General features: G+C 41.6%; 13 protein-coding genes and 1 long non-coding RNA gene across 23 annotated transcripts in view; 9 read left to right on the forward strand and 5 right to left on the reverse strand.

The window, feature by feature from the left end:
• Positions 1-1034, reverse strand: part of slc2a6 (solute carrier family 2 member 6) — a 12730-nt gene extending 11696 nt beyond the window's left edge. The window contains exons 1-3 of one of the 2 annotated variants that reach the window (XM_061750001.1): positions 909-1034; positions 753-836; positions 47-318 (exon numbers count right to left, since the gene is read on the reverse strand). In XM_061750001.1, the coding sequence (XP_061605985.1) occupies positions 47-318; positions 753-806 (326 nt within the window). In that variant the 5' untranslated portion in view covers positions 807-836; positions 909-1034. The other variant, XM_061750000.1, reaches the window with a different exon arrangement.
• A 2326-nt stretch (positions 1035-3360) lies between these two features.
• clcn7 (chloride channel 7) lies at positions 3361-20753 on the forward strand. Of its 2 annotated transcripts, XM_061749458.1 has the most exons (25): positions 3361-3630; positions 5112-5189; positions 6568-6633; positions 6859-6924; positions 7115-7247; positions 7375-7484; positions 7556-7636; positions 7730-7792; positions 12020-12103; positions 12207-12300; positions 12752-12816; positions 13205-13321; positions 13430-13484; positions 13621-13681; positions 15048-15189; positions 15815-15908; positions 15995-16167; positions 16322-16373; positions 16519-16646; positions 16849-16934; positions 17029-17164; positions 18018-18077; positions 18186-18362; positions 18462-18542; positions 19493-20753. In XM_061749458.1, the coding sequence occupies exons 1-25, from the start codon at positions 3517-3519 to the stop codon at positions 19577-19579; spliced, it is 2403 nt and encodes an 800-aa protein (XP_061605442.1). In that variant the 5' UTR covers positions 3361-3516; the 3' UTR covers positions 19580-20753. The 2 variants fall into 2 exon arrangements, with proteins under 2 accessions (XP_061605442.1, XP_061605443.1); XM_061749459.1 differs by lacking the exons at positions 7115-7247; positions 7375-7484.
• A 5414-nt stretch (positions 20754-26167) lies between these two features.
• arhgdig (Rho GDP dissociation inhibitor (GDI) gamma) lies at positions 26168-51002 on the forward strand. Of its 2 annotated transcripts, none has more exons than XM_061748139.1 (6): positions 26168-26524; positions 40492-40665; positions 42553-42636; positions 46208-46281; positions 47510-47573; positions 49432-51002. In XM_061748139.1, exons 1-6 carry the CDS (start codon positions 26452-26454, stop codon positions 49629-49631), a joined length of 669 nt encoding a protein of 222 aa, XP_061604123.1. In that variant the 5' UTR covers positions 26168-26451; the 3' UTR covers positions 49632-51002. The 2 variants fall into 2 exon arrangements, with proteins under 2 accessions (XP_061604123.1, XP_061604122.1); XM_061748138.1 differs by having other exon boundaries at positions 26172-26524; positions 46205-46281.
• Positions 51003-54416: 3414 nt separating this feature from the next.
• Positions 54417-59913, forward strand: rpusd1 (RNA pseudouridine synthase domain containing 1). Of its 3 annotated transcripts, none has more exons than XM_061748144.1 (6): positions 54417-54511; positions 55035-55237; positions 55351-55474; positions 55553-55655; positions 56548-56649; positions 58368-59913. In XM_061748144.1, exons 2-6 carry the CDS (start codon positions 55056-55058, stop codon positions 58772-58774), a joined length of 918 nt encoding a protein of 305 aa, XP_061604128.1. In that variant the 5' UTR covers positions 54417-54511; positions 55035-55055; the 3' UTR covers positions 58775-59913. The 3 variants fall into 3 exon arrangements, with proteins under 3 accessions (XP_061604128.1, XP_061604126.1, XP_061604129.1); XM_061748142.1 differs by having other exon boundaries at positions 54423-54511; positions 55049-55237; XM_061748145.1 differs by having other exon boundaries at positions 54423-54511; positions 55049-55237; positions 55553-55601.
• Positions 59914-59963: 50 nt separating this feature from the next.
• Positions 59964-64901, forward strand: slc25a17 (solute carrier family 25 member 17). Its single transcript, XM_061748141.1, has 10 exons — positions 59964-60063; positions 60124-60236; positions 60541-60601; positions 60690-60756; positions 62017-62168; positions 62955-63071; positions 63151-63299; positions 63777-63872; positions 64315-64400; positions 64573-64901. Exons 2-10 carry the CDS (start codon positions 60180-60182, stop codon positions 64724-64726), a joined length of 939 nt encoding a protein of 312 aa, XP_061604125.1. The 5' UTR covers positions 59964-60063; positions 60124-60179; the 3' UTR covers positions 64727-64901.
• Positions 64902-67078: 2177 nt separating this feature from the next.
• On the forward strand, positions 67079-81538 carry znf598 (zinc finger protein 598). Its single transcript, XM_061748140.1, has 12 exons — positions 67079-67598; positions 68261-68373; positions 68505-68634; positions 70326-70537; positions 70671-70888; positions 70966-71059; positions 71409-71596; positions 73745-73823; positions 73898-74763; positions 76192-76351; positions 76456-76603; positions 79290-81538. Exons 1-12 carry the CDS (start codon positions 67425-67427, stop codon positions 79671-79673), a joined length of 2766 nt encoding a protein of 921 aa, XP_061604124.1. The 5' UTR covers positions 67079-67424; the 3' UTR covers positions 79674-81538.
• Positions 81539-82251: 713 nt separating this feature from the next.
• On the reverse strand, positions 82252-94544 carry syngr3a (synaptogyrin 3a). The gene is made up of 4 exons (XM_061748146.1): positions 94353-94544; positions 89830-90064; positions 88882-89027; positions 82252-87683 (listed from the first exon to the last, which is right to left on the reverse strand). The coding sequence occupies exons 1-4, from the start codon at positions 94467-94469 to the stop codon at positions 87471-87473; spliced, it is 711 nt and encodes a 236-aa protein (XP_061604130.1). The 5' UTR covers positions 94470-94544; the 3' UTR covers positions 82252-87470.
• A 702-nt stretch (positions 94545-95246) lies between these two features.
• On the reverse strand, positions 95247-97582 carry gfer (growth factor, augmenter of liver regeneration (ERV1 homolog, S. cerevisiae)). Its single transcript, XM_061749737.1, has 3 exons — positions 97162-97582; positions 96644-96852; positions 95247-96076 (listed from the first exon to the last, which is right to left on the reverse strand). Exons 1-3 carry the CDS (start codon positions 97360-97362, stop codon positions 95914-95916), a joined length of 573 nt encoding a protein of 190 aa, XP_061605721.1. The 5' UTR covers positions 97363-97582; the 3' UTR covers positions 95247-95913.
• On the forward strand, positions 97180-105453 carry drg2 (developmentally regulated GTP binding protein 2). Of its 3 annotated transcripts, none has more exons than XM_061749735.1 (14): positions 97180-97313; positions 100151-100243; positions 100502-100662; positions 101446-101535; positions 101616-101676; positions 101780-101870; positions 101956-102028; positions 103069-103159; positions 103235-103332; positions 103421-103497; positions 103564-103652; positions 103740-103798; positions 103881-103934; positions 105097-105453. In XM_061749735.1, the coding sequence occupies exons 2-14, from the start codon at positions 100180-100182 to the stop codon at positions 105181-105183; spliced, it is 1095 nt and encodes a 364-aa protein (XP_061605719.1). In that variant the 5' UTR covers positions 97180-97313; positions 100151-100179; the 3' UTR covers positions 105184-105453. The 3 variants fall into 3 exon arrangements, with proteins under 3 accessions (XP_061605719.1, XP_061605720.1, XP_061605718.1); XM_061749734.1 differs by lacking the exon at positions 97180-97313 and adding an exon at positions 99855-100020; XM_061749736.1 differs by lacking the exons at positions 97180-97313; positions 103881-103934 and adding an exon at positions 99852-100020.
• A 150-nt stretch (positions 105454-105603) lies between these two features.
• Positions 105604-158081, forward strand: myo15aa (myosin XVAa). 2 transcript variants are annotated; one of them, XM_061749730.1, is made up of 65 exons: positions 120323-120939; positions 121096-121178; positions 121355-121418; positions 121525-121634; positions 121723-121797; positions 122506-122596; positions 122992-123095; positions 123177-123240; positions 123322-123435; positions 123559-123720; positions 124708-124821; positions 125869-125895; positions 126537-126595; positions 126847-126970; positions 127120-127215; positions 127317-127448; positions 127527-127652; positions 129205-129282; positions 129450-129607; positions 129681-129726; positions 129795-129919; positions 130873-130990; positions 131107-131282; positions 131706-131790; positions 131933-131986; positions 132062-132143; positions 132240-132376; positions 133330-133425; positions 133548-133783; positions 133873-134063; positions 134209-134281; positions 134899-135090; positions 135184-135299; positions 135747-135841; positions 138015-138132; positions 139842-139906; positions 140899-141024; positions 141122-141173; positions 141470-141614; positions 141701-141776; positions 141887-141995; positions 142368-142483; positions 142565-142624; positions 142784-142859; positions 143068-143183; positions 143343-143461; positions 144241-144382; positions 144886-144997; positions 145145-145219; positions 146367-146569; positions 146703-146827; positions 146905-146968; positions 147080-147152; positions 147229-147302; positions 147384-147466; positions 147552-147682; positions 147747-147841; positions 147926-148003; positions 148106-148202; positions 148517-148677; positions 148872-149005; positions 152874-153007; positions 153074-153207; positions 156194-156334; positions 156455-158081. In XM_061749730.1, exons 1-65 carry the CDS (start codon positions 120550-120552, stop codon positions 156554-156556), a joined length of 7329 nt encoding a protein of 2442 aa, XP_061605714.1. In that variant the 5' UTR covers positions 120323-120549; the 3' UTR covers positions 156557-158081. The 2 variants fall into 2 exon arrangements, with proteins under 2 accessions (XP_061605715.1, XP_061605714.1); XM_061749731.1 differs by lacking the exon at positions 120323-120939 and adding an exon at positions 105604-108745 and having other exon boundaries at positions 134899-135299.
• Positions 152794-158910, reverse strand: LOC133466233 (uncharacterized). Its single transcript, XR_009784897.1, has 2 exons — positions 158772-158910; positions 152794-153189 (listed from the first exon to the last, which is right to left on the reverse strand). It is a non-coding gene; the product is annotated as an uncharacterized LOC133466233 (long non-coding RNA).
• Positions 158911-158971: 61 nt separating this feature from the next.
• llgl1 (LLGL scribble cell polarity complex component 1) lies at positions 158972-198243 on the forward strand. Its single transcript, XM_061749733.1, has 24 exons — positions 158972-159315; positions 166725-166822; positions 179914-179995; positions 180080-180240; positions 180587-180733; positions 183350-183512; positions 183742-183877; positions 184537-184591; positions 184935-185089; positions 185236-185456; positions 186450-186517; positions 186973-187150; positions 188445-188549; positions 189268-189560; positions 189644-189794; positions 189887-190025; positions 191135-191448; positions 192228-192419; positions 192505-192577; positions 192674-192773; positions 193602-193666; positions 194309-194444; positions 194535-194617; positions 197081-198243. Exons 1-23 carry the CDS (start codon positions 159235-159237, stop codon positions 194611-194613), a joined length of 3192 nt encoding a protein of 1063 aa, XP_061605717.1. The 5' UTR covers positions 158972-159234; the 3' UTR covers positions 194614-194617; positions 197081-198243.
• Positions 198244-198417: 174 nt separating this feature from the next.
• Positions 198418-213267, reverse strand: flii (FLII actin remodeling protein). The gene is made up of 31 exons (XM_061749732.1): positions 213122-213267; positions 211245-211355; positions 210366-210437; positions 209435-209515; positions 208956-209203; positions 208633-208736; positions 208288-208463; positions 208044-208201; positions 207862-207946; positions 207561-207708; positions 207226-207356; positions 207032-207139; positions 206836-206940; positions 206544-206723; positions 206024-206106; positions 205871-205945; positions 205634-205717; positions 205310-205481; positions 205114-205221; positions 204730-204921; positions 203358-203456; positions 202741-202830; positions 202530-202669; positions 202077-202272; positions 201832-201986; positions 200961-201021; positions 200756-200884; positions 200471-200577; positions 199614-199719; positions 199481-199546; positions 198418-199409 (listed from the first exon to the last, which is right to left on the reverse strand). The coding sequence occupies exons 1-31, from the start codon at positions 213182-213184 to the stop codon at positions 199275-199277; spliced, it is 3768 nt and encodes a 1255-aa protein (XP_061605716.1). The 5' UTR covers positions 213185-213267; the 3' UTR covers positions 198418-199274.
• A 380-nt stretch (positions 213268-213647) lies between these two features.
• On the forward strand, positions 213648-218770 carry desi1a (desumoylating isopeptidase 1a). Of its 2 annotated transcripts, none has more exons than XM_061749813.1 (6): positions 213648-213853; positions 214128-214149; positions 214380-214449; positions 215240-215349; positions 215704-215826; positions 216457-218770. In XM_061749813.1, the coding sequence occupies exons 1-6, from the start codon at positions 213763-213765 to the stop codon at positions 216545-216547; spliced, it is 507 nt and encodes a 168-aa protein (XP_061605797.1). In that variant the 5' UTR covers positions 213648-213762; the 3' UTR covers positions 216548-218770. The 2 variants fall into 2 exon arrangements, with proteins under 2 accessions (XP_061605797.1, XP_061605798.1); XM_061749814.1 differs by having other exon boundaries at positions 213744-213853; positions 214345-214449.
• Positions 218771-222900: the final 4130 nt, after the last annotated feature.

Here is a 222900-nt window from a genome sequence, read left to right on the forward strand (position 1 = left end):
AATGTGTGTCATCCACTGTCCTTTCCAATACAATTTCATATCTAACCCAATAGCGGAAGGCACGGCCGACACCATTATGCTTAACTTTCTGCCAATTAGGTCGTTAAGCAACATGGCCCCCAGCCCGCCTCCGGCCATGCCCAGCATGTAGATTGAGCCAAACAATGCAGCCTGGGAGGTGTCCATTCTCAGCCGGGGGTCCGCATCGGGACCCTGGAGCACTGGCAGGACAGGGGACGGATAGACCAGGGAATAACCAAAATTGAAGTTCCCCAAGACGGCCGCAAAAACAGCCAGTAACAGTTTGGATTTGTTGAACTGAAATGGAGAGAAGTGGATGAGTTAAAACATTGATGACGTTAGTTACACTAGCTGTTCGCAGTTTCAGCATTCTTTGGTACCTGTCTACTGAAGCACAAAATGTTCCTATAATAGCGTTATGTGTCTATGCAGGTTTCTAGCATGCTAGATGTTAGCACTTTTTGAAATTGTGGTTTATCTTATTAGGCTCAAGCACTTTAGCACCTGTCCTGAGATGTTCCTGCAGTAACATTATGGGCCTACGCAGGTTGCCAACATACTAGATGTGAGCATATTTGCATGCATTTTAGCCTTTTTGCATCTATTATCATTAGACATAAACGCTTTAGCCCATATGAATAAAATCCACATAGGTTGCTAAATTTTAGCATAGTATCTATTAGGATTTTTAGCTAAATATTTGTAGTAGTTGGGAGTTTTTTATCTCTTACCGTGGTCTCTGATGATGACTTTCTTGTGTCCAGTAGAGGTCTTTCTTCATCCATGTTGGCACAGGAGGACTGCACAACTGTAGCCTTCATGACAGATCACAAATATGATTAAGTGGCCGATATAAAGTGTATTTTTTTCAAATGAGTCATATTTACAAGTAAAAAACCCGTGAGAGGTGTGCACTGCAGGACTGTCCTGTCTCAGAAGAAATTAACACACAGCAGGCAAAATAAAAGTGAAAGTAGGAAGTAAGTCACCACTGGACTTTTGGAAATGACAACCAAGTGGAATTTGTGGTGACAATTACTCAATCACCAAACTCTGACTCAGTGTAAGTCTTCTAGTCCGGGGTAAATTTATAATCTTTCAAAAATAAAGATGTTTTTAATTTTTAGTAGATTAATTATTTCTGTTGTTCCTCGCATCCATTTTTTTTTAATAGCGCTTAATATTCCTACATATAGGGTCACGGCTGAACTTGGGCCTATCCTTGGACGCAAGGTGGGGTACACCCTGGATTGGTCGCCAGCTAATTGCAGGGCACATACTGTAGACAAACAATCATTCACACTCATTCACACCTATGTACCATTGAGTCTTCAATGAATGCAGCATTGATGTTTTTGGAATGTGTGAGGTACAAGTATCTGGCGTACCCAGAGAAAACCCACACAAGCATGGGGAGAACATGCAAACCCCACACAGAAAGGCATATTTCTGTTGTTTTTTCAATAAAAAAATATACAAATACAACAAAACCACACACACACACAAAAACACAAATTTGTAGATGCCTTTCTTTCAACAGCAACAGTTGTCCACTCCTGCTCTATTGTGTGATTCCTGTTTTGTGCACAAATTGTAACAAAAGCGTGATCTAAAAGTGGAAGACAAGGTACGGAATTGTGCCATTCCAAAATGGAGTAACTCAAATTGAAAGTAAAAGCAGAAGCAAAGTCCCCTGGTTGAATCAGGATACAAAAAGTACAGTTACTAAACTCACTGAATCACATTTACCGGTATCACTTCTATTTACACACACATATACACTCATGACTGGGAAACACTCACACAATGAAAAAGAACTCACATGCAGTCTGGAAGAGATGATTGCGGTTGATAGGAGGGAACCAAAAATGAATAAAAACAATGTGGAAACTGTTCAGTAGATTACACACTAGACTTCTGGGAATAAATGCCAGGGGAGCACTAGAATATCTGTGGAACTACACTAAGAGCACATGGGGATTAATTAAAGGGGTCAACAGAAAGAACATTGAAAATCCAGCAAATTAAAGGGGAAATTACAATGACAACAAATAAACAAAGAAGTGAGGAAAATGAGCTGGAAAAAATCTCTAAAGACAGGGATGACTGATTGAACGTGGGGGGGTGGGGGGGGGGGGGGGGAGTTCAGGGAGTACCCCGCCTCCTGCCCGATGACAGCTGGGATAGGCTCCAGCACGCCCGCGACCCTAGTGAGGAGAAGCGGCTCAGAAAATGGATGGATGGAGTCAAACACACAAATACAGAATGAGAACACTAGCATGGAGCTGCTGTAGACCACAACTCATGCCCAAATGCTCACACTGAAAAAAAATAGCCAGCCTGACTCCGGCTACTGATATAACCCACATGAATACTACAGTAGGGGCATGTGCATAGACATTTTTGGGCGCAGGCGCTCAAGCCAACAAAAGGGCACCCATCGCAAAACTAATTATTGTTACTATCAAGAAAAAAAAACGGTGGTATATATTTATGTATTGTTTTTCAATAAATAAATAATAATACAATAATTATTAATAAAGAAGGTGTATGGAGGTGACAGCGGAGATTAAAAAAATCTACACACCCGTGTTCAAATGGTAGGTTTTTGTGGTATACAAAAATGAGACCAAGATAAATCATTAAATCTTTTTTCCACCATTAGTTAACGTATAACCTGTACAGAGGGGAAGTAAAAACAAAGAACTGAAATAAGATTGTTGCACAAGAGCACACACTCTCTTGTAAATAGGGATGTGTTATGCATTAAGCAATCACATTCAAACTCATGTAAAATGTATGTCAGCACACACCTGCCATGATTTAAAGTGCCTCTGATTAAACCCAAATAAATTAAGCTGGGGGCATATGTACAATTCTTCCAATAATTCAAATACATTCCCCTTAGATATCAAAACACCTTTGGTGGAATTGATGACAGAGGTTTTTTTTTTTTTTTTTTTAATATATGATTGAAGAAAAAAGGGCTGATTTTTTTTAAATCTAGGGCAAAAGGGGAGGCGCTTGAGCACCACTTGGGGTCTATGTGTGCACATGCCTGCTACAGTACATACTACCTACAGTAATTACACTTTATTAAACACATTCTATTTATAAAATGTTTTATACGATACAATTCTATTTTCCTATTTTATGAAAAAGAGCAAAAAATGCATTTTGGGCGGGGGTGTAGAAGATTAATTTTACTTCAACTCATTTCAATTGGGAAAATTAATGTCACAGATGAGTAAACTAAGTAGAAAACTAAACGAATTAAAATAAGTTTCACCTCATTTTATAGAACTACATGAACCTTCATCCATTGCGACTAACGGACATTTTTGGTCCTGCACGCGACCCTTACTAAAGCGTCACGACTCACGAGTTACAGGAATGATGGTCATGGGGAACTAAAGAGGAAAATGGCTCGAGTTTGCCGTTTATTACAATTCATGAAGTGACACAGCAACCGTCGGAGGTACCGGGGGAGCCGCCATGGCGAACATCACAAAGAAAGTGTCGTGGTCGAGCCGAGCAGACGAGTCCGGTGCCGCTGGCGAAGCGACGCCGCTGCTAAACGGCTCCGACAAGCGTCAACACTCCAGAGAGGTCCGGACACAACAGCTAGCATGCTAAGCTAACAGCTGATTAGGCTTTCGGACACACACGCACACGCACACGCACACGATGTGATTTTGCAACGTATCGTGCAATTCTAAACGCTGCACATTGGCACCGTGTGCTTTCAACGATATACGCATGGTAGCCAACATGTTCATACGGGTGCATCGTTGGATGAGGCATTCTGATAAGCTTTATGAATCCCAAACAACGATAACGTGGCACTGATGCCAGAAGAGGAATGTAAATCCAATGATTATACCTTGAATTGTTCGTTTCCCCTCATTTATCCTCAAGAGTTGTTTAAATGAGAAAATGTTATTGACTGAGTAGTCCACCGTGGTCAGGGGGCCAGATCCAGGCCGTCGCATAATTTTCTTGCTAAAGCAACTGAAGGGTCAACTTCATGTTTCTTGCAAAATAGATATGTTCTGTACCAAATTTGTATTTGTATTCACCTATTGCAGATGATATAGTAATTTTTTTCACCAAATCTTTTCTTTACATAACGCTAGTTTATATATTTGGCTATGGGAGCCCATAACTAGGATGTGGCCCGCAATATAAATGAATTTAACACCCTAATACATTTGTCAGAGATTGCAACTCTGAAATGCAGAATAGAATGTAGTCTGTAAATCCTTTAGTGTCCGTTAATCTTGTCATACTTTTAATTTAGTGAATTGTATTAATGTCATGTTAAAATTAGATGTGATTCTATATATTCTTTAACTCATACAGGGTTTTCTATTTGACAAAATGTTTCAAAATAAGTTATTTTATTAAGATAATATTTTTAGGGGGAGAATTTCTGTGGGCATGCTGGACGAGTGGTTATCACATCCGCGTAGGTTGATCCTATATAGTAAATAAGATAGCACAGTATGATACTGTTAAAATCTGTTTCCGAAGCGTTGCAGATGGTCTTGATATGTCTGTTTTTATGTCAACATGAAATCATGCAATCAGAGGAATTGAGAGGATAACTCAGATCAATGAATCATTAAATTAGTTTGTGATTAATTGTTGGCAATCAATTCATTGTCATTGCTCATCTGCTACATTCATTGTAGTCATCTGTTCCACTTACGTCGCAACACTGGAAAATGAGCCGTACTTCCACCAGAGCTATTCATGTCACATATTTTCCTCACTAAAGGTGGAAGCACACTAAACTCATTGTTATTTCAGTACATAGTGTTTTTCCATTCAAACTCTTACGTCTGTCATTGAGGCTCAACTTAATTACTGCAGCTAAATCAATCATTACTAAAAATGTGCAATTAAATGGCAAAATACAAGTACAGAAGAAAAGGCATATATTGTAGTATTATGGTAATGTTTTTCATTATTGGCTGGCTGTTGTTATGGGATCCCATGATATATTTATGTTCGCATGTATTTCCTAGATGAAGCGCTATATAAGTGCAGTCCGTTTACCATTTATTTCTGAATTCTTTGCTTTGTAGCTGTCTGGAGGAGGCGCTGTATTTCAAATAGGCAGACTCAGCAATGTGGATTTGGAAGAAGAGATCACATCAGATGAGGTAAAATGTCACTTGGTATATCCTTCAGCTTGTTCTCTCTCTCACTGGAGAACATTTAAATCTGGTGAGGGGTTTTCAAGTTTGCGGCTAAAATGTATGTGATGTAATCTCTGTCATACTGTATTTGGAAATGTGATATTGTATGTGTAAGGTAAAGTCACTTTTTTTAACACTCTTTAGAAAATATACATTGGAAGAGACACTAAATCTATATTTCCTTTTTCCACATATTCTTTTCAGAAAATTAAGGTCTCAATTATCTTTTTAAATCAAATCAAATGTTGACGTTCACAAAATGTTGCTTGTTGCATGGAATATTGATGAGCTGAACGGAATATCGTGGTCAAAGATTATTTGTAATATGGACATGTTTTGTGAATGTCTTCGATCGGATAAAAGTGGCCATTTAATACAATTTTAAATATGTGGGTACGAGAGCCTGATACAGTAAGTTGCATTTGAGGGTCACATGACTGTCCCGAGGCTTGACATGATCACTTAGTTTAGTAGAACATCCCAGTCGTTTCCTTCAGGATTCATGTGATTCTTCAGTAACTTCGTTTTTCTCAGGGACGAGTCTGTGAGACTACTGTCTGCTCTCTGTATGTATTCCTGCTGTTGTGTCGTAGTACACATGCTTTTCTGTCTTAAATTTGTACATTTTTCATCCATCTATCCATTTTCTGAGCCTTTTACTCTGTTACAATAATCTACATGCCGCTCGCTACTTTCATCCAGCCATCCATCCATCCATCCATTTTCTGAGCTGCTTCTCCTCACTAGGGTCGCGGGCGTGCTGGAGCCTATCCCAGCTGTCATCGGGCACGAGGCAGGGTACACCCTGAACTGGTTGCCAGCCAATCGCAGGGCACATACAAACAAACAACCATTCGCACTCACATTCACACCTACGGGCAATTTAGAGTTGTCAATTAACCTACCATGCATGCTTTTGGGATGTGGGAGGAAACCCACGCAGGCATGGGGAGAACATGCAAACTCCACACAGGCGGGGCCGGGGATTGGACCCAGGTCCTCAGAACTGTGAGGCTGACGCTCTAACCAGTCGTCCACCGTGCCGCCTACATTTTTCATAAAAACTCAAATACAGTATTTCCTTGTTTAGAAGCCAGGATGTTCGTTTAATCAGTGCAGAGATTACCAGGTGACTATTCAGGCCCCCAGTGGGTTTAGGTGTTTAATTTTACCAATGCCTTTTTAAAAAAAAATATATATATTAACAATCTTTACCACAAAATACATCACAGCCTATCAAAGAAATCCCCAGATAGTGCATGAATAATGAGCCTAGAGGTGGACATCACAGTAATGTAATTGATTTCCCCCCACCCCGCACCCTCCTCTCCGTACCTTCCAGGGGTCCCATCGGGACCGTCCCAAAGAAATCCCTCACAATGAGAAGCTGCTATCACTCAAATATGAGGTAATTTATTATTATTATTTTTTAAAGGAATTCTTGCAGTAGTCATCTAGATTTTTGCAAAATTGACTTTTTTGATGTAATCACCCTTTAGTAGGGTTATAAGTACAGTTTTGTAGGACTGCATTTCATGACAAGGCACAGGAATATCACCTATGGTATTTTTGTTAATTCATTTGTTTTCACTTGTATATTAAATAATTTATTTAGATTTCTTTGTGTTTTTAGAGTCTTGACTACGATAACATCGAGAACCAGCTGTTTTTGGAGGAGGAGAGGCGTATGAGTTACCTGGTGAGTGGGTTGGAAACCCTCCTTGACTGATGTACAGTCACTTCATTAGGCGCACAATCGGATATATTTTGATACAACAGCTCCTGAACTAGACATTTTTTTTCAAACACGTTTGTGCGTGGGTCTCCTTATTTATGGTGACGTAGCTAATGAAGTGTGAGTTTACATAAATGTTCTTGTCTCGTTCAAGGGTTTTCGCTGTTTGGAGATCAGTCGTTGGGTGGTCTGCGGTCTGATCGGCTTTCTGACAGGCCTCATTGCCTGTTTCATTGACATTGTCGTAGAGCAGCTGGCTGGAATCAAATACCAAGTTGTTAAAGAAAGTATCCTGATACTTCCTAAAAGATGCATTTCGATAAACTCAGTGGTTAAGATTTGATAGTTACACATTTTGATAGGCACTTAGTTCTCAGCTCGAGCACATCATTCCTTGACCGTTGACCTGTACAGATATAGAGAGGTTTACAGAAGTGGGCGGACTGTCTCTCTCTCTCATCCTTTGGGCTGTCCTAAACTCAGTCTTTGTCATGGTGGGAGCAATCATAGTTGCCTTTTTTGAGGTAAGCGTGGGATTAAAAATCAGAAAAGAAATGATACTCATTTTATCGCTTCTTCTATTCACTATATTAAGCCTATAGCAGCTGGAAGTGGTATTCCACAAATAAAGTGTTACCTGAACGGAGTCAAGGTTCCGAGAGTGGTTCGTCTCAAGGTACACACACATGAACTTTTGGATAACTGTTTTAAAAACAAAACAAACAAACAAGCAAACATTGGATCTAATATGTTCTGTGTTCTTTGTCAGACTCTGGTGGTGAAAGTGTGTGGTGTTATTTGCTCAGTTGTGGGTGGACTTGCTGTTGGAAAGGTAAGAAACCTTCAGAAATAGGAAACTGTGAAAATGTATTCATTTAGTTTAAATGACAGTGTTAAATGTTTGTCACATGACTGAGACCAATAAAAGGGTTAACACTACGCAGATCTCACCTGAAAAGGTCAATTACCTTTTTGTGAATGTAACGTCAAAGCATTTTTTTCATGTTGTTCATAAAGATTTTACACTCACTCCAGTCCCTAAAAATGAATGACCAATTTAACATCTTGACATGATCTCTTCTTCGTCTCTCAGACGCAACATTGTTACTAAGGTTCTTATAAATAAATGTATTAATCGTATTATATAGGCCTGTCACAATGACAATTTTTCTAAGATGATATATTTTCCCATAAACTGTCACGATAAATGATAATATTATTTATAATTTCCTTTCTTCTTTCTTTATTATTTTTCATTACTCTATGGATCCGCCTGAGTCTGAAATAAAGAATAAAGAGCTGCAAGTTTCTTTTTTTTTTTGCATGTTTGTCACACTTAAATGTTTCCCATCATCAAACAAATTTTGTTTGTCAACGACAACACAAGTAAACACACAATGCAGTTTTAAATGAAGGTTTTTATTATTAGTGGAGAAAAAACAATCTAAACCTATATGGCCCTGTGTGAAAAAGTGATTGCCCCCTAAACCTAATAACTGGTTGGGCCACCCTTAGCAGCAACAACTGCGATCAAGCGTTTGTGATAACTTGCAATGAGTCTCTTACAGTGCTGTCGATGAATTTTGGCCCAATCATCACTTTGCAGAATTGTTATAATCCAGCCACCTTGGAGGGTTTTAAAACATGATCTGCCGTTTTAAGGTCATGCCACACCATCTCAATAGGATTTAGGTCAGTACTTTGACTAGGCCACTCCAAAGTCTTCATTTTGTTTTTCTTCAGCCGTTCAGAGGTGACTTGCTGGTGTGTTTTGGATCATTGTCCTGCTGCAGAATCCAAATTTGTTTCAGCTTGAGGTCATGAACAGATGGCCGGAAATTCTCCTTCAGGATTTTTTGGTAGACAGCAGAATTCATGGTTCCATTTATCAAAGCAAGTCTTCCAGGTCCTGAAGTAGCAAAAAAGCCCCTTGGAACTCTACCATGCAGGCCATTGTCGCCCAGTTTCTTTCTTATGGTGGAGTCATGAACACTGACCTTAACTGAGGCAAGTGAGGCCTGCAGTTGTTTGGATGTTGTTGTGGGGTCATTTGTGACCTCTTGGATGAGTCGTCGCTGCGCTCTTGGGGTAATTTTGGTCAGGCGGCCACTCCTGGGAAGGTTCACCACTGTTCTGTGTTTTCGCCATTTGTGGATAATGGCTCTCAGTGTGGTTCGTTGGAGTCCCAAAGCTTTAGAATTATAACCTTTTCCACACTGATGGATCAATTTCTTTCTCATTTGTTCCTGAATGTCTTTAGATCTCTGCATGATGTCTAACGTTTGAGGATCTTTTGGTCGACTTCACTTTGTCAGCCAGACAGTTCCTATTTAAGTGATTTCTTGATTGACGGGTGTGGCAGTATCAGGCCTGTGTGTGGCTAGAGAAATTGAACTCGGTATGATAAACCACAGTTATGTTTTAAGGGGGGACAAAAATGCAAAAAAATAAGAAATCAGGAAGGGGGCAAACACTTTATCACACCACTGTATATCTCCTCGTAATTACTGTATTGTATATCAACCATTTAAACATGAATATCATCCCCCTCCACAGTGATTCCCACGAAACACGTGTGCCATGACAAATCATAAGGGATGCTACGGGAAATTATCCAATGTCACTTAATTATTCTGAAAATGATCATTCATCTACTACAAATAATGTATCTTTGTTCCGCTACAGTGAGGGAAAAAAGTATTTAGTCAGCCACCAATTGTGCAAGTTCTCCCACTTAAAAAGGTGAGAGAGGCCTGTAATTTTCATCATAGGTATACCTCACCTATGAGAGACAAAATGAGAAAAAAAACCCAGAAAATCACATTGTCTGATCTTTAGCGAATTTATTAGCAAATTATGGTGGAAAATAAGTATTTGGTCACCTACAAACAAGCAAGATTTCTGGCTCTCAAAGACCTGTCTGTCCTCCACTCGTTACCTGTATTAATGGCACCTGTTTGAACTCGTTATCAGTGTAAACAGTCACACACCAAACTCCCCTATGGCCAAGACCAAAGATCTGTCAAAGGACACCAGAAACAAAATTGTATACCTGCACCAGGCTGGGAAGACTTAATCTGCAATAGGTAAGCAGCTTGGTGTGAAGAAATCAACTGTGGGAACAATTATTAGAAAATGGTAGACATACAAGACCATTGATAATCTCCCTTGATCTGGAGCGCCATGCAAGAGCTCACCCCGTGGGGTCAAAATGATCATAAGAACAGTGAGCAAAAATCCCAGAACCACACGGGGGGGACCTAGTGAATGACTTACAGAGAGCTGGGACTAAAGTAACGAAGGCTAGCATCAGTAACACACTACGCTGCCAGGGACTCAAATTCTGCAGTGCCAGACGTTTCCCCCTGCTTAAGCCAGTACATGTCCAGGCCTGTCTGAAGTTTGCTAGAGAGCATTTGGATGATCCAGAAGAGGATTGGGAGAATGTCATATGGTCAGATGAAACCAAAATAGAACTTTTCGTTAAAAACTCAACTTGTCGTGTTTGGAGGAGAAATAATGCTGAGTTGCATCCTAACAACAGCATACCTATTGTGAAGCATGGGGGTGGAAATATGCTTTGGGGCTGTTTTGCTGCAAAGGGACCAGGACAACTGATCTGTGTAAAGGAAAGAATGAATGGGGCCATGTATCGTGAGATTTTGAGTGAAAACCTCCTTCCATCAGCAAGGGCATTGAAGATGAAATGTGGCTGGGTCTTTCAGCATGACAAAGATCCCAAACTTCCCGGGCAACGAAGGAGTCGCTTCGTATGAAGAATTTCAAGCTCCTGGACCTAGCCAGTCTCCATATCTCAACCCCATAGAAAATCTTAGGAGGGAGTTGAACGTCTGTGTTCTCCAGTGACAGCCCCAAAACATCACTGCTCTAGAGGAGATCTGCACGGAGGAATGGGCCAACATACCAGCAACAGTGTGTGAAAACCTTGTGAACTTACAGAAACCGTTTGACCTCTGTCATTGCCAACAAAGGGTATATAACAAGGTATTGAGAGGAACTTTTATTATCGACCAAATACTTATTTTCCACCATAATTTGCTAATCAATTCTTTAAAAATCAGACTATGATTTTCTGGATTTAAAAAAAAGAATATACATTTTTTACATTTTTTTTCATTTATTTTTTCCCCCTCATTTTCTTTCTCACAGAGGAGGTATACCTATGATGAAAATTACAGGTCTCTCTCATCTTTTTAATTGCGAGAACTTCAATTTAGTGGCTGACTAAATACTTTTTGGCCCCACTATCTATGCCAGCGATGTATACAGTAGTGACAGGCAGAACAATTCAATTCTCATCCACTATATGGCAGAAGGTATATTTAACCTATTGTTTGTGAAAATATTTTTCTGACAATAATTAAAGAAGCAGTCTTGTCTGTATGTTTTTTTATTACAAATAAGAAAGCTCTGCAAAGAGGAAACGGTACAAGTCGTCATGATTTGTAACCCCTTACTGAAGAGAAAGCAAAATATCACCTCCATTATACAAAAGTGAGAGAGACAGAGAAGAATAGGAAAAAAATTAACCTCCCTCATTCACACAACAGCTCTCTGTACCTTTCCGTCCAGCTGCATTCAAATCATTCAAACTTATCCTTATGGGAATGGGTGCAAGCAGAGGAAGAGAAATGCGGGGACTCAACACAAGAGGAGTCAAAACAATTTTGAGCACATTTGCAAGGACACACAGAAGTACTAGAAGTTATGGGACAATAAAACATGCAATGGTTATATAAAACTAAACTAAAGGCTATATAAGTAATTTTCATCCACCTGTTTTCAGCTAAACAGGCCCAGATTTCACAATAAGAGCCAAGTAATTAAGTGCATTTGTGAGTAAATTGAGCACATATACAATACTTTGTGTCACAATTTTTGTTTGGTGGTTTGCAGTGAGATTTTTCCAATGTAAAATAGGTGCCTTGGCTCAATTAAAGTTGGAACACACTACCTTAGTAGTACCTTATTTGTGTTTATCGTATTCTGTCAACTGTATGGTGATGCCCTGTCACTTTATTTACCCACAATCTTTTAGGAAGGTCCAATGATCCACTCTGGTGCAGTTGTAGCTGCAGGAGTCTCCCAGGGCCGCAGCACCTCTTTAAAAAAAGACTTCAAGGTTGGTGTGTGGGCATGGAAGCGTGTGTTTTTGTTGTTACGCCTTGCCATACCTTTTGTTTTAATTGAGTGTGTGTTGAAAATATTTGCATGTGTGTTTGCAGATATTTGAATACTTCCGCAGAGACACAGAAAAACGAGACTTTGTTTCTGCTGGAGCTGCTGCTGGAGTCTCGGCTGCTTTTGGAGCACCAGTTGGTAAAATCAAGCTAACCGAAGTGGAGATGGTCAATATTAAAAAGGAGCATTAGCTCTCAGAGCCATCTCAATATTATTAAGCATTAACTCTCAGAGCAATCTAGTGAGAATCGGTAGAGCCACAATTCAACCAGTTCAAGCCTGATAGAAGGTTCAAAGGAAAGGTGTGACCCCATTAAGAAAGAACCACACTGTCATTTATATGTAAGTTGAGCAGTAGCAGCAGCAGTACACACAACTGCTGGCACTGATATGAGAAGTGTGAGAACGGTGTTGTGGTGCCTCATTCATAGTTGCCTCCTGAACTTGCCTTTTTGTGGCAAAAATGTTCCTTTAAATAACCAAAATGCTTCACAACCACTCTTTTGCAGTGGGTGGAAATGACCAGTATCATCACAACAAAATTCTAATTTGTCAAAATTTACTGAGATTTTCTTTCTTGGGTCACCAGGTGGGGTTCTCTTCTCTCTTGAAGAAGGAGCTTCTTTCTGGAACCAGATGCTCACTTGGAGGATAGTAAGTCACACAAAGAACAAGATTTCGCAATAGTACAATGATCACAACACCAAATAAAGATAAAATACCAACATATTTCAAATGCACACACTTCGCACTCATCCACAAAACAAAAACAGTCAATTGGCAGCCTTACACAAACATTTTGCTGCAAATAAAACTGCATACACAGTGCCATAAAAAATTATTGGCCCCCTTCTCAAATTCTTATGTTTTAGTATAGATTCCCCAGTTTAATGTTCAAGATCATCAAACAAATATAACCCAAGTGAACTTACCATACTTTTTCACGGCACTGTAAGTGTCCATGGATAGATAAGAACACTTACCAGATATATCCTGTTCTTTTTATCTTCACCTTTGTGACATCTTCCCTTTTCATCTGCAGTTCTTTGCATCCATGATCTCCACCTTCACCCTAAACTTCTTCCTCAGCATCTACCACAACAACCCAGGTGATCTTTCCAATCCTGGTCTCATCAACTTTGGACGATTTGAAAATGATGTAAGCACCTAAATGTCAAAAATACATATTTTGGATGTTTTGGTTTTTTTTTTCAGCCTTATGTTGCATCATTGTAAATGACAACATATTATTTTGACCTTTTCTCAGAGCGTGGCCTATTACCTCTATGAAATTCCCTTGTTCATCGCCATGGGTGCTATAGGTAAAATGTTGTATTCCTGCTTCGCAACAATCAGTTTGTTTGTTCTGTGGTGTACCACAGAAACTCCTCTTAACCTTTTCATGTGTGAAGTCTTAAGTTTGTAAAGTATTTCATTGTGACGTTTTTCCCCATGCAGGTGGACTTCTGGGAGCTCTGTTCAACATTCTCAACTACTGGCTGACCATCTTCAGGATAAGGTGAGTAGCAGCAGGTAACCACTTGAATGGTATTGAATTATTCAACTCCAAAAGGTCAGATGACGCACAAATTATTGTTTTGTGTCTGACGGCAGCAATAACAAATATGTGCCCATGCAGGGTACTTTTTATTGTTCCCGCACACATCATCTGGCATCTTGTGCTTTAAGTGTAAAAATAGTTACATTGTAAGAACAGGTATGATCACTCTGGATGGGAGGGGACTTCCGCAAAAACACTTGTTGTACTCTGCTGTCGACTTGGCAGCAAATATAAGATATGTAAATGTACATTACAATAATATCTTGTCCATATAATCTCATGTTATGTACGGTGGTCATAAGCATAATTTGTATACATTACCAAAGCCAATTTAAGGAGGTATTTTGAAATATACAACATAGAACAAACCTAACCCACTTAAAAATTGTTGGGTTAAATATGCCAGGATTCCTCAGTTTATGACAGTCCCAACATAACGATGTTACGAATGGAGCGCAATGAACTAGTTTGGGCAGCAGTGTAGCAATACACTGTCACGGATGTTAGCATAGATTATTGATAGACTACGATCCAATTTGTGTACAAATTCGGGTTACGTTACCGCCGTGGGAACAAAACTCCGTTGAAACCGAGGACGGTCTTTATTTGTCATTAATTGTAAACAAGGGTAGACAAGGTGTGGTATTTAAGTAAGGTAATTCCTGGGAGGAACAATCATAACTGCTCAATATGTTCAGTGGATATAAAAAGTCTACAGACCCTTGTTCAAATGCCAGGATTTTGGGTTATAAAAAATTAGACAAAGATAAGTCATTTCAAATGTTTTTCATTTTCTTCAGCTGGAACTGTGGTCTTGGTCTACATGGATGGAATTATGAACAGTCAACACAAAACCAGTCAATATTAGCACAAAACCTTTAGGATTCTGCTAGAAAAGAAACAAAATAAACATCAGGAAAGGTGTACCAGAGCATCTGAACTTTATTTGGAGTTCAGCAGAGGCTCTTTAAATGGTGGCAGGTGTGTGCTGCCTCCCATTTAACAGGAGTTTGAATGTGTTTGGTTACTTCTGAACACAGCCACATCCCTAATTAAAAAGAGGACGTGCACATTTGTGAAGCCATATTATTTTAGTCATTTTTACTTCCCCTCACGAAAAAAATAAATAAATAAATAAAATAAAATATATATATATATATATATATATTTTTTTTTTTTTTTCAATTGCGTTGTACAGGCTATAAGTCACAATAGTGGTGGAAAAAAAGTTCTGAAATGATTTATCGATGCTGACAGACAAGCATCAATATATTCGTGTGTAAAAACTGCAGCATGATCTTGTATGTGTGTGTGTGTGCATCAGGTACGTCCATCGGCCTTGTCTGCAAGTGATGGAGGCTATGTTGGTCGCTGCTGTGACCGCGACAGTGTCATTCACAATGATTTACTTCTCCAACGATTGTCAGCCTCTCGGCCCTGAGCACACTGAGGAGTACCCTCTGCAGGTGAATTCACATACACATTTCAACATTCTATGGCTGATCATTCTAAAATCCCCAAAAGGTGTTTTTGCCACAAAAAAATAAGATGACACATGCAGAATCAAATACGACTGCTACTAGACACAGTTCATTTTCCTTCTTGTTTATAACTTAAATTTTATTTATTTGCCACGATGATGATGACAAAATCAGACATTTAATGCAGCTGCTTGTTTTTTTTTTTTTTTTTTTTTTACACATTTGTAATATTCAGGATTTATTCATTTCATCTGCATGATAAGACATTTAAAGTAACTATGCATCTTGTGTAGGCTTCAATCGGATTTACTTACTTTTTTTTAGTCTTTGTTTTGTGTCTGTCACTCCGAGTCACCTTGAGCCTTTAAGGAAGTAACCACACTGTATACTTACTGTAACTCTATGTATCCTTTAGATTTCATTCTGATCCAATGTTCCATCAAAGAACTATCATTACTGTGAAATAAATCTCTCAACTAACCAGTATGCAGTTGCAATACGTGCAGTCAAATGACAAAGCAACTGTGTGTTTTAACGGGGGATGAACCTCAGAGAGAGAAAAGCTGTATCTTCCTTTTTGTCTTCTCATATTTCCTGCGCGTGCCTGCAGCTGTTCTGTGCAGATGGGGAGTATAACTCCATGGCAACAGCCTTCTTCAACACTCCAGAGAGAAGTGTCCGTAGCCTTTTCCACAACCAGCCAGGTAAATAGTTGTGATGGCTGTTACTAAGGCATTACTAATATGTGACAAAAGAAATAATGTTGAATATTCTTGTCTCTCAATTTAAGGATCCTACAATCCATTGACGCTAGGCTTGTTCACCCTCACATACTTCTTCCTGGCCTGTTGGACGTACGGCCTCACTGTGTCCGCTGGAGTCTTCATCCCGTCTCTGCTTATCGGGGCAGCCTGGGGAAGACTGTGCGGAATTATGCTGTCTGCCATTTCAGCCACTGGATCGGTATGTGTGCGTCGAGAAAAGACCTCGTTTTGCGCAGTGACCAATAACATTCAATCGTATAACTCAGTGTTAAACCATACCTTTTTTCAAATTAAAATTATTTGTAGTTGCAGAAAAACAGTACCCTCTTTATAACAATAATGTGTTTGTTTAGATCTGGGCTGATCCTGGTAAATATGCCTTGATTGGAGCTGCAGCTCAGTTAGGTGAGGAAATGTAACTTCTCATGGACAACAGTAGCAGCACATACAAGTACCACTTGAGCCACAATTGTTGTCTAACGCTGAATCTAAAAGTGTCTTCACTTGACCAAGTAGTGTTGTGTGTGTGTGTGTGTGTGTGTGTGCGCAGGCGGCATTGTGAGGATGACTCTCAGTTTGACCGTCATCATGGTGGAGGCCACAGGAAACGTCACATACGGCCTTCCCATCATGCTAGTCTTGATGACGGCCAAGATCGTAGGAGACTACTTTGTGGAGGTACGCAAAAATTTAGTGTCTTACCATCACTTAGCGTTTTTTTTAAAGTTGCATTTGTTCAGTTTCCAAGTCAGTTTGATGTCTGTTTGTACACATGCTGTTAACTGTCCTGTAAGAATAAAAAACGCACAGTTACTTTTTATAGTTAAAACAGTTTATGGAACACAGTTGATGGAATATTCTGCTTTTTTTCCCCCTTTAGGGCCTGTATGACATCCACATTAAGCTGCAGAGCATTCCTTTCCTTCACTGGGAGGCTCCTGCCACTTCACACTGGCTAACAGCTAGGTAACCTCCTGTTACTATAGGAACGAGGAAACGATACTAAGTTCGCATCATCACTGCTAAATGATCTAACCTGACTTTTGTCAATTTATTTTAGAGAAGTCATGAGTTCTCCTGTCACCTGTTTGAACAAGGTAGAGAAGGTGGGAACCATTGTTGACATCCTTAGCAACACATCGACCAATCACAATGGTTTCCCTGTGGTGGTGGTGCAAGGTGATTCCGGTGAAGAGGTACGGGGGCTTCTTATGTTGTTTTTGTTTTTCTTTGAGTCAGTGTTTCACAAAAAAACTTTTATTTAAAAAAAATAATAAAAAAACTATCTGAAAGTAGTACTCATCAAATGTGTATTTGCAATGTATTTTTTAACAAAAGGTTGAAGATTAACGATTGCGTATGTGTGGCTTTTCTTAAATTGTGGCCTAAACTCTCATGGATGCCGCTTCAACAATATCATGATGCTGGTGGATCATCACAATATACCAGTCATATAATTTTGAAAATGTAATACGATATATACATATTTTACTTGACATATTATGTATGTTAAATATGCAATTGCAATTCTTTTTTTGTGGAAAATAAAACAATAACAAATATTAATATAATAATGCATTTGTACAAATGCATCCTGTCTAATAGATGCCATACCTCTAAACGTCCAGTACTCTCTGCAGTTGATTAAATAAATGGTTCTGGCATGATTAGAAGAAATACAGTAACTCCTCTTTGCACTTACATGATATTCAACATACTAAAATGTTACTTTAAACTTTTACCACTACAATATTTAAGTCCATGTGGTGGCTAAAGTTCAACATCTGGAATTGATTCATTCTATTACTATCATTTCTTATAGATAACGTTATTTAGAAATGTGAACAAATCAAAGGTTGAACAGCCTCTGGAATGGACTGTGTTCGACTTCCGAGGGTCCACTATAACAGCCATGTTGCTGCTATTGCCTTGCTTATCCTCGCATGGAGCACAAGCTAAACTACAGTCACTTGTGACACATAATCCCAGTATTTCCAATGTGGCTGCTGGCCCTCAAAATGAATTCCTTTGATTCTTCTCTCCGTTCAGCCAGCAAAGCTCTGCGGACTCATCCTTCGCTCACAACTCATCGTTCTCCTCAAGCACAAGGTCAGTGGCAGGAGGCAGGGAGGTGGTTTGATGCTTAGACGGGACATTTTCACAGGCATCAGCATTATGCAGAATCGACTGTTGCTAATTCCCGCTCTGTTTTTGCAGGTGTTTGTGGAGCTGGCTCGTTCACGGCTGACCCAGAGGAAGCTCCTGCTGAAGGACTTCAGGGACGCCTACCCGCGCTTCCCCCCCATCCAAAGCATTCACGTCTCCCAGGATGAGCGAGAGTGTATGATGGACCTCTCTGAGTTCATGAACCCAACACCCTACACTGTTCCACAGGTAATACACATAAACACATATTGTGTGGCATGTCTGTTTGTTAGCTGTCACACTGAATAAATTAATGCAGTGGGATTTAGAGAGTTGGTTTGTTTGCAGGAAACATCTCTTCCTCGTGTGTTTAAACTAGTCAGAGCGCTGGGCCTCAGGCACCTGGTTGTGGTGGATGATGAGAACAGGGTAAGCATAGAGAATTTTCTCATGTTACAACCACAAAAGACAAGATTATATTTTCATGTGTGTTTGTTTAGATGCTATATGTATCCTGACAATAATAATAATTTTTAAAAAAACCTCATCCAATCCAAAGGTTTTGTGGCGTGGTGTGGTCTAGGTCATGGAGTAAAAACACCCATCCAGCCATTTTCTGTAACCGCTCTCCCTCATTAGGGTCCTGGAGCCTATCTCAGCTGACTTTGGGCAAGAGGCATGGTATACCCTGGACTGGATGCCAGCCAAATCACAAGGGGAAAAAAAACTTACATCTTAAATACAAGAGTACGCTACTCTGAAAATGACCACCAGCATCTTGTATGCAGATATGCCACAAAGTTGGCGTATCAGAGGCGCAAGAGAAGACCTGACTTTTTTTCGCCTTTGCATTTTACACACAACCCAGCGAAGTGGGCTATTGCAACAACTGTGTGCGCTTTCACACATTGACACGCCATTCTGCAATCAGATGATTAGATGCCTGTTGACACCAGTGCCAGCGTCTGCTGTGGGGGGGAGCAACAATTTCAACCACTGTAATTCTTATTTCATTGTTTAGCAGTTGTCCACCAGTATGCAATGCACTTGACTCCCACCTACGGGACTGGAATGTAGCATTATCCTGTCAACTTAACAACAGTTCAAATTTACTACTGAGCTTGGTGGTTTATTTCTTTATTACATAGAATGTTTCTTTATATATTTATTGCATCTAAGGTTTTACACGGCCCACTGAGCGAGGAGAAGAATTTACCGCCCTCTAGCATTTTTGTTTGGCCTTGGAGGTTTGCACTCCACTGAATGTGCTCTTAATCCCGAATGTGTTTCTTTATTTTCGCCCTTGGTAACAGTGCCCATGTCAGTGTATATATTTGGGTTGCGGATTGACTGGAATGCTTGTTCTCTGCCATCTGCAGGTGGTTGGACTGGTGACCAGGAAAGACTTGGCCAGATATCACCTGGGCAAACATGGACTGGAAGAGCTTCAACTGGCCCAGACATAGTGTGCACGCACGCACGCACGCACACACACACACACACACACACACACACACACACACAACCACACACACACACAGTGCCATAAAGCATTCCCGTAGCCCAACTATGACAAGTGCCTAATGTGATGGTCAACGAGGATTACCATGACAACCAAACACATCTACAAGCAAGGGCTTGATCACCAAAGAGCCCCGTGTGTCTTCCCTGCACTCTGAGTGAAAATCATACAGTAACTCCTTCTGCACATGCACATGCTTTGTTGTTGTCATCAGTCTCAAACAGCCTCACACTCCCTCGGTTGCATCTTCTGTTTCGGTCCAAGCTGTTCAATATCGTTAGCATTTGTTTTCACCCCATACAGATGAAAAATCCTCATCATATTTCCATATCTTGACAGTTGGTAAATCTGTAGCGAAGTGATGATGACAAAGTGGTTGTAATGCAGACTAAATACAGTTTGAATAATTTATACAAATGCTTATGTGCACTACATTCATTTTAGATGTTGAAATTGGACAGTAATATGGTACTGAAAGGACATACAATAGTTGTTCATTTCATTTTTTGCGCAATTCACTATGTTCTGTTGTTTTGCACTGAAATAATTCTGTTATTTATTTCTTGTTTTAGTTTTGTGCCTAAACGAGAGATGTAACCTAAATCTCTGTAATGTGTGTTTTTAAAGAAAAGTATAGAAACTTGTGATTTGCCCTTTTCTGCCTGGTTTGTGATGCAATCTTAGCTAGAGATCAGGTATGCCCTCCCTCAATCTTTATGCCTCAATCTTTCTGATTTCCAGGTAACACTGTCTGGGGGGAAGGGAAACAAAATCACCTTTACACTTGATTATACATTTTTAACACCAACAGATATCTGTACTGTGGCTACTACTGAAAAGATGTGTGGCACAGGAAGCCCAATATAAATGTAAGCTTAGTTTATTACATAAGCAATCCTTGTCTATTGATACCATGCAGAATGCAAATATTCATCTTAATTTGTAATATTTACCCTTGTTAGTAAATATTGTCTCAGTCATCACTGTTACCTTTATTTTTATGCTTTCTGTCACTTTTGAGTTGTACAGTTCTCCATGTTCAAAATAAAGCCCATGTTCTATTTTATAACTACTGGATTAGACTTTGTGAAATAAAATAAATGCTATATTGTAAGTGATTTGTTTTGTGGGCAGTACTTGTAAACACAAACAGACTGAATCGATCCCTCTGCGTATCAATTCCGGCTGCTGTGGGTGCATTTTCCCCCCATGGCATTTAAACATCGTAGACCATCCCTTTATGACCACAATGCAATTTAATTGCTACTTCCACATAACACAGCGTGTCACTAGTTTCGTGGTCTCTGGACGAGGCTGTTCTACAACATGACATTGACACAGCTACTCAAGCTCAGTGCACCTTTTATATGGTTTTGATCATTAAAACCCGTACATTTGATCGTCATGGTGCCATTCACCAATTTCCAGATACTGCGTTTAAGATCCACGCCAAGAAGCATTAATTGGGTGGCGTCCAGTGTTGGCTAAAAACACGGCGTGATAAATTCTGGACAATGTTTCTTAAATAATCACTAACCGTAGTCTCCACTAGGTGTCGGTAAAGAGCCCAAAGATTTACACATTAATGTGACTTGGGTGGAAAGAATCACTGAGAAATCAAATCAATATTTAATCAAGCACAAAATCCATGCTTATCGAAAGATAAAATGAAAACAAAATACATGTACAGGTAGTTTCCTTTTATATACTGTACTGTCAACAGGCATATAAATTGGGGTCCAGTACTGCGTCCAGGGGGTGTCCTTACATTTGCCTGAGTGAAACAGGTGCAATAAACTGACAATTACCAACGCTCGTTTTACAATAAAAATGCTTGAATATTCATAAATGTGATAATACACTCAAATAAATATTTTGGACGTATGAATCGTTCTTTAAGAATGACTTCATGTGTCAAAAGAAAGAAACCTGCGGTACATGGAGGTAACTGATGACTGTAACCCTACTGAAAACAGATTATATATATATATATATATATATATATATATATATATATATATATATATTTTTTTTTTTTTAATTGTTGTTATTATTAGTTATTTGAATGGACTTCTTGCTAATTTGGTGACTAATATATTACTGAGTAGGTAATGCAATCACGGACTAGTTAGCTACCTCACTTTTTTATTTTGAGCACAATTTTATAAATGCTGACAAGATAGATTAGCATGCTTAACATGTTCAATTCTACTCCAGTGTGTGCCCACATTTCTAAAACCTTAACGTTAGATTAATTGAAACTCAAAATTCTCCATAGTGTAAATGGCTGTTTGTTTTTACGTTCTCTGGATTGACTGGCGAGCAGTGTAGGGCAGTGGTTCTGAACTGGTGGGTCGGGACCCAATAGCCGGTCACGGACCCGTTCCGGTTGGGTTGCGAACAGCTAGTAAAAAAAATTATGTATTTGTATTCAGATTATTTAGGTACAGTACAGAGGTGTACCAATTTCCCACACGAAACATATTAGGTAAGCGACAGGAAATGTTACTTGTGCGCTAGCCACTGGATTACTCTAAAAAAAACACACACAGAGTATCTCAGCCTCAGGCGAGCGGACATCATTTCTAGCAATATGCTTTTGGCGGTAAGGCATACCCATTTGGAACGGCGATTAAAAATATAATATATTGTATTATATGTGTTTTCCGAATATGTGTTTTCGGAGGCTATTTATAAATGAAAAAAAATATTTATTGTTCTTCTACTTCTATTAAAGTGGTTCTCGAATTTGCAACAATAGGAACATGTGACAACAGGGTGACAACAGTTGAGAGCCTAATGAGGACAATTTATCCCCAGTGCAATCTTTCACATATGATGGACTCTTTTAGTCAGCTGTTTAACTTTTATTCTCAAGTTATGAGCAATGGCAGGTTTTGCCCCATTCTGGTACTTTAACAGTTTGTCCTGTTTGATGAAGAAAATTCTGATAATGCACTGGTAAGCCCCAGGGTCCTTTACACTGACACACTCTTTAGGCTCCTGAGTTCAGGAACACATTTTTATAGATGGGGCCCCCCACCTGGGACCCCTGCTGCCTCTGATTTATTTTTCCATAAAGCAATAGGAATATAATAGTTTTATGCTCTCCTTGCTTTAAGACAGACAGGAGAGAAACTCACTGCTGCCACTGAAAGGCCAATTGATAGAGAGAGGCTGTTCGATCACATTCATTTTTCTTGTCAACTATTTTACGATATTGATTTGGCACACAGAGGTTTTGGGGGGGCGGCACGGTGACCGACTGGTTAGAGCGTCAGCCTCACAGTTCTGAGGTGCGGGGTTCAATCCCCGTCCCCGCCTGTGTGGAGTTTGCATGTTCTCCCCGTGCCTGCGTGGGTTTTCTCCGGGCACTCCGGTTTCCTCCCACATCCCAAAAACATGCATTAATTGGAGACTCTAAATTGCCCGTAGGCATGACTGTGAGTGCGAATGGTTTTTAGTTTCTATGTGCCCTGCGATTGGCTGGCAACCAGTTCAGGGTGTACCCCGCCTCCTGCCCGATGACAGCTGGGATAGGCTCCAGCACGCCCGCGACCCTAGTGAGGAGAAGCGGCTCAGAAAATGGTTGGATGGATGGAGGTTTTGGGGGGAATGTTTTTCATTGGCAGAATCTGCTGTGGTGTTCAGATTCCGAGCTAGGTTTATGTTTGCACTGCACCTCACAATGCTGTTGTATTTCTACCACTAACAAGGTTTTTCGCTGTTGTTGTTGTTTTACAGTGTGCGGCAACCTTATGAATAGACAGCAGGATCACCTGAATTCCGCAAGATGCATTTTAAAAGAATTTGGTGGAGGAATGCAGCCTGGGCCGTACATGGACCTTTGTCATAGACTGAGGTATGCACTCAAGAATCTCATCCAGAAGTTGAGCTAGGGATTTTATTTTGAAGGCCTGAGTGGCTAGCACATTACTGATGTTCGTCCATCAATCAAAAAAAACAATATGCTGCGATTCACCCATCCATCCATTCTGGTTAGGTTCGTGGGGTGCTGGAGCTTATCCCAGCTGACTTCCGGCAAAACTGGTCGCCAGGGCACATACTGTATAGATACGGACAAATGTTCGCACTCACATTCACACCAACACTGAGTCGGAACTGAACCCACGCTGCCTGTACCAAAGTCAGACGAGTGTACCACTAGACCATCAGTAACTTATGCTGCTATTTTCGTTACCTATTCAAGTAAAGAAATACCATGAAACACTTCACCACCATCAGAGGTGGAATGCACTACATTTATTCAATTACATTTACTTAAGTAACAAGTAAGTAAGTTTGGATAAATTGTAGTTGTCAGAGTAGTTTTAATGAAGCATACGTTTCACTTTTACACAAGTATTTATGTTAAGAACAAACTTTTACTCTGTTACAATAATCTACATGCCGCTCGCTACTTTCATCCAGCCATCCATCCATCCATTTTCTGACCCGCTTCTCCTCATTAGGGTCGCGGGCGTGCTGGAGCCTATCCCAGCTACCATCGGGCAGGAGGCGGGGTACACCCTGAACTGGTTGCCAGTCTATCGCAGCGCACAAACAAACAAACAAACAACCATTCGCACTCACATTCACACCTACGGGCAATTTAGAGTCATCAATTAATCTACCATGCATGTTTTTGGGATGTGGGAGGAAACCGGAGTGCCCGGAGAAAACCCACGCAGGGACAGGGAGAACATGCAAACTCCACACAGGCGGGGCCGGGGATTGAACCCCGGTCCTCAGAACTGTGAGGCGGACGCTCTAACCAGTCGGCCACCTTGCCGCTCGCGACTTTCATTTATCAATAATTGCATGCACAAGCTATTCTTGGACTGATTTTTTAATTTCCGCATCGAGCACCGTTGCTCCAGTCCACCGTGATTACCACAGTGATGTTTGAATCAAGTTCACCAATCAAATGACACAAGAAAGTCACGTCTGCACACAACGTCTTCTATTGGGCTTCGCAGGCCAATCAAAGTGAATCGAGACAGCCGCACATGACTGCTATTTACATTACAGACTACAAAAAACAACAGCTTTAACATGCAGCTTTTGTCACTGCCCAATATATTTTAGCCCACTTCTGACTTGAGAAAACACCGTGCTGTAAGCTGCAGATGTATGTTCTGCTCTCTCTCTATCGATTTCTCTCTCTCTCTCTCGCTCTCTCACACACACATACTTTGTCAATAAGTCTGGTCACCAAACAGCTTCTTGGTCAATTTGGTGGCTAAAGCAAATGATGTTTCTCTAAGGCATGTGTTGTTTTTATTCACTTAAAAATTGGACACTGGCACATGCCACTTATAAGAGGGAATGCATCCTTGTGCAACCAGATTTATTTTTATTTATTGTATTTAAACTTTATTTAACCAGGTAAGAGACCAGTAAAACAGAACCTCCCTTTTGCAATGGTGACCTGGCCAAGAAGGCAGCAAGTTAAACGTCAAGTCTTAAGTCAATCACATGCAAGATTATTTCAGTTGTTTATTTTCACCTCTCCTCTCAAAAAGATGGAAACATAAATCAGTTTAGTTTTACAAATTCTATGTCACATTAAATGTTTTAAAATGATTTATCTTGGTCACAAAATATTTTACATCACAAAAACCTTGGCATTTGAACAGGGGTGTGTATACTTTTTATAGCCACTGCAGCCTTGTTCCTGTTTTTGTAATCTGCCTGGTGAGCCTACAGTATTGTGCTGTTTTACAAGTAGAAACAATATAGCATAAGACCATTTATTGGAGCTGAATTTGCCTTATTTTATTATTTTACAAATATTTTATTTTATAAAGACTTTATTATGTTTTAGATTAAGTGATATTGTTCAGCAATATCTGAATGTGTACAATCATATTTATTTAGTTGTTTTTATTTTATTTGACTCACGATGTTACCCCAGATCTTACCCCTTCCATTTTTGAGGATGAAAATAGGAGGATGAGTAAAGACTCAGAGTTGTGGGTGCACCAGGGTGTGGTCACGCATAAGGAAATAAAGAAGCTGTGGGATGGAAAGAGACTGTGATGACGGGGTGACAAATGGGTGGACGGAGGGAGAGGACACCTCGCGTGATAATAAAATATGGAGAGGGAAGTCAAAGAATGGAAGAGTGCATGAGAGGGAATGAGGTGTAAAGAGGTGAGGGGAGGGAGGGTTAAAGGATGAGCTCATTGCAGTCTCTGGGCTCATGACAGAGGTACCATGAACGATGGGGGTGGGAGGCGTGCATAAGGAGTGGGGTGGATGCACAGCTACGAATCGATAGCCAGCGTCTGAGTATCACACATACACACATACTACCGCAGACAGGCATGCTGCATACACACTAAAAAGCATCTACCACTTTTGATTTTGGATGTAATTCTTTCATTTTTGTCACTGAGCTGCACACAAGGGAAGAACCAGTGGGAAGAAGTGTGGAAAGCTGCCTCACCCCCCCCCCCCCCTCCTCTCCCTCTCTCCCTCTCTCTCTTTCTCTCTCTCTCACACACACACCACACACATCCCATCGAATCCACACCCAAGGATAACCTCCATGCCTCTGCCTCTCTCTCTCTCTCTCTCTCTCTCTCTCTCTCTCTCTCTCTCTCTCTCTTACATCTATCCATTTTCCTCTCAAAAACCTACCCTTTGTTGTATTCGACTCTGAGGGGGAAAATGCACGCCTGACCCCATTCTTTGCCTTCCAACACTTGAGTGGATGCTCTACTTTTTTTTTGCTACCTGTGGAGGTTCCCTTCTTTCCCGGTTCTTCCCAAGCCAGTAATCACGTTGAGCGCAGCCCCGCAGACAGGCAGCATGCTGGGATTGGACGCGTGTGAGTTTGGGGGTCAGGTGCTGGAGCTGCTGTGGCTAACTATGTGCTACAGAGGTGAGGCCATGTAAGTGTGAGTGTGCATGTGTGTGTGTGTGTGTGTGGAGGGGGGGGGGGGGGGGTTGCTTAGGGTGTGTGTGTTGTGTGGTCTCTTTAACTTGTATAGTACAACTTCACAGATTCAAGGTGATGTGCTATGTATTCAAGACAAGTTCATAATTATGTTTTATCTGATGTTTAACATGTGATTGTGTCCATGTTTAACGGGCGTGCATGTATGCTTTTCGTGTGAGTGTGTGCACGCACAGCGCCATATGTCTCAATCGTGGCGGGTGTGGACATTTTTATGTCTGACATGAAACGCTGCCAAGACAAGCCAAATATAGCAAATCAATAGCTATTGATCACGTGTGTGAGTGTGTTTGTTTCCCTGCATCGTTGTGGTTCTGCCTATACAGCCACGTTTATGTTTCCATCACTTCAGAGAACATTGAATTGTCTTGAAATGTATGTACTGGGAGTTGGTTTCTTTCCTCTGAAGGGAAGTTGTTTCGGGTGTAAATAATTATTTTTGTGGGTGTGAATGTGATGACACAGCATATCCACCACACAAATGATGTCACCAACTTCTGAAGCCGCTCTGTGTTTTTGTGTATGCGTGCATGTTTGATGGCCTCTCTGCAGTAGTGCTGAACAGTGACAGATGGCGAAAGGTTGCGGGGTTTCCCCACACACAGGTGTGAGTAGGGGACTTAAAGGTCTATGGGAGGTAAAGAAAAAGGCTCATAAGAAAGTGAAGAAATCATCTGGTTATATTGAAAATAAGACACCACAAAGAAAACTCAGCCCTTAAGAGAAATTCATCAAAAGTGACTCGTTTTAAATAAGTTCCATTACTTGTGTTGGTGGCGGCACGGTGGCCGACTGGTTAGAGCGTCAGCCTCACAGTTCTGAGGTGCAGGGTTCAATCCCCAGCCCCGCCTGTGTGGAGTTTGCATGTTCTCCCCGTGTCTTTGTGGGTTTTCTTCGGGCACTCCGGTTTCTTCCCACATCCCAAAAACATGCATGCATCGGAGACTCTAAATTGCCCATAGGTGTGAATGTGAGTGCTAATGGTTGTTTGTTTGTATGTGCCCTGCGATTGGCTGGCAACCGATTCAGGGTGTACCCCACCTCCTGCCCGATGATAGCTGGGATAGGCTCCAGCACGCCCGCGACCCTAGTGAGGAGAAGCGCCTCAGAAAATGGATGGATGGATGGATACTTGTGTTGGTTTTTGCTATGTAGCACTTTGTGAATTATGTACTATGTAGAGTCCAATACAAAAAACATGTAGTGGTATTTTTAATATTTCCACAAGCTATGTTTGACAATCAATCTGCTCTTGTCAGACTCAATCTTTTGTATCAACTTTCAAAGTAATTCCATTCATTAATATACTAAATCACTAGGGTTGCAAGTGTGTTGAGCCTATTTAGGAATTAAGAGGCTTCAATTTACTTACATGCATTTTTGGGGGAAATGTGGGGGGAAAAAACTGAGTACCCGGAGAAAACCTTCCAAACCACGGGGAAAAAATGCTAACTCCACACAGGAAGACTGGAAACCGGATTGGAAACCCCAACCTCAAAACTGTGAAGCAGATGTGCTAACCACTCGTACACCGTGCTGCCAAACGTACTGTAGTTCCACCAATGGTAGGTCCCCTAGTACATTCATATGTTTGTTTTTGTGGCATCCTTTATGTTTAGACATTAATTGACACTAATGAGGCATCTAAAAATGATCTCAGGGCCTACTACATGTATCTTCATGCTAGTTGTTGAATAACATGCTGCATTTAGACTATTACTGTAGTCTATTTTTTTTCCTGCTGTCATTTGTTATAAAAATAATAATAAAGTAATCGATTCAATAGGTGACTGGTACACAACCAAAACTTCTGCTAACCAACAACTAACTTACTATGCTACAATGCTAATAAACACATGGTTTAAAATCTACGTACTTTAAAGAGGTCTTTGAGTTGGATTTTAATTTGGCCTGTAGACTTCAACGTCAAGCAGCTGAATAGTGGTCAGCACATTTGCCGCACTTCTGATGTTCAGGGTTCAAATCTGGGCTCTGGTTTTCCTGTGTGGAAATTGCATGTTCTCTCCGTGGCCGTGTTTGCATGGGTTTTCCCCAGGTACTCCAGCTTTCTTCCACAATTCAAAAACATGAACATTATAGGTTAATTAAAGGCATAAATTGTCCATAGGTGTGAATTTGAGTGTGAATGTTTGTTTGTCTATGTGTGCCCTGTGATTGAGGTGATTGGGTGTATGCCCAAAGTCAACTGGGATAGGCTCCAGCTCACCTGTGTGACCCTAATTAGGACCAGTGGTATAGAAAATGGATGGATGGACTTCAGCTTTAATAAAACCTATAGCTGAAAATTTTTGTACCAACTGGTCATCATATTGCCAGAGTTATTGTGAACATCTTTGCATACTGATGTTGGCATTTAATGCTCTGTACCCATAAGGCTTTGTGCGGCCGCACGGCGCCACTAAAGACATTAGCTTGCAGTAAAAACCACAGACATGCTTTAGAAGACGGCACTTTTGAGACCGAAGCACAGATCATTTCAGTCGGCGGTTATAACTAACATGATACAGCAAAAAAAGGAAAGACTTCAATAGTTGCTGTTATTTTTCCTCAGCCAAGCAGTCTGAAGTTAATTCAAATCTCCCTTTCCTCCCTTCAACCTGTCTTTCATCACATTGGGCCCCACCCTGCTTTGCCTCCCCACTGCCTCCCTCAATCATTTTACATGATAATAATGTAGAAAAGGCCCACCCATCTTTCCCCCCCATCCTCCATGACTTTTCTTGACCTCATTTTCTTTCCTATTCCCTTTTATCTTTCCCTCACTATCACCTATACTGTTGGATTATAGCGCATAACCTCCATACTTTACTCATTAATCCTTTCGCATTGTAGCTCACTCACACAAAATACACAGACACACACACACACACGTTTGCTTAACTTCTGTGAAATCAAAAAGCAACTCTTAGTTTTTAATGTTAAAATAAAAGACAGATCCAGCCCCGAGACCATGAGGGACTCATTTAACTCTAATTCAAAATTTTAACTACACAGTCCCCAGGCACGAGCTTTGTCTTACACTGATCTTATGTATTGCTGCTAAAAACTAATTTAAATACCAAGCAAGAACTGGCTGCATTTCCTCCCTGGTCGTAAACAGTATCGACAAGTGCGCCATAATAATAACAGCCTATTGAACTGCGTGCGTGTGTTTGAGGTTTGTGTAATAAAGAGAGGCTGGAGTACTGTATGTCAGTCATGCCATGTGAGTTGTGGGTCACTCAACTCAGAAGCATGGAGATGGAGAATGGTGAAAAGGCATCTACAAGCTGGCATTCAGCAGATCGATAGTGGTCTTGTTGTTTCAGTGAAGCCCACATGGCCAGGAAGTACACTTGTTCAAACGATTGTTATCGCCTCTTAATCTGATCCTTATTGTGGTACTAGCTGTTACTATTTGCTTTGAATGCTTTTTACTTCCTCTTTTGTGTCTTTTGAATGTGTGGGTGCATGCAATAGGCGGCACGGTGGGCGACTGGTTAGAGCGTCAGCCTCACAGTTCTGAGGACCGGGGTTCAATTCCCGGCCCCGCCTGTGTGGAGTTTGCATGTTCTCCCCGTGCCTGCGTGGGTTTTCTCCGGGCACTCCGGTTTCCTCCCACATCCCAAAAACATGCATGAATTGGAGACTCAAAATTGGCGTAGGTGTGAATGTGAATGCAAATGGTTGTTTGTTTGTATGTGCCCTGCGGTTGGCTGGCAACCAGTTCAGGGTGTACCCCGCCTCCTGCCCGATGATAGCTGGGATAGGCTCCAGTACGCACGCGACCCTAGTGAGGAGAAGCGGCTTGGAAAATGGATGGATGGATGGATGGATGGATGGGTGCATGCAATACATTTTCCCACAGGCCTTATTATAGTTTTAGAACAGAGCAGCGATGTTGCCTAGGCCTCTAAAGACTCTAAAGTGGAGAAAAAAATATATAACATACAAACACAAATTGGGAAACAAATTTTCAGCTATCTTCAACATCTCATCTTAATAAATTCTAGTAATACAGTCAGAGGTATATTCATTTTCTAGAACCACACACCCACACCCGAATCAGATGCCCCAGCCACCTCATCTGGCTCCTCTCGATGTGAAGGAGCAACGGCTCTACTGTGAGATCCTCCCGGATGACCGAGCTTCTCACCCTATCTCTAAGGGAGAGCCTGGACACCCTGCGGCGCAAACTCATTTCGGCCGCTTGTATCCGGGATCTCGTTCTTTCGGTCACGACCCACAGCTCCCATAGGTGAGGGTAGGAACGTAGATCGACCGGTAAATCGAGAGCTTCGACTTTCGGCTTAGCTCCTTCTTTACCACAACGGATCGATACAAAGTCCGCATCACTGCAGACGCTGCACCGATCCGCCTGTCAATCTCCAGTTGCATTCTTCCCTCACTCGTGAACAAGACCCCAAGATACTTGAACTCCTCCACTTGGGTCAGGATCTGATCCCCGACCTGGAGGGGGAATGCCACCCTTTTCCGACTGAGGACCATGGTCTCAGATTTGGAGGTGCTGATTCTCATCCCAGCTGCTTCACACTCGGCTGCGAACTGCTCCAATGAGAGTTTGATGAAGCCAACAGAACCACATCATCTGCAAAAAGCAGAGATGCAATACTGAGGCCACCAAACCGGACCCCCTCTATGCCTCGGCTGCGCCTAGAAATTCTGTCCATAAAAGTTATGAACAGAATCGGTGACAAAGGGCAGCCTTGGCGGAGTCCAACCCACACCGGAAACAAGTCTGACTTACTGCTGGATATGCGGACCAAACTCTGACTCCGGTCGTACAGGGACCGAACAGCCCGTATCAGGGGGTTTGGTACCCCATACTCCCGAAGCACCCCCCACAGGACCACCCGAGGGACACGGTCGAACGCCTTCTCCAAGTCCACAAAACACATGTCGACTGTTTGGGCGAACTCCCATGCACCCTCGAGGACCCTGCCAAGGGTGTAGCACTGGTCCACTGTTCCACGGCCAAGACGAAAACCACACTGCTCCTCCTGAATCTGGGATTCAACTATTTGAGCTAGTGAGATATACAACGCATTTATACATAGTATTTACAAAAACAAGGATACTTTTAATGTGTATCATTGAAATTACTGTTCCATGCTTCTGCTTTCTCATGTGAGCATCATTTCTCACTCTCCTCCCCCTGAAGCCATCTGTTGCCTGCCAAACTGTGTGATGACTTTACACAAGATGTTGATTTAACTAGAAATGCCGGCAGCAACACTCACTCAGTCTCCTAATTTGTCATGCAACCAAGCGGGCCTCCTTCTTGGCTAGTACGACTTGATTTGGCAAGAACAGCAGCAAGTGAACAGTGTTGCTGCAGTTCGGAACAGTCATTTCAGTACACGTGGGCACTTGGAAATTCCGACACCCATTCAGTGGGTGACAAAGAGCTACTGTAAGTGACCTCCACTCCTGTAATTATTTGTTTTCTGCACTTAGAAAGTATCCAAAGACGACCACATCTCCACCTAAATAATTCATATAACTGTTTTGTCTGTGCATTTCAGTGTATCTTTTGTTGGTGTAGAAATGTATAAAATACACCACTTTCTACAGTTAACCATACCTGATTTAACACATACACTCACTGGACACTTAATTAGGTACACCTGCACAGTCAAATGAGATCTAATGCAAGAGTTGTATCAAAAAATCTTGAATACTTATGAATACTCAAATTTGATGGATTTTTGCACGTGTGAAAGATTTGAATATTTTTTAGGCATGAGGATGATTAAAAGAGTAAGATTTAATAAATCCATGTTAAAATACACCAGACAGGATTTCTGTAAAAGCCTGCTTTTTAAAAATAAATGAGAAGTGGTCGAGTCAGTGTGCCAGGTCAGCAGCCTGGAGACTAAAGAGGAGAACATGATTGTGTCACCAAAACACATTCACTCTGCAGAGGGGGTGCATGTGTATGCTTAGGTGAGGATGGATGGAAAAGTTTGATATGTAATGTAATTGAATGTGAAGGTAATGTTAGATTTATACCTAATTAACTGCATTTAAGGTAACAAAACATTTATTAATGTAATAGTGTGGCAGTGTTTGTAATATGTATGTTGATGCTTTCTAATTCAGGGTGACTTTATCTGCATAGGAATACACTTGGGTGATTAAGTAGTTCAGAGAGATTTTAAACCCATCATCCCTTCCCTTAAGGTGTGTTTTTAGGTGGGTTTCCCAAAATAGACATACCCAAACCAAATCGATACCTTTTTAAATCCATTTGTCTGGGTAATGTTGGAAAGGAGGTAAAAACCTATCCTTTAAAATGAGTGATAGTTTATGTTAAAAATAGAAAGCTGAGAACATTTAAGTTTTATTATAGCTGTCCACCTTATGAAATTCAAATCAATACTTTAGCTAGAAATCAGGAATTCAGTCAGTTTCCTGACACTATGACCAAGAAATGTCAATCATCTTGGGTCTTTTTGTGTCAGCCATTTGATTGACAAGTGGGCTTTCCCACCCCTTGCCCTCAAACCCCCGAGCGACCTTGCACATGACACTGGGCATAGATATAAATGATGGCGGCGTGGATGTCTTGGACTTCAGGTGAGAATTAATGTCGCCACTGTGTACATACAGTCACATCGAAAGAGAAGCGAAGCGAAAGCGATGATGTCACCGTGAAGGGAGTTGAAAAGGTTGCCATGGTGACGGACAAAGGCTAGCGTGTTTGACTCAGAATGGGTGTGGTGCTGCTGTAAGCAGGCAGTGCAGGGCTGCACGTGCGTATGTGTGCGTGTGTATGCATGCGTGCGTGTGTGTGTGTCTGTGTGTCTTTTCTTCCTGTCATCCAAGTACCTCTACATACTGAGCCGATGTGCGATGACAGTCTCATTACAACTGAGATACCAGAGTAAACAGCAGGTTGTCTCAATCCTGTTGTACATGTCGTATTTGTAATGTGTGAATTTATGTCACACTTTATTGCCTCAAATTATCACACAAACTGACTAATTGGTTCACTGCAAAGGATCTCAGAGAAACTCACAATACAATACCTGTATTACAGGATTTTCTTTTGCAAACACTAATGATGGTGTCACGATACAGCCATGGTGCATTAACTGAAACTTTGAAAGAAAACCACCTACGATACATCGCAATATCTACATTGTTCATTAGGGATTAGGCTTTACACGATCAGGATTTTTGGGGCCGATCACCGATCAGCAAGTTTAAAAAAACGATAACCGATCACCGATCCGATCACAAGATGGAGGAATGTGTCTATTTAAATGACCTGTTCATTTACTGTATATACTTGTGTACTTAATTGCTCAAAACATTAGATTTACAAGAAATAATGTATCTTTGTTCATCTATTTATGCCAGTGAGGCATAGTGACAGACAGAACCAATGAATGGTCTTATATTAGATGGCAGGAATTATGTCATATACTGCCTGAAGTTCCATTATTGTAGACGGGAGGGCGCTTTGCGTTCTCTCTCTCTCTCCCCTCCCTTCTCTGTTTTCAGCACCTGTCTCCAATCAGCCTAATCACCACCGGTATATAAGCCTGCTTGTTCCAGGAAATCCTTGCCAAAGTATTGCAGTTACTTTCAGTGGTACCACGGCCCATTTACCTCCCGTAAGTCACCCTATTCCTCGTTCCCTTTTTGACTCCTGTGTGTCCTTGTTCCAGTGTGTTTCCCCCCGTGTTCCTGATCCACGTAATTCTTGCCGCCAAGCCAGCCGCCTGTCCTCACCACTGCCTTCCACCTGTCCACACCGCCGCCTGCCAACCCACCTAGGACCACCACCATTACCTTTCATCAATAAACTATTCATCCTTTCACATTTGCCTCAGACTGCTCTTGGATCCAGCCACTCTCTATTCGTATCAGAATACTTCGGCCAGTATGGACCCAGCAACTTCGGAGGCACTGATGAACGCACTCACTCTCCAAGGAGCCCACATAGGAAAACAAGAAAAGACTCTCCAAGAACTCACAGAATCCCTACACTCCCTCACACAACAGGTATCCCTCCTTTCTTCGACGATGCTAGCTAACCCTCCACCTATAAGTACGCCTTCCGAGACCGCAGCCTCAGTGCCACCATGCCTCCTGTATAAAGAACCTCATGTTCCGCCGCCTGATCCCTACTCCGGGGATCTAGGTGCATGTAGCCAGTTTCTACTCAATTGCTCACTCGTTTTCAACCTTCAACCATACAGTTATCCCACCGAACAATCCAACCGCAACCTGAGTGCGTCGTGGTGAGCCAAACCTCCATCCCCTCAAGCTCTCCTTCTCGCATGACCGTTCCCGCTTGCATTATAGTTTCGGCTCTTAACACCCCCATCACTGCCCTGATTGATTCCGGTGCCGATGACAATTTCATTCATGAAGCCATAATTCACCAGCTCCAAATTCCTCTCCAACTGCTTCCGTCTCCGAAGAAGGTCATAGCCCTGGATGGCCGTATGGATTGGCCCACCATAGACTGGACACACTTAGCCATCACCGGATGGAGCCCTCACTGCCACTCACACTGCCTGCTCTCAGCTATACCTCCTTCTGATACACCACCACCCTCTTCCATGCTCTTTGACCTCTCCGGAGTCCCTGGAGAATATCATGATCTTTCTCCTGTATTTCATAAAGACCTGGCCATTTCTCTACCCCCCCCTCCCCCCACCGCCCGTATGACTGTGCTATTAATCTGATGGCGGGGACCCCTCTTCCATCCAGCCATCTCTATAACCTTTCCCGACCTGAGAAGAGGACTATGGAGGACTATATCCATGACTCTCTGGCTTCCGGACTAATTCGACCTTCCTCTTCTCCAGTTGGGGCCGGATTCTTTTTTGTTGCAAAGAAAAACACCACTCTCCACCCATGTATTGACTTCCGTGGTCTCAATAATATCACCCTGAAGAATAAATCTCCGCTTCCCCTCATTGACCCCTCGTTTGAACCGCTCTGTGACGCCCAGGTATTCACCAAATTGGATCTACGGAACGCCTACCACCTCATCCGTATCCGAGAGGGGGACAAATGGAAGACCGCCTTCAATACCCCTCTCATTTCGAGTATCTGGTCATGCCATTCAGTTTAACCAACGCCCCTGCAGTTTTCCAGACATTTATTACTGATGTCCTCCGTGACATGCTCAACCGGTTCATATTTGTATACCTTGATGACATCCTCATTTTCTCCCGCTCCCCCGGAGAACACCGCCTCCATGTACGCCAAGTCATTCAGCGTCTCCTTGAAAACCGGTTATGTTAAACTTGAAAAGTGGAAATTCCACCTCTCCTCCATACACTTCCTGGGCTACGTCATCTCCAAAGGTCAACTACAACCCGACCCTGCCAAGATCCAAGCAGTCGTTAACTGGCCCACTCCCACCACCCGCAAAGAACTACGTTTCCTTGGCTTCGCCAATTTCTACCATCGGTTTATCCGTGAGTACAGCAAGTTCGCTATTCCCCTCACTAGCCTCACATCCGCCAGCTCCCTCTTTCGTTGGATCCCGGCAGCATCCCAAGCATTCAACCGACACAAGACCCTGTTCACCAGTGCGGTGAACCAGTTCACCCGACCCCTCCCTCCAGTTTGTGGTCGAGGTTGACGCCTCGTACACGGGGGCAGGGGCTGTCCTCTCGCAGCGGGACCCCACGACCCAGAAATTGCACCCCTGTGCCTTTTTTTACCGTCGTCTGTCCCCTGCCGAGAGGAACTACGATGTTGGCAACCGAGAGCTACTGGCCATTATATGGGCCTTGGAAGAGTGGAGGCACTGGTTGGAGGGGACTGAACAACCATTTATCATTTGGACCGACCACAAGAATCTCGCTTACCTCCTTTCCGCCAAACGCCTTAACCCCCAACAAGCTCGCTGGGCTCTCCTCTTGAGCAGGTTAAATTTCAGTCTCTCCTTCCGTCCTGGCTCCAAAAACGGCAAACCTGATGCCCTGTTTCACCCCCCACCAGCCCTGACAAACCGGAACCCATTCTTCCTTCATCGTGCGTCGTTGGTGCTGCCACTTGGCAAATTGAACTGGTGGTTAAGGAGGCCCAAAAAAACTCACCCGGATCCCAAGACTGGGCCTCCAAACCGCCTGTTCGTACCAGATTCTGCACGCTCTGACGTTCTTCAGTGGGCTCATACCTCCAAACTCACCTGGCATCACCCGCACCATTCAGTTCATCCGGCAGAATTTCTGGTGGCCCAGCCTTGTTCAAGACACCCGGAAGTTCGTCCAAGCCTGCTCCGTCTGTGCCCGAGGGAAGTCTTCACACCTGCCCCCAGCTGGGCTGCTGCGTCCATTGCCTATCCCTAGCCGCCCTTGGTCCCATATTGCTCTGGACTTCGTTACTGGTCTACCTCCTTCTGAAGGTACCTCTGTCATTCTCACCATTGTCGATCGCTTTTCCAAATCTGTCCATTACATACCTCTACCAAGGTACCATCCGCCTTCGAAACTACTGACCTCCTTGTCCAGCATGTCTTTTGACTCCACGGTATTCCCATCGATATTGTCTCTGACAGAGGTCCTCAGGTCTCATCCCTGGTGTGGAAGGAATTCTGTAAAGCGGTGGGCGCAGCAGCCAGCTTGTCATCGGAATATCATCCGCAGACCAACGGCCAGACGCAGCGGGCAAACCAATCCTGGAATCAGCCCTCCGTTGTGTTGCCACACGCAACCCCTCCTCCTGGAGCTCATTCCTCCCGTGAATTGTGTACGCCCACAACTCCCTCACCAGATCCGCTACCAGTATGTACCCATTCATGGCTTGCTATGGTTACCACCCGCCATTGTTCAAGGAGCAGGAGTGGGCAGTGGCAGTCCCCGCAGTCAAGGATCATCTCCAGCGGATCCAGGTTGTATGGAATGACGTCCGTGCGGCATTGACCCCCGGTCCGCCGCACGCAACAAACAGCTCGCGGACCGTCATCGCTCCCCGATACCCGAATACAGGGTGGGCCAATCTGTCTGGCTTTCTTCTCACGACCGCCCACTTCAGACTGAATCCCGTAAGCTCACTCCCTGTTTCATTGGTCCTTTCCCGATTACCAAAATCATCAATCCCACTTCCGTCCGGTTGAAGCTTCCACTGTCCTTGAAAATCACCCAACCTTCCACGTCTCGTTGCTTAAGCCTGTCTCTACCTGCGCCCTGAGCCCTCCAGCCGAACCCCCCCCACCCTCCCGGATTATTGACGACCATCCGGCGTTCACAGTGTCGTGCATCCTCAACGCGAGGCCTAGGGGGAGGGGGTTCCAGTAAAAAAGTCAACTGGGAAGGGTATGGACCGAAGGAGCGGTCGTGGATTTCCGGGAAACTAATACTCGATCATACCCTTTTGGACGACTTCTACGCGGCTCACACGGGAAGCCTGGCAGGACGCCTGGAGGCGTCCGTTGAGAGGGGGATACTGTCATATACTGCCTGCAGTTCCATTATTGTAGCCGGATTGCGTTCTCTCTCTCTCTCTCTCTCTCTCTCTCTCTCTCTCTCTCTCTCTCTCTCTCTCTCCCCTCCCTTCTTTGTTTTCAGCACCTGTCTCCAATCAGCCTTATCACCACCGGTATATAAATCTGCCTGTTCCAGGAAATCCTCGCCGAAGTATTGCAGTTACTTTCAGTGGTACCACGGCCCATTTACCTCCCGTAAGTCACCCTATTCCTCGATCCCTTTTTGACTCCTTAGTCTCCTTGTTCCAGTGTGCTTCCCCCCCGTGTTCCTGATGCACATAACCAAGCCAGCCGCCTGTCCTCACCACTGCCTGCTACCTGTCCACACCGCCGCCTGCCAACCCACCTCGGACCACCGCCATTACCTTTCATCAATAAACTATTCATCATTTCACATCTGCCTCCGACTGCTCTTGGATCCAGCCACTCTCTATTCGTGTCAAAGTAAATAGAGTAATTAATGTAATTTTTGTTTGTTGGTGTGCCGTGAGATTTTTCAATTGTAAAATATGTTATTTGGCTCCATAAAGGTAGGAAATCACTGCTCTAGTCAGATCGTGTATTCTAATCAGTCAGGTCAAACTAGCGTTACATGACAGAAATAATGGGTACTAACTTACTGTAATTAAATTACTTTATTTTTAATTAAATGTCTTCACCCACACCGAAACTATAGAGCATGATTCGACAGAACGGCGGCATGTTTACGTCCAACCGTTCGTGCTAGCAGTAGCTTGCTAGGCTACATAACATTTTATTGCCTGCTTGTGAGCCGTATTGTATTAATAGTACGTGAACATACCTCAAACAAGCCTTAAACGAACGTCCTCTCCTGTCCTGAGCACCGGTGACCACCAATGCACGTTTTTTCCCCATTTTGTCCTTATAATACAGTCGGCGCGATCCACGCTTGTTGTTGTCGCCACGGTAACGACTGTAGATAAAGCCCAATGATCGTAAAAAACGGGATGCGGTGGTATCGGAATACAAGATTTTATTGCAGTAGTCTGACAGTGCAATTGTGAAAGAAGAAGAAGAATCACCTTTTATTGTCATGAACATGCATGCATGCACACAAAATCTTTCTCTTCATTTAACCCATCACAGTGAACACATACACGTTAGTGGAACACACTGGAGCAGGGGGCAGCTGAAGCACCTGGGGTGTATTTCGGGGTATCAGTGTCTTGCTCAAGGACACCACAGTTGTGAGTCTGGGGGATGTTGGCGGATGGTCCAGTCGGGGTCTTGAACATAGGTCCCCCACGGTGGCAGGCGATGATCTTAACCATTGGGCCACGGCTGCCCAATATGTATGTCATTTAGGCACCCTCGTGCCAGCTACGCAGTCTGGGTGGAGCACCCCTGTAATGTGGTGATCTGTCAAGTCTGTTGACTTTGCTTTCTCCACACATGGGAGGCTGTGGTAAGGACAGTGCCCTGGGCATCTGCGATTGGCTGTGTGGTGTAAAGTCTATTAGGGATACATAAAAATGTAAGAAATGAAGAAATATAACACCAATAATCTTTTCTCTCATACTATTTCCATAAAAATATACCATATTCCAATGAAAAACTGAGGAGTAACAAAACACACAGATGACAGTCGCTCTTGGGAGAACGATCATGTATGTTGTACATTCTGTACATTTTAAGTTTTAAAATGCATACATAAAACTTTTGTTTTGTCATATTTCAATGGAAGGGTATGCAAAGTTTGCAAAATGCTAGCAAGATTTTAATCTAGCCTCATTTCAGTACCCGCCTCAAACCTCGCTACCGCTCCCGCCCCTATCCCCGCCGTGTCTGCACAAAGAAACGCCCCCAGCTCAATCAACAAAAATGAACCAGGAAGACAGCGGTTCGCCTGGCCACCTCAGATTGCTCCTCGGTCGGGCCGGCACGCGCTACAAGCTGCTGGAGGAACAAGGATTGGACCTGCGTCCCGCTTGCCTGTGGCTGCATCACTTGGAGGGCCAGGGAGAGATGTTTTTTAAAAAGATCATTTTTAATAATATTCTGCTTTCAGGCCTTAGAGACAGTTTTAACATATATGAAAAAAAGTGATTTTTAAACTGCAAATTTCTTGAATAATCAACAGCTAAATAAAACTGCATGTACAACTGAGCATTTCGGGGATGCTCCTTTTATACTGAAGCATGACACTCACATTACATACTTCGTAATGAAATGCTCTCATATATTATACTGAAATCCTCCCACTTCTGTATCCTGAAATGCTCTCACACATACTGAATGCTCTAAAATCTGTATACTGAAATCCTCCCACATACTGCATTGCCCATGTGAAAGTGTTTCAGTAGTGTGTATGAGCGGAAAGTTTTATTTTGGTATTTCTCCAACACCATGCATTGATCTTTGCCCTCATTTCCGTCCTTCTTGTTTGCTAAAGGATTCCTGATAGAAAAGAGGGAATTGCCCTTGGAGGAGGAAGAAGATGACAGGAACCTCAACTACAATCCTCCAGCCCAGAAGACTTTGCAGGAGATTCAGGATTTGGACAAAGATGATGAGAGTCTGGTAAAATACAAGCAGACACTGCTGGGGGTCCGGCCAATGATGGCAGGTATGTGTTATGTATGTACTGTATATACAGTATGCATGTGTTGTTACGTGAGGAAAGTATGATTCATCCCAGTGGCCATGTTACTGCAGCTCTAATTCAATCAATGCAACAACTTCCATGCATAGATGCAGTTGAAGTCTTCAAGTTCTGATTACACACACACACACAGACCTGCTTGCTCAGCACTATCTCATATCGTAGTCAGGCTGACAACTGATATCAGAAGAAGAGCACAGACTGGAACATAACCCAACACAATACACAGTATGCAGTATACTGTTGGACTGATTTAAGTATACTGTCTCTTTTATTTACCAACCCCAATTCAAATGAAGCTGGGACATTGTGTAAAATGTAAATAAAAACAGAATGATTTTCAAATGCTTTATTTATTTATTATATTCAATGGAAGACATTACAAAGTTAAGATATTTAGTGTTCAAACTTTATTGTTTTAGGTTTATTTTCAATTTGTTCCAAAAATGCTGGGACAGGGACATGTTTATCGCTGTGTTACATCACCTTTCCTTTTAACAACACTCAGTAATCATTTGGGAGCTGAGGACACTAACTCTTGAAGCTTTGTAGGTGGAATTCTTTTCCATTCTTGGTTGATGTAGAACTTAAGTTCCTCAACAGTCTAGGAGATCTGTTGTCGTATTTTGGACTTCATAATGCACCACACATTTTCACTGGGAGATCGTCTGGCCTGCTGGCAGGTCAGTCTAGTACTCGCACTCTTTTACTCAAAGCATGCTGTTGTAACACATGCAGAATGTGGCTTGGCATTGTCTTGCTGAAATAAGCAGGGACATCTCTTAAAAAGACATTGCTTGGATGGCAGCATATGTTGCTCCAAGACCTGTACCTTTCAGCATTAATGGTGCATTCACAGATGTGCAAGTTACCCATGCCATGGGCACTAACACACCCACGGCTTTTTTAACTTTGTGCTGAAAACAATCCAGATGGTCCTTTTCCTCTTTTGCCCAGAGGACACAACGTCCATGATTTCCAAAAACTATTTGAAATGTGAACTTGTCAGACCGGTGCATCTCAGATGAGCCCGGGACCCAGAGAAGTGAGAAAAGAGAAGGTGTTTGTGGGTGTTGTTGATATATGGCTTTCGCGTTACATCGTAGAGTTTTAACTTGCATTTGTAGATGTAGCGACAAACTGTTAAATAACAATGGTTTTCTGAGGTTTTTCTGAGCGCACATGGCAGTATCCGTTCCACAATGATGCCGGTTTTTGATGCAGTGATGCAGGGATCAAAGGTCACGGGCATTCAATGTTGGTTTTCGGCCGTCCAGCTTACAGTACATGCAGATATTTCTTCATATTCTCTGACCTTTGATGATGATCCTTTGATGGACCATAGATGGTGAAGTCCCTACATTCCTTGCAATTGTACCTTGAAAAACTTTATTCTTAAACTGTTGGACTATTTGTACATGCAGTTGTTCACAAAGTGGTGAACCTCGCCCCATCCTTGCTTGTGAACAACTGAGCCTTTTGGGGATGCTCCTTTTATACCCAAGCATGACACTCACCTGTTTCCAATTAAACAATTCATCTGTGGAATCTTCCAAACAGGTATTTTTTTAGCATTCCTCAACTTTCCCAGTCTCAGCTTTTTTGGAATGTGTTGCAGGCATCAAATTCAAAATGGGACAATATTTGCAAAAATATTCATCGGTTTGAATATTAAATATCTTGTTCTTGCAGTGTATTCAATTGACTATAGGTTGAAAAGAATTTGCAAATCATTGTATTCTGTTTTTATTTACATTTTACATAACACCCCAACTTCAATGGAATTTGTGTTTGTATTACAACTCCAAAGTATGAGCAAAATATTGATTTAATGTATGTGATATTCTGCAGACTTCTCAGGCCCGAATGTCCAAGTGACCAAACTGACCCTGTTATTTGATGAGGCCCCTGGACCAATCACCATCAACCTAACAGGTAAACTATGAAGTACCTCTCTCCCTCAATACTGGCTTGTCTCATTACCTACCTCTGCTACACTCTGCTGCCAACATGGATGCACAAATCACTGGGCTGCCCTAGAGCAAGGCATCTCACCAAATTGTGCTGCGTTCATTAGTAGAATGTCTGCATTGGGTGTGTCCAGAGAGAGAGAGCAAGAGAGAGAGAGAGAGAAAGAGAAAGAGAACTACTGAGAGAGCTAAATGTTTGCTTAGTGGGCATTATTGACATTTTCCCCTGGGCACAAGCAGAGGCAGCAGCCAGGGAAGTAGTGTAAGCTGTGTGTTGGCTTGCATTCATGCATGTATTCATGAACTGTACAAGTGTATGGATTTGCTTGCAATAGGACTTTTACATTCACACATTTCCTAGGTTATTTGCAAAGCAATAACGACTTTGTATGAAACAATTTCCTGTCATGCAAATGGACACATCCAAACGTGCATCTTGTCATGTGTAATGTAACATTTGCTAAATTGCACAATCTGGCACATCTAGATTGAAACGATACGGAGCTGCGACTTTCAATACAAAATTATGCAAACAAACAGGTTGTGCGTGAAATACATTTTTAAGTGCACCTGAAAATAATGCATTTTGTAACTTTTTTCTATGTGTCTGTAAGAATTGATTTAGCGTAATAAATTGGCTATAGAGTGGTGCCTTCAGATACTTACTGTACGAGTGGCCTGACTTGTGAGTTTTCGAAATACGAGCTGTTGTTTGGCCTATGTTTTGCTTTGACTTCCATCCATCCATTTTCTGTACCGCTTATCTTCACTAGGGTCGCGGACGTGCTGGAGCCTATCCTAGCAACTTTGACTTGCGAGTAAAAATTTGAAATGAGTGCTGTCTGGTGGCAGTGAACTCAACTCAGCTCACTTCACAACAAGCAGCAGCTTGGCAGAGAGTAAGCAATTCTTCAAAAAAGAGGCTTCAAGCTGTTTATTGCCACTTTCTGTTGAAGTTTACTGTCAAACTAAACAAAACAAAGTTGATTACATATATTCAAAACAAACATATAGCTCTGCTTTAGATAAGTCAGATAAACCTAAAGCTAACAAATATTGCAAAACAGCATAGAAGAGCTAGCGAATAGCATTGGTGTTGCCGTGTTACAACCTTTAAGCAATGGATATTTGAACACAAACGATGGAGCAACACATCTAGACAGATAATATAGCAACTCTCACAGGCATATTTTCTTTATCTTTTTCAAAGAACAGCTAATATTACTGCAGCTTACTGAGGAGTTTGGACCAGTGCCAGGTATTTGAACCCGGGTCCTCAGATCTGTGAGGCAGATGTGCTAACCAGTCGGCCACCGTGCCTCCATGGAACAGACATGATTAAATTAACTCAAAGTGATTAACATTTAATATTTGGTGGCATAACCCTTACTTGCAATAACTGCATCAAGCCTGGGACCCATTGACTTCACCAGACAGGTGGAGGTAAGGTCATGGCTTCGGCTTGCATGGCTGCTTCTGGAACGGGCTCGCTAGTCTTTATTGATGATGTAACTCATGATGGTGGCAGCAGAATGAATTCTGAAGTCTATAAAACCATTTTGTCTGTCAGTTTACAGAAAAATGTATCCAAACTAATCGGGAGAAGCTTCATCATGCCACAAGACAATGACCCAAAACACACTGCCAACGCAACAAAGGACTTCATCAGGGGGAAAAAGTGTAAGGTCTTAGATTGGCCAAGTCAATCACGGGAGCTTAACCCAATATAGCATGCATTTTACCTCCTGAAGAGGAGACTGAAGGGAGAAACCCCCAGAAATAAACAAGAACTGAAAGAGGCTGCAGTAAAAGCCTGGAAAAGCATCTGGTTAAGTCAATGGGTCACAGGCTTGATGCAGTTATTGTAAGTAACGGTTATGCAACAAAATATTAAATGTTATTCACTTTAAGCTAGTTTAATAATGTCTGTTCCAGTACTTTTGCTCACTTGAAAAGTGGGTGGCTTCAAATAAAAGCTGCTCTGTCCAGTTGTTTAACACATCTAGATGTAAATACCATGAACTAAAAGCTGAAATTCAAAACTATTGTCTCATATTCATCTTTTGATCTGAAACCCAAATGTCTTGCCGTTCCACTACTTTCGGAGGGGACAGTGCACATGAGCAGTATGCATTTGTGTGTGTGTGTATGTTATGTACACTATGTCTGAGGAGATCAGCTAGACAGCGTGACCTATTTTCTCAGCAGCTCTCTGTGCCTCCTGAGACAAGAAAATTTATGGAGAAAGAGGGAACTGAGGGGAGGAGTAAGAATAGGGTAAATGTGCCCGAATTCGTCTCAGCATACAATCATTCAACACTTTGGAATGAGAACAATTGGAGCAGTGCTTCAGCAGGTTTAGCATGAAATAGCAGAAGAATCGTATGTGTATACTTTTACTTAAATGCCTGAATTTGTCACAAGGAGATCTATTTTTAATATGGAACCTCTAACCTGCAATGCCCTGTGCAATGCCCTTATGAGGGAGTATGTCTGCACGTGTGTGCGTGTGTCTCTGCGTATGTTACCAACACATCCCCGCTGTTTTTATTAGCCTCATTCCGCTATCATACTTCCTGCTTAACTGTCCATTAGGAAGCACTCAGGACCAATGCTCCAATTTAAACTGAGATATAAAAGAATTAAGCAGTGAATCCATTTCTGATTGCTTTTAAAACTTCCTCTCTACATCAGCACGAAGCCAATTGAAGCCCATAGTGAAACAAAGTTAACTTCCCTTTTACGCAGAACAAAAGAGGAGTCTGGGTGTTGTAGTGAATAACGAATATGATAGATATGACTACAGCAAGGCTATAAATACACCACACATCAAAATTTACACATGTACTGTATTTATTGCAGTGGTGGCCTGTCAGGCCCATCAATACTATCAGAAACACTGACCTACATTTACAACCTAAATTCTAATATTTCTTCCATCCCAGTCTATTCTCTTCATTTTGTAGCATTTCTCTTGCCTACACTGCTTCCAGTTTGTGGATGTTAGATGTTAGGTCATATCAGAGTTCAGCCTCTACGTGCTCCATGTCAATTTGATCTGCTGTGGGTCTTCAGAATCAATAATACTGGCCAATGTAACTCAGACTATATTAGCAATTGTTTCTTTAACCAATCCGATTTCAAATTTGCTTCAGCATTTTTCTGCTGATTGTTTGGTCAGAGCAAGCCAAGTTTGACTAGCAAAACACATCTGTCGTGATCTGCACACAATATATTTGGTAATCAATTGATTTGATAATCTCTGTTGAGTATGTCCTAATAAAAATGTCCCAGAAAAGTGATTTAAATGAAATTGGAATAAAAAATATATATATTTATACTAAATGAAATGTTGCAGTATGTAGCTTGGTTGTACAGTAGATGATAAGAGCCAATGTAAAAGCATTTATGAGCCCTTCACTCAGTGGTAGTGTGACCACACAGTGAGTCAACAGCATGTTGTCACTATGACGCAGTCACACTTCTCTACATGAGTGAGACACTTTCACAGCTGAGGTCGTGTGTTTGTCCAGGAGATGTGACCAGCGAGAAGGAGCAGACGTTCACCTTAAAGGAAGCAGTCAAATACAGGCTCAAAATACACTTTAAGGTAAGAGGAAAAAGTTCCTTGAGAGCCAGGTTGGCCAAAATTGATGATGTACTGTAGCTCTAAATGTTCCTAATGGTGTGGTCTTTAACACAAGCACCGAGCTGCACGGCTGTGACGACACCTGCTGGACCTCACTGTCTTGCAGCAACTTCACATCATCTGTGTGTATTATTATTTCCTTAGCTGAGAAGATTATGTTCTCATCGGATTGACAGGATTTCAGAGGCTTAATTTCATACCATTTTTTGTGGAGCAGATGCCACTGAAAAAACAATTACAAAATCTTTATATGATGGAAAAGAATACAATTTTCTTGAGCTCAATGCCTGTAATATAATTCTGAAACATTCAGATGAACTGCTGCAGTCACAATTTATTGTCAAAGGTGGTCTAAGGTCTTTGTTATTTATGTGTATAAAACTATAGCAGTATAATATGGTCTGGATACTTAAGTGTTTATTTCTTAGTAGTTTTTGCACATATAATGCAACTTTTTTGTGTGTGCGTCCTCTTGTTGCTCCATATTGTGCCAAAAAACAAGTCGGATCGGGTGGGGAACCTATGAACACACCGTGAGAGCATTTGATCTGGCACGCCACACAATTCTAAAGAAATTATACAAACAAAAAAATATCAAAGGAACTGTTATAAGAGCTCCGAAACATTTGATCTACAAATACTCATACAGTCCTCAACATCAATGAGTACACTGCCTTTGAAAAGTAAGCTTTTTATCCATTGCTCAGTGAACACAAAAGCAATTTCCAGAATGATGATGATCAGACTATCCATCCATCCATCCATTTTCTGAGCCGCTTCTCCACACTAGGGTCGCGGGCGTGCTGGAGCCTATCCCAGCTATCATCGGGCAGGAGGCGGGATACACCCTGAACTGGTTGCCAGCCAATCGCAGGGCTCATACAAACAAACAACCAATCGCACTCACAGTCACACCCACGGGCAATTTAGAGTCCCCAATTAATGCATGTTTTTGGGATGTGGGAGGAAACCGGAGTGCCCGGGGAAAAACCACACAGGCACGGAGAGAACATGCAAACTCCACACAGGCGGGGCCGGGTATTGAACCCAGGTCCTCAGAACTATGAGGCTCTAACCAGTCGTCCACCGTGCCGCCATGATCAAACTATTTCTTGTTAATTTGAAATGGTTAAGAGTGAAGAAGTAAAGTAAACAAATATATTACTGTCTACAATGTATGTGTTTGCAGGTAAACAAAGAAATTGTCGCTGGCTTGAAGTACCATCATGTGAGTTTCAGAAAAGGACTAAAAAGTAAGTTCACTTCAGTCATCATTTTGCCCTTTAACTCAAAGGTTTGCTTTATGTAGTTAAAGGAGATATAAGGTGTTAAAAACAAACTCTTGTATGATTGGTGTGGTTGCTGACAGACAACCATTTACATTCCCACCTATGGGCAATTTAGAGTCTCATAGAAAGCTGTTCATGGATTTATTTGATATCCTCCTACAGTGCGCTCAATTATTCATAGACTAGTGAGACAATTCAGCGCACAAGTAGAATGAGTAGTGCACACTAGTAGAACAACTGTCTTACTAGTGCAACTACATGTTATTAGTGAGGCAAAACTCTTGTACCAGTTGATATCACAATAGAGCTAGATGTTAACTAGTATAATTTTACAATGTCACTATTAATACTAGCACACAGTTGTTAACTATTATATATTTTTGCCTCACTAGTAACATGTACTTGTTCCACTAGTTCACTCTAGTCGTTTTAGTGCGCAGAAATGTCATACAGTAGTGGAAGGCAGTACAGTGAACCCCCGCTATTTGCTGGGGATAGAGACAGAGCCCTGCAGCTAATAGCAAAAATCTGTGAATAATTGAACCCCCCACCAAAAGAAGCTGGTAATTAGATATAAATGCCAGAAGATGGCGGCAAAGCACTTAAAATGGAGACGATCATAAAGCATCAAAACCATGCTTCTAGCATGTACACAATAATGAACCCTTGTTACAACTGTATTAAGTAAAGATTATTCAAAAAAAACAAACCACCTTCACATGAGGCTTATTAATAGTATTAGCCAGAAGACATGCCTGAATAACATGGTAAGCACAAACTGATGCGACACACACATGGGCTAAGAAATATACGCACTAGCGCTTTACACAAACAATATTAAGTCATTAAAATCACCTTTTGGCATTGACACACAATGAATGTTAGGGAATACATACAAATTGTAATGCGTGCTATAAGTGGCTTCAATGTGAGAAAACCAGAAATATACTTTCACATTCACTTTTGACTGTTCAAGTATCAGCGACAAAAAAGGACATCTCAAACACAGGCAAAAAAGAAAACTTTCAGTGAATAAAACCCAACAGCACGACAATTCCAACAGATGGCGCTAAAGTGATACTTGTAAAGCTTTAGCCTGAGCCGCAAAAACAGAAAGAGATTTTCAGTCAGTAATGGAGGATAGGTTCCCCAAAAAATCTAATCATTGCCAACAGCCTTTCAAAAAGCCACACTCTCTTTATTGTGCACATTTCCCCTTCTCTGTGCCCATCTGCTTCTTTCATGACAATTGCGGCATGTTTTTGTGGTTCAATAAAAAATAATACAGTACAGTATATTGTATGCGGCGCCTCAAAACCCGCTAAAGGGTCGCAGTTTTTCCATTGCAAGCGCGTTGGTACTTCGTGTGTGGCAAATTGTTTTGCGATGGTCCAATACAGTCATTTTTGGCTCTGTCGCTCGGTGTGCAGTGGGCTTAAGTAACTTACAATTGTGCTGGTTAACAATTGATGCGAACGAAGACTCATGTTTTTACCTAGTAGTGGAGGGATGACTCATTCCAGAGCCGAAGTGTGTCACTAGGCACTGTTTATGCCACGCCCCAAAAATCTGTAAAACTGAAATGGTGAAAAACTGTTTAATGCTATATCTCCACAGTTGAGTGCTACATAGTTCTCAGTCTTTGAACATTTTCAGTTATTCTCATCAATTGTATAATCTATTTTGATACAAATCTCTGAATTTACTTTACAGGGTTTTTAACTGAGTTCCGGGATATGTGATTTGTGTATGTCGTCCAAGCACAGAATCCACATTTGTTCCATAACATATTTTTCTGATTATCCACTTTCTATGCCTGCAGTGGACAAGGTGTCCTACATGATGGGCAGTTACTGTCCTCGTGAGAACGAACATGAGTTTGTGCTCCCCTCTGAAGAGACGCCTCAAGGCTTGGTTTCACGTGGTCTCTATCAGATCAAGTCCCACTTCACTGACGACGACAAGAACATCTACTCGACCTGGGACTGGAACCTTGAGATCAAGAAGGATTTGGACGAGTAGAGGTGCCCTTCTTCTTTATTCTCTCACTCCTTGACTCTCTTCCCCTTTCTTCTTCCCGTCAACCAAAGAGCATCTTTGTAAAAACAGGATGCTCTTCTTGTTCTCTTATCCGCGTCAATGTACGCAACTCTCAAAGGGACACTAAGAGAAGTGTAGCTCCTCTGGTCTGCTTTTGTCTTTGCATTAAAAACATTGTGAAATATCCATATTGTAAGGCTTCGAGAAGCCATTCTCCTTATCCCATCATATAACGTCACCTAGCAACAGTGGATGTTATCAAACTGCAAGCAAAAAGAGAAAGTCCATGAAAAATGAAAATATGCTATTGTTGCGCTTGTTTTCAGTGGCCTATATGGTCTGTTTATTATGTCATAAATTTTACAAGTCGTAATATCCAGGTTTGGTGAACTGGAGTGCAGCACAAAATACGACAAACATTTAATAGCATCCAAAAGAAGAAACAAAAAATGTAGGGACATGCACAATAACCTCTGTCTCAACATTGTGCTAAAATATTAAAGAGTTTTATAATTAATTGCAGTAATTAGAGGTAATTATTCTTCAAATAATATTTAATATTTACTGTAGATTAGTACAAAAATTGAACTAGCATATTACGTATTATAGGAATGACTAAATACTGATCTTTTCAAAAGATGAACATTTCAAGATGAGCTCACCACACAACGTACACTTTTTGCAACATGTTTTGCTTTCAAAGCAGCTGTTCTTTCAGGTCTTTTTGGAGCTTTTTGGACCATTGAAAGACTGAAACTGAAAAGTTGGACTGTGTATATTGTAGAAAGAAACGCATGTTTTAGGATTTGATACTTATTACAATCATTCACATTAAAGTAAGACAACCAATGTATAGATAGGACACAAGATGTGAATGTTTGCTGTGAATTTACACTGACATCATCAAATGATATCCAATGTAAGAGCTGTATCCCAAATCCTGCTTTTACAAAGAAAAAAAAGCTCAGTTCACTTCACATAGTGGTATTAATTCAACAATACAATGTATTTACTATGTTGTGCTTGTAGTTTGCAGTGTGTGAAAGGCTATTAGATCTCATTTGATTCTGCTGGTGTACATAATATTGGTGATTATGGAGAGAAATTTGAGATATGACATGCATTTAGGTGTGATTAATTCATTCCCAGTATAAAAACTGACTCATGTGTTAAGAAAGGATATTGTCATTTTTGATGAAAATAATGACCAATGAATTTGTTCAACTTGTTGTAATCAAATAATTACTGTAAACGTGGGCTTGTTGGTTGTTGCATGGTTTAGTGAGAGAGTATCTCTTTGTTTTTATACGTCATTGTAAAAATGTGGTTACAAAAAAAAAAAAAACACTGTGGCATATCCAGAAGTTGAAGGTTGACTATAGATATGGTGCAGTATTCAAATGGATCTTCTTTAAAGCAGGGCAAGCTGAACAGCAGCGGTCAACTGAACAGTATCGATCACTGATATGTTCAATATTTGTGTCAAATCTTGTATGCTGTATCTTTTAATAAAGGCAATAGAAAAAATAGAAAGACTGTATTTACATTACATTTACTGTTTTACCGGTAGTAAAGGAATGACACCAAAACACACACTCAAGGTCTCAAACAATATCTGTAATTATCTAGATTAAGATAACACACATTAAGGAAAAAATAGGAAATATCACAAAAATACAATCGCAAAGAAAAGCACAAATTCTATTTTGGGTCACAGCCACTTTCACACAGAATTTGACTTATTTCACAAAATAATGAACCCAGGGTTAGTGTTCAATGTCTCTTGAATTAATGCGTTAATTAGTAAAATAGTAAAGAATAACACAGACATATTGACCAGAGGGCAGAGCTGTTGATTTAATAGAAATTATCTGTGCATCTTATTAAGATAACTCAAATAATTTGTAGTTACCAAATAAAACATTGATGTAACATTTCTTATCATGTCTAAAATGTGACACACGGTTCCCTTTTTATATGTAGTTTATATTTAATACAGAGCAGTGACTAGATATTAGTCATTCCTGCAGTCATCATGCCAAGTACACGCATGCTCCGTCAAAATCTGTGGCACTGTGGCGTGTGATAAAACTACACATTTTAGAGTGGCCTTTTATTGTGGGCAGCGTAAAGCACACTTGTGCGATAATTGTGCTTTCTAATCAGCATCTTGATATGCCACGCCTGTGAGGTGGATGAATTATCTCGGCAAAGAACAAGCGCTCCCTAGCACAGATTTAGACAGATTTGTGATCAATGTTTGAGGGAATTAGGCCTTTTGTGGGAAAAAATTCTTAGAGCTTTGAGTTCAACTCATGAAAAATGGGAGCAAAACAAATGTGTAACATTTATATTTTTGTTTGGTTTATAGTTCCTTACTGTTTGCATTATTTTATTGGCACAAATGATTGTGTGCCATGAAGTCTGCCTAACAAGTGGCTGTACATACAATTAACATAACCAGCAACAATTTTTTCGAATTCTTTTGCAGTTGTATATTGACTCAGATGTTGCAGTGCAATGAAATGTTTATCGTTGCCTTTGAAATTCAAAATACAGACAGTAAAGACAGTACTAAGGTTTTCCTGTCATTAAAGCCCATTTAATTAATTGGTGCTCCACCATATTTTCCATATTAATAACACCACTAGTTGAGACTACCTCATATTAACATACTTAACATGAACTTACTGTATAGCAAGTATACAAGTAAAGTGCAAAACATATCCCTGGACGTCCTACTCTTCAGTGAGCCAGAACTCCTTTTCGGGCGGCTTGAGTGTGGTGGTGTTGTTGCTGCGGATGGCCTCCTCAAGAAGGGCGCGCTGGGCTACCGCGGGCAGATAGAGGAAAGCATAGACCAAGGTGAGCAGCAGCAGAGCCAGCAGCAGCAGGAGGCCCCAGTCTGAAGTCATGATAGGCTCCTCGCAGCGAGCCTGCAGGAAGGACTTGTTATGCATGCTACAAGACAACGACCGAGCCGTGGTCTTTGTCATGTCACAGAAACCCTTGTTAATTAGTCTTTGGTCATTAATGGCAACAAGGACAAAATTTGACTTTTTCTTTTTGTCTTGGAACTGCAAAGTCAAAGGATTTGAGCCACATGGAAGTCAGTGAAATCCAGGAAAACCAGCAGAAAAGGTGAAAAAAGTTCTTATTATGGTCTCTCTTCAAGCAGCAATCTGCAGAAAAATGTTAAAATGTATTTGAAAAGGATCATCTGGAGTATCAGTAAGGATCTCCTCTCTGTGTCAGTGTCATCTCACTAAAATATTTTTGCTGTGATTTGCCTCTATAGTGTCAGGCGCACTCTTGTGCATGTGCGTGTGGCCAGATATTGAGGTTACCTTACTGCTTATTGCATTCATTTCCCCTGAAGTGTTATGCAACATTTACTAGTACACACACACAGGGAGAATTTAGTCTAGATTATGAAATACCAATTGTATAATAATTCTCGATCGCCACGGTCATACTGTGTGAAGAGATCATCTTCAGGAGAACAATATGTTCCAAACAATTGTCATGTAGATCACCATAGAACAGGGGAGGGGAACCTATGAAAGCATTTTATCTCTCCCACCATGCACTGTAATAATAAAAATTTGTTCAATAGTTGAGGAAGTTGAAGAGTGTGAAAGCAAACATCTTACACTACTTTTGCCACATCAGGAGTTTCACCTTTGCTGTCGACCTCTGTCAGAGGTGAGTTTGAGGTGAGGGATTATGGACGTGGTAATCAGTTGGTGCCTGACATGGAACACTACTTACTGACACCACAGAGACAGATTAAGTACGTTCAGTAAACATAATGCCCTTGAAATGATTGAATGGTTCATATTCACCTATGAAGTTGAAGAAGTTAAGACATTTTTCATTATACTGTATTCAATGACCCGAGTGAGGAGAAGCAGCTCAGAAAATGGATGGATGGATGGATGTAATTCAATGCCGGCTGTTTTAAATGGATAAAAGTTCAACCTAAAGCCTTGATTGGGTACCCCTGATGAAGACAGGGAATCACCATTATTGTCATGAACATGCATGCATGCACACAAAATTTGTTCTCTGCATTTTACCCGTCACAGTGAACACATTCACTTGTTAGTGGAACACACTGGAGCAGGGGGGAGCAGTCGGGGTCTTGAATCTAGGTCCCCCACGGTGGCAGGCGATGATATTAAAACATTCACTGCCATTGACAGCTTTAGAAGTCACATATCCATGTCAACTGGGAAGGCTGGCAGTGAATGAATTTTAACCATTAGGCCACGGCTACCCAGTAAATAATAATCAGCAGCTACTATCCATTTTGTATGCGTTTGTCCTCAGGTGAGTTGGAGCCTATTCCAGCTGACTTTGAACAAGAGGCACGGCGGCGTACACCCTGGACTGGTCGTCGACCAGTCATAGGGCACGTATAGACAAACAATCATTTGCACTAACATGCATACATATAAGATCGATTTAGAATTGTCAATGATCCTGGAATAAATATTCTAATCACTAGTTGGCTATGAATGCAAATACAAGATATGTGCATGTGACTGAAAGAAAGTATTGTAAATTCTGTGTTAAATATATTACAAACACAGTAATACTACAACCACAATAATAAACGTATTGTTAAATTAACAATTACATTTAATTTGACCAATTAAAACTGCGTTATTATCTTTGAAAATACCTTTTTTGTTGTTCGATCGAAGTAGATTGCGGAGGTGCAGAATTAAAATGGTGCTGCATTTACTCACCAGTACGGTAGATGGCGCCACATCGCTTAGTCACGTTAGTTAGAGTAGAGCCACAAACGGAAGCACATCCACCAGGGCTAACAACATGTCGTGAGGATTTCAAGTTTGGTAAATGCAATTTGAAAAACATGATTTACATTAGTTTGCGTCCGCGGTGAACCGACGCGGTTGTGTTGTTATACCAGTAAATCATATCCGGTGTTAGTTTAGCACATGGTGTTAGCTCACACTTGCTACCAGTAGTTGTTTAATTGCGCTGTCAAATTCATGTAGTTTTTCATTGTGTGGAAACGTTATTTATACTTGCAGCATATTCTGACTTTGTTGGATGTTTTCAAACTATTTATTCTTAACCTTCAAACGTTATTTCACTGCCGGCATTTTGACACAATAGGTTTTTTAGTTTTGTAGTTATGCAGTTATTCTCATAAAATAGAATACGCCTTAATTTGTTCTACCAGAGGTAATTATACAGCAGAAAATGTAATAAGTTAGCGGCATACAAACAACAGCAAAAATCCCAAAACATCTACAATATGTATATATTTGTAACACAAGACAAGAAGATTGAGCAATGAGCGGGGTCGCACACGAGTAAAGTCATTCTAATAAAGGGATGTGTTTCTAAAAGTGTGCTTTGTGAAGCTTCATCATGGAGCCGGCCAGTGTGGAGAGTCTCCGCGTACTCTTTCAGAGTGATGATTACATCGTGGTGGACAAGCACTGGGACATCCGCATTGATAGCAAGATGTGGTATGAAAAAAACACAGTGCAGAACCAACTTCGCCACCACTTCCCTCAACTGGCAGACCCAAAAACCTACTATGGATTCAGGTAAAGCATTACTAACAGTAAAGGCAGCCTCATTGTAAAGCCAAAGGTCTGCAATCAAACTGCAAATTAATGTTTGCTTATTATAATTAATATTATAGTCCTCTCCATACCAGATTCTGTCACCAGTTGGATTTCTCGACCAGCGGAGTCCTCTGCGTGGCCCTCAATAAGGCTGCAGCTGGCCAGGCATATCACTGCTTCAAAGAGCGCACTGTCACCAAGGCCTACCTCGCTCTGGTACATACGCAGTGAAATACACTTTCACATCACACTTTGTCATACGGGTGTCTGTATGTATGTTTGATTTGTTTGCAGGTCCGTGGATTGGTGGAAGAAGAGATACAAACTCTGGACTTTTCAATTGGCAAGAACACTTCAGAAGGAAAAACACATATGATGTGTATTGAGGGAACAGATGGTATGCTTGGAAGATGAGTAAATAGAAAAGATTATGAAAAAAAGTAAAAGGTATTGCTGCTTGATACTCGTCCTTTATAGTACAGAATTGTAATAGAATAAAATAGAGCCTTTATTTGTCCTGCAGTGGGGATTTTCTTTCTTTTTTTACCATAACAAGTAGACCGTAGCATAATAATAATATAAACATACTAATACTACTACTACTAATAATAATAATAATACATTTTATTTCAAGTGCCTTTCAGAGAGGGTTTCTGGTAAAATAGCTAATACAGGTAAAAATCCCCAAAACTATCTGTGTACTGTATATATTAACAGTTGTACATGAATAATAGCTATACAGGGTTGATGCAGATGTGCATGGAAACCTGTACATGAATAAGATTCTCTAGCAACTACTACTACTACTAATAATAATAATGATGATGATAATAATAAACCATGCAATGATACACAGTGATGATATATTTTCCTATACTGTAAAGTTATTTTAGTGTCATACAGGGTTCATCAAACAAAATGCGCTTGATGGCTGATTGATAGAAATAAGAATAATGGATACAGGTTGAAATAAGACTGCATCTTTTATTGTCCTTGCAGGCAATGCAATTTTGATTCAGATGAGCAGAAGGAACTGGCAGTGTGACTAAGAATAGAAACTTTACCGTGTAATATAAAAATTTATATAAACAGTGCAAAAATACAATAGTGACATAAGTGAAAAATAATGCTTAATCTGAGAGCGGAAACACATTTTGTTGCTGGCACTTTGTCGCCGCTCCACGAGATGTTAGTACTTCCTGCAGATGTGTTTTAAGGAAGACCCATCAAATAAAGGAGATACATCATTCATGTTTTCTTGAGCTATTCCCTTGTTTATCACTTATCAGGTTGTGAGAATGCAAAACCATGCCAGACTGCGCTGACAGTGTTGGAGTACGGCTTGTATGACGGAGACCGTGTCACCAAGGTGCTACTGCAGCCTCTTACAGGTAAAATACAAAGCTCCTCGTTAGCCGGATGACGCCCAATGAACTTTGTATAGCTTGTAAAATAACAGTGAAAGGTGTTATATACAGTGGGTACGGAAAGTATTCAGACCTCCTTTAAATTTTCACTCTTTTTTTATATTGCAGCCATTTGCTAAAATAATTTAAGTTCATTTTTCCCCGCATTAATGTACTCATAGCACCCCATATCGACAGGAAAAGAAACGGAATTGTTGAAATTTTTGCTGATTTATTAAAAAAACAAAAACTGAAATACCACACAGCCATAAGTATTCAGACCCTTTGCTCAGTATTTAGTAGAAGCACACTTTTGAGCTAATACAGCCATGAGTCTTTTTGGGAATAATGCAACACGTTTTTCACACCTGGATTTGGGGATCATCTTGCCATTCCTCCTTGGAGATCCTCTCTAGTTCTGTCAGGTTGGATGGTGAACGTTGGTGGACAGCCATTTTCAGGTCTTTCCAAATATGCTCATGGCTCTTTCTAGGCCATTAAAAAACAGTCACAGAGTTCTTCTTCGGTATTTTAGCTGGTTGCTTAGGGTCATTGTCTTGTTTGAAGGTGAACCTTCGGCCCAGTCTGAGGTTCTGAGCACTCTGGAGAAGGTTTTCGTCCAGGATATCCCTGTACTTGGCCGCATTCATCTTTTCTTCGATTGCAACATGTCTCCCTGTCCCTGCAGCTGAAAAACACACCCATAGCATGATGCTGCCACCACCATGCTTCACTGTTGGGACTGTATTGGACAGGTGATGAGCAGTGCCTGGTTTTCGCCACACATGCCACTTACAATTAAGGCCAACAATTTCTATCTTGGTCTCATCAGACCAGAGAATCTTATTTATTACCATCTTGGAGTCCTTCAGGTGTTTTTTTTACCGAACTCCACACGGGCTTTCATGTGTCTTGCACTGAGAGAGGCTTCCGTCGAGCTACTCTGCCATAAAGCCCCGACTGGTGGAGGGCTGCAGTGATGGTTGACTTTCTAGACCTTTCGCCCATCTCCGACTGCATCTCTGGAGCTCAGCCACAATGATCTTTGGGTTCTTCTTTACCTCTCTCACCAAGGCTCTTCTCCCCAAATTGCTCAGTTTGGCCGGACGCCAGCTCTAGGAAGGGTTCTGATTGTCCCAAACGTCTTCCATTTCAGGATTATGGAGGCCACTGTGCTCTTAAGAACCTTAAATGCAGCAGAATATTTTTTGTAACCTTGGCCAGATCTGTGCCTTGCCACAATTCTCTCTCTGAGCTCTTCAGGCAGTTCCTTTGACCTCATGATTCTCATTTGCTCTGACATGCACTGTGAGCTGTAAGATCTTATATAGACAGGGGTGTGGCTTTCCTAATCAAGTCCTATCAGTATAATCAAACACAGCTGGACTCCAATGAAGGTATAGAACCATCTTAAGGATGATCAGAAGAAATGGACAGCACCTGAGTTAAATATATGAGTGTCACGGCAAAGGGTCTGAATACTTATGTCTGTGATATTTCAGTTTTTCTTTTTTAATAAATCAGCAAAAAATTCAATAATTACGTTTTTTTTCTGTCAATATGGGGCGCTGTGTGTACATTAATGAGGGAAAAGTAACTTAAATGATTTTAACAAATGGCTGCAATATGACAAAGAGTGAAAAATTTAAGGGGCTCTGAAAACTTTCCGTACCCACTGTAAATCATATGTATGTGTGCACCAGGTCGAACCCACCAGCTAAGGGTCCACTGCAGTGCAATAGGCCACCCCATAGTCGGGGACTTCACCTATAGCTCAGGAGCCGACGACGGCCCCTTCCGCATGATGTTGCACGCTCACCTCCTCCACATCCCCCTGGACCTCGAACCCATGCTCGTGTGCGCGGGAGACCCCTTTCTGTCATCGGTGGACCCAAAATGGCTCCCACAGCGCTCCGTACGACCCCTGAAGGCCACCGTGGACGCCCTGCTGGAGCACAGGGTGCACGAGCACAGACGAGCGAAGGAGACGGAGAGAGACCAAGTGAGACAGAAGGAAGAGAAGAGGAGGAACAAAAGCCGGAAAGAGGAGAGTGAGGAGCAGAGGAGGCAGTGTGAGGAATGGCTCAGAGAATGGGCTGGAGACTCATAGTGTTATTTATTATTATCAAATATTTATTTATTCCAGTTGTTCATCTTGGGAAACCATGTTGAACATGTATTTTCCACACCCAATTCAAATTCCCTCAAAATATAAATAGACAGGTTTTTTAAGTTTAACATGTAAGCATGATGAAATAAGAGAAGTTACTGCCTTGTTGACATTATGCAGGGTTGGGGAACCGACAGTCCGTGGGCCATATACTGCCTATCGTCCAATTCTAAAAACAAGAAATTTAGAGGAACTCTGAAATAATGTAACCTGCAAATTCTCACACAGCATTAACATACTAAATTTTGAACCGATGTTTATTGTGGCCTTAGAAAAAGGATCCTCTCCCCTGTCCTAATGATCAACCCATTTTTGTTCTTCTAATTTTATTATATGGCATATACACTACTCACAAAATGGTAGGATCTTTGACTTTTGGGTGAAATCTCAGGATGAAACTAAAATGCACTGCAACCTTCACAGGTAAACTGAATTAGTTAGACCTTGTCTAAACTTTTGAACGCACATATCCAGCTGTTCATTGTTTCAGTACTTTTTTGCATACCTTGCTGTTTTGTAGTAAAGAGCTGAACAGCAAAAATCACGTTTGGTCCAAAGGACCAATCCATTTCCTGGTTCAATTAGATGGGTATTTAAACAGTCCTCTTCATCATGCTATACACTTTTAGACATTGTGAGACCAAGATGACACTTAACAATTGATTAACAGTACCACGCCACCGTGAAGCTTCAAACAGGGTGTTTTCAGACGAAAGTGGCCACTGAATTTAGAGTGTAATTAGCAGGTTGCAACAGAGACTGGAAGAGTCACAGAAAGGCATGGAAGTGGATGTGCTTGCATATGTATTGGTCGAGTTCACCTAAAAGCCAAATAATTCTAACTTTTTGTGCATAGTTTATGTTAACAATTGTACCAAATATTGTATTTTCTTAATTGAAATGCTAGTACAGTGGTAGTTTGTTATATATACGAATAATCTGACATAAAAATAATTAAATGGGAATAAAAAGTCAACTACATTGAAAATATTTTGCCATGTGAATAAAAACAATTCCCAAGTTTTTCCATTTCTACATTGAAAATATTTTGCCATGTGAATAAAAACAATTCCCAAGTTTTTCCATTTCTTTCAGTCATCTGGCACTACAATACCCATAATGCCTCTGTACGAGACAAGGCATCACAAGCCACAGGAAGCGCTACAGTGCAGTGGAGCGTTAGTTGGCTGCAAAAGAGCTTGTAAACAGCGGCTCTATTTTAGACGGAGGTGTTAACCAATTTCTTCGTTTTGGTGTGCTTGTAAACAGCGGCTATATTTTAGACGGAGGTGTTAACCAATTTCTTCGTTTTGGTGTGATAATATTCGCTGATAATTCGGTCAACATGAGTTTTGAGGTATTATCGTATGAGAGTTTGGTGCATGCTGTGTCCGGAGCAATGGTAAGTTAGCTCGACCACGTCCGACTGCTCCTAATGGCAAAATTACTATAGCGTTGTGCAGGTCATATTGATAGAGCCTACACACAAAACTAACTTTTAAATGGACTCTACACTCACAACTGATAAATAGAAACGTTCGAAAAGCAGCTTTATGGATATTTATGTTCCACTCAGTGTTTAATTTCACTAATGACAATGAACTCACAGTATGTCATTTTATAGGTTTTTAAATGTGTTTGTTCGGTATCAGAATCCTCCCATATGAAGCAACGTAATGCTTTTCACAAATAATAACTCGTTTCAGGGAAGTGTGACAGCCATGACAGTATTCTTCCCTCTGGATACTGCCAGACTGAGGCTTCAAGGTAAGCAAGTCTTAAATGTACTAATATGTCTTATATATATTAAATGCTGTATATATGCTATTTTATAAGTTCTGTGTTTGTGTTGTAGTGGACGAGAAGAGGAGGGCCTTGTCCACTCCTGCCATTCTAGCAGAAATAATCAGGGAGGAAGGACTGTGAGTGACTATGGAAGCATAACCATCCAGCCATTTTCTATAGCGTTTTTTTCTCATTCGAGTCGCGGGTGAGCTGGCGCCTATCCCAGCTAAATTGGGGTGAGAGGCGGTGTACACCCTAGACTGGTGCATATTTTTTTTAATGTACACACACAATCATAGGAAGAAAATGCAAACTCCCCACAGGAAGGCTGGAGGTGAGATCCGAGCCCCAAACCTCAGAAATGTGAGACAATTGTGTTATCCACGAGGTTACCGTGCTTTACATTCATCTAGATCATAGGTGTCAAACTCAAGGCCCGGGGGCCAGATGGGCATCATTTTATGTGGCCCGCGAAAGCAAATCATGTTCGTCAACTTCTGTGATTTTTGCTAAAATCTGTACCCAAATTCCAAATTGTCATAATAATAAACAATAATGTTGAGATATTGCATTTTTCTGTTACCAAACCCTTCTTCTTCAGTAACTTAAACAATACTTGAACAAACTATTATCCTTGTCTTCTGATTTCAAAAGTAGTTATCCCTCAATTTGTTGTATAATGCTAACAATGTTTTGGTGATTAAACATTTATATGGTTTCACTGTTCTAACGGCCCTCTGAGGGAAATCATAACTACAATCCGGCCCGAGACAAAAAAGAGTTTGACACCCCAGATCTTTTACACTGCCTCAAACTGAGAGCTGTTTGTACTATAGTATTTTACTCCCCTCATGAACCTGAATAAGGTTCCCATCCATTTTCTGTAATGCTTATTCTCAGTAGAGTCGTGGGTGAGCTAGAGCCTATCCCAGCTGATTTTGGGAGAGAGGCGGGTCTACCCTGAACTGGTCACCAGCCAATCGTAGGGCACATACTTTGTAGACAAACAACCGCTAAAACTCAGATTTACCAAAACATGATAAACATTTCTCTGTATGTGTGTCATCTTTCATTGTAAATTACATTTATGTTCAAAATGTACAAACATTTGATAAGAGTGACCACTTGTAGTATTAGTTGTGTTGAGCTACTTAAATTCTTGTTTTATTGGATTATTTTAAAACCTCTGTAAATTTGTAGATTTTGAGTGCATAAGTTTTTTTGTTAGGACTTTTGCATAAGGTTGTCCATCTGTAATGGCCACTGAATATACTTACTTATGACTTCTCTTAATAAGATAGTTATAAACATACTTGTCCTTTGCCATAAGAGATTCACAAACTGGGAATCTCTTGTGAAGATTGTGTTTGTGTGTTGGTCTGTGTCCCTTTTTGCAGACTAGCGCCATACAGAGGTTGGTTCCCAGTCATCTGCAGCCTGTGCTGCTCCAACTTCATCTACTTCTACTGCTTCCACAGCCTCAAGGCAAGCTGGCTGAAGGGACATCAGTCAGTACCTCGCACTGACTTGCTGGTTGGCATAGCTGCAGGTAACAGGCTTTGTTTAACACTCAGATCAAATTAGGTATTTTCTTCCATCTGTTAGACACAACTACATGTCACTGAACTTGTGGCCTCCATCTTCCTTCAATAATAACACTAGAAAATATAAATGCCATACCTCAAATTTAACCCCTCAGAAAAAAAGTGGCACAAGATGGCTTTAGTTGTCTCTTATTGCAGAAAAGGGATGGCATCTATAAACCTGAACCTCATGGTGGCGGTTAAAGAGAAAATGCTGCTGTATGGAGCAACAGTTGCTAATTTAATTTAATAATTTAATTTTGAGTCGTGCCCATAGAAAGAATCACAAATAAAGCCTTGGTAAGTAACGCAGGCCCTAATACATTCATCCATCCGTTTTCTACCACTCATTCTAGTTGATGTCACAGGTGAGCAGGAGCCTATCCCTACTGACTTTGTGTGAGAGGGGGAGTACACCCTGGACTGGTCGCCAGTCAATCACAGGGTACAAATAAACAAACATTCACTCACACCTATGGACCATTTAGAGTTCAATTAAGCTGACATGAATGTTTTTGGAAGGTGGGAGGAAAGTTCAGTACCCAAAGAAAAACCCACACAAGCACGGGGGGATTAAAACCCCAAACCTCAGAACTGTGAGGCAGATGTGCTAACTAATTTTTGAATATTATAAAAATGTTTTTGTACAAATAAAGGCCACCCTTGCCACTATTCAATACCTGGTACTCTCTACAGTTGAGTACATTGACCAAGACTTGAGTAAATATGGTAATTTCTTCTTTCTCCTTCAGGTGTTGTAAATGTACTAGTAACTACTCCATTGTGGGTCGTCAACACCCGGCTGAAGCTTCAGGGCTCCAAGTTTCACAACACAGATATTCAACCCACCAACTACCGAGGCATTTTGGGTAAACTAAGTCTGATCATGCCATGTATTGCTATTCTTTATTCTCCGGTTGTCATTGATTTTCACCACTGTTTCGGCAGATGCATTCGTGCAGATCATCCATGACGAGGGTGTTGGGGCACTGTGGAATGGCACCTTTCCCTCCCTGCTGCTGGTCCTCAACCCTGCCATCCAGTTTATGATTTATGAAGGTCTGAAGAGGCAACTGAGGAAAGGAGTTCCCAGGGAGGTGAAGAACACAGAACACACCTACACAGCTTCACTTTTTCACTTGGGATCCATTTCTCCTTCTGAATGTGATTGTCTCAATTACTAGCGCTTTAAGCACAAGGAGACATCATTATCAGGATGCATCAAATGAGCCTTACTAATTCCGCTCACATGATTCTTGTGAGGATTAAGCGGACGTCAAGGGGAATGTTGGTAGTACCTCTGATCAAACTTGAGTGTGGAAATCCCTTTTGGACTAGTGGCTCAGACACAGCTTTTATGATCAAAGCACAAACTGAGGGTGAGAAATAAGACGTTTTGCAAATCTGCATAATCAACTCAACAGTTACGTAATGCAAGTGTATAGTTATAGGTGTATACAGGTTATAGGTTATATTAACGGTGGAAAAGTTTTTGAGATGATTTATGATTTACCTGCCATTTAAACAGGTGTGTGTAGACTTCTTATCCACTGTTTCTTTCTGTTTCCCCTCAGCTTGCATCTTTTGAGGTTTTCATGATTGGTGCAGTGGCCAAAGCTGTTGCCACCACTGTGACTTACCCGCTGCAGACCATACAGTCAATTCTCAGGGTAGGTGTTGTGCATGTCTCCCAGCTCTCTTTCACACTGATGAATAGATTTCTTATGTTTACATTTCTCAACTTTTGAGTTTTGGTTGACATCCCTAACAGAGCTAAACAAAGTGCATAAAAGCTAAAGACAAAAAAATCCATATCATTATCTTTTCTTTGCCATTTATGAGCTTTGAAATTTAAACTAAGTTTGCAATGTGGATGCACGGTCAAAAGCTGTCAAATCACGCTTAATCTTACTCTGATCCAGTTTGTGTGTTTTGCAGCAATTCAGATTGTACAATTTTAGTTTTAGCAATTCAAATTGTTGAACTATTTCATCACTTCAGGTTCAAATGAAATCAGTTGAATGCTAATTTAAACTATTAAAATCCTAGATTAAAGTTATTAGCTGATTTTGCATGTGACAAATTCCTATTTATTCTTTTTAATTTCCACAGTTCGGTCAGTTCAACAAATCAACAAGCAAGTCAACGCTGCTGTCCAGTCTAATGACTGTCAAGTGTCTGTTAGCCAACAGAGTGAGGTTGGTGCACAACTGACTTAATTTAAAAATGTCTCATTATAATATACAGTATATATTTTTTTAAATAATACAATACATAGATTAGAACCATGCTACATTATTCTTCAATGATCATGCACAAGTCTATGATTTTGTGTGTGTAGTCATATTTAATCACTGTTCCCTTTCATAGGAAATTTGGTATGTTGGGTCTGTTTAAAGGCCTGGAGGCCAAGCTGCTGCAGACGGTGCTGACTGCAGCCCTCATGTTCCTTCTCTATGAGAAGATTGCCACCTGCACCTTCCGCGTCATGGGACTGAGCAACCACCACAAACCCATTCGCTAGCAAGATGCTTCCCAATTCCAACCATGGACACTCACTCACATAACTGTACTTAGGAACTGATATACTATTGTAACCACCCTGTCATAGATCACATGATCGGAATTTACATTTACCAAAAATCCCTCCCCTTGATTTGCAAATCAGATCAATAAAGGTACCCTCTCAATTAATCTTATTCACAGTTTACAGGAATTATTTTTGATGAACACAAGATAATAAATGATGCTCTTTTAGCATGTTTCCTCCAATAAAAAAACATCCAATCTCAAATAGACACTGTATACTTTTGTCCCTTCAGGAAAAAAAGTAACAGGTCATGGCATTAGGTGGCTATAAGTACCTTTATTGTGACTTCTCATACGCTCCTGTGTGGTAGAAGTCTTTACCACGACCCATACTGATTGCACAGCAGATGTGGCTTCTGTAAAGTTAAAGAAAGTGCTGTGTATGCATCTCAGTGCACTAAAAAGCTGCTAAGAATTTCAACATTGATTAAAAGAATTTGGGATTTGGGGGGAAAAAAACAACAACATTGATGTCCGGCATCTGGTGAACAGAAGAGCGCGCCTTGAGGGAGAGGGTAGAGCGGTTCGGGACGAGTTGGACAGTAGAACCTTATGTGTGGATTTCATCAGTCCATCCATTTTCTATCATTAGGGTCACGGGTGAGCTGACTGGGCGAGAGGCGGGGTACACTGGATAAGTCGCCAATCAATCACAGGGCACAGATACACAAATAACAATTTATATTCACACGTTTGGACAATTTATAGCATTCAATGAAACTAACATAGATGGTTTTAGATATGTGGGAGGAAGCCGACATACCAGGATAAAAAAGGTCAACCTTGGTGGAGTCCAGCCATCACTGGAAACAAATCCGACTTACTACCGGCGATGTGGACCAAACTCTGATGCCTGTTGTACAGGGAACGAACAGCCCTTATTAGGGGTTCCAGTGCCCCAGTAACAGAATGTACATTCATAAAAGAACTGCTATGGCCTACAACTCACGCTCATTCAGTCTACAAACAGAATCCTGGGTCGTCCCCGGTGTCTCCTCCCGGTGGGAAGTGCCCGGAACACCTCACCAGGGAGGCGTCCGGGAGGCATCCGAATCAGATGCCCCAGCCACCTCATCTGGCTCCTCTCGATGTGGAGGAGCAGCGGCTCTACTCTGAGATTCTCCCGGATGACCGAGCTTCTCACCCTATCTCTAAGGGAGAGCCCGGACACTCTGCGGAGGAAACTCATTTCGGCCGCTTGTATCCGGGAATTTGTTCTTTCGGTCACGACCCACAGCTCGTGACCATAGGTGAGGATAGGAACGTAGATCGACCGGTAAATTGAGAGCTTAGCCTTTCGGCTTAGCTCCTTCTTTACCACAACGGACCGATACAAAGTCTGCATCACTGCAGACGCTGCACCGATCCGCCTGTCGATCTCCCGTTCCATTCTTCCCTCACTCGTGAACAAGACCCCAAGATACTTGAACTCCTCCACTAGGGGCAGGATCTCATCCCCGACCTGGAGAGGGCATGCCACCCTTTTCCGACTGAAGACCATGGCCTCAGATTTGGAGGTGCTGATTCTCATCCCAGCCGCTTCACACTCGGCTGCGAACTCCTCCAGTGAGAGTTGGAGGTCACGGCTTGATGAAGCCAACAGAACCACATCATCTGCAAAAAGCAGAGATGCAATACTGAGGCCACCAAACCGGACCCCCTCTACGCCTCTGCTGCGCCTAGAAATTCTGTCCATAAAAGTTATGAACAGAATCGGTGACAAAGGGCAGCCTTGGCGGAGTCCAACCCTCACCGGGAACGAGTCCGACTTACTGCCAGATATGCCGACCAAACTCTTACTCCGGTCGTACAGGGACCGAACAGCCGCATTATTATTATTGTTATATTTTTTAATCATCCCACTGGTCAGCACGGGAGTGGGGGCATCACCAAGTGCCCACTTTAAGGTACAGATATTTGTGCTTTCCTTTACATCATCCGCCCCCCGTGGAGGTCTCGTTGCAGTTACGTATAAATGTAGTTTGCATGAGTCGACCTCCAGGCCTGAAGCAAATCAGTTTCTTCTTCCGTCAAGTCAAAGGCAGTGTGCTTCTAGCACACCGCATTTAAGGGGAATGATATGATCTGCTTTGATTGGACAGGATTGAAATCAGCTGTGATCGTGCTCATTGGAGCGCAGATGTCCCTCTTTAAAATGATCCACGAAATAACAGCACAGCACAACCGCGACCCGAGTGCGGATAAGCGGTACAGAGAATCGATGGCTGGAATGATTTACAATATCAATTATTTTCTTTTAATGTCATTTATTTTATGTTTTCTATGGAATTTGAACTTGAATTGAACCAAAAGAAATTTAATTAGTAGCCGTTACGTCATTTTTTGTTTTCTTTTTTTTTGGACCAACAAATAAGAGCGAAGACCCAAACCCGGATGAAGGCGCACTCAGCATGTTGAAATGTTGTCTCCCGCGTGGAATAGCGTGCGCAGATTCACACGCAATATAAAGGCACACAGCACCACCGCTGTGAGTGGTTAACAGTTAATCCACATGACATACACATCATACGTAAAGTGGCACGTCATTAGCTTAGACTTTCACAATTACGTAAGCACTACAAGAGGCAGCGGCTGGTGGACCCATTGGGCAAGTTCTCCATTTTTACACCACCATGGATTCAGCAAACCCCAAGGAAACGGAAAAGCACTGCGTTCTGTGCTGCCAAGAAATCGACATCTTCGCCTTCGGGAAATGCGACCATCCGGTGTGTTATCGCTGCTCCACTAAAATGAGGGTTCTATGCGAGCAGAAGTACTGCGCCGTCTGCCGGGAGGAGCTCGACAAGGTGCGAATTCCGACGCTATTGTGGCTCGAGGACGCCGCTTTGCCATGCTAGCTAGGCCGTGGCATCCTGCGAGTGAATATTTGAAAATCTTTACTTATCAATAACTATTTAAAACGGCTAATTTTGGATAATAATTATCACGGCGGAAGAACAATACACAAATTCCGTTGACAACAGTCATAACTCATACATGTTGTTAGCCTGCTAGTAGCTAGCCACTTGTGGTTTGGAAAAGGCAACCAGTAGCCAAACTAGCTGTTTTTCTGTTACCGCGACTGACAATGGCAGTCCAATCTTTGCTTGTGTATCTTTAGCTGGACAATGCCATACTAAAACGGCCCTTCCCCACACACTTAATTATAAAACTTGCTTTCAACACTACTGTAATATTCCACTCAACGTTGAATGTAACACTACACATTACACGTATGCGTAGCATTACACGAAATTGAGTTGGCTCTGCAGCCCTGTTCAAATGTCATAACGAAGGAGAACGCTTTCACAATGGTGAAATCTTTATGATACACAACGTCTCTCATGTAATAAAGTGGCGTTTTCAGAAACAGCTTAGAAATTAGTTGCCTCAATTTATTCAATGTCAATTAAAACTTCTCATAAAAAGTAAATGTTAAATGTACTCACCTCAATGATTATGTTCCTAGGTGGTGTTTGTGAAGTCCGCAGTGCCATTTTCTTCTCTGCCACATCATCAGTTCCCCTGTGAGAAGATGCATGACATCTATTTTGCTGATGAGAAGATCCATGCTCAGTACAGGTCAGCTGAGTTCCTTAGACTGCTAATGATGTATTCTATGTGGCTGCCTTTCTTTTAAGTCAAGTGGGGCATTGAGCATCATTAGACATCACTTTAAGTGGCAGTTTATTCATATTTGTGTGTTTTCTCAGGCACCTGCTTTTGCCACAGTGTCCATGCTGTTCTGAAGCTAAAGTGTTCTCCAAGTTTGTGGAGCTGGAGCAGCACATGAGGAAGCAGCATGAGCTTTTCTGTTGCAAGCTCTGCACAAAGCATCTGAAGGTATTGTGACCAATGTTAGCTGATTGTGAGTGGAAGCTCTTTTAAAGCACCAGAAACAAATACTAACAAACTGAAACCTTTAGGTTGTGTTTTAAAATAGATTATTGTGGAATTAGCAAGACCTAATCGGTAAACTTTTTTTAAACCATAAATACTTTTCGTCACCGTTTTATTTAGAACATGTTTAGATTTTCTTCATGTATAATGGAGCTTGGGATCTCAACATTGTTTTTCAAGGGTTCCTACTGAGTAGAGCAACTTTAAAACTGACTCAGTGCTTTAAAACAGCAAAATACATGCATTTCTAGCTATGTACAGTACTTGTGACCACATTTATTTCCTGCGGTTGACTCCAATGCTGTGCTAGAAGCACTAGCTTGAAAATAACACAAGAAAAAACATAATGGTATATTTAAAGACTTTAATGTACACGTGAATCAGCTACAGCCCAAAAAAAAAATCACTCTTGTGGAAAGTAATGTCACAATACCAAAATTTGGACTCCAGTACTACACCTGGCTACTACACCTGTATAAAGTACCTAGATACTGATACTGAAATGATACCATGGCAAAAACCTAAAACATCAGTAAAAGTACAGAATAATAGATGGCAAAACATGGAACTTTAGATTCTTTGTATTTGTATTAATTCAAAATAATATTAGTTAATAAAAGATATTACATAAAATGGTTCTACATGCCCTCTTGATAAAACATTTAAAAATTGACAATAGTTTAGCTGTTAAACAAAAATAAAATGATTCATGTAGCTGCTGAGATTTGTAGCCTTGTTTTAAATAGAAAAATTGCTTCAGAGATGAAAGATTTGTCACAATGTTGACGTGTGAAATTTGTTTGGACAGTTTGTAATAGCCTGAGTAGAAAAGAAACTGCTCAGTAGCGCACACTGATGTATTGCGTCATGTGTGCAAAGTCTACCTGTATATACCGGTATTTAAATGTACTATAGTAGTGAGGAGGTTAATAGACATGTCAAACTTAAAGAAGAGTAAGATTTTATTTTTAAGAATTCATTTTCATGCCTATTTTACTTTAGTACGTATAGCCTACATATGTTCAATAAATTAGCCCATTCCTAACATTTACTTTTTAAAGTAGATCAATATCTGTTATTTTATGTTTTACCATAATTTGTATTACTCCTATATTTGGGCGCATGAGTTAACAGTACACAGTGTAATTCGTAGCTGTGATGTGCATTTGTTGTTTGTTGACTAACTTTACATGCAGATGTCCAAATCATATTAGCAGATAAGTATATAACACGTGCTGTTTGAAGGTTTATAATTACCGTAACGTCTCTGCTATTTTTCGTTATCCTATTGTAGCATTTCGCATTAAGCTAGCGGACTTGCGATATTTAATTCTTTTTGTTTTACGTTTCAGTTTTATACTAAACTTCAACTTGGAGTGACAACAACAGCTTGAAGCAAGCACGTTTTGCCTGTTATTTAAAGAATCGTTTGCTATCTGTCGAACTGCCCACAGCAAATCTTAAAAATAACAGTACTAAAAAGACATAGGATTGTCGCGTTTTTGACAGCGAGGTATTGCATTACTTTGTTGGTTTCGAAACACCATGAAATACAACTGCAAAGCATTACAAACTTTGTAAAAGTCTTATCATCCCCCAGTGCTATCAGTGAACCGTAAACTCCCGTCCCCCAGATCTTTTCCCACGAGCGGAAGTGGTACAACCGCAAAGAACTTGCGCGTCATCGAGCGCACGGAGACCCAGACGACACCAGTCACAGGGGACACCCGCTCTGTAAGTTCTGTGATGACCGCTACCTAGACAACGACGAGCTCCTCAAACACTTGAGAAAGGACCACTACTTCTGCCACTTCTGTGATGCTGACGGCTCCCAGGAATATTATAGGTGTGACAGCACGCAGGCCTGTCTGGCCGTGAAGTGTGCAAATTTATCATCATTATCATCGCTTGTTTGTTTTATGATTAAAAATCCTGAATTTTGTTGTGTTTAAGTGTAGTAAAAAATGCTGTGTCAACAGTGATTACCAGTACTTGAGTGAGCACTTCAGAGAAACTCACTATCTGTGTGAGGAGGGTTTCTGTGCCACCGAGCAGTTCACCCATGCATTCCGCACCGAGATCGACTACAAGGCACACAAAGCTTCGGCACACAGCAAGAGCCGCGCCGAGGCCCGTCAAAACCGCCACATTGACCTGCAGTTCAACTTGGCCCCAAGACAACAGAGGAGAAATGAAGGTTCGACTCAGCATTATTGTGATGCAACGGATCTTTCGGTAATGTGAAGTCAAACTTGAGTGTTTGTTTTCTCTCAGGCATGGTGACAGGGGAGGATTATGAGGAAGCTCGTCACCAACGTGGAGGAAGAGGAAGACCTCAGGCGGGACAGAAGAGCTGGCGGTACTCTCGGTGAGTCTAAACTAGGTGTGAGGTGTGTTCATAGGCGTGGACTTTCTCCCACTGAAGTGGTGAAACTGATGCACAAGCGAGCTGAAATGTTTACGTAACAGTGGGGCAGCAGTGCAGATCGCCTTACTCTCAGACGCATTTTCAGAAATGGGCAGATAGCAAAAGATTTATTTACATGGTTGCTTAGTTTCACAATTGATCGCAGGTACTACTGAGATACAACTACTACTGAGATACAACTTTTTGTGTACAAGCAAAAAGAGTAACTTTTCCCTAATGTCTTTTTATTGCCGTTAAGCTGAATTCCAGTCATTCATAGTGTTATTTTTTTACATGCTTGGCTGTGTAGTGAGGAAGAGGATAGAGAGGTGGTAGCTGCTATGCGGGCATCGATGGTGATGCATCGACAAGTGGACCGAATGGCAGCGCTGGAGAGGAGTGCTCCCAAACACTATAGGGAAGAGAGGACGGAGAGAACTGAATCTGTAGAGCCCATTCCCAGGATTGGACCAATCAAACCAACAAGCAAACCTCCAGGTAAACAACATAATGTGCCTTATTTACTAGTATTCATAGGGTTTATTATTAGTGTTTAACGTTGCATTTACGAGGTTTGAGAAGTACAGTGGGTCCCTGCTATTCGCAGGGGATAGGGACCTGGCCCGACCGATAATAAACGGGGATAAACCACTAATAAGTGTTTTTGGGGTTGCTTGCCCCCCACAAAAACAAAACGGTTAAAATAAATCTGCAGATAGGTGAATCCGTGGGTGTAGCGTATACGGGTTAAATAAAAATGTAATTAATTTAGGAGAAAAGAATGAGCTGGAAGTGACGCCTGCGCTACTTCCGGTTTGCGTAATTTTAAATTACAGCGTTATTAATCAAGCTATTTTAGCTATTAAGAGGGCCACCACGTCGCTTATGTGGATAAAATTTAGGGGAAGTGACGAGAAACCTTTTTATCAGTCTCGTAATCTGAAGGTTGCTACACTTTAGGAAACTTTGACGAGTTCTAGACGTCCAGAGATTTCGTTCCTCGAACCCAAACACACACAATAATGCTGGTAGTGAATTTTATGGAAAATCCAGGCAGGATGGCCGGAGCCCAGGTGTCTCGGCTTGCAAGACATTAGGAATGGGTGCGTTGTGCCCGCTTCCGTTCCCAGACCCCCAAACAGGGTAGCTCGGAGCGCTTGCCGGATGCTCTGGAGCGGGGGATGCTCCGATGTGTCCTCATCACCTCGTGGTGAGGTGGGCGTCCTGCCTGGGCCAGTCGTCTGCAAGTTGGTCGGGTGAGACAAAAGCCGCCCCAGAGAGCATAGCTCCGGCCTTTTTTATGGCCGAAGCGAGCCAAAAGCCCCCCCCCCCCCGCCTCCTTACTTTCCCACCACTTTCGGGACCAAAGGGGGAGCTGGATCGCCTCTAAGTGTTAAATTCCCATTTTGGGATTATTTCGTGGTTTTAAACCAGTGGAATAAAATATTAATTATTGGATTTAAGACAACGAGACAATTTTCCTGCTTTGCATTGTCCCACGCCCGTCCTCTTTAATACCTGTACCGAATGTTTCAAATGTGTGATTGTTGATACCACTACTATTTTCAATGTGGCGTTGGTGTGGTGTTGAGTGAAACATTTCATCTGGTTCAGTTGTCAACAGTTTCGACATCAGACATTCAAGTTTGCAGAAATACAGTCACTAACCAGTCGGCCACCGTGCCGCCTCTGTGCATCATGGTAGTTCAATAGACATTGTGCTGCTCATGCTGGTGTGCACTTTGGCCACCAGGGGGCAATATAATGCATACAGAGACACTACCTGTGAACACAGAAGACAGTCTTAACTAAGCTGGAAAAATGTTGTTTTTTGCAGAGGATAAGGAACATATTTCTGTGAAAATTGTTGTATGGTCTGCATGCGTTGCTACTGCTTGTGTTCAAATTAAAGTTCATAGTTCAAATTTATAATCACCTCAACATCAACGCTAGCTTTGTTAGCTCGTCTGTGGCGTTTTGTGGTGTGTGTGTGTTAGCATTAAACTAGTGGACTTTCATGAGACAAGGTGTGGTTTTATTAAATGCACAGTGATCTTTGTTGTAAACTAAACTGTATGTTTAAAACCAAGCGTAACATTGCTTTTTGCTTGCAATTGTTCCTGTCCATATTATGAGTGTGTGCGTTATCTATACAGTACTGTACGTTGGGCCAAGGTTGGTAGAAATGAATTTATCTTTTAATTTAGTGAGTTTAAACTGCATACACTCCTTGAAGTCTCGGCACCCTTTACACAATGCTCATTACATCGGACTATTGCGAGATTAGTCTTTCGAACTGCTCTAAGTGCTAGAGGACTCTGCATCTTTTTGCACAATTGTAAAAAAGATAAAAATAAATAATAATAATTTGTACCGGCATTACCAGATAACAAGCAACCCTTTATTGGTCAGTGACTGTTTTTATGTCTCAAAGGTGTTCTGTCAATTGACTGTCTGTTGTCGTACTAGAGCGGCTCCAACTACCGGAGACAAATTCCTTGTGTGTTTTTTTGCCTTACTTGGCAAATACAGATGATTCTGATGTGAACTGCAACTGCACTGTACTGACCTATTTATATTAAAAAAAAAAAACAACAACAACAATGCACTGAATCCGCAATGAGTGAATTTGTTACATTTTTGCAGTAAGGACAATGAGGAGTTTAAATCCAACAGAGGAAGAAGATGACTTTCCAGCATTGGGAGCTGCTGCACCCCCTGCTATGTAATATAACACAACACAGTACAAACTACATCCACAAAGTGAAATGGGTTCAAATGTTTTTGTTCTGTTTACAGAGTGAAATCCTCTCCACTGGTGGTTCCCTCAGCTCCCAGGCCTTTGAAGGAAGATGACTTCCCCAGCCTCTCAGTAGTTAATGTCACAGCCCCCATGACGCCATCTTACCCTGCCCAACCCAAGAAGTCTTCTTCTTTTCAAGAAGAGGATTTTCCTGCTCTTGTGTCCAAAATCCAGCCCCTTAAATCTGCTACGAGCAAGAACTCTGCGTGGTCCACTCACGCTCCTCCAGCCCGCCCCACGGCTCAGCCCCCACCTTCCTCCAGACCGCCCCCTCCACACTCCTCGGCATCCACCCGCCCACAACTCCTGACCTCCTCAAACTCCTCATCAAAGAGAAAAAAGAAAGTAGGGGAGAACGGAAAAGCCGCTCCCATGCGCTCCTCTCCTTCCTCCGACGACGAGAGTGGCGGAATGACGCAGCAGCAGTTCCGCTCGGTGCCCACCATGCTCGACATCTCGTCTCTGCTGACAGTTAAAGGAAGTGATGGGAAAGCCTCTACCGCTACCAGCAGCCCTCCCACCCCGACCCCTAGTGCTGACCTCCTTCCCAATAAAGCCAGCAAAAAGAAAAAACAGAAGAACACGTCTTCTCCTTCTAACTCTTCAGCATCAGGTACGCCGGCTCCTGCAAAGACACTTTCGGTGGAAACGACGGCACAAAAGGAGAATGTTCCTGAAAAAACGAGGAACAAGCCCTCGAGTGCTGTGGCGGCGACAGCACCGAGCCGTTTGGTTAATGGCTTCAACGAGAAACCAGCCATTAGTAAGGAGACGGTCACGGCACCGCCACAGCCCAACACAGATGCTCCTGTTGAACAAGAGGAAGACTTCCCGGTCCTTAAGACCAAGAAGCCACCTCCAGGTACAAAAAATATTTTCATCCCTGCTTTCTAACTTAAAAAGTTGTTTCATTTGGCTCAGCTACTTGGAACTCGCCACCTAGCTTTAGCAAGAGTATCTGTATGGGAAGTGTGCTGCTGTATCTATTTAGATACAGTATCGGAATTAATTAAATGATAACTGATCCTTTCTACTTTAACACTGGGAATTTCCTTAAATGTATAACTGGACACTTAGAAATTTTAAAGGATGAATGTTTTTCCATTCATATTATACACAATAATTCATATGGAAGAGTAAGTAATTCCTGGTTGGTGGTATTTTCTAAACACAAATAATGCCCTCTCCCATCAAAAATCAATTTAAAAATTAACTAAAAACCCTCATGATTTAAATTTTATTTGTACAGCGCCAGTTCATAAGAGATTTTATTTCAAGGCACCTTACATATGGAACAGGTCTAGAACAACAGTCCACACACATTGAGTACCAATGTAACAAGATTAGCCAAAAATGACAGTCTGTCCAAATGTATAAGTCTGATTGGAACATCAATTTCAACATGAGTGAAAGGCAGCAAGAATTTAGAAAATTTGAATGATGGCTTCCGAGGAAATTTTTTTTTTTCTCGAAAAAAAAACTTTTGTGTGATATTGCCTATAGAAAATATGGTCAAAAAACACCTTCAAATTAGTGTAAAACCCTAACACTGTCCCTCTCATTTCATCTGCGACTCGAGAACCCCTTACTCCTATTAGCTGACGAGTTTCGGTCAAAAATCTCCACCAGTTGCTCATATAGGCCGAAATTCTAAGATGTCGACACGTTAATATTACTGTGACTTTTTTTTTTCTTGTCACTTTCCCTACAAAGTCTACTTATCTAGCGCAAATGGAGCATTATTGCTGAGAAAAACAGTATGGCAGTAGGACATGCTCTTCAGCATTTATTTATTTATTTATTTATTTATTTAGTGAACACATTGATGTAGGATTTTAGTGGCCTTTGAAGTGCTCGTTCCATGTTTTTTTAGAAAATTCCACAAAGATGGCAACCACTTGTCATGATGCTACAGTGAGACCAACTGAACTGCACATAAGCAAGTATTAGACCAGGGAGGCAAGGAAAAACTCTCTTGAAAGAAGAAACCTCAAACAGACCCCAGACTGTTTGTGATGGCCGCCAGCCTCGACTGGTTGTGTTGCGATAGAATGAAAGAGGAAAGGGACAGTCAGAGAGACAGATTGGATGGGGGGATTGCAGCAGGGATAAGGAAGTAGTGTGTTCATCGCATGCCGTTCCCAACTTTGAAACATTGGATGTCAGGACTGATGTAAACTGAGGCCTGTATAACTATCTCGTTAGGAAGTTGAAATCCTAAAACATGCTGCATTGTGGTCGATTCACATGTATTCGGGCTTATAGTAAGACTGAATGTTGTGTCTTGCAGGGTTCAAGACCTCCTTCCCAACAAAGTCAACTTCTGCTCCATCCCCGGTGCCCCCACCTCCACCTGGCCTGGGACTCTTGGCCACTAAGCCCCCACCAGGCTTCACTGGGATCCCCCTCAACAGTAATGTGGTTGAAGCCCCTCCTCTGGCAGTAAACCTGTAAGACCCCCCCCCCCCCCCACACACACCACCTACCTTTTAGACATCGTCACATCTTTATTTTTATGCGCTTTACAGTATTGTCCCCAATTCCCTTCCTACAGCCTCCCTAAAACATCAAACAGTGGTTACCTGGTTCCAGAAGACTTCCATCAAAGGAATCTGGAGCTGATCCAGTCCATTAGGAAGTACCTCCATGATGACGAGTCCATGTTCAATCAGTTCAAGAACTATTCTGCACAATTTAGACAGGTATTTAAAATTACTTAAGATTTAGTGCAATGGAACCTCCAAAGTCCAAATATTTGTCAGTCAGTACTGGAAATTGCCAACTTGCTGCGAAGGAGGAAAATGGTCGACATAAGAATAGAATGAATGTTTTTCAACACAGGAAGTCCCCCAACCTGTTTTCCGGTTTGGTCACAATCTGCAATATAAGAGACCAAAATATATATTTGTATACATAGTTTTACCCCTCCCACATGCTTTAGACTCATTGAAACATAATTTATAACACTTTTGTAAACACATTGTAAACCTAAGTATAAATAGTATAAAATACCTGACCCAAGTAGTATAAAATGGATAGAAAATACTAGACTTTACACCGATTTGATCAGTTTGATCGGTATCTGCCGCTAATTGGCATTTTATGCTGATCGGTCGATCGGCTTTCATGTCACAATTTGCCGATCCGATCAATGACGTCATCGATTGGCTCTGCAAAAAGACATTTACGCCGCGTCGCCGTCGGGTATGAATCCAAAAGCTACAGTTTTTTTTTTTTTTTTTTAGCCTTGTCACGTGTCTTGTGGCGTAGTACTGTAACTGTCTGATGGCCAATAAAGTTTTTGGGGAATGTTGTCAGTGAAAAAACACATTGTCGGTGTGGGACTATTTTGCGGTGTCTCAGACAAACAACACGTAAGTTATTTGCAGTCTGTGCACAACTGAAGTATGTCCTGGGGAACATCATCTAAATCCTTCAACACAACAAATTTGATCAGGCACCCGAAGAATGTATCGTATTTTCACGACCACAGGGCGCACCGTATTAAAAGGCGCAGTCTCAGTTACGGGGTCTATTTCTGTATTTAACACACACATAAGGCGTACCGTATTATTGGGCGCAGGCATGGTAAAACATACGCTAGCTTAAAACATACGGTAGCATGCATGCAGCCTAAAACGATGTTTTTAAAAAGGCAGCGGGAGCAAACCTGAGTTCAGTTTATTGAAGTATTTAACAATGTACTCACTTTTTTTTTTTGATCAATCCTCATCCACAAATCCATCAAAGTCCTCATGTTCTGTATCCGAAATTAACAGCTGGGCAAGTTCTCCAACAAACACGCTGGGTTCCCTCTCGTCATTTTCAGAGTTAGTCTCGTTGCCGAGGGGCTGTTCAGCAATGAAAGCTCGGACAAAAGTCAAAGCAGATAGCTTAGCCCAAGCATCCACAATCCATTCACATATGGTGGCGTAACTCGCCCGGCGTTGCCTCCCTGTCTTAGCAAAGCTGTGTTCGCCATCTGTCATCCATGGCTCCCACGCCGCTCGCAACTTCACTTTGAACGCCCTGTTTACACAGATGTCCAGCGGTTCGTCAAGCCTCCCGGAATGATGGCAAGCCCCGGGTTATTGCAGTCGAAAGGTGACTGTAGAGACGCTTCTCCCGGCTGTTCTTTGCTCATTAATCCATTGCTCGAGTTGGTCTGGACACCTCGCCTTGTTTCCGCGTTTCCCCCCTTTTCCCCGCGGAAACTCAGCTTCGTCTTCTTGACTTGGCGAAGCTCGTTTTCCTGATTCCTCCACTTGAGAACCATGGATTCGTTGATCTTGAATTCTCTCGCGGCTGCTCGATTCCCATGGTCCTCCGCGTAACTGATAGCTTGCAGTTTAAACTGTGCTTTGTAAGCGTGTCTCTTCGTAGGTGACATTTTCGGGGGTCCTTAGCCAAACCGATGTTGTTTTGCACAATGCACACCCCGGAAATGCTCCCAATCAATCAAGGGGTTTAAAAAAAACACCCCGGCGCTATATACCTACTGGGGGCGTGGGTTTAGCGGGCTACTTCACGCACCCTTCCTCTGTCCTCAGCCACGTCCGCTTTTCCTCTGTGTAAGCAGCGTGTCGGCATGAAATGATAAAAAATAAATAAATAATTAAATCAATAAAAGCGTCAAGCGCAGCGCTCATCACACAACATTTACAGATGTTGGAACTCAGTGCACACATAAGGCGCGCCGCATTATAAAGCGCACCCTTCATTTTGGTGAAAATTTCGGACTTTTAAGTGCGCCTTATGGTCGTAAAAATACGGTACACAAGGAGGAGCATGCCCCGTTCAAGCAACGAAGCGTGTCCATATCGCCAGGACAGTGAGAAAGTTAGAGAAAGCAGGTCATTAACAATATTTGTTAAAGTAATTTAATAAATAAAGTACTTTTATTACAGTAAGTTAGCACCCATTAATTATTTCTGTCATCTTGTAATATTGATTTGACCGAAACGTATGTCAGTGCCCAATCCTGGAATGCACCCAAGAGGTCATTGTTTTAAAGTCTGATTTAAAGATGTTTTCAAGTCTAAAATGCTCGAGAATAATTTTGAAGATACGTGCTCAGTACACAAGTATGTACAATAAATGAACAAGTCATGTAAATAGACACATTGCTCCATCTTGTGATCGGATCGGTTATCGTTTTTTTTTTAAACTTGCTGATCGGTGATCGGCCCCAAAATTCCTGAACGTGTCTAGGAAATACTCTATTTATTGTTGTTGACACAGCAGTAAATTATGGTCATTCTTAATGGTGATGGTCGACACTGCAATTCTATTATTCTATCTATGTTATCTGATTTACTTGGCTTTTGTATTAATATTCATGTATTTGCTTGACCCGTTCATCTCCTGACACTGTCGATTTGTTTCCAGGGTGTTCTATCCGCAGCCAAGTATCACCGCAGCTGCAAGGACTTGCTGGGCGACGACTTCAACCGCATCTTCAACGAGCTGCTGGTGCTACTGCCGGACACCGTCAAGCAGCAGGAGCTCCTGACGGCGCACGGAGACTGCAAGGCTCAGGAGAAACAGTCGGGAACAGGCGGCGGAGGAAAGAAAAGCAAGAACAAAAAAAGCGTGTGGCAGACGCCAAGCACGCAGGCTAACACTAACGCTGCCGCCGAGCTGGACTGCCAGGTGTGCCCCACGTGCAGACAGGTGCTCGCACTCAAAGATTTCAACTCCCACAAGATGCTGCACATGAGGGACAATGACGAGTTCCCTTCCTTGCAGTCCATTAGCCGAATTATCAGCTAGCGTGCCGTTGAGTACTCTGTTGATGACGCTTGTCGGCAGCTGCCAGGATGGAGGACGGCAGCAATGGATCACGGCTCAAAAGAGGGACACCGTGGTTCCTGATGACCATTACATTGAAAAGGTTAATAGTTCAAAAGTCGTCTGTCCATTGGCAGTTTGCAACCACCACTGTTGGTTTATTTCAGTAGGACAGAAGACAACCTGATGAGCTACTTGAGGAATCTATTGCGACTGAAAAGCCCCCCAGATTGCCAGCACCGTGATGAGTTAGACTGTTTTTGCCCTTTTTATGAACATGACAGATCATATTTTCAGTATCAAGTCGGGATGCCTGGTGTAAAATTGAAAGCAGCTCTAATTTAAATTATTTAGATCACTGTAGCTGTTGAGCTCCATTGAGGTTTGATTGTATGAAGAACCAAGTAGATTATTATTTTTTTTTCCTTTCTGTTCAAATATTTTCAGGGGGAGTTTACAATTTAAAAAAAAAAAAAAAAGTCATATTTCATAAAACAGTCATGACTTAACAGTAGTAAATTTGATCTGTGAAATATAACACTGGGTTACAAAAGAAATTGGGGTGAATTGTCTGTTTTTTCAATTGATTTGGGACATTTTTGCATCGCTGCATCCAAAAATGATGTTTTTCTTCTTCAGGTGAGGTCTTTATGCCAAGTTAAGCTTATTAATCAAATTTACAAACTTTGCTTACTGTAAATTAAGTAGTAGATATTGATAAAAGTAAGCACCTGCAAATTGAATGTTATATCCTCATTGTTCAAAGTTCAGGGCATAAACCTGTTTATTTGAACCGCTAAAATGAAAATAACTGTACATGTAAACAAATAAATGTGGCCATGGTTCAAAAAGTTGAACTGAGCAAAGGCAATGTGATATTTTGATTCAGCACCTCAAAATTGCCCTAAATCAGTTTAAAAAACGTCTTAGGCAATAAATTAGTTGACGAGTGTAATAATTTGTACAGCACTTGCGGGCACATTTATAGCGGGCACAGCCTGCTGTCTTGGCGTGTCTTGGGGTGACCCCTTACCTTTTTACCCCAGATAAGCACCTTATACGTGATGGAGTGTTACTATAAACAAAAAAATCGGTTTGAAGTTTCATTATTTGTGAGGCCATGGGGATGTACCCGCTACGAGTGTGCCTGCGAGAGCACGACAAATGATTGACACCTTGTAATCACACCTTGTCCTTGATTTTTCCTCAGCCGCGGTGGTTTCTTAATATGAAATTAGCACGAGATGGGGCCCAGAGATGGCTGTTTTTTGTTGTTGTTGTTCCCACCCATCCTATTTATGAAATATAGTAACGTCAATGACAAAACAACTATGACAAAAAGTGATTTTTTTTTTTTTTTTTTTTTTTTTTTTTTATTGCAAACTTCCCTTTTATCTTGCAGGTACTTGGAGAATGATTGACAAAATTGGCCACAGGTTGGACGAGTTAAAATAGCTAAACGAACAAAATCAAATTAACTGTTTTCTGCCTGTGTATTCTCCAATTTTTTTTGTTTAAATTATACAGTTTTGAATAAGTAAGTAAGTGTAATATGCCTCACCAAGGTTAAGAATAGCACATTATTATTTCAGTCTCATCGTTTAAAACGTGTCAATATGTACTTCAACACTTGAGGGGCTGGGTACTGTGACACACCCTCCCCTCTGAGTGGCTTTCTGCTAGTGCGCATGTTTGTGTTCATCTTCTCTCAGGACCTGCAGCTTGCAGTGCTGTGTGTCAAACTGAATGACTTCATGACAAACCGTATGTAGTTTGTCTGTACATCCTACAGCTGCTGCTGCTCTTTTTGTTTTCTGTCTGGCGCCAATAAAGTCCTTTCTGTCGGACGTTTGTTTATATTTGTGGCAACCTAAATTCCAATATTTCTTCCATGATACTGAATTAATTTATTCCCAACAGTATTTTATTTTATTTTCTGCACTGCTTCCAGTAAAGGGTGTGTGTGTGTGTGAGATTTCTTTTTTTTTTTTTTTCGCAATCAGATTTCAGACTAATCTGACCATGGCCTTCAGAATCAGTAGTGCTGGTCAATGTAACTTCAACATTAGCAATGGGACTGTTTATTTGATTTCATTTCTTTATTTTTTTTGGTTAACCAATCAATCCAATCCAATTTCAAATTAGTCTACACAGGGCTGAAGTGTTGGCCCTTTGACGTCAGCATTTTTCTGTCCTCTGGTTGGTCAGTGAAACTTGTAACTTAGACTATCAAAACACACCTGTACATCATTCATTCATCTTCCGTACCGCTTATCCTCACGAGGGTCGTGGGCGTGCTGGATACTATCCCAGCTATGTTCGGGTGAGAGGCGTGGTACACCCTGAACTGGTCACCAACCACAAACCCTAATGGAAAACATTAAGTGAATCCCTCTCTGGCAGGGTCAATCAGAACTGAACATTATCTTGATAAGGGCCGAATACGTTGATATAGCGCTTGTATTGAGTGTCAGTGTTGTGGCTGGTCAATATGTATAATTCTACAATTTATGCATCAACCTAATGTAACTTGGGAAAAGAAACAATCCTAAAACATGTCTTTAGTTGTCTTTTTTTTAATTATTATTATTATTGGGAGTGATGCTCAGACTGCAGAGACATTCACGAAATAGACAGGTGACACTTGGCTGTACACAGTGTTCTTTCTTTTTCTTTTCTTTTTTACATAGAAGTCTAACACTGTCAAAACAACAACAACAAAAAAATGACATCATAAAAGGGAAGCACGCTAAAATGAAAACTCACTTGTTTATGGGCTTTTGATTTTTATCCTCAATTTGACGGAAAAATCGTAACATCCATGCAAAGAATTATACTGGAACCCTCACAATTAACAGCACCAGCATCACTACATATCACTTTTATTATATCTCAGTCCGACAAAACGACAGTATGATCACAGACTTTAATTTTTGTGTCCATGGCCCATTTAAGAGTGCTGAAAGTATTTCTGAATAAGAGTGCATTCTAGTTCAGAATATTTTTTCATATATATATATACAGTATTTTTTCTCAAAAGGAGTACAGGACAAACCAGACCCTGGACATCATTACATACATGTTCTATTTACTTAAATTAACATACTGAATTGTACAATCAACCAGCACTAGAGCAGTGTACATGGGCCAGAGCACAAAACACAGAGAATGTTGGACTTAGTATATTTTTTAAAATCTACCACACTGACTGAAAAAGAGAATAACAATACTACCTGACCCGAGCATCAGTCACCCCCACCCACACTTTGCATTACTCTACTGCTTCTACATTGGCTATTAAATCGATTTCCTGATATTTTTGTTGATATTTTAACAGCAAAACTGATAACACTAGCTGTTTGAAAGTTAGGAAATCAATTTACCATATTTATGCAAATAGTGGGCGGGGGGATTTATTTACTCAACTGCAGACGAGGAAAGCATCTATTCAGGCGGAAGCCTTTATTTGGACATAGATATTCTTTTAAAAAACAATGTAAGTCCTTGTAAAGTGAAAATAAGTGTTTTCTAAATTTGACACATTACAGAGAAGAGTTGTTCACAACACTGCCCAGTTTTAATGATTAAAAAAAAAAAAAATCAAGTATTTAAATAGAGGTTTCAAAATCGTGAAAAATCAAGCCATTCTCTCTACTCTCAAATGCTGTGGGTGTGTCCGCTGAAATCACGCCTCACTCAACTGTCAATCAAACAGTACCATTAGGACCTGGAAAAATTAATGCTTCTTCGTTTGGCATCTGTCGTATGCTTACACATAACTATATGTTTGAGCCACAAAAATACTGTATATCCACTCAAAGCCTCCGGGGGGAATATAACCTTATCCACGCTGTGACAACGAGGCGCTTTAAAGTTACCACACCAGCGTGAAGCCCTCGTACACTCGCTGGCTGTGACGTCTGACTTTCCCCCGGCCCCCTTGCTCCTCCACCTTCTCTCCGTGACGTGCGTGCACTCATGGCCGACAACGAGGCGTTCTAAAGCAGCCACGCTGGCAGCCTATCTGAAGGGAAAATATATTTTAGGGGTATAGGCATAGGTAGCGAGCTAACTGCCCATTGCAGTTGCACAATTTAACATTATATCTCAACTTTTTTTACAGTATATATATTTATAGTTCTCAGTCTGCACGTTTTCAGCAATTATCTTCAGACATGTATAATGTATTTGAAAAAAAAAATCTCTTTAGTACTTTTTGTGACATTTTTTTTGGGGGGGGGGGTGGTGTGCTGTCAGTTTTCTAATGTAAAATGGTTGCCTCGGCTCAATAAATGTTGGGAAACATTGAATTAGAGGGATGGCCATTATATGAGGCAATACAGTAAAAACATGCATCAGCATTTAGTTGGCAGTTATATTCGCTGTACACACTTTCAACATGAACAACCACCAGTATGTTCCCCACATCCACTATAAAATATAATTGGACATTGACCTAAAATATACCAGAAGCGTTGGGTTTTGCATCTTTTATCCATTTGTATCAATGCCAGGAAATAATGCTAGCGGATACAGTAGTACATATACTTTGACCAAAAACGAACTTCCCACTGACAACTTGGTGAATCGTGTAAAAATCTGACCTGAATCCTTCCTGGAAATAGAAAACAATGCAATTTACTGAATGAAGGCCACTGATTTCTCATTTGTCTCAAAAGCTTACATGATTATAAATGCCATCTCGTGCATCTTTGTGAGCCGTTGACCTCACTGGTCATTTTTAGTTGTTTGCTTTCGTTGGGACACAATTGATGTGATTGTCACATCAGTGACGTTGAAATTGAATAAAGAGTCAGCAGGCTGTGCCACTAAAAGAATCTATGTCCCATTTTCATCGCAGAGCCTTACAGGAAATAAAACACTGTGGGACAGTTTCCCCCTGAAGCTCACACAGCAGCGTCATGCAGTTGTGATAACATCACTTTTTGGGATTGGAGCAGATTGATACGCATAACCTAATAACCTGTGATTGTTAGCAAAATGAGTAACTTAATGGATGTTGTTGTCACTTTACATTGTTAGCTTTATACAATAATATCATGCATTTTCCTATTATGGTTACTTTTAAAAGAGAGCCCTAGTTGTCCCATTGCATCAGTACCAGATCTGTTCAGCAGAGGGTGCTGTTGCACAGGAGCAAATTCAGCACAGGCAAGGCTTACACGCTAGTAGGGGAAAAACTTAAATTTGGCAGAACAGTTCTATTTTTGGGAACATGATGATTATTGTAGTAATGTTATTATTATTATTATTATTATTATTATTAAAAAGAAGTGTAACACAGCAACATTTTGAACTCATTCACATACAAGCATACACACATGGCTGTCACCAGGGGCGGAAGATTTTCTGGCGGCGCCAGGGTCAATCATGGTTTAGCCACCCCTATGCCTCTTTCGCCATGGCAACAGAACACCAACAGAGATTTGGCATGGGACCACTACATCCTCTCCCTGACCTAAGTCGGGATCCCCCGTAAACAGACAACAGTAATGCGTTCAAAATCAAGAAAAGATTCATAAGAACATAGGGCAGTTTGGCAGCTTCTAAAAAGTAAACAGAAACACACCTGACGTACAAAAGATTCTTTCATTCAACATAGGACGCTGTCTCAAATGACACACTACGTACATTCCCTGGTACAGAAAATCATACACGTACATTTGGGTGGAGTCCATCTCAATCAGGGAGAAATATGTTGTATTTCACCATTACATCTATGACAATAATAAATATTGATTTAAAGCATGAATAGAATGCAAGTTCTACAAGTCAAATTTGCCTGAGGTTTATTAGTACAATTCAAAGCTGAATAGTGTGTGTGTGTCTGTGTGTCATTTGAGACAGAGCCTGTGATTGATCAACAGTGGATATGCAGAAAGTGAAAATGTTAAAATAAAAATGAACTTTACGCAAAAGATAATGTGACATATAACCATTCCTTTACAATTGAAAAGATACCATTTTGTTATGGTGGCTATATACAGGTACATCTCAATAAATTTGAATATCACAGAAGAACATTCCCAAAGTGAATCTCATATTCTAGATTTATTAAACACGTAGCTATAATATTTTTCATAAAGTCAATTCCTGCTTAATTTTCATATGAAAAATAATTGTGATTGTTTGAATGATGAGTTTTTATCTATCAGCAATAATCATCAACATTATACAAATTTAAATCAGAAAGTATTCTACACTGTGGGTAGTTAATTTATATAACATGAAATTCCTTTTTTGAATTGAACTACTGAAATAGTTTTCCATGATATTATGATTCTACTTTGGCTTATTTTATTTTACACTATATACAGTGGATATAAAAAGTACACACACCCCTGTTAAAAAAATGACACCAAAATAAATCATTTGAAAACCTTTTACACCATTAATTTTACCTAAAACCTGTACAACTCATATTAAAAAATTAAATCTGTTAAAGAGGGGAAGTAAATATAAACAACTGAAATAATGTGGCTGCACAAGTGTGCACACCCGCTTATAACTGGGATGTGGCTGTGTTCAGAATTAACACATGTTAAATGGGATGCGGCACATACCTGCCACCATACAAAGTCCCTCTGATTAATCCCAAATGAAGTTCAGATGTTCTAGTAAGCTTTTTCAGTCATTCTTTGCTCTCCATCAGAATCCTAAAGGTTTTGTGCTAACACTGACTGCCACGATGCTGCCACCACTATGCTTCACTGGCACTGTTTTAGTGATGAGCAGTGTCGTGTTTTTGCGGCAAATATACCTTTTGGAATAACGACCAAAAATGTAAACCTTGTTTTTTTTCAGACCATAAAACATTTTCCCACATTTGATTTCGACGTGCACATTATTGGTCACATTAATGGTGGAAAAAGCTTGGGAGTGATTTACAATATCTTGGTCTAATTTTTTATAGATCACAAAAACCTGGGATTTGAACAGGGGTGTGTAGACTTTTTATACCCACTGTATATAATGTGCAATAAGCGAATTCAAAACCAATTTTCACACCCTCAAGATAACACTTGCGTGAAACAAACATGAATAACTTTATTCATTTGTACTGATTATAGGTCACATTATCTTTTTCCCAAAATATCTGAACGTAGGTTCACTTTGTATAGTCACCGCATCGTAGTCGACTTACACCACAGTACAGCATAGTACACAGCAATCTGCATGAGAATGTGAGATATTGCACTTAGTCACAAAAACATTGTCGTCGTGATGATGATGTTCAGCATGTGTAAATCTACTCAGTTAAGTCACTGTCAGTACAGTATGGCACTTGAGTTGCTATCTCTACATTTGGAAACATGCAGATTCGATACACACTGTTTAACTGCAGCGCGAGGAAAAGAAAACAAATTGAAATGGAATAAATAAAAACATTCCCCAGGACAGTTTGGCATGAGAGGGAATAGTTTAGATTTCAAGTGAAGGTGCTTTTTGTCATACTGCTTATGTGATGATATCCTATTTTGTGTGTGAATAATGCAAAACGGCCTCGTCTTCTATGGTACCTCCTCTTGTTTTCTGTTTTTGATTTTCTTTATTCTTATCCTAATCTGCGTGCAAGTGAGTCTAGAAAAGTGCAGATGAAGCTGGAATGCTCACGAAAACAACAAGAGGAGGAAACAAAAGAGTAGATTATTCTTGTAATCTCACTGAAAATTCTGCCCACGTTGATTGCAAGTGCACCATGACAGATAGCAATTGTATTTGATTTCCCGTCACATCAACGTTTCCTATCTAGCTTCTCTAGTAAATGGGAACCTGGTATGTGGGCGCCGCATTGTTCTCTGTAAACGGAGGGTTTTGGTAGGTCTCTGTAGGCTCTGTGGTGCCCCCTCCTCCTGGTGAGTTGGATGGGCACGGCTGGGTGGGGACTGCGCTCTCCAGGTGCTCTGAGGTGAACAGGGTCATGTCAGTGCCCAGCAGGTACTTCTGCACCGCCCGCACTGTAAGACCAGCCTGAAAGCACAGTTGGATGGGCACACTTAGAAGGAGCGGACTGGCAGCAGTTGTGATTTTTGACATCGCCAGTCCTCGTTGAGAGCGTGAATGAGCTGGAGCCTGTCCCAGCTGACTTTGGGCAAGAGGCAGGGTACAGCATTCACTGGTCGCCAGCCAATCACAGGATACATATACATTAAACAAACAACCATTCACATGCACACTGATGGACAATTTAGAGCAGGGGTGGGCAGAGTACAACCCGGGGGCCAAGCATTGTCTGCTCTGTTCTTTAATGTGGCCATTATTATTATTGATTATTATGACATTTACATTATCATGGGTCCTGTCATATTTGTTACGTTAATTTATAATTTTTTTTATTACATTCTAGGGACTGCTGAAAGTGCGTGAAGTTTGTATGTCAGTGATGCTATGCTAGCATATTATTACACTGTGTAATTTTAGAATGTTAAATAATGACTGCCTCTTCATGAAGGTGTAAAGCGCTACAATTAATAGAAGTAAGACTAGGGGGGGGGGGGGGGTGGAAATGGTACATAAGTTGTTTTAGAAAATAAAGTTGTAAGTCAATTTCAAAATTCCCATACAAACCTAAATGCAACAGCAAAAGACCAGCAGACGCTGTTGTGCCCAAAGGCTGATTCAATATTTTTTATAAATTATTTTTAACATATTGATATTATCCATCCATCCATCCATTTTCTGAGCCGCTTCTCCTCACTGGGGTCGCGGGCGTGCTGGAGCCTATGCCAGCTGTCATCGGGCAGGAGGCGGGGTACACCCTGAACTGGTTGCCAGCCAATTGCAGGGCACATACAAACAAACAACCATTCACATTCACACCTACGGGCAATTTAGAGTTGTCAATTAACCTACCATGCATGTTTTCGGGATGTGGGAGTAAACCGGAGTGCCCGGAGAAAACCCACGCAGGCACGGGGAGAACATGCAAAGGTCCTCAGAACTGTGAGGCTGACACTCTAACCAGTCGCCCACCGTGCTGCCCTATTGATATTCTATGCAGGATAAAAAGTCTCAAACTATATGTCTATAATCTCTGCAGTGAACATAATAATTTTTCGACCAATTAAGTGAAATAAGTAAATTTTTCGCAGTACACCTGCTGATCACACTAATGTGCTGCAGCACAGCGGTTGGAAATAACTGTAACTGTCTACTTTCATATTCTTACCCAAGTGATGATGGAGAAGAAAGAGAAGGCAATTGCAGCCCGAGCTGCATCCGCGCCCTGGTTGAGGGGCAGCTCATCGGTCGTTGTTCGAGACCACTGGTTGGCCAGGAAGCAGAAACTTACAAAGTACAAGAAGGCCCAGAAACCTGCCAGGAACACAGACAGAGCTGCTTTGTAATGAGAGAATCACACAGTCGGGAGAGCTCAGCAGCTGATGTTTCTTCTTTGTGACTTGAAAGGTTTCAATTCTCTTAATATCTCGTGGTGTGTCACTTCATTGATCGGAAACAAGGAAGTACGACAGCTTTGTGTGCCTTTGAAGAGGGAATTTTAGACATCCAGAACAAGCTCCGGTCTTGACGAGTGACGGGCTGTATATTTTGGTATCTTCCATCATGCAGGGCTTGAGGACGAATTTGAAATCTGACTGGTTAAAGAAACAGCCCCATTGCTAATGTAGTTTAAGTTACATCAGCCAGCACTGCTGATTCTGAAATGAAATCTGAGAACACTGTTGCGACAGCCAGGTAACATTCGCACCACTTGACCACTGTCCTCGTTGTGGGTCCACCACAGCAGCGGGTTCTGCATGGCGCATCTTTGCGCCGTTTGCAAATAATCGCAGACCTCTTTGTATGTGGTACAATCATTCCCTGCTCTCCTTCCACTTTGAGAGTGTGTGTCATATTGTCTATCAAGGCCTTCAAACAGACGACAAAGCGTAGTCTACAATGCAAGCTTTTATTCCCAACTGCAGGCAACAACGAAGTTCCGCTCCACAACCTCAGGCATCGTTGGCGTCAACATTCTATACAGTCAACCCTTCAGCATACAGTAAAAGCACGCCACTCGAACAACACGATTGCAGTGAAGGCCTTGCTGGCCCTGACCTCAACAGTTCCCACTGGTGATGGCAGTCTGTGTGTCAGTACTCGGCCGCGTCCTCACCTGAGAAGCCGATCTCAAGCATGACCGCCTTCTTGCGGTCTTTGACGGAGCTGATAGAAGAGAATTTGTAGTCGAGTAGCAGGAAGAAGGAGCAGGCCAGCAGGCCCACCAGGCCCACGAACACACCGTAGTTGCATGCGTCCGCATTTTTGTTGAAGATGCAGTAGAGACGTTCGCTGCCTATGTTCACGTAGCCCTCGTTCACGATGGAGGCGAAGACCACCAGCGAGAAGATCTGTACAACGGGCACAGGAAAAGCAAGATGAGACAACTGCAGTGGCGAACAAAAGCAAAAATATATACGTATACAGTACATAAGGCGTGAAAGATTAGTTGATGATCTTGTCTCATTACAGTATAGAATGACAAACAATCAAGTCACTCGTCACTGTTTTGACACATCAACACCATCGTGAGTATGAGCAATTTAATCCATCCATCCATCCATTTTCTGAGCCGCTTCTCCTCACTAGGGTCGCGGGCGTGCTGGAGCCTATCCCAGCTATCATCGGGCAGGAGGCGGGGTACACCCTGAACTGGTTGCCAGCCAATCGCAGGGCACATAGAAACAAACAACCATTCGCACTCACAGTTTAGAGTCTCCAATTAATGCATGTTTTTGGGATGTGGGAGGAAACCGGAGTGCCCGGAGAAAACCCACGCAGGCACGGGGAGAACATGCAAACTCCACACAGGTGGGGCCGGGGATTGAACCCGGGTCCTCAGAACTGTGAGGCTGACGCTCTAACCAGTCGTCCACCGTGCCGCCATGAGCAATTTAATATGATTGTATAAACGTTTGCGACGATTTCAGGAGGACCCACAATCCCTGAAATCACCTCTTTTCTTGCTTGTGTTCCGTCATCCAACTAAAATATGAATATTTAATTTTATTTTCTGTTTTGATATATGGCAGGTCTCTCGCGAGACATGGCGGCTGCTGGTGTCAGATTGCATTTAGGTTCTTGTGGGAATTTTGAAATCCACTCATTTTGCAAATTCTGTCTTGATTTATGTAAGATAACTTCTAATTTTCCATTGGTGGGAGGTAACATACAAATAATTTATTACTGCAATTAAGTAGATTTTTCTGGTATCTACATGGGTATTTATTAATTTTTCTGAAATCTGAAGTGATTGAGATCTTGGGGTCTTATTAAGCGGGAAAAAACAGGTACAGGTACGACATGGAGGAACGGGAACCAGGCAACATGAACGAGGACTACAACAGAGTCGAAGAAGCAAGATATTCCCCATCCATGGCCTTAATTAAGAACATTATTTGTTGTTGTAGCAAGTTTTGCTCACGCAGGCCCTGTTGTCAGTTCAGTCCGGATTATCCTGTCAGACTTGGATCAAAGCTGTTTCCTGTGATTTAAAAAACATTTTTTTTTTACATTTACCAGTCTTTTTATTCTTTTTAACATAATTATCTGTATTTCTATTTAAGTATAGAGTGTTTTGTAGAGTACTTTTGCCACCCATGTAATTTAAGAACCACTTTTTCTGATCTCAATTCTTCTCAGTGTCTCCTTTGTAAACATACAGTACATCATTTGTTTATTAGTTTTAGTAGTCACATCTCTCGGCAGTGTTTCGAGTGAGCGTCTCTTTGAGCAACGCTCAAGACCAAAGGCATTAACCTCATTTCCATCCTTTCTGTTACGACTGACCGGAGAGTTTGATGCTTCACTTCCTCTCCAGAATCAAACAGTCCTGAGGCATTGTGTGTGTGTGTGTGTGTGTGTGCGTGTGCATGTGAAAAGCATGACAAGTTGCCATTGCAAATTCTATAACGTTTATCATCTTTCTCCTCATGGTGATCACCAACAGGCCTTTTTTCAATTTGAACTGAGTAACAGTGGATGGCAGAACAGGGCCATGTGACACGCACGCACAGCCACATGGGACCGCGGGTCATATGATGCTGGAAGGACACACAAAGGGAGAATGTCGGAGCCACGATCACATGTGTGCTTCTAATCTGCTTCGATACACAGGTGGTTCTATAGTGACTTGGTGCGTTTGCAGCAAAGCAATGCACCTGCAAAAATCACACGAGTAACATTATTTCCAAAAATACTTAAATATTCCTGATTTTGTAAAAAGATATACACATACTTTTAACTATCAAGTTTTTGTGAACGTCTTGTGACTCACAAGAAGGAGTGAGTGTATTTTGGACTACTGTATCCGGATTGACGGGAATGCTCCATTGAACGATCTCATCCCCTTTATAGTCTTACATGTTGTAGCCATTATGTTTGGGAGAACTGGCTGCAAAGAGTCCGTAATGTGAGATGCACGTCATCGTGTTGAATGATGAACTAAGAATGGATGGATGGATTGACAAACAGCTACAGATGGATGGATGACTTTCATTCACTTATGTATTGGAACGGATGAGAAAAATCCCGAAGCTGTCTTTGTGGCAAACATTGTGGTTTGTCTACAATGGATGGATGGATGGATGGATGGATGGATGGATGGATAGATACATAGATAGATAGATAGATAGATAGATAGATAGATAGATAGATAGATAGATAGATAGATAGATAGATAGATAGATAGATAGATAGATAGATAGATAGATAGATAGATAGATAGATATATAGATAGATAGATAGATAGATTAGATAGATTAGATAGATTAGATAGATAGATAGAGTTGTTTGAATTGACCAGTGTCAACACGCCCGTCAGAACCAAATAGCCCTCGTGGCTGTAGTATTTACACACATTTCACGCCGTTACATCACAGCAATCGTCACATCGGTGGTGGTGGTGGAAGGGAGAAGACCTGCGCGTCACCCTGGGTTGACGCTTCCCTTTTCAAGCGACAGGCCACGCACGACGCGAGCTTGTGGGCCTGTGCGTGCGTGTGTACGCGGTTACGTTCACTGACCGATCACAGGTGGGATGACAGCAGGGGAGGCCGGGGTAGCACTGTACCCCCCTGAAATCTGATTGGACCCCTATTAAGTTACATCTCATGGCGGTAAAAACGGAAACTTATCACCCCAGCAGCGGCATGCAGTGTTTCAATAAGCAGCCAGTGCAGTGTGCCAGTCTCTCTCGCCCGCTGGCACACACAAAACACGGGCACATGGGCAAGATACATCTCATGGCGTCTACACATGACCAGTGTCAGCTTCCAACAGCCACTCCGCGTTAACGTCTGCATTTCATTCGGGTTGCTGCTTATATTGACGTGTTTCTCCAATGATTTTAGGGTCGACCAGCTAGCTCTTTCATGGTCTGTTGGCTTCAATGAAATATGACGTGAAATCCTTCACATTTTGCCCTTTGTTATGTCTCTAAACTGTTGTTGTACTGATATGTTCGTTTAAAAGCTTTAAAACTCCAGTGTCAAAAGTATTGCTGTTGCATTTTTTCTCTCTCTTCTATGCAGCATCTTATTTCATTCATTTTGTATTACTGTATTAAATTTGGGTGGCTAAAGAATGTCAAAAATTTGGGTTGCGACTTAATGACTTAAAGTTCAATTTGGGGTCCTGAGGCAAAACCGGGTTGGGTACCACTGAGTCGCTGAAAGTTTGAATATTAAACTTACATCTATAGTGGTCTATTTCCCCTGACATTTTTTAGGTTTGAAGTGGGGATTTGATAACATTGTGCAATTGTAAGTGATGCTAAGAGTAACAAAACTGGCCGTTTTTGTTTTTTCCGTTGAGAAATGAAAAAACAGGGCGACAAGATGTATAACTTCTTTTTAAAGAGAAGCAAGTCAGGCAACGGTAAGGTGGACAGAGAGTGTGAGAGAATCACTCGTGTGTGTGTGCGCTGAGTAACTGTGAGTGGATTACTGTGTGATTATTGAAAAATTGTTGCAGTTGTGCTTCTGTGTTGTAAACATTGTTAATAAACTTACATTTATGCGCACAAACCTCATCTTCTGTGTGGCTTAGTATGTAGATTGCAACATTTAAGAGTCTCGGATTGCAATTCATTGGTGTAGAAACAAATTCATTGTCATAGTCTGTGGACCCCCTGAAATAGCCTTGGCCACCCCAACGATAAAAGTCGAGCTCCGCCAAGGGACGACAGACGACGTTTAGGGGGGAACAGCAGCTAATTTTGCCGAACAATATGGCTTTACGTGATGAATGTGACTATATGATCATTTAAAGGTTACAAATAACGAGAAGTGAATTATGAATGGTTTGGCTCATTCTGACGCAGCACAATTATGATTAAAAAGGGGGTCTGTTGCATTTGTGCCCCTTGAACATCTGTAATAAGGAAAATGCTGGAGAATAACTGGGCCTTGGTTGCATCCTCTGCATCAACACACCCTTTAACAGAACATTTATCACCCCTTTCTGCACATGTAGATGTCTCCATTTATCGTTTGTGTGGTTTCCAAAAAAATCATTTACATTTGTAGTAGGACCGTCACGAGGCTCGCGCAGCTACGATAACAGATAATCCACGCGCACAGGCGCACCAACAGCAGCAGCATAAATCCCACTTTGAAAATCCAAACAAACATGTCTCACCCACGACAAGGCTCTGAGGATGGTCTGTGGCTGTTTGGCGAAGCTGATTGGGTCGACAGTGGACCCGGCGCGGCCCGCTCCGAACGATCCCACTCCGTCCATCTTCGCTGGTTCCATGAACGCTCCCCGACGCTCTCTCGCGCGCGGCTCCGGGGCACGCGCGCCGCCCGCCCAGCTCTGCTGCAGGGACGCTCCTGCGTGCGCGCTCACGCCTCCTGCAGCGGCCACGCGCGCGACGAGCACGAGGGCTGCTTTCGCTCTCGCTGGGAACGCATTGAGATCAATACTGCCCTGCCAAACCGTGACTGTGGAATATTTCAATACATATCTAATGGCTTCGACTGTGGTAATGAGCATTGCCTTATAATTATTTTTGAAATTTTGATCAAGCAAAATATATACATTACGTACCGGTATAGAGTTTAGATTTTGTAGGGGGAAAAAAATGCATTTATTTATTTAGGTGGCCATTCAGGCATTTAGTGTCCATTTGAGCTGAGGCCAGTGTGTGAGGAAGTAGCTACAAATGAAAGGAAACGCATCTGTCAATCAATGAATTAGCTACTACTCGACCTTATACACTTGCTGCGTCTAAATATATCATACAAAGTCGCCACATTTTCATTCCTTGAATGTGTAGTGGCCAGGTCTCTCGGAATACAGTAACCTAAGTTACAAGTCTTAATCCCACCCCCTAAACAATGTGGTTGTTCATTAATAGCGTGCACATGCACACGCATGCGTGCGCGCGCGCACACACACACGCACACACACATCAGGTCACATTTGACCTGAGAAGTCCTTTGACTTGCAGAAGACTAATTGCCTACCAGTGACGAATCAATGTGATAATCCATTTCAAAATTTCAAAGGGTCATGCCCATATTTCCATACAAAAATGTTTGGGGATGTTACGATCTCATAATGCAGAATAACTTCCAGGCATTTTGTTGAAAAAAAAAACAACTTTAATTTGGAATTTGTTTTGATGATATCAGCATTAACCCCAAAGAATATGATGTCCAGACTCAACACAGTACAGTGGAAAAATGATTAACATGATTATGAAAATAAAATACACATGATCAAAATGACTCATTTTTTCCAAAGAACTTGTGGACAGTAAAACTATGTCAATTTTAAAGAAAAAATCATTTAACCAAATTATACAAACTGTAGTTAGCAGAGCACTGTGTGGGACGTGCCAAAATATATATTCTTTAAAGGAAAACATTGAGGAAACCCATTTTAAGAGACTTATCTTTGTACTGGTGTGTGTCCAAATCTTCGGCCACTTATAAGACCAGATGACTAATTGATGAGTGATTTCTGATGAAGACGCCAATGGCACTAGTGATAGTGATATTGGTGCAAAATAACAAAGCTTGTTTGTTTGCACCCTCAATTTTGTTTATGGGACCAAATATATTGGTAAACAGCAGAACAGGAAAATCCATGTTTAAAAAAAAATAAATAAATAAAAAAAAAAAATTATCTTCACGTGATGTTGCGCCAAAGCCGAACGCATCGACACTCAAAAGATCTGGGAGGGTTTTTTTTTTTAGTCACAGGAGCCATCTTTCCATCCATCCTTCCACCTCTCATCAACTCGGGAGCAATCAAACTCCGGTTTTCCCAGACGCACATTGATGTTGTTATGGAGTCGACAGAACCACTGGGACAGAGCGTGACGGCTCTTTGTGTCCGGCTGATTGGTTTTTAATCTGTGGGGAGCAAATGATGGTTTTTAATCTGTGGGGAGCAAATGATGTCATCTAAGGAAAAAAAAAAAAAAAAAAAAAACTGCCTCTGACAAAGAGACAAAAGACAAGATACTGTACTTGCTCAAATGGTAGGCTAACATCTATGAACTGAGTTAATTTCAGTTACTGTTTTATTTTTCTTCTGAGTAAAGGGAAGGAGTCTATTTAAGGACATGATTGTTTGTTTTAAAGGAGACCTATTATGGATGCACATATACAAATGGGTCGCTGCAGTGCCTACCACTCGTCAAGTGTGAAATTACACAACCAAGTAAACCATTAGTGAGCTGGCTATTTCTGAAAATGTGTCTGTGGATGAGTGTTTCAAAATTTGGGAAAAAAATGGGAAAATTATGATGCCACCCACACATTGACTTTTTATACCCATGAATAAATGCAAATGAGTAAATCTATGAGGAAATACAGTACTAGAGAATGTTTTTTTTTTTTTTTTTTTTTTAAACTCCCACCATGCAAAGATGTATTGCGTCATTGAACACTGATTCCATAAGAGTTCTGTGGTCTGACCTGCTTCTAAGGTCTTCTGCACATTCATCACAGGGGAAGAATTTGGAGAATAGGTTAATGAACTGGCCCATCTCTTGCTGCTGGCTGACAGATGGTTTGTCAGGGTAATATGCAGCCATGGTGTGCAGAAAGGACCAGGTGTTACGTCCCAACTCTTGCCTGTCCAGCGGACACTCAGGCTCTTGTGCCTCCAACTCATTTTGAGACTCCTGTACGGGTTTAAAATGGACGTTAAATAATAATCTGTATGCTGGACAGTAGAATCTGCCCTGATTTGACACTTCTTGTACTGCATCCTCTGAAACAGCGGTCCTTAACTACAAAAAAAGATTTTATTGATCAGTCTTGATCAATAATGGTACCAAGATAATAATTTAATTGCTTTGGCCTGAGCACAAACACCGTGATTAGATGTGTTTTGAAGACAATAACAACACACATAAAATCAATCAATCTAAAAAAACTAAACAAAACATTTTTTTTAAACCACCTGCCAATCTGCATTGACCTCATGTCACCTGCACAGCAGCTGTCGTCTGCTGCTTCTGTGTCTTCATCCATGATTTAAAGTCCGTACAAGCGCGGCACGGCTTCTTTTGGACGCCGCCGCTCGGCTGCTGCTCCTCGGAAGTGCTGCCCGGCACCGCAAAAGGAAAACCTTCAAAAGCAGGTGAGCTGGAGGCTGGTGGCGAGCCTTTCTGGGATGAGGACGCCGACATGTTGGTCCTCCGACCCGCTTAATTAAAATAGTTATTTATTAACTAGCTGTCAGCCTGCAAAGTGATTCATGTTTAATATGTAATATCCTTAATAGTGAGCGAACATGCTTAACCTGCATGCTTCCCCGGGTGATATAAATCCTACACTTGGTCGTGCGTTTTTGACGGAAGCGAGAGTCTGGAGGTGCCGACGGTTTTCCGGTTGTGACGACAGAATGTGACAGAGTCTAGGTCATAGATATGAATACTAGATTTGCCAGTGTGCTTTATTATTGGGGCTATTCTACGTTCCTACATGGCAGCCATGTTGGAAAGGTCGTCTTTCCCCTAGAAGACAATGCATGGACACTGAAATCAAGGCGTAACTTGCTCATTTCTCAACCGATTTTTATGATAGTTACTGTTTTGTCACTGCTAAAGTGTATGCTGTCAATACGAAACATTTGGGGTAAAAAAGCAAAAAAAAAAATGTGAAAGGGACTTCCCGCTCCCTTGTCGTAATTGTACGGCGTTTTACGCAAACGTAAGCACCACAGTGTGTCGGAATCCTCAGTATTCTGCTTTTCTTGTTGTCCACACATGGAATGAGCTGCCGACTTGGGCCTTCCTACGGAGCTCAAAATGGGCGTACCGTGTCTACCTACAGCTGTATCTGTGATCTACGACGTAGTTAGGCATTGGTAAACACTACCATCTAGTGGTTTAAAATGGAACACCAGGGGAAAATTGTTGATGACTGTGCAGCAAAATGGATCCACACGGAAAGTGGATGATGGTTGCTCCATTACTAGCAGTGAGAGGTCAAGGTCAGAAAGGCCTCCTCTGTTGGCCAAAACACTATCAGAAGCACTGACTTACATTTACAACCGAAATGTTAACATTTGTTCCATGACTTTGTAAGTTATTCGGTCACTTTCTAGTGGTGTATGTGGATCTTAGATTTTGTTGTCAATTAAGATTTTGAGGCAAATTTATTTGTATAGCCCTTAATCACAAAATACTCTCAAAGGGCTGCCACAGTTGGCAATTATTGATGACATCCCCTTATCTAAACCCCCCCAATTAAGGAAAAACTCAAAACCTTGAGAAGGTACCGCAGATGCGGTGGATCCCTCTTGCAGGATGAGCAGGCTGCAATTTCAGCCTCTATGTGCTGCAGGGTCAATCTAATCTGCCCAGGGTCTTCGATCAGTCCTATTGGTCTTTTTGTCAACCAATGTGGATACTTTTTATAATCACTGTATGTTGCAGTTTTGGGTTTTTGTACAGTATCAGTTGGTTGATTTGTTTTATAATATTACTAAATTCGTTTTACTTATGCATTCATATAACTGACAAATTAGTTGATTGAATAATTCATTCATTCATCTTCCGTTCCGCTTCTCCACAAAAGGGTCGCGGGCGTGCTGGAGTCTATCCCAGCTATATTCGGGCGAGAGGCGGGGTACAACCTGAACTGGTCGCCAGCCAATCGCAGGGCACATATCAACAAACAACCATTTGCACTCACATTCACACGTATGGGGAATTTTGAGTTTTCAATTAAGCTACCATGCATGTTTTTGGGATGTGGGAGGAAACCGGCGTGCCCGGAGAAAACCCACACAGGCACGGGGAGAACATTCAAACTCCACACAGGCGGGGCCGGTTATTGAACCCGGGTCCTCAGAACTGTGAGGCTGACGCTCTAACCAGTTGTCCACCGTGCCGCTATTTAAATAATCAATTATTTAATCAGGTGGCACGGTGCACGACTGGTTAGCACATCTGCCTCAGAGTTCTGAGGACCGCAATTCAATGCCCGGCCCCACCCGTGTGGAGTTTGCAAGTTCTCCCCGTGCCTGCGTGGGTTTTCTCCGGGCACGCCGGTTTCCTCCCACATCCCCAAAACATGCATGAATTGGAGACTCTAAATTGCCCGTAGGTGTGAATGTGAGTGCGAATGGTTGTTTGTTTGTATATGCCCTGCGATTGGCCGGCAACCAGTTCAGGGTGTACCACGTCTCCTGTCCGATGATAGCTGGGATAGACTCCAGCACGCCCGCGACTCTAGTGAGGAGAAGCGGCTCAGAAAATGGATGGATGGATTATTTAAATGTATTTTTTATTTTATTATTAAAATATTTTAACCTTAAAATAAAAATATTGTCTTTTATCTAATCTAAAAATAACCTTGTCGATCTGTTCAACTTTTGTGCTCGAGGGCTTTTTCTTTCTCAATAAAGATGTCAATACAGCAGCCTTTAACGTTCTTTTCATAGTGATTGCAATAATATGACCGTTGCTTAATGACTCTCTGTAATTTTGTGTTTATGTCCTAAATATATATTTTATTATCGTGGCTTGTTCACTGCCGTACTAGAGGGGCTTCAACTAGTAGGAGACAAATTCGTTGTGTGTTTTCAACATATCTGTCTGGCCAATGAAGATGATTCAGAATCTGATTCTGATTTCTTTCATACTCCTCACATAAGATGGCGCTATTGAGCCGTGGAGGCTAATGAGACCGTCAACAAAGAAGTGTCGCCTTCACTAGCACCAGGCTGCTAGCGTTTTGCTCATCCGAAGCATGCCGAGTAGTGGAGCTTATGGTGAAGTTTAAACGTGTATTTTTTTTGCAGCCTTCTAAGCTGAATGCGGATCCTCATTTGAACAACTGTGGGTTCGATTTGCCGTCTTTTAAAAATGTTTTCCCTGACTGTTAAAATCCGTTTGCTTTGCTTTTTAGCGGTTTGGCTAGCCAAGCTACATTGACACATTTGTGTATGGGCTTTTCTTTATTTGACAGTACAACTGGAGTCCAGCTGAAGTGACATTATGGGGATTTTGGAGAAAATCTCCGAAATAGAGAGAGAAATTTCTCGGACGCAGAAAAACAAAGGTAACGTGGGAGCAAGTGGCGAGGTTACTGCCAAGAATGATAAGGGAAGAACCTTTGAGTGTTTTGTGGCAGTGGCATGTCTCAACATATCATTGGAAAACCTTCCTCGAAAATATTGCTATCACGTGGTATTTAATCAAAATGACAACTTGTAACATTTGTAGGCTTTTCTGTTTCCAAATCAACAACTGAAGATGACACATGCACTTGCAGAATAACAGTGCTGGTTTATGGTGCTTTCCTTCCTTTCTCGGACAGCCACTGAGTACCATCTGGGCTTGCTGAAGGCCAAGTTAGCCAAATACAGATCTCAGCTGCTGGAGCCCTCCAAGTCGGCGGGGGCCAAAGGCGAAGGCTTCGATGTTATGAAATCTGGAGATGCACGTGTTGCTCTTATTGGTTTCCCCTCAGTGGGTAAGGTATGTCTTCAGATTTTGGTTTTTTTTTCCCCTTTCTTTCCGGGTAGTACATTCAACTGTGTGAAGATACTGTAAGGACACGGATGATCACAGTTTTAGGCGACTTCAAATTATACTTTGCAAAATGGATGATTAACTGTGCCCGGGTGCCGATGGTGGCGGCCATCATTGGCAAGGACCGAGTCTCCCGAGAGCCGTTGCCCCCTCCTACTTGTTTACATCCGCTACACTCTACTTTCTCTTTTGTGTTCATTGACTCTTATCTACTGTATATACTCCTTTTACATAGTGCCAGTAGTGCAGCCACACAATTCTGTGTTGGGTGCGCAAAACCAATCGTCGACAGGGGTGGTCACACCTGGTCACCACATAGCTCGGCCCCTGCATAGTGCCCCTCTGTGTTCAAAGTGAGACACCACCTAACTGAACTGAACTCAAGTTTATTTATAGAGCACTTTAAATGACAACCATAGCTGGTACAAAGTGGTGTACATAAAACACATTTAAACATTGAAGAATGTTTAATACCTAATAATAAAATAAAAACTAATTTTCATTACAATGGCAAGATATAATGGTATGGTAAAGTATCTACTCGGTATCGGCGAGCGCTCAAATGTCCTTGTACCTATATTCGTGCTCTGAAATAAGTGATATCGGTGCAGCCCTACTTTTACTATGATTCTGTGCTTGCAAACCCACTTGTGAGGTTTACAACATGTAATTTCATACATTAAAAGTTGGGAAAGTGGCATGCTTTTTTTTTTTTTTTTTGTCTCTCAGTCCACTTTCCTCAGCTTGATGACATCAACCGCCAGTGAAGCTGCCTCCTACGAGTTCACCACCCTCACCTGCATACCAGGTGTCCTTGAGGTAGACTCATTACCATCACTACACCTATACCGTATTGTGGCTCCTGTTCCACTCACACTGGCATGTTTTTCTACTGCTAGTACAAAGGGGCCAACATCCAGTTGCTCGATTTGCCAGGAATCATTGAGGGCGCATCTCAAGGTAGTCTACAGTTCTTTCATGTCTGCTGAGTGAGCAACCCTGATCCATCTCGTCAGACTGTGCCAGTGTGGATGATTATTGTGTAATTGTGATATGCTGACAGGTAAGGGAAGGGGTCGTCAGGTCATCGCCGTTGCCAGGACATCAGACGTTGTCATAATGATGTTGGATGCCACCAAAGGGGACGTCCAGAGGTGGGTGGTGCACACTTATTTGTGTGCATGTCTTTGTGTTTATAAAGTCCAGACTACAGCCATGACGTTTGTCGTTTCTCTCTAGAACACTTTTAGAAAAAGAGTTGGAGTCGGTGGGCATTAGGCTTAACAGGGAAAAACCTAATATATATTTCAAGGTAAGCCGTTTTACTCTTTGATACCATTTGCCTTCAAGTGAAGTACATACAGGAATGTGCAAAAGCCACTACTAGCTTTGTTGATTTAATGACCTTTTCCACAGTTGTCAACTTATTTTAACAATAAAACTGTAATGTAGTAGTGTATCGTGCAAGACATAGCTCCAGTGCTGTGAAAAAGTATTGGCTCCTTTCTCAAATTCTTATATTTTTGCATAGTTTCTCCACTTGGTTTAAGATAATCAAACAACTGTAAATATCAGACAAATATAACCCAAGTGGACTTAAAATGCTGTTAAATGGTTCTTTCATATATAAAGGGAAAAAAAAAAACTATTCTGTTACCTGGCCCTGTGTGAAAAAGTAATTGTCCCTTATACCTAATAACTGGTTGAGCCATCCTCAGCAGCAACAACTGAAATTAAGTGTTTTCTATAACTGGTAGTTGTCATTTTGTTGCAGCCTTTTTAGATCTTTTGTCAGACTTGATTTTGTTGGGACAGATTCTATTTAACTGATTTCTTGATTGAACAGGTCTGGATGTAATCAGGCTTTGGTGTGATCAGTGTAAATTAACCAGAAGTTGTGATTAACCACAATTAATTCATGAGTGGTTCATGTGGCTAAACTATGCAAAAATATACAAATCTGAGAAGGAGGGGCCATTACTTTTTAACGGCACTGCATTACAATGATAACATGGAAATTACAATTTTTTTTCATTAATATTATAAATGAATAAGCTTTTGTTTAGTATTGGGATAAATGTGCATAGAAATGATTATTATTTCCACAAATTGAGTCACTATGGTAACAATGGAGCAGTCCACCCCCCACAATCCTTATGGCACCACCTGCATTTCGGTCATCCTCCGTTAACCATAAAGTAGCCGTCTAATTAATAGTTGGACCAACCGCCTGTTTTGGTCAAGCTCGGGATTGTATGACTTTGAGAGCATTTGGCTTTAGAGGTTCCACTCTTCTGCCTCCAAAAGGATAAATGTGTTACATATTCTTTTTCCTCCCCTATGTCTCAACAGCAAAAGAAAGGCGGTGGCCTCTCCTACAACTCCACAGTACCTCTGACCCACTGCTCGGAGAAGCTCGTTCAGCTCATCCTTCATGAATATAGTATCCTTTTACAGGCAGGAAAGCAGGAAAGAAAGACTGTTTGATGCTCTTGTTTTCATTGACTGGCCGTCTCAGAAATCTTTAACGCAGAAGTCCTCTTCAGGGAGGACAGCACGCCAGACGAGTTCATTGATGTCATTGTTGGGAACAGAGTTTACATGCCTTGTCTATATGTAAGTTGTCTTTGGAAGGGTTGTTTTGAGTTGCTGTTTAATTTGTATGTTTTTCATGTACGCATATTGGTCTGTGCGCATCAACTAGGTGTACAATAAGGTGGATCAAATCTCTATCGAGGAGGTGGACCGCCTGGCTCGTAGACCTCACAGTGTTGTCATCAGGTCGGCCATTTAATTGCGTGCTATTGTGTGTGTTGGTTCAGTGGTTGACTGCTCTTCTTTTACTAGTTGTGGCATGAACCTCAACCTGGATTATCTTCTAGAGACGCTATGGGAATACTTGGCTTTGATTTGCATTTTTACCAAGAAAAGAGGAGGTATTTTATATACACATTTGCACATGGCTACGACTGTAAATGCGTTCTGCATTCATGTTCAACTTGTTGTTTTTCTCACCCCATCAGAGCGCCCAGATTTCAGTGACGCCATCATCATGAGAAGAGGAGCAAGTGTAGAACATGTGGTCAGTAGATAGCCACATGTCATATGTACTAGTTCAGTGTTTGGTTGACTTGAGGACAACATGTACATACATTTGTTTGCAGTGCCATCGCATTCACAGAACCTTAGCAAGCCAGTTCAAGTATGCTCTGGTTTGGGTAAGTTTTTACACAGCTCCACAGTGTTTTTGACTGCAGGGGCGGGGTTTTGACCATATTCCCTTGATCCACTATGGGCAACGTTAACAATCAATTATCAATTCTTGGTTGGTATTATTTTTTTTAATAGAGATAATCGCTCTCTGAATTCTCTTGAGTCTTGTTTTGATGCCACTGTGGTATCAACCTGATACAACAAATTAGTTGAGTAAATCAACAGCACCTCTGCACTCCCTTTTGCCTCGGTTGCATCTAGACAAGATTGAGTCCACACAAAAGACGCAACTTTTAATCATTAATCTCTTAACAATCAATGTTTTCTAATAAAAGCTCCTACAATATTTTACAGTAATACGATAATTAAACAATGTAAAGAATTAAACGGCTCCTTCTGGTATGCATGCCTTGGCCGTCATGGGGCAGCTATATATACGCATGGATGCAAACGAAGAAGACGGTCACAATTATTCAATAAGCTGCAGTAATAGTTGTTTTTAGCAGAAAATCAAGAATATATGCGTGAGTATTTTTATATTGTCTCTCTACATGTGTTTGTATTCAAGTATCCGTTGTAAAAGGGTTATTACACTGTGACATCGATGCTAGTTTTGTCAACCCGTCTATGGTGCTTTGCATCGTGTGTTAGCTTTAAGGTAGCAGTCTTTTTTCAAGGGAAGGTTATGTGGATGTTTTAAGTACAAAACTTGTGATTCTCTTCGTTGTATGTTTAGCTTGACAGTAAATTTGAACTAGTAGTAGCAATAAACAGCTTGAAGCAAGCACTTGGCCTCTTTCTTTCGGAGGGAAGAATTGTTCACTCGCTACCAAACTGCTGTTTGATGTTATGAAGTTCGCTGCAACCATCTATGGCTTGTATTTCAAATTTTTGCTTGCAAGTCAAAGCAAAAAAAAAAAAAAAAGGCCCTGTGACAGTTCGTAGCTTGAAAAACTGCAAGTCGGATCACTCGTGAGTCGCGGTACCTCTGTTAGTGTTGTGAAAGCCTGAATTCCAGCAAGCATATTTTAGATTTTTTTTTTTTAATTATTATTCTGAAGGGCGCACTCATGTTAGATAATTTTATCACTTTAAATACTAATTAGATTTACTCCAAGATTTGTATCAAACACGTGCACCATAATACATTTTTGTACTCTTTTGTAGGGCACCAGCACAAAGTACAGTCCTCAGAGGGTGGGTCTGACGCATATCATGGAGCACGAGGATGTCATCCAGATCGTCAAGAAGTAAAGAGATCTTCAGTCATTTGGGACGTTCTGTAAGAGCTGTCAGTGGCATTAAATTGGGTGGAAAAGTTGTACCTATACTCGCGTGCAACAGAAGTGCACCCACAAACTCTTTGTATTACTTTTAACAAAAAAAACCCTACAAATGACAAAACGGATCAGTTTGGCAAAAGCTGATTCATTCATTTCTTTTTAATTAAATCGACGAATAGTTGATTGACAAAGCGAGTCATGATGAAAAAAGAATAAAGTCCACATAACTTTAAAACCAAAACGTCCTTGTTTGTTTGTGCTTTAAACATCTCATAAGGTCAGTGTTGACCAGCAGTTGCCTCCCTGCATACTTGCTATCTCCTCACTATGCAGCAGGTAAGGGTCTCTCACCTTTGAACCTTTCCCTCCCGCCTCTCCATTAGACTCTGTCCCAACCACCCAGCTGCTTGTCTTTTTTTTCTTTTTTCTTAAACTCACAGCCAATGTACACACTTCTCAAACACACGCATGCCCAAGCACAATGACAACATTAAAAATTGAGGCGCATCTCTTGGATGAAGAGGAAGAGAAGAGGGGATACGCTTTGCCAAAGAGAGAGGGGCTTGTGGATTCTTCTCTGTCTTCTTTTAAGATATTAACTGAAGATGTCCTCATCATGTATAGCTGTGGCCAGCCATGGACTGAGAGCTTTGAAATATCCTGAGTAGGAAGAGAGGAATGATGGAGGGATGACTGCCAAGGGGAAGAGAAGAAACGGGTACAGTGGAGTGAGCGTGCATTGTGTGAGTGGAGCAGACACTTGATGCTAGTTGGTCACTGTGTGCGTGTGGTGTGTCCATGTACGCAGGCTCGAATTGTGATCTTTCAGAAGCTTTCCCGTCACATGAACTTGTCTCGTCGTTTTAAAGTGGAAGGTGAATTTCAGGAAATACTTTATGGGTGCAAAAGTTTAGCCTTTTAGAGCCTGTTCTGGTCAGTTAAAACGAAGATAATGAAGGCATACACATTGCTCTTTTTGGGTAGTACAGGCTTGAGAAAAGTATGGCTTGGGGGCCACATGAGGCCCATTCCATTCGTCAATCTGGTCCACTTAGCGGTCATATAATAGACTGTATTGCCAAGAGTATATCATTTTAAGTGATATCCCATTCTAAATCCATATGGTTTCATATGATGTTGGTCTATCCTTTGCAGCTCTAACATCTTCAACTCTTGTGGGAAGGCTTTCAACAAGGTTTAAGAGAGAGTTTATGGGAATTTTTGCCCAACACAGCATATTTGAGGTCGTGCAGGCCAGTCAAGTTCATCCAAACCAAATTCTCTCATCCATGTCTTTATGGATCTTGCTTTGTGCACTGCGCACAGAAATGTTGGAAGAGGAAGGGGTAATACTCAAATTGTTTGACAGTTCATAATCTCTTGGTATGCTGAAGCAATGAGAGATCCTTTCACTGGAGCTCAGGGGTTAAATTTTCTGGACAATTTCAACTTTGTGGGAACAGTTTGGAGATGGGCCCTTCCAGTTCCAACATCACTGTGCATCAGTGGACAAATCAAGTTTCAGAAAGACATGGATGAGAGTACTTATATACATTCATTGGTTGATTTATTCGGTACACCTATACGATGCTATACAAAAGCTGTAAATTATTATTTGATTCAATTTTTACTGACAGGGTTTTATTTAACAGAGTATGCTTATTGTTAATGTAGTTTGCCAAGGTGTACCAAATTATATACAGCTCTCAGTATGATGCAGTGCAGTTCTACATCACTGAAAACTCCATCCATCCATTTTCTATTGTGCTTGTCCCCATTAGGGTAATGTGTGAGCTGAAGCCTGTTACAGCTGACTTTGGGCAAGAGTCTGAGTATACTGTGGACTTGTTGCCGGTCTATCACAGGGCACAAATAGACAAACGACCATTCACGCTCACATTTAAACACTGCTCTACACCAAAGAAGCCCACGCAAGCACGGGGAGAACATGCAAATTCCACAGCCTCAGCCAAGATTCAAGTCCAGAACCCCTCGACTGTGAGGCAGATGCGCTAAACAGTCGTCTGCAAACTACAACCACCAAAATGAACATTGTTGAATTAATACCCCTATTACAGTGTCAATCAAGACAATTAGCATATCTCTGAAGGCAGATTTGTATTATTTTTATTTTATTTACTTATTTTTTAATACAACTGTTCTTATACCGAATCTTATTACAGCGTGCAAATGTCCCTCCTGGTGTGGTGACTGAGTGTATATTATTAATGAAAGAGGTTGTTTGCAATACTGAATGTTCCAGACAAATGACATACGAGTAGATCTCACACAATGACAGAACATCCTGGTTTGTGTAGTATGCAAGAAGAGCGCATTTTCATCACATCACTATTGACACACTGAAAATGTGGATGTTGTCTTTGTGCTTCAGCAGACATACAGCGACCTTCTAAACAAACACATTATTAGTCTGTGTTTGTTTTTAGCCTGTTTCCTCACCTTTAGCTATACTTTATACTATAGTAGGCTTAGTGGAGACAGACAGGGTTTGTGTGTCGTGTGCATATGACATACATTTGAAACCAGGTGTTTACATACACTACATTAAAATAAACTTTTTTTCCACACTGTCTAACCTGAAATCACACTGATCTTTTCCTGTTTTAGGTCAATTAGGATTACCAAAATGATTTCTATTTGCTAAATGCCAGACTAATGAGGATTAAAAATTATTTTTTTATTTGTCATTAGCCTAGTTTACATACCTATTGTGCCTTTTTCCCCCTGCACTGCGTCTGAATGTTTACATGGTGTATCAAATAAAAACAGGTACACATATGCAGTACATTTTTGTATGGTATTAATTTAAGAACTTTGTTTGTGATGATGTGACTTAGATAATGCTCACATCACATGCTGAAATAAAGGGAAAATCCAAAGGGTTCACATACTCTTTCTTGCTACTGCTTTCTGTGTGTATATTGTCTTCCTTTGTTTGTTTGGCACAGCCCTTGACATCCCACCTTTATTGTGACGTGTGTGTGTGTCTGTGTGTATGTGACATCTTTTTGCTTCAAATGTATGTGTGGTGCACTGATAAGCACCCACACACAAGCTCCTTACGACCTGTCAGGGGGGTTTCACTTCAGGGTTTGACATTGGTGACCAGTGTGGAATGATGATAGCATCTTGTGTGTGTGTGTGGTGTCCAACCTATCAACACACAATAGGTCTGTCTGGTTGTTTACCAAGGCTACACAAATGGATAAGTGAAGCATGTTTACTAAGAAATGTAATATGGCACCACTCATGTATTGACTGGACAATAGAAGTAGTATGGCATTAGATACATTTTGCAAATATAAGGCATTTGTTCTATGAACGCTCATGTAATCCATTCAACTTTGTTCTGTGTGTGTGTGTGTGTGTGTTTAGTGAGCTATAAAACGTGAGCAAATGTACCAGAGAAGATCTCTGAGGTCTACACAGACAGCCAGTGTGTGGAACAGCAAATGTTTCAACGGATATTGGTGCACAATGACCAGTGACTGTGGCTCAACGTAAACAGGAAGGTAAGTCAAGTGTACATATGTTTCGTCATTGTTCTTGATTTATCTGCATTCTAAAATCATAGCATAAAAGGATGAGAGATGGATGATTGGGTGGATGGAAAGTCACACATTCGGTTTTATTCATCGGTCACATTTGTGATACATGGACACACACACACACAAAAGATGATAATATTTTGATGTTAATATGTGACATAATGTTAAACCTAAAATTAGGTACAGTGTATATTCTTGCCAAATTTTTTGTTTCTGTTATTCGGGCTAGAAATGACAGAAGGAAGTGACAAAAGAGCCATTGACAAATATTTGTCATATTCATTATTTATAAATGTTGAAAACCATTCATATCCTGACAATTTTGAAGAAAAAGTCTTTTGCATCACTCCAAAGGACCCTGGAACCATCTCCAGAGCATTATAATCAACTGTAAATGTTTTACATTGTATTGTATTGAAAATGGATATTAATCATTTTTTACATGGACGTTTTTGTCCAAATGCAATGAAAATAATTATTGATATCTCTGTTATGCCACTTTCCTGTGTCATTTCCTGTCAAAATACAGCCAGTAAAAATGTACTATAACTTAAAATTTGCACCTAACTGTAGATTCCAGGTTAGAAGCAAATTGGAAATCAATGAGCAAGTCCATGCCAAGTTCAACTTATTAACAAGTTTACCCAGTCTAATGAGTCTAATGATGATGATGATGATGATGATGATGGATACGTACATCTACATACATTATTTGTTAATAATCGTCGCATTTATCTATTAGGTTTAGGAGCTAAGATGAACTAATTTATCTACTATCCATCCATATATTTTCTATTATTTGGGTATTTGTTAGGGTGATTGGCAAATTACTTATTGACACTGCATTATGTTTGAAGTGGACATTTTTTTAAAACAAAGCTTTTCAAATAACCTTGGCTTGCACTTGAATTTCATTTGCATTATTTGAATATTTTTTGTGTGTGAAATCTTACCAAGTTATTTTTTAACCTAAAGAGTCTAGGGCAGCTCATGCTTTGAGTGCTTTGTTATCTGATCCACAGTTGGAAGTTCTAAAACAGCGGATTGGGTTGAGTACTCCATTAAACACTTGGTGGAATCACCGTATCTTATTATGCGTCATCACTCAGGCATTTTTCTTCTTTAAAAAAATATCGTTGAACACGTTTTGCAAGCAACACATGATGGTAAGTCTTTAGAATTGGGCGGCACGGTGGAACATTGGTTAAGCAGGTCTGCATCCCAGTTTTTAAATCCGGGCCTGTGGCATTTACTCGTTCTCCACGTTCTTGAATGGGTTTTCTCCGGGTGCCACACCTTCCTTCAATATTCCAAAAACATGCATGCATGGTTCATTGATGACTGTAAATTGTCCATAGGTGTGTATTTGTCGATATATGTAGTAGAGGGTGAACCCCGCCTCACGCCCAAAGTCAGATGAGAAAGCTGTATAGAAAATGGATGGAAGACATTATTATTATAAAAATTTTTTTGTGTGTGCTAAGATGCTTAGAGTTCTGCATAGCAAGAAGTGGCCAGAGAAATGGGTGATTTGCATCTCTCTCTCTCTCTCACACTTTCTCTCTCTCTCTCTCTCTCTCTCACACACACTCCCCTCTCTCCTCTCTCTCTCTCTCTCTCTCTCTCTCTCACCCCGACCTCTCTCTCTCTCACACACACTCCCCTTTCTCCTCTCTCTCTCTCTCGCTCTCTCTCTCTCTCTCTCTCTCTCTGACCCTGAGCAGGATAAGTGGCTGAATCACAAATTAATTTTATCTCCGTGTTTAAAACATTACCATAGGAAGAAAAAAAAAATTAAGAGAAAAAAAATTAAGAGGGTGTACAGTGGTTGGTACTCCAACAATTTCTGATGTTTTCATATTGAAAGGTGGAGGCCTGAATGCCTGTTACAGAAGTAAGGTCTTGTTAACAGCAGCAGGTGTCCGTCATTGTCCATCAGCATTATAGACTGGCAGCAAAGGTTAACACTTGAGTAGACCTTAAAGGCTCAGAAGAAACCCGAGTCCAATCTTCTCATGCTCTGACTCACCTTCTTTGTCTGTGAAGATCCTCTCTCTTCTTTTGTCAATTAATCTTTCACTTTGTCACTCCATCTTTTAGTTTTGTCACTCCATCTTTCACTCTTGCCCCAAACTGATGAGTTTGGCTCTCAAACTAAACTTTGCATTTTTCTTATATTTGTGAATGTACTGAAATTGTTTTATGGCGCTTTGTTAATAGTTGGATAGATGACTCAGACTGTGTTTTTTAATTTTTAATTTTATTTTCTTTAGCAATTATTTGTGAAGGTTTAATTCTGTGTGTGCATGCCTGTGTGTTTATGTGGGCGTATATTACTCAGTTTTGGACAGACTATCATCAATTGGTTTTGTGGCTGAAAACCCAAAAGAAATTCAACTAAACTTTGGTTCAAACAAGAGTGAAAAACTTTGCAATGTGGATATGTCGGGATCTCACAACCAGTGTTTTTGTGTATGTTAAAAAAATCTGGTCTAGTATGAAGGATTATTCAGACCTCTACAGAAAAAATAACAACAAAAAAACTAATAAAATGTGAGTGCCCACCATGAGTGTGTGTTTAGACTCACAAGACATATTGTGGTTGTTAAAATGTTATTAATGTTTCTTTTAACCTGTATCATGCGATTTTGTACAAAAAGTAATTCAACTAAATTAGCAGTATTACGGCACGGTGGACGACTGGTTAGAGCGTCAGCCTCACAGTTCTGAGGACCGGGGTTCAATCCCCAGCCCCGCCTGTGTGGAGTTTGCATGTTCTCCCCGTGCCTGTGTGGCTTTTCTCCGGGCAGTCCGGTTTCCTCCCACATCCCAAAAACATGCATGAATTGGAGACTCTAAATTGCCCGTAGGTGTGAATGTGAGTGCGAATGGTTGTTTGTTTGTATGTGTCCTGCGATTGGCTGGCAACCAGTTCAGGGTGTACCCCGCCTCCTGCCCGATGAGGCTCCAGAACGCCCGCGACCCGAGTGAGTATAAAGCGGTATGGAAAATGGATGGATGGATGGCTATTCAGATGGATGGTATTCCTAGATAAACTTCCTTATATACAGTATTTACAAATCCTAATTACAATGAAGTTGGGATGTTGTTGTAAAATGTAAATAAAAACAGAATACATTGATAGATGACCGTAATTGTGGCAAACCACTGCTTTCACTTGTGCACACTTCAAATTAAACGCAAGGTAAGGATTTTTTTCATCCGTTTGATTAAAAATCTCGTGTCTCAGGTGATTCGATTTGTTAAACATAACTGGCATTCTACTCATAGTCTGCCATCAACTTGCTATTGTCAGATCAACAGAGCCAACACAGCACATTGCCTGACACCACTGACTGTACCAACAAGATCTCTTTGTAAAGCTCTTTACCTTACCTGGGTGACTAGTGACCTTTACTGCGGGCTTGCGTGCGTGCCTGCACTCTTTCATGGTCACTGCTCCTCGGGATATGTGATCCAGATTTTAAGATCCTATCTTACTCTAGGTCGTCCCCTGACTGTTAGATCTTAGAAAACCTGTTAACTTGGTAGCTAACATGAAGTATTTGAACCATGTGTCTAATTATTGTATTATTATCCAATAATCCCATCTAGTTGATATTTCGTATCCTTGAAGTGGCACTCAGCACACAGAAACTTTTAAATTGGAACCCTAGACCAGGAAATTCAACTCAAAGTTATAAATACCGGACAACACTACTTCAGCAACAGTAACTTACAACGTTGGTCTAAAGTATTACGTACACTGAGACTGTTTTCCCCTATTTTACTCATTTACACATTCAGATAAGAAGCCCCCCCCAAAAAAGTCCTGTGCGATACTTCGTATTTGTATTTTGCTTTACATTTCCCAGTGCCTGCTAAGTATGGTGATTCCCACACTATTGCTTCTACTACTACTACTATCATGGATTTTTACTTATATCAGCAGTAATTAGCTCTTTCTTTTTGTTCATTATCTACAGTGGGTACGGAAAGTATTCAGACCCCCTTAAATTTTTCACTCTTTGTTATATTGCAGCCATTTGCTAAAATCATTTAAGTTCATTTTCCCCCCCACATTAATGTACACACAAAAAAAAAAACTGAAATATCACACAGCCATACGTATTCAGACCCTTTGCTCAGTATTTAGTAGAAGCACCCTTTTGAGCTAATACAGCCATGAGTCTTTTTGGGAATGATGCAACAAGTTTTTCACACCTGGATTTGGGGATCCTCTGCCATTCCTCCTTGCAGACCCTCTCCAGATCTGTCAGGTTGGATGGTGAACGTTGGTGGGCAGCCATTTTCAGGTCTTTCCAGAGATGATGAGTTGGGTTCATGTCAGGGCTCTGGCTGGGCCATTCAAAAACAGTCATGGAGTTGTTCTGAAGCCATTCCTTCGGTATTTTAGCTGTGTGCTTAGGGTCAGTCTTTTTTGAAGGTGAACCTTCGGCCCAGTCTGAGGTTCTGAGCACTCTGGAGAAGGTTTTCGTCCAGGATATCCCTGTACTTGGCTGCATTAAATGATTTTAAGAAATGACTGCAATATGACAAAGAGTGAAATATTTAAGGGGGTCTGAAAACATTCCGTGCCCACTGTATATCTACCCTCCATCTGCTCTGTGCTATCTGGCTGTTAACCCCTGACACTTGCACACATGTATAGTATGTTGGTCAGCGAGCGTGCCAGGGTGGGAGGTGATGCTTTGTGTTATATTTAGAGTGGCCTGCGATGAATGTTTTATCCTTGCTCTGTAGGCAGAACACAGTGGCAGTCATCAAACATTCATATCTGCCTCTGAGATGACCTCCTTGAATATCAGCTCATCATCAATGAATTAACATCCTGCCGTTTTCAATAAAACCTTGTAGTAAGGACCAACTCATGCGTTATCACATGTAACCACAACGTTTTGGGGTAGGAGTTAGGCATGACTAGAAAAGGATTTTTTTTTTTAATTACTATTATTATTATTTGTTTTTTGTGTGGCGGCACGGTGACCGACTGGTTAGAGCGTCAGCCTCACAGTTCTGAGGACCCGGGTTTAATCCCCGGCCCCGCCTGTGTGGAGTTTGCATGTTCTCCCCGTGCCTGCGTGGGTTTTCTCCGGGCACTCCGGTTTCCTCCCACATCCCAAAAACATGCATTAATTGGAGACTCTAAATTGCCCGTAGGTTTGACTGTGAGTGCGAATGGTTGTTTGTTTGTATGTGCCCTGCGATTGGCTGGCAACCAGTTCAGGGTGTACCCCGCCTCCTGCCCGATGACAGCTGGGATAGACTCCAGCACATCCGCGACCCTAGTGAGGAGAAGCGGCTCAGAAGATGGATGGATGGATGGATGTTTTTTGTGATACGGCTCAAGCATGACTAGAAAACACTTTTATATTTGTAACTATGTCGAACCTTAATGGACGTGACTCTTGAGTATGTTGGCATTAGAGGAAATGTCAAAAATTGCTATATTGGATAATGAAGTAGGCTCAGAACTAATGGGGGATCGGTTGTCCAGATAGTGGTCTCAGTTTCGTTTGGTCGAGTAGAAAATTGTTATGAATTAAAGGATTAAGTTAGATGGAGTGCATAATCAGCTAGCCTTAAACAAGCGGAAACCCCCATGCAAAGTGTGCAACATTGATGAGGGTGAACGTTAATGTAAAGAAGAGACACTAAGCAACAAGGAGTTTCTTCTCAATGTCCACCACTGGGACTACAGGTGTTTGTGTTTTGACTCTTTGTGGCTGTGCCTCTCAGACACAGTTTAGCAACAGCTCAGCCAGCCTGCATTATTCATCCACAAGCACAACGCAGATAGGGTTACCCTGAGACAGTATAGCAGGGACATTAAGGTGCCCTTTGCAGCAGGGGATACACGCCACACTCTCACAGAGATACTGTCAGAATGAGCATATGATGACATTAAATTAGGATGAAGTCGCAGTAACCAGAAGACCACAGGAGGTCACAAAGCTCTGACAGTGGGTGTGCAAACGCACACAAATGCTCACTCTCGGATAAAAAGGAACGCACCCTCGAGTGCCGAGATACACACCGGCACTTGACATCACTTCTCTTCGCTGACGGAACGTCCCGACAAAGATCGTGTGGCAGCCAAGATGAGGATTCACTGCAGGACTCATAGGACACAATGACAATGGGAGCCACACAAAGGACGACACTGACTCCGTCGCTGGGCCTTTTACTCTCTGTGTGACCCTGCGAATTTACTTACATGACTTATAAAGACAAACAAGGACCAGGAACCCATGTTTTCTTCTGGATGCTACATTTTTGAGGATTCAGGGAACCAAAGGCAAGAAATTTGTATGACAGGGAGAAGGACAATTGCTTCATAATTCATAATTGTACATTTACATTTAAAGAGCAAACATTTTCATTATTTAAACATAACTGACTTCCAGATTAATCTTTCTTATTCTTTTAACAAACACAGAACATAATTAGTTTTGCTAAGGCTTGACAACATGTTTGAGTGAGCGTTGATGGTTAAGCAAAGTACATTTTTGGATCCAATACTGAAGGACCAAGTTTTTTTTTTTTTTTTCAAAGCATTGACTGACTTTGAGAAGAGTTTACAGTGTGCAGTGATTCTGGAGTGAAACCTGAAGTAATCAAGAAAAACAAGAGATGAAGAGAGGAGGCTCTCATGACACCAATCAATTTAATCACAGTGTAGCTACTTGTCTGTACTAGCCGACGTCATGCCATCCAAGAAAGCTGACGCAAAATCGGTTGCCAGGAAAGGCAAGTTGGAGGAGACAGGGAAGGGACTTAAGAACATTAAAAAGGTAGAAAAGGATGACAAGAAAAGAGCAAAGAAAGTGGAGCCAGCCAAGGGAAAGAGTAAAGACGGTGGTAAGAAAGGAAAGGGAAATAAACCTGTCAGTGAGTCAGAGGAAGAATCTGAGGAAGAAGAAGAGAAGTTGAGTGAGAAATCAGATAGCGATGAGAGTGAAGAAGTAGTGGTTGCTAAGGTGAAAGCTCCCCTTGATTTAAATAAAGGTAAAGCGGTTGTTAAAAATACATATAAAGTAACAGTTCTAAAGGCTTCTCAGCCTCCCCCGGGTGATTCACCTTCGTTGGACGATGAGGATGAGGAGCTAGACAAGGAGGAGCCACAAGTGACAAAAAGGATGGATGCAATCAACCTAAAAAATATGAGTGATGGCCAAATCAAGGGAACATCTAAAGTCCTGATGGGCTTTGCTGCGGAGGGACAGAAAAACATAGTTGCAGGAAAGTTGCAGAAGACAACTGACGCCAAGAGTCACCTCAGAGGGGCGTCTAAAGTTATCAGCGGCCTCACAGGAAAGGCCTCTCCATTTAGTCTCCCCACCAAACAAAAGCAGCCAGAGAAACCCAAACCAAAGAGGAGTCTTAGAAGCACATCCACTCTTTTCATACCTCTCTCCAAGAAAAAGGAGAATCCAATTGCTTCTGGTAAACCTCTTGTAAGCACCACTAAAGTTTTGAATGGCCTTGGGCCTAAATCCACCTCTGAGGAGCAAAAGCCAGGTCCCTCGGGTTTCAAACTTTTAAAAGGACTTGGGCCTAAAGACACCTCTGTTGAGCAAAAGCCTAGTCTGTCGGGTTCCAACCTAGGCAATAAAAAAGAGAACAGTCCAGGCAATTCCACTCCTCCTCCTCCCCCCAAAAAGGCAGTAGACCTGTCCAGTTTAGGGGGGACGGAGAGTATGGCTACAGAGGCAAAGGGATTGGGAGCAAAGTTCAAAGGCATGTTTGGCAAAAAGAAAGTAGGATTAAGGTTCAAGACAAAAGGATGGATGCTAGCGAGGATAGCTGCTGCAACCAACTGGTTGATAGAAGGGTTGCCAAGTACCAAGGGTAGAGGTCAACTAGGGGCATGGGCACACCGTCAAGGACGAAAACGACTGTCATTTACAAACAGAGACAAATTGGGTAGACGTCCTAAGTATTACAACCACACCTCTGATTATGACGAGGAGGAGTATGAATCTGAGTATGATTACCACAATGGGCAGACAGAGGACTTTGAATACTACGATGATGATAATGAGTGGGAAAATGAGTATGGTTACTATGATGATGATGGCAACTTTTATCCTGATGATGAGTGTTATGACGATAGTGATATGGATTACAACACTTACCCATATGACGAATATGAAGATAATGGCAATGAAGAGGTGGAGTATTACTATGGCGATGATGGAAAGCTCTATGCTATTGTGCAAGAGACATTTGGTTACTCCGACAATGCCATGGAAACTATTTACAACCCATATGAGTCTGAGATGTACGGAAATTCTTACTTTGATCATAATATGGGTGAAGACTTAGTGATGTCAGAGCAGTATGGTATGGCGAGTAATAGGTATGCTGCTCTCCCAGGCTTACCTGTGTATCAAGATTCAATGCAGGGATCTTTAGATGTTGCTGGAGTTCATATCCCTTACCAGCAACCATACTATGTTGATGGTGGGCTGGCTCCAACAGAAACAGAACATCTATACAGACAGGAACAAATCCCTTTTGCTAATTCTAGTCCTGAGCAGTTCAGGGTCCCTAGGCCTCAGGTTAGATTATTTGGAAAGGAAAGACTGGATGTAGAAACCCTGCCACCACCGCCACCCCCTTCTACTCACATATTTACATCTCTACCACCTGGTTTTGACCTGAGGAAACAAAATGAGCAATTCCATCCCACTTACATACCAGCACAGACCCACTTCCCAACTGCCAGTAACCACCAACGAGCCCCCATCATACCATATTCACCAACACCTGAGATAATTCAACATGAGCACATACGACTAACTCATCCTACTCACACTCCCCTGGCCACTTCCCCTCATCACTCATCAGCATTTTCTCTACCACAGTTTCCCACTCAGGTTAATAAACATGCTTACTCACATGACCCATTCAAGTTCCAGATGGAACATATGCCATCAACAGTTCCACATATACAAACACAGAATATTTCATTAGTGCATCCACCACCATATCCCCTAATGTCCGCACCAAAACCAGTGCATGGAATGACCCCCCCTCGATTAGAGAGGCCGGGAATGTCACCAGATCATATGGACTTTCAACCACACATCCAGCCAGACCACTTTCCCCCTCACTTACACAGAAGAGACTTTACAAACCAATCTCCAATGGCAAGCCAAAGGCCAATCTCTCCACAGAGACAACCAAGCCTTTCTGCATCTCCACAGTTCCATGGAAACGGAGTGTCAGTTATAGCCCAGCCACCTGTAACAGCTGTGAGGAGTGGAATTGGGCTTCAAAGGGTTCAGCCCCGATCCCCACTTCCAAATCCCATAACGTCACCAAGAGGATCTCTGAGAAAGAGAGAAGTCCGGCCCCCTGATCCAAGACTTTCTTTTAGACAACAATCTCATACTGCTGGGTCTCCTCATCCCCCTCCCAGAGCACAAAGTAGACAACGAAGAATACAAGTGAGAAGATTGCCTTCTCCTCCTCCATCATCTTCACTAAGAGAGAGCCCACCTCTATCTGAGCGTGCTCACTCTCCCCATCAAACTTTTCAGCCTACCTCCATCTATCATCCTCCCTCTCCTTCCCAGTCACGTAACACCAGCCAGCCGCTACCCAACCGCTCCTCTACTCGTAAGTTTAGAGGTGTTTCAGGAAGTCAAAATCATGGTCCCCAGGGGTCTGTGAAACCCTCTCCATCTAACGCCTACTCAAGAAGACGAAGTAGACATGGACTACCTGTTACTCAACCTGTAGCTCCATTCAGGTCCTCTATTCGCAGTGGCCGAGGCACTCCCTCTGGACAAAAGAATGGTGCAGTTGGAGTCCCTACGTTATCAAGGAAATGCTCTCATCCAAGGGACTCAAAACCTCAAGTGGTCTTCCAAAGACCTATTGGAAGGGGACAGCCACTAGTGCGTATGCCCAGAAATCAGTCCTCCCCTTCATTGAGACAATCATTCAGAACACCTCCTTCAAGGCCTCTAGTGTCTCGGCAGCCTTTATTGAAACAGGGTGGTTCTTTTTCTCCTCAACCATTAGGGAATGGGCTCCATAATGGATTGCAATCTCCCCAACCATTTCAGGAATCATCTACCCTACCCTGCCATTCAGCCTATCCTAAGAACCATGGATTCTATCCACACTGCTCACTACCTCATAGGACCATGAGTCCTGAGAATGTAGGAGCAACATCTTTTCAACATCCAGTACCGTATCCGATACCACGACCCTCTCAGAATATGAACCATTTGAACTGCACAGCTACTGAGCCAGACACATCCTCATTTCTAACTAATTCTTCTCAAAACCTTAAAGGAATATGTACCTCATTTCCCCCCTATCAACTTCCCTCTTCTCTACCTTATGCCACCCACCATGCACCCCAAACACTGCAGGAAATTTACCCTCACTCATCTGTTGGGGAGATTGTGGGTGAAGCCCAGAATGGCCAAGAGATGAGTCAAAATACCCCTCTAGGTCCATCAAAATCTTTAATGCAGGACTCTCACTTGCACAGGGCCTCCTACACATCTCCCCTACAGCCCAATGTCAACCTGGATAACACCTTTCTCTCTCACACACATTCAGCAGTACCCCGTGCCCCATCGACGTCATCCCCCCCACATTTATCCTCTGCTCTGCATAATTCCCAGATATGCAACAAATCTTTTACCTCACCCCTTCAGTGTCATCCCTCTCCCATCGCTCATGCCTCTTCTGCTCAGCAGACAGTCAGCGTTAACTCTTCACTTCTCTCAAGACTTCAGACCAAACAAATCCAAGGATCCATGTTTAACCTCCCAGTTGACACCTTAACAATGCCCCCAAACACTGTAGAAACTCAATTTACCATTGTTGATGGAGTTGATGGAGCTGGTGGAGCAAATCACTCACCCTCTATTCACTCCAGTACTCTGCAGAGCCCAACGTTTCATCATCAACTACCTGGTGGCACTATTATTAACCAAAGTGAACCTGCTGAATCACCTCTTGGACAGTCCCTTTCTTCCCCAGTATTGTCCCCTGCTTTACCTAACACCCGTTTGCAGCAAAGCACATATCACTTAACTTGTGGCACGCGAGGGACCAGTTCAAAGACCAAATTCGCAACCATCCCTGCATCACCTATGCTTTCCTCTGCACTACTTAATCCCAAAGTTAAAAAATCTACTTACAAACTGCCCGAGGGTACTTCAGTTTTGAGAAACAAATCATCTGAGACTTTTACAACCTCTTCTCCTATGCTGACTTCTGCACTTGCAAATGCTAATGCCCTAACAACCTCTTATCGACTGCCAAACTGTTCAATTAAAATTCAACCGAAGGAAGCGATGAAGAACCCTGAAAGTGCAACCCAAATGCTACCCAGTGCACTGATGAATTCTAATCTTAATGAGGTACAGTCTCAGCTTCCAGAAGGATCATCACATAAAATTCAAACTTCAACATCAATGTCCACTGGGCCTCTCCTCTCTGGTGCATTGCTGAACACCAGCATCCATGGTGCTTCATACAGACTCTCAAAACCATCACTACTGAGAGAGATTGCTTCCACAGGGGCTCCATCCGTTGACCTTTCCAGTGGTCTTTGTAACCCGAAGATCAGTCATCCTACCTACCATTTGCCAACTGATACTTTGATTGCCCAACACCAGTCCTCATCTACACATAAAACAGTTGACCTGTCCAGTGCTTTGTCAAAAAGCACTAAGATTCGCGATGCAAATTTACATCGATCTAACAGCAATATCATGCTTCGACTAGGTACCCCTCGTGTCCCACAGACCCGCTCATTAGATCTCTCCGGTGCCCTACAGAACCCAGTCCTTCAGGGGGGGTCTTATCACCTCCCTTCTACATGTGCTGTAGTGTCACCCCATGTCCATGATTCTGTTCCTGAAAAGCACTGGGCTCAAGGCCCCAGAGTTGAAGTTATGGGCTTGCAGCAAAATATGGATGTATGGGGTGCAGAGAAAGTCTTACCTCATGCGACAGTACAAAACCTCAATAAGTGGTCCATGTATGGAGAAGACAAGATAATTGACCACCAGCACTTGATGGCTCAGCAAAATATGGGGCATAAACCAGTGGTGTGTAATCTCAGCAGGGAAGGGGAACCTCAGGGACCATGGTTTGACAAGGTAAATGTTATTGACAGCTCATCCACTCTAAATATGTATTTGTGTACATTTAAGGTCTTTAAGAACAAAATGTGATGAGAATAAACAATCTTTTTACCGGTGTGACCTTTATAAAAACATGACTTTCTCCCCCTGTCTTTGTGATTGTTATTTCAGATGTACTCAATCAGAAGCCTGCCCACAGTAACTCACCGGGAGCAACGAGAGGAAGATGGCATTGAAGACATGACAGAGCTTGAGTAACAATTTCATACACAGTACTCAAAATTCCCCCAACTCAGCAATGAATAGACAAGGCAGAACACACTTAAATTGAGCACAAATAAACAAGAACAAAACAGAACAGTAGTTGGCTTGTTTTTTGCAAAATATGTTATTGACATTATCCTTATCTTATTGTTTCTTCTTTCATTAGGGAGATGCACGATGATGCTGTTCTTCTTAATCTAAAAACAAGGTTTGAACGGAATCTTATTTATGTAAGTGTCACATTCATTTATTTTGAGATGGAATGTTCTATTCAAAAGTTCCATAATTTCTATGCTTGTATTAAGTGTCACTTTCGTTCCCCCCCCCACCTTTCAGACCTATATAGGCAGTATTCTGGTTTCTGTGAACCCTTATAAGATGTATAACATCTATGGGACAGACATGGAGTTGCAGTACAAGGGTCATGCCATGGGCGAGAACCCTCCGTAAGTCACTGTCTCAAGTGGTTAGGAATCAACACATGAAATAGGTTATTGCATTTTCTTGCCAAAGTGACACTTCTTTCTTTTGCAGACATTTGTTTGCTATATCAAATGCTGCTTATACAAAAATGATGGATGCCAAACATAATCAGGTCATAATTATCAGGTAATAGATTGACTGACTCTATACTCATCTCACAAATAAACAGTTTTAATGGCCCTTCGCAGTCATTGCTCAGATGTGCAAACCAAGATGACAAGGACATGTATGACAGTTTTCAATCAGCCTGATTTTATTTCTATTAATTCTCATTTATTAACATGGGAAGGTTGTAACTAAAGTCACGTTTACAATAGTGTCCTTATAGTGTATACCAGTGATTCCCAACCAGTGTCCCGTGGCAAACAAGTGTCCTGCGAGAAATTATCCAGTTTCATTTAATTTGTCTGAAAATAGTTATTCATTGCAAATATATCTTTGTTCATCTATCCATGCTAGGGATGTATAGTGACAGGGAGAACTATTTTAATGCTCTTCGACGAGATGACAGAAGATACAATAAACCTGTGTTACCACCTGTGGGCATTCATACAACAGAATAAGTCTTACTGCAAGTATATCAGCTTTGTGTTCAATACACTGGCCCAGATTTAGTCACTCAGTCACTAAGTTTGTGACTTACCAAATTTGTGAATAAATTGAGACAAGATCATCATTATCTTAGTATGCATACTTTTTGTGTCATTTTTATTCGGTGGTGTGCTGTGAGATTTTTTTCTAATGTAAAATGGGTGCCTTGACGAGAGCACAGCTGGGGAAACACTGCCGTATATGGTGCTGAGCATGGCAGTTACTGTTTTTACTGTTTTTCAGTGGGGAGAGCGGGTCTGGGAAAACAGAGGCCACCAAACTTGTCCTTCGCTACCTTGTAGCTTTGCATCACACATGTGATCTTGCCCAACAGGTATGCATGTAAACTACTGTGACACGTGAAAGCACACACGCACGCACGCACGCACGCACACCCACACACACAAACCCGTTCATTAATCCTAATTTGAATGATGACTAATACCCTTGTATGTGTTTTTTTTCAACCTGGGCACAGATTGAGGTAGTACCGTATAAGGTTCCCTGCATGTTTTGTTCTACTGTATATATTATCAAACCCATCTTCACGTGTGCCATTACCATCAGAGTTGTTTTGTTTTGCTGTGGTGTGCTTAAATATCACCATATTTATATCCATTAATTATAATTAATGAAGCAAAAGTTAAACTGTGGTGGTAAAGTACTGCATTTTTACATCATCATCCAGTAGTGAGATGTTTAAATGCTGTGTGTTTGAATGGCTGCTAGATACTTGAGGCAGCTCCTCTGCTGGAGTCATTTGGAAATGCCAAAACTGTACGGAATGATAATTCCAGTCGCTTCGGGAAACACATGGAGGTTTTTATGGAGGAGTAAGTATAGCAGTTGTGCAAACATTCTTGGTCTTAGCACCCTGCAGCTCCCTTTTCAACTCTTCTTTATTTCCTGCCTAGTGGTGTGATCAGTGGTGCCATAACTTCTCAGTATCTTCTGGAAAAGTCTCGTATCGTCTTCCAGGTGATGCATGAAAATACATCATCAGGTGACTTACTTTCATAGCTTATTGAAGGACGTGTTTAAGGAAATCTTTCTTCTCAGGCCAAAGATGAGAGGAACTATCATATTTTCTATGAGATGCTGGCAGGTCTTCCTTCTCAGCAGAAGCAGACTTTCTATCTCCAGGAGGCTGAGACCTACTATTACCTCAACCAGGTGGGCCACACTTTGCTGCAATATCTGGCGATCTTTCTTAGGCTTCTATAAAATTTTAAAGGGGAAGGAAACCCAGTAGAGTATATCATTAGGTCATTTTGTGCTTTCTTGTTTCCCTCACAGGGAGGGGATTGTGGGATTACAGGAAAGGATGATGAAGAGGACTTCCAGCATCTGCTTGTTGCCATGGAGATCCTTCACTTCACCTCAGACGACCAGTCGGCCATTTTTAGAGTTTTGTCTTCCATACTGCACTTGGGCAACGTCTACTTTGAGAAATATAAGGTCATGTTTCCATGGAGATTTTCATACAACTGGATAATTATGATGTGATACAGACGGCTTGAAACCTAATTTGTGATTTTAAATGCAACAGAAAAAAATACGCTCACTGGCCAAAACATTAGGTACACCTGCACCACTGTCTAGTGAGATTCAATACAAGAACTGTAGCAAAGATTATGCCTTTTTAAAGACGTTTTGTTTTGATTGACACCGTCAAAGAGGTTTCCTTTTAAAATCCATCCAAACCATTAATACTTAACAAAAATGCAATTTAACAGGATGGAACTGTGCCACGTACATCATGGAGCAGTTCAGAATTATTCAATCTAATAATAAACAACAAAAAAATGAAATACCTGAACAACACCAGAAATCCTGAATATTAGACGTATTAATGTGTACAGATAGCTACAGAGGTGTTTTGCTAGTCAAAGTTGGCTGCATCAAATTTTGCTCTCTGACCAACCAATCAGATGACAGAAAAATGCTGATGTCATCAGGCACCAGCGCTCTGGCCTTGTGAAGACGAATTTGAAATCTGAGAAACGAACAGTCCCATATAGTTTACTGAACTACATATTCGGAATGCGCTGGGCAGATTAGATTTACATGGCAACGCATAGAGGCTAACATCTGATTGGACAAAAAAAAAAAAAACCTCAACATCCACATGGGAATAATAACACAATTTTACAAATAGAATTTAGTTTTTAAACGTAGGTCAGTGCTTCTGATAGTGTTTAGGGCCCCAGAGGCCTTGCTGTCCACAAAGGGCCACCACTGGGGTAAGTAATATAATACTAGACAGCTCTCAATATGAAACCACCACAATAAAAAAAAAACATTTTTTAATTGATACGTCTCTAGCAGTGTCATTAAAAACAGATGTGCAGAATTTTGTAGATTGTGCGAGTGTACCCATTAAATGTCTGCTGAGTGTAAACTAGTCTTTCTAATAAGACTTGTTTGCCCTCTGCTGCACTATAGGCTGACGGCCAGGAGGTGGCGACAGTGGTGAGCGCTCAAGAGATCAGGGTGGTAGCAGAACTGTTGCAGATCTCTCCAGATGGCCTGCAGAAAGCCATCACTTTCAAAGTCATGGTCAGTATTGAAACTTGTTTTCTTTGCATTTTCAACATCTCGTACAGGATGTACTCATGTTTGCCACATACCTGCAAGTTATGTCTTTTGATTTGACTGGATCATATGTTGTATTGTCACTGTTAGTATAAGGAAACTGGGCTACATCAAAATCTTGCTGAAAGTTCTTATTTACATCATTGCATTGAGGTGTTGTGGGACATTTGCCTCTCGACGGCTCCATTAGATAAAAATAAAATAAAATAAATAAAATAGTCGTGGGCGACTGGTTAGAGCGTCTGCCTCTGAGGACCGGGGTTCTGTGTGGAGTTCGCATGTTCTCCCCGTGCCTGTGTGGGTTTTCTCCGGGCACTCCAGTTTCCTCCCACATCCCAAAAACATGCATGGTAGTTTAATTGACAACTCTAAATTGCCCGTAGGTGTGAATGTGAGTGCAAATGGTTGTTTGTTTATATGTGCCCTGCGATTGGCTGGCAACCAGTTTAGGGTGTACCCGGCCTCCTGCTCGATGATAGCTGGGATAGGCTTCAGCATTCCCGCTACCCTAGTGAGGCTAAGCGGCTAAGAAAATGGATGCATGGATGGAAATAGTCGTGGCGTACTGCAGTCACGGTGGCTTAGCACATTCCTCCTACTATACAACCTTGGTTTCATGGGTCGATAACACAATTGGGAGATTTTGTTATAGTCTGATGAAACCAAGGTTGAAGTATATGTCCATAATTCCAAAAGGTAGAGTATGTTTGGCACAAACATGACACTGCTCATACCCAATGAAGCATGATGGTGGCAGCTGCATGCTTTGGAGCCGTTTTTTCTTCAGGAAGTAGGGCCTTAGACAAGGTGGAAGAAATTATGATCACTTCAAAATATTAGTCAGCGTAACCACAAAACCGTCAGTCTTCTACTAGTAAGCAAAATAAATGTCAGGAAAAGCCTACTAGAACAGCCAAACTTTATGTGGGTTTAATCAGACGCATTTCAAATGGTTGCAGATGTATGCTGACTCCCATTTAACATGAATTTAAATATGATTTGTTGTTTCAGAGCACAGCCGCATCCCCAGTTATGAGGGTATGCACTATGCACACTTGTGCACCCACATTATTTCAGTTGTTTATTTTTACTTACCCTTTAAAAAATAATGTCTTTCAATTGAGTTCTTATTTATTCATTAATCCACTGACCTTGTCTGCCTCTTGTAACTGAATCACTTTGTACAACAGAACTGTTGCATGTTAACTACTTGCTGATCAAGTAACTACAGATAGTCGCCCTGCAAATAACATTGATTAGTCAGCCCTATCACTTACATAAGATCTACTACTACTACTACAACACACACTTAGGTTGTAGTAACTGTGGCTTGTTTACAGTGATGCGTTCTTTCTTTATTGGATTTGGTGAGTGATGCTAGTGGAACAAATGATTAATGCTGTCATAACTCTGCCATTGTTGTTTGTTAATCAATAGGATGATTCAAAAACAGTTAAAGTGATACATCCTGTGCACTCAAGCATTTCATGTAATCTACAAATACTTTTTTTAGGAGGAAAAAAATAAAAATCCCTCCACCCTAATTTTGGATATTGGGATCAGTTACCTTTAATGCGGATGCTCAACCTGTTGACTCCTTTTAATCACATATACACTGTATACTGTACAGTGCACTGTATGTATATACATAAATGACACATCCTCCTCTGTCTTCACAGGAGACGATGAGAGACAAGATTTACACGCCGCTGACTGTGGAAAGCGCTGTAGATGCCAGGTGATACACAGTCATTTACCCAGCATGCTTTTCTTCCTCTGTTACAGTAGTCCATCACATGACCATAAATGGCCATAATTAGAAGCAATGAGCTATTTAGTTTCCGGTAAACTCATATAATTCATTTAGGCACTAAAAACAAGTCATAAGAAGCCCCATATTCTGTCTGATTTGTTGTCTAAAATCTTTTTATTTTTATTTTATTTTTTTATATAAAATAACCTCCCTGACCACTCTATTCTGTTCTCTAGAGATGCGGTTGCCAAGATCTTGTACTCGCTGCTCTTTCACTGGTTAACAGAGAGGGTCAACGCTCAGGTGTATCCTCACCAACATACTCTTTCCATTTCCATCCTGGACATTTATGGATTTGAGGTTAACTACTGTAATCTTCTCGTGTGAGCTTTTGTGTATAGGGAAGATATGCATCAACTTCCTAAAGCAGACATTTTAGATGACAAGTCATGAATGACCAGCTATGTGACCATTCCGTGTATGTGCGTGTGTGTGTGTGACAACAACAGGATCTGGCATACAACAGCTTCGAGCAGCTGTGCATTAATTATGCCAACGAGTACCTGCAGTTCTTCTTTAACAAGATCATTTTCCGGGAAGAACAGGTAAGTCGCTTGCAGACCGCAAGCAACTCATTGGGTAATTGGAAGTATTAATCCAAAATGTAGGCTATTTTGCACAGAACAGTTATGTGATTGTCATGTAGGAGGAGTACAGCAGGGAGCAAATTCCGTGGCAGGACATTCCATTTAATGACAACCAGCCCTGCATCGACCTCATTGCCGCCAAGCCTCATGGCATACTGAGAATCCTGGATGACCAAAGCTGTTTCCCACAGGTGAGCGAGAAGAAACGCTTATGCATATTTCTGCCAGACTTTTTTATTCTGCAAGTCCCTCTTCTGGTGTGTTTATAGGCGACAGATCATACCTTTCTCCAAAAGTGTCACTATCACCATGGCAACAACCCATTGTATGTGAAGCCAAAGATGCCCCTCCCTGAGTTCACTATCAAGCATTTTGCTGGACGTGTCACCTATCAGGTACATGGATCAGAATCAGTTTATAGACACACAATGACACTCAGTTTATTAGGTGCACTCAGTCTAATAAGATAAGCACAATCAAAGAATCTGCCTAAAAACAATCTTTCAGTTTTGATTGACACAGTCAGAAAGGTATTAACCCCTTAATTCCAATTGTGTACTTTTTTAGCTTTGTGTAATAATTATTATTGTACAGAGTGGTCCATAGTTTTTATACTTCTGTACTTATTATGTTCTATAGTTCATATACCCTAAAAAGATGTGTTTGATGATTTCAATATTTTTCCCATGAATGGAAACGTGTCTCCCATCCTGTTTATATGATATATTTAATTTCATTTTGCATTGTCTATGTGTACTGTTAATATCTTTACTCTGACAATCTACGCTATCCTTGGCAAGTTTCTGGAAACAGGATCTGTTCTTGACAAACCACGCAGTGGAAGTCCTGCTATTACAACCACCGACTTCAGGTTGTTGAAAATTATAATCTTCTGCTCGAAGCCTTTGAACAATGTGAAGCCAGTACGAGTAAAGCTTTATTGTTTACAGTTTGGCTATAGTTTAGTTATAGCTTTATAGTTTTGTTGATGCTAAGTTCCAGTGCAGCCCTCATGATAGACCTCCCCTGGCTTTGCGCGAACGCCTGCTCTAGCAGTGTGGTCTTTTCATCAGTGGTGGTAGCAGCAGGACTTCCGCTAAATGGTATGTCAGCAACAGATCATATTTCAAGAAACTTGCCATGGATAGCGAAAATTATACTTTGCACTGGAGCATTGTAACAGCCATAAAGCTTCTCAAATTGGCACTGAATTGAAGTTGGGTACAGAAAAACAAATTTTGCAACCCTGTTCCAATGTCAATTGCCGAGCGTCAGTGAAGGAAGGATATACTTACAAAACGTACAAAGTTTATATTGACTTTTGGAGCACCTTGTATGTAATCACCTAATCACCAGTAAATATGTTTTACTGGATTCTACATACATCACCCTTTATAAAGGTACAGTATATCTATCTGTTTAGATTCTAACTGGATTCAATTAGCTGTTTTACCATACCTGTGTACTGACAATAAATACATCTGAAATTGTATTATGCCAGTATATTACTTAAATTTTTATTGTATGTTATTTGATTGACAATTTATATCATTACATCATTATTTTTCTTGCTTATTGGTTGGAAAAAAAAAGACTAGGTTACCAAATATGATTCCTTCAATCCTCAATAATTGGTGACTTTAATGTGACGTGCAGTTCTACACTACTTTGAACTCCAACCATAATAATAAACACATTTTCTAATTAACACCTCGTTAAAAGTTAATTAAAAATGAACCTTATTACCTTTGAAAAGAGAGAATTTATAATGTAGTTTTTGTATAAATTTTTTGTTAGTGCTGGAAATGGTCAGTGCCAGAGTGTAAAATTAGGTTATGTACAATTTGAGATGCAGGAAGCCCAGAGAAACATAAACAGTAATGGAGCACCCAAACCCAGTATTGACAGGTGACATGATGTTTTTTTTTCTTTATGTCAATTTTGCAGGTTTACAAATTCCTTGATAAAAACTACGACCAGGTTCGTCAAGATGTCCTGGACCTGTTCATTCAGAGCAGGAACAAGGTGAGTGGAGCATCATCAAATATATAACAGTGAGTTAAATTCTCAACAAACTGAACATGAACCAGATTTCCACTTGGTTGTGGATAATATTAGGTTGTGTTCACACACACAAAACAAAATCTCATCTTGTTCATGGTCACCCTTACCTCAACCTCTCTGTCTTTTAGATGGTGTCAAACCTCTTCCTGGCTCACGCAGAGTTCCTGGGGCAGCAGAGAGGAGGTCATGTGAGGAAGAGCAGCACAGTCACCAGGAAATACCAAGCATCCACTGTCAGCAGCAAGTTCCAACAGTCCCTCCTGGAGCTGGTGGACAAGATGGAGAGGTGAAATACACTGATAGATACAAAAAAAAAAACTTAAAGATTTCTCACTTGTGTTACTTTTATTCTATTTCAGGTGCAATCCATTTTTTGTCCGCTGCATTAAGCCAAATAACATGAAGGTAAAGTTTTAAAAGAGCCTCCTGACAATCCCACAAATGCAGTCAGTAATCACATGTTGCCATGACAGCACGCAGGTGTGTTTGAGGTTGACCTGGTTAAAGGTCAACTGCGACACTCCGGCATTATGGAAACCATCAGGATCCGCAAAGAGGGATATCCTGTCAGGATGCCTTTTTCTGTCTTCCTCTTCAGGTGAAACGCTCTATATGTTGATTTAGCCTTCAACTACAAAACATCAATCTGTATAGTTTAATCTCTCTAAGAGTACACTTGTATAGGGCTGCACGGTGATCAAGTGGGTAGGAAGTGTGCCACACAGTTTAGAGGTTCGGGGTTTGAATTTCAGCACCCAGCCTTCCTGTGTGGAGTTTGCATTTTCTCGTGGCGCTTGCGTGGTTTTTCACCAGTTTTCGCCCACATTCCGAAAAATATTTGTTGGGACATCCGCGCACCGAGTGACGTGGCCGTACGAGACTTAACTGTTGTACAGTGTGCGGGGTTCTGCAACTAGTTTTCATTAGTGGCGGATCATTGGTAACTACCGGTAGTTTTACTGTGATTCCAAATTCGAATCGGAGATGACTGGCCTGAGAACGTCACAGAGGTTATGCCCAGTCAAAAATGGCATGTTGTAACACAACAGAAATTACATTTCCGGGTAAATTTACTATTTCATATTTACCTGTGGCCAAAAAGCAAAGTGTCAAGAGACTGTAGCCAAATTGCCAATGAATGTGCCGATCATTGCCAACAGCCTCCCAAATATCCACACTGGCTCGTTTGATCTCGCTGTTTCCTCTATTTGTATTATTTCAAAATAACAACAGCAACCAGGGCAATCTGCTTCTGCTATATGTGAAGCCTCAAAATGCTGTTTCCCTTCACAAAAACAGGGGTTGGAGTTTTTTTTTTCTTGGAGCGAGTTGGTATGCGTGTTGGTGTGTGGGTCTCCTCCAGCCTCTCGCCCAAAGTCAGCTAGGATAGGCTGCAGCTCATCTGTAATCATAGTGGAGACAAGCACTATAGAAAATGGATGGGAGTACAATTGCATAAGCCAGTTTTTGACAAAGGGGCTTGAACTGAAAATCCATTCAAGCTTAGTTTGAATTTCATTGAATGCAATCGTTTGTGTTTGTCTGTCATAGATATAAGTCCCTGGTGGGAATTCAACAACTGCCATTAGCCACTGGAGACCACTGTGTGCTGCTGCTCAGTAAACTGTGCCCTCTCAGACCAGGAGACTACCATGTCGGGGTCACAAAGGTTTGCTCCTCCCTCTGGTGAAAGTAATCTTTTGATATTCTACTCAGATTATTACAAAGTACATGCAAAGGTATCAGTCATAATGTGCATCACATATAACTTTGTGTGTGTTACAGTTGTTTGTGAAGGAGGCGGTCTACCAGCTGTTGGAGTGTAAGCGGGAGTGCTGTCGCCAGCTTGCTGCACTCACCCTGCAGCGTTACGCTCGCATGTACTTTGTCAGGAAACGCTACGTGGACCTCCGCAACATGATCATCAGGCTACAGGCGCATTGCAGAGGCTTTCTTATGAGGTGGGCCACAAAACTAAACCTAATCTCAAAACTACTGTGATAGCATTAATAATAATAGCATTCAGTGCTATTTATATGGTGCTAAATAATTATAACAAAAGTTATCTCAGGGCACCTGGTGAGGATGTGAGAGCCTAAACCAAAGAAGCGGTGGGGTGTGGGAATTATGTATATCACAACAGCTGTAGTATCACCACTAAAATTGCTAGTGCAGTCATAGTATATACAATGATGCAGTAATTGCAGCACTGTTGGTGGTGGTTAGCACGTCTGCCTCACAGTTCTGAGGTCTGGGTTTGAATCTCGGCTCAGGCCTGGCCTCCCTGTGGATAAACGGTATAGAAAATGGATGGATTGATAATAATCTTGACAGTATTAGACTAATGAATTTGTTATTGCCCCTACATTTGTTTTATCTTTTAGACGGCACTATGTGAAAATGAGAGACAGCCTGGTTCAGTTCCAATCCCTCATCCACTGTCATATCAGCCAGAAACGATATGTCAAGGTACGCAAGTGCAGACTCACTGCATGTGATATCATCCGCAAGCAATAAAGACAAAATATTTGAAATCCAAATCTGTTGCCCTTCTTTTGCATCCTAATGTCTTCCACTTGACATGTTTATGATTGTTGCGGTCTACCTGCAGATGAAGTTGATGGCCCAGAGGAAAGCTGAGGAGGAGAAGAAGAAGAAAGAAATGGTAATACCAAGCTCGCATTCCTCCGCACACTATTACACTTTATTCCATCGTAGATTAAAGTAAATCTTATACCAGGAGCTGATGAAAAGAGAGGTGGTAAATGTCACAAATTTGGTGATCCCTGCACAGCTTGGTACTCTACTGCAAGCAGCAGGAGGTTTGTATGCTGTCTGTACACATTACTAGCCGACACATATATGCAAGGGCTTGGTGATTGATTCTTTTTTTCTGCCTCTTTTTCTTTCTCTGTCAGTCAGTGGTGAGTTGCACTCTGACTGCTTGGCCCTGCTTCAGGCTCCTCATATCCAAGAGTCCTCTTCCAATCAACTCACTCTGCCTCTGGACATCAACAACTACCCCTTTTATCGTTACGTGCTCAGCTACTTCAGAGTAAGATCATGTGCCAGCATAATGTTCAAATTAGCTTCAGTCTGTCTAGTCTGTCAATGCATCATTTACAGTGAACGTCTTGTGGCAACAAGTAAGTAATCTTGTTGCCTAAAACAAACTCAATTTAGATTAGTACCAAATTATTCATCTGTCATAGATACCTGCTTGCGTTTGCCTGAATTCCATAATCAAGATTAAGGCATTAGTCACCGAAATGTAACATCAATGAATCTGCACTAATATTCATTGAATTAATGCCTCGACATTAAAGTAATGTGGATATTTTATTTTATTTATATTATATTATTATTTTATTGGTCACTCATAAACAAACAACGATGAAAACATAACCTCTTGAGATATAACAATACTCAGTTGTTAATATATGCACATTCTAACTCAAGCTGATATGTAATACTTACCAAAATGTTGAAATAGCTGAAACTCAACTCAACTTTATTTATATAGCACTTTCACAACAACCGCAGCTGTTACAAACTGCTTTACATAAAACATAACATACAACAATTGAAATAATGATAATACAGTCAGAAATAACTAAATAAAAACAGATTTAATGAGGTAGTTTTAATAACTTCAAACACAATCTGGCACTGTACAGTACTTAGTAGACATTTTTTGTTATACAGTACTTGAAAAACAGAATTTAATATTTGCCCGAGTCCCTAACTGCTGTGAAATAAAGGCAAAATAATACTGTTTATATATATATATAACATTTCAAATGTGAATATTTTGTAGTAATTTATAAATGTATTTACCACCTTTTGATCCCAGAGAGAGTGCACGCACATGTACACACACACTCATCTACACACACAGTTTTGTTGTTGCAGCGGAATTTGAACTTTGACCCAAAATGTATGCAATGTAAAAATACTACAATGTCTGTTTAGAATTTTTATGCCACAATCAGTGTATCCTTGTGGTAGGAGCCCAAGTTTGGGATGTTGCTGACACCCCTGGAGGCACCTCTAACATGCATAGAAGAGGACCTGAAAGAAGAAGCACTGCAGCTTTTCAACATGGTAGGTGAACCTTTCATTTACTGCTTGTATTTAAGTCAAATATGACACACACAAAATAGTATGTCACAAGCTCTGCAATGCTGATTGATATATTTTTTTTGCCTTTATGTATTCTTCTACAGGTGTTACGATTCATGGGGGACCCTCACCTGAACGGGGCACAGGAAAACATGTTTGGCAATTATATCATCCAAAGAGGTCTCTCATCTCCGGGGTTGCGGGATGAGATCTTGGCTCAGGTGGTCAACCAGGTGTGGCGAAATGTCAATGATGACAATGCAGAGAGAGGCTGGCTTCTGTTGCTTGCATGTGTCTGCAGCTTTGCTCCCTCACCGCAAATGGACAGATATCTACTCAAGTAAAAACACTGATTAGATTATCTACTACATGCATATATGCTAAATATCATCAAATGTAAAGTGCTCAATTTGTAACTTCTCTCTTTAGGTTCGTTTCTGACCACGCTGCCATTGGTTGCCAAGCATTGCTACAACATAGTCTCATGCAAGTCGGTCAGAAGATGCAGCAGAGTTCAGGTCCCGCCTCTGAGACCTCACGGACCTATCCGCTGTCACTGCTGGAGTGGACGGCCAACAGGAAAAAAGCTAACATGGTGTTACATGTGCATTGTTTTGATGGTAGGAAGAAAATACTTTGGGGTGATGATGATGACGATTGTAATCAATTGATGGTGTTGTTATATTTAATTTAAACAATAGTCTAATTGTAGTTTTGACTTTAAACCAATAACGAAATGATGTCAAATGATTCATGATGATGTAGGAGAGTCGTTCCTGTGTCCCGTCCACTCCTGGACCAGCGGCGAGGATATATCGGGAGACATCCTCCGGCACAGGTGCTCATTCAAAGTTTTATCAATTTTAACAAAAGACATTGTTGTAAGTGACCCTCCAATATATCCTCAAATAGTGGCTTCTGCTCTAACGGGCGCAATGCTTCAAATAAATGCCTGGTTGTGCCACCAAGCAATGCAGTTAGGTTCATATCCTGTAGGTGCAGGCCTCATCTAAAATACATCCAGCCATCCATTTTCTTTGCGCTTCTCCTCACTAGGGTCGCGGGCGTGCTGGAGCCTATCCCAGCTATCATCGGGCAGGAGGCAGGGTGCACCCTGAATTGGTAGCCAGCCAATCGCAGGGCACATACAAACAAACAACCATTCGCACTCACATTCACACCTACGGGCAATTTAGAGTCTCCAATTAATGCATGTTTTTGGGACGTGGGAGGAAACCGGAGTGCCCGGAGAAAACCCACGCAGGCACGGGGAGAACATGCAAACTCCACACAGGCAGGGCCAGGGTTTGAACCCGGGTCCTCAGAACTGTGAGGCTGACGCTCTAACCAGTCGTCCACCGTGCCGCTCTAAAATACATATCTCCTTTAAATACAATAAACACCCCAAGCCGCTATCTGAGGAAATACAATATTTGCATTGTGGGGGTCTTACAGAGGTGTGTCAGAATGGTGGAGAGGGAGTTCTATCCTGATGAAGGAGCACGGCCAGTGGGTGGAGTTAGCGGGTCACGACTACGTGATGGACCAGATTGCAGACCTGGAGCTTCCAAATGACTTCCCAAAGCAGAAGAGCTACTTCATCATCAGTACTGACAACCCCACTAGAGTCAGAGCCAACACCAGCCTGTCAGTACACAAGGACCACTCCATTCACGACCTAATACAGTACTGTGAAGCTTTTTTTGCGCCAAGCAGATGTGTTCTTCTGTTTTCTTCCAGAAAATTATTTGGTAGTGGCTTTGACTCAGATGATGAACTTGTGCCTTCTATTCCTCTAAGCGGAGACTGCAGACCAGCCTACAGCCTGTCTGACTCTGACGGTTACCACAGCCACGGTGCACACACATGCATCTTTCATTGATATATAGATTTCATTGTGTTTTCTCTTGACTATTTATTTTTCTTGTAGCCATAATGTGTTTGCTTTAAACTGTAGCATTCAGTGAGGTTCCCAGAGGTGATGCTAATGCATAATAGTAAGGTCAAATGGGGCCTTTTGACTTCTTCTATTCCTGCATGCATTTCTTATCATCCTAGCTTTTCCTTTTGTTGTTACTTGACAGCAAAAGTATGTGCACCTACAAAGTGAGATCCACAGTGTTAAAAACGTTAAAGATTTCAGTACTTGGGAGAGAGCAGACTTCCACTAAGGTGGAAAAATTGCCACATGAGAGAATAGATGCAGTAGTAGTCGTGCACCTAATACCTGTACCTAATGAAGTGGCCAGTGTGTGTATCACTGTAATGGAATGAGGCTGAGTGTCTTTCTCCTTTACGTGCAGTCGAGTCTGATGCGTTCAGTGATGGTCAGACTCAGAGAGGAATGGACCGCTATCTGGACAGCCTGTTCGAGCCCGTGCTGTCGGACAGCACCGTGGTGAGTGCACTGTTCATCGACAAAGGCAACTGGACAAATATCACACATATCTGAACTGCAATGTTGATACGCATGGGAAATTCGGTGATGCTCATTTTGCAGCACTCTACAATTTTTTTTTAATTAAAAGCCCTGAAGGATTAAAAAGTAGTGCCATACTTCCTCTCCTCTATTTTATTCATGCATGGAGGAGAGTGCTGATGGATGAATCATGTCAGCCTCAGCTTCGGTTTAGTATGGAGGAGATAACATTAGGTTACAGAGTCACCTACCATAATTTACTGTAACATGGAATACGAAAATGCTGCACAATATATACTGTACGCGTGCTTTTTGGATTTTTTTAGTTGTAGTTACTGTATATTTTAAATTATAAAAAACACAACACAAAAATACCCTCCATCCATTTACTTCATACAATTTACTAGAGCTGTATAAAGAATGCTGCCTCTATATGGTCACTTTCAGTGGTGGATTTTGATATGGGCAACTTGGGAAGTCACCCACGCTGGCAATTTCCGAGAATTAATAAATTCCATCACGAGAAATGAATTGGGCGTTGACTAAAAATTCAAATAATGAAGAAAACTGCAAGATGTTAGAGGAGTTGATATTAACATTAATCAGCATTGTGTCCCCTCCTCTAGTAGTGGGTTGGGTGAAATGACAAAAAATACTTAAACTATTATTTTATAGAATAAATAAAACATTGTTAAATTGTATATTTGAAATTGTTTAATGTACAGTTTTTTAAAATTTGTTTAATTGTTTTTTCCTGAACTATTGTTTTAGTTATAATATTTGGATAAATCAATTAACCAATTTTAAGTATAAAGGGCTAAATTATGGAGGACCTTTGACAATATAAATGCTCAGGGCCATACTTTGACCAACCCTGCTTTTGATGGTATGATAGTTATTAATTAAGCAATATTTTATCATAGTTTTAAATGATGTGGGTAATATTTATGTGAATGTATTTACCATAACTTCTCGTGTATAATGCGCACCCATGTATAATACGCACCCGCTCAAAATTCTGGAAAACCCTTCTACCTATGTGTAATGCATTTTTACAATGCATGATTTTGCTTCTACCCATATGATCAAAACATGAAATATTATCTGTATTTTGTTAGTTTTTTTAAAAGAATAAATCTGAAGTTAAGCACTTTATTTGAACACGTGATACTTTTTTTAATTTACTTGCTTTTATTTTGAAATTCACAGCCCTACTTTTATTTAGTAAATTAGAAAACACACAGTTGTGCTCATATGTTTGATTACCCAGGCAGAATTTTTAAGATGGTACAATTCATTAAAGAAAACATGAAGGACCAGGCAAACCACATTTCATTTTATTTTAATGGGATTCAAATTAAACGGTCAAGCATTATCATTAAACAAAACATAACCATAAAAAAATTAAAGATGGTTGTTGTTCAATCATCAGTCATATTTAAAAAAAACAATATTTCACAAATTCTGCCAGGGTATGTAAACTTATGTTCTTCTGTACTGTATATGTATTTCTGTACATATATGCAGTCATACGTACCCTTGTCATATTGGAATGAAAGTGTAGGCTAAAACTTTTTTATAACCACTAGGTGGCGGTGGCATATTAGAATGAAAGTGTACACGTTTATCATAACCTCTAGGTGGTGATGGCATTTTGGAATGAACGTGTACAGCTTTTTAATAACCACTAGATGGCAGCATACATTTATAAAATGTGAAAGTTTTTTTCCATTTGCCCCTATACATATGTATATTGCGCACTATTGACTTTTGACATTTTTTGGGGGGAAATAATTGCGCATCATACACGAGAAATTACGGTAACTAGATTTTTTTTATACATATACAGTATCTCTTGAAATGAATTTCATTAGATTATGGAGCTGTCCCTAACATTGTGACTGGCGGTGAGTACGCAGTAAAATGTTTCATGTGTCAGTGATGTCTTGATATTTGTTGGTGCAGCTCTTCCAGTGTTTACGGTTCTTCTAGGGGCATATTTGGTTCCCCCGCTGAGTAGTACAGTACAGTCCCTTCAATAGCACCTGTTCATTTACTCTTTTAAACAGACCTTCATGTCTCATGAAGTGTACTTCATTTTTCTCTCTGTGCCTGTCCTACTTACTTTTCATTGTTTGTGGAAATGGAAAAGACTGGAAGTTTGGCAGCAAGGATTAAGGGAGGTGGAGGCATCTCAGGAGGTGAAAGAAGAGAGGGGGAGAGTCATCTGGTTCCAAGTAGATCGTATCCACCCGGAATACACCCTGGAGGTAAACATTCGAAAAAATTGCTTTTACATACCTTGGTGTTTTTTTGTGTTGGTTTATTGATACTGTAATTGGCCAAACAATTGTATGTTGATATTTTTGCATGCTGTGTGTTCAACTTCATGCTTTTACTAAATCAATTAATATGTAAATGTAATTAGCCCTGCTTTTGTCTTGCAATCCACCTTCACATCACACTCTTTTTGTTTTTGTTTTTTTGTCCAGTTCAATTATTCAGCTTTGTGGCTAAAATGCTTTGTCAGTGCAATGTATAGTACAATTTTAAAAGTATGGATGCTGTAAATACACTAATACTCAGATGGAACCTCAGGATTTAAGATTTTTTTTTAGACTGGAATAGCATCAGGTTTTTTATTCCTGCAATGGGGAAATTCAGATTAAAATTGGCCTATTGCATTTTTAACCTCAAAGAATCTTGAAAAATAGCTAAAGTAATGACCAAGGTCTGTGGTAATACGGTTAGATGTGTGATTTTAGTCACATATTATTTAAGTTAAAGTGTCTTTGCGTTATTCAATTGAGCTCATAAAGGGTGCTAACTGTACGCTTCATTAAATGTAGCGGGTGTAATGGGCACTGTTCCTCCTCATGGTTAATGCATTGACAACTATTCAGTGTAAGCACACACGGCTCATCTGATCTCCTTCACTCTCATTCCCTCTCGAGCTAAACGCTCATTTTGTTGCTGCCAACCTTTCAATTGCTTTGTGTGTGTGTGTGTGCTCGTGTTTTCATTTCAGCAGTTGTTTTTTTTAAAATAATATTAGTATTTCTATATTATTTTCCATGCAACTTATTATCAGTTGCGCATACTATTAATGGACAATGTGGAGGACACATGTATCTTTGGCATCTATTAAGATAAAGTATATTGATAATCTATATGTTACTGTGTATACAGTATGTATTGTGTATTATATTTATAGCACATTATTTTAGGATGTGTTGAATGAGTCTGTTGGAGAGAGAACTCTTTCTGCTGTTCCCAAAATCTGCCAAAAATGTCTGACCTTACTGTGGTTAAACATTTTCATTTTATAGCCACATAATGTATTTTCCTTTTCCAGATGACCATACCAGTTATATTCCATTTAAAACTGAGACTGAGAAACGTTTCCTAACTTACATGTTCCTTGCTGCTCCTCAAGCTGTACCAGTGCTCCCAGTAGCGGGAGGCATGATGCCACCTGTCCCTGCCATGCCCATCCCCTCTCACCGCCATCACCATGAAAAACACCTGCAGCAAAAGCAACAGCAGCCTCAATACCACCAATACAATCGACCCCAGCCCCCTTCCCATCAACCGACTTCGTCCACTTCCACACACGTAACCCCCACTCATTCATCCACTCATGCCCCATCTGTGGCCCCTTCAATGGTCCCCTCTGTGGCCCCTGGTCCTGTGAGTTCTACTGATGTTGCATCACATGGCACCGGTGTCCCAGGTTTGGGGTTGCCCCCACTTCTGCCCGTGCCTGTAATTCCAGGCTTGCCTGTTTTGACAGGTGCGTCAGCTGCAACAATGGAGTGTTCTTCAGCATGTGTGGCCTCAGGGCGTGATGAAGAAAGATGTGTCTCACAGTATTACAGTATAGTGTGAAAAGTTATTGTACAGGGATTTTTATTTTTGCAGTGGTCAATTTATTTCCCTTGTACAGGAATATGAAGTATTTTATCTGGTTGTTCTTCAGGAACGGAGCAGGCCTTACTGACTCAACAGCAACAAGCCATTATCAACCAGCAAGCCATCATTCTGGTATATACAGTATAACATAATTGAAACATTCAATACACTTTTGAACGCACCTCAAGAATATTTCAAAAGGTTCATGTTATCTTATTCTGAATTAGAAATGATCATTTGTACTTTTGTCTCCTCATGCCTTGAGTTTTGCCATTCTCTCCTCGCCTGTCTCAACAAACTGTCTCAATTTAGTTCAGAATGCTGCAGCTAGCTGTTTGTCTTGATCCCATAGGTTCCACCCCATCACTCCTGTTCTGTCGCACTGGCTCCCTGTTAATTTTAGGATTCAGTACAAAATTTCAAGATACTTGGAGTTGTCAGGCTCCTCCATAGTTGGTGGATCTGGTGTTATTTTATTGTCCTGTTCGGTCCTTTTGCTCTCTCTCTCTCACACAAGATTAAAACCTAAACGTGACAGAGCCTAGCAGTCCGTTGCCCCCATTTTGCACTTCCATTTGAGCTATGAAGAGTCTCTTGTGTAGAATTTTAAAAAAAAAGCAGTTAAACCCACACTTGTTTAAACAGACATTCCAGTAAGTGTTGATAGCTGATGGATAATTAATTGTTTTGATTTTTTTAATATTATATTATTACTCTCTTACTCTGATGCGTTTTCCATCCATCCATTTACAAACTAGCGTAGTAGTGGCAACGTACTAAATGACACACATGCCAAATTCATCCCCAAAAAATAACAGCAAACCATTTCTTAGTGACAAAGCAGTTACACCAACAGAATTAATCACTTTATTATTCCTGGTCACATCGGACGTTTGCATACCCGCTTGCTGCTAGGTAAAATTCACAAGAGTCAATCATAACCACCCATCTTTCTGGTCTTATTTTTAATGGGATAGGTGAATGTACCTAAATTGTCCGAGCTCTTGTTTACACGTCAGTGTCATATTGAGCAGGCATTCACATCTTCATGTGTGCAAGCAAAGACTCACACGAAGACTAGGTCAATAATTTGACCTCCCTCATGGTCTCCGTGTGTTCTCCAGGCCCAGCAGATGACCATGCAGGCCATTGCAATTCAGCAGCAGATGATGTCCTCCTTCCCTGCCTCTCAGTCGCCGCCACTACATTATTACATGCACTCACCGCAACATTCTCGCACACCAAGCCCAGTAAGCATACACACACCCGTCGTATACTTTGCTGTTCTGCAAGCATGCATTACAGACCAATGCCAACCCACTTATATGACCTTCTCAATCTCTGCAGACTAGAGAGCGAGAGGATTCACCACCAAGGTCCAGCTCTCAGCACAAAATGAGTATGTGTGTATCCTCCTTTCCACAGCACATTTTCAGATGTTCAATCAGAGTCAAGTCTAGGCTGGACCACTCAAGGACTTTCACAGAGTTCACCTGAAGCCATTCTTTTGATAGCTTGTACACAACAATACAGCAGTACAGTAGAGCTTCAATTTATTTTGCTTGTTCACATGACATTTTGTGGAAATATCAGCATTAGTCAGTTTGAATAATGTGGAAAGCATATACAGTATATCTAAAATTAATTTAAACAAGTTGTCACCAAATTGTATGATTTTGAATAATTAATTTCCAGGTCCAACACGTGACCCCCCTCCAGAGGATGTGGTCCGTGCCAGTGTGAGTAACACCGAACGCATAGAGCCCAGCCATGATATCAAAGACATCATCAAACAGCACCAACCTGCCTGCATGACTCCCTCTGGCTCTTCCATCAGACGGTAACATACACACACTATGCACACATTCAATGCACATGATTATATTGGTCAAATGATCACAATGACGTCTGGTTACATGTGTTCAGGAAAGATGAGGGAAAGGTTTTTATGAAGAAGCCAGACCCCCATGATGAAGCCATGGAGATCCTTAAAGACCAAATGGTCAATCCACCTCAACCAGTACACTACACACACGCAGACACATGTGCACACACATGCTCATATAACCTACATACGAATGTAAATTCAGTTTGACTGTTTTTTTGTCTCAGACTCAGAAGAAGTCTCAGTCTTTTCATCACAAAGAGGAGAGAGGAGACACCAAAATAACCAAGCCTGTTGAACCAACTGACTCCAACATTGACCACGCTCCTCCTTCAGGTGAGTTTTTCACATACTTCAATGAATATGAGATTCGGCTCTCCACGAACATTTAACATTGGCAAAAAGGTATATACTGTATATCATGGTTCACCTACTGTGGTTTTGTGAAACATATTAACATGCCTATCCCAGAAACGTCTGCCTTATCGAAGAGAAGTCTGCAGTTTGTAGCGAAATCATGAAATATTTCATTTGTGTAACTTAGAACTTCTCTATTATATTAACAAGGAAGCTCTATTATTCATAAGTGATTTGGAGCCCACCATTTTACAATGTGGACTACATACCATGACATCTACAGTCCTGTACTATTTATATGACCGATTAATTGCATGAATGTTTGTGACTAATTTATGTGTGTGCGTCCAGTCTGCAGAGAGTTGCCAGTCGAAAATGAGGTCATCCAGACTCAACTCCACAGCAGGACCAGCGATGAATATTACACCTACACCAATGTCCCTTGGAAACTTTACCTGAGGAAGGAGGTGCATTTCTGACGACCCTATTAATTGATCAGCAACAGTATGTTTTCATAAAATCATTTTATTTTAATCTTCCTCTTCAAGGTGTTTTATCCTAAAGAGAACCTCAATGATCCGCTGATGTTGGACCTGGTCTTCAGACAGGTTGTTTTAAGTATTCATTATATATTATAATTACAGTACATTGTTGACTTTTTTTTTATCAATAATTTGTGTTGTTTGCTACATACATTGCACTGTTGAGCAAGTGGTTTTACGAGATGTTTCATTTATTGTATTGCTCATGTTCTCTGAGTACTGCAGGTGGTACATGACACATTCTCTGAGGCCTGCATTCGTATCACTCAAGAAGAGAGACAAAAGATGAAAACTCTTTTCGGTATGTAAACCAACCAACCCACCCAAATCCTGATAGGACTTCATACATTTTTAACATTTCTACACACTTAGGAGTTTGGACTAACGTTCTTGCATCTAGCAATTTATCATACTGCTTATCCTGTATGACATGCAGCCATATGACACCTTGGACTGATAACCAATCAATCCCATTCTAGACTAATAGTTACATACTGTTTTCCTTGCAGTTGAAAACCAGGTGGATCAGGTTGTAGGAACTCACAATGAGAATGTGAAGAAGAAGGTGGTTGCCATGGCAAGAGACTCATGGGAGATCTACTTCTCTCGCCTTTTCCCAGCCTCTGTGAGCTCTTGGCATTTGTTAGGTCCAACCATTCTGGATTAAAATAATAATATTTAATATTATTTCAATATTTAATCATCATTCCATTCTTTTTCATCAGGGATTTCTTTACCCTTAATATACTCAGCTGTCATTTTGTTATGTTGTTCTGTGTTGCAGGGCAGTGTGGGGACGGGAGTGCAGGTGTTGTCTGTGTCACAAAAAGGCATTAAGCTGCTTAAGTTGGTGAGGAGCAGTTCCACTGGCCCAGACTACTTCAGAGTACTGAGGCCTTACAGGTGCATCTTAAATAGGGTATAAAAAAAGATTACACCAAATAATAATAAAAAAATGTAATGAATACAATAAATTAGATTATGATCAATGTATTGGGACGTCTGCTCATTACATATGCAGGAAGAAATGATTGAATATATGCACTCGGTTCTCCCTTTGCATTCTTGTAAGAAGAAAATAGCGTTCTCCGACTGTTCCCTTATACCAGTTGTTGGAAGCATGCAATCATTGAAAAGGTCTCAGTAAGTTGAACAGTTAAGGTCAATTGTGAGCCAACAGGGTGGAACGGTGGGCGACTGGTTAGCACATCCGCCTCACATTTCTGAAGACCCGGGTTCGAATCCGTGCAGTTTGCATGTTCTCCCCGTGCTTCTGTGGGTTTTCTCTGGGTATTCCGGTTTCCTCCACATCCCAAAAACATGCATTTTAGGTTAATTGAAGAGTCTAAATTGTCCATAGGTATGAATGTGAGTGTGAACAGCTGTTTGTTTATATGTGCCCTGCGATTAGCTGGCAACCAGTTCAGGGTGTACCCTGCCTCCTGCCCGCAGTTATCTGGGATAGCCTCCAGCATACCTGTGACCCTAGTGAGGATATGCGGTGTAGAAAATGGATGGATGGATGTGAGCCAACAGGTCTGCCTTTTCCCCAGATTTAATAATGTATTGATTAATGGGTGTGTCTCAATACTTTTTTTCCCATTGAGTGTACCCATAAAGCCTAAAAATAATTCATTTTAAAGATGATAACATCCTCTGTCTTTATGTGGCTTCCTGTGCAGCTACTCGGACATCCTGTTCGTGTCCATTCCATCCAAAAACATGTTGGAGTTCAATCTGGTCAATGAGAACCTGATTCTGTTTTCTGCTAGAGCCCACCAGGTCAAATGTATGATCGACTACTTCCTCACAGAGATTAAGAAGGTCAGAGAGCTTTTCTTTGAACACATGTATTTTAGACAGACTTCTGCTCCCAATAGTGTAATAATAATTAATGTAATACCAATACAGGAAACCAACACTAGTCAAATCTGACTAGTCACAGATTAAAATTTTTTTTTTTTTGAGAAACTTTCCTCCGTTACTGAAAAAAAGTACCTATTCACTGTTTTTTTTCAGGCCAAAGCCATGTCTAGTATAAAAATTTTGCTTTGGCACCATTTTGTGGTCAAGGAACTATGTTAACATGAGGAGAGGAGCTTCATTTAGTCAGGCCTTTGCCTTGTCTTATTGAAAAAAGACATTTGCTGCCATCTTGTGGCACCTATATGTAATTACAAACCTTTTTGAATGGGTGTCACTTATTCAAAATTTTTTTTCTAGTTGTGGCAGGGATCGGCCCCTATCAATATGAACAATGAATAATGATGCATTGACAGAGCAATGCATCGATAACCTGTCAACATGCTTTGTTCTTGCTCTGCCAGGATTCGGAGTATATGGTGGCAGTGAGGAACTACATCAAAGAGGACAGGACGCTGCTGAGCTTCCACAAAGGCGATATCATCAGACTACAGCACATGGAGGGCCTGGAGGCAGGTGAGATGCACACTTGCATTGTCACTCTGTAAACCACAGACAGTAGATGTTTACCGAACACTGTGTCTGGGCGTCATGTCATGTCTATCGTGTGTGTGTGTGTGTGTGTGTGTGTGTGTCTGTGTGTGCTCACGTGCGTGTGTTTAGGCAAAAGTTATGGCTGCATTGTGAAGAAAAACGTGATGCTACTGGAAGAACTCAAGAGAGGCACCCCTGATTTTGGTGGGTTGAAAAAGGTTTTGCCTTCTTGTTGAATGCTTTTAATGACATATTATTAACAGTGGTAACATAGTGCTTGCGTGCATTTTTGTATTTGTGTAGCATGTGTCTCTTTTTGTGAAACCCTTGCAGTGACGGGCCATGCATTTGGTACCTGGGCCTTCACTGGGGGACTTAATCCACTTTGCAATTAAAAAAACAATACCATACAAAAACGCAATAAACAGTAACATCATGCAGCTGTGCCATGTACGTTATCTGAAACAGTTCAGAATCAATGTTTACACTGCAACACTGCAAATTCCCAGCAAAACACGCTGCTGTGGTCAGTCCAGAATGAGACCAGATTTCCCCGTTCGGCCAAGTTATGCAAACGCTACCAGGCTTTCCAAGCGGCAAGCACACCCGAGTGAGAGGATTTTATTTTATTTATTTGCTTTGTGTTTGAACGTGTTCTCTGTAAATTTGGTTCCTTTGTCGGTAAATATACTGTGGAATATTGCAAAGCATTTCCTCCTCCTGGGTGTCATCCGTACTAAAAAATATCAATGACGTCATCAGCAACTAGTCGACGTCAGCTCGTATTTCATCGTATTAGTGTCGACTTGAAAAACTCTGAAGTCGTGCAACCCCTAGTATTAATTTGTGCAGATAACTACAGATGTGTTTTGTTTTGCTCTGACCAACCAATCATGGGACGGAAAAATCCTGAGGTCATCGGGGGCAGGATGCTGACCTTTTGAGGATGAATGTGAAATCTCACTAGTTGAGTAAACAGTTCCATTGCTAATACTTTAAGTTCAATAATAGTATTTTGAAGGACCTGGGCAGATTAGCTTGACATGGCAGTACATAGAGGCTGAAATGTGATTGTCCAAAATGTACTGGAATGAGTTTAGCCAAGAGAAATGCTACGAAATGAATAGAATAGACTGTTGAGTGTAAATTAATAAAATTTTATGGAACAAATATTAGAATTATTGTTGTACATGTAGGTCAGTGCTTCTGATAGTGTTTAGGCCAGCAAAGAATGCCTTGCAGGTCCTGACCTCCCACTGAACCTTTGATGTGCCTGTGTTTCCGTAACAGTATATGTATTTGACAACAACCATATTAAAAATGGATTTATTGTGTGCGCTTGTGTGTACAGGCTGGCGGTTCGGGGCGGTGTGTGGGATGTCTGGAGCGTTTCCCATTGAACATGTTCGACCTGTGGCTGCTCCAGACTTCCTGTTTCTCCCAACAGTGAGGGCGGAGCCTCGCGACAGACAAGGACGCGTCGCTGCCTCGGCTGCTGTTGCCGTTGCGATGGGCTCAGCGGTCGCGGCCCAAGAGCTTGACCGCTCAACGGAAGTATGAATGTGTTTAATCCTAGTACACCACAATCAAAACTGACCATTTTTATCGATGTAATGGCAGAACCTTTAATATTTGGTTTATGGAGTACCAGAGTGTAAGAATAACACACTGCTTTTAATGGTGTCAGGTAGTGAAGGACACGTATGTGGAGAGCCCAGATGAGGAATTGGATGATATGTCGCAATATGGCAGCCAGTACCACATGATTGAGTTTGCCAAGAGGTACTTCAGAGCGGCACAGAGAAACAGGAAGTAAGACGCCTTAGGATCAAACGCAGACACACATTTGGTTTCACACAAGGCCACTACTACCTGTATTGTATCCACAGCGATCCAAAAGCCAAAAGGGGGAGAGAGGGCAGGGATCCAGTCGATATGATCAAATTCTCCAAGGTACATTTATCTTTATAGTCTTCTGGCTTCATGTTTAAACTGCAATTTGATTGAATGCAGCTCGGCAGTTTTGTGATTACCTCTTTCCTATCTGTTTGTTTATCTTTCCAGTCTCCACTCCACGGGTCTCTGATTGACTTCTCAGACAGTGGAATGAACAAAGTGGCTTCTGACATCTCCTCAGGTGAGAGAAGACTTACATCAGCAAGTTTATGCTATCGTCTTTGAATATAATAATTGTTTACAATGTTTACTGACAGCCATAATGAAGTTCATGGGAGACCTACCACTGAAAGGTCAGACTGAACAGGACCTTGTCAACATAATACTGAAGGTACAGTATTCAATGCAAACAATACCTTATTTTCTATAATATTGTCTAGTATCATTTTTCATCCTCGTGTGGTCATTTTAGTTAAGTGCTGATCATGGCCTGATTAAAGATGAAGCCTATTGCCAGGTGATGAAGCAAGTCACTGCCAACAACAGCTCCAAACCGTAAGATTCATGACAAACACACAACGAACTCTGGGGTTCATGTTTACAGAATGGTGATTATGCCTGCTTGTGTTTCATTGTGTAGAGATAGTTGCCAGAGGGGATGGAGGCTGTTGTACATCCTGACTGCTTTCCATCGCTGTTCACATGTTATGAAGCCATTCCTCTTCAGCTTTCTACACGACGCCTGTGTCAGCATTGGTCTGCAGTACCAAGGTAAAATACTCTATCCATCCATCCATCCATCCATCCAGTGATTTTGAGTGTTATTTGTTGGCAGGTATTGCTAAGGCATGTGAACAGAATCTGAGGAAAACATTTCAGTATGGAGGGCGTGTACAGTACCCCAACAGCATGGAACTGAAAGCAATGATTGTTAGTGTCAAGAGCCTCTATTCTTCCCTAGTATGTTTAGTGTGTTTGTTTAACACAGCTTTCTGATCGGTTGTGTATGCGCAGGCAGGGCGGAGCTCCAAAAGACAACTGTTCCTGCTGCCAGGTGGGATGGAAAGGCACTTGAAAATCAAAACATGCTCTGTAAGTCTATGCTCAATAACAAGTGGATTCAGTGGCAAATTAGGTTTCACACAAATGTTTTTTGTGTCTCTATAATATTTTGAACATGATCATTTGTGTCAGGTCGCTTTGGATGCCATTGAGGAGCTTTGTTGTGAAATGGACCTACACAGAGTGGAAGCTTTGGATGAATATGCTATCTTTTTGGTCACACACAAAGGTAATTAGGATTGTTCTTGTTACTGTACCACTCCCTGTGATAATGACTAGTCACAGCATTATCACAGCAGTTTTGGGCTGAGACAATTTGCTGTGGAGTTTATATGTTCTCCCCTTGCTTGGGTGGGGGTACTGTATAGTTTAGTATCTTCAAAAAAAAAAAAATATAAATTCTGATGTTTATTATTATACTGTATATTATTACTTATCTCAATCCTGCTTAATATTTTTTAGGGCAGGGAATGAACTGTATTGTTGCAAGTTGCTGTCTGACATAGAGTAAATGAATGCTAAAGTGTGTTTTTTGGACTATAGGTCAAAATGTTCGTCCTCTGATCAAGAGGGAATACATCTTGGATGTTGCTACAGAAGCAGAACCAATAGATGCCAACTACAGTCTTTGGTTTCGAAGAGTCATCTGGAGTCTTGCTTTGAAACTTGATAATGAACTCTATGTTACCATGCATTATAACCAGGTAAATAATTAGCTTGTGTTAGCTTGTTGTGTGGGTTTTTGTTCCATCAGATTGGAATTAATAAAATGTCCAATATATGCCTTGTGTTAGTTCAGTTGGAATGCTATAACTATGAAATATGTTAATATTACATTTACTGAACTGGTATAATGAAGTGTAATAAATAATAAAATGTCCATCTGTGTCTGTGCCAGATATTGCCAGATTACTTGAAGGCCTTTCTGAGTGTGGTCCCTCTCAGTAAGGCCACTGAACAACATCTGCAACAGCTTGCCAGACTGGCTGCTCTACAGCACCGTGCCAAAGACGCTGTCTATCTGCCCACCTTGTAAATACACACTGACAGCTACACTATCTTGGTCAATATATTCCTTAGTTAATTTGGGTACATTTTCAAGTCTATACTGTATTTATGAGCAAAATCCTGCATAGACCCTCATTGAAAAAGAAAATAGTTTACAAAATTAAAATGAATTAAAATAAAATTTGCAGTTGTGCACAACTTTACCACATCACGCCAAAAACGGTTTCAATATTTTGATCGGCTCACGTAGCTGAAAATGTAAGCATAATATTGGAAACACCTTTCAGTATGCCGTAGTGCAGTACGACACCACTGCGAACTATCCATCTATCCATCAATCCATCCATCCATCCATTTTCAACCACTTATCCGAGGTCGGGTCGCGGGGGCAGTAGCTTTAGCAGGGACGCCCAGACTTCCCTCTCCCCAGCCACTTCATCCAGCTCTTCCAGGGGGATCCCAAGGCGTTCCCAGGCCAGCCGAAGGATGTAGTCTTTCCAGCGTGTCCTGGGTCTCCTCCCGGTGGGACGTGCCCGGAACACCTCATCAGGGAGGCGTCCAGGAGGCATCCGAATCAGATGCCCCAGCCACCTGATCTGGCTCCTCTCGATGTGGAGTAGCAGCGGCTCTACTCTGAGATCCTGCCGGATGACCGAGCTTCTCACACTATCTCTATGGGAGAGCCCGGACACCCTGCGGAGGAAACTCATTTCGGCCGTTTGTATCCGGGATCTTGTTCTTTCGGTCACGACCCACAGCTCATGACCATAGGTGAGGGTAGGAACGTAGATCGAGAGCTTCGCCTTTCTGCTTAGCTCCTTCTTTAGCACAACGGATCGATACAAAGTCCGCATCACTGCAGAGGCTGCACCGATCCGCTTGTCGATCTCCCGTTACATTCTTCCCTCACTCGTGAACAAGACCCCAAGATACTTGAACTCCTCCACTTGGGGCAGGATCTCATCCCTGACCTGGAGAGGGCACGTCACCCTTTTCCAACTGAGGACCATGGTCTCAGATTTGGAGGTGCTGATTCTCATCCCAGCCGTTTCACACTCAGCTGCGAACTGCTCCAGTGAGAGTTGGAGGTCACGGCTTGATGAAGCCAACAGAACCACATCATCTGCAAAAAGCAGAGATGCAATACTGAGGCCACCAAACCGGACATCCTCTACGCCTCTGCTGCGCCTAGAAATTCTGTCCATAAAAGTTGACAAAGGGCAGCCTTGGCGGAGTCCAACCCTCACCGGAAACGAGTCCGACTTACTGCCGGATATGCAGACCGAACTCTGACTCCGGTCGTACAGGGACCGAACAGCCCGTATCAGGGGGTTTGGTACCCCATACTCCCGAAGCACCCCCCACAGGACCCCCCGAGGGACACGATCAAACGCCTTTTCCAAGTCCACAAAGCACATGTAGACTGGTTGGGCGAACTCCCATCCACCCTCGAGGACTCTGCCAAGAGTGTAGACCTGGTCCACTGTTCCACGGCAAGGACGAAAACCACACTGCTCCTCCTGAATCTGAGATTCAACTTCCTGACGGACCCTCTAGCACCCCTGAATAGACCTTACTAGGGAGGCTGAGGAGTGCGATCCCCCTGTAGTTGGAACACACCCTCTGGTGCTCCTTCTTAAAAAGGGGGACCACCAACCCAGTCTGCCAATCCAGAGGCACTGTCCCCGATGTTCACGTAATGTTGCAGAGGCGTGTTAACCAGGACAACCCTAAAACATCCATAGCCTCGAGGAACTCCGGCCAAATCTCATTCACCCCCGGGGCCTTGCCACCGAGGAGCTTTTTAACCACCTCGGTGACCACAACCCCAGAGATAGGAGAGCCCGCCTCAGAGAACCTAGACTCTGCTCCCTCATGGGAAGGCGTGACGGTGGAATTGAGGAGGTCTTCGAAGTATTCTCCCCACCGGCTCACAACGTCCCCAGTCGAGGTCAGCAGCACCACATCCCTGCTATACACAGTGTTGATGGTGCACTGCTTCCCACTCCTGAGACGCCGGATGGTGGACCATAATTTCCTCAAAGCCGTTCGGAAGTCTTTATCCATGGCCTCACCGAACTCCTCCCATGCCCGAGTTTTTGCTTCAGCAACCACGAAAGCTGCATTCCGCTTGGCCAGCCGGTACCCATCAGCTGTCTCAGGAGTCCCACAGGCCAAAAAGGCCCGATAGGACTCCTTCTTCAGCTTGACGGCATCCCTCACCGTTTGGTGTCCACCAACGGGTTCGGGGATTGCCACCACGACAGGCACCGACCACCTTACGGCCACAGTTCCGGTCGGCCGCCACAGCAATGGAGGCGCGGAACATGGTCCACTCGGACTCGATGTCCCCCGCCTACCCCAGAACATAAGCAAAGTTCTGTCGGAGGTGGGATTTGAAACTCCTTCTGACAGGGGATTCCACCAGACATTCCCAGCAGACTCTCACAATACGTTTGGGCCTGCCACATCGGACCGGCATCTTCCCCCACCATCGGAGCCAACTCACCATCAGGTGGTGATCATTTGACAGCTCCGCCCCTCTCTTCACCCAAGTGTCCAAGACATGTGGCCGCAAGTCCGATGACACGACCACAAAGTCGATCATCGAACTGCGACCTAGGGTGTCCTGGTGCCCAGTGTACGTGTGGACACCCTTATGCTTGAACATGGTTTTCATTATGGACAATCCGTGATGAGCACAGAAGTCCAAAAGCAGTACACCGCTCGGGTTCTGATCGGGAGGCCGCTCCTCCCAATCACGCCCTTCCAGGTCTCGCTGTCATTGCCCACGTGAGCATTGAAGTCCCACAGCAGAACGATGGAGTACCCAGCGGGAGCGCTCTCCAGAACCCCCTCCAAGGACTCCAAAAAGGGTGGGTACTCTGAACTGCTGTTTGGTGCATAGGCACAAACAACAGTCAGGACCCGTCACCCCACCCGAAGGCGGGGGGAGGCTAACCTCTCCTCCACTGGGGTGAACCCCAACGTACAGGCGCCGAGCCGGGGAGCAATAAGTATACCCACACCTGCTCGGCGCCTCTCACCTTGGGCAACTCCAGAGTGGAAGAGAGTCCAACCCCTCTCGAGAGGACTGGTACCACAGCCCAAGCTGTGTGTGTAGGCGAGTCTGACTAGTCAGAACTAGTCTGAACTTCTCGACCTCACACACCAGCTCGGGCTCCTTCCCTGCCAGAGAGGTGACATTCCACGTCCCTAGAGCCAGCTTCTGTAGCCGGGGTTCGGATCCCCAAGATCCCCGCCTTCAGCCACCGCCCAGCTCGCACTGCACCCGACCCCTATGGCCCCTCCCACAGGTGGTGAGCCTATGGGAAGGGGGACCCACGTTACCCTTTCAGGCTGTGCCCGGCCGGGCCCCATGGGTGCAGGCCTGGCCAACAGGCGCTCGCCTTCGAGCCCCACCTCCAGGCCTCCATTTTTTGTCGTTATCATAAGGGGTCTCTGAGCCGTGCTTTGTCTGGTCCCTCACCTAGGACCTGTTTGTCATGGGTGACCCTGCCAGGGGTATAAAGCCCCAGACAACTTAGCTCCTAGGATCATTGGGACACACAAACCCCTCCACCACAATAAGGTGACGGCTCAAGGAGGGGACTGCGAACTACTACCACAATAATTAATATTTTCAAATAGCTATTTAACATAAAAATAATCAAATAAAGTTATCTTAACATATTTTAATCATGTGCAATCGATGTATGTTTGAATTAAGTAAATTCAACGGACTTTTTTTCAGTGGAGCATGGACATTCCAAGTGTTGTGGCTGTTAAGTGTTATCTGATGACAATACATGGTCAATCCTCCCCCATTGGAAGTTTAATAAGTTAAAAGAAAAAAATCATAGCTTCCATGTGTGTTTGTGTGTGTGTTCAGACGTGAGTTGCAGGAGTGTGTCCCCCCACAGTTCTACAGCAAACAGAATCCACAGCAGTGGCTCAATATGGCAACTCAACATATGCAACAAGTCCAGCCTCTAAACCCACATCAGGCCCGTGCACAATTCCTTGGTAAGACATCATGTCACAATAGCTTTGTAGTAGACAAGTAGTGAGAATTTATGTGCATTCCCTCAGGTCTGGTGAGTCCTTTTCCCATGTTCGGCTCATCCTTCTTCTACATCCAGAGTTCCAGCTCGGCCTCTATCAAGGCTCCATGCATCCTGGCGGTGAATCTTAATGGACTCCACTTTCTTGACAAAGACACTCACGTACGCACACAAGCACACACACACACACACACACACATACACACACATACACCACAAAACCACAGCATCAGCAACATCAACATCAGAACAATGTTTCCTTCAACTTCCCTTTGTGAAGTATAGCTGAACCTCCAAATTCAAAATCCCCATAAGTAGCAACATTTGGAGGTCAGTGAGAAAAACACGTTTAGTGAAATTAAGTTTTGTGGGGAAAATATGCCTCAAAAGTCAAACAAAACTTCGAGTTCAAACATTCATCATTTGTTGTCACATGTGATGGCAGCAAATCTGGTAAGACATCCAGTGAGCAGCAAAGAACATGTGTCCAACTCAAGCCCTGCGGGCCAGATCTGGCCCTCCATGTCATTTTATGTGGCTTGTGAAAGCTTGCTACAATTTTCCTACGAGTCATAAAATGATAATAACAAAATGCAGAGACAATGATTTAATATGTTGGCGTGATTGTTAGCGTTCCGAACATATTAGGTAAGGGACAAGACGGGTAACTGCCTTGTGCTCTAGCCACATGACTAGTCCATAAACAAACAGTGCACCACAGCTTGTGGCTGGAGGACAGTCTGACTGCTAAGTACAATATGAAGAATATCATTAATAACAATAACACACTTACACAAATAAGCAGATGTTAACATAAATCCTGATTATATACTACAGAAAAAAAACAAGATGTAAATGAATTGCCCAAACCTGGCTCAATAAAACTGTCTGAATATAAATTGCCCAGACTCAGCTGGGATAGGCTCCAGCAGGCCTGCAACCCTAGTGTGGATAAGTGGTATGGAAAATGGATGGATGGATGGATGGATGGATGGATGGATGGATAAATCGAAATATGTCCTTTGCAGCTTCCTCTATAACTCTAATAAACTCTTCTCACTTCACTGTCACTCATCATCTGTGCCTTTTAATATGAATGACATCCCAGACTGATGCCTTTGGGGATGTCATGAGGCTTTAGTGACAGTTAAATACCAACATTTGCTAGGAAGGAGATATGGAGTGTTGAATACAGACCATTTGAGAGTGAGCAACATGACTAATGTGGAGAATTACTGGTGTTGCTACATTGATAACTTCCTGTGCAATATAATTATATATACCCTAATATAAAGACAGTGATGCTAACAGAACTCATCTCGTATCATGTCACCCGTGGGAGAGAGAAGAAGAAATTGCTGTTCTAGACCACCTACAAGGAACGAGATTACACGACATTAACCTATCTCAGCTGTGTACGGAGCTCATTCCTCTTCGAGAGAAGCTAAAGGCTTCTGAAGAAAAGGAGCATCTTAGTGAAAACAATTTACATGCAAGTTGGAAGATAATCCATGACCTCAGACATCAGCTTCATGAAAGTCGGACAAAGGAAAGGATGAGCATTGAGACTGCAGAGAAGACCATTGCGGACCTCCAGGCTTAGAAGACCCAGCTCCAGTTTCAGACGCACAAAATGAAAGGACAGCTGCTGACTCATGCTGCCAACCTTCTTTCCGCAGAGCAGCACGAGGAAATGGATACATTGGAGATGGAAGAGAAGCTCCAAGCTGTAAATTTCCTTATCAAGCTGAGGGAGCTACAGAGCACCAGGAGGTCTGTTGGTCCTGTGACCACAGAGAGTGAACGAGCCTCTGACCAAATCCTGGTATCATCAAGTGAAGACACACGCAGTGGTCCTGATAGACCCACCTCAGAGCACACAAAGGACCCTTCAATTGAAGCCACCAAGAGGAACCACAGGAGGGGGGACTGGTTTTTGCAGTGTTTTCCTTTTTTTCCCAACGAGTTCAGAGGGACCATTCATCAAGTCAACAAAACTGAAACAAACTCAAATAACAAACAAAAATTGTTACTTGCTGAAATAAATCAACATTTGTTGGAGGAAAATTCTCAGAGACAGACTATGAACCCTTTAAAATGACACTGTACCAAGATCATGAGACCTACAGTAGATAAAAGGTTATGCAAAACAGGGAAACAATGGGTAGTCAATAAAAAAAATAAAAAAGGGCAAAAATATTGCACTTTTATAGCACCTTTTAGCTCACTCACTAAGCTAACCTCATTCTTCCTTTCCCATTGACATTCACAAACAGGAAGGAAATTAGTATTCAGTACTGTATTTTACTTGAGGATACAACAACACTGCCGTCCAAAAGGGAGCAAGGTGATGTAACTAACCCGCTGCTGTCAACAAGACTAAAGTCCTACAAGGCACAATTCTTTCTCAATACAGGCATATCCAATGTTTCACATGTTTTGTTGATCAAAATGTTGATAGTCACCAGGATCCTTGGGTGCAAAAATTGCATTTCAATACATTTATACATGTAGAAAACCTAAAATGAAAAGTAATTTACATAAATATCTCTTACGCATGTTTGTGACTCGTAATAGGTGTCACATGTTTACACTTGTGCCTTCATATGGCACTCACTTGATTACTCGGAAATCAATACCACGTTTAGCTATCAGTATGATATATTGCCATTCTACACTACAAAGTCTAACCACAATAATAAACATATTGTTCAATAAATACCTCTCTGACAGTGTCAGACTGAGTAATAATATCTTTGTAAAGGCAGAATAGATTTTTTTTGTAGACTCTCATCATTGTGCAAGTGGTCAGAAATGTGTGTTTGGTTGGTGTATACAGTATAATACTTCGACTCCGATAGCCATCTCCCTGTGTATTTAACCATGCATACCCCAAAAAGCTGAACACATACTTTTTAAGTAGTGTACGGGTACCCTCTTAATTTTTAGTCCCAAAATGCTTAATGTCCTTTTGGTTCATGTATTTTCTACCTTTCCTGTTATTAGGGATAATTTATAGCAATAGTTTATTGATAGTCCGGTTATAATAAACATCCAGTTTTTTTTTTTTTTTTTTACAATTGTCAGTCTGCTGTACATTTACAGTAGATGAATTCATGCATGTTATGCTTGTATTATGCTTGGTTAGGAGGCCATGGTGCGTTTCCCTTTAAAGGAGGTCCAGTCAACCCGCACCCAGAGACCAACATCAGGCTCAAGTTACCCATACGTTGAGATAATGATTGGAGATGTGCTCAACCAACACATCACTCAGCTTCAGCTAGAGCAGGTGTGTGTTTTCAGTCTATGATTGTCTGGTTGTCATTGTTTAGAATTGGTTGTATTGCTAGTTTCACTTACGTTCTCTAAGTGATCTACATATAATGTATGTGTGGTATGTGTTTTCCAGAGTCTGGAGCTGTGTAGAGTGGTTGCCATGCACATGGAGAACATGCTGTCTGTCAGAGAAAAGAGACTCACGTTGCCTCCAAGTGAAATAACACTATTATAACATACAAACATTATAAAGGGCCACACATGTAAGGTGTAATTTTGTGAGAGGAGCTGATTCTATCATTTCTTCTTGTGTGGACCAGCTAAAATATCCATCCAATAAAGGTGGGATGTCATGGGTAACTTATGCCATGCAAAGATAGAAAGACAAGATCAAACATGGGAAACCCATACACACGTATACACCATCCATTATTATTATTTTCATGCCCCTTCAATACATGGCATTTACCTCTGTTTTCTTAATGGACTATTTTTTTTTCTACTTCAATGGTAAAATGATACCATTCCAATTCAACTTTGATTAGCTTTACAAACATTTGCAATGGTGAAGAGCTAATAAATATATGGAAACAATCACTTCAGCACGGACTAACCCTTATAATTGCTATTGTTTGGACCATTGCATCTAAAAAAATACAATTTGTCAGGTTCAATTTTATTTAATCCAGTTAATACTGTAATTGCATTATTTTTTATTGACGAAACATTTGAGCGCTTCACACTTGAATCCATCCATTTTCCGTACCGCTTTATCCTCACAAGGGTCGCGGGTGTGCTGGAGCCTATCCCAGCCATCTTCGGGCGAGAGGTGGGGTACACCCTCAACTGGTTGCCAGCCAATCGCAGGGCACATATAAACAAACAACCATTCACGTACACATTCACACCTAAGGGCAATTTAGGATCTTCAATCAACCTACCATGCATGTTTTTGGCATGTGGGAGGAAACCCACCCAGGCACGGGGAGAACATGCAAACTCCACACAGGCGGGGCCGGAATTTGAACCCCGGTCCTCAGAACTGTGAGGTGGATGTGCTAATCAGTCATCCACCGTGCAACTCACACTTGAATATATATTGAGCGGTGGTCAAACCATCCCCGAGCCAATATATATATATATATATATATATATATAATGAAAAAACAGCCCCTGCACACCACACTATTACACATCAATGAGTCAAATGTCTGCAGTAAACATTGTGAATCAAAAGTGGAAGTGAGACAGTGTCAGGAAGGTTCTTATCATAGATTGAACTCCTTTTGGTGCGTCCCTGTTGACACATAGTTGATTTTTTGGAAACTGGGATGAGTAGGACTTGCTTTCAGAAGAACTGAATGGTTTGACTGGCCTTGATTACTGAGCGACTGAATTTAACTTGCTATAATGTGCTCTTACAGTGAGTAAAGAGCTCTGCTGTGGTAGCTGCCAACTCCTGTTTTCCGTTTGTCCTTGCAGAAATGAACGTGACGTGCATTCCAAGTGTACTTAAAAATAATTTTTGCTTTTATAGTTGGAAAAAAATAGGAAGGATGCTGCTGACACTAAATAAATAATTTTTACTCCCTGCCATTAATTCAAAGGGAGAGACCATTTCAACATGCATATTTTGACAATATTTTAGCACTGACTTCAATATTTTCTGTAAAATGCAATTGTAAATAGTTATTGTACAAAATAAATGCATGTGAATTCATTAAAGTTTGTAGCATGACTGAATAAAATGTGCAAACATGTTTATTTTATTGCCTGTCTAATGCCCATTGATGGACACCTCTGCAAATGTTTAATTTTTTTTTTTTTTACCCATTAAGGTTCTTGTAGTTATGCAAGTAAGCAAGCAAGCAAACCAAGCAACCAACCAAATAATAGGCATTCATAGCAAATGTAATAGAGAGAAATAGATGAACAACTTGTACTAGCATCCTATTTATAATGCTGTGAAAAAGTGTTTGGCCACTTCCTGATTTATATTTATTTTTTGCATTCATCACACTTAAATGTAGAGCATCAAATCAATTTTAATGTCATGAACACAGCCAACGCAAATACAAAATGCAGTGAAGTATTTGTAGACAATAAATATATTTCACTTTGACAGGTAATGTCTTGTTTAAGTTATTTCCTGATTCAAGAAATGTGGTGGTATTCAGGCCTGACATCAGCCTGCGAAATGCAACTGCGCTGTTCAAAAACTGATTAATCATTAAACTCATGATTTAACAAAAGAGGGCATTTACTTTTTCACATGAGGCTAGAGAGGTTTGAATTCTCTCCGTTAATAAATAACATTTTCGTTATAAATTGCATTTTGTCTTGACTTGGGTAAATATATTAAAATCGGTGTGAGTATCTGAAACATAAGTGTGATGAATATGCAAAAAAAAACAAAAACGAAATGAAGAAGGTGGGGAAATTCTTCTCACTGAACGTTCTGATGTTGAGCTTGATTTAGTTATGATGACATGCCGTTTGCCCGCCATCTGATGGATGTCGACGAGCGGTAAATCCTGCGCGGTGCGTCCTGTGCCACAAACCCAACACCCCACGCTGTGCTATTGGCCGTGTGGGCGGCTCTGAGTAATTGCCCGCAGATTTCTTGGCTCCCATTGGTTACCAACAATGGGGTCCGTGTGAACCGAAAGAAGGGGGAGCGGTGGTCAAACCATCCCCGACCCAAGCAGAGCCAGAAAGACGAAAAAAGGAGGAGAATAGCAGCCCGCAGTAGCGTCGCAGCCTCGTAAGCCTCGCGCTCAGCCTGCATGGGTTAGCCGGCAAGCTAGTAAGCTAGTTTAGCTTGGTCCGACTACGCCGCCTGGGTGATACCTGCTCCGGTCAAGTCCAGTCCGTGTCTACGCCCTCACTTGTGCGGCACAGCCCGGCTTCAAGATGATGAAGTTTAGATTTCGTCGGCAGGGCACGGACCCGCAGAGGGAGAAGATAAAACAGGAGCTCTTCGCCTTCAACAAGGTAAAGTGACGGGACGAGACGCTGCCTCTCCAAACTACAGCTAATGTTCTTCGAGTCTCACTTGAATGGAGCACTATTCGAGTTGATCATTTTCGACGTCTTTCCTGGTTCTCGGGTTTTGCAAAACCAACAGGAACCGCCGCGGCTGTGCTGTGGCGCAAGCACGGACGCTTTGTTGATAAACTTGTTTGCTGGCTTCAGTTGTTTGCTCGTCATGTTAATTGGCCAAAGGCCCGCGTCCCACATTTAACAACAGAACACTGGACTGATTTGAAGCTTGCCACCAGTCGCGCTGATTAGGATTATCGTCATCATTGCAGATAAGCAAGATTAAAACTGTGTTGAATCTGTTGTGTGAGACATCAGTTTGTGTGTGTGAACATTGTGCCCTCTTTAAATCGGTGCCCAAAAAAATGCTGTTTAGTTTACTGTTGTAATTTAAGACCTCTGGGGTTTGTGTGCACAAGTGTTTGGGTTCAGCCCATTCTGTCATCTCATCAACACTCGTTTAAAACACATTATTTCCAAAATCTAAATCAATCTTTATTGCCATTTTATTTGTATCAGAGTAAAATCAAAATGGAGCTTTCCCATGATCAAATAAAACAATATAATCAATTCTGTATAAGCAGGTCCTAATAATAATGCATAACGTGCTGTCTCATTTTGCACCCTGTCGTAGGCTTGAGTCAGACTTCTTGGTTAGTGCCCAGATCTATTTAAGAGTTCATGTTCTTTGACTTTCTCCAATTTAAAGGGGAAATTTGCAGTGTTAAGAGTGCTAGCAAGATTTGAATTTCCACACTTAACTAATCCCTAATCCTTCTCCCTCTCCAAGTCTCTGACCAAAGCCACGGCCCTTACTAACATACATGAGTGCAGTTCTCAAACGTGGCCGTTCAATAATTGCACGTGATTATGAAAATGCGTAGTTGTGATAAATAGTTACCGAGAACTCATATCCCGCTTCAATTTGCCACCATAGTTTCAGCAAAGCTCCTGAAGCCCAAGGTAACAAACGGGTCAGTGTGAGGCTGCAGCGCTGCGCCTGGGATTGAGTGTGCCATGAGTGCACAGCAAATGATTGACACCTCGTCAATTCACACCTTCTCTCTCTGATTTTCTTTTTTTTCGTAATCCTCAGTCGCTTCTTGCTAATAATAGCAAGTAATAGTAGTGCAAATACGAGCAACTTGCAAGTACTCATTTACTACAGTCAGGTCACAGGTCATACTGAAACTTTTAAGAAATATGACAAAAAGTGATTTAATAAAAGGAATGACTTGCTGCTCATTGTTTCTTTGTCAACCAGTCCCATTGGGGTGGGACACTAAAGAATATTGCAGCAGTCTGAGTTGTATTGATTGTCGTGCATATCATATTTCAGTTGCAGGTAATCTACTTTGTAAAAACAAACTGAGCATTGTGGAAGCCTTGAACCTCCCATCGGTCTCGTAAAGTAGAGCACAAAGCACAGCTGCCTAAACGTATTAACATTCAAATGCACAATTTAGTGCACACAGGGGACACGTTGACCAAGTAAACATCACTAGTATAGTTGAAATTGTGTAGTAGTTATTGGGTGTATCATTACAGTGAGGGTCATGCACTTGAAACTTTCTAATTTCCTTTATCACTTGGGTGAAACCTGCAAGGTCAAACACATTTTGGGATGCTGATCAAATTTTGTTTAGATTTGAAATGCATGAAATTGAAAAAACTGGCATCATAAAATCTTTAGCAGCGTCTATAATGCAGTGTTTAACAATAACCTTTTGACCTTGTCTTCACACTCTTTAATGACAAATAAGCAGGTGCAAATATAGTTCTTCAAGATTAACTGTCACACAATTGTAAAAAAAAACAAGTTAACCATTAATCTTGTGTGAAATATTACCACTAAAACATTCTACCTTTTGTCATAAGTGTGTAATCTTTCATACACTTTAGATTTTGGCCAGTTTCCGAATTGTTTGACCTTGGAGGTGCTTGACTTTTGAGGTTCCACTGTAAGGTAAAGTATTTCAAATAACTATATTCTCTTTGGGCAGCGCGGTGGAAAGTGGTTGGCATGTCTGCCTCACAGTTCTGAGGTTTGCATTTTGAATCTCTGTTTGTGATTCCTCACACTTTCCAAAGCATACATTTTAGGTTTATTGAGGAGTCTTAATTAAGTGGTCCGTAACGTGTGAATGGTTGTTTGTCTATGTGGCCTGCTATTGGCTGGTGATCAGTCTAGAGAGTACCGGGCCTCTTGACCAATGTCTGATGGGATAGGTTCCGGCTCACCCGACCCTAATGAACACGAGCTATAGAAGGTGGGTGGATGGATGAATTTGCTGTTTAATTTGCTGTTTAATTGTCTGAGGGAAACCTTTGATGGTAATTCAAGTAAATGTTAAAAATAGGGATGGCATGCTAATTTAGGTAAATTGATTGCGACGCTAAACACATGGCATTGAATTGCACTACTTATTGGTTGCAACTAGTACTGCCACTGACGGATATTTTTAGAATAGATTATTCGTTCAATTATTTCCTTGTATTGGTTTTTTTCCAATTGTTTATTGATAGATTAGTGTTGTTCATTTGGTATTGTTGAATGATTAAGCAATATCATATGAGAGGGAGTGATTGTGGTCATACTCACCAACCTTTTTGAAACCGAGAGCTACTTTTTGGGTACGGATTAATACCAAGGGCTGCCAATTCAATAAATTCTTCTGAGGCTGCTTCAGATTCAACTACGTTAATTGGGGGTTATTCATACTATGGCTGCAAATAACGATTATTTTCCCAATAGATTAAACTAGCTATTTTCCATGAATTAAACATGATTCAGTTACTGGTTTTGTCCCATAACATGCCAGAAAATAGGGAAAAATGTTGATCATTGTTTTCCAAAGTAAAAGCAGATGTTTGCAAATGTTCTATTTTGTTAATCAGTCTGCTTTCATGAAGGACTAGAAATCAGACAATATTTAATGTTGAGAAGCTTAGCTCAGAGGATTTGGATAATTTTAAGTTTAGCAATGGCTCTAAACTATTGATTATCAAATTAGTTGTCAAATCAATTTATTGTTGCACCTCTAGCTGCTACCCTTTGCGCAACATCCACAAAGAAGCAACAGTGGTAGGAATTAACATTTTCCTCTGCTGTTCAAATCAATGTAATTTATTAGAACACCATCTGTTACCCGTGACCCTAGTGAGGATAAGCGGTACAGAAAATGGATGGATGGAACAGTCTGTTATTTTTACCCATATTTGATCACTGAAAATTAACAATTAGTGATGTCCATCAGTAGTAAAAAAAAAAAAATCACATAACTCAACTACTCTGTTTTTATTTGGTCAGTCATTGATGCGTTTTCCACATTTTGCAGTTTAGTTGTCAGACGTGGCAGGTGTTGCAACAATATGGTGCAATTTCCAACTTATACATATACAAATAGCATATCAATGAATTCAGTATCATTCGCAATTCTAAGGTCTTATAGTACTTAAGGTGTCTTGTTCAATTGTACATCATGTTCGTGGTTGGTTGCACTGTAAAAACAAACATGCTCACACATACTTTTTAAGGTCGGACACCAGCTGCCAAAACTTACACAGAGGTGGTCTCTCAACAGGAGTGTTACTACGCGCATGTGTTTGCACGTCTCAGACCCTTAAACATTTGAAGCTTCATGTTTTGCTTCCCTCCTTAAATCAAATCAATCCTCTTCAAACACTTGGTCACTGAGAAAGCCCTTCCTTTTAAACTCGATATAGACCTCTTCCTACAAAATGTTGCTTCTTCTTTGCACAGCTAAATGCTTTCCCAGCTGCTGTGTCAGAGGCCACAAGGAGCAACTTTGAATTTGTGTCGATCATCTTCTTTTCCTTTCGGGTTGTCCTCTTAGGGGTCGCCACAGCGTGTCATCCTTTTCTATGTAAGCCTATCTCCTGCATCCTCCTCGAACACAAACTGCCCTCTTGTCTTCTCTCACGACATCCATCAACCTTCTCTTTGGTCTTCCTCTAGCTCTCTTGCCTGGCAGCTCCATCCACATCATCCTTCTACCAATATACTCACTCTGTCTCCTCTGGACATGTCCAAACCATCGAAGTCTGCTCTCTCTAACTTTGTCTCCAAAACATCGAACCTTGGCTGTCTCTCTGATGAGCTCATTTTAAATTTTATCCAACCTGGTCACTCCGAGAGCGAACCTCAACATCTTCATTTCCGCCACCTCCAGCTCTGCTTCCTGTTGTCTCTCCAGTGCCACTGTCTCTAATCTGTACATTGCGGCTGGCCTCACCACTGTTTTATAAACTTTGCCCCTTCATCGTAGCAGAGACTCTTCTGTCACACAACAGACCTGACACCTTCCCCCACCCGGTCCAACCTGCTTGGACCCATTTCTTCACTTCATGACCACACTCACCATTGCTCTGGGTGGTTGACCCCAAGTATTTTATGTCCTCCACCCTTGCTAGCTCTTCTCCATGTACCCTCAGTCTTCCCCCACCGCCCCTCTCATTCATACACATATATTCTGTCTTACTTCGGCTAATCTTCATTCCTCTGCTTTCCAGTGCATGCCTCCATCTTTCTAACTGTTCCTCCACCTGCTCCCTGCTTTCACTGCAGATCACAGTCATCTGCAAACATCATGGTCCAAGGGGATTCCAGTCTAACCTCATCTGTCAGCCTATACATCACCACTGCAAACAGGAAGGGGCTCAGCGCTGATCCCTGATGCAGTCCCACCTCCACCTTAAATTCGTCTGTCAGACCTACAGCACACCTCACCACTGTTCTGCTGCCCTCCTACATGTCCTGTATTAGTCTAATGTACTTCTTTGCCACTCCAGACTTCTGCATGCAGTGCCACAGTTCCTCTCTGGATACTCTGTCATAGGCTTTCTCTCGATCTACAAAGACACAATGTAGCTCCTTCTGACCTTCTCTGTACTTTGCCATCAACATCCTCAAGGCAAATAATGCATCTGTGGTACTCTTTCAAGGCATGAAACCACACTGTTGCTCGAGAATACTCACTTCTGTCTTGAGTCTAGCCTCCACTACTCTTTCCCATAACTTCATTGTGGCTCATCAACTTTATTCCTCTATAGTTCCCACAGCTCTGCACATCACCCTTGTTCTTAAAAATGGCCACCAGCACACTTTTCCTCCATTCCTCAGGTATCTTCTCACCCGCTAGAATTCTATTGAACAAGCTGGTTACAAACTCCATAGCCACCTCTCCTAAATGCTTCCATACCTCCACAGGAATGTCATCAGGACCAACTGCCTTTCCATTTTTCATCCTCTTTAATGCCTTTGTAACTCCCCCCTGACTAATCATTGCCACTTCCTGGTCCACCACACTTGCCTCTTCTACTCTCCCTTCGCTCTCATTTTCCTCATTCATCAACTCCTTAAAGTATTCTTTCCATCTATCTAGCACACTACTGGCACCAGTCAACATATTTCCATCTCTATCCTTAATCACCCTAACCTGCTGCACATCCTTCCCATCTCTAGCCCTCTGTCTGGCCAACCTGTATAGATCCTTTTCTCCTTCTTTCGTGTCCAACTTGGCATACATGTCATCCTATGCTTCTTGTTTGGCCTTTGCCACCTCTACCGTTGCCCTATGTCGCATCGCAATGTATTCCTTTCGCCTCTCCTCGGTCCTCTCAATGTCCCACTTCTTCTTAGCTAACTTTTTTCCTTCTATGATTTCCTGTACCGTGAGGTTCCACCACCAAGTCTCCTTCTCTCCTTTCCTGCCAGAAGATACACCAAGTACTCTCCTGCCTGCCTCTCTGATCACCTTGGCTGTAGTGGTCTAGTCTTCTGGAAGCTCCTCCTGTCCACCGAGAGCCAGTCTCACCTCTTCCCGAAAAGCTGCACAATACTCGTCCTGTCTGAGCTTCCACCACATGGTTCTCTGCTCTGCCTTTGTCTTCCTAATCTTCCTCCCCACCACCAGAGCCATCTTACACATCACCGTCATATGCTGTCTAGCCACACTCTCCCCTACCACTACCTTACAGTCAGTAACCTCCTTCAGATTACATCGTCTGCATAAGATGTAATCCACATGCATGCTTCTACCTCCACTCTTGTAGGTCACCCTATGTTCCTGCCTATTCTAGAAAATAGTGTTCACTACAGCCATTTCCATCCCTTTTGCAAAGTCTACCAGCATCTGTCCCTCCAAGTTCCTTTCTTGGATGCCGTACTTACCCATCACTTCTTCATCACCCCTATTTCCTTCACCAACATGTCCATTACAATCTGCACCAATCACAACTCTCTCTCTCTCGGTCTCTGTCTCTCTGTCTGGGATGCTCAGAACTACTTCATCTAGCTCCTTCCAGAATTTATCTTTCACCTCAAGGTCACATCCTACCTGTGGGGCATAGCCACTAATCACATTATACATGGCACCCTCAATTTCAAGTTTCAGCCTCCTTACTCGATCTGATACTCTTTTCACCTCAAAGACATTCTTAGCCAACTCTTCTTTTAAAATAACCCCGACTCAATTTCTCTTCCCATCTACACCATGGTAAAATAATTTAAACCCTGCGCCTAAACTTCTAGCCTTACTTGCTTTCCACCTGGTCTCACTATATAGCAACCTTTCTCCTAATCATCATGTCAACCAACTCCTGAGATTTTCCAGTCAGAGTCCCAACATTAAAAGTCTCCACATTCAGTTCTAGGCTCTGTGCTTTCCTCTTCTCTTTCTGCCGAAGAACCCGCTTTCCACCTCTTCTTCGTCCTCGACCCACAGTAGCTGAATTACCACTGGCGCCCTGCAGGTTGACGCCGCCGGTGGGGGAAGTTGTTAACCCGGGCCACGACCGATCCGGTATGGAATTCTTTGGACGAACGCTCATATTTGTTTGGCGAAGTTTTAAGCTGGATGCCCTTCCTGACGGAACTCTCTGCATTTATCTGGGCTTGGGACCAGCCTACAGGTTGCACTGGCTTGTCCACCCCGTAGGGCTGCATTGAATTTGTCAATCAAATTAAACAAAGTCTGCAGCGCATTACCCATAAAAGAACCCGGACCAATTTTGATAATTCAGGAACTTTATTAAGTGGTCCCATTTAGACGCCTCATTCTGACCTGCATAGACACACGCAGACCTGGAAGGGTGTGTCTTAATGGTGCAGACTCTCTGAATCTATGGTGGACACAATTTCTTGCCTTAAATTTAATGCATTTAGACTTCTCATTAACTAGACTGAAGGTTTGTGTGTGGACTGGTTGCCATGTCTGAAACAGTTGCTTTTTGGCCATCCACCTATGTTGTCAAATGTGTTGTTTGCTCACCATTTGGGGAAAGAGAATCATAAATCAGTGCATTCATTGTCTTCTTCTGTCTGGGTGTCACTTTCACAGACGGTGGAGCATGGATTCCCACATCAGCCCAGCGCATTGGCCTATGACCCAGAGCTGCAACTCATGGCTATCGGTACAAAGGCAGGAGCTGTCAAAGTGTATCCTTTCGCAAGGTTAAGTTGATGCATCCAACCACTTCATGTGTGAGGTAGGAATTGGCTTCAAGTAAAATCCTATGAAAAGCTGTCAAGTACGCCTCTTACATGTATAGACTAAAATCTTTTTCAGTGTTGTTTTGTGTGATTTGAAGTTGTTTTCCTTCACACTGGCTGTGCTGAAGTGTTTCAATGCGTCTGTCTCATGTCCCTGCGTCCTCTGCTCGTGTTATGATGTGAGGCGTATCTAAGCAACATCAAGGCACAATGGATCAATGGATGTTTATTTTGTTCTGAAGCTTGAGTGTTTTATTAGAGTAAAATGGATACAAATCTGTTGCATCTGCAGCTTCTTGTAAATAACAATTTAGTAACACAATGTGTAACGTTGCATTTACACTTAAACACGGATATTTCAAGCTACACAAAAATGCAAATGTTTGAGTTTGTTTGTAATGGGAAAACTGTTGGAATGCCACTTTTGACAAAGTACTATATATATAGATAGTACTTTTCCAACTACTATGACATTTTGCAATTTGCTGCCAGTGTGTTCCGGTATGTTTTATGATTTCATCTATCCATCTACTTTTAGGTCTTCGCCGTGGTCGCTTTGTGTCCAGTGGTATCCAATTGATAGTTTCTGTGGTCCACCTTTTTGTCAGCTCTTCGGGCAACGTGGCCAGCCCATTTCCATTTAAGGCTTTTTATTTTTTGAATCACGTCGGTAACTCGCGTCTGCTGTCTTAGCCAACTGCATCTTGTCGCGAATGCTTATTTTCAACATTTGATGTTCCATGTTCCTTTTGGTTAGATGTAGTCTTTGTATAACTTTGGCATTCATAGTCCAAGTTTCACTGCCGTAAGTGAGGACTGGTAAAATACATTGATTGAAAACTTTTCTTTTCATGCAAATGGGAAGATTGTTCTTGAATACAACAGTAAGCCTTCCATAAGCCTGCCAGGCAAGCTTTATGCGGCGTTCAACTCCAGTGTTACAATTTGGCCTAAATAGATGTACCGTATTTTCACGACCATAAGGCGCACTTAAAAGTCTTAAATTTTCTCCAAAATGGACGGGGTGCCTTATAATGCGGCACACCTTTTGTGTGCACGGAGTTCCAAAATCTGTAAATATTGTTGTGACTTTAATGCCCGCTCCACTTGACTGATTGGGAGCATTTCCTGCCGACACGCTGCTTATATAGAGGAAGGCGGGCGTGACTGAGTACAGCATGCGGACATAAAGTGGGAAGGGTGCGCGTGACAGATGACACTAAAGACACGCCCCCAGTAGGTATATAGTTCCGGTATGTGCATCGGTTTGGCTAAGGACCCCCGAAAATGGCACCTACGAAGAGACGCGCTGACAAAGCACAGTTTAAACTGCAAGCTATTAGTTACGTGGAGGAACATGGGAATCGAACAGCCGCAGCCGCAAGAGAATGCAAGTGGAGAAAGCAGGAAAACGAGCTTCGCCAAGTCAAGAAGAAGAAGGTGAGTTTCCGTGGGGAAAAACAGAAGAACAAAAGGGGAGGAAGTGGCCTGAGTTGGAAGACCAACTCGAGCAATGGATTCATGAGCAAAGAACAGCCAGGAGAAGCGTCTCTACAGTCACCATTCGACTGAGTGGAATAACTCTGAGCTTGCCATCATTCCGGGAGGCTTGACGAACTGCTGGACATCCGTGTAAACAGGGTGTTCAAAGTGAAGTTGTGAGCGGCGTGGGAGCCATGGATGACGGATGGCAAACACAGCTTTACTAAGACTAGGAGGCAGCTGTTGTTCGAGCTTTCGTAAAATTTATTATTTATTATTATTTCTGAGGAGATGCACGGCAACGAGACTGACTCCGACAATGAGAGGGAACCTGGCGTGTTTGATGGAGAACTTACCCGCCTGTTCATTTCGGATACAGAAGATGAGGACTTTAATGGATTTGTGGATGAGGATTGATTAAAAAAAAAAGAGTAAATTGTTAAATACTTCAATAAAGTACAACCGAACTCAGTTTTGGTCCCGCTGCCTTTTTAAAAACATTGTTTTAGCATGCGTGCATGCTAAAACAATGTTTTAAGCTAGTGTTTTAAGCTAGTGTATGTTTTAACATCAACCAGTTCAGGGTGTACCCCGCCTCCTGCCCGATGACAGCTGGGATAGGCTCCAGCACGCCCGCGACCCTAGTGAGGAGAAGCGGCTCAGAAAATGGATGGATGGATGGATGGATGGATGTTTTAACATGCCAGCGCCCAATAATACGGTGCGCCTTATGTGTTAAATACAGAAATAGACCCAATAATTGAGACTGCGCCTTGTAATACGGTGCGCCTTATGGTCGTAAAATACAGTAGTTGTCGACGGCATCTAGGACATTGTCCTCCATTTTGATATCTTTTTGTGGACAGTAACGATTGAACATGACCTTCGTTTTGCTTTTGTTCATTTTCAGACCTGAGCGACTGCTTTCTAACTCTAATTCCTGAATACGACGCTGTAGTTGTTCAGCATCGTAGGAGAATAAAATGTCTGCAAAATGAAGATGGCTCAAATAAGCGGTTAATTTTTAGTCCTTCTTTTTCCCAATTGAGCTTTTTAAATATTTCTTCAGGGCGAGTTGTAAATTGCCTTACCCCTTTTCCTCGACTTATTCGCACTCTTTCATCATCAATTCGTATTGAACCTGAATAATCGTTGTATATTGATTGTAGAATGTTTATAGGTCGGCTCTATCCCTTGATTTACTAGCGCCTGCAGTATTGAAGTGGTGGTGACTGAGTCAAACGCTTTTTCATAGTCGATGAAGGCTACACACGAGGCATTTCGTACTAGTGTCGTTCGATTTGTTGAACTGTCTGTATGTGGTCCATAGTATTAAAACCGCTATGAAACCCGCTTGTTCTATTGGCTGTGCTTCACTGAGTTTGATTCCAATTCGTTTGTCCAATATCTTTGCAAAGACTTTATAAATCGTTGAGAGCAGGCTTATTGGGCGATAATTTCTTAGGTCCATTTTTATCGCCTGATTTATGTAGCAAAATTATTTCTGCGTCTTTCCATGTCGCCGGTACTTCTTGCAAGTCCAAGCAGCGTTGAAATAGTTTTACAAGGATCTTATTAAGTCCGTTCCGTCCTGCTTTAAGCATTTCAACATAAATTTCATCCAGACCACAAGCTTTTCCGGCCTCTTCATTCAGGATACATGGAACTGGGTCTGCTTCTAGCTTTCCAGTAATCGTTCGGTAAGGGCCACTGTATGGGTTTGTATAAAACTCTTTAACTCGTACGATTTCTTGGCGGCTGCGACATATCGTTCCGTCTTCCATTTTCAAACCAAAAATTATTTTCTTGTAGCAATTTAATGCACGTTTTACGTTTTTTATTCCATGTCCCGCTTCAAGCGTTTTCTGAACAATCCGAACGTTGTAAGTTCTCATTTCTTCTCGTATATTTTTCCATCCATTTTCTGAGCCGCTTCTCCTCACTAGGTTCGCGGGCGTGCTGGAGCCTATCCCAGCTGTCATCGGGCAGGAGGCGGGGTACACCCTGAACTGGTTGCCAGCCAATCGCAGGGCACATACAAACAAATAACCATCCACACTCACATTCATACCTACGGGCAATTTAGAGTCTCCAATTAATGCATGTTTTTGGGATGTGGGAGGAAACCGGAGTGCCCGGAGAAAACCCACGCAGGCACGGGGAGAACATGCAAACTCCACACAGGCGGGGCCGGGGATTGAACCCGCGTCCTCAGAACTGTGAGGCTGACGCTCTAACCAGTCGTCCACCGTGCCGCCCGTATATTTTTCCGAATCGTCTTGCACAATTCAACATCTTCAATTTTGTTGATAATGCTGCCCTTTTTCTTTATTTCTCCTCGCTTTTTCATTAAGTCGAGAGTAGCTTTAGATATTCTGGATGTTGTTGTCTTTCTCGTTGATGGCGATACTTTGTGTGCAGTTTGAACAATCCTGTTTACAATTTCATTGTTGTGTGTTGACAGATCTGTGTCTTCCAGCGTTAGAAGAGCTTTAAAGCGATTAGCCAAACGTATTTGAAACACGTCGCTTCTTTCTTGAATTAAATTTAATTTGGTAAGCTTGCTCTTTAGAAGTTTCTTTCATTCAAGTTGTCAGTTGAGTTGCACTTTGACCCAAACCAATCTATGGTCGCTTCCAATGTCAAATTTGTTTAGGGTGGTGCAATCCATAAATACCCATTTGTTAGGTTCATCTTTCCGACGTATTTCACCAAGTCCAATTATATCCCTTTTGTTGGCTTCTAGCTCATGTTGTAGCTTTTCTAATCAAGAATCGCCCTTTAGCGTTCGCACATTGAGCGTCCCAAAAATAAGATTTCGTGCGTTATGTCTTTTTTGATTGTTTCTTGCTACTTCTAAAGATTGTCCTTTGGTTTGACTTCAAATGTTTGTAGGAGTAACTGTACTCTCGTCTAACATAGCCAAGTCCGTTGTCCGTAAGCAGCCATAATTAACCCGGTGATTCTTAACACCCTCTGCCGCCAAGCTTGTCTGCCCGCTCTTTGGCCTTTGGGGAATGAGGGCCATGTTTTTTGTTGTACTGCCATGAAGAAGGAATTGGCCCGAATCTGCCACGCTGGCCTAATCTGTGTTGGCAGATTGCCCAAATTTAGTCCCGTAGTTTTGCCTACAGTTCAGCCCCTAAGCAAAGATGTGTTGGTCATTGAGTCATTTGGGCATATTATACTATATATATATATATATATAAAATTGGTCGCGACTGCAACAGTTAAGGAAATTTGGGTCCCTGGGTGACAAAAGTTGAGAGCCACTGCCTTATGTAACATGGACACCTGTGGGATATTGCTGTTGTAATGTGTGCTGACTAAACTGGTGGCTAGAACGATTAATATTGGATCACAAAGGAAAACAAACAACATAATCATCCCATATGCAATTTCACTCATGGAATTTGAGAATTCTGTAAATGCATTGCTTTGGTTGCGGCCAAGGGGATTCTAGCACCCGACCAAATTCCTTCCTTGCGACATAACATATGTCTATCTTTGTGTGGTGGCGAACACTGGCACAATTACCATGGGGGTTTTGTGGTTAATTCATAGTCATTTATGTCTACTATTTGCTGTATACCATGTTCTTCTTTGCCCGGTTGTTTTCAAGCTGTCGAATTTTAGTGGATCATCAACAGAGAGGGACAAGTCTGATGTAGTGTTTTGTGTTGTATACCAGTAGTTTCTTTGCATGGTTCTTGTTGGTCTTGCATATTTCTCATTTTGTGAGTGTTGGAGCTGCAGCAAAGAATCGGCAAATAACAGGATTCATCAACATACCAATGTCTCTGCGTAGCAACTGTACGGTTGTTTGGCCAATATGCACTCATTTATCATTGTGTGGGAAGATGTGTTTGTTTGTGCGTGCATTAGACAGGAGAAACAGCTCTTTGAAATGCAGCTCTTAGAGTCAGAGGGAGGAGGGGGAGTTATTGAGACAGGCTGGTGGTACCAGGCAATTGGAGAGAGAGAGAGAGAGTGATGGAGTAAGAAATGGTGGAATGGAGCTATGCAGATAAATAGTGGCAATATACTGTAGAAAAGCTTTATGAGAGTGACAGATGGGATGGGAAAATAACTCTAGCACTCTTTCGAAATGAGTGATACAGCATATCCCAGAGAAGTATTCCTCATTGTTTAAGAGTCCCAGCTGCTGCTGGAATTTCTGGAAAGTCATCACCATCTGCAAAGCATACAAAGTCGAGGAAATTTGCACCCACAGGGAATCTGGAATAAACTTGAAAATTAGTCATTTTGATGCAGTATCCGCAGAGCTGGTCAGCAATTGCTAGATCCACCTGCAGACCCCAATGACATTTATGTCAACAGTTGTTTTCATTTTTGACACTGAGTAATTACAGCCTACTGAAGACTTCATACATTTTAAGTAAATACAAGTTAAACGCCCAAAGATAAAAAAATAAAAATAAAAATAATTCTCTTGTAGTATTTGATCACATTATACTATTCAAGTCAAAACGAGCGACTGTCGAGTGGATACCAGCAATACTAGTACGTATTGTATTTTGGGCAGTCTTGATTTGCACTAATTTCGGTAAATTGTACCTATTGTCATCCAATAATTGAATGCAGCGTAATGCCCTCTACAGTTTCTGGCATGCTGGTAGAGTGCCAGTTTGCCCAGATTTAAAACAATATAAACAATCTGTTTCAAATTATAGAAATGGGTATGATCTCTTACAGGGTGAAACTGGGATATTTTTTAGCCTTTATTTTTTAGCCCCCCCCCCCCCCCCCCCCAACAAATTAAATCACCATTTAAATACATCATTTTTAAGTTCGCTTGGGTGATATTTGTCTATTTACATTTGTTTTATAATCTTAAACATTAAAGTGGGGAAACTATGCAAAAACATAATTTTATACTTTTTCACAGCGCTTTATGTGACTCAAACAGTTCACTTTACGTTTGTGTTACACTAGTGTAATAAGACTACTGTTAATATTAACACATTGAAGCAATAAAACACTGCATTGAATGTGAGTCCTTTAAGTAACTTCTGGTCCAATATCTATTCTCCTTCGTGTAACAGCTTTGTTGAAATACAAATAGCCATAAGCGTAATAAAAAGCGAAACATACTTTGATGCTTTGAACTTGGGTCTAGTGAGGTACGCTGAGGTTTGGCTCGATATGCTGATGTTTGGGTTGTCCAATTGACAATTTTTACGACTACATAAGTTCAACTGGAAAAGCATTGTCATGCAGAAATGTTTGTGCATCTTTGTAGGTGTAGTGTAGAGGACAAAATGTCAGATGACGCCAATGCATATCTTAAATCACCAGTCTACCGTAGAATTTGTGCAGCAACTTGAGGTAAAAGCACACATTTAATCAACCATCTCAAATAAAAATATGGCAAGGAGCATGCACCCATTACGCCATAGTAACAAAACAATCGTGAACTTTTGGCTGGATCACACATCCCTGAACCTGGCTGTGTTTACACTCTAATTTAGTTTAGGAACAGCCTTATTTATTTTTTATACATATTTGTACATTTCCTAATAATCTCAGACTCTTTGACATGAGTTTGACCTGGAGGCCAATGCTAGCATGGTTGTTCTACAGTACACACTTGCACTGTACAGTATTGCCTGTTGTGTGGGGCACACACCTGGGGAAAGTGCTGCGTGTCTGTCAAAAAGTTGACAGTGGGGATATGTCCCCAGTGAAACATTACAATATTTGTTGTTGTTAACATGCCGTTTCTTCCCTCTTGTTCTCATGCACACTCCCTCTCCTTGTGTTTACAAAGGCAGAGTCATATTACGGCTTAAAGTTTCTGCTTCAACCACAGTCTGGGCCTCAGAGATGAGAGTGGGACAATGCATGTGTATTTTTATATAATATGTGTGTGTGTCGAGAGAGAGATAATGTGTGGGGGTGGCGGGGCAATGCTGAGGACTCCCGTCTCCTGTTGTGGAATGTGTGCCCTGGGTTAACCGTCTCTGTGTGTGTGTGTGTGTGTGTGTGTGTGTGTGTGTGTGTGTGTGTGTGTCATGTGAGTAAGAGCTTTGTTGCTCAGTCTCGTCTTAATAAAGAGAGCTTTTGAATTGGTTTCCAGGACAACCAGTCCAGTTGCCTGGGTTGAAGTGCTCTGACCGGAGGACTTTAAAAATCTGCATCTCAGCACATCAGACGAGTGTTTGGCTTACCTCAAAAAAATAGGACTGCTTGAGGTTATAAAATCGTAGCAAAGTTTAACTGTACTGGACTTTCTGTTCTGTATGTGCTAAAACACACCAAAACTTGGTGACTGCACACTTCTGGTATTGGTGACTAACATCCTGAGGACGAGCTAATATTTACACACACACACCAACACACACACACACACACACACACACTCAAAGGTAATTTCATAGACAAAAGTCCAAAAACATGGGCGTTGGGACACTGTGCTAGTTAAATTAAGATAAGATTGCCATCATTTCAAAATGTCTTCAAACTTGTATTTTTTTAAAATAAAATGCAAATACCACTCTTCATACTGACATGTTACTCAACAAGATAAATCAGAGAGTGCAGATCTCTAATGAGTGTATGGTTCTGAGATCTTGTTTACTTGATTCCCAACAGAATTAAGGAACTGGATCAAACTCAACATCCTGTTAGCTATTAAATCCTATATAAGCAACCTCATCCGATAAGATTTGACTGAGATAAAAGGACATGAACATTTTCCATATTAAATTTTTAAACGATAAGCCATCGGGATGAAATTTGCAGCTTTAGATCACACAGACTCATAGCAATGGTACAGCTTGGATTTGACAAACTTTTTTTTTTTTTTTTTTTTTTAGCATACAGATTAGCAGGGAATCCAGGTTTAAAAAAAAAAATATAAAAAAAAAAAAGAGCCTTTGCTAATAAGCACATAGGCTTGATGCCAAAGGTGACCTAGCCAAACTAACCTTTTGTATATTTTAAGTCTTTTATTGGCTGCTCGTTGACAGTTTTTGGGCTTTTAAAAAGCTGTCCAATTAGCTTCAAGTCAGAAGCACATTCTTTCATTCATCTGCACACATACTGATGATGAATTGACACGCGTCCCCATTTTTTATTTTTATTTTTTTTACCTCATGTACCGAGTCCAACAGAGAGGTTGTTGAGATTGATCGTTAAACAGCAATAATTTTTAAAAATCCAGAGTCCATAGGGATGCTGGTGAGGTGTCTTTAAAAGACTGAACGTTTAGGTTTTATGTTTTCAAATCATGGGTTTATATGATGCCGTATTCATGGCAGAAAAACATGGCATTTTCTAGGGTATTGCAAATGATTGGTTGCCTTTATTGTGAGACATCCAGAACGCTTGAGGCTTCTCTTCTTGATTTCAAAGCCAAGTATATCAGTTGCACTTTTGGAAAGTGGGCCACATCGATTCCCAGTCGGGGCAAAGGATGCAAATTTAGATGTAGATTGTGTCTCTAGTGGGTGGGTGGAGTTGCTTTGCTTGTTTTTAGCGGAGACAGTCATTCAGCAGATGTCTAAAAAGTTTGGGTTGTTGTGAGGAAGTTGTTCACTGTTTTCAATTCAACTATGAATTTAAACACGTTGACCTCTGACCTTTTTTACAATGGAGTCTCTTTGTATGTATATGTGGTCATCTTTTTACAAAAATCCTGCGTCATCCTTCCGCCCTCACATCCATAACGTGTGTGTGTGTGTGTGTGTGTGTGTGTGTGTGTGTGTGTGTGTGTGTCAATGGGTGCGCTGCCTGTTGTGTGCGCATGGAGGACAATGCCTTCTGTTTGTCTGTATTCAGACCGTGAAATCGCTTTATCCTTGCTAACACTCTTTCTGCATCACTGGCCAAGTGTGTGTATGTATGTATGTGTATGCCAGAGAGAGAGTTTCAATGATTGGAAGTTACTGTAGACTGCCATTGTTAACATTTCGGGACAAGCCTTATCAATGAACACATTGTGCCATTCAACAGGTTAGCCACAATGAACAAAATACAGGAGACATTTCCCATTCTCGTAAATTTAATTTTTTTACGTTTTCTTGTAAACTCCGCCTTCTGCGCACATTTTTGCTTACAGTTTCAGTAAGCAGGTTATTTTCTCCTCTGAGGATTCTTTCTAATTACTGCATGGCTGATATTTCCAAATTGTCACGTACTATTGGGCTTGATTGCTTTGTGCGTGTTCGTCTTTATTTGAAGCCTCTAATATTCTTGGCAAAGCTTGCTGATAGTTCGTGGCGGCTCCTTTCATGTGTCAGTTTTCTCTTGGAAGCACTACTTTATGTGGTGTGTTTTAAATAACGACATTCATCAAAAGTATAATTTTGATGCAGTAACTGTCAATCACCCATTAAAGGGAACACTAGTGTCATCAACCCTACCATTGAACCGCTATATTTTCATAACTAAATATGAAGGCAGACTTGGCTGCAGTTTTTATGCTCCCCAGAAGACCAATATTTCTGAGTCCTATTTAAACCACAAATAACTCATGGATATAGGTTGAACACATGAATTCTCCTCAAATCTTGTTTTAATAGTCAATCTAGAGATTCACATCTGAGAGAATCTGAATCTCTGGAATTATATATAATAATGAGAATAAGAAAGGATGGGCATAATAATGCATTCATTGATTTGATAATTGAGAATTTGGTTCATTATATGGAATTGACTGTTGAGTAGGAAATGGAGCCAAGGTGGAGTGCACAACGCGGCTGTGGCGCTGTTGATTTTGTCTCACCTTTTTTATGGTCTAAAGAAGAGCAAAACATGTCTGCTATGGGAAGTTGATCTCCATCCACATAGATGGATAAATTACTGTGTGCACGGCGCAGGCGAGTTCTTGACTTTGAAGACCATTGGTAAATGCTGTCGTTGCAGTTTACATTGCGCTTTTTTTTTTTTTTTTTTTTTTTAAATTGTCAACTTGTAGCAGATTGATTGCACTGAGCAATTAGGAAAGATGCGTCTCCTAATTTGATGTCTACGCGACTGCTAAATTACAATAATAAATAAATTGCTGTTTCTTTGGTCTTAATCACATTTTTCCTCTTTGTCACCACCTTGTGTGGTGTGATCATAAAAAAACAAAAAGTAAAACACTTGCATGTTAGGCAACTTTGAAGCATATTCACCCCCCCCCCCCCCAAAAAAAAAACATTTTCCAAATGTTCCACTGCTTTTGGCCACACAAGAAAAGTACAGTATTATTACTTTACAGTTCTTGTATTGGATCTCATAAGATTGTGCAGCTGTATCTAATGTTATGGCCAGTTTATTTGAATGACTCTGTATGGAGTCATTGAAATACACTATATAATGAGAAAATTAAATATTAGGATGGCTTATTTCAGTCAGATAAAGATGGCTCTTTTCTTCACACGAAAAGCCTCATTCAATGAAACACTAGTTTTTAATTTCTACAACGCTACTGGCTGTTTACACCCACTTTTCCTCTTTGTGTGTGGGTGGGGGGGGAGGGTCTCATAAAGCACCCAGCCTTATTTCTCTTCTTGTCAAGATCCTAGAAGTCAGTGTAAATTGTAGGTATGTTGTCAGTGTGTGTATTTGCATGAATTTGAAGAATTTATACATACCAGTGAGAGCGTTTTGTTATGCATGTATGTTATGTATGATCTTATTCTCAGGACAATTGATGACTTGTAATATAGCCAATGCACAGGTCATCTTTGGGGAAGGAAGTTAACTGAAACATTTAAACACATAAACACAATGCAGTAATGGTAAATGAGGCTTCATCTATGACATCATCAGTAATGCCAGGAAGTATCTGGAGAGTGTGACATGTCAACCACTTGTGGTCATTACACCTCAGCTGTCTGTGTGTGCTTGCGTGTGTGCGCGCCTTTTTATTCAACAACTTGTGCTGTGACATATTCATTTGACACCAATGGCCTGCTTCCTTTTAGAAGTGCTGCTGACCAGAATGGTGTCAGTGTCTGACTTAGTCACCAACCTTTTTTTTTTTTTTTTTTTTTTTTTTTTTTTTGTAAATGAGAGCCTCTTCTTGTGTACTGATAATACAAAGGACTACCTACCAGTTTGATGCATGCTTCTGAAACATCTGAAAACAAATTTGCTCAAATTATCTTTGGTTATATAGTTTTAATAATTGTATTCATCGAAATTAACACAATGATCATGTTAATGAATTCTTACAATAAATTATTTAACAAGGTGAAATCATCAACAACACTTCATTTATATACATCTGCAAATACATTTTCAAATGATCTTTTTTACATCATTCCTAGGAAAGCACAATGTCCCATTGGTCTATTTTTATCACAGCAGAAACAATGCTTTTACCTTGCCTTGTAAAATTGAAGCTCCATTCTTTTGACAGGCAAATGTGTTTTACCTGTGCTATTTAAACTGGACTCATGTGAGTGTCCCCCTACACCTCTAACTATTTGAGATGCGTCTTACTGCAGCAACTAAAAACAGGTGACAGGAAGTGACAACACTCAGGAATGGTTGCATAACACATCTTAGGCCTCCAGCGTAAGTGGAAATGAAGAGGTTCAGTATTAATGTACTGTATGTAAGAATGAGGAACACATTTTCAGGAAATTGGATTTATGACATGATGTTTTGGTCCAGCAAGATAACTTGTTCTACATAAAGTTCTTCTATTTAATTTCAAGACTGTTCTGCTTTTATGAGCAAAGGTTTTATTTTTTTAATACAGTACATATACAAAGCTGCAAAAAAAATCAAGAAAATACGTATTGCTACCTTTACCCTGACTGATAGAACCTTGTGACATGTTCACTACAACACACCAGCTGCAGACCATACGTGACATTTGTGGAACTGGCGGGGGTACGCAGGACAAATACAACTGAGTGGTATTGTGAAATCACAATAATGAGAATGACTAAGATCTTTCAGCTAATGACTGAGCCCATAATACTATATTGAAAACATATATGGAAAAATATTGAAAAATGATATCTTTAATACAAAGAAAACCAACTGAAGCTGATTCTGGCAGCATTACAAAGCCCCAAAGTGCACTGTAATGTCAATGCCAAGATAACGAAAGGGCTAACATTTTTGTTTTGTTTTCCAATCCACATGGCTGCAGGCATAAAAGTATCTAATCTACATCAATTCCAAGTGTTTATGTGAAGCTTTTATCAGACTGGTGCCAATTCCATGTTGACATTTAACAATGTTGTTTACATGGCATCACTTTTTTTTCTCTCAGTTGTGCTTAATTCACCCAACGAAAATTGCTCTTGATTACATGTGCACGGTGGTGTTATTTTGGACATTTGCGTCAGCTGGTGTTGTAAATTGCTATGAGCTTTCTTTGGCGCGCCATTGACCTCTCTACTATTACATTTAACGAGTATGTTTCATTGGCTTCACAGCTCACAATTATCTCTTTTCACTGTCTTCATAGTGCCCCCCCCCCCCCAGTCACATACAGTGATAGTGGACAGATATGTATTATTAAAGAAATGTATGCTGTTTTTGAAAACCAGTATTTGGATATGCCTTCTTAACTTTATGCCCAGTTATGGGGCGCCTGGTGTGGAGTTCACAGGACTACACAAGGACACTACCGCTGTCATACAAATCCACTTCCTGCAAGGACAGGTAAAAACAAAGCCAGTCTTCTTCGTGTCATCTTAAATAATACTGATACGGGTGTATTAATTTGTGGTGTTATGTCTGTCACAGGGCCGCCTGTTGTCACTTCTAGATGACAATACCATTCACTTGTGGGAGCTGACTACCACAGCCCCCAGGCAGGTAGGAGGGGTTAGGAGAGAGGGTGTGGTCATTCTACAGGAAGTGGGCAGCTACAGCCTTCCAGGAAGACCAGGCATTGAGAGCTGCAGGTACTGATGACTGTTTTATTTGCTTTATTTGTACTGTTTGAGCGTTTTGTCACTGTCAGAATTTTCATGATGGAAATGCAATAGGTTCTAATCAGGGCGGTGTAAATGTTTTGTAATCAAAACAAGAATGTTAAATTTACCTTTTTTATGGCCACGAGACTTACTAACTCCTTTGCCCAATTGGCGTACTTCATAATCATTAGGGTGCTGACACTTTTTGTCATAAAGAAGCGATAAAGACCAGAAACGGTTAAATCCCCTCATGTTCCTCCTTAAGAGAGAAGTACATTGTGACGACAACGGGTCTACACTCAGTCTTCATCTTGCCTCTCCTTTTTACCCCCAGTACCACACGAGTGACTGTTCTCCTCCTGCTGAGGTCATGTGACCTGCTCTGCATAGCAACAGAGGGAGGGGGCGTGTTCTTCCTGGATTTGCCCAATCTGACACTTAAAGACAGCCAAACATTGCTCCAGGATCGAGTCACACAGAGGTGAGACTGTCGCAAACGTGATTTCATTGATCGTAAAGTTAAAGAAACAAATGACAAATTGTAAAAAGGGTGGTACTTATCAGTATCATTCGCAACCCTAAGCAGAACAGGTGTCTGAAAAATTGATGGCACAGTCTGCTTTGTATTTTGGGTATGTGTAAGAATGTATCCAATGCTGCATGAGTGACTGAATCACAGTTGCATCAGTCTTTTTATTCTTATAAAAAATATCCGTATGAATTTATGATTTATCAGAGTTGTTTTTCAAGGTGAAATAATGCACATAATCACACAGTGATTCATCCAACTTGGTTACAAGGTTGCTATATTACAAATTGTGACAAAACACGCGCACACAGAATTTTCTAGGCATGTACAGCCACAGTGTCTAGTGGCCCTGGATCCTACAAGATCGGCCCCTACATCATCTCTACATTCACACTGAAAAACACTGACATTTTTTCACTCGCTTGTTAAGTTATATTTAATATCAAGCCAACTCTTCTTGGAAGGATTTCTCCAGTCTTGTCAGAGCACCACTCAGTTTCAACACTAAAATAAATAATACAAGCATGCACAAGCCTAATGTAATGACATTGGCCATATTCTATTTATTTATTTTTTTAATATGCTGTGGGACAAAATAATGGAGTCATGCGCTGGGGTTTAGACATCCTTGTGTATACCCTTTGGTTGTCACAGTAGTTGCAACTAAAGTATTGTTTTTTTCTTCCATGTGAGGTAACCACAGTTATTTTTATGTCAGCATATGTTGTTGCACTGGCAATGTTTCACAGTGGTTCTGTGTCGTTTGAGTATCTGACTGGTCCAGCAAACCCCTCATTAAGCAGCCTTGTAGAAGGAAGTGGGCAGGACAGAGGCCTAATGAGGACCCCGATAAGGATGCGTGTCTTTATGTGTGTGTGAGTGTAAAGGATGGGAGGTTTTGCACAGTGAGGCTTTGTACCAGCTGCCAACACGTAATGTTCCGGTTGGGGAAGTGTTTCAGCTGAATATACAACACACACACACAGGCTCATCTCTGAGTCCCTGTAGCAGGATGCTGGATTCCCTAAAAATACTTATAAAGACAATGGAATTTGTGTTATGGAAGTTTCTGCCTTTTTGCTTCCGGAGAGGATCTTCCTTGTTGAACCCTACCAATGCGGCTGGATGTCTGTGTGCCTGCGTGCTTGCGTGCGTGCGTGAGTGAGACAGACACAGAGAGAGAGGCATGCAGGCTTTGGTTTCTTTTTTACTTGGTTGTTGCCCAGCTAAGAGAGCTACAGTGTTTTCTTATCTATTCCCAAATTGTTTTGATTGAAGTCGTCTGTCCTCCTCCACTATCCAACCACTGTTTCCTCCCACTCTTTTCCCTGTCCTATGCTGAGGGAATCCTCCATCTCGAGGGTGTGTCCTGTTGAACATTCCTCTGACAGGAATGTCTCTTTGGCGAAGTCCAGCAGTTTAGATCCTACTTATCGACCTCACTGGTGTTGTTGGAGGAGCAACCTCAGCTCGAGTTCATGCAAGAGCTCTAAAATGTGCATTAAATTTTACAGTAATGCTTTTTGTTTGTTTTAGTGCAAAAAGTGTACCATTTGTTTTTATTCATGACAATCAAATATCAGCGTTCACTGATTATTAAAGAGAATGTAATGAATGCGATTGGCTGGTGTACCCTGCTTCTCACCCGAAGATAGCTGGGATAGGTTCCAGTACGCCCGTGACCCTTGTGAGGATAAGCGGTACAGAAAATGGATGGATGGAACAAAATGGCCTCAAAGTTCAGAATTTTATTCGGGTGCAAATTAACATAGGCAGACATAGCAAAGCATTCATATTTGAGGGTATATTATTAGATGTGGGCGACATAATGGATGAGTGGTTAGCACATCCATCTCACTGTTTTGAGGTCATTGGGGGTTCAAATCTGAGCTCTGGCTTTTCTTTTTTTTGGAGTTTACATGTTCTCCCTGTGCTTGCGTGGGTTTTCTGCAAGTACTTTGGCTTCCTCCCACGTTTCTTAGGTTAATTGAAGACTAAGTTGTCCGTAGGTGTAAATGTGAGTGGGAATGGTTGTTTGTCTATACATGCCCTGCAATTGGCTGCCGACCAATTGATGGTCTACGCCGCCTCTTGCCCAAAATCAGCAAGAATAGGCCCTGCTTATCGGCGACACTAATGAGGATAAGCGGTACAGAAAATTGGTGGATTTTTACATGTAACCATAATACAACGCAGTATTATGAATATCTTTCTCGGTTCAGTGGTAATTACCACATTACTGGTAACCTTTTATTGCTCAGTGACTGTGTTTTTTATGTCTTGATGTCTGAATTACTGTCAATTGACTTGTCTGTTGTCATACTAGAGCGGCTCCAACTACCGGAGACATATTCCTTGTGTGTTTTTGACATACTTGGCAAATAAAAATGATTCTGATTGCCACAAATATATCATATGCTGTTACTTAGCATCACGGGATCTGTAATCTTTAGATAATGCTAATTGTCAGTCTATTTGTTTTGACTTATAACTATTTAGCTTTTACGACTAAAAATTACAGATAACGAACGGTATGTTGCCGTTAAACAAGATATTAAATGTTTTCAGCCTGCCAGAAGACTACAGATGTGGGAAATCATTAGGGCCTGTGGAATCTCTCCAGGAGCACCCTCGGCAAGCAGGGAAGATTCTAATTGGCTACAGCCGAGGCCTGGTGGTCCTGTGGGATGTGAGCAGCCGTCAGATAGACCAGTTCTTCCTTGGCAAGCAGGTACCAGAGCAAACTCAGCAAGTTCTCAGTGGTGTTCCTTTTCTTTTCTTTACAATATTATTTCCCAGAATTGTATAAAACAATATCTAAGTCGCGTAATTGACAGTAAACATTCTAGTCTGTTATGGCAGCAGGGAGCGCATGCAAGTTGTAGAAATATTAACCCTAGTTAATTTGTATATACTGTAGATATGCTAATGCCATACATGTTCATGTAAACCCTCTATAGCAGCTGGAGAGCCTGGTGTGGGAATGTTCGGGAAACTTATTTGTCAGTTCCCATAGCGATGGTGGCTACTCGGTGTGGACTGTTGCCGACGGCAACGCCAACAATCAGCAGCCGGTGTCCTCTACCATCCCATATGGTGAGAAATGCTCACGTGTCTATGTTTACCAGCTGGAATATGTTTGAGGCATGTGTTAAGTGCATAGTCGGCGGAATGGACAAAGTGCTTCCATTTGAATGTATTAGGGTGATTACAGCACAGAGACATATGGTTCTGGCAGGGCTCGTTTCATACATGTAACATCATCTGTGTCTAGCGTTTGACTGATGAGCGAGAAAGTTTAAACTTATTATTTAAACAGTTTTTTTTCTTTCTGCAATAGCTAATTTGACTAGTGATTTGCTTTGTTTGGTTGCAGTTCACATAACCTAAAGTTGGCAAGTCAAATTGTTGCAAAACTCAACCAATCAATCTTTTTTCCTTACATCCAAATATTGCATCACAAAGTGCTTTCCACAGTAATGTCAAGGTCAATACACGGGAGACATGGGACACAGCAAGCAGCATGACTGATAAAACAGTCAGGAAATGTCATTCAGTAAAACACTAAAAGCAAGGTGAAACTGATTTGAACAAAGGAAATGAAGAGTAAGAGCCATAAAAAGAGTATATGGGTAAATAAAAACGACTTCTTTGAACTATGTACACCGTAATAATGTCAAAGTACTTACTGAGGGCTTCCATCAGTTTCTCAGTAAAACATTGAGAGGTTTTCTTTTGTGTGGTTATCTTTTCAGGTCCTTTTCCCTGCAAAGCTATCAACAAAATCCTATGGAGGACAACAGAGACGGGGTGAGTAATTTGTCAAAGTGGTGCAGATTGTTTTTTAAATTTATAAATTTTCATTTGGAATCCATGGTCCAATTTATCGAACTGTTACCTCATGTCCCTGGCAGAAAATGCTGCAATTTATATAGCATTGTAAGCAAGGTGTGAATGACAAATAATACATATAAAAATAACTTGAAAGATTATACATCTAAGTTCTGAATAAATTATAATTTACATAAACAATGGAGAACAATTATCATTAATTACATTGCATACGTTGCCAAGATAAGGTTCTTAACCCCAACTGCTTTCTAAGATGACATCGCATAATCATAATCGCATGCCTTTGTGTTTGCTTCTGTAGCTCACCAGTGTTGTTGTACAGTGGAGGGATGCCCAGAGCCAGCTATGGCGACCGGCACTGTCTGACCATTCAGCAGGACAAAGACCACGTCACCCTGGACTTCACTTCCAGGGTCATTGACTTCTTTACAGTCCACAATGTTGAGCAACAGAAAGGTCAGGGGGCTACCAAACATTAAAATGGACAAGTTTTGTATTTACCGACTTAGACTGAACATTCTGAATGCTCATGATTGGTGTTAGTCAGTATGGTGTTACAGGTATGCTACAACAATACACTTAACGGTCTCTTTTCCTTCTAGAATTTGATGACCCATCGGCACTGGTGGTCTTGCTAGAAGAGGAGCTGGTTGTGATTGACCTCCAGACTCCTGGTTGGCCCTCTATGCCTACTCCGTACCTGGCTCCTCTCCACTCCTCAGCCATCACATGCTCGTGCCACATAACCAGCGTTCCTCCCAAACTGTGGGAAAGGCTGGTCAACGCTGGCAAAGCGCAGCAGGGCCACGAACGCGCACCCAGGGTGAGAACACATGATTTACTTCAATAAGATGCATCGTTGTCCATTTGTCCAATTATCAAAGGGTAAATATGCCCTCTCAAATGGAACCGAATTTATCATGATGCAACACTTTTGATTTCAGTTAGCTCATATTAAGCAGTGTGCAAGGTTCTATAGTAGCTAATTAGTCCTACAGTGAATGGAATACTCAATTACTTTTTTAAATTTATTTAGTTATTTTTATTATCATTGATTTTGTTGTTTTATTGTATTGGCCATACAGTATTGGTAATTGTGCACGGTTTCATTTTTTTCTATGCTAGTTGAGGCTAAGTCTGTAAATTGGTTTATTGGTGAATTTAGTAGTAATCTATTACGGGAAATCCAAGATGCACATAAGTATCTTAACCTGAACCTTTAACACAAAGCCACTCATGCATTTAGTTGTACTGTAAAAGTAATCTTATACCCACTCCACACAAATCTGCATGTACATGCACAGACTTCCTGACATTATATTTTGCTATAAAGTAGCATTTTGAAGCTTAGCTGTGAGGTGTTTTAAATCCAAAAGCACAAGTAATGTGTAATTACCTCAGTGAATGAATTTTAGGATGTTGTAATTATTATGATAATGACTCAGTTTAATCTTGCAGTGATGTTCAGCCAGCTATTAGTGAACAGGAAGATATTGTCAGTTAAAAGCTTTGCAAAGACTATGTAGCTTTGATCAGGCTCTCCTAAATCAAAGTCTACTTTCTGTGCAAAGCCAAATCAGATACACGCTAAGAGAGCAAAGCCGACTAAAGCTTTGTCTGCTGTATTCACACACGTGTTCATATGGTCATGTCTGTGAGTCAGAGCCTATACACTGTGATCTGTTGTCACAATACAGTGTAATTTTGAATATAGTGTATTAATTATAAGCAGTAAAGAAAATAGACGGGTGTATTAATTGTTTCTGTGCTCCTTTTTCAAACTGGGAATTCTAATTTATTGTTTTTGTTTGTGAAGAGCTGGCCCATATGTGGAGGGGAAAGCCTGGCCCCTCCCCCTAAACAACAAGAGCTGCTTTTGACAGGGTACCTACCTGCACGCACACACAGACATGCACAGATTTTCAAATCATAAACTCCATCATGATGAATTTGTTTTTAAATTTCTCACTTTGAGCGTTGAGGATATTTATTCCAAAACATTTGCAAGCTGAATTTTTCCTGCATTGCCGTGGCAACCATTAAAGAGCACGCTTTAATAACAGACATGTTTGGCAGAAGCAGTATTGGATGGGAGCTAAGGAATTGAGACATCTGGGCTCATTAGAATTTGGGGAGATGCGACAATTCAAACACAAATAAGAGGCACATTTAAAGGTTTCAGAGAAGCTTGGACACTAAAAATCACTTTCAAACTTGAGCACTATCATACCAAAGTTTTCAGTGTTTGAACTCTGCAGAACCGCTTGATTTAGGACACAGACTGGCACACCGAAGTGTGTCTTGCCACAATATTTCTTCACACAATGTGTCTTTTACAGACATGAGGATGGCACCGTGCGTTTCTGGGATGCTTCCGGGATTGCTCTCACACCGCTGTATAAACTGAGCACGGCCAACGTCTTCCACACAGATTGCGACCCCTGCGACGAGCCTCAGGACCCTAGTGATGACCCAGACATGCAGCAGCAGGAGGAGGAATGGCCTCCCTTCAGGAAGGTGAGAACGGAACATATGAGAGTGGAAGAGTAAGCGAGAGTTAATGTCTTTCCTCATCATCGGGAGTAATGTGAGAATCAAAACAGTCCGAGTCACATGCACACACGCGCACTCAGTGGCCTAATTTCTCCTCAGATTGGTTTCATGTGTGGTTTGCAGACAGACGCACCACATTTTTCCTGTTATTAGAACATGATTCTAAAGGGAAGACATGCTCTAGAATGTCTGTGTTGGGTGCAAATGTGCTTTTCCAACAGCAGGAGGGATGTGGACTGGCTTGGTGTTGATAGGAAATGAAGATGGAAGCACTTGATGAATATTTAAATGGTGTGGTTGGACATCATTGTCAGTGTTTGTGTAGATTTCAGTTAAACTGTCAAGGGACCTTTATCCTGACCAGATTATGGCCTATCTGCAATGCATTTGATTTTCTTTGTCTTAATATACAGGTACATTTCAATAAATTAGATTTAGTGTTAAAATTTCAACCCTCATTTCAAAAAGTGAAACTCATATTATAGTGGTGCACTACACACACTCCGATTGAACCATTTCATGATTTTTTAAAATATACTTATAGCTTACAGCAAACAAAAAACCCAAATTCACCATCTCTAGAAATTAAAATGTTACGTATAAAACTATAAAGAAACATTGGAAATTATTTTCAATGTAGAAACTAGGGAAGTATTTTCCCAATTGTGTGAGTACCGAAATAAATGGACTTCTATTTTATTGTGATGTACCTGTACAACACCTGCCTGGTGTCTTTTCATATTCCTTTTTCTTCCCACGCACTCGCCTACATGCAGACACACACTCTTATCTGCTGTATCCTGTGGTAACAGAGCTGCATGTTCAGGAATGGGGCCCTCTTATGGGATGAGAAAGTCTTTTCCTTTTTTTCCTCCCCTCAGTAATGAAAAACAGACCCATCACCCCATTATTTTCTGTGACCAACTTCTAGGAGATTCTATTGGAATTCAGTATGTGAGAGAGAGAGAGAGAGAGAGAGAGATATTAATGCATGTTTTCCTGAGTATGTATGAGTTTGAAGAGAGCATTGTTGGTTGGGGGGGGGGGTCACTATTTCCTAAAACTGCTGAGGTTAAAGATTATCTAATTGTATGTACATTCCAGCTGGCTCCTCCTGTCTGGCACTTGTTTCTGCCCTCAGTCCTGCCTGCTACTGACACACACACACACACACACACACACACACGTGTATGTCTGTATAATTGTATTGCATTGCAATGGTTTCCCCAATAAAGTGTCTGTCTGTCTGTCTGTGTAGGTAGGCTGTTTTGATCCTTACAGTGACGACCCCCGTCTGGGCATCCAGAAGATCAGCCTATGCAAGTATAGCAACAAGTTGCTGGTGGCAGGCACAGCTGGGCAGGTAAAGTTAGTGGACCATTAAAATGCACGCTCACCTTTGTGTGCAGTATTAATGTAACTATGTTAATCTTGCAACATTTGATAAGTGATACGTGTGCAATATGCATGCACATTTGTAAATGACCAAATTCCATAGTTGGCGCGCCTAATATTAGTCTTTCTTTACTTTTTACCTTTTAACTAGACCGCTGTCATTTGATCATATTGATCGTCTTGCACTTTTACTTTGCACCTTGCTGCTCTAACATTTGAAGTGCTTTACTGTGTCTGTATTGACCCCACGATGGTATATCTTTCTTCCATCATTTATGAAGTTACTTCATTTATCGTGTCACTTAAAACACAGATATGATCATATAACGTATCATGAAAAATTAGAGGATACCATTGGGATGTTGTATGTTTATAGTAGTAAAATGCAATGAACTTAATGTGTTTATCAGCTAATGGATCATCAGGGTTTAGTGGTTTTAGGATTTATTTTGTTTGGGGTCCTGAGTGTAACAGTAGTTCTGTGTGAAACTTGACAGAGTGATATTCCTTGATACAACTTTGTGTTATCCTTGGGTTGGGTCCAAACATCTTTGCTGCTCTGTTTCGTTGTCTGTGATTGGTTTGACTTCGTTTTATTGTTATTATTTTTATTGTGTCACATTTGCTTGATATCCAGCAGACCCTCGTTGTATTAACGAGCCCTCCGTGTTTTCCATCTCCCTCAGGTGATCGTGTTGGGTCTGAGCGACGAGTGCTCGGACCACACAGTGGACGTCTCCGTGGTGGATCTGCTGCAGGACAGGGAGGGCTTCACGTGGAAAGGCCACGACCGACTGGAGCCGCGCCTCAAACCCGCTCCTTTCCCAGCAGGCTTTCAGCCGCAGGTGCTGGTGCAGTGCATGCCGCCAGCCTCGGTCACAGCTGTGGCGCTGCACGCCGAGTGGAACCTCATTGCTTTCGGGACCAGTCATGGCTTTGGCCTCTTTGACTACCACAGGAGAAATGCCGTCTTGGCCAGGTATTACAACATGCCTATTGGGTCTAAACAAATTATATTTCGGCTATATTGGTCTAACTCCTCCTCCTATGTATTCCCTCAAGATGCACCTTACACCCTAATGACTCCCTGGCTATGGAGGGTCCTCTGTCAAGAGTCAAGTCCTTGAAAAAGTCTTTAAGGCAGAGCTTCAGACGTATCCGCAAGAGTCGAGTGTCTGGGAAGAAACGCACCATCACCGCACCCACCAGCAAGGTATGCGCTTGTTTTTTGTGGAACGGTGAGACTAATGATTGCCTGAATGTATTTCTATGTTTTGTGACTTTGTGCACGTGTGTTCTGTAAAGGTTCAAGAAGCCAACGCCGCCCTTGCTGAGCATGAGGAAATGGCTCCCATCCAGCGAAGGATTGAACCTCGATCAGCAGACGACTCGTTGTCGGGAGTTGTTCGATGTCTTTGCTTTGCCGACACCTTTCTGCGTGATGGTGTGTTAACTTGCTCTTTGGTATTATTAAGAAGTTTGCCTTTTTCAAATTGTAAAATGTAGTACAGTGTAAACTGTACTACATTAAAAATTTTAATTAACCTGTGTAGCAACCGGCGCCCCTCTACAACTTATATACTTGTCTGTCACTTAAATCCCTGCTATAGTGACCCCCCCCCCAATATTTGCTGATTGGTATACAATTCTTTGGTGGGAACCTATTCTGTTATTTGCTGTAAAGTTATTTGCTATATTCTTTGCTCAGGCCAAGGATAGAAAAGTGTTGCTCTGGTGCTAACTTGTGGCATCTTGGTGCCTAGGAACTATTTTGAATTGAGATTCTCATAATGCTTTGCTGGCATTTTGTGGAATCTATATCCAATTAGAAAACTTTTTCTGGGGGTATCAATTACTCATGGATTTTTGCTATTCGTGTCAGGACGCTGACTCTATTCCCCACAAATAATAGGGGTTCACTTTAAATCATAGAAATCTATGGTGCAGTGGACCCCCACATGCTCGCAGTTCAGCACCTGTGGAGTCACTTATTCGCTGATTTATTTAAAAAAATATATTTTTTATTTTTTTATATATATATATATTTTTTTTTGTAATGCGCATTAGTAATCCGCGGTCTGGCCCACTAATGATTTTTATTTTATTTTAATAGTGTACTGACTGTAATGCCCTTTTTAACCTTTAATTGAACACTGGGAGAACAGTAAAACATAAATTGAGTGAACACTCTTACCCAGGAGTTTCTGTCACTCACAGCTCATAGCCAGACACTCACTCGCTGACGTCACATGCCAACCTGCCAGGCGCCGCCTCTTAAAGGAACACACATCTAACACGCAGACACTCCAATACGTACAGTATTTTTTATACAGTTTATCAATGCATTTTTGTGTGCGTGTTCAAGTATGTGTATAAAATTGTTTAGTGTGTGGGAAGGATATTACTACTATAAATGTTTCCTCATATGGTCTCTCAAAATTGCAGTTTTGCTTACCATTTGTTGAGTGGTTATGGAATGCCCCGCAATAAACTGGGGTTCACTGTAACTGAAACAAGTGTTGCAGCTTTTTAATGGCACCAACTGTGTACCAGGCACACACCACGGACCCACGCTGTGGGCAGGCACCAACTCAGGCAGTGTGTACGCCTACGCTCTGGAGGTGCCCGGCGTGGGCTCGGGACGCGGTTCCGAGCGAGGGGTCGCGGGTGAGACCGCCGCTTGTGTGGAGGCAGTGTTGGGCAAAGAGATACAGCTGATGCACAGAGCACCCGTGGTGTCAATCTGCGTGCTGGATGGACGCGCCAAACCTCTACCTGACCCTTATGAAGCCTCACAGGACCTCGCCAGCGCTCCGGATATGTCCAATCCTCACTCTGTGCTCATCGCCTCAGAGGAACAACTCAAGGTAACATCTAAATACAGTACAGTGGTGCCTTGTCTTAAAAGTTTAATTTGCTCTGTGAATACCCTCATAACTCCAAATACTGAAATCACCTTTCATGATTGTAATTGAATGAAAATGCCATTAATCCATTGCAGCGCTCCAAAAAACGCCCCCAAAAAATATTCGCAATGTTTTTACTAAGGTAAAAACACTTTACATTATTGTACTTTATAAAACCATACAGTAATATAATTTAATAGAATGTAAAGAATTAATTGTGCATCATCATTATTCAGTGGGCTTTTTGCTGCTCATTCTGCTGTATGCGCCTTAGCCACCAGGGGGCCATATAATACATACAGACACACTGCATGTAGATTTGATGATGAAACAGAAGAAGATAGTCTCAGCTAAGCTGCCATAATAGTCATTTTTCACAGAGCATAAATATATATGCCTGTGAGCATTGTTGTATGCTCTCTCTGTATTGCTTCTGCTTGGGTTTAAATATAAGTTGTTTAAAGGTTCATAATTACTGCAGTATCGGTGTTGGGTTTGTTAGTTTGTATATGGCGTTGTGTGTCAGCATTAAGATAGCGGACTTGCGTAAGTTAATGTTATTTGGCTTTAATACACAACCTGTATTTTTTTGTTTGTTTGTTTAGATTAGTAAATTTCAACTGGGAGTGGCAATAAACAGCTTGAAGCAAGCCCTTGGCATCTTTTACTGTGCGCCAAACTGCTGCTGATTATTGTGAAGTTCAATGCCAACACAATTGTGTGGATTTCTTTCTCTCTAGGTGTTCTCTCTCCCTAAAGTAAGCGCCAAGACGAAGTTCAAGCTTACGGCTCACGAGGGCTGCCGGGTGAGGAAGGTTGCCCTGGTGAGCTTCAGCTCCACGGTTCAGGAAGACTACAGCGAGCACACGCTGGTGTGTCTCACCAACATGGGCGACATGCACCTCTTCAACATACCTGGCCTCAGACCACAGGTTGCTTGACAGTTATTCCTTGTTTATGGAAACTGTTATTCTTCCCTACAGTCGCGTAATCTCGTTACCACACCATTGTTTTTAGGTGCGTTATGACTGCATCCGTAAAGAGGACATCAGTGGAATTGCATCATGCGTCTTCACCAGAAATGGACAAGGTGAGGCGCAAATAACACTTTGTCATGTGTCTTTAAAATGCTAGATAATACAGTAGTCGTCAACATTCCAAGTGTGTCTAATTATTGTTTGTGCAGGATTCTACTTGATCTCCCCCTCAGAATATGAGAGGTTCTCCTTGTCTGCGAAGGTCTTCACTGAACCACTCTGCTCTGTCACACTGGCGCGACTGGCCAGGTAACACATGATTAAAGCAAGTTACATTGTGTCCTACTAAAGCCCCCATCTCTATGATTGTTTAAAAAAAAAAAAAAAAAAAAAAAGCGTACAATCTCATTCACCCCTAAGGACAATTTAGAGTACATACTTACATTTTCTAAAAATTTTTTCCGTGAAGGATCTATGGAAACAAAAAAAACCCTGCTTCACTGCTTGTTTCGTTTATTTGTTATTTGGCCGGTATCTTTGCGAAGAGGGGGTGAACATGTAACGGAGTACCGTGTCCTTTTCCTGGTCAATGGTGCACTTTGGGCTGCATCAAGTGAAAACATTTTTTAAAGACAACTTCCATTAAACCAAATACTGTAGATCAGTGAGTGATTCCTGACCGCAGTGCTTCGACACATTAGTGTGTCGTGAGAGATCAAGTGTGCTGCTGGAAATGTAACTTAATTAGTCTGAAAATTTCAATTTATTTACAGTAAAAAATCGTGTTTTTATTCATCTTTGCTGGTAACATATACAGTGACAGGGAGCTCAATTAAATTCTCTTCCACGCGATGGCAGAAGGTTAAATTAACCTGTGTAGCCACCTGTTACCATTCCTACTGTGTTAAATGACATTGTTGCCTAAACCTCGCCATGACAATGGCATACTACAGCATGTCAACATTTGCACGTCCACGTGCCAAATCTGTTGGGTCCCAGGATCTCTCACATTGGACGCTATTTTGGAAATGTCTTCCACAGTTGAGCGCCACCTTCGGGGTGCTAGTGAAACTGAGGAATTAACATGAAACGCTCAATCGCTGGCAAAGTAAAGCGTGTGTTCACGTGTCTCCTCAGCGATGGCACGACGGCGCTGCCGCAGGCCAACGGAACACACAAGAATCAGATGGGACAAGCTGAAGGTAACACGCACACATTTCTCTGCCTTGTTTTCTTTCTTTATTTGTCTCTACTTCCTCGTTTCTTCTCCCTCTTCCCTGATGTTGCCCTCTTAAGCTCCATTTAAGCAGGGGTCCCCTCTGGTCTCCATGGTGACCATTCAGCATGCCCCAAATGGCTCTCTCGCTCAGCTCCTCCCCCTCCTGGTAGGAAAGAGACCCTTGTGGAGGCCACTGTCATCATTTTTGTTGATTTTAGACAACGGCTATCCATGCTGGCAACAGAACCCCATTGTCTACTTTGGAAAACTGTCCACAATAAATAAATAAATACATCAACACAGTGCCAAGGAGTATTAGGACCGCGATGAAAAGAAAATGACTGTAAAATTACTTTAAACTTGTTTTTCTCATACTACAACTTTATTCTTGTTAAATAATGCTTTTTTTATTCTAAAGACGAGTCTCGGTCAATGACCACTTTAATTTTTTTTTTTTTTTTTAGTAATATTACAACTTATTCCTTCAATAATAGTTCATTTTCTCAAAATTATAACTTTTTTGTTTCTGCCTTTTTGGAATGCTTGGAATATTCAGCAGCTCGAACAGGAAGCAAATGTCGTCGACTAAAAGCTTCATCGCAATGTTCTGACTTGTCCCTTGCAGGGCGAGCTGAGGAGCCCCCCAGCTCCCTGTCCTCTCCCGTCTCAGACACGCCCCTGGACTCCCCTCTTAGCTGTGCTGACACCACTCTAGAATCGACCGGGGAGCTCACTGTGGAAGACGTCAGAGACTTCCTCACGTAGGCGCACATTCAAACACACGACTGGTCTTTATTGACATTGTTCCTAAAAGCAACTTCACAAAAAGTGTTTTATCGTTTGCTGTGCAGCACCGTGGACGAGGAGGAGAACAACCTGAAAAACATCCAAGAGGAGGAAGGACGCCCTGCTGGCATCCTCATCAATTAAACGGGTGACGACCGGTTAACACATGGCACCACCTGATACCGGGTTTGACCAAGTATAGCCCATTTAAATTATTGGGAGTTATTAGGAGTTCTGTCATATTTGTTGCATTCATTTTCCTAACATTGGTTCATTAAAATGTATTTATTTTTCTAAAAGCATCATTAAATAATTGTCAAATTGATTTATTGTAAATGGTAAAATATGAAGCTCTAGCTTTAGCCTCTAATAGCGTAATTGTCATTTTAAAGGTCATTTCTGAACAGCTTTTGAAAACAAGAAAAAACCAAGAATTCAACAAACCAGAAAGGTCCAATTGCCTTGATTCAACCTTTGCTGATTACAGTGACCGGGAGGTTGACTATCTACAAAGACATTAAGAACAAAAACACAATTTTTACCAAGCACTGTTAGGCTAACAATATTCGAAAATCTTTTTAATGATGTCCACAGGGGTGAAGCAGCGCACAGCACATTGTAAAAGGAAAATAAAACAAATGATAGTTCTACTAACTAACATCTATATCGCTTCACTAATAGTGCTAGTAGCATGCAGATGTCAACAAGTGCATAGTTTTACCTCACTAGTAACAGAATTTTTTTTCTACTGGTGCGGAAATATCGTACAGTAGTAGCAAACCTTTTAAGCAGTTATTCGATATCCTTGATAACCCAAATTAAGGGGAATGTACTCGTACGCTCTTTGTCCTCACAAGTAAGACAATTTAGTGCACTAGTAGAGTGACGCGTGTGCACGGGTAAAACAACTGTCTTACTAGTAACGTGTTTTCCACTAGTGCCTTGCAGTACTGCATGTCATTTCTGTTTAGTAGTAAAACGAGTAGGCCACACTAGAACAAGTTATCTGTGCACTGTATTAGTACTACTAGTGAAGTGCTAGATGTTCACTAGTAACATATTATTTATGTCACTAGTAATAATAGTAGCACACAGTTGTCAACTGGTGCATAGTTTGGCCTCGCTAGTAAAATGTAGTTCTACGAGTGCACACTAGTGCGCAGAAATGTCATACAGTAGTGGTAGTAGTCATTCTACTAGTGTGCCGTTGTTGTTTTACCCCGGTGCTGAATTGTCTTACTAGTGGGGACAAAGAGTGTACTAGTACATGAACCTTAAAGACCCCCAAAACTTTTGTTTCTAAATACATTAAATATGTTTGAAGATAAGTGCTGAAAACACGTGCAAAGACAGAACAATATCGTGCTGAATTGTTTCACACTCTATTTCGCCTTCTAAAGTCTCCTGATTTTGTGGGCGGTGCTAAAAAGTAGCCCCGTGACGGTCACGAGGATGGCACTCCCCGACACCAAGCGCACTTATTCCATGCCGGGGTCATTTGGCAGAATAGCTTTTCCTTACTCATAAATAAATGTACTCAGTTCAACTAGTACAGCGTGCAGTTGGCCATCAAATTATGCCCACAACTTGAAAAAATAAATCTTCCCTGAAGTGTAATGCCTTTTATGTATGCCATTTGGCCTATGTGTCTTGCCGTCTGTCACCACGAGTTGGGTTGCGAGGAATCCGAACCGGATGAGATCCGCAGCCAATTTCCAGCCCCGACACGGTTAGAGTTGTTGCCGGAGGTCCAGGAAAACAGCACTACAGTTGCCCAACCGCACGTCGCAGGAGGGGGGGGGGAACATTTAGCCACGGGTACCAGTTCGTGTTGCACGCTGTGTCCGCCTATGGCGCACCCTTAGGCGGCCACAGAAGCCCGTTGTCCCGCTGAATGTCAATGGAGGGAGAATCTTCCTGGTGGTCTTTATGCCAGCTCAGAGGCTGCTTCTCTACAGCCCGTGGGAGGCGGGATTTTCAGACAGATACCCACAGCGTCTGGAAGCTTAAGGAATATGTCAAATCTTGACCATTTTGAAGTAGAATTTCTCATACTTTGCAATTTTATTTTATTGATTTTTTTTAACCCATTCATTCGTTGTCCAGCTTGTTAACAAGTCTTTTCTGGGATGTGTCAAATTTCCTAGACATTGTTTTGCTCTGTTCTTTGAAATGGATATCAAGGAAATTGAATAAATGCTCAAACGTTTTGCCTAAACTGTATGGCATTTCTGCACAATAGAAGAACAACTACATGTCACTAGTGAGGCAAAACTGCACTAATTGACATCTGCATGTTGAGTGCTATATAAGTTCACGAGTAGAATTTCAATGCTTGAGCGGCTTTCCATACTACCACTGGGTCCACTTTCACTATCACTATGTCCACTTCTACTTCTTAGTGTTATAATAAAATTCTGACTTCGAATACAATACTTACGTGAAGTACCTCAATACCGATGAAGCGATACCATGGCAAAACCCTAAAACGTCAAGTACAAGCAGTTACTACTACTACTACCACCACCACCTCATCCACTACTGCTACTCTGTATTGACTGGAAGCAGATGTGACAAGTAGCAAGGTCTCATATTTCCTCCATTTTTGCAGGGAGAGGCTCAGGTGCTCTTTGGATGGACTTAATTTCAGTGCTGGACCACAAACATCTCATCACCCCATCTCAAGCCCACTGTGAAACCCTCCCACCTATTCGCTCGGGCTGCAGTCTGGACTCCTCTGAGCCTGAAATCCTAATGGGAGGACTAAAACCACTCACCGATCCCCCTCCCCCACTGTCATCCTCGCCACGTAACTTAGGACCATTAACTGCTCACTGTTAGGCGTCATTCCAGAGAGGTTTGGCATGACGTGCGTGTCAATTTCTCGTAGTGGAGGCGACGGATGCTTAAAAGTCGCATCACTACCACTGACAATATGGTACAGGGTGGAAGAAAGCCTGGTATGGAAGTTTGTGCAGCTGGTTTAAGAAGGTTTTTGTTATTGTGAAGATGGACGCCCAATGTTTTTTTTTTGATGGCTTTCGGACAAAGTGGAAGTTTGACGCTGGTTGTGTGATTGAGATCTTTGGACACCATTTAGACATTGAAACTTTGGCAGTGTGTTCATACCCCCACTGTACACTGACGTGGTTATGACAATTAGCCTGACTTAAAAACATCCTTTTGTTTCACGTTTTTAGCTTCTCGTTCTACAGCAGATGTTTTGTGGTGCCCTTTGGGAAGTGTGGCAAGTTTAAGGTAAAGTGGGCTTGAATGCAAAGTGTGCGCTACTGTGCGAGTGTTAAGAATGCACCCATTTGGCTTGCATTGTGGGTAATGTATGCTGGCAGCAGAGCTTGAATTACCAGTATTTTTTCCCCTCAAACTTTTACTGTGTAAAAACAAATCTATGTATGCATACGATGTCTTTATCTAGGTTAACGTATGACATGAGTCACATGTTAGAGCCTAAAAAAAAAAAAAAAAAAAAAGCTTCCAGCATCTTTTAATCACAAGACTGACAAGCCTAAAAAGGGACCTCACTACTAACTTATCTCACTCAAGTAGAAATTCTGCCAACTCTCCCTTTTTAATTGTAACTTTAGTTTTGATGTGTTTTCGACTGACGAATCAGTAACCCTTCCATGCTACAGCGGGCACACTTTTTTTAATTCCAGTTTTTTTTGGGTCATTCTGTTTTGTGATTGGTATTTTAATAGCATTTAGCATTAGCATTTCAGATGATGGATTGTGAATGTTAATAAAATGTACTCTAATTGACTGTTTTATTTTTGACAAGGATTTTTTTTTTCTTTAGATCCTTGTTTGTAAGTATTTCACTTTCAGAATTGAATGTGATTCAGTGTTATTATAGAAGACCTTAAATTAGAGCCTGGCTACTTAAGCACAACATACAGTGGTAAAGTGACAAGAATGATTAGACAGAGATGAGTGATGAGATTTTATTTTTTATAATATAAAATACATAAATAAAGCATCTGCAGGTGGCATCAGGAGCGTGTGGGACTCATACAATATGAGCTTCCATTTAAAATATCTGTAGATTTTAAACCCGTAAAATCTTCCGTGGTGGTTTTCGCTTGCAAAGCGCCATGAAAGCAACTTTCGTCCGAGTGAATAAGAAGAGGTTCTAATGATTGCACACTAGGTCACCCAAAAGGATCTCATGATGTGTGTATGGCATGCTGGCTAAAATAAGGAATGAGGGATGCAGCATCACCATCGATCAGTGTACGGTATACAGTACGTAGAAAAACATTCCACAGAAAAGCCCATTTAAAATTCTCCACGAAGAAATGAGCTTCAGACGAGCTGTGCAAAATGGCACCAAGCATTTACAGCATAAGTGTCTCATCCAAACATTCTCAGCAGTAGGCAGATGTGCAGCGAATAATCTGTTAAAAATCACATAACAGAAGACTATGGAAGGGCCATTTGCATATTTATTCCATGTACTAGGATGCTCTTTGTCCTCACTAGTAGGATTCAAACAACTTGACATGTTCTGACCTAGTAAAGCCGTGTTGTTTCCCAGATGGCCTTCATCTTAATAGACCAGAATGCCATCTTTTATCAGATCGAATAAAATGCTGTAAGCAGGCACAATTTCTTGGCAAATGACTTTTTGATTGTTTGTTGTTCTAACATTAATTGATATACTATAAGTGGCATAGCCGTACATGATATTTTTAAGTATGTTTGCAACCCCACTTGTAATAGTGATAAGCTGAAAAGGTTTGGGACACGCTGCAATAGAGGAAGTTGGCAGTTTGAAGCGTGTAAGTTTATGCTGGGGGAGTTTTGAAAGCCCCCCAGGCATGGAAGCAGCGCGTGAAGCAGTGCGGCTCGTTTCCCTTGCGCACTAGTCGCAGTTTTCTGGGTTGCTGGGTCTCTTTGGAACGCATGTGCTGGATGTACACCTGCAAAGATGCACAAAGGAGGGTTGGTGGTACAAAATCCACCATGACAAAAACAATGACTTTTTACTGACCTGACAGGCTTTGAGACTCAGTTTGATCTCCACCTGGCTCGTCTGAGTACCGACCCACATGTACACCTGTAGGTGACAAGACACCAAGGTTAGACTTTACCCAAAGAGCAACATTTAACCAATTGCTCCCTACCTCTTGGCCGTTATCCAGCAACATGATGTCGTCGTCAGCCAAGTCGTCTTGGCAGAAGTCAGAGCACTTCTCAGACACTGAGAAATAACCTTTCTCATTGGAACACCTGAAAAGAAGAGGACAACGTTTTCAAGTGCCACCTCCTATTATTTTATTGAACTACAATGAAACGGGTGAAAGGAAGGACAGACTGGATGGATGATACATTGACAGATCTTTGTATGTTGAAGAAGATCAAAGTTTAATCTGGGTTGTTACCAGAAGTTATGTAGTGTCATTACTGCAAGTGTAGGTTTTTATTCTGTTCAGTGGCTATTAAAAAAGCTCAAGCTAACAAATGACGCCAGTGTGGTTTGGCAACTGGTATTTTTACAGTTGCAAAAGCGACATACATGCCAAGAGTTATCGCACTTGGCGGTGGATTTTATTTTTTTCCAAAATCAAATACTGTTTGTGGTATAATTTCTTGTTCAATTATTTTCCAAGAAAGCTTAAAACAATGTCAGGGAAAGCCTTCTAGAACATCTAAACTTTAATTTAATCAGAGGCACTTAAATGGTGGCAGGTGTTTTAATTTTGTGATTGATTGAAGAGGGTGTGTACACATGATCTCAGTTGCTTATTTTTACTTCTCACTTGATACCCATAAATGCAATTTTTGTTGTGAAAGATGTAACCTGGCATTTCGATTGGCCGAAAACATCTGTGCTGTTGTGACGCCGTTCACTTACAATTCGACATTTGGAGTCACAGCCAAACTAGTCGCAGAGGGCTAGCAACTAGTCCTGAAGACTAGTTGCAGAAACCCGCGCACTGCCAGATTGAATTGTGCAGTGAGCTGCTGGCGTTAAACTCACCTGAAGAGACGAGCATATTTCATGTAATCCGCATCCTCGTCGTACGGCTTCTGAGCACCGATGCCGACCCAGAAGAAATTCTCTGGTTCCTCCCCCTCGTTGATCACCTACGAGAGCAAACAAGGCATGGGTGTACTTTCAAAAACACAAATTCATCCATCCTTCCACAAAAAGGTTTTAAAGGTTTGTGTTGTAAGGCTACACAATGAGAGCCTCTTTATCCATTTTAGGTTAGATGTGTTTTGTGTATTCCAATGAAGGGCCACAATGTTGCTGTTGTGGTACCTGTTTGCTGTAGGTGTCATCAAACATGCTGTTCATGATGTCTTCGGCCAGCTTAGCCTCGTCCGGGTCGCCGGCTCGGCCCACCCAAGTGTAAACGATGCCCTGGTTGTCTGTGCTCTCGAAGGGGACCTGCGCACCACATGGACGCTTCGTTAGTGTTTGCACTCTTCGGTGGGGATTGGATCGAAGACGAAACAACACTCACTTTGAGAATGAAGCAGAACTCAGAGTTGAGATTGCTGGAGTCTGTTCCGATCTGGATGGTTCTGACGGAAAGATGCGACATGTTAGTTTTGACATTTCGCAGTTGGAATCCAGGCTATTTTCTGTATTACCCCATACCTGGCTGAAATATGTAATTTAAAGATGGTACCTAAATGCGTTTTGTATTGCCCGCAAGGCAGTCACATATTTGTGTGCGTTACCTATGCTAAAACTGTGTCAAACTGTTAAAAACTGAGCTAGTCTAGAGAGAGGAAGTGCAGGTGTTGAGAGCATTTTCAGGAGGAACTCTGGCGGGCGCTCCTAACTGTTGAATTATCCTGGTGTGTTAGCTAACCAACGCTACCTTATTGGCATCAGAGTTTGTCTGAAGTAGTTCAACTGTGGCTTGGAGGTCTTATTCACAGCAAATCCCCACATATTTGTGATTCGGCATTCACCAATTCTCCTATTTTTTTTAGCTGGGGACATATCCTCGGTTATTTGAAAAAAAAATAAAATAAAAAAATACCTTGGTCTAATGTTCAAATATTGCTTTGGCGACATCTTATGGCCTAGGAACAATTTCAAAGCTAGGGGAGGAGCTTCATTTAGTCAAGATCGAATGGGGAAAAAAGTGCTTTGCTGCCATCTTGTGGCATCTATAGGCAACTACAAACCTTTTAGGGTGGGTGTCAATTACTCAGTTTTGTTGAACTGTAGGGTTCTTCGTCTAAGATATCTGACACAAGCCTCAGCTCTAGATGGTGCAGATACTTTACCGAGGATCGGGAGCACAGTTTTCTGTTATAAAATGAAGGTTCCACTCACAGGTGACACAGTGGACATCAGAGTGCAGCGTTGTTGGACGTTACCTGGTGCAAAGTGCACTCCCGTTGGTGCGGACGTGGTAGAGGGAGGGCTGTGCTGAGTCAGTCTTCTGTTTCCTCTTCCCTTTGTGGATGATGAACTTCCTTTTGAAATGGGACAAGAACTTGAGGTTCTCCTGCTGCTGGGTCATACGGACCACCTGAGTGAAGGACAACATGGAGCATATGATTCATACGTTCAATATTTAGAAGGCGTCATTCTTCATGTGTGTGCAGATTGCTCATGTTACCTTAAGTTTTCCCGGGAAGAGGCTCTCAAACTTCTTCTGCAGAGAGAAGGTGAAGGTGAGCCAGCCCATGTTGGAGGCTTGTCGGCCCTGCCAGAAGTACACTACGCACTGGAAGTCTTCCTCCGGCTGTTTGTCCTCCTCATCCTGTCTGCCTTCTTTCTTCTCGTCGTCCTCGTACTCCACAGGCACCCAGTATCTGCCAAAGCATGGTGAGATGGTTTTACACAACTCTTGGCCACCAGTAGGAAGTTTAACACCAGAGAATAATAGGGCACACCAGTTAAGCAGTTGCCGATGTCACAAACAAGACACTGGTGCATCTAATTATCTGAATGCAGGAAGCAGCTGAATAAATGCCAGCTCTACTGTTCACACCTCTGATTTGCCAATTTTGTGGAACGGTTGTGTGAAGGTGCTATCGAGACAGACACACACACACACACACACACACACCTGCAGAGGAAGACGTAGCAATCCTGAGTGAAAAAGTGACCAAACTCCTCCTCTGGAAGACGAGCAAACTTTTTGCCCTCCAGCACAAATCCTTCCATGCCATCCAGGTCCTCGTTCCACTCTTCCATCAGCTGCTCTGCCTGCACACAGCATTGACACATGGATCAGTGGAGACCGCCTGTTTGTGGCCCGGTCAGGAAGTGCGTGTTACCTCTGTGAGAGGCATGGCCGGTTGCCTAGGAAGGAAAAGTGCTGTGAGGTCGGCTTTCATCTGGTCCTTCTGCTCTGTGTCTTTTTTCACCTGACAGAGAGAACAGACGAACGCCTCGTGAACAAAAGCAAACATCTTCAATAAGAAAAATGTGCCCTGTCATTAGGGGTGGGTGAAAGTATCAATTCATCAATGTTTTGCAATACATTATCAATAAAGAGCTGACAAGTGTTTACTTGTCACAACTTAGAGTGCATTTTTAAAAATTATAATTTAAGGGGAAATAAGTTATTCAAGTTTACATGCACTTTACCTTTTCGGTGTTTATACACAACTGTCATGTTTTTTTTTTACTTTTGTACTCATTATGCACAAATATTTTTTTTTATTTTCAGATGTTTTATTGCTTAAAAATGTGCCGTGACATATGACATAGTTTTGATGCCATGTAAATTAACTATTACTTTATAAATTAACAAATTATTTTGTAATAATTTTTACTTCTTACTAAATCAATATCGATATTGAATCGAATTGCAAACAAAAGTATCTCAAGCAAATCCCATCGTGAGCTTCTTACCAATGCCCAGCCCTACTTGTCACGTCTTATCACTGACCTTTCCCTGTAGGTTATAATTCTGTTGCACCGTCTCCGCAGCTCTGGTGTAGTCCACCTTCAGCACGTCGTCCCAGTTCTTGAACTTGGACTTAAACACCTGACAAACAGGAGGAGAGCGTTTCAAAGGTCAGTTATTAACTTAATGTGCTGGGTAAATGACTTCCATAATTTAATAAATCACTGAGCGTCCTCACTTTACGTTTTGAGGTTACAAATTACCTTGCGCAGCGGCATAAGAATACACACTCACAAAGCACAAAACTCCACATTCAGTGAGCGGGGGCGGCGTATTTACTATTCTGATTGTTTTATATGTATGTGTTTTTCACACAGATCCATCCATTTTCTACCGCTTATCCGAGGTCGGGTCGCGGGGGCAGTAGCTTTAGCAGGGACGCCCAGACTTCCCTCTGCCCACCCACTTCATCCAGCTTTTCCGAGGGGATCCCGAGGCGTTCCCACGCCAGCCGAAAAAAAGTAGTCTCTCCAGCATATCCTGGGTCGTCCCCGGAGTCTCCTCCCGGTGGGACGTGCCCGGAACACCTCACCAGGGAGGCCCCGGTGACCCGAGTCCGGGAAAGGGAAACCTAGATCCAATTGTTTCTTTCTTCATAGGGGTTCGCACAGCTATTTACTTTTATTATGACTTTGCTACTGCGTCATTGATAGACTATGGTATGTTCCGACACACATTCGTGTTACGTCGCCACCATAGAAACAAACTCCGCTGTGAACAGAGGACCCCCTGTACTTGTTACTCTCAACTGAAAGTGACCAGTTGTTACAATTTTGCCATCTCTGTATTCTCTGTTACTGTCATCAAAACAGCTGCAGTATTCTAATGTGTGACTTTTACCTTAAAACTAAACTTAACTTGAAAAATAAAACCTGTGTGTATTTATGTACACCTTATGCAAATTCAAAACGATATCTGGAGGACAACCATTGCAGCTGATTGACATCAATCAGAGGTCAATTTGCCCATCTATTCTGTGCAATGATTGCATTATCAGTGACCGCTGGCCATGCAGGACGGCGAGACTTAAACAAAAAACACACAGGAGCGAAATAAGTTATTGGTTTTCCCAGGTCCTAAAGAATGTAGAGAAAAAGAACTGATTGTAAGGGGTGTAATATAAACATGTACTATATACACTTAAACTTAGTTACAGCAAAAAGTGAGAATTTGTGTACAGTAATCAAGTTACTCCCAACCTTTACCTAAGCATTGTAAGTTACCTAAGCATTGTTTTACCTTGGTTGAAGTGTCTGTGCCAAAATGTCTTACCAAGGCTGTAAGAATGCCTCAACAAGTAAGACCAATAGTACGAGTCAGGTTAAGTTTATGGCGCAATATTAGGAAGCGTTACCTGGCACTCGGTGCCCTCAAGGTTTCGGGTGACACTTGCGTGTTTGGGCCGGTGTAGCATGGAGCAAATCTCCTGACCCAGTTTCAAGGCTGCAGCTCGGACGAGTCGGGGAGACTTCCTCCCGATCCAGATGAACACGTCAGACCAGCAGTCCAGAATGTACACGCACTTGGTGTCCAGCAACGACTGCAGCTGAGGGAGGCGGTGAAAATAGGAGATGATGAGTGTTGGGATGATGGAATTAGGTCACATGGAAACTGGGCATTAGATTAGGAAAGCAAGTGTGATCAGAGTACAGTTCAAAAATGTACTTTTTGACTTTGTACGGATCATTTGGGATTAGTTGTGAGCCTGTTCTAGCTAATCTGAACTGGATTAACATACCAGTCTGAGCTCTGGCAGTGTGTCCAGTTTGATCTTGTGGTCTTTATGCTCAACAGACAGTTTGTAGTTAATCTGTGGAAGCTCGAGGTAGCCAAGACCCAAACCCACCTACATGACAACACATCAACAATACTTTGTTCTGAGTACTTTCATTGTGGAGATTGATTTGCTACACTAATCCAAATGTTTGGTTTACCTTGTATAGTTTGGTTCTGATGGCTGTGAAGTCATCTGGAACGTGTTTCTTGATCTCCTCCGGTTGTCCTCCCAGAAACTCCCAGAAATTTGGAGGCTCTTGGTTCTGCCTTAGAGTTGTGATCTCTGCCTTCCCCTTACGCTCGTTATTATTGATCTTCTCTGCAAATAACCTGGAAAGGGGAAAACAATGAGCCTGCTGGGCTATGTGCCACTAATGATTTAATACATCATCAAGACAGATTTAAACTCTCAATTAACTCCTGGGCTTCTAGAATAGATAGTGTGCCAAACTGAATAACTAACTCCACTATTATCCCCTGACCTGGCCTTTGTGGTGCCACTCAGCGTAGCGTTGGCTCCTCTCCAGATAAAGATTTCCAGTCCAGTGTCTAATAAGAACACATAGCTGCCGAACAGAGATGAAAAACTATTATACATATCAAGTACCAGTAATATAACACAAACAGACCCATGGCAGTTATTTGCACTTTACTTTAAAATTCAAGTAAAGTGCAAATAAGTAAAAGCAAAAAAGGAAAGAGAACTGAGAGAGCATCACCGTGGATCAAGAGAGCAAGACTTCACAGGTACAGACTCGAGTTGGATGTTTTTCTTTCCATAAACTCTGTATAGCCTGATAAAAGACACAAATATTGGTTTTTAGCACAGGGAGAGGCTCAAATAAATTATAGACAGTTAGCGTGTCGCCTACCTGGCAGGATAGTGTGTATCCTCCACCGTGTAGAATCCACTGGCAGTGCCTCCCTCGATGTACGAGATCTCATTGTTAAACACCTGAACATGAGATAATAACTGTCATTTAAACCAGCAGGTAAAAGGTCATCAGGTTTGACAGGCTGTCCAGAAAGTCATAACAAAAACAACATGTGAACGTTGACGTGTGTGTACAGTGGACCCCGGCCGGCTATTCACGGGGGATATGGACCGGGCCAAACTGCGAATAGCAAAAATGCGCAGATGACCCCCATTATAATTTTTATTTAATTTAAATTGTTTTTGGAGGGGTTTAAAAAAATACATGTAAATATATATTTTTTGGTTTTATTTTTTAAACCCCAAGAAAATCTTGAACAAGCAGGGATAAACCACTAAAAAGACTAAAAACAAACAAAAAAAATCCACAAATAGGTGAATCTGCAGGTGCCAAAATTCCAATTATGCGGGAGTCCACTATACATAGTTGCATGCACTAAGAAGCTGCTTTTACATACTTCACTGAACTCCTCGCTCTCATCTCCCATCTCTTCCCTTATTGTCCTGCACTCCGCTCCAAGGAAATTCCTGAGGTTGACAGCATGGATGGCGGAGCCAGCCTTTTTGTCGAGCGTGGCTTCCTGGCCAATCCAGTAGTAGATCTGCCAGGTCAACGCACCATTGTCATCCAAAAACGTCTACAACCAAGAGAGTGAGGGAGAACTTTAAGCCAAGTCTGAACTGCATACTGACTACTCCATGTCAGTGATGGCTGGGGCTGGCTGGCTGGCTGGCTGCCTGCCTGGTCACCTTGAGGACAATGTAGCAGTCGGCCTCGTAAAATTTCCCATGGAACGTTTCATCTACTTGCATGGGAACAAAATTCTCTATCTGCCACACGCTCACACCTGGGACCTGTAGTGAGGAGGGGACATGCTTACTGTGCATTTGTGACACACAAAGAGGAGAAATAATAGTGGGTTTGTTTTAAGAGAGAGAACATTACCTGCCCTGCGCCATCCATAAAGAACTCTGAGTAGTCCAGTTGAGGCTTTTCCAGACTCTTATCCCAGCGCCGGACCTTTAAATCTCCATATTTCAAATCTCCATCTTCCTGCAAAATGTTGCCAAGGTAATCAATCTTCCTCTTTGAAAAGGACTTCTCATTTCATTTTGAGATGTTTGGCTGTTTTTCCTTACCTCCAGGTTCTTCTTTTCTTGTGCGACGTCACTCATGCCCTTCAGCACCTGCTTGGCCTGATCGTCCTGGGAACAATCTTTCCTCCTCCTTAGCCTCATTTTCCTCGCCAGGGGATCTTTGGGGCTGGCCCCTGCACACACAAGTGCAAACAAACCCATGTGGTGGGACAATTTAAAACATAACAAGGCACATTGGAAGAGTACATGTATGCTTTTGGCTTTTCAATGATGTCTTGTAAAATAAGCATAGTTTAAGACAAGGTAGCGACAAGGACAGTCACTACTGGGATTAATGGAAATAGTTAACTAAAACACATTCATGTGTACACACACACCTCCTCCAGCAGCGGCTAGAGTGGCAGGTGAGGCTCCAGCCAGTCGTAGCTGGTTTTGCAGGGAGAAGTCAATGTTGTACCACTCGGCACCCCGATCAACTGGTTTCGGAGGCATGACCAGGTTGGGGTTCTCGCGCACATCCAGTATCTAGAAAGATGAACATAAACATATGTATATAATAGTTGTTCATAAAATTCAAACAACTTGCAGCAGTGTGACGACAATGTAAATTATTGGGATTTAGTAAAATAGTCCGCATGAAGGTGCCTTGAATACTGCTCTCGGGCCTTTGTCTTTTACCTCCAAGTCATTCAAGTAATGGACAGCCTCTGGCAGCGTCACAAGGCGGTTTTTGTTCAGCACGAGCTTCTTCAGCTTGCCACACCTGCACAGCAAAAAAGATACACATGATGATAAAGTGATGTGTGGAGTGTAATCCTATCCCAAACTATTGTATACACTGTATAATCTCTTACACTCACCTACAGAGTCCCTCAGGGATGAGTTCCAAGTTGTTGTTAGCCGCCATGAACTCTATGAGATTGGATAATTTGCCCATGCCAGGTGGAACTCCGTCAAAGTCCAGTTTGTTGGAGTTCATGTAGAGCTTTTTCAATTTGGACAGCTTACAGATGGCCGACTAGATAGAGATACAGTGAGCTTTTAACTGTTATTTCAATTATCAGAATGTCACATGGAGTAAACAAACAAACAAAACCTCCTTACAGGCAATGAGGTGAGCATGTTGCGGCTAAGGTTCAGTGTTTCGAGTTGGGTCCACTGGTCGATGCAGAGCGACAGTTCAGATATCTGATTGCTACTCAAGTTGAGTCTCTTCAAACTGCCCAGTGAATAGAGGCACTCTGGTACCCGAGTCAGGTCATTACAAGACAGGTCAATATCTGTAGGGAGGGAGAGGGAGAACAAAGTGTGATATCTATAACAGTTGAGAACACCTAAAACAGGGTGGTGTAGTCCTTCAGCTGTCAAACTTTTCTAGGCCACAAAAACTTTGTCATTGGGAAAAAAAATAAAATAAAACAATACTGTGGGCACAAGTGTGTCTGTTACCTGCTAAATTCATCAGACCCTCCAAGCTTGTGGGCATATTGCTCTGTGTTCTCTGGGTGTTCCTCAGGTGGAGAGTTTGTAATGCCACCATGGCAGGCAGCTGGCTGCTTACAAAAATGGAGAAGCAAAAAACAACCCCATCCCAAAAGAAAAAATAAATTAAAAAAACAATTTAAAAAATCACATATAAACATAAATAGAGCAGTAATCTTTCTGTTTTTAAGATGAGGAGACTTCAGGGCACTAAAGGGTCACAGTTCGGGGATCGGCTGTTCCTTTTTAATCATAAAATAACTAAAATGACAGAAGTCAAGCCTTCTTACCGCAACTGTGCATGCATCAGCGGGTTGTTGTTTAGGATGAGAGTCTGCAAATGAACAAGACGTCTCATCTGGGGTGGCAGGCTGTCCAGCTTGTTGTCACTCAAGTCGAGATACAGCAGGTCTGTCAGGTTGATGAACAGCTGGTTGGGGATTGAGTCGATGCCATTGTGGCTCAGGTTGAGCACCAGCATGTTCCTGCTGTTCTCCAGGTCTCTGGGGACCTCAGTCAGCTGGTTGTAGCTCAGGTCCTATGAGTCATGAAAATAAATGTATGGTGGATTCCAGCCTCTAAATCTTGTTTCCCGATAAAAACAACAAGGTCGCAGTATTTCCATTACAGCGAGATGGTATGTGTGCGAGGGTCAATCGCCAGGTGTGCAGGTTTGAGTTGCCGACTGTAATTTTATTTGTGATGATCTAGTTTAGTTGCGTCGCTCAGTGTTCAGTGATCCTAACATAAAAGTAGAAAACTGTGTTACCAGCACAGAGAGGTCATCAAGCTGAAAGATGTCATCTGGGACTCCTGAGTTTTTTAGATTGTTGGCACGGGCAACCACAGCCTGAACAAAAAGCAAAACACTTTTAATCTACATTAAATAACAAGTTGCCATACATTAAACAAAGTGACGGTAGTAAGGCAGGAAAACACTAAACTAAAGTTCAATGTCACAGAGGACAAATATGTAATTTAGAATGTGAAGAGAATTTTCAGAAAAAAATATGCTTCAATCGCACAAAAGTCAGAGGTCAAACTGCATCATGCATGAAGTGCACTGAAATTTCAGCAAATTGAGTATGTGATCATTCAAAAGATGAATTCCACAAAAGTGTTTTGGAGTCATCGGATTTTTGTGTAGGAAGAATGTGATGATGTGTGTGATGAACTGCTAATGGAAAAGCTGTACACTCACCTCTGTTCTGGCAATCGGTTAACATTATAAATAAAATAAAAAAACGTAATGTGTGGAGCCCAGTCAGCTGAATGAAGATACTATGTGGCAAGAAAAAGCAATAATTCTCCCTCTGCACATTTGTTACTGTGCCTGTAGCAGGTTAAGGGTGAGTACACTATTAAGTTTTAGTCTACAGAGGTTAACTTCTTGTCTTATTGTACTTGTATGGCAGTTGAAGAAGTATGATGCACTAAGTGTATTATCAAGTTATAGATGTGTACAGTATTGATTATTTGTACATTATATTCTACTGTGGTTAACACATTTCTACACTAGTATGCCCATTGAATGGTACAATGCTACTTATTGCCTGCAAAATTAATAAAGGTTGTATATTGGCCATTGTTGAACCCTGGAATAGATTATAACCACACAAAATTGTTTCCAGTGCCCCAAAACCGACTTGGTTTGACCTCAGAGCTTCCACTGTATATTGTGTTGTGTACATGTTAATTACCCTCAGGTTGGGCAAACTGGAGAGGTCCCCATGTAAGGTAGTCAAACTATTGTGGCTCACTGAAAGATGCTCCTAAACAAAGTAATAAAAACACAAAAGTATGTCATGCAATGACTTCAAACAAAACACCACACTGATTATTTAAGTTAAGATGTTTTTTTGCACAAATTTGAATCCTTCAAAGGGAAATTCAATATGCACTCTGCTGTATGTTTTTGTTGCAGACTGCACTCATGCGGGCATTCAAGGAGAGATGTCAGAGTGATGTGACACGCAAATGGTGGCTGTGCCCCTCAGCTGAGATGGAGCATCTCTCCAAAAAACAGTTGCATTTTCTTTTCACCATAGTGCGACTCAAAGCTTTACCTTATAGAAATCACTCCAAATGCTAGGATACTAATATTCTTTGTACCACCTACTCTCCATATTACAGTAAAATTGCATGACCACAGGCAGTTGCTCAACACAGTGACTTCCCTCTGCGTAAACAAGCTAATCTCGTTAACCTATTAATTGAAAAATCAAACAAGTTAGCTTTGATCACAGTAATCCCATCAAATATGGATCGTTTAAACAGAAATGGATGTTACTCAGATGACGTTTGCACAACGAAATCCACTGATGCAATCTTTTCTTGTTAACTCCATTCGTTTCCAAACAAATGTATTTGGAGCAACACCGTTACGCAATGAGACGTGACACATGACCGACTGCATGCGAGTGTCAGAGTGGGGAGGGAAAAAAAAAAAGATTTAATGATAAGTAGGTCTTTCATTGTAATTACTGTACAAATATTTGTACTGTGGATGAAAAATACCTTCACAACCTATGCAATAAACAGGTTCCATGCTAAGAAGTAAACAGCAATGTAGTTCTCACCAGCTTCTGCAGAGAGGAGAGCTCCTCTGGGAGGTAACAAAGTCCTGTCCTGTTCAATTTGAGCCATCGCAGGCTGCTCATGCATTTGACATGCTCAGGGAAATAGCCTCCCTGAAAGGTACAGAAAATAGATGATGAAACATTGACTAAACCCCTGAAGACATAATAATATGAGGTTTGTTTACCTGACAACAAATGTATAAACTTGGTCTAAATTCATCAATTTACTAGCTTAATTTGAACCTGATGTCAAACAACACATTATGTACAGCACTTGACACATTTATTAGACCACCACCCAATGTAAGATTTATCCCATAAACAGAATTAGTAACTACAAAAAACATTTAATGTTTCTGCAATGGTTAGTACAACTAAAAAGTTATTTCAACTATCCATCCATCCATCCATCCATTTTCTGAGCCGCTTCTTCTCACTAGGGTCGCGGGCTTATTTAAACTAAATGTAATGTTTTGATCCATCCATCCATTTTCTACCGCTTATCCGAGGTCGGGTCACGGGGGCAGTAGCTTTAGCAGGGACGCCCAGACTTCCCTCTCCCCAGCCACTTCATCCAGCTCTTCCGGGGGGGGATCCCGAGGCGTTCCCAGGCCAGCCGTAAGACATAGTCTCTCCAGCGTGTCCTGGGTCGTCCCCGGGGTCTCCTCCCGGTGGGACGTGCGCAGAACACTTCACCAGGGAGGCGTACGGGAGGCATCCGAATCAGAAGCCCCACCCACCTCATCTGGCTCCTCTCGATATGGAGGAGCAGCGGCTCTACTCTGAGATCCTCCCGGATGACCAAGCTTCTCACCCTATCTCTAAGGGACAGCCCGGACACCCCGCGGAGGAAACTCATTTCTTGTTGTTTCGGTCACGAGCTGTGGGTCGTGACGGAAACACGCCACCCTTTTCCGACTGAGGACCATGGTCTCAGATTTGGAGGTGCTGATTCTCATCTCATGTTTTGATTATGATGCTAAATTACTGTATAGCTATTTACTTGCATTCCTGCTGAGAAAAAAAAAAAGTTTTACGCTAGATTAATTTCTATCACAAGAGAACCATCTCAAATGAGGCGATTAAAAAGGTCAATTCCTGATCCCTGTACAACTACCATCAAAATGGTAAAACCTCGAAAGCACACTGAAATTGAATCCATCTGCATTAAAGCACTTCCTGATACTTGGTCTCTTCTCATTTTCATGACTTTCGCGGATGTCCAGTACTTCTGCAAAGCACTGTACACTGATGCAAGAAAACAAGAGATAATATCGCTTCACTGGCATATTACTTAGTTATATTTAAGTTGAATATGGCAGTACTGCACCAGGCACCTTAATAAATGTTTAAGTACTGTACATTCATTGTTATGGAACGAGATACTTTTATTACAGGGAGTTAATTCCAAAAAGTGGAGTTAACATTGTGATTACACATAACATATGTCTCAAGGCAGCTGTCACCACTGCCAAATTATGAAAACATGGTCAAGAATTCCTTTCCACAAATAATCCATTTCAATGTTCTTCGTTGATTTTGTGACCAAGTTTGCCTTTTTGTTAGCGAATGGAAACTAACAGCATTGTTCAACAACAACAACAACAACAACAACAACAACAACAACAACACACTACGGTTAATCAGGTAAGAATCACATTTTGTGCATATTTGGGTCACGATGTTTCGCGAGCCGTTTGACTGTACTAGCTCATGTCAAATATCTGTCAACTGGCTAACGCCCAGCTAGCGTGAAGCTAAACTAGTGTTTAGGTCTTCAATTGTTTGGCGTTCCGTTCACCTGAACCGTATTTAGCCAATTTTCTGAACAGTCAGATACCCACATTAATTCGGCGAATAGGGTTTCAAATTCTTACTTTAAAGTCGTTCCCACTGAGGTCTACCCCCCGTATAAAGGGAAGCACTCCTGTGGCAGCCATTTCTGATGAGTGATCTCATCAGCTGCTCAGCCGTCGCCAGGCTATTTTGGGAACATACTTTTCTTTGTCATATAGAAAGGCGGAAACTCGGCGTCATTTGCTCATTAGCGCCCCCTTTCATGGCTCAAATAATTCTAAGCAGAGAAGCGCCTCCCAGTGGTCACCTAAATTCACCACACAGCCTCAATCGTGTACCACTTCCCCATTCGGCGTGCTACAGTAAAAAGGGAAATAAAGAATTAAATTTAATGTTATAATTTTAATAGTAACAGTTCAGTTTTGGTAACGATTCGGTACCAACACTTTACGTCAAAAAATATCCGACTCGACATAAATTGTCATGTCATTTACCACTCAACATAAATACCGGAAATAAATGTTGTTTTTCAAAATAAATTTACAGATTTCGAGTTGTATTTGTGTCTTTTAGTGGTTAAAACCTTTATTCTGAATGCGTTGACTCGGAAGTGTATGTTTTACAATGACATCATATTTAAAGGCCCTCCCGGTCAGCTGTGACTCGAAAGGTTTCATTCGTAGACATCTACCGCTGAAAAATTATTCTAGGAGGTTCCACTATGGACAAGAATTCTACAAGATATAATGTACAGTTATATATTTATGATTTATCAAGGGGAATGGCACGCAGCCTCAGTCCTATCATGCTGGGTGAGTACAGAGCATCAAATGAGATGTTGCCCCTGGCCTCACTAGCATCATACAATCTGCTTTCTGCTCCCACTAACCTGTGTTTATTTTTAAAATGTAGTTCTCAACGTCGAATGACATGTGTAAATAATGTGTCAAATGTGATGCCCGTTCCTATCTCGAAAGATACATTTCGTTTCGGTTTAAATGCACAAATTCTACAAATCAAATGCTTTGTTTTTAATATTTTCCTGCCACCTTCAACCTCAAAACGCATTTTCTTTGGTTTTAACAGGAAAGCAACTGGATGGCATATGGTATGAAACCAAATCCTGTTCATCTTAACGCATGGTTACTTAAAACGCTTAGTCATTTCAAGTTTGCCTGCCAGCTGGAGTTTTGCTTGGCAAATTAGATTATCACCCTTTTGTAGCACATGATGTTAAACCAACCTCTGTTGGGGTTATTGTGGGTTCTAGAAAAATGATAAAACTCATGAAAAATTATTCCAGCCCATTCTGGAATAGTTGATGTTTTTCTTCTCTAGGCACACCGCCATAGTGGCGTATGGGGATGAGTTCTTTTTTGGAGGAGAAGGAATCTCCAGCTGTTCACCCGTAAGTCGTTTTTACTGTATGTTTTTTTACATTTAGAATATTAGCTAATTATTCCTTACACAGTCAATAAAAGTTAAGGACTTTTTGTATTTCAGACAGTTTTTGCTATCATTTTACTACTAAAGTAATCAGTTTGTTGTTCATTTAAAGGTCCCCCCTTCCATCACATTTTTTAAAATTATTTTTCGTAATCTTTGTCCTTTTATCGGGTTTACAAAATAATTTGGGTTGAAAATGGCCACAAACCGCATACATACCAGGTCACAGCCACAGTCGGTTTTGACCTACGTTATGCATAAAACAGTAGGAAAAAAATATATTTTGATGGAAGGGAACCTTGCCAGTCAAAACACTCCTGCTTAGTGACTTTTTTTTATTTTTTAAACATAGTTTACACTACTGTTCAAAGTTCTGTGATGAAGATAAATAAGCCTAAACAAATCAGATACACAAATACATAAAAGATGATTAAATTGAAAAATTATTCAAAATGGCAACTATATTCTTTTACAAATTCAATGAAAATGTTTAGATTTTGGAAAACAACAACACAACAGTAAAAACGCAGCATAATGTTCAACCAGGCTAGTGCAGAAAGACAGATTTAATTGCTATTTTTTAATGTAGTGCTCATAATAGTCATGTTTCATTCAGTAAATTTTTCACATTGTTACGATGACATTGCCCCTGTGGTTTGTTTTTTGTAATTTTACAAGTGAGCAGATTGTTTCAGATCTGGTCCAATAAAAGGTTGGCTAGTTTTTCAGTATTCTTGATGTGCGTTTTCCAGGGCGGAACAATGCTGGGACCTCCAGACACAGTTGTGGAACTCGGTGAGACCGAAGTCTCAGAGGAGATCTTCATGGAATATCTCTCGTCCTTGGGAGAAAGCACTTACAGGTGTCCTTTAAAACCTCTTCACACAATTTACATTTATTTTCCACACAAAAATCCAAATAGCTTATTGAGACTTTAGCCTTCAAGGTCAACGATAATTAGTAATTTAACTTTAAAATGAAACCATTTTTTGTGTGTGTGTGTTCAGTAGTATGTATGTATGCGTACTTTGACAACTTAATAAATAATGTGCTTTTTCTCTATTTTTCTCAAGTTTTTTGTTGAACAACACTGTAGTAAAATAGCTTCTCCCTACCGGTGTTTTAACAGAACAATAAATCTGGTATAGGATTTATTATTGCCACAGGACCTTCCCAGTAGCAGTTGTCTGAAGCGTCCTCTCTCGTGTTTTTCCAGAGGTGACAGGTATCGACTGTTTGAGCACAATTGCAATACGTTCACCAACGAGGTCGCTCAGTTCCTAACAGGCATGCCCATACCCTCCTACATCACTGACCTGCCGTCCGAAGTCCTCGCCACGTGAGTTTAAACCCGCCCGCCCACTCGTATTACTGTCTGAGATTTCTTATTCTTATACTTTATTTAATCAGGTAAAAAGTCTCATTTGAGACTAGAATCTCTCAAGAGAGACTTGGCCAAGAGGGCCTTGTTTTACTACTCCTAAAAAAAAAAAACAACACGAATGGATGAAGACCAATCTTTTTATAGCCTTCATATGATCAGTCAGGGAGGAAAGTTTGTTTGTGGAAGCAAAGAAAAAGGCGTGACTTGTTGCTTCTGTTATCATGCAAGCTGTAAGAGATTCTTTGTAACTGTATCGTAACCTTTACAGTGTTCGTAAGCAAACATACAATATGAATACATTTTGAAGTTCTTTTAAGGGTTTTCTGTCGCATTCATTAACTTCTACTAAAGAAGTCACCGCTTTATTCAGATGTGCAAATGTTGGGTGATGTGTTTTAATTTAGCACATAAAAACTTATTTTTTCTTTATTTTCAAGATAAAGGTCTTTTGTAAACATATGGCACGTGAAAGAGGCTTACCGTATATGCATTTAATAAGCTTACTGAACACTTAAATCCCTACTTATTCATTAATTGTACAAGGACTCCGTTGACGGCACCAATCTAATCTGCTTTCATCTCCAGACCTTTTGGCCAGATATTGCGGCCCATTCTGGACTCCATCCACATCGCGCCCCCTGGCGGCAACGTCATCAACGGAGGGAGAAACATCTAAATTGAAGGAGCAATGCACTCATAGGCTCACTTCCATTGGGGTCAGGCAGTTAAGAGTCAGCAACGCAAATTTCTTTTCACTTCTTCTTGCCCCCTTCAACAAGTATAGCCAGTTATTACTGAACTCTGGAATTAAGACCTGGTGCCATACGTCTTTGGAAAATAAGGCAATACTAAGCCTTCAAGTTAAAGGCAGCAATATAGATCGAGTTAACTTGTCACTTACCAAAACATTAGGTACACCTGCACAATCTAGTGAGATCCAATACAAGAGTTGTATTAAACAATCTGCACTCATGTTTAGTGTCACTGTGAGAAAGGTATGAATTTAACAATATTTTTATTATTGTGCTTGTAGTTTGCGGTAGTGTAGAACTGCACTGCATCATACCAAGAAGTGTTTTGTAATATTTAAGGTGTGTCAGAAAAGTTCCAGGCGGGGTGTCACAAAAGGTATATGTTATATCCACACTCCAGACTTCAAGTTTTCTCCTTGGAGTCTCACGCACTTTTGCAGCCTTCTAAGCCACGCCTTTATGCACTCCTGGAAGGCTTCTTCTGGGATCCTCTGCAGCTCCGTTGCCATGGTGTCCATGTCTTTAAAACGGTCGCCTCGATGATCCCCTTGAACTTGGGAGGTTGCCCCAATACAGTGATGTTCTTCTTGGCCAGGAACTGTCGATTGCTCAGGGCATTGTGAGCCGGCGCATTGTCATGCTGAAGCAGCCATGAGTTTTTCCTGCCGGAACTCTCTTCTCGCGCACTGAACAAAGCAGACCCCAGAGGATCTCCTTGTCGACGTGCTAGTTGATCGTCTGGCCCACATTGAAGGGGGAAACTCATTTGAGTTTGAAATATTTCTTTTGTGACACCTGTCCTAGAACCTTTCTGACAAACCTTGTATTTACAGTACTTTTATGGATATCCGTAAGTTGTGTAGGTGTGCCTAATACGATCAATCATATATCCTGATATTTTACCATTAAAAACCATATAACTGCGGGTTTTGAATGACTTCCATTTTATAGCTGTGATTGAGCCACATACATGCAGCTTCAGAAGAACCTTTTGCACAGTGGTGCACCAAGGTAGATTAGCGCTTTATACAATTTGGACCGAAGTACAACATTATTGAAGCAACATAATTCATACGGTGTCAGTTGTGAGACTTCTGCTGCTGACTTCAATGGAACAAATTTATTTCAGAGACATCTTTAATATATCTTTAATATATTGTTTTAGGAACACAAATTTAAAATCTTGAGTCCATTTTATTATACAACCTTTCTTTAGGTAATTTTCCATCACAGATCCTTTTGTACAGTTTGATTCAACCCAATATTTGCCGCCTTCTTACCTTACGCTATCATTCCTTTTGTTACACTGTTCTTTCCAATGTAAGCGTATAGTTGAGTTGACTCGACAGCCACTGCAGTTTTGGAACACACCCTGAAACTAAACAACCTTTTATGGTGCAGTATTTAGTTTTAAATATCTAATAACGTCATCAAAACCCCTCTTTATACACCAGAGGGTGTGTGCGTGCGTGCGAGTGCGGGTGTGGTACTCCAAATCTGTGCCTTCATTTCCCTCTGTTTTGCTAAAGAACTTGACATGCCTGATAACATTTATTCTTAGATGTGCTAGGTGAGTGTAAAAGCTTTGGAGGTGTTAGGGGAGCTCGAACTGTAGGTTTCTAAATACACATCGGTAGAAACCAACTGACAACAGCAACATTCTCAGCCTATAATCCCAGTGCCCAGTCATCTCTAATGCCACCAGAATGAACACTTACTTCATTCTCATTTGTGGAGAACGGATGGATGACGTAAATTATGAGGCGAGTATGAGGTCACATGACACTGTGTAAGTAAAGAAAAACAAGACTGATTCAACCAGCATTCTGTAAGAACCTCAAGAAACACGTTACCTTTGCAGCCAGTCGTCAACGTTTTGCAGCCATTACCTGTTTTTTTTTTTTTGCCAAGTCATGAAAATCCTTTCAAAATGTTAGATTCTAAAATGCTCTTATGATACCCAATTAACTGACATGTTAACCTGACCACTGAAATGTATTAAACTTTTTGTTTTGGCGCTTTATGTCATTGTAAGCATCCTCTTATCCTTTTAAAACACAACAGATATTTATAGATATTGCAAATTGTTGCTATTGTTTGTGTGATTGTTTTTGTTACTTGACCGACACATAAAGCCATTGACGATACCTTGAGAGTCACTGGTGTTATTTTGGGCAAAACAAATCTGATTTGGTAAGTTCATGGATGGACTGCACACACCACTACAATGCAATAGAACCATGTGAGTTGTAATGATGTACAGTGAACCTTACATATTAGCAAATCCCCCTATTTGCTTATTTTATTGGGATCCTGTCCTACAGTATTTGCGGCAAAAAAACCTAAAACAAAACCTTACCTCTGTTTTTGTTCTTAGGTCAAAGCAAACGTATTACCGTGGCGACATCTTTTGGCATCTTACACGTATTTGAGAGAGTGCCAGAAACATTTTTGAAATGGAGGTAGTTTGAAGGTGAAGGTACTGTACTGTGATGATCATGATTAAATATTCCTGCAGTTCTTTGAGCAACCACAAAGAGACAGTGTTTCTCTCTCTTGTTTTGGAGTTTAAATGCAGTTTTCTCCAATGCTGGATGGAGTGTGGTTGCATTGTGTGGTCTATGATTTAAAACGAGTCACTCTGTCACAGGTCACGCAGCCACTGTGCCTGCTCCACAAATCCTATTTTACTGAACTGAAGGTAAAGGCTTCCCCGTGTTGTGGAAACAGATGTGCAGCAGACGCGGTTAACTGATCTTGCTCCCCTCTGAGACCGAGTGCGTAGATAATGAATGCATACAGACAGACTTTGGATCTTGATCTTTGCAGGTGAGCTGCTGAATCAGCTCAGCACAATTTAAAACGTCCACATGGTGTTTGAAAAAGCTTTTATTTTGTTTTTGTTTTTATTTATTTATTTATTCCCCCCCCCCCCCCCCCCCCCCCCCCCCCATTTCAATGTGGGCGACGGTGGGCGACTGGTTAGAGCGTCTGCCTCACAGTTCTGAGGTCCGGGGTTCAATCCCTGACCCCGCCTATGTGGAGTTTGCATGTTCTCCCCGTGCCTGTGTGGCTTTTCTCCGGGCGCTCCGGTTTCCTCCCACATCCCAAAAACATGCATGAATTGGAGACTCTAAATTGCCCGTAGGTGTGAACGTGAGTGTGAATGGTTGGTTGTTTCTATGTGCCCTGCGATTGGCTGGCAACCAGTTCAGGGTGTACCCCACTTCCTGCCTGATGATAGCTGGGGTAGGCTCCAGCATGCCCGCAACTCTAGTGAGGAGAAGTGGCTCAGAAAATGGATTCAAGTCATTCGATGGTGTAATTTCAATAAAGGCTTAAAACATCCACATCAAGGCGGCATGGTGGCCGACTGGTTAGAGCGTCAGCCTCACAGTTCTGAGGACCCGGGTTCAATCCCCGGCCCTGCCTGTGTGGAGTTTGCGTGTTCTCCCCGTGCCTGCGTGGGTTTTCTCTGGGCACTCCGGTTTCCTCCCACATCCCAAAAACATGCATTATTTGGAGACTCTAAATTGCCCGTAGGTGTGACTGTGACTGGGAATGGTTGTTTGTTTGTATGTATGTGCCCTGCGATTGGCTGGCAACCAGTTCAGGGTGTACCCCGCCTCCTGCCCGATGACAGCTGGGATAGGTTCCAGCACGCCCGCGACCCTAGTGAGGAGAAGCGGCTCAGAAAATGGATGGATGGATTGATGGACATCCACATCATGGCGACCAGAAAATGAAGAAGTCATCATCCTATAATAGAAATCTTTTTATAAGAAATAAAGGGCAAATTCACTCGTAGTGGTGAGCTCTGTTAACATAATAGATAAACCTTTGACGATTCCTGACATACGCGTATTGGAGAGGGTTTGCTGATGAATTTGTTCATGTAATTTTATTTGTGTGTGGAATTTATATGTTACTAATTGTATTGCTCATAATTTATAGAGCAACCAGACTGTGTTATAATCATTTCTGTTTCGGTTACGACGGTAAATATTTCACTTTTCCTTCCGTCACATCACTGGTACTCTTCTCTAGTGGTTTTACCAATAACACACACAAAAAAAATAAAAGTAAAACAGACTAGTGGAGTCAATCCTTTAGATGCTAATATCCCGCATGACCTCATGTTTGACTTTTGAGGCACATTTTTGTTGAGCTCTGAATTTTACTTTGGAGGTTCCACTGTATTCATTAGTGATACATTCTTACATCAATTTAAATTTGACAATCACAAGTAACCATCTTTTTCTGCTTCTGTAATCCACACAAAATGCCTTCCTTTAAGGTCAGGGAAGGTCTCTTTTTTTTTTCTTTCATTGGCTCTCCCTTGGGTGAACTACTTCACAAGGACTTAATGCTTCAATTAGCGTTTGACATGCATAATTAAGAGTTTCATGTACCGTTTTCGAAGGTTACCCTCAGCTAAAATTAATATGCACTATGCAGTTCACGGAAACAAAATGTGTCTTACTCAGTTCAAAGTTCAGTTTGTACCATGCAAATACAAATAACAAGAAATGTTGAAAATATAGATACACATATTGCTTTGCTGTCAATGCATATAATGAAGCTCAGTGCCATGTTGAAATGTAATGTTTTTAGACTGATGATTATTCTTGTCCAGTCATGCTTGCTCAGACACTGTGGGTGTCACTTGAAATGAGTCAAATAGTTGCAGCACCCTCTTTTAGCAAAACACGATATTCATCCCTGCACCCTGTAACTCTGCATCCTCCCTCCCCTCCAGTTTGACTTATTCCACTTATTTCTGTTTCTTGTCTCTCAAGCATCTCTTAACTCAATTCAATTGGCCATGTGTTCATTTCCTCGAGCATGCTTACCTTCGCTGTGTCCTTCCTTGTATTTTCTTTCATTTGGACCTACTTCCCTTTCTCTCATATGTGGATCCCTCTCATCCCTCCTGCCTGACTTGTTCCAGATTACCCAGAGACCTTTTGCTTGACTGCACTGTTGCTGCTTTCCCAGGCTTTGTCACTTCATTTCTCTCTTTTGCCATCTCAACCCAGACTTTTCCACCTCTATCACTTGTCATCATCCATTTTCCTCTTGAGTCATAATGCCACAAAGCCTATTGTCATATTTCTTCTGAAGATAGTATTGAGGACTTCTTCAAGCAAAAGTTGTTGTTTTACGTTTTCCCCTCACACTTTGTAGTTTTAACACGACAGTAAATTGTGAAATGCTTCCCCTAATGCTGAACTAGGTGAGTGCTTAAGTGATCGTTACACAATGTTCGATGAGCTACATCCTGGGATCGTATCATTCCTAACTTAGAGTCAAAGTCATAGTCGTACTTCATTTCATTTTGGTAACTACTTTTTCATTGAGTCCAGCTCCTGTCTAAACATGTCCGCCAACCTGCTGTGCACAGCCAACCACCTGGCCAGGGTCACCCATTTGGAATCACTTCATATCAGCAGCTGCTGTGAGCTCCTTATCTCTGTCAAGCCACTGCCATGACCTTGCATATTAAATACATAGATGCATAAATACAGGGAGAAATGTGAACTGTCCTCGAGACCTTCTGCCGCATCACTCGGCATTCACTCTTATTTGCTAGAATGCCCTTGGCTCGGCCCATCTGGACGCTGCTGGTGAGGATGCATGTGTGCATCTGCCTGCCTGTGCGTATTTGTGCGTGTGCGTGAGAGGATTTCTATTTATTTATTTATTTTGTGTTTATATCCGTGGAAACCCACACTACTACTCTATGCTGCCTGCTCTGTTTAAGCTAATCAAGCGAGCTCCATAAGCTGCATGTTTAGTATAATCACCTCCACAAACTGGACAGCATGTCTTTTATATTACTTGCAAATTTGTAATTAAAATGTACATTATTGCAACATACACATTTCAGTGGCAATGCTGCATTAAAGGAGACAATATTATGCAATATTAGCACATCCATCCATCCAGCCATCCATCCATCAATCCATTCCATTCCATTCTGAGCCGCTTCTCCTCACTAGGGTTGCAGGTGTGCTGGAGCGCATCCCAGCTATCATCGGGCAGGAGGCGGGGTACACCCTGAACTGGTTGCCAGCCAATCGCAGGGCACATACAAACAAACAACCATCCGCACTCACATTAACTTACCAATTAACCTACCACGCATGTTTTTGGGATGTGGGAGGAAACCGGAGTGCCCGGAGAAAACCCACGCAGGCACGGGGAGAACATGCAAACTCCACACAGGCGGGGCCGGGGATTGAATATTAGCACAAGTTATAAAATGTCTCTGACA

Source organism: Phyllopteryx taeniolatus, chromosome 16 (genome assembly GCF_024500385.1).
Source record: "Phyllopteryx taeniolatus isolate TA_2022b chromosome 16, UOR_Ptae_1.2, whole genome shotgun sequence".
Lineage (NCBI taxonomy): Eukaryota > Metazoa > Chordata > Actinopteri > Syngnathiformes > Syngnathidae > Phyllopteryx > Phyllopteryx taeniolatus.

Bases quoted from the DNA above. Each gene is read 5' to 3' on its own strand.
- clcn7 (XM_061749458.1), top strand. From the start codon at position 3,517: ATGGCGAACATCACAAAGAAAGTGTCGTGGTCGAGCCGAGCAGACGAG. The intron at 16,168-16,321 runs GTATGTGTGCGT...GTGTTTGTTTAG, and splicing joins CCATTTCAGCCACTGGATCG to ATCTGGGCTGATCCTGGTAA. The intron at 16,647-16,848 runs GTACGCAAAAAT...TTCCCCCTTTAG, and splicing joins TAGGAGACTACTTTGTGGAG to GGCCTGTATGACATCCACAT.
- arhgdig (XM_061748138.1), top strand. From the start codon at position 26,452: ATGCTGGGATTGGACGCGTGTGAGTTTGGGGGTCAGGTGCTGGAGCTG. The intron at 26,525-40,491 runs GTGAGGCCATGT...TGTTTGCTAAAG, and splicing joins GCTAACTATGTGCTACAGAG to GATTCCTGATAGAAAAGAGG. The intron at 47,574-49,431 runs GTAAGTTCACTT...CTATGCCTGCAG, and splicing joins TTTCAGAAAAGGACTAAAAA to TGGACAAGGTGTCCTACATG.
- rpusd1 (XM_061748144.1), top strand. From the start codon at position 55,056: ATGGAGCCGGCCAGTGTGGAGAGTCTCCGCGTACTCTTTCAGAGTGAT. The intron at 55,238-55,350 runs GTAAAGCATTAC...TCTCCATACCAG, and splicing joins AAAACCTACTATGGATTCAG to ATTCTGTCACCAGTTGGATT. The intron at 56,650-58,367 runs GTAAAATACAAA...TGTGTGCACCAG, and splicing joins GCTACTGCAGCCTCTTACAG to GTCGAACCCACCAGCTAAGG.
- slc25a17 (XM_061748141.1), top strand. From the start codon at position 60,180: ATGAGTTTTGAGGTATTATCGTATGAGAGTTTGGTGCATGCTGTGTCC. The intron at 60,237-60,540 runs GTAAGTTAGCTC...AACTCGTTTCAG, and splicing joins ATGCTGTGTCCGGAGCAATG to GGAAGTGTGACAGCCATGAC. The intron at 63,873-64,314 runs GTAGGTGTTGTG...TAATTTCCACAG, and splicing joins CCATACAGTCAATTCTCAGG to TTCGGTCAGTTCAACAAATC.
- znf598 (XM_061748140.1), top strand. From the start codon at position 67,425: ATGGATTCAGCAAACCCCAAGGAAACGGAAAAGCACTGCGTTCTGTGC. The intron at 67,599-68,260 runs GTGCGAATTCCG...TTATGTTCCTAG, and splicing joins GCCGGGAGGAGCTCGACAAG to GTGGTGTTTGTGAAGTCCGC. The intron at 71,597-73,744 runs GTAAACAACATA...ACATTTTTGCAG, and splicing joins ACCAACAAGCAAACCTCCAG to TAAGGACAATGAGGAGTTTA.
- syngr3a (XM_061748146.1), bottom strand. From the start codon at position 94,469: ATGGAACCAGCGAAGATGGACGGAGTGGGATCGTTCGGAGCGGGCCGC. The intron at 90,065-94,352 runs GTGAGACATGTT...CCCGTTGTACAG, and splicing joins TCCTCAGAGCCTTGTCGTGG to ATCTTCTCGCTGGTGGTCTT. The intron at 89,028-89,829 runs GTGAGGACGCGG...TGTTCCTGGCAG, and splicing joins GCTTGAGATCGGCTTCTCAG to GTTTCTGGGCCTTCTTGTAC.
- gfer (XM_061749737.1), bottom strand. From the start codon at position 97,362: ATGTCGGCGTCCTCATCCCAGAAAGGCTCGCCACCAGCCTCCAGCTCA. The intron at 96,853-97,161 runs GTGACATGAGGT...AAACCCGTACAG, and splicing joins AGACGACAGCTGCTGTGCAG to GAGTCTCAAAATGAGTTGGA. The intron at 96,077-96,643 runs GTCAGACCACAG...TGCTCCCCACAG, and splicing joins GCAGAAGACCTTAGAAGCAG to ATTAAAAACCAATCAGCCGG.
- drg2 (XM_061749735.1), top strand. From the start codon at position 100,180: ATGGGGATTTTGGAGAAAATCTCCGAAATAGAGAGAGAAATTTCTCGG. The intron at 100,244-100,501 runs GTAACGTGGGAG...TTTCTCGGACAG, and splicing joins TCGGACGCAGAAAAACAAAG to CCACTGAGTACCATCTGGGC. The intron at 103,333-103,420 runs GTAAGTTGTCTT...CGCATCAACTAG, and splicing joins TTTACATGCCTTGTCTATAT to GTGTACAATAAGGTGGATCA.
- myo15aa (XM_061749730.1), top strand. From the start codon at position 120,550: ATGCTTCGACTAGGTACCCCTCGTGTCCCACAGACCCGCTCATTAGAT. The intron at 131,791-131,932 runs GTACGCAAGTGC...GTCTACCTGCAG, and splicing joins GCCAGAAACGATATGTCAAG to ATGAAGTTGATGGCCCAGAG. The intron at 141,996-142,367 runs GTGAGTTTTTCA...GTGTGCGTCCAG, and splicing joins TGACCACGCTCCTCCTTCAG to TCTGCAGAGAGTTGCCAGTC.
- llgl1 (XM_061749733.1), top strand. From the start codon at position 159,235: ATGATGAAGTTTAGATTTCGTCGGCAGGGCACGGACCCGCAGAGGGAG. The intron at 180,734-183,349 runs GTGAGACTGTCG...AAATGTTTTCAG, and splicing joins CAGGATCGAGTCACACAGAG to CCTGCCAGAAGACTACAGAT. The intron at 189,561-189,643 runs GTATTACAACAT...TATTCCCTCAAG, and splicing joins AGAAATGCCGTCTTGGCCAG to ATGCACCTTACACCCTAATG.
- flii (XM_061749732.1), bottom strand. From the start codon at position 213,184: ATGGCTGCCACAGGAGTGCTTCCCTTTATACGGGGGGTAGACCTCAGT. The intron at 205,482-205,633 runs GTCAGGGGATAA...TCCCCTTTCCAG, and splicing joins AGTGGCACCACAAAGGCCAG to GTTATTTGCAGAGAAGATCA. The intron at 199,547-199,613 runs GTAGGGAGCAAT...TGTCACCTACAG, and splicing joins TGCTGGATAACGGCCAAGAG to GTGTACATGTGGGTCGGTAC.
- desi1a (XM_061749813.1), top strand. From the start codon at position 213,763: ATGGACAAGAATTCTACAAGATATAATGTACAGTTATATATTTATGAT. The intron at 214,150-214,379 runs GTATGAAACCAA...TTTCTTCTCTAG, and splicing joins AAGCAACTGGATGGCATATG to GCACACCGCCATAGTGGCGT. The intron at 215,827-216,456 runs GTGAGTTTAAAC...TTTCATCTCCAG, and splicing joins CCGTCCGAAGTCCTCGCCAC to ACCTTTTGGCCAGATATTGC.